At 43.1% G+C, this 288,358-nt stretch overlaps 3 protein-coding genes across 24 annotated transcripts in view; 1 reads left to right on the top strand and 2 right to left on the bottom strand.

Moving 5' to 3' along the window:
- The window catches only part of KDM6A (lysine demethylase 6A), a 153,391-nt gene extending 148,811 nt beyond the window's left edge, over positions 1–4,580 (top strand). For 4 of the 10 annotated variants that reach the window (XM_071430276.1, XM_071430271.1, XM_071430272.1 and 1 more), the window contains 2 exons: positions 1–91; positions 2,330–4,580. The exon at positions 1–91 is cut by the window's left edge and continues 80 nt beyond it. In XM_071430276.1, the coding sequence (XP_071286377.1) occupies positions 1–91; positions 2,330–2,359 (121 nt within the window). In that variant the 3' untranslated portion in view covers positions 2,360–4,580. The other 6 variants (XM_071430275.1, XM_071430269.1, XM_071430270.1 and 3 more) reach the window with 3 other exon arrangements.
- A 16,946-nt stretch (positions 4,581–21,526) lies between these two features.
- DIPK2B (divergent protein kinase domain 2B) lies at positions 21,527–42,831 on the bottom strand. Its single transcript, XM_071430248.1, has 5 exons — positions 39,747–42,831; positions 34,304–34,568; positions 25,674–25,847; positions 23,309–23,597; positions 21,527–22,158 (listed from the first exon to the last, which is right to left on the bottom strand). Exons 1-5 carry the CDS (start codon positions 39,974–39,976, stop codon positions 21,818–21,820), a joined length of 1,299 nt encoding a protein of 432 aa, XP_071286349.1. The 5' UTR covers positions 39,977–42,831; the 3' UTR covers positions 21,527–21,817.
- A 13,188-nt stretch (positions 42,832–56,019) lies between these two features.
- LOC139591560 (pulmonary surfactant-associated protein D-like) lies at positions 56,020–270,091 on the bottom strand. 13 transcript variants are annotated; one of them, XR_011679676.1, is made up of 5 exons: positions 269,072–269,514; positions 267,545–267,650; positions 231,720–231,780; positions 164,276–165,658; positions 145,043–149,773 (listed from the first exon to the last, which is right to left on the bottom strand). XR_011679676.1 is itself a non-coding variant. In XM_071430250.1 (3 exons), exons 1-2 carry the CDS (start codon positions 269,446–269,448, stop codon positions 267,569–267,571), a joined length of 459 nt encoding a protein of 152 aa, XP_071286351.1. In that variant the 5' UTR covers positions 269,449–269,514; the 3' UTR covers positions 56,020–59,244; positions 267,545–267,568. The 13 variants fall into 13 exon arrangements, 5 of the variants coding, with proteins under 5 accessions (XP_071286351.1, XP_071286352.1, XP_071286354.1 ...); XR_011679673.1 differs by lacking the exon at positions 145,043–149,773 and adding an exon at positions 150,373–158,322; XR_011679674.1 differs by lacking the exon at positions 145,043–149,773 and adding an exon at positions 269,712–270,077 and having other exon boundaries at positions 164,448–165,658; positions 269,072–269,219.
- Between the last annotated feature and the right edge of the window lie 18,267 nt (positions 270,092–288,358).

Raw genomic sequence — 288,358 nt, 5'->3', positions numbered from 1 at the left:
ACGAAAGATAAGCACGAACCTGGAAAACTTTGTGGTGCTAGAACAGTACAAAATGGAGGACTTGATGCAAGTCTATGATCAATTTACATTAGTAAGTCAAATTAATAAGTGGGTGCATAAATACATTATTTGTAAAGCAGTTGTAGACTGTCTTGGTGCTCCCTTGTACGAGTACCACGGACTTTCTGATTCAAATGGAGGTTTGGGTTGTGTGTGATATTTGCAGAACAAAACCTGAAGAGTCAGAATTGTGTCAAATACTACAGTAACTTACTGCAGAACATAACCACTGAGTTTTCAGGAAAAGTATGATGTTACAATTCATAAAGTTGTGGCTTTAAAAATCCAATAGAGATCACCTGAAGACCATAACTGGATCAGATGGAGATGGGAAGAATCAGGACAGTGAAGCTTGGAGAAACTAGCACCAGGTTCAAGAGCATCTCTAATACATTGGTTGTGGTATGAAGTCAGTATAGCAGCAGAGCATCCTATGCACTCAGACCCTTCCTTCCCCTTCCCCACCCATCCCCTCCCAAATCAGCACTGTCCTTCTGCTTAGCAAGTGGATGCTCTCAAACAGTTCTGTCTCTTGGCTTGGGGCCTCCTTTGCATTTCAATTTAAAGCAAAAAGCCTCTTTGCCATTGTAGCTCTGTGCTATATATGGCAGCCTCCTGCTTTGAACTGCGTCAGCACAACTGTCCTAACATTTCACCCAGGTTTCATTGTTCCAGGCAAAGATGGCTTTTTTTGTAACCACAATGAAAGTGATGCTGGATGTATTGATAAGGCTTGGCTTTCTGTCAAAGGAGACAAACATTGGACTAAGTGTTATGGGAATTTCATGTTGGGTTTAATATGACAGCCCAGTAAGGGCTGTGCCTTTCGATTTATTTCCAGGTGCTGCAGAAAATGTGTGTTTAGTTTTTTCATGTGTTGGTAGCATGCCAAGTTGTGACCTTCTGAATTAAGGCCTCAAGGTTCAGCAGAGGCTGGCCAGAGTGTGGGACCATGTCCTCTGAATTTAATTCTCTTCATTAGTCCCACAGAGCCTGGATTGGTTAAACTTCAGTTCATGCTTCTAGAAGGTCCACTGTCATTATAGTCTGTGAAATGCTGCAATTTCAAAGTGATGATCTGTTATAGAAAAACATATAAATAAACACCTGTTCTCAGATACTTCATCCAGTTGAGTGGAAATGGGGAAGAATGTTTCTGTATGGAGATGAGAGGGAGGGAGGGGTATTTTGTTGTCTGTGCTTATACATTATATAGGTAACAGTGATGATACTGTCCCTAGAACAAGGGTTCTCAACCTGTGAGTAGCTCCTTCCCCCACCAAAACTTAAGGCTAAGGACACTGATAATTGTTCTCGTATGAAGTTGCTGTGCCATTCATTTCTTTCAAAGGGGATACACACTCAATTGGGAAGAGTCATAGCCCAGAAGTGACATCTGTCTGATGTAGGAGGAGAGTTAAGGTTTGTTGTAAGTCACAGGATGAAGATAATCTCAACTGGCAAAGGTGAATTATGCCAAAGAGAGACTGGGGTAAAGCACCAGGAGCAAACAGGGGGATGAGCCAGTGTTACAGTTCCATGGCTAGGTTCTCTGGTATGATCTAAAGTGTCTTTAACAACTGTGAGGAGCTTTTTGAAGGGGTTCCACAGATGAGCAGGAAAAGAGGAGGAAATGCCATCAGAGACTCAGTACTTTGATGGAATGCCACAAAGTGCAATACTGGGAAGCATTTAGGTGATTTTCTGGACCTCCTGGCAGCTGGCAGGAACAAGACACCTCACTTCATTCTTGAGGCACTTGGTCCCCATGTCAGAGAATCTGAGACCCCTTCCACAGATACCTTGACCTCAGGGGGGTATGTTACTGCTCAGGTAGAGGGGAGGAGGGAAAATGAAGCCCACAAAGACTTTGGAGAGCCACAAATGGACCATCTCCCCATTGGTAAACAGGTTGAGAATCCCTGTTTTAGATTGTGTAAAGATATATCTATACTGAGGCACATGGAGCCCTTTGCTGCCACAGTGGGACTTGGGGCTGCTCACATCATATTAACACAGACGTCCCCACAGAATACTCCAGTCTGCAGTACAGGCAAAATCCTAATGCAGAGTGTTCATAAAATACATGTTGTATTTGAGTAAGGTGGAAAAAAAAATGCCACTGTTCTCTCTAAAGTGTCCTGAAGTGTAAAAAGAATAGCGTGTGTGTGTGACTTTTAAACTCTCATGGTTACGTTTGTGCAGGTCTTAGTTAAACACAGAGTTTTGCACCCTTGTAGAAAAGGTAATTTAATGTTTTCTCTTTCAGGCTCCTCCATTGCCATCCTCCTCATCTTGACATTTTTTCATGGACATTAAATGAAAACTTTTCTGATATTCAGGAAGTGACCCAGTTCTGCACCACTGATTTTTGTAGCTATCCCGTAAGGCTGCTGGCTGAAAGCTGTGTCTATGCAACCTTCCAAGTGCGGAGTGTCAACCAACTGGACAGGAGAGAGCACTGCCTCCTACTCCAGAACTCAAAACAAATAAAGCTCATCCAGCTGTACTTCAAAAAAATAATTCCATGTTTTGTATATATCTGACAAAACTGGCAACATTATACAGACTACTGACTTGAAGACCACCTCTTTTGTATTTCTCTGTTTCTGGGCTGATGAGTTGGTTTCATCCATTTTTCCCCCTTCAGAATTTCCCTTGGAAAAAGTACTAGCTTAGCTGGTCATTTCTTTGTAAGGTAGTTAGAAATTTTAAGTCTTTCTTTGGGCAACTTTTTTTTTTTCTTTTTTTTTTTTTTTAATGTGAAGAGTTAGGTGATATAAATTTTTTACTGCTTTTATGTTTTTCTGTCTTGTTTTGAAACCATGACGGTTACACTTTTGGTTCCTAAATAAAATTTAAAACAATTAACAGCCAAGTCACAAAGATAAATGGGTTGCACATAGACTAAGGAATAAACTTCAGATTTGTGATTTTTGTTTCTAATCTTGATGTAAATTTACACTATTTATAAATACATATTTATTGCTTGAAAATATTTGTGAATGGAATGCTGTTATTTTTTCCAGATTACCTGCCATTGAAATTTTAAGGAGTTCTGTAATTTCAAACACTACTCCTATTACATTTTCTATATGTAAATAAAACTGCTTAGCATTGTACAGAAACTTTTATTAAAATTGTTTAATGTTTAAAGTTTTTCTATTGTTTGAGTTTTAAAAAGATTTTATGTACAGTGCCCAGTTTTTGTTCTCTTTGAATCTGATTATATATATTTTATATATACTCTTGTGCTTGTGTATATATATAATATATATAGAAACGCGAATATAAATATGTGTATAAAGATTTAGAGACTAAATTTTTCTCGTTTTAAGTTTTACATCTATGGTAGATTTGAGGTGTCTACTGTAAAGTATTGCTTACAAAAGTATGATTATTTTTAAAGAAATATATGGTATGTATCCTCAAGACATAGAATGACCTTCAGACTGGTTTATTGTTAAATTGCACTTTTTGCAATAACAGACCAATAAATAGTTGCTGCCAAAATGTAGTAGTAGAAAATAAGTAACGGCTAAATTTTAAAGCTCTTCAAGAAAATACCAACTTTGACAGGAAGTTTGGCACTAGTTTTAGAGGAGGAATGAAGAAGATTGAGTTTTGGTGGGGATGTTCTCTAGATTTCAACCAAATTGCAACTTATATATTACAATATGTTCTATTAACAATTTTAAAAGTTAAGACTGAATCATCTTGGCGTCATTGTTGACCCCAAAAAAAGGACGTTGTTTTGTGGTATTCTATTGTATTTTCACATATTTTGTAATACAAATTCACTGGTAAATTTTCGAAGCACTAGGTTTATTTAGGACAAGTTTATAATATATCATTGTAACAGTTTGCAGTTTTAATGATGGTATTTATTTTAAGTTGCTCCTTTCTCATTAGCTTCTTGAAAATGCATTAAATCTAAATTTCAAAATTGATAGCTTCCTTATCGATCAGAGTTGACTGATGCAGAAGGTTCTGCATCGAACACTTTCTCATAATTTCTCATTAGTGGGGTATGTTAGTGGTTGCATTGTTAAATTTTTTGTAATCAATGTGAAGTGTTCCAGGCACAGAGCATGCAGATAGTTCCTTTTGAACAAAAAGAATCGCCTCTTATGTTGTAGCTTCAAACTGAAGGGTGTTTTAATGAAGAATCAGCACAGTTTATCTAATGCTGTTACAACAGTTTAACCACAGGTAGAGCTGACTTTCTTGCTAGTTCTCACTAGTTGGACAAAAGCGTGTAGAGATTAAAGAAAAGCATAATGAAATGTTCTTGCCAGCAAAATTATCAACTAGCAGTTAGGAAGCCAGTATTTGCAGTGCTGTAAAGGTGTAAGTCTCAGCTCTTGATAACAAACTCTACAAATCATAATTATTTTTTTTTACTTATGTATTTTACGCAGTCATAAATATTGTAATCTTGACAAACCATGCTGCAACTGAAAAGCTACTCCTTTAAAGTAGTCTTAAACCCAAATAAAAGCAAGATACACTTACCTCAACTAATGGTAAACAGAAGGTCCTCATTTCTCAGTGCTGTAAAAGAACATTGCTAATTAGGGAAAGAAAAAAATCGTGTGCTAATCAGAAGGGCTTTGTACCTTTCCTTCCCTTTGGAAAAGAGGATATGGCATTACCAAGGAAGAATATTCATATTTTGCCAATGAGCAAGTAGACCAAATGAGTAGAGCATCAGGCAGCATTCCTCGTGCTGTGGGAAGGGTTGTCATGAATTGGAATTGCTGCAGGGCTTTAATATTTTGCAGTTTCCACACTTCTTAATCCCACTCTGCTCCCAAGCAATGGACAGTTTGGATCTATAAGCTGCTATGATTTAGAATGCTTTTGTTTCACCTTATTAAAGAAGCACAAGTTAATATTTCGTCAGTTGTACTTCTTAAGAAGCACCTTCTGCTTCTTCAGTCATGAAGCACACGATGCCAAGTGAGGCATTTGTAATCTCTGGGTGTTTCCAAGCATCAGGAGTTGGGCAGGGTGGGGGGAGGCTGGAGTCTGGAGCTGAACTTTCCAAGGAATCTTGGGGCCCTTAAGCTCCACAGCTGAGCCCTACTGCAAGTGATTTTGATCTGCTTGTAGCTACTTATTGTAGTAGCAGGCAGATTTAAGATGAAAATGGCCAAAGACGTGGCGTTTGTTGCAAGAATTTTCATTAAGTTACAGGCTGAGAGAAAAGTGATTCTATTAGGAGATGGATAAAACCAGAGATAAAAATAGGTGTTTAAAAAAATAGTATAAAGTTGAATTACAGATTAGAAGGAATTCGAAAGTAAGAGCAACATTTGCTACTGAGCTGTGGATCTGAGAACTGTCCTTGAGGAGCTTGACAAATAGGGATCCTTAAATGAGGAAATAAATGGTTGTGTGTTTCTGAGCTTAATTAAGTCCTTCCATAAATATATTCAACAGCATTTGATTTTAAAGCTTTCCTCTGGATACATAATTTGGGAGCAGTTCATCTTTGCTTTTTTGGAGAAGTCCTACCAGTGGTTACAGTTTAGTAGTAGTGATGTTGATATCTATATACGAAGTATTTAGATAAAAATCACTGGAAAGTGAGAAGTATCTACTGACAGGAAATCCCAAAGCTTCCTGAATTTGTGTGGCAGAGGACTTGTTGATCCTAAAGACAAAGTACCCTGAATCTGTGCTTGCCATGTGGAAGAAGGACTTTCCAAGTAGCATTAAAGTGATGATGCTTTGCTTAAATGAGCACAGCTTGGCTAAGCTGAGCTGATTCTTGGGTCAAAGGTGGGCAAGGCTTGGGGATTTCACAGCTAGGAATTTCCTGGCCACAAATACATTTGTTGGTTAATAAAGAGAAGGAAGATGCAGGGGTTCAGCCAAGACCACAGGGAAGAGGGTACTCATCCTTGGTTACTGCCCTGATCCTGAGAAGGGTTTCAAACATGGTACTTAGTGCTGGGGTTAGGAGGGAGGAGGGTGTTTAAACCTGAGCTTAGTTAGGTCAGAACCATTTTGTGTGGAACCAGAGCAGAGCCATGATGGGAGCAGCAGATGAGTGTGGGAGGAAAGCTTCATGTAAGGTGGACTTGTCCATGGGAAAGCCGTGGAACTGTTGGAGCAGGTTCAGAGAAGGGCCATGAAGTTGACAAGGACTGGAGCCCACCCCCTATGGAGACAGGCTGGGGAATTGGGGCTGTTCATCCTGGAGAAGAGAAGGTTGTGTGGGGAGCTCAGAGCACCTTCCAGAGTCTGAAGGAGTTACAGAGAAGCTGGAAAGGAACTTTTCTGCTAGAAACTGTAGTGACAGAAAATGGGGGATTGGTTACAAATTGAAAAAGAGGAAATTTAACTCAGATATTAGGGAGAAATTCTTCTGTGTGAGGGTGGTGAGGCCCTGGCACAGGTTGCCCAGAGAAGCTCTGAATGCTCCACCCCTGGCAGTGTTCAAGGCCAGGTTGGATAAAAACCTTGAGGAACCTGGTCTGGTGGGAGGTGTCCCTGCCTATGGCTGAGTGTTGGGACTAGATGAGCTCTAAAGTCTATGGTTGAGTCTAAATATGATTCTGTGATCTTCCATGGCTGCTTTAGCCATTGTGGGAACAGGCAGAGGAATCCCTGCAGCTGCGAGCGCACGGAGACAAGGCTGGTGAGTGTGAGGGTTTACTCAGGGACAGGTCAAAGCCAACCAGTGCTGCCTGTTCCCATTGCACCGGTGCTGAGAGGAGGGAGGAGGGGTGCAGGTGGTGCCCACACAAGTTCAAGCACAGAATGGAGCTGAAGCTCAGCGCCAGGTGAGCTCAGTGCAGGGCTGCTGCCCGAGGGCCCTGTGGAGGAGAGCACAGGGTGCCAGGGATGAGGCTGCCAGCAAGGCAGCAATGCAGGGGAGGGCACAGGGCAGCCTCATTGCAGGAAAACAAATTTATTCCTCCAAAGAGGGGAGAGCAAGACATTTGGGGGAGGTGGAAGGTGACATTTCCTTGTTGGTGCTGGAAACTCGATGCAAAGCTGAAAGCGGAGGAGAGGGAGAGCAGTGCCGGGCAGGGCCCCTGTGGTGACAGGGACATGGGGAGGGGGTGCAGCACAGCTGTGTGTCCGGACAGGAGCACAGGGACCATCCTGAGCCCCGCAGGAGCTGGCCCCTGTCACCGCAGCAGGGAGGAGCTGTCCTGTCAGCTGCTGTGCCCAGGAAGAGCAGTGCTGGCCTCTCCCATTGCAGTGGGATAAAGGGAGCAAGGATGGGTTGTAGAGGTGAGGGGTGAGGTGCCCTTATCCGTATTTATTTTGGGATGTCATAAAAACACTGAAGGGTTGGAAGATGAGAAGAGGCACCTCACTGTGGCAGCAGCAGGGAGGGCTCAGCTCCCAGCCTCCCTAGGGCAGCAGTGTCAGTGTTTTACTGCAGTTCCTGCTGCCAGGACCTTGTTAAAGGGTTAAAATGCAATTACTGCTGCCCCTCCCTGGGGAACAATGGGGCTGTGGGCATGCACAGCAATTAGGGGACATGAAAATGGATTTATCATCCATTATAAATGGATTTATCATGGATTTATCATTTATCAATTGGTGCCCATTGGGTTGGGCACCAGGAGGAAGGAGGAGCAGGGAGAAGCTGGCTCAGCTGGCATAAGAGAGGAAATTATTCCAGCCCTGCCACAGGGCTGCCTCCCTCCTGTCCTGCCCCCAAGCTCCTGACAGGCAGTGGTTCCTCTCTCACAGTCTCACAGAAGAGCACACTCTGCTTTTTATTAGGATGGAGCACTGCTCTCAAATGACATCCTACCTTTTATTTTTTTCCTCATAGAAGATATTTTCAAGCTTAGGACAGAGCAATTTAAAAGTAGCAAAATCCCAGGCAAGGGTTAATGGATGGGCTAATGGTTAAACAACTAGGCTAAAAGCACTGACTCCTTTAATGCACTGAGCTGGAAGATTCTTGAAGGAGTCACACCCAAACAACTCAGCCATTGCCAGAGTCCATGGGAGCACTGAAACGTGGCAGGAGAGAGTTGGCTCCAAGTACATGTTAAAATCATTGGAAGAGTCAGGAAGGGACACCACAAGAGAAGATTGACAGAAGAAGTAGCCTAAGATGTGTGCTGGGCTATCATTTAGTTCAGCCTTGTGGGCACAGAGAAAATGAACAGGCATCAAGGATGTTTTCACCCCTTTCCTCCTCTGTTCTTTTCATCACCAAATCAGTGGGAAACTGAGCAGTCCTTTGAGGAAATTGGCCTTTTTCTTGTGGCAGTGGTCAGTCAGCTGCAGCTGTCAATGCCATATGCTGAGTGCAGCATGCAGCTCATGTCCTGGATGCTGCTGGAGCTTTAATCTGTTCAATTTTAACACATATAAAATTTAGGGGTTTGGGGTTGTTTTGTTCCCCCAGAACATCACTGCCAGTGGGCTGTCCCACAGGCTGGCCTCCCAGCAGCAACTTGAAGGATTTTTGTGGCATCTGGAGAAGGCTGAGAGGTGGGCAGTGGGTGCAAACAGGGTTTGGTCACCTGCCTGCAAGCAAGGTGCAAAAATGTCCTATTTAGGAACCAAAGTGGTTCCTAAGGTACTCATTGGAACCTATTTAGGTTCCAAAGTGGTCCTCAGGTAGGAGTGAACATTGGCTACTGGAGGATAAGTGATCCTCCAGGAACAGCCTCATTTGGGCTGTGATGAAATCCAAGGACAACCACTGGGAGCCAGTCACAGTTGCCACATGTTTGGGGTTTTCTGGGGGGTGCAGGGGGGAGTGTGAAGGGCTTTTTAAGAGTGGTAGCACTAGGCAGGGTATCCAACGCAATGTGATAAGAGCATCTCCTGTGGTTCCAGTTGTTGAAGACCTCCTTAAAGGTCAAATGCCTTCTTAGTGAACATCTGCAAAGCTATTCCAGGGGCTCAGGAACTGCTGGCAGGCTCGGGACAGACTTACAGCTCAGTATTTATGTGCAGAACTTTGTCTTGAGATGCCAGTGTTATCTCTGCTGTCCCAGATTAAACGGTGACTTAGGGATGTATCCATTGCATACAGAGCAGCTCTCCCAGCTCCTGGGCTGGGCACCAGGAGGAAGGAGAAGCAGGGAGGAGCTGGCACAGGAGTGTAAATTGTTCCAGCCCTGCCACAGCACAGTGGCTGCTCGAGTCCCCTGGGCTGTGTGAGCCTTCCAGGAGCACAGCAGCTCCAATAGGATTCCTCCAGAGTCCTTTTGGAGAGTCCAGGGCAGGGCTGGGTGCTCACCCACACCCCTTGGGAGGGGCAGACAGCAGGAGCTGGGAATGTCTTGGAGAGGGTTTGCGGCTGCTGCTTTTTAATACTCTGCCCATCTTGTTACCTCCTGATGCTTCCCAGGCTGGTGAAACCCTGGAAACCTCAGGAGAGCATCCAGAAAGGTTTGGTTTTAGGTGGCAAAGAGGCTGTAATTATGCTTGAGGAGGCAGAAGTGCCCGGGCAGCCCTGGGATGCTGATATGCAGCCATCAGATAAGGGTGAGGATACTGGATGCCTGGCTGGGAGATTTAAAAATAAAAAATTGGTTTCAGTGACAGGTTGATGGGGTAAAATGTTGCTGAGAAACAGCAGTGTGGGCTCAGCCCAGGGGTGCCTCATGGCACACGTTTTGCATCAAAATACTGAGCTTTGGCTGAGAACCAGCCCAAAACAGGCCCTGGGCAAATGGGCATTTTAGGAGAAAAATAGCTCAGCTCCACATGTGTCTTGGTTTGGAAAGACAGGTATCTGCCAAGGAAGGCAGGAGCCTCCCCTGAAATGGAAAACTGTAAACCCCCTCCCTCAGAATTGTTATAAATTTGAAATTAAGGGGCTCTCAGGCAAAAATATCGGACCAGGAATAACAGTTCTTTAATAAGGAAGAAAAGAAAAATAAAATAATCAATGCAGTACACTAGAACAACACTGACAGAGTCAGAACACAGCCTGACACCCTGTGGGTCAGGGTGTTGGCAGCAGTCCCATTGGAAATATGGCTGCAGCCCTCCTGGAGTGTCAGGGGTGGTTCTGCTGCAGCAGGGATCCTGGAGAGAAGGATGTGTTCTTCCTCTGAAGATCCAGGGGAAGAGGCAGCTGCTGTTCCTCTGGGAAATCCAGTGCAGAAGCCGTGCTGGTGTTCCAGAATCTCCAGATTATATCCAGGCAGGAATGCTTGGCTCCTCCCTCTGGGCTCACATCTCCCAATGGGATGCTGTAGTTCTTATCAGCCATGCAGGGACATTCAATAGCTGTTATCAGCAGATGTCCCCTCCTGAGGGAGGAGTGATTGTGGAAGAGATAAGAAAACTGCCCACTGAACAGCAGACAGGTGCCATACAGATGGCAATAGAATACAATTTGCTTGGCAATCCAGGACAACATGGATTAGGTTTCCTTCACCATCATCCATTCCTGCACTCAAATGCAATGAGATTTTGATATTCCTAAACATGGATGAGGGAAATTGCTGTGTCTGTGTGTTGTAACCATGTGATTCCAAGTCAAGTTGCAGCCTCACAGCTGAATCTTGTTTCAACACCTTCATTCTCAGGAGGAATTTCTTCACTGAAAGGGTTGTCAGGCAGTGGAAGGGGCTTCCCAGGATGGTGGTGGTGTCACCCTGAAGTGCTCAAGAAACAGCTGGATGTGGCATTTAGTGCTGTGGTTTGATTGGTGTGGTGGTATTTAGTCAAAGGTTGGACTTGATGATCTTGAAGGGCTTTTCCAACATTAATGATTCTGTGATTTTTTTAATCTTTCAGCTTTTACCCATGTTTTCCAATCAGATCTTCTGCAGGGTTGTCTCTAAGACAGATACAGACATTTCCCCTGTAAAAGAAAAAAAAAAGATCAGGGGAAAAAATACCAGTTTTTGTGAGAAGTGTTTTAGTGATACAAGAATACCATTTTTTAAAGGTAGCAAATGAAGCAGAGAAGCAAATTCTGGCAGGGCAAAAGTCTGGGGAGGCAAAAAATTGTTTGACTGAGTGCTTTGTAAACCCCCCTGAGTTCTGTTAACAGAGAAATAATGTGTGTGTCAGTAAGTGATGATACCTTTGAAAAGCTGCTTCAGCAGCTCCAAAGTGAAAGCAAAGGTGGAATGAGTTTTCCAGCACTGAGCAAAACGAGTTGGCAATTATCATAAGTGCAACTTCAGTTCCTAATTTTCAAAATCAGTGCAAAATGCTGTTTACAGAGCTCGATGGAGCCTCCAGCAATTAGGGCTGTGTTATGAAGAATGCCATGGCTAATGCTCTCTATGGCTTATTTACACAACCACGAGATGGGAGAACATAAGAACAGCATATGAATGAAGTGCTGCTGTGTTTGAATAGGTATTTGATTGCCCTGTGTGTGCCAGGAGCTGCCTTTTCCAGCTCTCCCTGGTGTTCCTCCACCTCCCATCCTGCCGGCGCCTGCAGGGCAGGAGCCCCAGGCCCTGCCAGCACAACCCATGGCTCCCTTCCCTGGGGCTGTGGCCACGAGATGTGTTGGGTGTGATGCTGGACTCTGCTGAGCTGTGCATTAATGTGGAAACTGCGCCACAAAAATCAATTTGGCCTCCAGCACGGAAACATCCCCAGCCCCTGTGTGCTGTGGGAACGCAGATGCCCTGCCCTCAAAGCACCTCCTGTGCCCCAGCAGAACCTCCCAGGGGGGCTGGGGGTCACAGGGGTGGCCCTGCAGGGGTGCTGGCTCCTGGAGCAGGGTGCTGGGCCAGCTCAGCCCCTTCTTCCCTCGCTGCTCATCCCCAGCCAGGCTGAGCGCGGTGCTTTCCCACACGCGTCTCTGAGCTCTGCTGAGGAAGGGTCTTGGAAGGAATGAGGAGCTCTGTGCTGCTGGATTTTGGTACCTGGAGAGAGGATAGAGGGGTGGAGCACCTCGCTTCAGCGTTTCCTTTCCTGCCTGCCAGGGATCCCCCACCTTTGGCCGCAGGGCAGCAGTGGAGGATGTGAGTTTAAAAAGTGGTGTTTTCTCTGTCTGAGGAGAAGGGACGTGCATTTCTTCTCATCTTCCAGAAGCTGGGTGGTGTGACTGCTTTTGAAAAACTTGAATACACAGAAAAAAAAAAAAAATCTCACACAGAGAGGAAGTGCTGCTCATTGCTCTGTGTCTTTTTTTTTTTGCACCTCCTTCCTCTTCCAGTTTGTTTGGCAAGCTATCTTGCTTGAGATCTGCCAGAGAAGAAGCCCTCTTTCTCTCTATTCTGGCAAATCTCTTCACTTCTTGAATGTCTCCTGTGCCTTATTTGTGTGCTCATTTTGGTGCCTTTCAGTGGCTGTGCTCATGTCTCCTTCTCAAAATATCTCCCTTTCTCTTCACATTTATCTCCATGCTGTCACTGGCAAACATCCCTAGTGCAGCCTTTCTGTTCATTGACACCCTCTTTGTGTCTCAGCCACGCTCTTCACCTTCTCTTGGTGGATTTAATGCTCAAAGGGGAGGAAAAATTTGGGTTTGAAGAATAGGTTGGCATTAGGAGAAACTTCCAGACCAAAGGATATCATAAAGCAGTTAGCTCAATACTGTAGGTAGGTCTGTGCCTGTCACTGATAATGGCAAATCCACTGGGATACATGAAAAATAGTTCTTTGTAAAACAGGCTTTTATTTGTCTCATTGCAAAGTGATTCATTTGTTTGGGCTGTCTGAGAAAGCATTAAATGTCTTTAAAGTTTTAAAAACTGAAGGCATAATGTCCCTCCAATGCTCCTCCACCTTAGTCCCCATTACCAAAATGCTGTTTTCAATGTTGGTTTGACTTGAATTACTTTGTGGTTCTCTATTTGTTGGGTTTTTTTCACATTTTCCTCTTGCCATGCTAAAATGCTCCGGGTCATCACTTCCCTCCCACACAGGGAAGTGTGGAAGTCTTTCCCTCCTCTGCCTCCCTCCTTTATCCCCCAAGGTTATTGACCAGTGGTTATTGGGTCAGCAGAGGAAAAAAACTGAGAAAAAAAAATAGAAAATGAACTAGAAAGAGTTACATTTACTTTTTTTTTTTTTTTTTTTTTTTGCAGTGAAACCTCATTCACAATTTCTGCTTTCTTTAATGTGTTTGTTACACCTGTTTGGATGGCAGGTTCCCCTGAGCACAGTTCATCTCCTCTGATGTGCAGAAGCACAGGACACCTCCTGCCTTGGGGTTCTCTGCCCTGCCATGCTCCCTTAATGAAGCTGGAATTGGAGGACCCAGTGCTGGTTTGGGTGATAACAACATTCCCCTGTTCCTTCTCTTTGGGGTTTCTTTCATCTTCTCTGGGACCACCACAGGGAAGTTTTTCCTCTGGCACCTCTCCAGCTGCAGTGGCTTCCAGGAAAGAGTTCCTCTTCCCTGTCCCTCATTTCAGGTCAGAAAACACTTCTGTCTCCTTTTCTGGAGCGAGGAATTGTCCCTTGGGAAGGAGTCTGGGATCTCTCTGGTCCTCTGAGAGAAATGACTCAACTTCAGTGAACATAAGGGACTGAGGATGGTTAGGAGGAAAAACAGAGAGAGCTGTTTTGGGTAAGACATGAAGACAACTTGGTCATGGTGGTTAATTTCTCCAAAAAGCCAAGAAGGACATGAGAAGACAGGAGAAGGGACAGCTTCCTGAGCCTTTTGAGCAAATTCTCTGAGCCCAAGGTTTCCAAACCCTGAAAAGCAAACAAAGAGCAGAACAACTCTCTTGGACCATTCTGACTTTGTGAGAGCAGAGAGAAACCTGTATCAATCCATGTACAGCCACTGAAAGCTGTTTCAGATGTTGAAACAAAAAGTCTCTCGAGGATACCAGCCCTTGAAAATCAAACCAGATGCATTTTTGCCTGATAACTTGCTTTTGATTATTATGAAAGTTTGTTCTGAATGAACATTTCCAGGCATGCAAAGTGGCTAATCTGGCAAACCAGCACTTTAATAGATCTGGGATCTCAAAGCTCCCATGTGCCATTACACAGTGTTCCCTCCCTCCTACTCACAACTCTGATGTTAAGACAGTTTCTTTGGATCAGGATAAGGTTATTTCCTTCAAGTTGGGTTTGGTTTGGGGTTTTTTTTATTCCCCAGAAGGAGATATCAGTGAAAAATTAGGGTGTTTCCTTGAGAAGACAGTGAGTCATTAGTAGCTGTGTTGCAATAGCTTTATTCATAAATACTGTTAAATTATTCACATCTTTAATTTTACAGACACTGCAAAACTTAAGATGAGAAAGATGTTTTCTTGGTCAACTGGACACCTGACCACAACCTGAGACATCACCCCAGGAACCCCAATCCTTGTTCCTGCCATTCCTGTGACATTTGGAGTTCCCTTGGGCTGGACCAAATCGCACTGGGCCAAATCTCTGGTGTTGTGTTTGGGGAGGAGTGTAAGAAACAAGACAAAGAAGGATCCTTGTCCTGCTGTGTCCCTGCACTCCCTGCAATCCCTGACGTGGGGGATTCCTCTCCTCAGGCCCATGGCATCCTGCAAGGCTGATCTCTCCAGGGAAAACCCTCCCACGCCTGTGCCCCTCCAGTTATCCTGTTCTCCTCTGCACTGTGCTGAAACCCCAGCTCTTCCCAGGCTCCCTTGGCTGCCTGAGCTCCCTGGAGCCTCTGCTCTGCTCCTGGTTTCCTCCCCATGAGGAGCATCTGCCCTGGATGGAATCACACACACCCTGAGCAGGGCTCTTCACTTGCACCCACTGGCTGCTATTCCCACCCATTTTTCACCATCTCTACTGCAAAACAGCATCAAAGTCTTAGTGCACCCTCCCTCATGTGCTCCTTGCTCTCTCAGAGGGGAGGTTGGGCTGGGGTTTACCTGATTTTAGTTTTAACAGAGTCACTTAAGCTTTTACTCCTATTTCTTCTTTGAAACACCGCCCGTGACTGTCATTGCAAAATCCTGATTTCTTCATTCCTTGGGCTGCCTTGCACTGAGATTTCCTGCTGGCCTCAGCAGCTCTCCTGGCAGACTCTGTGCCTCTGATGTGTTTGAGAAAGGGTTCATTGTCAGCCTCCACGCTGTTAGCAAGTCACTCCTTGGATTTCTCTTCTGGGGCTGCCTTACTGTAGCCTTGCATCTAATTTGCCTAATTTCTGCATCTGATTCCTCCCTTTTGAAGGGTGTCTGTTTGGTTAGAATTGCTCCCTTGTGCTGCTGTTTAGCCACCTGGGGGGTGTGTGTGTGTATTTTTTATTTATTGTCAGCACACATTTACTGTGAACTTCTAATGTGGTGTCTTTAAAGGGATCCCACTCTTGCAGGGCTCTTCAAGAAAAACTTGGGCAGAGATCACAGCAGATCCCACTTTCCCATTGGGCTCCATATATGGCTTAAAAAAAGATATGAAGCAGCTCACAGCTGTTCCTGCAACCTGCAAATCCAGCCTCCAGAATTTTCCCTCTGAGTGAGTTCACCCCTCTGCCAGGGAGCCATCCCTCCATCCTTGTCCAGCAGCAGGAGGGGGTTTGGGGGATTGCACCTGAGGGCCTTTGCTCCCACCTGCCCCAGGAGAAGCTGCCCAGTGCCTCAGAGTGTGCTCATGGATCTGGGTCTGCAGCAGGGAAAAGAGGGAACCTGTGGTCACAGCTTTTCCAATAATTCCTTATTTTTGCCTCTGTAGTACTGAGACCCCTGTCCTTTAGCTCAGTCTGTGTTTCTATCAAATTTATGAACAATTCCTCTCATGAAATCCCATGAACATGGACACCTCTGGGAATGACAGTCTTTTGAAGGCTCTGACCCAGTTAGAAAAGTCCTGTTTTCTCCATGCCTTTTGACCTTTTACACTTCCTCTTTGATCTGCCAGCGCTCAGGAGTTTGACTTTTTTTTTTGATAAATATACACATTTTTTTGGTGGCACCTCAAGGTCATATTTGTACTCCTGTCCTCCATTCAGAAGCTCCTTTTTCCTGCCCTCCTTCCCCAGTAATTTTATCTTGCTGCACATGCCATGCTGCAGTCATGCAAAAGTTGTATTTTTAGACAGCTCTGCTTGGCTCCAGCCTGAAGACGTGCAACCATAAAGTTCAGTCAGCCCTTCCCTGGGGTTGGTAACCCCAGAGCTCCTGTTGGAACAAAAGTTGGAATAAAAGTCAAACTCCTTGACTTTGGGGAGCCTTTCCCTAAGCACTTTGACAGAACAAGTCAGCAGCTGGGGTTTTTTTAGGTTTTTCTGGTCATTTTACTCACAGAATGCAACAAGAGCATTTCCTGCAGGTTTGGATTTTTTGTTCACACCTTGTAGACACAAACTCCTGCCAATATTTGTCCCCAGTCAATGCAGCCATTTGATGGAAAGCCTCCATCACCTCTGGCCCTGTTCCTCTGATCAAACCTGGGAGGTTTGATCCTGTGCATCAACAAAGGCAGCCCATGGGAGCCTCTAAAACCCACTATTTCCAGGCATCACTAGAGGAATGAATCTGCCTGGTGGAAAAGGACAGGCAGAACAAGCAGTGCTGTGAGTGGAAACAGGAAGGGATAACAAATTGATTTCCTGAAATCTGGACAATTGTTCCCATCCCTTCTCCACCTGCTGAAGGGATTTCCATTTTGAAACACCAGCACTGATGCAGGGGCTCCTTTCAGGAGTGTCTGAAATGGTGCCAATGCCCTGAATGGGTGCAGAGGTGTTTAACCCCAGCACTTACCCCAGCAGCATCATTGTGCCAGCACCCTCCTCCTCTTGGCCTTAGCAGTGCCTGAACTGTGCACAAATCCCTGCTTTTTTCTGCTCTGTAGAAACAGTGCAAACACAGAAAGGCACTTTTATTTTCTCCATCTTCATCTTCAGGTGCTGAGGAAAAAAAATGAGTAAATGTTTACAACTGTTCCAGCCAGAGCAGAGTGAACACCCAGAGGTGATTTTCTCTCTTACTTTTTCTGCACCAAGAATGTGAACAGAGGGAGGTCTCAGTGCCTGAATTATTCCAAGTGTCTTCATAATTTTTTTTCAAAGCAAGAAAACCCACTATTTTCAGGCATCACTAGAGGAATGAATCTGACAAGCCCTTATCCAAATGTTTAAATTTTGAAAGGGGAAAAAAACCCCCACCCACGTGACTGACAAGGTCCTTTTCAAACACATAATATGCTGAACCTTGCATGACATTTCTGTGGGTGTTAAGTCTAAAGAGCTATCTTTGCATGCAATGTAGCAAATGAACTGTGTAAGGCGAGGGCTGGAGCTCTGTGCATCCTTGCTGAGTTGTACTAGAGCACTGGAAAGCCTGACAAGCTGCTTCTTTCCAACCTGCATTTCCCCAGGGAACAGGCTGGTGTATTCTTGCTCTTCAAACACCTGAAAAGTTTGTTCTAGACTAACTATTGTCATTTATGCTGCATGTTGCAAGGAATAGATATTGTGGGGCTTTGTGGAAGAGCAGAAAGGTAGAATGATGCAAAGTAAAGCTATGACTGTAACAAAACGGTTTGAAGATCTTTGTCAGGTGTCCCTCCCTAGTTTTCCACCTGTCTTTTCTTTCCTCTTCATTTTTTTTCTGGACTTTTGGGTTATCCTCACCCTTCCCTGGGGTCTCTTATCAGTTGTTCAGGTCACCCTAAAACCCCACTGTCCCCACTGTGGCTGAGACCATCCCTCTGTGGAGGAGAGCAGATGAGTCTGCCCATATTCTGTAATCCAGAAGGTGAGAACAGTGCATGCCCCTCCCAGCCCCCCAGCCTGGAGCAGCTGTTTCATTTCATTTTCCTTCCCCTGAAATTCCTGTTTGTGTTTTTGTAGCTTCAGGATGGCTACCAAGCTCCTTTCAGCACTGAATTAGGGGAACAGAGGGTACAGTAGCAGGCAGACTCACCTATTAATCAAATTCATGTGTCTTGGTGAGCCAATTCAGAGCAGCACAGAGCTGGTTCTTGTGATTTCATAACATCTCATGACACTCCATATTTTTGTTAGAGCTCTGCCTTTCAGATTCATGGGATGATGGGAGAAGCTGAGGAAGAATTAGCAATAAAGCATCTAGAGCACCTGGCTGTAGAGAGTAATTGGCAAATGGGACCCAAGTGCATCCTAAAGTCTCAGCAAACCAGAAAGCAAATAAAAAGCACCTGCAAACAACTGATGTTGGCCGAGCTTGCTGGAAAGATGCATGAAATGTGCTTGACTGGCTGCTCCTGTGGAGTGGCGCTGCTGAGTGGTGGTTCCAGGTTCTCCAAAATGCCAAAAGAGAAGCTGGGAGCTGGCAGGGAAGGGGATGTGTGTTTGTGTGTGTGTGTGTTTGTGTGTGTGTGTGTTTGTGTGTGTGTGCAAAATGTGGCAAGAAGTTATCACCCACGAAAGCAATGGAGTGGGAAATCTGAATCTCCAACCCCAGGATGTGCAGCAGCCTCAACCCCCTGAAAAAACAACAGTGTCAAAATACACTGCATGTCAAAATAAGGCCAAAACCACAGTTTTACAAACCTCTTGACATGAAAACTCTAAAAATATGTGGGACTAAGAGAGACACCTGATAAGCAGCTGGGCATAAAGGCAGCTGCAAACTACCCAGAGAAAAAGGAGGTGCTGAGGCTGCCTGGGAGATTGGTGGAAGATCTGCCACCATCAGATTCTTGTTCTGCTGTGGAAACAGCTGAAGTTGTTACCAGGAACAGTTTGCAAAGGCTCAAACAAAGCCGCTGACAGAAATAACTCGAACACAGTGAGGAAAAAATTGCTTGAGAGTTCTTTTGGGAAGGATTAGGTTTTAAATAATTGCCATTTATAAGTTAATTTCACATCCTTTTGGAGTTTGGCCTACTAGGATTTGAAGGCTTGACTGAAGCTGGCAGACAGGGTGGGCACTGATTCCAGAGTTTGACTGCCAAGAAAAAGGAAAATATTAAGAGTAAAAATTGGCAATTCTGAAAAAAAAAAAAAAAGAAGGCCAGAGAAATACAGGGAAATGAGATTTAGTTTAGGAAAATTATTGTTCTCTGAGCCATGGACTGATTTTATGGCTGGTTTATTAGTCACAGTTTTACATGAGCCTGGCCTTTGTAATCAATGTCTGCAAAGAAACTGGTGGAGAACACAGCTCCCAGTGCTTTAATAATTTGTAAATCCACAATTTCGTTATTTTTAATCATGAGTGGTTTTTTTTCATTTAAATTCGTATCAAAGTCTATTAAAAGCAGTGGGGAGACTCCTCTCAGCTTTAGCAACTTTGAATCAAGCCCTGTAAAAATAGATGCTACGTGTCTCAAGGCTTCTGCTGCAGCCTTGCAAAATGAGTCCAAGCAGCAAAGTAAAACTCTTGTGTTTCTGACCCCCATCTCCTTAGGGCTGTGGGCTGCCAGGGCCTGTGGGACTCTTCTCTGTCCTTTTGCCCAATGCTGGGCTATTCCTGAGGGATCTGGGCTTGCTCCTGGCATTCCCTGCTGAGCACACACATCCCCTCTGTGTTTCCAGCAGTGTGGGATAATCTCTGCAGGAAAAGGGGCCCAGAGCTAACACCCAGCTCTCAGGTAAGCCCATTCCCCAAGAGACTGGAGATGCAGACAGATTGAAGAAGAAGTGATGGAAGCAGGTTGTTAGACAGCCTTGTGCATCTCAGTGAAGGACATGTTTCTCTTTCTGGAAGAGAGCCATGATGTAGAAATAGACTGAAAGCAGGAAAGAGGGCTGCAGTGGCTGAGGCTGTATATTTAAACCTCTTTGCTGTCTGACCATCTGGGCCTGCAGCTAAACTTACCTACAAATTATTTCCAATGTTTCTACATCTTGAGAGGTAAAAGGTGAACTTGGATACTTCATGCCAGGAAGGAAGGCAAAATAATTGTCCTGAGTCAGATTTCCCCTGTGTCAGACTCTTGTGTGGAGTTTTGGATGCCCAACCTGTTCCATCATCCTTCACCCACCCCTGCCTGGAACCCCAGGCTGGATGCTCTGTGTGCACAGAGCCCCTCACAGCCAACACAAAATCTGGATTTTCATTCCTTCTCTGTGCAACACAAGCCAGAACAACCACTGGCAATGCAAACGCACTCACATCTTTTTCTGCCTTTACATTTTTAACAATTTTTTTTTAAACCATAGCTAGAAGAAGACTCTTTCCATGATGAAAATTCTTGTGGATGATCCAGAAAGCCTCATTTCTCACTTAGCTCAGTCAAATTTTCTCAGTGATTCCTGCATGCCTGGATCCCAGGAGAAAGCCCCAAGCCCAGGTGAGGTCTGTCTGATCTCTACACATCAGGAAAGGTTTGGTGTGGGCTTCTGACACCTCACAGGGAGCTCACATGAGGGGGACTGACAGATTCTGGGTGAGAAAAGTTGTGTTTTGCCACTTTTGCAACCATCTTGTGCAAAATGAGGCACCTGGATCTAGCCCTGGTTTGACAATTGCTGTGAAATGTTTCCAGAACAACCCCAAATTTTAAGTGCCTGACTCACTCCTCTGGGGACTGGCTTACCAATTCCTCCTCTGGAAGGCAAATGGATGAGGATTGCTGTAGCTCTTGCTGGTCAGAACTTGGATCTCCCCAGCTCTTGGGGGGTGCCCCAGCACCTACACTGGAGTATTGAGTGTTTGGCAAGTCTTGTCAGGCTCAGTGTAAATTAATGTCTCATCCTCTGCCTGTGCTCCTTCTCCTCTTAAGGTAATTTTTCCATTTGAATGGTTTTGTGCAAATGGTTCCTCCATTTTAGAGAGAATAATGTGAAAATATCTGCTGAACAATCCCATCCCAGAGCTGGAGTTTTTTCCTCACCTTAAAGCCAAGTCCTGTATTAGTCTCTGATTACTGTCCATTGACTTGGGAAAGACTAGAAGCAATTATATTTGGGGATTAGAGAAATTAAGTCTCAAGAGACATGGAACCTTTCAGCTTTTTAATGCTTTTGATTGTGTCTTTCTGTTCTTTGTGCCACCAAAGTAATAAAATTAAAATATTTTATAAAAGTGAGCTGTGATTGGTGATGGAACAGAACTGACCTGATTGTTCCATTTACCTATGGTTCTTAACCACAGGGAAAGTCTTAAATGAATGCATGCATGCATCCATCCACCATCCATCCATCATCCATCCATCCACCATCCATCCATCATCCATCCATACATCCACCATCCATCCATCCATCCATCCATCCATCCATCCATCCATCTATCCATCCATCCATCCATCCATCCATCCGTCATCCATCCATCCACCATCCATCCATCCATCCATCCATCCATCCATCCACCATCCATCCATCCATCCATCCATCCATCCATCCACCATCCATCTATCCATCCATCCATCTACCATCCATCCACCATCCATCCACCATCCATCCATCTATCCATCCATCTATCCATCCATCCACCATCCATCCATCCATCCATCCATCCATCCACCATCCATCTATCCATCCATCCATCCATCCATCCATCCATCCATCCATCCATCCATCCCTCCTATATTTTTATATATCATCTCCATCAGAAAGAGTTTCATGGCAATAAAGATCCTCTGTCTAGCTGCTTGTGTGCATCCTGCCTTGCTTTTCAACAAATGGCATGGGAAACTCTTGCAAGGCCAAAACACGTGAATGAGATTTATTAATCCTGTGGCTCCTTGTCAGTCATGACAACGTTAATAATCCATAAACCATGTCTAAACCATACACCACATCTATATCCCATGTAACAAATGCATCTCTGGCAGATGAATAACAAATCCCATGTGCACTCTGCTCCCTCTAACACCGAGAACACCCTGGATTTGGGGCAGCTCTTTCCAGCCGCCCTGGTTCCTTCTCTCTTCCCGCTCTGGGAGGAGGCTGACGCTGCCCCAGTCCCTGCCAGGCCCAGCCCCAGTGTCAATATTTGTCACTGTATCTGCAGTCGGGGTAGCGGTAGGCGAAGCGGGAGTCGCAGGAGCGCAGAGGTTTCAGGATCCCTGCCAGCTCCGCCATGGCCTCGCTGGCACCGCCGCCGTCGCCGAGGCCGCGGGCGCAGCGCCGCAGGAAGGCGTCGATGCTCTCCTGCACGGGGGGCAGGAACTTCCCCGACAGCAGCTTGGGAAGAAGGTCTTGGCACACCATGACGAGGCTGTGCTGGTCCCTGATGGAGTCACAGGACACAAACGCAGACTGGCAGTCCACGGTCAGGCAGCTGAAGATGTCTTTGTACTCCTGTTGGCCATCGATCAGCTGGCTCCCTGTTGGGGACAATTAAACCGCTTGTTAGAAGCATAACAGTGAGCTGCTGGGCAGTCAGAGATAGCTGTGCCTCTGTGTTAACATGGGGTTTGTTACTGTCTAAAGGATGTGGCTACCTTTCACTGCAAATTACTCGGTGCTGAAGCTGTGTGTGTGCCAATTTTCTTGCTTTTGAAATATGTATATTTTTCTGAATGACAGAGCTGTTCAGAACTGCCTGTCAGAGGAACTGGAGATGAGTCTGTCGAGTCAAGCTGATGCAGAAAAAAATGAGAATTGGAGTACAAATCTAAAATGTGGAGCTCCTACAAAAAACTACCACAAATAGCCAGACCTGTAATTTTTTCCATGTTAACCAAAATCATTACATTGAAACAACAGCTCATCTAGCTGAAGTCAAGTTAACAGTCTGCTGGGATAAGAAAAGGAAATCCAGTGGAAAATTTTCTAACAGCTGCTTCTGAATATTCTGAATACTCAGCTGAATGTGTGAGCTGAGGAAAAAGCTTTTGAAAATCTGAATATTCAAAATGAAACTGTTAAATTATTGGATGAATAGTCTTTGACTAGCTCTACTTGCAGGAGTAGACCAATGTAACCTGTGAAAACTGAATACTAACCCTTGATTTTATGTAAAAGTGACAAAAAGGGAGATTCTGTTATTATTGTTATAAATAATAATAACCATTACTAGTCAATTTGATAAATGCATGTAAAAAGAGTCTAATTTGACCCAGTACTTGGAACAAAGGAAATTACAAAATTTCTGCTGGCAAATATTGACATTTGCGTGGCAAAAGTTTGAAAAGGAAGGCTTCAAATGGGAGCATTGGGCACACCATGCACACTGAAAGCTGCTGCCAGCTACAGAGTGGCCACCAAATCACCGACTGCCCAAACACAACACCCGTCGCCTTCCCGACTCAGAGCCAGGATGGCAGGAGCTGCTGATGGTGAGCGTCTCCGTGAACTTCTCATAATTTAATTTAGCAAGGGGTGTTTGGGTAATTAAATAAAAACCAAACAAAACCAACCCAAAATAAATCAAAAAGGCAGCAGTAGAGCCAAGGGCAGAAGGGGAAAGATTTGTCTGCCCTGCCTCCCGAGCCCTCCCGTGACAGATGCGTGGCTGTGGACCCCGCTGAGTACCTTCCTCCTTGTCGATGACGCCCAGCGTGCTGGCATCGCGGATGAACAGATGCCCGTTGCTGAACACGCCGAAGGTGCCAGCGTCCACGTGGGTGAAGTAGAAGAAGTAGTTGAGGTCGTTGGTGGCCATGGAGCGCAGCACGGCCAGGAGCTGCAGCGCCAGGTCCGCGGCCACCTCGGGCGCCGCGCCGAAGAAGTCGCGCAGGGGCCGGGTGCTGGCGCTGACCAGCAGGCGCCCGCAGGAGCCCAGGTACCGCGGGAAGGGCCAGCCCTCCACGTCAGGGAAGATCTGTGGGAAGAACAGCAATGGGGGCATCACCCCTGCCCTCTGTTCATGGAGCCACCGCCCTCTCAGAGTGCCCCTTTCTGGCTCCAAGCAGCGGGGTTGCTGTCGGAACCCAGGAAATTCCTCTGGCTGCCCTGGAGGGCTCGTGCCCCAAGACACCTGTGCCTTTGATTGAGCCCTTGGAAAAAACAATTACCAACCTTTATATGAAGAATTACAAGTCAAGAAAGTTTAAGTAGAATGGTAGTGAATTTATCACAGGGTGAATAATAGATTTTTGACATTTTTAGAATGGGGGCTCGGGGTCCCAAGATGGAGGAATTTGGGCATGCCTTGTCCTTTTTCCTTCTTCTTCCTAGCTTCCATCTTCTGGGTGATGTTGGCACTTTTAGATTGGTTTAGAGTAGAAGGTCACTGTCTAACATAGATGATAGGTATTGGGAAGTTATGGTAAATAATGTACACGTAGTTTTCAGTATAAAAAAATAACTGAGGCAGTTAGTGTGCCTCAACCCGACCTGCCAGACAGACCTCAGCAGGTTGGAGAAAGAATGTTATAGATAAAAAATAATAAACAACCTCGAGAATGAGAACAGAAAAGTCCTGACTCCTTCTTCAACTGCCGGGCTGGGAAAAAGAAGCTTGTATGTATCTCAGAGTCACTCTGACAAGAGATTCTGAGAGGTTGTGGTTTGGTTCTTAAATCACCCTGCAATCCTTCCTTGCCCATCCAGCTGGGAAAGGTACTTACTACCCCATCCTGGAGGAGTTAGGATGCTTTTTTCTTTTTCTTATGGTTCTTTTTTGTAACAGAGGAAGAATCTGGTATTTCAAGACTTATTCTGTAAGAGAGACTAAGTGGAAAGTCCAAGATAATAATAGTTTTCAGATTCATGAAAATTTTAGCCACAGAACAGCTAAATTTAGGTGTCTTTGATAGGTCCCTCATGAGCACTGAACAGATGAAGTCACAGCTTGGAGTTGAGGTAAGGCTAAAGCAGTTTCTGCTAATTGGTGAGAACTGCCAGGCTCATTTGTAAGAGACTTTGCAGTCTCAGGGGCAGAAGTGGTGGGTGTTTGCTCCAGTGGAGACACCTGGGCTGGGCTCCCTGCATCCCTGCAGCTCGTGCCAAACTGTGTGACTGCTGAGCTATGCCAGCACAAAGCTTTCTGTCATTTGCATTAAAGCTCATCTGTGTCCCCAGCACCTCAGACCCTGCCAAGCCATTATGAACTCATCCAGTTTCATGTTTAAGGTTACTTCTCCCTTCTGCTGTGAAGACACTCTGGGCAACTGTGTAAAAATCTAGCTTTTTCTCTTTGGCATATTTTTCTCCTCTCCTCAAGTTGTGTTCCTGTGTCTTCAGGCTGCTAAGGGCCACAGCTTCATGTCCCAGGGACCCATAACTGGGGTGGCTGAGTGACCCCAGGAGCCTCCCAGCACCATTTCCCCTCCCTGGGACCACACAGAGCCCTGCGAGCTGCTGAGTGCAGAGCGGCCTTGGGCCAGAGATGGATGATGCTGCCACTGCCATCTTTTCTTCATGGAATCACGAAGGGTTGCAAGAACCAGCAGTGAGGCCTAAAGGTGGGATGGGGAAAGGTGAGGATTCTCCCTTGGACGCATAAGGAAAGAGAGGAGCTGCATGCCAGGCAGGTCAGAAGGGGTCCAGGGGAAGAGTGTGTGGAAAACACAGCACTGGCACGTGGAGCATGGGGAATCATGCTCTTTCTCTTCCTGAAACAGGCTGTGATTTTATGTAATGCATTAGCAATGCAAACCTAACACTTTGAAGTGTTGGGGATGTGTAAAACCCTGGATTTCACAGCGCTCCAGTGCAATAACACCTGGGGTTCCCTCTCTCCAGCCTCACAGAATGATACAGGGAGCACCTCATGAGCCTGCCTGGCTTCAGCCCCCCAACCTCATGAAAGAAAAACACTTTTTGAAGGCCAGGGAGCTGACAAGAGCCAGGGCTGGGACTCCTCTGCTGCTGAGCCTGGCACACATCTCACGCAGGGGCTTGCTTGTGAGGGGCTGTGGGGTGGTGTTTCAGGCTGGGGCAGGCTGGCACGTACCTGTAAGAGGATGGGGTGTGAGTTCACTGCCAGGGTGTAGAGCAGGCGCAGCTTGTCCCTGTCTGTGAGGTGATCCATGTAGATGCTGCCGGCATCCGGCACCTCGGCGTAGCGCCGCACGATCCTGTCCAGGAGCCGCTGGGATGGGCAGCGCAGCAAGGGGCTGGGCAGGCCCTGGGAGAGGGGAAAACACAGCAGGGATGTCTGATTCCAGCCCGAGACATTGCCCTGGGAGAGGGGAAAACACAGCAGGGATGTCTGATTCCAGCCCGAGACATTGCCATGTGTCAGAGCCCAGGAAATTCCTCTGGCTGCCCTGGAGGGCTCGAGACACTGACAGGGGGCTCAGAGACCTTGGCACGGAGTCAAAAACAGCTGTGCCTTTGATTTTAACCAATGGAAAAAAACAATTACCTTTGTGTAAAAAACAAAACTTTGTGGGAGGAGTTACAAGCCAATGTTAGTGAATTTATCACAGGGTGAAAATGTAGAATTTTGGCAGTTTTAGAATGGGGGTTCAGAGGCCGAGATGGAGGAATTTGGGCATGCCTTGTCCTTCTTTCTCCTTCTTCCTAGCCTCCATCTTCTGGGTGATGGTGGCAATTTTGGATTGGTTTAGGGTAGAGACAGACTGTCTAACATAGGTGATAGGTATTGGGAAGTTATTGTAAATAAAGTACACGTAGATTTTAGTATAAAAAGACAACACCGCCCTGAAGGTGGGCAGTGTGCCACAGACTGACCTGCTGAACAGACCTCAGCAGGTCAGGAAAAGAATGTTATAAATAACAGAACATAAACAACCTTGAAAACCAGAACAGAAGAATCCTGACCCCTTCTTCCATTGCCAGGCTGGAAAAAGAGACTCTCTAACAGACCTTGGGGCATCCTGACCACAGAGACCCCCGAGAGCAATGTGCTTGGGTCATGCTGGGGTGTACACACACCTCTGTGCTCTGCCCACTGTGCCCCTGCTTGCTTTGGCACAGTTCCAAAGGATGTGGGCACACAGGGCATCTCACCCTTCCTAGGAGAGGACCTTTGCCATCCAAAAATGCCATTTGCCAACTCATGTTTCAAGAATGGTCCCCATTCCTGGGCACTGTAACCTCATATTCCTCCAGCTGCACAGCACCACATCACTCCACACCATGGGACTCTTCCCTCTGCCTGGGTTTCCAGCCCTGGCATTCCTGGTGGAGGCCCTCCAGTTGTTACAACAGTGAGTCACTTCCCTTGTTAAATAATCTTCAGATCACTTTGTTATTTGCTTAACCTGAGAGCAGCTTTCTTGGAAATACTATTTGCTAAGGTCAGTAAACATGCTTTAAAAATGTAAATAAACATTATGTGTGAGTATAAGCACAGGATATGTTCTCTCTCTGATAAACTCATGCATTAACTATCAAAACCAAATAGCCTGTGTTTATTTTTTGTAAATACTAGCAACAAATAGAGAACCGTTGGGCTAATGGAATCAATTAGCACTGTATTTCACCCTTCAGATTTGGAGGTTTGGCTTGTAAAATTGCATGAGCAATCTATGGCTGGGATAAACAGCATAGAAAATTATACCTTCAGAGTCAAAAATGGCCTTTTTTTATTTTTCAGTTAGTCTTCCTTAATAGCCAAGAAGAGTTTATATGTGGAGGGTTGCCCACAATGGCACAGAAGCACTGCCCTGACATGCCTCTGCTGGGGAAGGGAATCAGGTGTTTTAAGCCTCTTTATTAAAAATGATCCCAGTAGCCAAATTTGCTCTTTTGAGTTTTGTTTATAATCTGATGGCTGGGAGATGTGCTTCAGAGGACAGGGAGGTGTAGCTCAGGCTGCTCCCTGCCATCCTCCATGCTGGCAGCAAAGATGTGACGCAGCATCTCCCCAGCTCACGTGGCAGCCCTGGGGTAGGTCCTTCCCAGCCCCTCCTGTGCGAGCTGTTCGTTTGGCACAAAACCCTGAACCACCCAGCCGGGACAAAGAAATAAAGGAACATGGGAAGGATGAGCAGGACACTTTCCCAGCTGGAGGAGGAAAGGGGAGAATTAGATGTCCCATGTCTCTTCCTCTGCATCCCTGTTGGCCTCGGTGAGATTCCAGCCACTCCTTCCTTGGCCATCAGTTGCATAAACAAGTCCAAAATGCCAATAGCTGGTCAAAACCACCTGAGAAACTCAACCACAGCTGAAGCATTGTTTCATGAAAACCAAAAAACCTTTCTTCCCAAAAAGAAAAAAACATTTGCCAAAAATAATCCTACTCAGTTCCTGTTGCAAGTCTTCATACACTTCTCTGGTGTAGCTTTATGAGGAAAATTTTTTCTCAATTAATTGTGTAAAACCATAGAAGAGGTGCAGGGGGAGGGATGGGTATGGATTTCTGTCCTGCAGCACTTGCAGGAACACTGTGGCTGACTCTGTCACTTTCCCTTTGGAGGAGATGTGATAAAAAATGAGCAGAACAGAGACATGTAAAGTAAGAGATAAATGGTGGAGAAAGTCTCTTGCAGCTCTGTGTGTATGCAAATATTTGCAGCCGAAGTTAGAAAGCCTTGCTGCTTCCAGGAGTCTGCAATGCAAAAGCTGAGGCCCTGAAGAGAACACAGTGGGAACATAAATCACAGCAGCAGAGAAGGCATGGATGGTGTAATTAGGGTTTTTCTGAGGTCAGAGCTCATCCTCTTAACATGAATGTGGGCACGTGCTGCCTGTGGGGCTCATGGTTTCCTGAGGAACTGTTCCAGGCACATCCAGGGAGGAGTGGAAGCAGAGGAGCAGGGCTGGGTGATGACACCTTCCTACAGTTTAATGAAGCTCTGACCCACAAAAACTGGGCTATGAGGCCTTTTGGTTTCAGCAGAGACAGTCAACAGCATAAAGCTCAGCACCTGCTTGATTGTTTCAGTGGAGAGGGGTCCCACCTTCCTGCCGGCTGATGGAAACATCTCTACAGCAGAGAAGGAGCTGGAGTTGTAAAACTGTCAGACAAAACTGTCAACGGAAGAAAAATGTGAGGAACACACACTTGAAACACTGGAGATACAGATTTATCTGAGAATATCTTAAGTCCTTTGCAGTGACTTATCACCCCAGAGAATAAGACCTGACAGACAGCCTGATGTATTGTTTGTGATTGATGTGGAAAGCTTCTTATTTACTTTGATTAAGTACCCACATTTCTGTATGTGATAGTGAGTAGCTCCTGCAAAGCCTAGCTCCACTCAGCTGTGAGTTCTTAAACACTATTACACAGTACAGGATGCATTTTAAACTCCATGAGTTTATGCATATGTAGCACAGACACGCCCAGAATTCACTTGAATGTAAAGACAACTTGAGGAAGATTTCTTGCTCTGTTTTCTTTTCAGACAGCCCAAGGAGGGATGGCCCAGACCAGAATCACAGCTGTCTCCCGCCCATGAGCCACTACCTAGGTCCAGCTTCACCAAACTACCAGGTTTAGGATGGGTTCCAGGAGGAAACACTTGGATGTAGGTGTTAAAGCACCTACAGCTCCTGGCGATGTGAATCCAAGGGTTTCTTAAACTCCCAAAAGAAAGAAGGTAGGAATGCCCTGAGAAACTCATCCCCACTGCCAGCAGGTTTATGGAAGTCCCTGATGATGAGGTACTGGGTCAAAGAGGGGGCAGGTCTAGGAGGTGGCTCTGGGAGCCCCAGAGTGCCCATCCTTCCCTAGAATGGGCAACTGGACATGTGAGTGAGCTGCTGGCCCTGTGCAGCAAGAAGAGGCGTGGACTGGACTCATAACCAGGGTGCTGGTGCACCTGCTGTGGGCAGGAGGAGGTGCTGGTCAGCAGCTGCTGGTCAATAGTTGCTGGTCAATAGCTGTTAGTCAGTAGTTTTTGGTCAGTAGTTGCTGGTCAGTAGTTTTTGGTCAGCAGTTTTTGGTCAGTAGTTTTTGGTCAGCAGTTGCTGGTCAGCAGTTGTTGGTCAGCAGTTGTTGGTCAGTAGGTTTTGGTCAGTAGTTGCTGGTCAGCAGTTGCTGGTCAGTAATTGTTGGTCAGCAGTTGTTGGTCAGTAGTTGTTGGTCAGTAGTTTTTGGTCAGCAGTTGTTGGTCAGCAGTTTTTGGTCAGCAGTTGTTGGTCAGTAGGTTTTGGTCAGTAGTTGTTGGTCAGTAGTTTTTGGTCAGTAGTTGCTGGTCAGCAGTTGCTGGTCAGTAATTGTTGGTCAGCAGTTGTTGGTCAGTAGTTTTTGGTCAGTAGTTGTTGGTCAGTAGTTTTTGGTCAGCAGTTGTTGGTCAGTAGTTTTTGGTCAGTAGTTGTTGGTCAGTAGTTTTTGGTCAGCAGTTGTTGGTCAGTAGTTTTTGGTCAGTAGTTGTTGGTCAGTAGTTGTTGGTCAGCAGTTTTTGGTCAGTAATTGTTGGTCAGCAGTTTTTGGTCAGAAGTCTCAAGCAGTCCATCCTAGAGAATCCATCTGCAAATGCTGGATTTTCACCTTGGTACTGCTTTCCTCTACCTGCCTTCAGCATTTTCCAGGCTGTGCTTTGCAAGCAGGGCTGCAAATTTTCCCTGTGGGTGACCTGTGCTGAAACCAAACTGCTTTGTAGCCCCTCCAGCAGGAAAGCACCCAGAGTGGTTTGAGGTGATGAGCTCCTGGTGAAACCCCTGGTGTCTGGGGCTGCTGAGCAGGCTGAGCCCCAGCCAAATCCTGCTCATCTCTGAGGCAGCCTGGATTTTAAGACTGAAGACTTTGCTGCATCCAGTAAAGATTTTCCTTGTGGCTGGTGCAATAATCGCTGTGGCAGGCAGCTCAGCTGCTGGCTGGGTCAGGCAGGGCAGGCAGTGTAAAGTGGAAAAACATCACTTCATGGTCTGTCATTCTGATTCGAGCACGTTGTGGTTTGTCATGGTGCTCTGTCTATCAGACAGAATTACCTGGGCCCATGAGCTTCCCCCAGTGCTGCTGCACAGGATAAACTGCAGGGGAGGGAGAACAGGCACTGCTGTGTGACTGCAGCTCTGTGAAACAGGCTGGGCACCCTGTCAGGCCTTGGGAGAGCTGCTCTGTTAACACCTCTGAAAAGAGGGAGAGTGGGAGAACAGAGCCAGAAGAGCAGTTCTTTAGGTATGGGAGCCCCAAAAACCCCTCTCCAGTGGCTCCTGCTGGGTTACCAACAACCTCCCTGGCCATCCCAGGGCATCCCCATCCCTGTGGGGCTGAGTGGGCTGGGGAGGTCAGACTGGAACCTGTGGTGCCCCACACAGCAGGGCTGGGATGGGGTCTCACACACAGACTCACACACCCAGTATGACTGAAATGTTGTTGCCACTGGCTGATGACTGAAATGTTGTTGCCACTGGCTGATTTTTAATTAAGATCAGTGTGAGACCAGAAACCATTTTGCAGAGCACATGCCTGATCTTAAAAAGTGATTGCTGCAGAAATTTGGTGATGAGGAAGTCCCAGGGTCTCTGGATCACTATGTTTCTCTTTGTATTCAAATCTATATGCTGTTAGAAGGGATTTAAATTCCAATTTGTGTTCCTCTGATTGATTTACAGAACCAAAGGACTGTGAAAACACGACCAGAGCAATCCTGGGGCTGATGTGCAAAGGTCTGGGCCTCCCTGCAGCCTCCCATGCCCTTTCCAACTACAAAGCTGTAGGGCTGATGAATGTCCCAGGGAGTTTGTCACTGGGCACGTCCCCCCAGGCTGGCCCTGAGCTCCCTGCAGAGGTGCCCTGGAGCTGGCATCAGCTCAGCTCCCCACTGCTGCTGAGAATTCCCCTGCACAGGGAAATTCCTGGGAGAAACTGGATAGGTGCAAGGGCAGGGTGCCCCAGCAGGGTCTCTGGTGGTGCTGTGTGTGCACATGTGCATCCATATTTGTGTGTGTGCCCCTGTGTGCAGCCCTGCCAGCTCAGCTGGCATTTCTGACTCTGGGAGGACAGGCTAGGCAGAACTGTACCACATGAAGAGCCTTTTAAGGAGAGGGATTTGGGCTCAGCTGATGATTTAGCTTTGCAGCAGGTCTGAGATACCACAGAGCCACATTTCTCCAGTTACTTTTTCACCCAGCTCAGCAAATTGAAGTTTTAAGCTCTCAATTCCTTCCCTTTCCCTCAGCACTGCTGGGGAGTGGGGGGACAGCACAGTTTGGCACAAACACCTGGGACACTCCAGCGAGGCTGGAGGACCTGGCAGCCCAAGCTGCCCTCCTGCAGCCCCTGCAGTGCTGCCTGGGGCAACAGGGGTGGCCAGCAGGTGCCTGGACTGCCTGCCAGCCTGAGGAGGTGTCCCTGCCCACAAGCTCAGGTGAGGGATGCTCTGAGTGGAGGTGATACCCATCCCCTCTCTCTAGTGCCTCTCCCGAGGTTACTGAGCAAAATACAGTGTAGCTTTGCTCCAAAAATCCTCTCCCTGTCAAGCATGGAGGGTACTGACTTCAGGGTGACCTGCTGAGCTGGGCTGTCAGTGGTTTGGGTGAGTCCTTTTTGGGGCAGTCCAGGCATAAGCCCAGTGCATCCTTCCCTCCCTCTCTCCTAAGGTGTGCTGCTCCACAGGGAAGAGGAGAAAGAGTTAGTTTAGTTCTTCCTTCCAATGGAGGAAGAACTAAAGCAGCATAGCTTTAGCACTCACCAAAGCTGAGTGGATGCAGAAGCAGCTGCCTGTATACAAATATAAATGAAGTCAGTTTTTCACAGTCACTTCTCTCTTGGAATGGGAAGAAGTACTGGAATAATCCTTTGTCTCTCAGGGTCTTGCTCAGTGTATATCCAACCCCCACACTGGCCCCTGCCCTTTCCAGGGGTTGTTGTGTTGTTTTGCTGTTGTTTGGGTGGGGTGAGGGGGATGCCCTGTGCTGTAGCTGCCCATTTACCTGGTGGTGTGACCCACACTCACTGTGCTCCTGTCCTGGCTTCACCTGTGACACCCCAGGACTGTGGGAGAAAGGGCAGTGTGCTTCCTTGTGCCTGAGGTCATTTGCTATGGATGGCAGGAGGAGGAGTAATTGAGGCTTTGGCTCTGACTGCCCATGCCCCTCGTCCTGCCAGCCACAAGCAAGAGAGACCCACACTGGCTTGGCCCCTGGCCCAAAGCAAAATCGCTTTCAAGGCACTGGCTGCCCTTGTGGGTACAACTTTATGATGAAAAAAACCTCAAAACCCCACAATGCTGAGACATGATGGAAAACTAGAGAAAAAAAAGGCAGCAATCTCCCCATGGGAGCTGTTGCCACATTTGTGTGCACAGCCTGCTGTTACCCCCGTGCCTGAAGCCACCTGGTGTTGGGAAGGATGAAAGTTTGACAAAAAAGTCTCACAGATATGTGTGCTTGGCAGAAAGATTTTTGAATGTAGAATCTGAAGAAGAATAGAAATGGAAGCAGGTTTTGATATAGAGGAAAAGAATTGCTGGGCCAGTCTGACTGGATAACCAAGGAGGCAAAGGGTGTGTTGGTTAGAAGGGGTTTTATGGCTTAGAGCAAAGGATAAACCCACCCCAAAGAAGATGTTTTTACCAAGCAGAAAGACAGCACAGGCAAACAAGTCAGCCAATGTTGCAAGTAGAAAAAACGACTTAGAATTTTCCACTGCAAGAAAACTGAAAAAGAACTTCTAGGTTAAACTGCAATGTACTAACTTTTAGTGACTGGAGAACAGTAACATGAATATGGTAATTATAGTAGTTATGATAGGCTATAGATAAAAGTTCAGGTATAGATTGGTTGTACTGCATGAAGATGCTCAGCAAAGAACAGTCTATAATGCATTGTAACCTAAACCAAAGGGTCTCCAGGCCTGCCTGCAGCTGGAGCTGACAGCTGTGGGCACAGGCTCTGTCACCCACCACCCTGGGCTGCTGCAACCTCTTGGATGGAATAAACTGCATTTTGGAGAGTGCCTGGAGTCCTGCATCCCTCATTTCAGCTCTTACAACCTGGTAAGAGCCAAAGCTATGGCTTTGCACAGGACTTCAGCTTCAACCTGCACAAGGAGCCAGGAGCTGGTGCTGGGGCCAGGCCCATCCCAGCCCTGTACAGGCTGTGCCACAGCATTACCTACGGCTGGCAGGGCTTGGCCTTCAACTGTGGCGCTCTTCCTGCCCTCAAGGCACCATTTTGCCTCTCCCCTTTGTCACATGGACTTGGCTGGGGACACACAAGGCTGCCCCATTGCCACTGACCGGGCTGAGCACCCACCACCACCCAATCTCACCCTCCAACCAGGGAGTTACAACCACATCCCACAAGACCCTAAACCCCACAGGATCTGCACTCCCTGTGCTCCCCCAGCTGTGATGGGGCACCAGAACCCTCAAACAGACCTGCACCAGGTCGGGCGTGAGGCGCTTGGCCCGCAGCCACTTCTGGAAGCGCTGTGTGCGGCGCAGGGCGTGCTCCAGGCTGCAGCTCCTGGTCCTGAGCAGGGAGGTGCAGATGTGCTTCATTTTGCCTCTCCCCTTTGTCACATGGACTTGGCTGGGGGCACACAAGGCTGCCCCATTGCCACCGACCAGGCTGAGCGCCCACCACCACCCAATCTCACCCTCCAACCAGGCAGTTACAACCACATCCCCACAAGACCATTTTCACACCCCTAAACCACACGGGACCTGCTCTCCCTGTGCTCCCCCAGCTGTGTTGGGGCACCAGAACCCCCAGACAGACCTGCACCAGGTCGGGCGTGAGGCGCTTGGCCCGCAGCCATTTCTGGAAGCGCTGTGTGCGGCGCAGGGCGCGCTCCAGGCTGCAGCTCCTGGTCCTGAGCAGGGAGGTGCAGATGCGCTTGTCCGCCCGGTCGTGCTGGTACTTGGAGGTCAGGCGGGTGATGTCCACCAGCCGCCAGCTCTTGGCATCGTCCGTGTAGTTGCCCGAGTAGCTGAGCAGGGAGCTGGGGGGCAGCTTTAAATGAGAAGAAAGCCAGGTGTCAAACCTGCCAAACCAAAGGGAGAGCCCCACGGAGAGTGGGTTAAAAACCGCACGGACACAGCGCCCGCCCCGCTGAGCTGCTCCTCCAGGCCGGCCCCTGGGGATTCCTGCCGTGCCTGGCAAAGGCTGAGTCACCCCAACTGGGTGGCCCCAGGGGCAGCAGGTTGAAACCATCAGCTAAGGAAATGTGCTTTGGTAAAAAAGTCCTTCTTTGCTTCCCACTAATACCATCCCTTGGCAGGAATGCTGCCATGGAGTGAAGGGTAAAACATCCAAATGGGATCTTTTGGGTAGAGGGTGGGAGGAGAGGGAGAGGGCTGCAGGGTTTTGGTTCATGAAGAATTCCTGGTGTTTTTCAATTTTCCTATTTCTAGAGGAAGGATCCCAAAACAGGACTACTTGACACTTTAAAGGTCTGTCCTGATATTAAAACCTAACAACAAATGTACTTGGGAATATCAAAATTACCTCTTGTTTTGAGGTGGTGGCTTTTGTCAGTGCAGGGGTCTACCTGTCTCCCCCAACATCCCTGACTGTATTTTCTCCCCCAACATCCCTGACTATTTTTCAGCCAGGATGAGTGACCTCCTTGATATCAGCAGAGTTTGGGGTGTGATGGGGATACAGGGTGTGATGGGGGGACAGGGTGTGCGTGTCCTGGGTGTGCAGCACCTCTGTAGCCATGGAGATCTTGCACTAATTTGCTCCCCCTCCACAGGCACAGGAGGGGAGCATATGGGCTGGGTAATTGGGTAATTTTTTTTTGTTTCAGCAGCCCCCTCAGCCCTGCCCACACGCGCGTCACACATGCCGGAGCCGAGGAGCGCGGTGCCTGCTCTGGGAGGGTGTCTGTAACCTGCTCTTGGAAAATGGCCCAACGACCTTTGGTTTGGCCAGCATCCTGCCCTTGCTGCTTCTGAACCCTCCTGCCCTGAGCTCCTTGTCCAAGTGCGTAGGAAAGCACGTCCTAATTTAATCTCACCCTAAGTTAAAGCCAGTAGCTCAGAAGTGAAACAGGAGAGGCAAGAGGTTCCCTGCAGGATTAGCCTAGCTGGAGTTTCAGACAGCTTACAAGACATGAACAAATCTGAAAGCTGAAGCTGGTCGCTCCTTTCAAGTTCCATTTGGGAAATTGGCACAGAGGATTAATTTTCTATGATTTCAGGCAAATAACTGACTCAGTGACATGAGCCACCATCTGCAATCAGAAACTGATCAGATGATCCCTCCTGAAGGCAGCACCCCACTCCCTTTCCCCACCACAGACCCTGTGCAGCTGAGCTCTGGGGCAGGCACAGGTGCCCAGGATGGGTGAAACCCTGGTGCTTCCCCTGCTTTGGCTTTCAACTCCTGCCATGTGCCTCCTTCCAAAAATTTGCCATGGAGGATGACTAGAAGTGGGGGAACCTTGTGTGAACAGCTTGGCAGATTCCTGCATTTCAGTTTTTGGGCATTTTGCCTGATATGAAACTAAAGATTCCCTACAATTAGAGCACCTGACATGATAATAAACACTTAGTTTGGGTTTGGGGTTTCTTTTTGGTGGGTTTGTTAGTGTTTTGGTTAGGTTTTTTGGTTTTGGTCTAGGATTTTGAGCTAGGATTAAAGAAAAGAGAATAATTGCTGTGCCTCACTGTGATTGTTGTGCATCAGGACCCCTCCCAGTGCCTAATCTGCAAAGTGGGCACAGTGTGCCAGGCACGTACTGGGAAGAGATGGCTCTGGGCTGGCTTTTTCTCTTTCTTTCTTTCTTTCTTTCTTTCTTTCTTTCTTTCTTTCTTTCTTTCTTTCTTTCTTTCTTTCTTTCTTTCTTTCTTTCTTTCTTTCTTTCTTTCTTTCTTTCTTTCCTTTCTTTCTTTCCTTTCTTTCTTTCTTTCTTTCTTTCTTTCTTTCTTTCTTTCTTTCTTTCTTTCTTTCTTTCTTTCTTTCTTTCTTTCTTTCTTTCTTTCTTTCTTTCTTTCTTTCTTTCTTTCTTTCTTTCTTTCTTTCTTTCTTTCTTTCTTTCTTTCTTTCTTTCTTTCTTTCTTTCTTTCTTTCTTTCTTTCTTTCTTTCTTTCCTTTCTTTCTTTCCTTTCTTTCTTTCTTTCTTTCTTTCCTTTCTTTCTTTCTTTCTTTCTTTCTTTCTTTCTTTCTTTCTTTCTTTCTTTCTTTCTTTCTTTCTTTCTTTCTTTCTTTCTTTCTTTCACAAATATGCCTTGTGACTTGACTCAAGCTTGTGTGTTCAGGGGAAATCATATCAGGCAGATAGCAGGAAAGTGCCACCTCCAGTGTGCAAGCAGCACATGGATGTGTGAAATCCAAGGCTGAGCATTAATTTGAGGGTGGATGGAGTGATTCCCTCTGCAGATCTCTGGGGGGAGAACCACCCTGGCCTGGGAACCCGCCATGGGCTGCAGCAAGTCTGTATTTGGCATCATTTCTGGGCAGCACAGCACTGGCCTGGCACATTTGCTGGATACTTTCAAGATTCATCATCAAGTTGTGCTGTAACCACTCCCTCTTGTACAGAGCTTTTTAGCTAAGGGCCAGCAAATCCTCTAAGACCTTCAGTAAAATCTATGCAAATAAGTGAGTCATAGATTACAGATTTTAGATGAACCCAGAACTAAATGCTGAAGAAATCCAAACTAGTTTTCCTTTGTTTTTTTTTCTGAATGAAATGAAGTATTTTGTTTCAGCCAAAATAATTTTGCTTGCATTTGGAATTTCTGATTTTATTTAAAAAAGAAGTAAGCTAAGCCTTAAAACAAAAAAAAAATAAAGAAGTAACCTATAAACCCCCTTCTAATTGAAGCATTTCAGCTTCTTCAGTCTTCTTTCCCATTATTCTTGGACAAAGCTCAGGACCAGCATTGGCACAAGTCTTTGAATAGTTTTGGTCGGCTCAGTTCTGCGGTATTTTGAAAATCTAATATTTTACAAAAACTTCCACTGCACTCTGCTCTCAGTACAGTTGGTAGACAGGCTTGGTGTCCTCATTTACAGATGGATAAAGTTGGGCAAAGATAAGGGAAGTATAGAACATTAGAGCACGAGATGAGTCACCAGCCGTTCTGGGAACAAAACTCACATCTTCTCACTGTGAACGCATGTCAGAGCTCCCAGAAATGATGGAGAATTAATGAAGCATGTTCCAATGTGAATTAGCACAGAGAAGCCCAAGCGCCATCCACCTTTGCGAACACGTGAAAAGGTACGAGGGTGGATCAAAGAGTCTAAGCACCACTGAAATTCCCCTAGTTTCAGCTCCCACTTGCAAAAAAATAATCCCAGTTTTTCAAGAAATCAAGTGGGAGAAAAAGTTTTACCCATGCAAAGGAAAGCCTGAAGCTGAGTGAGTGCTCAGGAGAACATTTTTAAGCTCCCCTTCCCGAAGCGCTCACAGCAGAACTTCACGTTATCACTTACGTGTGGGAAGCCAGCTGCAGGCTGGTGGGAGAGAAAAAGAAGTGTCTGGCTTAGGGAGCCCCTCTGTGTCCCCTGAGGCAGAAGAATTGTGCTCCCACATGTTTGTGGCTCTGCACTCCTGGAGCCCAGTGGGACCCTGTGCTCCCCGTTCCCGCTGTCCCCAGGAGGAAAGCCAGCACGGGGCCCTCCTGCCGTGGCTCACGTAGCCCCTCTCTGCCACAGCCCACTGTGCAGCTGGAACCCCACAGCCAGAGGCACTTCTGCTATTTTTGGCAGGGCTGAGGGAACCTGCATGGCCCCAGCCTCCCCAGTGGCCAAGTGGGAGTAACCAAAAGGGAGCTGCTTTGTACCTGGCAGCAATTCCCTAAAAACCCTGCACAGGTGAGTGGGGATGCAGCAGGCTGGGGCAGGAGGCAGCTGTGATGCCATCCTGCTGCAGAGAATTAAAATGCAGAGCAGACCCTGCCCTGGATGCACCCCTGGCCCCTGCAGACCCACACCAGCCTGTCAGCCAGCTGAGCTTGCTGGGCTGATTGTAAATCCACGCTGCATTTTGGGACAGGAATCCAGGCTGGGCTGGGAGAAACCCAGCACTCAGCCCTGTGCACCTCACTCACTGCTCACTCTGGCACTGTGGATGTGGAAAGCAAAAGGGCAAAGTGACAAGGACTGGGACCCCCAATGTGCAGCAGCAAGGAGTGCTCTGGCTCAGCAAAGCCACAAGCTGCCTTTTTCCAGCAGCAGTGCAAGGATGGATGTCTGGTATTACAAGTCCATCCCAGACAAACCATTATGGTTTTACTATGCTGCATTTTATAGGATAGTTTAAGATAAAAATGGTGATTTGTCTAATACTATACTACTTACATTATAGCATTAAAAATACAATTTTACTATAATAATTTCTTCTCCCCCAGGCTTTTATATCTATAAAAGAAAGTGCATATGGCTCTATAAATCATATCAGACCCAATAAACCCTTCCTCTGCCAAGCACTGCCTTTGACTTTTTCCTCAAATTCAAGTGGCAACATTTTCCCTGCTGTCATCAGATATGCTCTGCTTTTGAGCCTAAAAATGATTGGATTGGTCCAATGACCACTTGGACAGTGTGTGTCTCATCAACAGCGAGGCAGATGCAATTTCTGCCTTCAAGTTCTCACACAAATCTCCCCAAAATGTACCAGTAATTTAGCTGTGTGCTATTTTCAAGCATGTGGGTAACCTCATGTGCAGAAGTCCTCATGCCTCAGGCAGGTTTAGATCCCTTTTGATCTTAGTTAAAACGTGAAATTCTGCACATTCACGTTGTTGCACCTGGTACAGAACTATACAGCATGTTTGTATGTTTGTAGTTAACATACTCTGTTGGGAGCATACAAAGCTAAACCCCCTTTTTGCCTTTAGTCAGTTTGCTCATAATAAAATTCTTCCAGTAAATCTAAACGGGCTGATTTCTTCCTTCCCTCTTCCCTCCCCCCATCACTGCCTTGAGTTTTTTTCAGAGCCCCTCTCTAGACAGAAATTTGTGCCTTTTACTCCTGCTTTCAAGTTATAGTTTAGGGCTGAAGTCTGATCATGTTTGCATTGCTCTAAGAGAAAAGAGACAAAGCATGAGCTTACAGGCATTAATTAAAACACTAAGTGCTGAAATGGCAACTGGGTGCTAAGTTGCTCTTTGCATTGTTGCTCATGAAAATACTTGGAAATTCTAACAGGCAACTTTGAAATTACTATACAGAACGCTTTAAAAATTACTCTGCTGAGTTTCTGACCTTATCTCCTCTTTAAAGAACTTCTTGCATATGGATGTCCCAATGCAGGCGTTGCATTTATCAAGTCCCAGGAAAGTCCGGCCAAAACTGTAGCTGGGTTTGACGTGGGGCACAGACGGAGAAGCTGCTGCTGCTGCTGCTGTGGAAGGGTTACAGCCCAGAGCCAAAACCAGGAGCAGCATCAATGGATCTGCAACTCTGGAGCAAAGGCAGCATATCCAGCGCCCCATCTACAGTAGTGGAGAGCTCTCTGCTTTTTGCAAGTTGTCCCTCTCTAGGATTTCAGTCTCTTTTTGGTGACTTCAGCCTGCAGTGGTGAGCCCCGAAACACAGCCAGACACTCTGGGTGCAGGAGACACTGCTGCAGCCCCCATCCTGCCAGCTGGTCACTGGCTCTATTGGCTTGAGGTTTGGGTGGGAAAGATATGCTGTAGGGTGGGGAGAAGGAAATACATGGAGGATGCAGATAACTTGGGTTGCCATGGTTGTCTTTCCTCTCCTTGTTGCAGCTGCTTTGGCCCCTGCTGACCCTCCCATCAGCAGACTTGGGAAACAACACCAAGGAGTGCTCATCTGCTCTTGGTGCAGACAAATGAAGGATATCCTGTCGCTGGAGAAAAGGGCACATGTGGGACACTTAGTAAAAAAACTGGTTTGGGAGGAGTAGTAGCGTGGCAGAAATGCACATTTTACCAGAAGCCAGACCTTTGGTGTTGCTTTATTCCAGGAGATTTGTGGTGGTGCATGACATGACTTCTTGGATGCTTCCTTGGCCCTTCTCTTGAAAGGCTGTCAGGTGGAATCATCATTGTTCTGTTTCTTGAGAACAACATTGTTCAGCAGTGGTTGCTAAAAAAAAAGAAAGCAGGATAGCCTGCAGCTTTCCCAAAACTCCCAGCTGATAGAGCAGCCTGACCTCTATGCCCCTCTTGGAAAATGAGGTTTTCGGCAAGACACGTGTGCTTTGGAATGTCTTTTCTTGATGGTCCTGGCACTGGAAAGAAGCTAGAGAAAGGGATGGGGGTGAACTCAGGAGAATGTCAGAAGTTTCAAATAGACTTAGAGATTACTGTGATCACACCAAAAGGTGTTCTTGTTAGGACAAAGACTTGGAAGTTATGGAAACTGGTGGCTACCCATCCTGGCCTGGGTGCTGGGGACTATGCCAGGAGATCTGGCAGGATGCTCAGGGCCAGGGAAGCCCACCTTGAAGGGGCAAGTGGCACTCTGGCTGCAGGCAGCACATGTTGCTGTGGTGGCACTGGGCCTGGGTCCTCTCCATCCCCAGCTGTTGTGTTTTCAGTGACACAGGAGACTCTCCTGGGCCATATCTCACCATGGGAGCAGGGAGGAGCAGACTGAGGCTTTGGAGACTGCTCATCCCCCCAGCTGGGCTACTCACACCGAGTGGCCAAGCCATTTCCCAGCACATTTTTAATGGAAGAAGAGGTGCACCGTAGCCATCCTTTATTATCTCCTCTGGCATTTAACCTGATGGTACTAAGGGATGTGAGAGCCACAGGGAGGTGCTTTGGGCTTTGTGATTACCCCTCACTCTCTGAAGGGGCTGCTGGGTGATCCCAGCAGTGCAAGGCAGCTATTGAAAGCACAGAAACTCTTTATTTGTGGCATTTGGGAGATCCAGGGTCTCTCCTTGGCTCCATGCCCTCATGGGGGGTTGCTTCACCTCCTGGTGCACAAAATAGAGATGGTGAGGTTTGGGGTTATTCTCAAGGGTACAGCACTGACAGAGGAGGATGAGGAGCCCTGCTGAGAATAAAGGAGGACATCATGAACCCTGCAGAAGCTGCAAAGCCAGAGGGGCTGGGCAGTGCTAATACACCAGCAAGTGCACTCAGCACAACTGCATTGAGCCATCACTGCTTTTGGCCTAACACTCCAATGTAAAGCTCTTTGAAATGTGTTGGTGGAAAGAGACAGAAACAGAGCTAAACAAATATTAGCTGTGTCCCACTTCCAGAAGTTTATCCCTGGTCTTTTCTATTGCTGGTACATTGTTCCTCTCCCCTCTGCAGGAACCAGCCCTGCCCACAGTTTCCTGCCAGTAGCTCTGCAAATTTGGCCATGCCCACATTGCTCCCTGCCCAGCTCTTCCCTGGATGGTACCAAAATTACACACCAGCAATCTGTCTTTATCTTCATTATGTAATGCATAAACCACGTATCCTTCAGTTTCTTTACTAATTCAGTTGCCTTCCTTCTGTCTTCTACCCTCCTCTGTGATTTTAAGAGCAGGCACACCTAGGCTTCCATCTCCTGGTGCCCCAGCCTCTGCTGCCCCAGGGAAAGGGGAAGGCTTCAGCCTCTGGGGGTGGTAATTGAGCCTTTCTCAATGCAAACCCCAGGGTCTGGCACAAAACCCAGTGCATGGGCAGTGGGCTTTCTGTGCTATTAATGATGCCTCAGTGTCCGTGTTGTTCTTGCACTTTTATGTAGTTTAGGCACATGTAAAGCAATGTTTATGCCTCCCTAGGAACAGCATGTGTAAGTGTGCTTTTGTACAGTGTATCACACCTGCATTACCTTGAAGTGTTATAAAAGCAACTTTTTATTTGAAGAATGGGAGCAGGTCCATCATGACCATCTCAAGCTTGCTGCTGGCATTTGCATTTACCCCCGGGATCTGAGCTCCCTCCTTCCCTCAAACATTTCTGCTCAGGCTGGGCAGTCCCTGAGCATAGATGATGTGTGTAGGAAACACTCATTCATGCTCACAGCACTGAAAAAACCAAAGCTTAAAAATGAATAGATGTATATCTGAACTAGCCAGAGAGGCAGGTGAGAAACCACAGCTGGGTGAGTGTTGTGAGAGGGGCTGCACTCCTGAAAGTGCCCTCTCTTTTACTGAGGTCATTCAGCAGGTAATGTCAAACCTGTATTTGCTTTCCTTTGTATTTGTTTTCCTTTCCCTCTGGTGACACAGTACAGAGCTGTTGTGGTCAGGTGGAGAGCAGCCAGGTCTGCAGGAGCCTTGTAGATCTTCTCCTTGTGCCAGGATGTGGGATTTTCAGGGCATGGATCACCATGGTGTATGCTGGAACCAAGGACTGGCCCTAACAACCCCATGGGACCTTCACAAAACTTGTGCAAGAGAGACTCCTATGCAACACCATTAACCATGTGAGAACATGGCCCTGACAGAAAAGCCTCGTTAGTGTTCTAAAAGTTGTAATTTCTAACAATTTCTAAAAAGGATCAGTATGAATGTACTGCCCTATCGAGGTCAGAACAGTTGCAGAAAAGCTTTTGGAGTGGCTTCTACCAACAGAGGTAAGAGTTTTTTATCTAGCCTCTGATCCCTCCTTTCTCCACATGCCATGAGGGATGTGGGAACACACCTGGAAGTGCAGCCCCACTTCTGATCACAGCCATGTGGGCACTGGAGCTCCTGGGTCCCAAAAGCACCCAGTCCCTGCAGGTTTGGGTGGGTATGGCTGTGATCTCCAGCTGCCCATCGAGGTGGGAGAGGGCCTGCCCTCCCTTGCTGCTGGTTCTGGAGGAGATCAGAAGAACACAAGCTGATTCTTCCCAAGTATTCATGGGGTGAAATATACCTTAACCCACCTCCTGGTTTCCATCCAGTCCATTAATGCAATCCAGCTGTTCCTCACTGCATCTTTCCACCCCAGTCTATTGCCCACATTCCCTGGTCAATGCCAGCTGCCCCCAGGGGTGGGTTTCATGTCAGCAGAGCCTTGCAGCCTCCCTCTCCCCATCTCATGGGTGCACTGTTAATTTCAGTGGGACACTGGAAATGACTTTGCAGAGCAGGAGACCTTTTAAATTAGTTAAAATTAATTAAATAGTTTGGGATAATCACCAATAAGTGTTTCAAAACAAGAGGAGAAGAAGGTGCAGTGCTGCTGCTCCTCAGCTGACATTGCCACCAGGGTCTTTGCTGTTATTGACCTGCACCTGCCATGGGGATTTTGCTGCTCGGCCAACCTAAACCAGCAGATTTTGGGTGTCACATCATCTCATCTTCCTCTTCAGCCCAGGTTTTTTTTCAAAAGAGCCTGCTCAGCAAGGATGGATTGCTGCGTGGGTTGAAGGAGGGCTGCATCACACAGAAAGGAAACAACAGACAGGAAAAATCAAAGTTCTGCTGGAAGAGGAGAGGCTCCTGCTCTTCCTGAGGCCCTCAGTAATCCCTGCCTGGGTCATGCTGCCTGCAGGGCCCGGATAAGACCTTGGCTGTCACACAGAGCGGCTTTGCAGGACAGGGTGGAAAGCAGCTCAGAGGGGTGTGGTGCAACCATGATTATTATTAATAACATTTTTCAATAATCATAGCCAAGATAATCATTAAACTACTGCCAAATAATCAGTACAGACTGGGTATCAAACTGCTTATCACTTCAATCCCAGTTCAGGCTGGATGTGTGGATTAATAGCTAGAGCATCTTGACACATTTTCAATTCTTTCAAAACGAAAAATGTGATTCTGAATGCTACAAAACTCCCAGCACTTGGGAGGATGTGATCACTTCCTTCTTCTCTGTTTTCCTCCCAATTGCATGATTATGAAAGAAACATCTGTTTTGAAGCGATCTGCAACAGAAAATTTTTGTTCCAGTTGGATTTTTAATGGACAGCTTCTGTTACAGAGTCTTGTTCTCCTCAACCCTGTTTCTTTCCCTTTTTCTTTTGCTGAAAGATGAAAGAGAAAGGAAGAGGAGGAGGAAAAACTCAAGCAAACAAACACCACTGCCCAGACTACAAATACAGACTGAAAAAGGGGCCACTGATGGTGGATGGTGTGAAACTCCACAGCTGAGCTGGCAGAGAATGTTTGCACTTCAGTTCTCTTTGAGAACATTTGATGTTGTGTGTGTATGGATTTTTCTACATTTTGAATGTATGAATGAATGTATTTTTCTACATTTTGAATACTAAAAGAGTGATGCAAATTTGACCTTTTTTTTAAAATTTCCTCACCAGGGAATAATTCCTATTGTGTGATAATCTTGGATGCAATTAATCTGAAGCAACAATAATATATATATATATATATATATATATATATATATATATATATATATATATAAAAAAAATTAATTATATTAAATAATACAATTAATTATATATTAATTAAATATATAATTATTTAATTATAGATTAAATAATATATAATTTATTTTATATATATATATATTTTTTTAATATATATATATTATACCTGCAGTATTTTTGGATTCTCCTTCGCTCAGTTCTTCTACTGCAGAAGGGGAAACCTGTTGTTCTTTGGGAAGTCTTTACATTCTGGTAGGCTGGAAGAAAAAGCCAGTGAGAAGAAAAGCCTCAGGCACTGCAGCACTCCAGCACATAAGACCAGTTCTAGTTTGTGAGAGGCTGAAATGTCAGTACAGAAGGCCACTGGATGCTATCAGCTGCTCTGGTGTTTGCAGCATTTATGGGAGACCATGCCAAGCAGCAAAAACTGTGGAAGAGAATCCTGGATTTTGGTGCATCACTATCCACAGACTGAAAATGAGATGCAGGAATCTCGAGCCTAGGGGAAAATGACAGTGAAAAGAAAATTGGCTGCACAGCAGGATGGGGTGTGCTGGTCACTCCCTGCACAAAGCAGGAGGAAAAGAGGCCAGGATGAGCTGCTTGGGAAGGGAGCAAATCTCCTCCTCAAGGAGCAGCTGGCCTTGGTGGTGACTTGCATGGGCTCCTTGACCACTGGTACCACCAAGCAGCTCCTTAGGTCCAGTCCAGTCCACGTGGCTGCAGCTGCAACACCAGCACCTGCCTCCTGATTGTTTTTGGTGATGCTGCAACAAAGAAAGAAAGCATCACTTTGAGAGGAATGGCAGATTTGTCTTTACAAACAAGCTGTGGGTCTGCTGGTAGATAAAACCAGCACTGGGAGATAAAAGAAACAATGGGAAGGATTCCACTGATTGATGAATGGAAAAGGTATTTGCCTTTACAAATAAACTTTAGCTTTGCTGATAAATGAAATTAGACATTAAGAGATGAAAGAAACAATGGGGAAGAAAAACCCCTAAACTCCATAAGAATTAAAAATTAAAAGGGAGGGTTATACATTAGAGGGAAATCTCTGGTATCAGGCATTCTGGGCAGTCTGTACCTCTCAAGTACCTCAGCCAATGGGGAAAGAGAGAAGGGAAATGCAGCCAGGAAACTGGGATAAAAAGGAGGCTGCATCCTCCAAAAATTTGAGAGACCCCAGGGGAATGCGCCATGGCCCCTCCCTTTATTCCAATAAAGTAAAAGGACTCCTCTGTCTCCTTTTTGGACATAACCCTCTGGTATTTGTGGATTAATTTTCCTAACAACTTCCTAGACTAAATAAATAAATAAATTTTAAAAAATCTCTTCCTATAGAAAACCAGGAATATTTTCACATCATACACTTTTTCAGAAGGGAAGGACCTACCCACAATATTTTTCTTGGATATGTGCTATTTGTTCAGCATCCAAGCAGTTAAAAGGGTTAAAAATAATTCAGACTTTCTGGTGTCATTCAGATTTTTGGTCATCTTCCTCTGTGAGGCAGAAGCAGGACGACACATGATCTTCCAAAATAAAAATGGCAAGGCCATCTTGGAAATGGTTGGCCAATGAACCAGAGCCGTTAAAAAACCCAGCCATCTTTCCAAGACCAAAGTGAAACACTTTTAAAATATGGGTATGAAAAGATTCCTTCTGAATTAGTTACTTGGTACATGAAAAAAATCTTCAAAAAAATATGCCCTGAAGGAATAAAACATGACAGATATTTGCCACAGATCTAATGGCAGACTGCTAAGCCATAAATTTATAAAACCACAACTTTCTTTCTAGATACCCATTGTTTATTTGGCCCAATTTGTTTTCTGTCCATCAGACTGGAATCTCTCTTTTAATCAGCTGTATCATTCCAGCTGTCTGGGTGGAAGAAGAAGTATTTTGGGGGAAGTGGAGCATGCTTTGAGTAACCTTGGGAGTGGTTTTGACCAAACCCAGTGCTAGGACTGGGGAATTTCAGTATGAATTTTAAGAGTACAAGTGCGCTTTAGGCAGTGACCTTTGTTTTTCCCACATACCAAAGGGAATATGTGCCCTACAGTCTTGAATGTTCTTGTAAGAATGCAGCTGACATTTGCAGGTGACAATTTTCCATATTCATAAACAATTTTTGATATCCAGGCATTGATTCCTGTTCAGGGATCAGAGCTGGTACAGACCAGGTTCTGCTGTGTCCAGTGCAAATATGAAGAGGTTCTTTAAAACTGGCAAGTGCATTAATTGGAAGAAAAAATGAATCAAGACATGAAAAGTATTGATTTTCTTCGTATTTTTTTTTTCATCTCTCTTAAAACCTTGGCTTCTGTTCTCTTTTGTCTATAACTACGGTGTTTTAATATTTTGGTAACTAGATGTGTGACCTAGGCCACCTCCATTCTCTTTAGCCATTTTCTCCCACCAGCCTCCTCCTTGCATTTTAGAAGAAATAACAATAACAAGTGCAGGAGGCTCCTCAAAAGCCCCCCAGGTCTAAGCAGATTCACTATCTGTAAAAGTTTTTCTACATGCAAGCATTGGTCCAGCAGTGTGAAACAGCAGAGCATGGCCATAAATTATATTTTTTTTGGCTTTTGGAGGATTCAGGTAGATGATTCAATGCTTTATTACATTGGGCTTTGCATGTGTGGATCCAGATTTTTTAGGATAGGCACCAAAATCCCTGCAAACGAAGCAGGGTAAGTAAATCAATCCCTTAAACATGAGTTATCTCAGATGAGGTTCAGCCATGAACTCAAAGAAAACCTGCATATCTCATGCTCCATGGTCAACCCCAGCCTGCCCAAACTCTGTAACACAGCCTGAAATGCTCTGGCTCCACATTAAATTTCATGTGTTACCCAGCACCTCTGAAGGCTTGTGGCATGTGCTCTAGGTGCTCTAGCACACTGCCAGATCAGGAGGGGGAAAAGAATAAAGAAAAAAGAAAAAGGAATGCCCAAATCTGAGCTCCAATGGGTTTTCAGCCATAAAAAAGACCATACATGTCTTCAGAGGAGAAATAGTCTGGAAAACTCTAGGAAATGTAGAAAGCTGTAGGCAAGAAGTGCCTTTTCCTTTCATCAAACTGCTTCCCTCCATTGCCACTTTATTTCTTCTGCCTTTAACCTCCCTGGGGGACAATCATTCACGTCACCCTCCCTCACATCACACACTTCTTTTTCTTTAGCATCCTCAAAGCAAATTGGAGTTTACTTTGAAGATTCGAGTCAGGAAATGAAGTGCACACACATGCTACCATGCAAACACCTGCACAGGCTCCTGAAGGCATCTGTGCTGCTCCTCCTTGCGTTTCCACTGACTTTGTGTCTGCATTTCTGGCAACAAATTAATCTAGGAGTGGAAAATCAAGAAAGGGTTAATTAAAAAAAAAGCAAACTTTGCCTTGTTTGCAGTGATTTTGCATCAGTTTCCATGGAAATGGAAGTAGAACAAGCCAAGAGCAGTGGTGTAGCCAACTTCAGCTGCTGGCTTCTAGTTCTTGCTCTTGTTTCCATGGAAATAGATGCCAAATCAGCAAAAAATAAGGTAACTTGTTTTAAGATAGTAGAGTTTTAAAGGCTTGTCCTTATTTAACCCCAGTCAGGAAGATAGCTGGTGAGGGGAGGCAGCCAGCAGCTCAATGAAAACTTTCAGAGGCTCTTTCAGCAGCTGACTGCTTGTTGAACTCTGCAGAGAGTGAATTCATGGGGTGGCCACCAATTTTCAGAAACATTCTGCAACTTTCCTGCACTTTGTAAATAGAATGCATTTTCCTCTTGGCACGGAGAGTCACAGCAGCCTGTGGGAGCCCAGGCTAACACCTCTTTGCAAGGCACCCTGCAAGTGCCTCCCTGGGCTGCCTCTGCCTCCCAGAGCTCAGAAACTGATGTGCTTTTCCCAGCTGCAATATGCAAACGATTCCCATTCCAAAAGCAGAACGTTCTGTTTCTGCCTATGGAGAGAGAAGCAAAGGATCATTAGCTGGGGGAATTCCTGGCAGTGTTTTACAACAAACACCCCACTTTCTTTTTTTTTCCTGATCCATGAGGGCAAAATTTCACTGAGATAAAAAAAGTTGGCCATAACCTTGCTTATAGCAAAATGTGGATGGGAAAGCAGAACTGAATCCAACTGAATCCAACCTCATTTCATTAAAACAAACTTTAATAGAAAGCTACTTCAAGGTTGGCTTTTGATCCTTAGCTCTTGCTGTGATGGAGCTGTCTGTGGGGAAGAGAATTTCTTCGTGGGAAGTTGTGTGAAGACAGAGGTGAGAATCCCATCCTAGTCCCCATTGTTCTTTGCATTGCTCTTGAATTGTGATTGTTGCCAGCCATCCTCCACCTCTCTTTCCCCGCAACCCCTTTCCTTATGTGCTCCTTAGGCATCTCTTTATGAGCTGCAAAGACACCCTAAGACAAGGGATCACATCACAGGCCACTTGTGGCGCCTTTTTTGGTAGCAGAATATATCTGGAAGCCATAAGTGTGGGTATATGTTTAAAAAAAAATTCTTGGCTGGCATTTGTGGTGAAGTAAATGCAATTCTAATGAGGCATTCCTTCATTTGCAGCATTACATTTTTGCTTTTAGGGGCATAAAATCTGCTCTTGCAAGGGCACGTGCTTTGCTTCACACACGAAGAATATTCCCTTGGGCTGCTGGGTGAGTAAATAAATGAAAAGTGCAGGCCAAACTAATTTTAAAGAAGTGAATCAGGTCTAGACTGGGGCCTTGCTGTTGTTAATTTTAGGTATTACAAGGAATGTGCTCATTTTCTGACTGGTTTCTGTGGATCTTCTTTGAAGAAAACCCAAGAAACATCCAGCCCTTCAAGAAATTGCCAAAAAAGATAGACTTTATTTTTTGCATAACGAACACTTAAACACATGGGAGGTTTTTTTCTTTTCCTTTTTGACAGCACACATTGTCTTAAAAGTCATGGAACTTTCTCCAATTGCTCTATCAGACATTCATTGCTGCTGTTGCTGCTATGATGTGATTTCTTTGTAGCTATTTTTGTTGAGATCCTGTTTGAGGAGGGCAACCCAGGGCTGTGTTACTTATGATCCTCTGGGACACTTCACTAACGTTTACCCTGGAAAAGCTTTGGCTTTTTCTGTAATGGCAAAAAAAAAATATCAGGGGAGCAATGGAAAGTAAACTCACACATTTCAAGGGTGGATGTGGGAGGTGGAGCTGAGAGCACCACTGCTCCCCAGGTGTTTGTAATTCAGCTTTCAGTGTACTTTTTGGACTCTCCATTACACAACAGCTCATCATGCTCTTCCAGGAGGCTTCCAGGCCTCCAGGTCAGTAACCTGCACAAACGTCATCCCCTCCAGCTCTCCGTGGTTAAATCATCACTCCAAGAGGAAAAACAGGAGATATCTGCCAACTCTTCTGCAAGCAGCTCAAAGCACCATGGCACAGCTCAAAGGATCATGAGAACAAACTAGAGAACAGCAGGCTGTGGAGCCAAAGTGAGATCAAGCAAAAAAAAAAAAAAAGAGAGAGCAAGGTCTGACATGAGGTGTGTGCAGCAAAAAAATTACACACATGCACTTTTCTGTGAGTTTCATAATGCTGGCAGATCTCTGGAGTGTGCTGACAGCTCTGTCCTGGAAATCCAGCTCTTCCAGCCCTCCCAGCCCTGCCCTGGTGTCCCCAGGAGGCTGTGGCAGGTGGGCACAGAACAAGGTGTGGCAGGAGGGGTGGAGGGTTCCAAGCAAGCACAGGCTGTCCTCTGCTCTTTCTGTGAAGTGACTGCTCCCAGAGCACAGGCTGCTCCCAGCAGGAGGGAAAATCTCATGGGGGAGTGGACCAGCAGCCACCAGGGGCAGGGAGATGTCACCCTGGGGAAGTCCCTTCCCTGGGCTCTGGTCAAAAGTCACTGTACATGGTGCCTTGGTTTGGAAGGACAGGAGTCTGCTAAGGAAGGCAGGAGCCTCCTTTGAAATGGAGAATGTAAACCCTCCCCACCCCTCAGAATTGCTATAAATTTTAAATTAAGGGGCTCTCGGGCAAAAAATATGGGAGCAGGAAATAACAGTTCTTTAATAGGGAAGGAAATAAAATGATAAAATAAACAATGCAGTGCACTAGAACCACACTGACAGAATCAGAACACAGCCTGACACCCTGTGGGGTGTTGGCAGCAGTCCCATTGGAATTGTGGCTCAGCCCTCCTGCAGTGTCAGGGGTGGCTCTGCTGCAGCAGGGATCCTGTAGAGAAGGATGTGTTCTTCCTCTGAAGATCCAGGGGAAGAAGAGGCAGCTGCTGTTCCTCTGGGAATCCAGTGCAGAAGCTGTGCTGGTGTTCCAGAATCTCCAGATTATATCCAGGCAGGAATGCTTGGCTCCTCCCTCTGGGCTCACATCTCCCAATGGGATGTTATAGTTCTTATCAGCCATGCAGGGACATTCAATAGCTGTTATCAGCAGATGTCCCCTCTGAGGGAGGAGTGGGTGTGGTTACTCAGAGAGAGAGATAAGGAAAGCTGCCCACTTGGCAAAAGACACCTGCCATACAGATGGTAACAGAAAACATCTTGCCTGGAAATCTGGAACACGTGGAAGCCTCCTCCCAGAGACACCTGGCAAAGCGGGGGATTGAATAACTTGTAAAGCCACAATCACTCCATCCCTGCTGGTTCCTTGTGCTGGGCAGGGGGAGATGGACAGACAGATTGCTGCTACCTCCTGGGGCTGACACCCCAGGGCGCTCCTGTCCTGATCCCTGAGCTTGGCAAGACTTCCTTTCTTCCTGGCTCTGGTCTCAGGCTACCATCCATCTCAATTCCAGCTCCATCTCCAGGATCCTCCTTGCTCACCCAGCTTTTTGGGGAGGCCAGGGTGGACAGGCATGACACCTTGACCTGTGAGAGGCCCTTCTGCAGCTGAGATATGGGGTCAGCAAAGAGCAAATGTGAGCAGTGAAGCAGCACAACTGCTCTGCTCCAGAGCTCAGTGTTGGCTGGGATGTGACCTTTGCCCAGCCATCTCAGAGACTCTTAATGCTTGGGAGTTTTATCAGTGTCTGCAAAATTTCTTAGGTTAGTTTAAAGTCTAATTTGTCCTTCAATCACAGAGTCATGTCTTTTTTTTTTTTTCCTCCTCCTTCATCCACAACTAGATAAGGCTGCCTAGTGTATGGCTTGCATTATGTACCTGTACAGATTTCTTTATTTTATTTTATTGTTTGTACTAATGATTTTAATCATGGAGGTTTTTGCTTTGGAAATGGAAGGCCTGTAGCTTTCACAGCACAGATGGGAGATAAAAGCACTATAATCACAGAGTGCGATCAATGAGACTTTTTCCAGGAAGATGCTAAAGGCATTATTTGGCATTAACAAAGAAAGGGATAATTAGAAAATAGGCAGAGAAGCCTTTATTCCTGTAATTAATTTCAAAGTTGGAAGTTCCCTTGTGCTTTTCTGTTCAAAAGTGACAGCATATGAGCCATTGCAAAGGAGATGTGTATTAATCATAAATCAGAAACAGGGAGGAAATTGAAACCTGTGTTTCCACTGACTTTAAAAAGAAAAAGCTTCTGCCTGGAGTTAATGTGTATTCTGACTGTATGTGAAGGAAAAAACAATTATAAATAGTTATTGACACATTACATGAAAGGCAAGAGGAGGATGTAGCCAAACTTGGTTTCCTGGGAGACTGGGCAGTCCTCTCCAGAGTAAAAATAATGCTCAGGAGTCACTTTGATAGCTTCAGGCTGTGCCTATGTTTGCAGCTGCTTTTTTTTCTGCACTAATTTTCTACAATTGCTATCAGCTCCACTGAGGGCCACAGTGATGGAAGAAGTGTTCAGCAAACTTCCTCTGCCTCCCTTCGTTTTGCCACTGTCAAAACTGTTTCTGACTGAGAAATAAGAAATAAGTGGCTCTGCTTTAGGAATGCCAGCAGTCACAGCCGTCTTGCTTACAGCCTTCTCCCATCTGGATCTTCAGATTTAACAGGCAAACTGAACATCTTCCCCCGGGGTAAGATCAAAAATTAGCAAAGGAAAAAGGCATGCACAGCTTTCTGTGTGGTTTTTTTCCCCTTCTGTCCCCTAGTCCATGGCTGTTGTCCCCATCATCACATCCACAGGCGTGACATGAATTGGTGTGAAGTGTCCAGCTGGTGAAGGCACCACCCTTGCTACAAGGGGCGAGGCTGGAGACCTCTAGCACTGGTGGTTTTTACTCAGAAACACTGGATTCCCTCAAGACAGCTGATTTTGCAAACAGAGCCACATATTTGTTTTTATTTTATTTTTTTTTAATATGGACAGCTTTGCAATTAGTTTTTTTTATTTCAGTCTGAATTGAACTGATATTATTGGCTTTTTATCATGGCTGGCTTGGCAATGACTGGTGTAGGTGAGCATAACCCTCCTGGTGCCTCCTCACACCACAAGGAATTCACAGCCTACACACACTTGCAAGTTCCTATTTGTGTAATTTTGGAGTTGACTGCAGAACAATTGTTCAGTCAGCTGTAATGTAGCATATATGTATTTATATATAACTTCATCCACATGGTAAAATTTTTCATGTGCACACACACACACACACACACAGACAGACACACACACTGTGTCTTTAATGATTTTCTCACTTATTTGCTCATAAGGTTGGTTAGATCTCTTCACTTATATTCCTCTCCAGCTTTCTCTAGCTCTAGACCTGCAGGCAGGTGAACTTGGCATTTTACTTTACAACAAACTGGATCAAAAAAAATGCATAAAGGTAAGAGGATTACGTACAGGTTCTGTATGGTTTTATTTTTTCAGAGTTCATTCAAGGACAATCCTTCTTTTAGGTCCCATTCCTAAAGTTTCTTTGCTTAAAGGAGAGAAATATGTACATAAGCTTATCACAGAGCTGTACCCAGCATTTCACAATGTGCTGTTGGCATTTGCTGGTGGCAGCACTGGTGGAGCTCTCTGTGTTTCCCAATGCATGGAGAGAGTGTTTGGAACAACAGTTTTCTTTTCTATTACTTGTTAATTTCCATTTTCTCTTCTCATTGCATGAGCTCCAAGCTCTCAAGCAAGTGATGCTATTTAAGTTCTCCTGGAAATACTTCTTACACATGCAGGAATAGAAAAAAATGATCTGCATGTCCCTGGCAGAAATATCTTCTGAAACCGCTAATGGTTTTCTTACCTCACGGCTATATCCAGGGAATGTTCCTGCATTTACCACTCCAAATCACTGCAGAGATGGCTTAACTCAAGGCAGACAAGATGTTCTTCTCCTTCCAATGAAATGATTTTCTCCTGATATGTGTCCTTCAGTCTCATTTTTGAACATAACCTGGGAAAATCACCCCAATCACTGTCAATAGTTAGTCTTTGGCCAGTGGCTGTAAAGCAAATCTTCTTTTTCTTTTATCCATTTATCTCTTCAGAGAAATAAGTTTATTAACTTTGATAGGAAAAACTTTTAAGTTTTAATTGTATGAATAATTTTAGAAGGTAGTGCAAATTACTTTCAATTTATAATTAAAAATCAAGTTTGTAGAAAGGCATACATATGAAAGTCAAATATCTAAAATATCTTAAGAAGGTATGGAGTAAGACAAAGGAAAAAGGCTCCTAAATTAAAATTTTCCAGAACACTTAGATTTCATACAAACACAGGCAAAATACTTGCTTAGAATTTAACTTAAAGATGTGACAGGACACCATGTCATCCTTTTACAGCCCATGTAAGATATGTTATGATGCACTGCAATGACTGCAAAACAAAAAAAACTTTGAAGACAACTTAGTAATACCTTGATTAATGCAAATTTTATGAAACATTCAAAAGGATATTAACATGTACTCAAATTTCATCCCTCATTGGCAAATGTAAATGTAACATTTGGCTAAATAATTGTCAAAATTTCCACATTCAAAACCTTTCAGTAGCTGATTAGACTGCGGAATTAACTTTTGTGTAAATCTTCCTGAGCCTTTTGATTAGCTTCCCAATTGTCACTGGGAATTTATAATAAAAATTACAGCAGCAGGCTTAAAATTGTTTGAACATGCCTAGAGCTAAGAGCCAACTAAATTGAAATCTTTTTAGTTATTGGAGTATTCCTGCTCTTCGCTCCTCTAGAAGACAGAGCAACATTTTAGCTTGTCCTAGAAAGGAGTCCAGCTTGACTGCAGGCAATTCCAGCCTGTGAAGAGACCCAAAATAGACACCTGGCTCATTCCCAAGCCATAGTTTCCAAGTGAACCAGCTCCCAGCTCAGTCTTTCAGAGATCTCTCACTCGCACAGAGATAGACTCTGCCACACCATTCATGCTCAGCAGTGTGTTAGTCCTCAATTAATAACTCAGGCTACACCCAGAATCAGGCATTTATTCTCTGTGAATATGTTTAACACAACCTAGATCTCCAAAATGGCCTCTCTTTGTGGAGACAGACCTCATTTGCTCTAACCCCTTGACTGTGGCTCTCCTATTTAGGCTCTGTTGGACTACTAAAAAATCCTCTCTTTCAGCCTAAGTCACCCCAGCTCTGCCCTGGCCAGCAGCCCAAGGAGATCTGTGTGGGATTCACAGCCCATGGGCTGTCCCCAGGTGCTCCCACCCCATCCAGAACATCTGACACATCTTCACCGACTATTGGCAAGGTGTTTTGGACTTCCGAGCAAGAAAAAAAATAATTTAAATTCGTGGTTTTCTTTGCTGTGAAAGGGAAATTAGTTCCTTACCCACTCCTCCTTCCAGACCGGGATATGACTCAGATCCTGATAGTTTAAGGATGATCAGAGCCGATGCTGGATTTCTTTTGTGAGATGTGTCGTAGTTGTACTAAATGCTGAGGATAAAATTACCTTCTGCTGCAGTCTGCTGCTGCTGCTGCTGGAAAACAAGCAGGACTTCTTCCTGTAGCTGGAGGTAGATTGCTTTTCATCTGGACTTCAGTCAAATTCACAGTTTTATGACTTCCCATCGAATGAAATCTAAAATTCATGTAAAAATACCAAAAGGAGCACACTTGTGCAACTTTGACAGCGCTGACAACTGGGGGATTGCCACCATGATATTTTATGAAAAACCTTTTCACCAGGATTTTTCTCCTGAGAAGCTGAGAAGCCTCAGAAAAGAAATGTAAACAATAATTATCTGATGGCTTGGAGTGTGGTTTGGAGGTTGCTTACCCACAGGTGCATCTTTGATTGGTTCCCTATGAATTGTTTTTAATTAATGACCAATCTCAGTCCAGGTGTGTTGGGACTCTGGTCAGTCACGAGTTTTTATTATTCATTCTTGTCTAGCTTTGTGATGTCTCCTTTCTCTTTCTTTAGTATAGTTTTAGTATATCATTATAATATAATATAATAGAGTAGAATATAACATAACATAACATAACATAACATAACATAACATAACATAACATAACATAACATAACATAACATAACATACATAACATAACATAATCAGCCTTCTGAGAACTTGGAGTCAATTCTCATCTCTCACCTCGTCCTGGGGACCCTCAAAACCACAACAATTGGTGACCACAGGGGATATACATCATGGGCAATCCTTTCAGAAAGATTTACATTTCTGCTCGGCTTCCAAATGAAAAATATCACAAGGAAACACAGGGTTATTTATGGTGCTAACAATGCATATTTTTGAGGGTCTCTGGTTTCCTGTGGTGCCTCATCCTTAGGGCACTTCATTGTGAACGTGCTGGCACACATCCTTTTCCCAAGCCCAAAGCCACCTGGCAGCTACAGCAGGAAGAATGAAAAGCAACATCCCACTTTCAGTGGTAAATTCTCAACCTGTGCACGATTTGTTGTAGCAATCTACCCATTTGCTCTCCTGCAGGGATAAATTACTGATGTCTGGACTATGCTGTGGAAGGAGAAAGATTTTATAATAACCCCATAGCTTATACTCCAAAGCATGAAGGTTTCTGCTTTATTTTAAAGCATGGGAATATCTAAAGCAATATTCTCCCCATGTAGACTTAAAATAGTTTTGAAAGCCATTATTTTCCCTCCGAATTTGCCTTTAACTCAAATTAAACATACAAACATGCATCTTATAGGAAAAAAAAAATTATAAATATTCCTTTTCAGTACCTGGCTTAAAATACTTTGCAAGTTCATTGATTTTTCAGAAGGCTGGAACTGAGCAAGTCTGAACAACAGGTATCTCCTGAGGCATTTCAAATAGAATATCCCAAAGCAGAGCGCTCACTAGGGTTGTTTGCTTTTGAAAATCTTGACTGTGGGTGACATTTCTGTTGGCTGGATCCCTTAACTCCAGGTAATACACAGCAGAAATTAACTGCCCCTCTGTACACATGCTCATGCCTTTTTTAAATGATATTTTAAATGTAAATAACTCCCTGAATACCCGAGGTTCATTCAGCACAAAGTCCTTATACGTAGGAAGCCTCAAGATGGCACTCTTGAACTGCAGAGTTTTTCAGGGAGGCTGATTATGAGTTTCTTGCAAGGGGAAAAAAAAAAAAAAAAGAGAAAGAAATGCAATGGTGAATGCAACCTGTGCAGGAATAACCGGAGGAAATATCAAGTAGAACAGCAATATCAGACTAAGACATGAAAACCTATAAGAGTTCACATGGCAAAATATATACTTGAAAGCACGGCTTATTATACAAATTAGGGTTGATAAACCCTCCAAATTTTGTGAATAAATCCACAGTTTTTTGAAGCTTCATCCAGTTTTTTATCTTGCTCACCCTCCCCTATTCACTACTTCCTTTTCTCTCCCTGAAGGTGTTTTGGTGTTACCTCATGCGTGTCCTGGGGCTGGCTGAGGCGATGCTCAGTGTTTGGTAGATGTCAGAGCACACTTGTGCAGGATATTTATGCCAGAGGCATGTGAATAAGGGATGGTGAGCAGGAAAAAAAAACTGGTGAAGCTTTGGTTTGCAGACCACAGGCAGAATTCCATGGTCTGTAGAGCTTGTGCCTCTCAGTTCCTCCTTCCATCACCTCCCTCCATGGAGCAGAGGCTGTGCTCGGTTCCAGCCGTCTGAAAAATCAACGAACTTGCAAAGTATTTTAAGCCTCCCCTGATGGCTCCTTCCTGGATGTTCCTGCTTCCTCCTGCAGCACAGGCACAGAAGGAGGAGGCCCTGATGTCCCCAGCTTTGGAGGGGAGGGAAGGACACCTACCTTCCCTTCGTTTGGAACTCTCAGACCTCACCTGCTCCTGTGTCATAGCATCATTCCCTGCAGGTGGGTTCCTGGGTGGGATTCCTCCATGGGCTGTGTCAGCACTGCCTGGGGGATGGACAGGGCTGCTGTGCCATGGTTCCCAGGCAGTTCTGGAGCAGCTGGCTCCAGCCAGGCACTGTGGTGGGTGGGAAAGTGCTGGCACCAGCAGGTCATCAGCCCTGTCCCCTTGGGGAAGGGGGACCCAGACACGTGAAAGAGGAGCTGGGAAGGAGAGCATCAGCTCCCAGGCCTCCTGGAGCCTTTCTCTCCCTCTTCCTCTTCATCCTCCTCTTCCTCCATGAGCGGAATTTTTGTGGGAATCAGGGCAGTGCAATAGGGAGCAGCCATAGGAGGGAGGATGAAGACCATGGTGGACCTACCCTGGTTTAGAAAGACTTTTTGGTGGCTTTCTCCCATGGCATTTGCCTTCCCTGCCCCAGCAGTTTTCCTCAGGTGTTGCTTTTCTCCCTGTTGGCCTTGGTGACTGTCCTGGCAGGTCAGGGTCACAGCTGGCACCATCCCAGCCCAGCAGCCAGCCTGCCTTGCTGGAGCCACCACGCTGGAGCCAGCTGTGGATCTCTCTTACAAAATCCTCTGCTGACTCACCCTTCCCTTGCTTGCCTAAGTGAAATCATGCCTGCCTTTAAACATCTCATTGCAGCATTACATGACACATTTATCCACCTCTTTCACTGTCATGAACTGCTTCAGATAAGCAGCTATGAGGTTTTTGGAAAGATAATGTGGGGTTTTTTCTTTGCTCCAGGGCCTCTGAAGTAGGCATTACTTCTTCTCTGCTTGCTGATATAAATACAAATCTGTTGAATCACTGAGGTTGTTCCTGGAGGTGCTGGGAACTTGCTTTCTCCATCACAACGTGGACTCAGACATATCTCTCTGGGCCAGGTTTGGTTTAGGGAGCAGCACTGTGAGGATTTTCAGTTGCTGTGTCAAGATTGGAGGCATTTTTTACATGCACCCTATTTTGCAGAGCCAGTCATGCACTGAATCTGTGTCCATGTCCATTAGCTACCCAAGGCAAGAGCCTGATGAGTGATGCATTTTAGAGATGGACAGACAGGTAAAAAATGAGTGGAATTTTGCTTAGGTTGAGCCAAAACACAAAATTTTTTCTTGGTTTTTTTGTGGGGTTTCTTCCCCTCTTTTTACTACGTTTTGATCCATATGAGTTTTGGGTTTGCTTCTGATTTCCTTACCTTTTCAGTCAATGTTGGTTTCGATTCTGATTCACCTGGCATTTAAAAAAAAATTCTGCTTTATAAAATAGTGCACTCATTTTTAACTGAGAAAAACCTGTTGAAGTTTTTTATGGCCATACCAGCCATATCTGTTGAAAATAAGTTGAAGGTCCTGATGTTCCCCAAATTTAACAAAGAGAAAGTTGCTTTTTCTGAAGTAAAATATTTCAATCCATCTTTAAGGAAAATACTACCTATTTTTTTCTTTAGGAAGACCTCCTTGCCAATCATGATAAATCTTCTTTATTTCATCTTGTGATGATTATTAAAACAGTATTGAAACCATGCTTTGGTAAGTGATAAACTGCTGTACCTTGGTTTTTCAAACACAGCCATGCCATGGCTGTGCAAGAAGACAGTTTAGGACTTGGTGTTGTATTTCCTTGTGAGGTGCTGCATCTCTCATTTCCTATTGCTTTCTTCTGTCATTTGAATTGCTTGGTCCTGTGACATTTCTATAATGTTTTCTACAGCTTAACAGATCCTCAAAAGCACTAAAAGCTGTGCAGAGCTCATACAAATGCGCAATTCATCAGTTCAGAAAGGTACAAATAAAGACATTTTACAGGCTAGCATGTGAAAAGCATCATTTTTCTATCAGTCCTGTAACACTGGTCACTTTCAGACCTCAAGTATTCAAATACCTCCCATTTCTTTCCGATGCAAATAAATTCAGAATTTTTTTTTTCACATATAACACCCCCCAAAAATGAAAACGATCTTTGAGCTTTGTACTAGAATTTTTTACTTTCTTATCTGCATGATGAAAACTAATGCTCCCCTCTGTCTTAGGCTGGAATACTGATTTGCAGAACTTCTCACTGGAGGACAGGGTAGATATTTTAAAATCATACTTGCTCTTTAATGTGGAGAGCCATCTCTGGGAAAAGTTTGCAAGATCAGGCCCACGGTCATCATTTAGTCAAAGTGCATAATTCTTAGGTCTTTTAATCTTTTCTCATAAATCAATCCTCCAATCCCCTTAGTCGTATTTGTTGCTCGTCTCTGAATTCCTTCCAATTTTGCAATTTACATTATAATTAGAGCTTAGTGAAACTGATGAGAAAGTGATTTTTGGGGCCAATTTTTATGCTGCTTGTAAATATTCAAAATCTGGCTTTCCACAGGCTCGTGAGAGCCCCCCAAACTGTGTGACAATGGCAGGGACCTGAGGAACTCCCACTCCTGGGGCAAGGACAGATGTTTTGCCAGATTCTCCTACTCTGGCTTGCCACTAATTAGTATCCATTATCCCATTGATTCCTGTGTGTCTGTAAATGCCTACAGCACAGCTGACAGTGAATAAGGACGGGAGGATCTGCCCCAGCCTGAGCCAGGATCACCAAACCTCTCCCTGGTTTGATTCAAGGTGAGCCCTGGGCACAAGCAGGGCAGGGGTTGGGTCTGGCTCTTTGGGGACAGAGATGTTTCCTGAAGGAATTCCTGTGCTGGTGGGGGACAGTGCTGGGCAAAGCACATCCCTGGGTGGTTTTGGCTGCCATGCCACGCTCTGCAGGCAGCTGGGACAAATGGGGAAGTTAGAGCTTGCACCCTGTGGCTGCTGTCCCTCCTGGCCCTTGGATCTGCCATGGCTCTGCTCACCTCTGCCCCATGCAGCCACACTCTGGAAGAGTGCATGGGCAAATCCAGAGGCACTGAAGGTGGTTTGCAGATCAGAGACCTGAAGAAGCTCTACAGCTGGCAGGGGAGCAGCCACTGCCACCACAGCCACCTTCCCTGCTGTGCTGCCTGGCTGAGGGACATCTGCCCACAGCCAGAGCTTGCCCCAGAACTGAGCAGATCCTTCCTGCTGGGGACAGAACGTGGTCACCACAAAGACCTGATGGATTTAACCTTTCTCATGCAGTGCAGCCCACTGGGGTGTGTGCTTGTCCATGGCTGGAGGGGTGGCTCAGGGTAGGACCATCTGTGAGCCTTTGTAGAAGGAGCCTGTGCTGAGAGTCCTTGCTGTCCCTCTCTGATCAGCTGCCATTTATGCCTCTCAAGGGCACAGAATTGCTTTCTCATACTCTTTTTCAAACTCTATAGTTCTTGGGTTTTTTTATGTGACAGCTACAGTGGATTGGAAATCTGCTGCACTGGCAACAGGATGAAGACTCCTGTGAGTCTTAGCTCAAATGAAAGCTAGAGAAAAAACATTAGAAAATGAATAGCTGAACCCCTGCCTGCCTGTTTTCTGCCCTTGGCCATGCCATCCATGCTGTCCTCTTGGTTCTACCTCCTCTGAGTGCACAAATGGGAAGCCACCAGTGCATATTTTGAGTCTCAGTCACAGAGGTCAACCAGAACCTTTAAATGGAGGATATTCACACCAGACCAGAACAAATTTCTCCTGTATGCACCTTTGTAACCTCTTCCACCAAAATAATTTCTTATTCTCAACACAAGGTGCAGAAGCTTCCAGAGATCCTCCCTCAACAGGGTAGGCATATGGAAAACAGCAGCCAAAATAATGACTGTAAAGTCAAAATTTCAGGGTTTTAAGTCCTTTAGCAATTTTGTTTGACTTTCAGTAGAAAGGCTTAAATTCACAAAGCTGCTTGGTGGTGCTCTGATGAATTTAAACAGGTGGTTTAGGATGAAGAAAGCATGAGATGGCAAATCACTCACCTCTTTTGTAATTTTTTCCCAAGGACTAGAATTAGTACTGGTGCTTTCTGGACTGAACCAAGGTGCCATGTAAACAGCTGCAAAATTACTGGAAGCAACTTTAGAAACAGCCCATATGTGCCAATTTGCTGTAGCTGTGCCTTTCTCCTGAGGAACTATCTTAATCTCTGGAAACTGTGTACTTTCATACAACAACACAGACAGGGTTGCAGGTGATGTGATGGGGAAGGAGACTCTCAAAAATAAGGAATTAAAGTAATTAAGGCAGATATGAGTCTGCAGAAAACCTAGGGCCATAGCTCCATGACACGTGAAGTGTTCCTGAGGCTGATACTGAAAACTCAGTGTAAATCATTGGGGTGGTCCTGTGTCCTGTTACAGAGGAAGAGGATGTGCTAGATATCCCCATTTCAATACCAGGCACTTAATTCTTGGTGCCATGAATTAGTAACATTTAGAAAGAGCCATGATTTTTTATTCTGTCACTTTCAGGGTCAGGGAGAAACTGAGATTTATCTTGACATTCAAGAGGAGCAGGTCTGTTGGTCAGAGCTGGATCTTTCACAGGATATTATGGCTGAATTTATCTGAGTCTCATAACCCCTCTGGTTCCACCTCTCCAGGCAGAGCTGTCTCACTCAAATCAGCCAATCCAAAGATCACCTTAACTAGAATATCAAACCCACACTGGGAGATCGGAGCAGCTCAAACCATGACTGGACAATTTTCTATCAGATGAACAGTCTACTGCAAATGAAGTGCCACATCAGCACCCCCAGCTGGAAGCCATGTTGGTGATGTGCAATATCTGAACACACCAAACACTGAAGCCTTTGGAATTATGAAATGCTCTTGAGAAGCTCCTGGCCAGCAGCTCAAACCACAGAATCACAGAATGGTTGAGGTTGGAGGGCACATGGATGTCATTTGGTCCAAGCCCTCTGCTCAAGCAGGATCACTTAGAGCCAGGTGTTCAGGACCATGTCCAGGCAACTCCTGAATATCTCCAGGGATGGAGACTCCACAACATCCCTGGGCAAGCTGTGCCAGTGCTCTGTCACCCCCACAGTGAAAAAGCATTTCCTGCTACTGAGGCAGAACCTCCTGTGTTTGTTTGTGCCACTGCCTCTGGTCCTGTCACTGGACATCACTGAGAGGAGCCTGGCCCTGTCCTCTTTTCACCCTCCCTTTGGGTATTTATATACATTGATGAGATCCCCTCTGAGCCTTCTTATCTCCAGGCTGAACAGTCCCATCTCTCTCAGTCTTTCCCCACAGAAGAAATGCTCCAGTTCCTTAAACATCCTTGCCATGGCCTTTTGCTGAAGTCTCTCCAGCTTGCCTGGTTCTGAGGAGAGTGGAAGGAAGGATCACCTCCCTCCACCTGCTGGCAATGCTTTTTCCAGCCCAGGGTACCTTTAGCTGCTTCTGCTGAAGGGCATGTTGCTGCCTTATCTTCAACTCAGCACCCACTGAGACCCCTGGGCCTTCTCTGGCCACCCTCACTTCATGTCACTGACAACCATCCTTCAGGCCAGACTGTTCAGCAGGATTTTGGTGCACCCCACTGCTCATCCAATCCACACTTTACCAACTTGATGATAAGGAGAGTGTCAAAAGCCTTACTTTAGTCCAGGCAATGTCCACTGCTCTCCCCTCACCTACCAGGCCAGTCATTTCATCACAGAAGTTCAACCATGCCTTCCCCTTGGTGAAGCCACTCCCAGTGACTTTCTTGTCCTTCTTATGCCTGGAGATGGTGAATGGTATTATCTGCCTTAGCAAGGCTGGAGGTGAGGTTGACTGACTGGAGTTCCCTGGCTCCTCCTTCTTGTACAGAAAAATAGTTGCTCAGATTTGTAAATGATCACCTTTTCTAGGCCTAAAAGTACCAGTGTTTCTAAGTGTGTTCACTTAGAAACAGGAATTAGACTAAGCTGTGTCAACCAAATTAGTCCTGTGGGGTGTTTCTAGAATCTCCCCAGAATATAAGGCTCCTAAACAGGCAAATTCAACATCTACCTGGTGTAGCTTGCAGTCCAGACACAGAGCTTGGGGAGTGGGGTGAAGGCAGAGAGCAGTGAATTGAAGGGGAAATGTTAGAGGGGTGGTGAAAAAATTGCAGTAGAAACTAAGAGCTGAAAATGTTGAAAACAACAGCATTGGCACTGAGCAAAGATGATCACTGTATCAAAGACAATCTCTGTTATTTTTTTCTCCCTGTGTGGTACGAAGACACCAATGCTGAAAGAATTGTCTCAAAACCAGCTTTTCAAATGACTCCCAGCTTGACTGGAGAGGTGGTCCCAAGAGATTAAAAACTGCTTGCAAACTTCTGCATTCAAGTATAAAAATCCAGAACTACCCTTGCTCTCTCAACCCTCTTACACTAAACTGAATTATTCCCAGGTATTTCACCACTTCTCACTTTTTTTTTCTTTCTCATGGCAGATTGGTCTCTTCTGCCCTTCAGGCAGCATTTATCACAGATGTGCTTACCATGTCTTATGGAGTCTTTCCACTGAGATGTGCTTGTCACAAACATCATCACAAGTTAGGAAAAAAATAATCTGGAAGGAATTTTTAAAAGCTTTTGTACACCACTCTTCAGAGGTAGGTTCTTTTCTCCACATGCTGCTTAACTCTTTCAAGGTCAGATCACCCATGTGTCCAGATGTGCTGGTTCTGGTACTGACCAGTCCCTTCCCTGTCAGAGGATGGTGGGAGCTGCTTCCCCCTGCCCCAGGTCATAGTGAACTTGGTTAATTGTGGAGTTCAGAGCAGGTCAGGGGATCAGCATCTACTGCTGCTGTTGGAGAAGCCAGTGTTGTTGAAATAGAGATGAAAAACAAGGTGGACTTTTTCTGTCTCTCACATTGTCTTGTGTTCTTTGAGTAGAAGTTCTGCTATGTGGCTAATCAAGGGAGGGAGTAGCAGAGAGATCATCTGAACAACCAGAACCCAATAGTTGATTTGGATGGTGACAGTGAAAACACCTTATCTTGCTGTGGTGGCTGAGTGACCAACCCCTGCTGCCCAGCCTTCTGTGCACCACAGACGAGCCCCCACCGCGCGCTGCTGCGCTCAAAGCCATGGCACAGGTCTCAGCCTCACAGCTGCCTCTAGGAGAGCTCCAGTGGGGAGAGGATGAGCGTCTGTGTGTGTGTTTGCCTGCAGGCAACGGGGGAATGAGCCTGGAAGGAGCTCCTGCAGTGAACGGGGGAGTTTCTCTTTCTGGCAAAAAGTTTGGATTCTTTGCCAAAGCTTGTCACCACCTCCCAAAGCACCGGCCTGCTCTCTCTCCCATGCTGGTATTTGGCTCCTGCCTTCTTTCCTCAGCTGCTGAGAAGTTCTCCCTGGTTTTGGCAAAGGGGAGGAAGCCCTGGCCTGGGGCTTGGCACCCTCCTCAGCTGGAAGGGAAGTGTCTCAGGTGTCCAGGGTGCTTTGGATCTCCCAGCCCTGCTGTCACACACTGTGGCACACAGCTCCTCGGTTCCCATGGGAATGTGGACACCTCCTTGGTGTTTAAATCCATTTCCTTCTGGCCAGGGCTGGTGTCTGCTCAGCTGCTCTCAGCAGCCCTTGGCCAAGAGGTGCAGGAGTGTAGCCACATTTCTCTTCACAGAGAAAAGCAAGGCACATCCTCCCAAGAATATTTCTGGGATTCACATTCTCTGAACATCAGAGAAAGGAAAAAAAAATTCTTATAATTTGCTGTGCCTATGTTTGTGCAAAAGCAGAATGCAATATGGAGATTGTTTACCTGGAGTGATGGTGTTTTGTTCCCTTGGCCTATCAGGACCAAGTGTGTGTGTGAAAGTTGGGACTGTCAGGTGACAGCCATGAGATTCTGGGCAGTGGAGTGCTTGGCAGATTGAGTTTAGATGTAATGTAATATAATGTAATATAGTATAGGATAATATAGTATATTAAAGTAATTAATTAGCCTTCTGATAAGATGGAGTCCTCCTCATCATTTCTCCCTGCCATGGGGGCTGTCCTGTTTTGATACAGGAGCTGCTCAGGTGCAGAATGAGGGCGATGGATGAGCTCAGTGCAGGCTGGAAGTGCTGCCTGAAGGGATGAGGGAGCCAGTCTGAGCTCTGCAAACAGGAGGGAACATCTTTCAATGTTTAAAATATACTTAACCTTAGAAGTGTGTATTCTGAATTGTCCTGAGAATTGGGTGGAGTGCTGGGTGAGGTTTTATATTCTTTAAAGCAGGAGCTACCATGAGGTAGGGTAAGTTGTAAGTGTGTACACTCTCTTTCCTTAGAAAGGACCATACATGGCCTCAGAGAATGAATAGAATTTTATTAGTAAATTAAGTATTCTTCCCTTTGAAATATGTTTTTCCTAACCTCTCTCCCCCTGTCACATTAAGGCATTGATTTTAGCTATTTCAAAACTTATGTATGCATAGATATGGACATTTTCTCTCTCCTTTTCTCCTTTTGTCATTTGGTAATACTGGAGTTACTCTGAGTGAAGCTCCTCTGGGAGATATTCCAGGAGAAATGAAAGCATTTCAATCAAACCAAAAAGTGAATGCAAATCACATTTTGAACAGAGTACAGCTGTCCAGTAGAAACAATGATTTCCCTCCCTGCGTGTATCTTGGAAAAACTGATCTGTGCTCTTCACACAGGGATGTGATATCAGAAATTTGGAGTTACATATTGTTAGGTTGGGGTTTTTTCCCCTTTGTTTTGTGGAGAAGAGATATTCCTCATGGCAAATTTTCAGAGGTGCGATCAATACCCAGAATGAATTGTCTGTGATAGTTCTAAACTGCAAACCTGGAGACAGTCCATTTCTGTACTCCAGGGTGCTCTAACAAGCATCGTGGCTGAATCATAATAAACATTTGATTTTCCTATCAAAAACACATTTTTTGTGTTGTGTGGGTACCCACACAAACAAACATATTTCACTTCACCTCCAGTGTCTTCTATGGCATAAAATTTAAATACCTGGGGCAATTTATAAAGCAGATATAATGCAAAATCCATAGCCAGATCACTAGAATTCAAATATCTAAGCCTTTAAGAAACAGAAAAAAAAGCCAAGCAACATGCAGTTGCATAAATGCTCCATTCCCTGCTTTCCTTATATTCAGAAAGAACTCATAAAAAATCCTCTGCCATCTGCTATATCCCCACCTATAAGGCATGCTTGCAAATTCTTTTGATGTGCAGATCATTACTCGGGATTAAATTTTCATATATGCACGCCAATCTCCTCTTCCCATTCTGCTTCCATGCCCCTGCCTAGGTACCAGGTGTGCCCAGTTGGTGGAGGCTGCTTTTGTGATGCTCAGTCTTGTGGGGACAGCTGTGGAAGGGCTGGAAGAGCACTGTGCCCATTCACAGTGCTCAAGGCTGGTGGAGATTATCACTTCCCCCAAAAAGCTTGGCTGCAGCTGATCTGCCTGCCCAGAGCGAGAGGGAGGTGGGGAACCCTGGAAGGTTCCTGCTGCTCCCTTAGAAAAGGCTGGTTTAGCTTGCTGTCCTATCCCCTTTCACTGTAAGAAATAGACATATATAAAAAAATGTAATAACTAGCTGTTGGTTGGTGTTGAATTATGCTGAATCATTTACCCAAGAAGTACAAGAAAAATTACTTCTATTATGATGAAAACCTCCATTATTTAGACCAGCCTCAATTAAACCATCCTGCTGTCCAGGACTGTGTATTTCTCTGCTGTAAACACCACTCATATTTGCAGTTTTGCTTTGGGAAACTCTCAATTTTGATCTTGTTACAAAAGTTTTTGCTCCCCAGATTGCAGGTACAGAAATGGGAGGACTGCAATCCAAAAGGGTAGAAACACTTGCTGCTTGTTTCTAAATCTTACCTAGGAGGAAGCTTTTTGCTTAAATGCGTCTGAAATCTGACATTTCGAAGCAGAGTCTTTTGTAAACTGGAGGGAACTGAAGCTGTTAGACTGGCAATCTGGGAGCTGCTAAATCTACACTGGATGTACTTCTCTGGTTTGCATTTCCAGATTTACAGCCAGTCCTCAGAAAGAGAACTGGATTGAACCACTGAGGGTGATGGTAGCAGCACCCAGAGATCCTCAGTACCAGCACAAGGTAATTGAAAGTCCTTAGAGTTGCAGTTTAAGCTGATGAAGAGAGGAGAAAGGCTGACATAGAAAAATGAAGTTTTTTTTCCTCAAGATGACACCAAACCTTAGTGGCAGAGCCAGGTTTTAATCCCAGGTTTTATGATTTCTAGCCCATATCCAGTGATGTGTCCTGCTGCCCCCCAACACTTGTGGAATACATTTCTTTCTATATTTGCATCTCTTGCTCTGCCTATATAGACATATCTATATTGAACATACAGACTTCTCTGTATAGATGGATAATTCTCTATTCATTTACTAATTTATCATACATACCATATTCCAAACAATGTAAATATTTAAAATACTTCATTTGAAATGCTATCTGTTTATTTTGCTCTTTTAGAAATATCCAGAATGTCACACACTTTCCCTTTCTGTTTTGGAAAGGAATCCTTTCTTGCCTGCAGAGAAAGAGGCAGCGATATTGAAATTTCCACAAAGAGAGTTTGTCCCCTGAGTGTTCTTGCAGGCATTTGTGCTGAAGAGTTGTTAACATAAGCAGCATTTTACATGAAATATATTCCCATTGCTGCTTGATGCTGCAGCTCCCCATGTTTGCCAGCCCTCCAAGGAACCCAACAGCACAAATAAGAAAGGCAGGACTTAATATTTAGATTTTTTACTTTTCCAAGCAAAAGAAATAAGACTTCAAGCTTTTTCTTTTATGTGCACAAAGATTTTCTTTGGGATCACTTTAAACAAGTTTTTTTGTCCTGTGTGGCCAGAGCAGTTTTTGTTTGTGATGAGGAACCAGGCAGGTGGATGCTGATCCCCACCCCTGTGCTATCCCAAGTACAAACCCACTCAAATACCTCACTGTGGGGTGAGCCATCATCCCAAAAGGAACAGGAGGCTTTTGCATTGTGCCTGGCACTCAGAAGTTCCCCTTGCAGGGACAGGGGCATCTGAGGCTGGGACATAATCCTTCACTGACTGCAGAGTGCTTCCCAGGTGACCCCAGGTGTTATGCAAATGCTGATTTTTATTGCTGTGGGCACGCGAAGAGATTAACCACACCAGCTGGCAAGGGATTCGAAGTGAAGCCTCCTTCTCCCCCTCTGATCTGAGATCAAAAGCTCCAGCCCTGCCTGCCACACCCTGCTCCTGCAGGAGGGTGATGCCAGGGGCACCCAGATGGCAGGGCCAGCACAGGGGCATGGCTGGCACTGCCAGCTCCTGCTGCCACCTGCTGTGGTCCAGGAGGAGGAGGGAGGAAGAATAAGAGAAGGAGGAGGAGTAGGAGGAGATGGGAAAGGCAGGGAGGAAGGACAGAAAACACCATACCAGGACATGCTTTGCACAGATGTTAAAACCCAGGAGCATCTTTACTAATTGCGGCAAACTTGGCAGAAATTAAGGCTAATAGGCCTCCTTCGTGTGATTGTGTGACTAAACACCAGATGCCCTAAAGGCACAAACTGACAAAGCTGTGGAAATCTTCAATAAAGTGTCTCTGATCCTTCAGAGAGGGAAAGGATGTCACAGGGCAGCCTCCCCAGAAGACATCCCCCTGGGGATCAGAAGGATGGGCTGGGGATGGAAGTGTTGGGGCTGTGCGCTATAAAACCCAGCACCAAAATCAAATTTTATGACAAAGATGCTCTTGAGAGTGCATTTTCACAAAGTCATAATTTTTCTGGAAAAGTGGCAAAGCTCCAAATCCTTCCTTCCTATTTTGCTCTCCCAGCACAGCACTTCTGCCCGCTGTCATGAGAAGAACCGGATACTTTGCTAACGGCCTTGGTGCGTCATGGGATTTATCCAAGAGTGTTGTAAACCACATGGCCCTTCTCTCTCCAGCCTTATCTTTGAAATGTCTCAAGAGACATCTTATTTTTATGACTGCTCAAGGACTGTAAGCCTGAGGAGCTGCTTTTGGGAGTGCATATGATCCCTGTCACATCAAATGACTGCATCGTAATGTCAGCGCTGTCTGTGCAACATAAAGGAGCTGCTGAGTCCCAGCTTTCCATCTGCAGCTCCCCAAAATCCAGGATTTTAGGTCTGAAATTCCTATTCCAGTATTTTCAATAATTTGAGACTGTTTATTAAAAGGTCTAATGTGTGATATTTTACTTCCATGTGTTCTGTGGTCAGGAAAACATGGAAGAGGTTGCTCTTGAGAAATTTTTATCTGCATTTGTGGTTAATGTGCATGATTGCCTGAGGGAACAGCGTGGTACTGTGCCAATGATTCTTCTTGTTCCAAAGCACAGTAAAACTTTACAATTTTAAATCATTGGCACAATACCTTTTTAGGTTATTTCAGAAATACCAGCTATCAGTTTCAATAAAGTTGCAGCGTTTTGTTTTGATCTTTAAATTTATTGCTAGCATGAGAATAGTAATCTGCAATATACCTGCAGGTCAAAATGATGAAACTAACCTTGTTGGAATGAAACTTTAAAGGTTTTATGCTCTGTTTTAACATGCTACAAAATAGGGATTTGAGGTTTTTTTAAGGTGCCATTTTCTGATGGACAAATTCCATGGGAAGGCGTGTGACTAACATTAATCATCAGGACAAATCTGGGAATTTGAGGATGTTCATAATAAGAAAATAAGGAAAAGTTGCTGCACATATGAGTGTAAGTTTGAGTGCTTGTGACAGCAGTTCTGTGTTTCAGAAGATAAAATCAGAGGGTGTTTCTCCAGGCTGGTTTTGTGAAGCTGACATCTGATTCAGCCTCCTTGACCCCTCAATGGACTTGGATCTGGTGGAGGACATCACTAAGCATCAGAGGAGGAAATAAATACTATTAGTAAAGACATATTCCTCTTTGGTGATGTTCACTGTCAGGCTTTTGAATTTGTCCTGGCTCACCTTGACAAAGAATTAGCTGACAAAATGATACTGCAGTGTCAAGAGATAACTGGTTGATCTCATCCTCCAAACTGCCTCACCTATTTCTCACTGTGAGCTTGGTTACTCATTTCAGACATCCATTTATTTCTGTTTCACAGACCTATATTTTGCTGCCATATGTCCCTGGAAACCTTGACGTCAGAGATGACTACTCTTGTACCTGAGTCCAAATGTTAGAGGTTCATCAAATGTGTCTTTAATGGTTGCTTTTTTTCATGCTGCTACCCAGGGTTTTGGTCCCAAGCTGAAAGAAATATAATCTAGGAAAAGAGAGCAGCCTGGGAGGATGACTGGGTGACTTCACAGGAATACTTATTTTCTGGAATATGAAAACACATTGGTGGTGTAGGAGAAGCAGTAGGCTGGATGACTGGGGTTTTTAATATTAATGACTAAGTGTGTGTCACACCAAAGGTCATTTATTTCATGCACCCCACAACTATGCAAGCCTGGTGGTGACTAGTGGTGACACTTCTTGTTTGCCTCCATCATCTGAGCTTGTGACTGTGGTGGGAAGGCCTGGGCTCCATGGTTTTATTGCTGCTGATGTAATTATTGCACAGCTAATAGTCATGGCTCCCCAGGGCCTGAGGAAATTGCAGGAGGTGGGAGAAGTGGCTTCTAGAACAGTCAGCTCTGTGACCTCTGCAGCAGGCAGCAGGGTTTGGGTGAGCACATTCCTGGTGAAGGAGCAGGAGAATGTTGTGTCTGGGTTCATAAAGAGCCTCATAGATTTAAGGTAAGACAGCAAAAGGTGAGTTCATTTGTCACCTAAAAAAAAATAAAAAAAGGTCCAAACTCTTGCAACGGTGTTAAAATAGTAAAATAAAAAGCAGGGCTTTATTGGAAGCTTCCAGATACCCCCATGGTCATCAAACCTGACATCAGGTTTCTCTAATTTTTTATAAGTTCAACAAATGAGGATATCTAACAAATATTGTTCAATTAGAAGAGCAGTTGGTTAGGTAATTTTCCCCCAGGTTCTGCCCTACTGGAGTTGGTCCAGGGGCTTCTTTGCCCCATTTCTCATTGTGTCCTCTCAGATTCTGGTTGGAAAACAAAATGTCCTTTGGGAGGTTGTCCTCTTGGCAATAAGACCAAACAGTATTTCAGGAATATGTTAGAAGGTTAGCTTATAATTCCAAAATCTAAGAGAAAGTGTAGGAAAGATACCAAGAGCTACATAACAATGTATTAACAGTCTACAAAGCTACAAATGCATGAAAGATGTATAAAAAGCTAAAATCTTACGTATCACACTCACTTTCAAAAAGGAATCCCACAGACACTGAGTCCAGACAGAGAAACCATGGCCAGGCAAAGATTTACAAAACCCCAATGTCTATATCTAAGAAATCTGAGTGGAGAACTTATAAACAAGCAAGTTTATCAACAAGTTGGGTTTCCTTCTGTCTGCCAAACCAGCCTGTTTGAATCTATCTGCAGTGTAAAGAAATAACAGCATAAAAGTGACTATTTCCTCTTGTCATGAAGAGCCCTCTGGCAGGAGGTCCCCATCCACCCAGAGACGATGTGAGAGCAGCTCCTCAAGCCCTGGGGGATTGCAGAGAAGGCAGCGGGGTCACTGCCTTGGGTCACCTGCAGGCAGGGCCACAGCAGGCTCAGAGCTGCAGGTCCCTGTGCCACCCCACACCCTGTCAGGTCACAACCCAGCCTCTGAGGCTGCAATGGAACCAGCCATGACTGAAGGAGCTTGGGTGGGAGAGTCCTGTTACAGAATTGTGCCTGCCACGGTCAGAAGGAAGGAAGGCTTATATCACCCAAACCTAAAGAGTCCTCTCCTTCCTGCCTTGGAAGCAGTTTCTTTGCTGTGAATGCTGACTCAGCTGAGCACCAAATAGCTGTGCTTTGCTTTCCAGTGAAAGAGACTCTGAACAGCACAAACTTCCCCAGAAAATGTAATGTCTTCCCAAGAAAATCTGGTTTTTTCTTAACTAAAGTGTCACCTTCTTACACTGGTATTTCAGAACTTTTCTGACACATAAGAAATTAAATTTCTTACAGTCATAGATGAGTTAGGCTGAGCATGGCCTGAGTTAGACTCTGAGCACCTTCTCTGAGCAGTTATTTCCATATTTTATTGTGGAGATATCACCATACAAGCTTAAAGATGCACCTTATTTCCTTAAGCCTGGGAACAGGAGTTATCCTGGAGTTAGGCACTTCCACTGAAATAACTGTATGGACAAATGGGACCTGAGTGAGCAATCCAGGATTTAAAAACAAATAATATACCATACTAAAATACACATATTGCATCAATAGTTGAATTAAAACAGACTGTAAGAAAAGTGTAAATTCTTTTCCTCACTTGTTAAGAAAATGTTTGCTTTCCATTTGACTCCTATGCTGTGATATATTTCATTGCTTTTTTTATTAAAAATGCATTTATTGAAAGGATTTCTATAAGTCTCAGGAGACTTGGCAATCATTTTTATTGGATTGATCAGTTCCACTTGCATACAAATTGCTCTCTTTGAATTGACTGTTGCAATGCATCTTTTTTATAGAAACTGTTTTATTGATTCCGACATAAATAATGGACAGAGTACTTTAAATCATAAAAAACATCAGTTTGGGGGATTCTTACCAGAATCTACTACATAACAGACAACAGGAAACACAAACCCACAGTGCAACAGAAAGGATCTGTGAAACCTTTAGCTTTTAGAAACTTTTCCCTCCTGGTTTTGGCAGCTGCCATTTGTCTGTCAATTATATCCTTAATTTGCACATGTTGCACATGTTTTTGCATTCATGAAACATGAATAGGAAAAAAAATTCCCTTCAGCAGATCTAATGTGTCTAATGAGAGAAAAAGAAAGAGGAAAATGGAGGGGAAATTACATTCAGCTATTCTATTTTTGTTTTGAACTATTATATTAGGAGGGAGTTTTCTTACCTTATAGGTGTGGCTGCCTTTCTGCTCAAGTTAAGGCACAGCTTCATGTTCCCAAGAAACATCTTTTCTACCACAAACACACCTGCTGCTCTTGGGATAGTTTGGCCAAACTGCAGCTTATTTGGAAATCGTGTCTCTCAGTTGTGGGGTGGTTTGCTTCTCAGTCTCCACTTCCTGCCTCTTCATTTCTGAGTCATCACCAGCAATGGATTTCAGGTTGGTCTCTATTTCTCTTTCCACTTCCATGTATGACCAGCCTCCTCACTTTTCCATTCTAATTACTGTCTGGGGTTTAGGGTTACTTTTGGTTCTCCAAACCCCCACAGTTACAAACACACTCCTGTTTCCTTAGCTGCCAGTCAGGGCTCACTAACAGGAGCTCAGGAGCAAGGCTGAGCTGGGATTTGAAGGAACAAGAGAGAATTGATGCAATGGGATCCCGTTTCTAACAGAGATTATTGAAATGGAGGTGTCAGGATGAAAGTGTTTTCCAAGAAAGGATGCATCTATGCTGTAGGAGATACAGCTGCCATGTGTCTGGGTTTTCTTGATCTTGTCTCATTTTCTGACTGGAAATATCACTCCTTCTGGACTGCTGAACATGGGGAAATTCAGGCCAAATGGGCATGCATTTTTCAGATTTTGTCCAGGCAGAGCTTCTGGGCAGAGAAAGAAGGCACAGCTGGTAAATCTGAATCCTAGGCAGATGTTCTGCCCAAGAGCAGTGAATCCAAGACACTGAAGATGGATAAAGGCCCATGAACATGCAGTATCCTGCATGGACACACTCATTTCTGCTCAGGACATCTCTGGCAGACATGTGGAAATCCTAGGAAGAGATGTTGAGACTGTGGGCACTTAAAAATGGTGAAATAAAGATTGGAGAGCATTCACTGTGCCGCTCTCCAGCTAAATTACGTCTTTAGTCATGTGTTGGCCTTGATTTCCTGCCTTGATTTTACACTGAAACCTGGGGCACACTGCTCAGGTGTCCTCATCCTGCCACAGTGGTGGCCTCCTGTTTGCTGTTGATCAGCAGCAGCTGTGGAGCACAACTTGGATGTGTCAGCAGCTGCTACATGAGTGCATTTCCTGCACAAAATGGAAGAAAGTATAATGGCCCAGGACATGGTAAGGTCCTGATTTCATTTAAAAAAAAAAAGTTATATAAATCAACAGGGGGTGCCCATATTTCCTTAAGACTGCAGAGGAATGGCTGGCTTTTTTTTTTTTTTTCCAAGGCACTGTTGTTTTTTTTTTGAGAAATTAAGAAAAAAGGAAATAAAAAATAAAACAAATGTTCTCACCCATCTGTCAGCAGTCCATTAGCACACAACTCCTTGGCAGTAGGGAGAAGAGGAGCTTTTACCAGGCTCTGAGGTGGATGGTGGGGCAGAAGCAATGCTGGCTTGAGGCAGTGGCAGTATGTCATGTCATGCTGGAACTACTCTTTCAGCAGCAGCCACTTTGATGCCTCTTGTTCCTCCCTGCCTTCTACTGACTGAAATTTCTCTTTGCATACAATGCAGCGCTGTGGAGCAGGTGAGGTTCCACATTTCCTGACAATATCCTTTGGTTATTTCTCAAAGAGAAAGCTGCTTTCCAAGAAAACCTCGCCATGTGATCTTGAAATGCTTTTGCAGAACTTGCCTCACTGATACTTTGCTTGTCTCACCAGAAATCTGTGATTATATCCTTGTTTCCTCTCACTTTGAGCAGACTCAGGAGCAGCCAGAAAGCAGAGAGGAGCTGCCCTCTCCAAGCAGCCCTGGCCAGCTTGCCTCCCCAACATGTTTTAATAACACTTTAGATGCCCCTGTCCACACTGTGGAAAAATTCTGTGAAAAATGGAAAAGTATGATCAGCTTAAATTATGGTCTGCAGTGACAGGATGGGGAAAGTGAAGCTGGTTTGTTTTTTTTTTTTTTTTTTTTCTATTTACATTGTGCTCCGTGGAGACAGCAAAGCTTTACCCGGGCTTGCTTGAATAATGAGCCACTAAGCAGAGAGCTGCATATCACTTAACAAACAGCTCCTCACAGAATTCCTGTTAATTATGCCATTCCTTCTGATTAGATTCAGCTCATTTCTCACTCACAGGGCTCGGTGCAAGGCTCTGTGGTGCCTGGTGGGAACAGCAATGACACATCCATGTGGAGCAGTCATTAGATAGCCTGAGAACTCTGCCTGCCCAGCATGGTCATTTGCCTGCAAACTGACACCCCTGCCATTCAGGGAAGGGCTCTGGGTGCTCCTGGAAAAGCTGAGACCCATCTGCAGGGATGGGCAGATTGTCACATGGAATGGGCAGAGGGGAGATCTGCTTCCCAAAGATGTGCACAACCCCCCAGAGCTGGGGTATGGTGGTGAAACTTTATTCTCATTACAGATTTGGTGATGTGAACATTGGCAATTAGAGCTTTCTTGGCTTTTTATTTTTCATTTTTTGGCTGCAGCTGGGCAGGTGGCAGATTCCATGAGGCTGAATGGCCGTGATCCTGCAGGAGGAAGTAGGGAGGGAAGGGGAACACATTGTCCTGGGAACTCAGCATGGTGACAAGGGAGCCCGTGCTGAGTCAGGCAACAGAATATAAAGAGAGTTTTAATCACAAGAAAATGAAATTAAATGTTCAAATGCAGAGCATTGGATTGGTACCTCCTTCATCTTATTGCCCAGTAGTTCTGTATTTTGTGTGGCTTATGTTCATTATTGCCCCCTTAAGTGGGGAAGGGAAGGGAAGGGAAGGGAAGGGAAGGGAAGGGAAGGGAAGGGAAGGGAAGGGAAGGGAAGGGAAGGGAAGGGAAGGATACCCCCTGCTTGGAGCTCCCTTTGGAGGTGCTGGCAGTCCTGCTGACTCGGACTGGGAAGCAGCACAGCTCATCATTGCTGTCCTGTTGGTGAAAATCTGATAGCTGGAGTGTGGTGGCTTGCCCAGGTGGGTTAAGCTGTCAAAGCTGCTTGACTTGCACCACTGTGAGCTCAGGGCCCTCTGAATCACACTGAGTAGCAAAGTAAAGACAATTCCATGGCTTTTGTTTCCTCTAACAATGAAGGTTTCATTGGTTATCACTTCTGGGCCTTTCCTGGTGGGCTCCCACCTTGCTGCAGAGGAGCAGGAGAGCAGAGCTCAGCTGTGAGCTCAGGAGGAGGACTCTGTTCTGCCAGAGTTCTTAAACTCCCCTGCTCTCCCAGGGAGTGCTGGTGTTTCTTTCAGAGATCTTCTAGCCCTGTGGCTGGGCACCATGCTGTATTTTCTGTATTTCTGCTTTCAAATAACTTAGTTTGACATAGCTGAGAAAAGAAAATAGTGGTAGCATTTCACTTTGGTAGCTTTTAATAGCAGTTCTTTTATGCAGGTGAGAAAATTCTGATTTCATCCTCTGCCTGTGTACCAACATTTGTCTCTGAAACACTTCAGCTGCAGCACCAGAAATGGTGTTTCTGCATTAACCAAGGCCCACAAGTGCAGTTGTGAGACTCTGCTTCACAACACTGCTAAAAATACAAACGTTTGTGGCGCACACATACTTTGTTTATAATCTCATCACTTCGTATATGGCTTCCATTGCAAGCTGTGGGATATATCATTCTGTCCCTTACAGTGTAGAAGTAGTGTATAAAAATCAGATTGAGCCCTTTATTTATAGTTGTCAAGAACCAGATGACAGAAAACATCTTCTGCCTGGAGAATGATTGCTGCTGGTGTTTCCTGGGTACCCTCTTCATCAAACAGTGGGAATGTTTCTTGTCTTCAGCATCACATCTGCAATGCTAGAGCCAGGAAAATGTCAATAACTCTGTTATTATGAATCCCTGCTTTCAAGGATTAATAATTTCACACTTACTCACGCACAGGCAAAAGCATCGGAAACTGAAATTTGGCACAAACATTTGTAATCCAAGAGCAAAGCTTAATTCTGCAAAATGATCTCTGCAGTTTTGAGTCTGAGAGAATTCTCAAGGTGCCTGCATTTTATTTTTTTTCTTTGAGTCAGTTGTTTGGAAATGATACAATCTCACTTGCTATCTGGCAAGAACTCTTTTGTATGCCTGAAGCTCTCAGTAGGGAAAAAATTGTGGTTTACTTTGTCATGCTTTCTTGCTTTCCTAATGGAGTTTTCTCTAGATGCCAAGGAAGGAGAGATGGTGAAGTCCAGTTGGTACAATGGAATGCCTCCCTCCCTTCTAAATTTGTCCATTAAATATTCCAGCCTCCCTTCATTGTTTAAAACACCTTTATATGTAGCTGAGTAATGTGTGTAAAGAATATTGTGCAGGAAAATATAATTGCATAAAGAAACCAAAGCTCCAAGTATCTCCCCAAGCATTGGAATAAAGGAAGTGGGTTTTGTTTGAGTTTGATCAGCTTCAGTTTTGCTAGGATATGAACTGTAACTCAAGTTTTCCCTTACAGATAGCCATTTATAGGCTCTCCATTTATAGTCTCTCTTACTCTTTCTCTCCTTCTTGACCTTTCCTTTCTCCCATGTAGACTTTAATTAGCTTTTTCTCTCTCTGTTTCAATGAATTTGGCTGAAATTTGTATCCCTGTCAACTTTTCCCCTCTTCCTGTTAGATTTTTTCCCTTTAAAATCAATGAACAGGTTCAAAAAGTATTGCCAGGTCTCATAGTTGCGCGTAATTAAAATACACGTACACTGGAAACAGACAAACCTCATTAGCTTAGAAAAGCAGGTTTAAAAAAACCCTCTGGCTCTCTCAGCTTTTGTGTGACATTATCTCAGTTGTCCAAGAATGACTAATAATCTAAGAACCTGCAGTAATAGTCTGAATTTCTCATCAGTCATTGCCCAATGATCTTTGGGCACCTTTGCAAAATGTAAATAAACTGAAGTGCCAAATATAAGGCAACATGCCCAGTTTGATTTTATTATGCAACTGGCAAGTTGCTAAATTACAAAAGTGTTGGTGAAGAAAATTTGAACAGATGTTTTTTTCTGGTGATGCACAATTTCATGTCAAACCCCAGAAGTTGGTAGCATTCAGAACACCCACACTGCTGTTGTTGATGACAAGGGAATACAGTCCAGTTCAGCTGCTTCCAGAGACCTGACATCCCTCCTCTGCATTTCTGGACTGCTGGCTTAAATAATTCACTCATTCTGAAACCATGCACTTGCTTCCTCCCTCAGTCACCGATCCAAAGCATGAACAAACTTCCTGAAGTTATCACTTCATATTTCAGCTTGTAAAACATGGCATTTCAGGCCTTTTGCACAAGCTGCCTTGGCTGCTGCTCCTGCTGTGGGGCCAGGGCATGAGTGGTGTCCAGAATGCAAAATTCAAGTGGAGGAAGTGTCAGGCATTTGATCCTCCTGTCCTTGCACGTAGAGCTGCGATCATCGTCAGCACAGCGGAATATTAAACATTGCAGGCGAGACAGCTTGAGTGGGAAGCCTGTGGTTTCATCAGGAGTGCTCTTGATTCCCTTGTTAAAGTGATGCAACTGGGTCAGAAACAACCCAAGTCAATTCGTGATCAATGTGTTAAAGGCTGCCCACTCTAACTCTGACAGAGAAGTTACCTTTCTCCACTTGAGGGAAAGGGCTGATTAGGCCCTTGAGTAATGTGTGCATGGAACCTCCTCTTCTCTTTTCTCTCTTCTCTTCTCTTCTCTTCTCTTCTCTTCTCTTCTCTTCTCTTCTCTTCTCTTCTCTTCTCTTCTCTTCTCTTCTCTTCTCTTCTCTTCTCTTCTCTTTTCTCATCTCTTCCCTCCCCTCCCCTCCCCTCTCCCCTCCAATGTTTCTGGGGCCATCAATTGGATTTGGGTTGACCTTTGGTCTTCACCACCTGCTGCAAGAGCACCTCACACAAGAAATCTGGGCCAGCCAAGCCCAAAGATCCCCCTTGTCCCACACCACACAACGAATCCATAAGCCTGCAATGAGAAGCTGAATATATGGAGAAGAAAATCAGCCTCCATAGTACTTGCCTGGTGCCATACCAGGTGGGTTCTGTAACAATACAGAGAAACCAGAATGTCACATCAAATGTGATCCTCAGATAACCTCTGGGGAAAAGCCTGAAACAAAAAACACTGATTGACCAAAGTTCCTGATCACTTTGGCTTCAGTCAGAGCATCCACATACTTAAACAAGTTGGAGTCTCCTGCCAAGTGGTGACCTTAAAAAGGAAAGACAAAATATGACATTTGAGTGTTGGGTAGGGCTCAAAAACTACAGTAGATGCCCTATAGGGCCTTTTACCTTCCCAGAGAGTGCTTGAAGTGCTATTCTGGTGTTAACTGAAACCCCTCATATGCCTCATGCTTTTATTCTGTTGTTAACAGGAACTCCCCAGATGCCTAATATTTTGGGTAATGACAAATCCCCCATTATTATCAGGTCAAGGGAATTTGCCCTGTAAAAATAGCTTTTGCTGCAAGGCTGACAAGACATCTTCAGTGTAATCAAGACAGGTAACTCTAGGTCTGGACAAGTAGAAAGAGAAAGCGTAAAAAGAAAATGTAAAAAGTCAAGGCAGTTTAATGGCTGATAAGTAATTTCTGTGTACATCAAAGACAGATAACAGTGCTCATTTTCTCCAGGACTTTTGCAGCACACTGCATCCTCTGTTCTTTCTGCAGAAATCACCCCAAAACCTGTGTGAGACATTCTGCTTATACATTTTCTCCCTGCATGAATTATAATGGTATAAAACTAATGGAATAGAGAGGGGCATTGGGATGTCTGTCATCAATGTCCACACCAATATGACAAGGACTAAAAAGCTCCAGTTCCTCAGTAGTGCAGAGAATGAGGGCTGGGTGGATTGTATTTCTGGAACTATTATTACAGAGAGCCTTGTAAGAAGGATACACGCTGTGAATGAAATGGGCTTGGAATCACAGAGGCTAATGATAGAAAAAGGCCATTTATGTCAACTGCTGTATTTCCCTGCTGCTGTTCCCAATGAGATATGGTGTATTTTTAGTGCTTTGTCCAGTCTGGTTTCATATGTAAATATAAAGATTGTCATCCATAAAAGATCCTGAAATAGTTTTGTTCTAGTTCTGTCTTTCCTCTTCCTTCCTTTTTCCCCTCCTTAATTTCTTATTCAGGTTAAATGAGAACAAGAAAGACAGCTGTAGATTTTTTCCCCTTTTCTGTTCTCTCTTCTTTCTACTGTTTGACCCTCTTCATAGGATTTATCTGACCTGATTTTTAAAAAATTGAATTTGGACATTTGAGTTTTATATGCTCTTCTATCACAGGGCTCAGCTTGACAGGAAAAAACCTACTTGCAAAAACCCCTGGAAAACAAATATTAAACAAGCAGTGATTTCTGCTCAGATAGGAACTGATCTGAAGCTTTTGCATTTGCCTTCTTGTGTTCTGTGTCTCACATCATCTTATGAGTTCTCAAGGGTTTACTCATTGCCCACCTGTCCATTATGCACAGCATTCCAGCACAGTGAGCCAGGGTGTGGTTTAGACTGAAATCAAGTACAGACCATGCCACAAAAAGAACAAGTAATGTGACCATGAAATAAAATAATCTTTTTGGTATAGAAAGACATCTACCCTTTCATATTTGGGGGTACTATTTCCCTTCTTTGACTTTGCAGCCTTAGACAGTTCAAGTAGACACAAATAGAATTTGCAGGCTGCCCCCTACGAGGGGAGAGAATGATGAGGAGGACTGCATCTTATCAGAAGACTAATTAATTATTTTATTATTATACTATATTATTCTATACTATATTACACTATATTACATTACATCTAGACTGAATCTGCCAAGCACTCAACACCTCACACTGCACAGAATCTCGTGACTGTCACCCGACAGTCCCGACTCACACAGACACACCTGGCCAACACCATCACTCTGGGTAAACAATCTCCATATTACATTCTATTTTTGCACAAACACAGGCACAGCAAATTATAAGAATTGTGTTTTCTTTCTCTGAGGTTCAGAGAATGTGAAACCCAGAAATATTCTTGGGAAGAATTGTGCCTTGCTTTTCTCTGTGAAGAGAAATGTGGCGACAGACATAAACTGGTATGGCAGAGCTTTCAGCAAATGAAGTTTTTGGCTGCAAATGATCTGTGTCAGGAGAGAAACTTGTCCTCAGTGGTTTGTCACTGCACGTGCCAGCAAGTCAAGTGGAGAGGCTGAGGGAGCTACAGCTGAGGTGCTGCTGTCTTGAGTGGATGGCCCTCAGCAAATCTTGTCTTTGATCCATATGCAGTCACATCTCTGCTCTGAATCTGGTGAGCATTAATACCTCTGAATCAGTGAAACAGTGGAGAAATTAATGGCCTCTTTGTTCCTCATGGGAGAAACCCATCTAAATGGTAGCCTGAATGGGAACACAGAGAACAAAAAGACGTAAGGACTGAATTAATACCAGCTGAGTGTGCATGCCCTGTCTGCAGGAAAAGAAATAGAGAGAGATGGAAAATGAGGACACACCAGAAAATTACTTGTCATCTGCTGTTCAGATAAAGCTGTGGAGAGAGAGAGAGACCAGGGGAAAAAAGAAGTTCTGTTATGGATTGTGTTGGCTGAAAAGAGTCTTGAAATAGAAACTGCGTCCTATTGTCCGTCCATGCTGAGTTCAGGGAAATAGGGCTCCTGACATCCTTTTTCAATAATAAGCCTTGCACAAAGCACCCAGCTCCAGCACTGGCTTCTTTTCCCAATAGAAACAACCCTCGAGGTATTCAATATTGGCTAACTGCTGTGGTTGCTTTGAGGGAAAGAAAAAACAGAAAGGTGCTTTTTCTCAGAAGAAAAAGAGAGGTGAAGGTAAATGTACTTACCTAATCCATGTTATCCCTCAGTGCTCAGTGACAGGCTGCCAGTCCCATGACTTTGGGAAGTCCTGCCAGAAGCTGCTGAGGGCTAAAGAAACCTTAGCCCTTACTTACTCCAACTTATTCCTGATTTACTCCAGGGAGAGAAGAAACAATATCCAAGAGGTTCTGAATTTACAGCTGTCCCACTTTGTATGTAGTTCCTCATGTTTGAGACATTTATTTTTGTATCCACAGTCACTTTACACATTTATTTCTAATAGAAAACTCACTGGTAGTCATGTTCAGGCAATCTGAAAAATCACATCTGTGTCTTAGCAACAGTAGCATTGCTAAATTGAAAAATGGCCAGCAACAACCTCACACTGCTGTCCTTCCACTGTCACAAGAGAAGTGAATAATAAAATCAGTTCAGATTTGGGAAATGGCATGCATTTTTTCATGTCATACTTACTGGCCCAACTTTTAGGATAGCTTGATTTTTATTTTTCATCATCTTGTACCTTGCCTTACAACTTTCCCCCTCAACTCGCTGTTGCATGTTGGGCTTTCTGAGCATGGTTTTTGGGTTTTACCAGTGCCCTTCCCAAGAAATGTGGTTTTTGCTGCTTTCCTCCCATTGCAATTACAGGATGCATCTTAGAGACTGAGTCCTTCAGTCTTTAAAAAAGTTCTGTCTGTAACAAGTTGCTTTGCTTTTTCTTTTAAAATTAATTTTTAACAATTCACTTCACAGCCCTTGTGTCCCATTTTGTCTTCTATCACACGACAACCAACATTGTGATTTCTTCAGTGTACTTGTGTTTCCATGGTGAATGGAATATGATCATCCTTTCTTGTGACTTTACAGATTTGAATGGCATAAACTATGGATAGGCTTTTTAATCTTCTAAAATGTTTTGGGTTTTTTGCCTTGAATCCTTTGAGTTCAAGTTATATACCATTTATAATCAGGTGATTATTAGATATCAGCACTTCAAGGCCGAGAAAGCAAGTGGTATGACTTCCAGAAAATTTCACTCAAGTACCTTTACCTGGGCTCAACATCTTGTATTTGCCTAAAGCATCTCCTCCAGAAAGGCACCTGGGCTTGAGATAAAGGATTCACCTCTTCATGTGGTAGTTTGGAAAAATAATTAATCATTATCTTAGAACACTCTGCCTTATTTCTCATTTGAATTTTCCCAGATTTAACCCCCAGATATTGATTCATGTTTGGCTTCTGCTTGATTAAAGTACATAAGGTGCTTATAATAAAGGAGTATTTGATCTTTCCTTTGACAGGCTAAACATATGGAGCTCTTCAAGTCTCCTGCTTGGTGCTCTTGCTGAACCAAATCAGGGGAATGAATTATGCTGCACTCAGTGTCCTACAGGGGAAACAATGGGAGCGTGTTTGGCACAGAAACATTGTGCTTCACTGGGGCTGGGAGGAGGAGGAAAAAGAGGAGGGAGAGGAGGTTAGGCAGGGTGGGAGACAGACATTCCCAGCAAAGCTGCACAGAAACCATCAGGGGATGGCCCCAGGTGCCTGAGGGTGCCACAGCTCTGCAGAATCTCACCTGCTGTTCTGGAAAAGTGGTGAGGAGCAGTGCCTGGCCTTTAGCTGTCTGCATCTGCCTGGCTTGGACCCTTACAAACCCTGAAACTCACCTGGCAGGGACAGGATCCAGACTTCTCTGCAACATGAGCAAGTGATCAGACAAAAGCATTTAGTCTTCATCATAATCTGCTTTAGATAGAATAAAGAGACCATGCTAGGGAGAAAAATGAAATAGTTTCTATTTCATTCTTTTGAAAGGGATATTTTGGGATATCTGTTTCACAGAAGGGTTGGGATTGGAGACCATAAAAATCACCCAGTTCTAACCCCCTGCCACGGGCAGGGGCACCTTTCACTAGACCAGGTTGCTCAAAGCCCTGTCCAGCCTGGCCTGGAAAGCTCCAAGGACAGGGCACCCACTACTCCTCTGGGATACAACCTGTAACATAAAACATATTTGGAAGAGTATCAAACCTCTATCTGTGTCCTCATACCGAAACAGCTTCGTTAAAAAAATATTAAGTTGAAAACACTGTATCATTTCTACATTTTCTATATCTGCTTGGGTACTTTAAAGTAGGTGCATTTTTTAATACATATTTGAGTTTTACATGCTTAAACAGGTAAAATTAATATTTATTTTTAACTTTTAAAAATTGTACAGAAAACACAAAATTAAGGACAAGAGTCATGCACAGCACATGTAGAGTTCTCAAAGTTCATAATAAAAAGCTGCTCCAAGGAAAGTATATTAGGGTGATTTGGCCCAAGTTACAGGTTTAAGATTACAATATTAACTTTTAAATACCACACTGCCAGGTCTGAAATAGCTGGTGTGGGGTTAATCCTGCGTCCTTGTAGAATTTTAATGCAAAACAAAAAATGAGCTTGGTGAGCCTAGGCAAATACCTTGAAGCATATGAGATTTTTCCAGGCTGGGCCAACTTGATTTTTCTGGGTTGTATTTTACGTCAGCTGCACCGCATGAAATGTATAAATGCATGGAAAACTATAAAAATTGCCAAGACTGATGTGATAATCTATTCTTCTTAACTGTTGTGAACTCTTCCTATGCCTTGCATTTTGTTAAAGTGGATATATTTATTGTGAGCCCAGTGATTTGGCACTTCAGAGGTAAAAAAGCTCTTTACTCCCATCCATAGGTAAAAAAGGAAAGGACAAGCACAGCACTGCTTTTTAACTAACTGTCAGCACAAAAATACTTCAGACAGGAGAGGTCTCCTGCTATCAAGGAGTGGTAACCAGGGTGGGACATGCAGCTCCCATTTCCATAGAGCTGCTCTCCAGGGCTTCTTTCTCCTGCTGCACAGCACAGAGGTGATCAATTTGTGCTCACCCACAGCAGGTGGACCATTATTATGGTTTTGCACGTCCAAGAACACCATCTTGCACCTTTCCTCCTCCTCTTCCCATGCCATACCCTGCCCCATTCCTGCCTGCATGGTCCTGACCTTTCGTTTCTTCTCTTCATTTAACTCAGCTCCTTTGGTCAGGAAACAGCTACACTTTTCTTTCTTTTTAACAATTGATTTTTCTGCCTGGCCAGGGAACTGCACAAGGAGTCCAACAAGCCCTGGAGCTGATGCATTGATGCCTTTTTGTGAGTCTGGGCTCCTGGCTCCCCTTTCCTAGGGAGCAGCCATCTCTCACTGCCCCTCAACACTGCAAAAATCCAAAAATCCACAGAGTAACAGGGCAATGCCTGCTGAGCCTGCAGCCTGATGTGGGGTGTGGCAACAGTTGCCTGAGGAATTTAGAAAAGCACTGGAAGTTTCTCCTGAGGATGCTACCCCACCAAAGTCTCTCCAAACTGGGTATCAGGAAATGCATCTCAGCAGGCTTGGCCTTGGGGGCTCCTATGACAGCACAGTACCTGAGGTGCCAAAGGACCTGGCTGCCAAATGAGGAGAAAATCCCAGACAGATCCCAGACTGTAAATCTTGCAGCCAGGAGCTCCAAGGAGAACAGTGTCCTTTGCTCCCCTTGCTGGTGAATGAAGGAAAAGCCCAAATGCAGAGACCTCACACAGGCAAAATGTGGCAGGCTGGGAGCACTGGGGAAACATCAGAGCTCCTAAAGGATGGCAGTGGGGTACAGAAACCTCCTGGGATGGAAAAGCTCCTTCCCAAGCAGTGGTAAGCCCATGCAAGCTTCCTGCACACACTGAACACTGGAAGAGCAGGCCTCTGGGAATGGGGACGTGAGTGGCAAAGGATCTGCTGTGCTTTGGTGTGTGGGAGATGGGGACATGCACATGGGTGAGGTGTAGAAGTTGCATTCACCTGCTGGGCATCCACACATGGGAAGAGTGAAAATAAGTTAACTCAGACTCTTGCTAAAGGTGTTCTTTGGGAACCCAGGACATCCCTCTGGCTGTCCAGGACAGCAGGACCCCTGCCAGGGGGCTCAGAAGCCCTGGCACAGAGTCCAAAACACCTGTGGTTTTGATTATGACCCATGGAGCAAATTAACAACCTTATATGAAGATCAGCAAGCCACAACAGTTTAGGTAGAATAATAGTGAATTTATAACGGGGTGAAAAAGTAGATTTTGGGGTTTTTAGAATGGGCATTCAGGGGCGCAAGATGGAGGGATCTGGGCATGTCCAGCCTTTCTCCTTCTTCTTCTTCTTGGCCTCCATCTCCTGCTGTGATGTTGGCACTTTTGGATTGGTTTAGAGTAGAAGCTCACTGTCTAACATAGGTGATAGGCATTGGGAAGTAATTGTAAACATTGTACACGTAGTTTTTAGTATAAAGACATAACACCTCCCTGGGGGCAGGCAGAGTGCCTGGACAGCCTTGCTGAGCTGATCTCAGCAGGACAGGAGAAAGAATTTTATAGATAAGAAACAATAAACAACCTTGAGACCGAGAAATTAAGAGCTCTGACTCCTTCTTCAAGTGCCAGGCTGGGAAAAGAGACTTTCCAACTTTTCTCGGGGTCACTCTGATAAGCTGGAGGTCCCAACAGTGTTCCTGGTTTTCATTGGGACAGAGTGGCTGTGCTTTCCCAAGCTGATGCTTCTTCCCCTTTTCTCCCTTCTTAAAAGCTGTTTTCCTTGCTTGTGAGAGGGAAAGAGCTGCTCATTCAGGACACAGTCGAAGGAGCAGCTGCCTGCAAGGCTCAGCTTGTGGAGATTGGATGGATTCTTCTCAGAAGAACCCTCATGTTTGACATGGGCAGGTGCTGCCTCCCACAATTTGCTGCACAATTGTGTCCTCCTATGCATGAAGTTGCTCTTCACCTTTATGAATTTAGTTTGAAATACCATGTGCCAAGTTCAACAAGAGCTTAATAGATTCTTTATTGCTGGGGATTTTTGATACCAGATCAGTCAGATGTCTCTTGGGTGTGGAGAGTCAAGCCCTCGGGAAAATAAGAGACCAATGATTCCTGAGGAATAATCCAGCTTTCGTTTCTGCTTTTCTTTGTTGACTTCTGAAGAGAGTAAAATCTGGAGGATAATTATGGTAATATAGAAACTCTGCCCAATAAATGTTTGATATGGTGTTTGGCAAATCCTGCACAGCTTTTCAAGACTGCTAGATACTCTACTACTGCTATCTGAGAAAATATAGGTTTTCTTCATGATTTCAGTATTACCTCATTACTTCATTATTACTTCATATTACTTCATGTATTACATTGGAATAAACCTGAATGCATGTACACCAAAGATCAGAAATCAGACTGTTGGCACTGACTCAGACAGTTTTCAGTACCAATTTACTCTTAGAATGAAAGTTTATGGTTTCATGCTTTGGTCTTTTCATTGCCCCAGATGGAATTGTGATCAATCACCCTCCTAGTTCATTAAGAAACACACAAAATCCATTCGACTGAATATTCTTTTTTTTTTTCCCTCTTACTAATGTGACCCTTTAAAATCTAGACCTGCTGCAATCTAGAAAGCAGAAAAACCATAATTTTAAGCCATTCATACCAACCCTGTTAGAAATGTTTTGTGTATCCAAAGGCATGTAGAAGTTGCAGTCTTTGGACTGGTGTTCATTAGTGGTTTCAAAGGCCCCACTTTCTTTGGCCTGGACTTTAAAAGATACAATCTGGACTCAATAATCACATTGTTGAGACTAAACAGGGCACCTTGAGTCTCTTGTGACTCTTCCTGTTGAAGTCAGTGGATGGCACAGGGGCTTTGCTCCCCTTTGCAAGCAGGATGAAAGATGAATATCTTCCACATGAAGCAACCCAAGAAGCCCTCCTCAAAACACCCATTATTGGGCATGAAAAGACCAGGTGTTAAATTCATCCCCACCAACATGACTCTTGAAGGGAAATGTGCAATGCTGCTTTGGATGAGACATCCATGAATTCACTAAATTCAAGAGCTCAAACACCTTCTCCCAGTGCTCGCTTCCAGTTGGCTCCTCCAGCACGGCTTTGCAGCAAGCCAGATATTTCATTTACAACACAGAGGTGTATGCCTGAACATATTTGCAGGCCAGGAGGGGATTTTGACTGGAGAGATTTTTTTTTTTTTTTGGAACAAGGAGTTAGAAAATTCCTGCCTGCAGTTGGCAGGGGTGGCTTGGTATGGGTTAAGGTGCCAATTCAGCCGTGCTCAGCCTCTGACGGGTGCAGGCAAGTGCTTTGCTGAGAGGGTTTCTGGGTCACCTCTGAGGTGTGCCCTGCTTGCACAGAGACTGTGTATCTCCCAGGAAGGAGTGGGGATGCATACAAGCTGCTAAATGTATGAAACAAAGCATCTGATTGAAGTGGAAGTGCCAGAATGAGAAAGGACTGTGTTTTTCAGAAATAATTTTTTTATCTGTCCTGGATATTTCTGGGTTGGCTTTTGTTTTCTTTCTTTTTTCTTTTTTTTTTTTTCTCTTTTTCTTTTTTTCTTTTTTTTTTCTTTTTCTCTTTTTCTCTTTTCCTTAGCAGTATAGGAAATGAGAGAAGAGTGTGATGTGTTTTTTACTGATGTTAAGTTCGGCTTGTGGATGAAAAGCTGGCCCAGGTTCCAGCTTTCACAGCAGGTTTGAGAAGTCTGTATCTCATGCTATTAAAAGTGACTGAATCTTGGAGGTTTATCTCAATTTCACATAAATTTGAATAATCCAGAAATTTAAATCAAGTTGCAATAAAAATTTAAAGCAGTTTTTGATTCATGGGAAGTTCTGTTTATAGAGTCACTTCCAAGCAGATTCAAGCTCAAGTTGTTCAACTCTCATTTTGCAAGTATTTTTTAAGAGATTCTCCCAGCTTGTTTCCAGGTAAATAATTGCCTTTCCAGTGGACAGAAGACCTGGCTCAGGATACTGTGGACACACTAGTAGAGCCATAGTATTTGAGGGCATTCAGATCTAGAGTTCTGTCCTGGTTCATATGCAGAACAGAGATCTGGACTCAAATTTCAAGAAATCCAGAAGTCCTGAGGTGCCCATATTTATGGTTTGGATTTATGCTGAAGTTCAGTTTTACAGGAACAATAAATGAACTAAAGCATGGAAGGGAAGTGTTACCAAAATCAACTTTCAGGAAGCCAGTATTAGCTTCTTCTGTGAACAGAGCCAAAAAAAAGAGATGTATTTTAAACTACCATCACTTTACCCCTCCTCTTATCCATCACATGCCTATATTATTTTCTTATAATCTCTTTAAACTTATATATGACTCAAAAATAATATTTGGTAAGCACAGTCATATTCTTTTCATCAATATTTTATTTTGAAACATGTTAAAGAGTTGTGTTGCACAATAAAAAATGTCTCTCTCTAAACATCATTTTCTAATGGGCTTTTTTATGTCCCATAAAATCTGCTAATTTTTACTTGTCCTCTCTTGTCAATGAAACAAACTATTATTTCTTTCTGCAGAACCAAACTGCAAACAAGAATGTCTGGAATATCAAGAGTAATGATGTACAAAGTCCCTTCTGGCCCCAGCTTCTATTGAGAAATAATTGGATGAATTGGTGATGCTTACATTTCATCTGGCCTGCCACTGTGAGTAATTCCATGGTGCCTTCTTGGCCAAAGTTCAGCCATTTAAGCACTTGGTGAAAATCTGTTTGGATGGGCTGGGGGTAGGAACGTGACAGATAACAGCAGAGGAAGAGTGAAAGCTCTTTGGAATTGTGCTGCATATGTTGTCACAGCATCTAACCCCGTGCAAGAGGCATCCTGGTTGTGACTTCAAGTTTCTGCCACAGTGTGAATAACAAACGATGGGGATGCTAACCATAAAAGTCAAGCTGGCCTGGATACAAGCAGCAATGTGATGGGCAAGGGAATTCACATGGTGGAATAGGCCCTTGTGGGGTATAAATTATTGTGGTACCATGGGATGCCAGTGGAGTTATGATTTACCCAAAGAACTGCCTCTTTGCCTTGCCAAGAAATCATTATATGGGCTGTCACCTCTCAGAATGGATTAATGAACCAGAATTAAATAGATGCCAGCTTGCCAATGCTCTTATTGGGGTCATAATTTGCTACAAAATTTTAATAGGAAACAATTCATAGAAAAATGATTTTGTTTTCTTCCAAATCTCTCAGACAGCAATTCTAAAACATGTGTGTGTTTCCTTTTGTCTTTAGTTCATTTGTTTTCAGTGACTTTCTTCTGTTCTTTTTGATGCCTTAAGTTTTAACTTTCATATTTTTCAGAATCTGTACTTCATTAGTATAGAACTCTGAACTTCATATAAAGTGTCAGCAGGTTCTCCTCACAGTTTAATTAGATAAAACAATCCCTTTCCTTCCCCAGAACCAAGGACACCGTTGCAGCTTCAGGCCCAAAAAGTGCAAACAACAGGGAATTGAGGAGACCAACCAGGGAGGATGGGACTGCATAACCTGGAGCTGTAATTGGACAATTAACCCCAACATGGAAATGGACCAAAACTTATAGAAGTGTGAAAGGTGTGACCCATTGTCCATCTTGGGTGTAGCCTTGGCCAGGCTCTTGCACTGCCCAAGGAGTATCCTAGGAGGCCTTTTTAATAAATCCCTGCTTTATTCCTTTAACACTGTCCAGCCTCTGTTCCAGGCAGCCTCTCAAGGCATCACTTCCTGCCTTATTGTTGATGGGTTTTGCAAGGTTTTGTCAGATTTTCCCAGATTTGTAGATCATCAGAGAGGAAAGAGATTTGGGAGAGGACAGATGCTCCACAGAGGTGGTCACAGGGAGGTGAGAGCAGGGTTGGTTGGTGCTGTGAGGTGGTGACTGCTGGGATCCCTGGTGGGGTCATTATTCCAAACCCCTCTGCACAGCCAGCTCTTGGGCTGATTTCTCCTGGCTCTGGGCAGTCCAGCCTGGGAGGGAGAGAGGGAGTCACAAACAGCAGAGTTCTCCAGGCCTCCCCACTCCAGGATGAAGTGAGAGGGTGAACTTTAGAAGGAGGAGGTGACTTCTTCCTCCTGCTCTTATAGAAGAAGATAAAGGTGAAGAACCATGTGTGAGGTGGAACCAGATCCTCGTTTGTCTTGAGCAGGCACTTATTTCCATGTGAATAGTTGCATTTGAACAATAGTTTTGGGGTTTTTTTTTTTGGTATCTCAGAGTTTGTTTGTTTTTTAACAAACCCTCCCATAATGAACTCTCCCATGGTGACAGCACATCAGGCAGCAAGTGCACCCCTCAGGGGGTGAGAGGCACCAAGCTTTGCCTGTTCATGCCTAAGGTGTGCATGCAAGGCTGACAGACACAGCCTGGTATGTGCTTTCTCAGGGCAGGCTGAAAAGGTGGGGGCTTGACTTCACCCTGGCAGTGTGGCAGCTACAAAAAGGGAAGTGGGAGGGCTGGAAAGGATAAGTCTTGTTTGGAGTGGAGTCTTCTCAGACAGCCCCATGACTTCATGTGAAGCTGTCACACGCCGAGTCATTATTTTGGACAGAAACACAGCCCAGGCAAAGCTGTGGTCTGAGCTCTAGACACTACAGCAACACACACAAATGGGTTTTCTCTCTACCCAAATAAATGAATACATAAACCCAACACACACACACAAACTGTTAGCCCCAATGATTCAGACTGGGTAATTCAAGGATTAACTAGAAGGATCTCTGGTCATTTTATGGTGCTCCTCATCATGCACAAAAGTTCAAATTATTTTCCTGTTCTGGTAACTTCTAACACAGAACCCACACTCCATGTGACTTCAAATGCAATTAGAATCATAAAAGAGCAGGTTGGAAAGGACCTCAAGGACCTCTGGTCTAACCTCTCTGGGTAAAAGCACAGTCTAGACAAGATAGCCCAGCAGCCTCCCCAGCTGCTTCTTGAAAGTGTCCAATTCACCACTTCCCTGGGCAGATCATTCCAATGTCTGATTGCTCACATTGTAAAAATTTTTCTCTTGTTTGTAATCAAAATGTCTCCAGGAGTAACTTGTACCCATTACCCCTTGTCTCTTCCACGTAGAAAATGGATTTCTCATCCTCTTTGTAATCTCCCTTTAAATACTGGAACAAAATACTCAATGGCTGCTGCCTTTCAGTAATGTGCTGCATTCTGACTAATTGAGATTCTTCTGTCCTTTCTTCATAAGGCATCTCTTGTTTCCTTCACTTAGTTGCAAAAATGTTTCCTGTTAAAGGCTCTTTCCCTGCAAGTCCTCTATGGACACTTTCCAGATAATAATCTGTGAAGCATCTTGGGATTTCCTCACATCTCACTATTAGATGGATTTCTGCAATGGTCTGGGGGATTAGGGATGATCTTTTCCTCAGGAAGAGACAAAACTTTTATCAAAACAGGGTAACAGCAGGGTAACTGACCAATTTGGTGCTGAGGAGCTCCCAGAGGAGAGAGTCCCACTGTCAGAGGACAGGGTGCAGAAGGATGTGTAAAGGTAGCAGCCAGGTGGTTTATGTTCTTGTTTATTCTATATGGGAGCTGTAAAGAAATGGGATAGTGTGTCTTGGCATGGAATGAATAAGGAAGCTGAAAATGTGATTTTGGGGTGGGGAAAGAGCTCGCAACAATGAGGTTGTAAAAACAACTCCCATAAAAATATATCTTGGTCAAGTTCAGTTCTGCTTTTTGTGAAATTAGAGAGAGCTGATCTTACAAAAACAAGTGCTGGTTGAGGTTGCTGTTGTATGGAATTGGCGTGTGCTGTTTTTCTAGCAGACTCTCTTCACTGTCATCAGAGTGCAATTTCTCTAGAGTCGCTGTGGGATGCAACAGATTTCTTGGAAAAGAAGGTTGTGTTGACACCCACAGGCTAGTAATGTTTTCACAAGAAAGAACATGACTTTACATTCGACTCTCTTGAAAAGAGATTAGCAACACTGTGATTTATAAGAATTGCCAGGATTTGAGGTTGCTTTTTCTCCCCTCTCTCTGAATCTAAGCTCCAGCAGGTAGGTGTTAAGTGAGTGAAGCATTTCTGGCAAGATTTATGTGCCCATACAGTAGAATGGGAGTGAAATCTGACAGTCGAAAGGAGGGGGAGCAACTGACAAATAGAGGGGGTGGAAAAGGCAGATTGGCTTGGATTTTTTCTTTCCTTTTCCTTTGCAGTCAAAACCCTTTGAGACTCTTCACTCTTAGGTTGAAAATTTCCTTTGCACAGACATTTCCCTCCCTTGTCCTTTTGTTCTAGCAGTAAATATGGGTCCACAGCATGTACATGGAAAGCAGGCACAGCCAAGGCTAAGGCTCCCTGAAATAATGTCTTTCCTAGAAACAGATGACAAACATTTTCCCCAGAAATGAGATATCTCCAGTGATGAAGTTCTCTTAGCAGAAAGAAGCCCTTTCTCACCATGGAGCCTTGCAGTTAAGTAAACAGTACTAAAAGACAGTGTGTCCTCATACAGGAGGGTGTTCCAGCCTAAATAGCAACAAAAGCCTTTGCTTTTCAGAAAGATCTACCACCACCCTGTTTGGTTGTGTGGATCAAATGGGTGCTGAACAGCCCATGATTGCTTTGGCAGGACCATGGTGGTCAGCAGCTCCAGGACTTCTTGGCTGTTAGATGGGGAGCAATCTAGAGGTGTAAGATAGTTGATAGAGGTTGTGAAATCCCCAGAAGCTCAACACTTGATGAATAACAGATTACAAAAACCAAAATGAGCGGGAATGGTTCCATTAGCCCCACAATTCCTACTGAGCAGTACTATAGGAATACCAAGCAGGGAAATAGCTCAGATGATAATGGCATCCTTCTGGCTGCAAAAATGAGCAATTTCAAAGACTAAAGTACTGAATATATATTTAAATATCAGAACTTATTCTTAAGTTTATTTCTGAAACTACATCTGAAAGACATATCCTGAGCCATGGGTGAAAATAGAGGAAGAAAAAAGCCACACTTGCTAATTGAGTCTTGCTTTTACAGCCCATGGAAAAATATAGACACATGGATAATGGACAATCTACTATCTGAACAAAATCCAAATGTGCAGTTATGCCTAGGTTCCAACAAATTTGGAGTGTCCATTGGCCACAGAAACCCATCACCTCACTCTACAGAATAATATAAAGGATTTCAGAGGAAACCCTTTGACTCATGGGGTGTCTTTAATGTCTTTTGTGATGGTTCATCACAAAAAAAATTTGCCACCAGTCCTAAAAAAACCCACTGCTACAGCCTGTGTGTTTGTGAGGTGATTGGAGTGACCTCCTGCTTGGGACTACTTCTGAGAAAAACAGTGAGTACAATTCATCTGGAATCTTCTCTATTTCTCCTCTTCTGTGACAGCCTTTAAGGATCTGAAAACATCCTCGGTGAGAACAACTTGAGATTTTTTGAAGTTTCACTGGAAAATGAGAAAGACTGAAAAAATATTGTGGCTTTCCTGAACTGCCAGTCACCTAAGGATTAAGCACTGATATAAAATGGAGAAGATATCAGGACCAAGTTCTGATAACACTGACTGGTGACTCAATAAAACATCATCAGTGGGACACCATGAACTTGCTCCATCCTAAGAGATGATTGCTGTTATGGCACTGTGGAGGATAGTGTGGCCAGGTTCAGATCCCTGTGTAGCCAAAAAGCTCAGTTTTGCCATGTCAGTGACCTAACCACTGGTGTCTTGGCCAAGCTGAGCTGTTCTCCTTCTTTGGATGCAAACACTTTTTCTGATGAAAGCCTAAGCAAAACTGGTTTGTTTCTAAAAAAGATTTATGTTCTGACAAATCAACATCTTCCAATTAAAAAAAAATATGTGTATCACTGGAAAATTCCCATTTAGCACCACTGATGAGTAAAAAGTTTTGCTTTACAGATGGAGTTAATAATAGTTTATAAGCTAAAGTGAAAAGGATTTTGGGTGAGCTTCCTAGAGAGGAAGTGAGTCACTGTCTCGGCAGGAAAAGTGTTCCAGATAGGCAGGGCTGGACAAGCTACAAAACACCCCCCAACTGTGTGGAGTCACAGGGAGTGGACGAGGGATTATTGCATCCCAGATTGCAGAAAACCAGGAATTAGTGGGGGGCCTTGAGTTCCCACCAGCCCATGTGTCTCTAGGTACGGTCTTCTCCCATCTCCCAGGCTCAGAGCAGCTCAGTTGAGTCATGCCAGGGAAGGCGTGATGATGGCTGAGGAAGAAGCAGGTGTTGCACATGGGTGGGTGATTCAGTGGATGGTGTTATTCCCACTGAGTCAATGCTGAAGCAGTTTGTAAGCAGGAAGTTGGGGACACTGTGTGGCTACAGGATCTGCTTTCTAAATCCAGTGACATTCAAGGAGAATGCGGTTCCCTCGGTATGCTTTCCACAGGGTGAGTTGCTTTTAGTTGTTCTTGGGCACAGCATTTTCAAAAAGGAAAAACTAGAGAGGCATTTTTAAGGTGTCTGTCAGTGGAATTTACAATCTTGATAGTCCAGGTCAGTTTTCATGATGGTATTTCTACTTTAGGAAGGCATTTTTGGAAAACAGAGACCTATATTCTTGTGACTGACTTTGCAACCCTCCCACTGGTTCCTGGAGTGTCTGGGTTGAACCTTTACATGGAATTCATTTTAATAAGAAAGCAAGTTCTTCTTGCTTTCATGGAAAGCAAGTTCTCCATGGCCACCATGTCCTTTCAAGTGCCAATATTGTCTTGCAGAAGAAAGGTGGAGCTGCTGCATCTCCTCTGACTTACTTAACTCATGGAAAATGTTAGAGAACAGGTCCTGTAATGCTCTAAATTTCTCGAGTAATTTAACTTTTCAGAGAAGAGATGATATTTCACTTTCTCCATGTGTGTACACAAGTCAAAACTGCACACTTTGTACAGCACAGAGGAGAAGATTTAGATCTTCAAAGTCCCTGCTGTTTCCTCTGTCCTTTTTGCATTTGTGTGTCTCTCTTCTCTTGCTGGGAGCATTACAGGTTTGGAAGGTGGGTTATTTTTCCTTCCATTCTTCAATCATTCAGCACTTAGTCCTTCCATTTTCTTTTATTCCATGGAATTTCCACTTGTTTTTTTTTTTTAATTTGATAGCATGTTTCCCTTCAGTAAAGAGGGAAAATGAAAATATAATTACTGACTCTCATAAGAACATCCCCAGGCTCTGGTCCCTATGGAGCCTGTGAGGATGGCAGATACTTCTGTGCATCTCTGCAATGGGATTAAATGGTCCAAAGGTCTGGGTTGGCAGAGGTGGCCTTCCAACTTCTTGTGCAGAGAGCAACTTCTGGGGAAACCACACTTTCTGGGGACACAAACTCACTTAGCCAACCATTCCCTCTGAGGCTGAGGAAAACGAAATGGGCAGCTTTTCTTAACTCATGTTTGACATTTGTACTTACTGTTTTCCACCTATTTTATCCAGCACTTCTCTTATGTTTTATTGGCTGAACTTTTCATCCATTTCTCCTCTGCCATCTCTTCTTCCTTCACAGAGGTCTGGGTGCCCACAGGAGCTCAGTGGAGTAAGATTTAGAGAGCAGATTTCAGATGGGCTTCATTTCTGGAGTGCAGTAATGACATACACTTATTGTTGCTTGCTTATTATTGTTTTTTCTAAATAGCTATTTTTGCTCTTAAAGGATTTAATTCTGTTTTTACTAAGAACGAAATCATCCAAATTGTTATGTAGGGAAAACTCACTTCACAAGATAACAGGGTAAATCTTGATGTTATGTTTCTTTAAAAATTATATAGTTTTTAAAAACCATACTGTTTCTGAAGCTGAAATGCTATAAACTCCAGTGTTTAAGCATTGGCTGAATGTATTTGCCTCACTACCTTTATGCTTTTTCTTTGCATAGGTAATTTGCTCAACATTATGGAGAAAGTCTGTGTCAAAGCCTGAAAAAAAATCAGTTCCTCCAGAATGCTTCAGCATCATCCATCTGCTGCACAAACAGCAGCCACATCCCAGTCCAGCCCAGTGCCCATAACAATGACAGTGATGAGAGCAGCTAAAGCAGAGGGACTGCCAGGATCCAGAACCTTCCCTCTACCTTTTGCTTCATCATTTTCATCACAGCCTTTCTTTCCTAAATAAAGATATACTACATTTTTATTTCTAGAGAAGAATTTAGGCAAAATCCGCAACGTTAAATAGGAATTAAGTTCAGTTACATCTTCCCCATCTCTTTATGAGATGCAAGTCAAACCTTAGATGGGATGCAATCTCCTGTACTTCTTGCCCTCTTCCTAAACAAATCTAGAGTTGAATGACTTGGCTTGAATTTATATCAGTTATTACTCAGAGAACAAAATGAAGAGTAACAGCATGTATCAATTAAATTTTCCTCATCCAATCCCAGTACTGTTTTCCAAGTGAAAGGAATGAATACAATCTCTGTTTTCATAAAGCTTCTCTCTGGTAAAAGTGTTCCACAATTGCTTCCTATTAAGTTTAGCCCCAGTTGCTTTACTGAACAGGTTTACTAGCCAGGTACAAGAAGCAGAACTATGACTGAAAATTAGACAGTAAAGTAAATTCTAATGAAGTGAAAATCATTATTTTTAATGCCTGTAGAAATCTCATGATCCTCTCTGTTTCCCTTAAAATGTCAATAATTTTATAAAATTTTTTCTTACAGGTCAGGAATTAAAAGATTTAAAAAAGAAAAAAGACTACTACTATTTTTGTACTACATATTATTCTGCTGGACTTGACAATGTGTTTTCTGATGTCCTGGCTTTCAAGCCCTTTGAACCACTGCAAACACTGCTGGAGAGTTGGAAGAATGAAAATAAGGCACTGATTGAAAAAATACAGAAGAACCAGGCTGATCATTACTACATTTTTACTTTAAAATATAGTGAGACAAACAGGAAACAAAAGCCCTGTGAGCACTCTGAGTCTGCAGAGAAAAAAAAAAAAAGAAAAAAAGGAAAAAATATAGATATTGTTGTTCCCAGAGAAAGGAGCAGCTTTAGGTCTCGGATCAGAAATGTCCAGCACAATGGGGCTCTGACCCTGACTCTGCATCTGTTTAATGTTGTGACAATGTTGATATAAAAACCTGTCTCCTAAACAGGTAACTGCATCAGGGCTGGTGAGAAATAAATGTCCTCAAAAGCAGGCTCTCTCCCTTGTTCCCATCCCCAGAGAGAATCAGTGACCCACAACTTTTACCTGGATTCCTCTTGGAGGTGCAAAGAAATTTTCCCATTTCCCGGGCCCTAGAAAGCGGCTCCTTGTGGGCAGCAGAGGGAAGTTGTGCTACTGATTTCCAGAGAAGAGGTGTGGCCCATGGGAGAGCCTCAGGAGCAGACTCCCCTATTTTGGATATCTGGACTGAGCCAGACTCCAAGGCCTCTTCTGCAGTGCTGTGTCTGCTTTGGCATCCTCTTCACAACGAATGTGACCAAGCAGAGGGAGTTCAAAAAGCCTTGGATATGTGGAAAAATTTGCTTCACAGAGGCAGAGTTGAAGCTCTGTGTGTTTAGCTTACTGATGAAGTCAGCAGATGGCTTGCTCATAGTTTATTAGCTCTTATGTTAAGAGAAGGTATTTGATAGTGAAAGGTGATGTAAGCAAGGCTGGAGTTTTTTATTCTTTTTTCTTGAGGAACAGATTTTACTTTAAACAGAAGTTACTTGGCTCAGGAGAGTTCATTCACTTAAGAGGGAACAGCAATTCCCTTAGGGGTATTAAGGGATTGAGCGGGTGAAAAACTGCAGATGATGGTGATGGGAACTCCTGGCCTTGAAGCTTGACTGTTCCATAAAACTTCTGGGTGGAGGGATCATAACAGCAATGCACCATGGGCTTTCAGACATGTGCATAAAATCCTACCTCAGCATTCTCTCTGTGTGCCTGGAACAAGCACTGTGCTGTCCCACGCATTCAGATCTGGCTCAAGAACGTTAAACTGGTCATAAAGCTAAATGACAAAGTAACAGAGCACAGGAGGGGTGGCTGGTGATGTGTAAAGGGTACTTGAGATCCTTACAAGTGATTGTGAGCAGGAGATAAGCAACTCACTTCTTAATCACAGTGTGTCACGCTCAGAGGAAAGGCAAATGTCACTGCAGAATAACAAGTCCTCTGAAGGCACAAAATAACCTGCTTGTAGGGCTTTCAAAGGTTACTTCAAAGCTTGCAGTCAGAATGTTATCAGGATCTCACGTTTCAATATTTGTGTTAAGCCATGATGTTAAAAAAACCCTCAAAACATTTTTAAGGTGGAGCTGGAGCAGGTTTCTGAAGATAATTCTGGATGTAGTCACATGTGGAGTCACCTGAGGAGGGGGAATGGTGGTTCAAGAGGCCTTTTCCCATTCCATACATCTAAAATGTAATAATTAAATAAAGACGATTGTTATGCAAGGGGGCAGCAAGCTGATGGAAAGACATGCCAAAACCCAAGCTTTTACAAGAATTGGAGCTAATCTGTGTTACTATGTCTTCTCCATGTCTGTGCAAACTGGAATTACAACTTGTACACTGAGCAGCATTGATTTCACAGTGCTCCCCAGCTGGAAGGAGCTCAGAATGTTGGACCCACAGATCGGACAGTGTCACCACCCTGTTGTGCCTGCTGGCTGCCCCAAAGCACTGAGGACCTCGAGTCCTGTGTCCAGCTCTGGATTCCCCACCTCAAGAAGGACATTTTGGTGCTGGAACAAGTCCAGAAAGGGGCAGTGAAGCTGGAAAGGGTCTGGAGGACCAGTCCTGGAAGAGCTGGGGGTGTTTGGCCTGGAGAAAAGGAGGCTCAGGAGAGACCTTGTCACTCTCCACAGCTCCCTGAAAGGAGCCAGGTGGGAGTTTGTCTCTTATCCCAAGTAACAAGTGTCAGGACAAGAGGACATGGTCTTAAGCTGTGACCGGGGAAGTTTAGGTCAAACATTACAAGGAATTTTTTCACAGGAAGGGTGACTTAGACATTGTAATGGGCTGCCCAGGGAGGTGGTGGAGTCACTGTCACTGGAGGTGTTTAAGGAAAACTGGATGTGGCACTCAGGGCCATGGGCTGGGTGACATGGTGGTGTTTGGTCACAGGTTGGACTCAATGATCTCAGAGGTCTTTTCCAACCTAATTGATTCTGTGATCACTTTGATCCTTATCACTGCCCAGAGATCATTGTCACCTGCTGCCACTGAAATTTCACAGAACAGTTTGGGCTGTAAGGGACAGATTCCAAAGAATTGTTGGTGGCCCATGGTCATGCCTAGTACTCCTGCTGCCAGGCCTTTGACCAATCCACAGATGAAACCCCATGCATTAAGATATAACATCTTAAGTGAAGTCTCAGAATACTGCACTAAGTATTTTCCACAGCTGCCAGATTATTATTAAATTTCTGCCTTGTAGGAATTCTGAAAGTCTTTTTGGTTTAAATGTGAACAGTTTCAAGTGGCAAAATTCCCTTTGGTTTTCAGCCAGTTCAATAAGGCAACAGCACTGGCTCATGGAAAGGGGAAGACAGGTCATCTTGAGAAATGAGACTGACTTTATGCTATATCTCTCACTTACTGGTACTTTCTTCCTCAGACCTGAGGATTTTTACAGATGGAGGGGAGAGAAGTCTTCCCTGCAATGTCCTAGTTCCACAGTTCTGTATCCATAAGTCCATGAGTCCCCAGCAGCTTTTCCCTCATCCCAGTAAAAGAGACAACATGTAGGATCATGCCAGTTTGTTTCCAGGAGGATGCTGTTTTGACACTGATACTTAGAGACAAATATTTATTTGGAGCAACCCTGTTTATTTATCCTGCTTTGTTTTTCTTCCTGGACCAGTGGGAACAATCAACAAGTCCATTTCCTTGTTGGGAAATCATGGCTGGATTTGTCAGTAAGCTCTCTAACCAAAAGAAGTTTTGGGTTCTGGTTTCTACCCAGGGCCACACTTTTTTCTTTTCTTTTTTGGTGTATGATTGCTTTCTCCTTATTTTCACTCTCTGGCTGGTTTTTTAATAGACCTGCAGTCAAGCAGCACTCCAATGTCTTAATCTGCAACTTATTTCCGAGGAAATCCTCCCACAAGGATGGGAAACATCTCATGACATGTGGTCAATGGCTTGGGGATGGTCACCCATCATCAAAGAAAGAAAATTGTTTCATTATTGAATGCAGGATACTTCATCCAGCATCAGTCTTTACAAAGTCTGTGAATTATAGCAGTTGGTACAGTGTAACAGCCTTTCTTGGCAGGTAATGTTTACATATTGCCCAACCTTGCCTAATTTCTATGTACATTTCAAAGATTATTGGTTAAAATGGTCAAAGGTACCATTACCATAAAACATCACATGCTTTATGCTAGAAAGTTGTGATTTTTTTTCAGTTTAGACAGAGATTCACATGTCTGCACAGGCAAAGGAAAGGGATAACTTTTATTTTAATGGAAAGCCTGTGTAATTCAAGAACTGAAGAGAAAGAAGTCCAGCAAAATAAAGGTTATTGTCTAAATAGAGCTGAGAGAGGAAAAAAACACGTTGAAAGAAATGTGATGTTTACATGACACATTTAGGAAAAGTTCTTTCTCATTTCCAGGTCATTTTAATTGTAAGAGGGCACCTGTGTGTTAAACTGTATGGCTTGAAGATTCCTGGGAAGTATAAAGATCACAGATTATGGCTTTGGCTACTGTTCACCATATGAAATCAAGGAGAGGAGGAATTTAACAAGTGTGAGTGTTGTAAAAGCTGTCACCAAGCAGTGGCTGTGCTGGGAGAAGCAGTAGGCCCTGGTGCAGCTTTGGCACTGGGTTTGCTGGTGTGCGGTCCCTGCAGTGCCCCTTGGTACAATCAGAGGTGACAATGCTTGGTGTCCTCGAGCCCATCAGCACAGAGACAGTGGGAACAGCACCTGGAACAAGTGATGTGAGTGCCTGTGGGTGAGCAGGGTGTTCAAAACACCCAAAGGGTCTTTGGTTTAAGGGCTGCAGTGCCTCCGTCCTTTAGGGAGTGGATCTGGCTGTAGACAGAGAGGAAAAGTAGCAAAAGAAGAGACGAGAAAGTGCAAACCAGGATTTTTTGGAAAACACTTATTTTACCCCGCCTTTGTTAAAAATTAAAACAAATAACCCACCAGCTGAAAAATTATATTGAATAATTGCACTTCAGATACTATGCCAACAAAACACACATGGGCCGTGGTGATAAAACATTTTCTCCCAGTGGAACAAATCACTTATCAGGCTATGATACAAAGTAAGGAAACATTTCAGTACAAGTGAACTTTAGCTTCACAATAGCTGCAATAAGGGAATGCTGACTTTCAGCCTCCTTATTTGGAGGAGAATTATCCAGACCTACCCACAGCCTTTACTTATCTGCTATTGTGTAATTTTTAATGTCATATTTGCTTATACGTGCCCCATAATTATTTTCCACTAGAGACATGTACAGCTACTATTTTGCTGCCTCACATGTTTCCTTTACATTTTCATCTCCCTCTTTTCTCAGCCACTTTGTCTCTCACTTTCTTTCCATACTATGACCATTTCCTTTCTTTCATTCATTTTTGTATTATTTCTTCCTTTTCTTTTGTCTGTCTTCCCTTTCCCATCTTTCATATTCTGTGTGACACAGAGACCACAGACTGTCATTTTTGCTTTTCCCTATTTCATCCTCCATGATGTTTTCATAAAACTTGAGAAGAGAGAGAAAAATTTTGAGAAGCTTTTTCATTTATCCTGATCTCTCTAGTCTTCTCTATGCCCTTTCTCCATGTGAGGAAACTAGCAGCTCATCCAGGAGAGGTTATTAGAGCCATGTCTGTACTGTGCTTTGGGGTGCCAGGAACTGGAACAAAACACTGGGTTGTGATGTGGAGGAGTGGTCAGAAACAGCACCTAAATTTTTCATTACCCTGATACAAAGAGGAAGCTGAGATTCCCCTAAGAATCACAATTAGGCTGATGTGAAAAGCCCTGTGAAAAAGGAGATTGCAAAGGTGGTGTGACAGAAAGGTTTCTCTGTGAGGTTGAGGCATTTGTTTGCAGTGCGTTACTCCAAGGGCTGCTTCTGCCTATTGCTGATGAGACTTCATTTTTTTCTTCATCACAGCCTGAAAATATGGGTATTTAAGTCTCATGAAAGTGAAAAAAAAGAAAGAAAATGAAAGCAAAACAGCCCTCCAATCTCAGCAGGTGATACCACACTGGTATTATTTGGAGTTTTTCCTTACTTTTAATCTGTGAGTTTTTGTGTGTTTGTTTTTATAAATACCAGAGAAATGAAGGGAACATGCAAATTTCACCTGAGGACAGATACTTTTTCTGTTCAATACATAATTTCCATATTAATCTTCATATTTGGAAGACACCCATGACTTCACAGGAGGTAAAGCAATTCCAAAAGCACCACTCTGCATTTGTATTAAGGAGACTGAGGGACAGTATATGTATTTTAGCAGCTGGATGTGTACAAAACAACTAATTTTGCAGGCAAAGGGTGTATCAGCTCTGCTTAAAAATACTGCCTATTTTCTTTGAGCATTTCATGACTAGAGAGAACTTGTAGATGCAGAAAGTCTGTTGACACTACTTAGCCTAAGCCAAGACTGTTGCATTTTTCTTCTTTTCTCTCCTCAGCAAAGCAAAGGGGTTGTAATGTACCAGGCTGCTCCTCATTGGAAGCAGCAAGTAGCGCCACGTATGACCTTTTGTTGCTTTGACATGCTACCTTATAAGCTGGTAGCTTTAAGAAATGCAAGGCAGAAAAAATTTAATCTCCTGGAACATGACGTAAAGCCATTTAATTATTTTCAAGACATTCTTTGGGAATGACTGGGTTTGCTGCTCGAGGTGGGGTGTGTGCGTGTGACTGAAGGTTTGCACTTCACCAAAAAAGGCCTCCCGGGTGTCCCAGGGTTGTTCAGTCAGGCTGTTTCCTGGGCTGGCCTGGGCACTTGGAGATCATGGATGTTTTCCAACCAGGCTGCCAACTCTCTGGCCAGCCTGGGGAATTCTCAGGCTCACCCACTCCTGCCCACGAGCTGCAGTTTCAATGCCTCTGACAGCAAAGTGCTTTTCTTTGGCTGTGCTCCCACCAAGCACCCACAGCATGACTCCAGCCCTGCCGTTGCAAAAGATGCAGACTCCTGAGTATTAAGGATGGGTGAGAGATGGATTTTTTTTTTTTTGGTCCACAGGGAATGCATTCTTCTTTCTCAGAATGGGAAAAAAGCACTGATTTTTTTTTTTTCTCAAATTTCCTATAAGGCCAAACCAAATCCCTCCCCCAAACACCCTTAAAACCCCCTTTTTGAACTGCTCTCTAAGTTTCATTTTGATAAAAAACTCATCTCATTCTTACTCCACCTTGAAAAATATTTTTTTTCATGTACTATAAAGTGAAAGTCAAACCCTGGTAACCCATCTTTTTAAGCTGAAAATCTAAAACATTTGCTTTTAAGAAGTTCAGGCTAGACCTTTGAAGATTTTCTTTATGATATTTTGTTTTCCACATAAAGGTTTTGTTTTTTCATTTTTCTTTTAATTTTAGAGAAAACCCTTTATTTTAAACAAATTAGCACTGTTAGCTTTTTGCTTGTTGGTTGGTTTGGTGTTGGTCTTTGGTTTTTTTCTGGTGGGAAAGGTGTTGCCATGGAAGATTTCCATGCAGCTCTGTAGTGAGCTGGCCCGTGGAGATACTGGGAATGATTTTACCAATCAGTGCTAGAGAAGAGAAACATTTGGAACAAAACTTGACCCAGGGTCTCCTCAATTTCTCCTCTCCAGTGATGTACCTGCTTCTCTTCCCTGTATTCTTGTACAAACCAACCACTTCCCTAACCTACAACCTAGGCACAACTGAAGATTAGAGAAAAAGGGCTTCAGACACTTAAAGAAGCTGGAAAGATACTCTAATCAAGTATATAGAGCTTCACAGAAATGTGGAAAGATCTAATTCTGCTCTACAGTGGCTGAGATCCAGTGCTCTTCTCCTTTGATATTCCATTTTTTTCTGAGGAATGTTGTCTCCAAAGACTGCATCCAAAGATCGTTGAAGACAGCTGAGAAAATCCCTTATAATGAATTTTCCACAATTTTGAAAATCTTGACATTTATGTTTTCTTTTTTTTTTTTTGTTAATTTTGAAGGTGGAAGACCTGCTAGCGTATTTATGCTCTCTTCTTTGCCAGCTGTGGTAGTATTAGGTCTTGAACTGAGCCCTAAACCTTAATTACTGTAGCAGCACTGCAAAAAAGCCATTCTAATTCTGGGAATACAAACATTCCGTTGCCTCTCAAAAGTCTCAGCTAGAATAAAATGTCTTCTTTTAAAAGGTACTTATCTTTTAAAGCCAACTGCTCTGCTCTCATCACCACCTTCAGCCTCTGGGTCTAGAGGTAAGCTTCATCACTTTCCTTACACAAAACCTGACCTAAAAGAAGCAAAGCAGGGTTGTGGGTACAGAGATGATTCTCCTCCCGAGGCGGGTGGAAGAATACATAGCACTACTTTGTTAGAGAAAGGTTTTCCATCCATTCTCAGCCAAGGGAGACACATTTCAAGTTCACATTTCAGCTGACCAGACAGGGCTATATGGCTCTCAAGGAGTTTCTGTGGCAATGGATGAAAATATTTGTATCTGGATTTGTCTTCTGCTGTTTTTGTCAATACCAGAAAAGGTCAATGTTTTTCCTTGGTCAGGGAAAGATGATGTCTAGATTTACAGCAGCATGAAAGCTAAAAGAAGAAAAGCAAGAAGTAGTTTTGGCAAGTGGTGGATCCTTCAGTATCCAGGAACCATTAACCTATTTAAATGAAACTGTTTCTTTTTCTGTCCCCAGGACACTTCAGTCATTCCCATAAGCTCAGATCCTTCCAAGCAACTCAGAGGAAGCAAAGCTCCCCAGAAGGTCCCTGCTCATCTCTTCAAGCAGACACTGCAGAGAGAAAGCAACAGCTCATCAAGTCATAATGTCAAGAAAAGAAATGAACTAAACTAATTCTCTTTTCCTCTTGCTAGCCCCAGCATTTAATTTTTGACTTTTAGAGTCTAAACATAGCAACATGGCACTGAACAGAAGGCTTCCTAAATCTTAGGGAATCTCTATCCTTGTATTTAAAGCCTAAAGGAAATGTAATGCCTATTCTGACTATCTTCAAAGTAAATCAAGAACTAAGCACGATTCCTATCCCAGTGTTGTTGGAATGAGAAGCTGGATTCACAAAATGTTACACTATGGAAATCTAGAGTAAGAGTGCATTAAATCTGAGTCTTGCCCAGCACACCATCACTTTTCTGTCAGATTCCCATCCCAATCTCTTTTTAATGCTGTTTATTTCAAATGTAGCTTCCCTACATCTTTTGGCTAGGAAATGAATACATGCAAGACCCCAGACCTCATGATTCCAGCAGCATGAGGGAGCAGACATTTAAAAGCACTTTTATCATTTCAAGGAAGCCATTCCAGGCTGCTTTTTCTGAGTGATTGAAAGCAGTTTAGGAAATGCAGGACACTAAAATAAGAGGAAGATGGAGACACAACTACTGGTATGCTCTCAAATTTGTTCAAGGAGATCACGATACTTGAGTATATAAGAGTAATTTCCACAAACTCTAGTTTCAAATCAAAATTCTTGGTTTTCCTCAACTAATGGAGCAAAAAGTTGTCAAGTGGCACATTTTGGGGTTAACACAGCACTGGCTGTTGCTCATGCCCACTGTTGGATATAAGTGAATACAAAAATAACTCATCAATGGTTTGAATTGGCATTGGATTTTTAAATCTGGTGGTTCTGATTTTAATTTAACATATCCTGTGGTGCAGTGTGTGAAATATGTACTTAACCCAGATTGTTGTGAGATGAAAGCACACTCGTGTTTATTTTACATTATTTGCTGTAGTTTGTTGAAAGCCAACATTCCTGGGCAGTGAATGCAGCAGGGATGAATCATTTGAACTAGGTGAGGGGTTAGCAGCTGGAAGAAAATGAAAGTTAAATAACTACATTAAATTTCAGCAAAATGGGTTAAAAAATGTAACACTAGAGAAACTTGTATCTCCATTCTGAGACAAGGAATTATGGTACTTATTTCAATGGGCTTTCTACCAGAACTTCTAATGTCAGCTGTGATTAGAGGTAATTAATATCACACATTTCCTACCTTCAGAACTGAGGTGCTGAAGGAAAGTTAAGTACAAATTGCTACCAAGAGCTGTAGCAAATGCACCAAATGACAGTATAGCATCAGGGAATCAATCCTAATGATTCATATCACCATAGGAATCTTAATCAAGGACCAGGACATCACCAGATTGAGTATTGAATGGTTAAGGAAAAAAGATGGGCCCTGTGCTGGAGAGCTTAGCACTGAAGCAGAGGCCAAGGGGAATGACAAAGGAGGCAAAGAGAAGGGAAAGCAGAACAAAATGATGGAGCAGCAGCACCAGAAATGAGCCCAGCACAGGGGCAGTCCACAGTAAAGATTTTCTGAGAGCTTGTAACAGTGGTTTTGACAGAAGACAAGAGAGTGGCTGCGTGGGTGTTGGTGGTGGGCCCGTCTCACACCTGAGTGCTGGGAGTGATGGGCAAAGGTGCCTGCCTGAAAATCTATCAAGTGGGCAAAAAAAGCTTATATTAAGGGCCAGATGAGAGCAGAAATTTTATCTGGTTGGTGAATGATGCACTTGAGCCTTGAAAGCAGAAGGAAGGGGCTTCTCCTGAGCACAGCAGGGCAGAGGAAGGGGGCCAGAGGCAGCAGCAGCAGAGCAAAAGCCACCCCTGAGGAAAGGATGCTCACAGCAGTGTTTGAGCTGGGTACAAGTTGGATCAGACAGTGCTTTTCAAGGCCAGAAAGAAAAAGAGGTGGGAGTAGCTGAGATTCAAAATGCCAGAAGCCTGCACAGGAATTTTAGCTCAAAGGAGACGAAAGGCCACAGAATAAAGATGGTATTGAGGAAAAAAAAATTAAAAATCACTGAGGATGTGAGAAGTCTGAGCCAAAGATATCTCCTAGGATGGCTGTGGGACAGGCAGCATGCTCCTGAGGCTATGGGTACCTCCCAGAGCTGTCAGCTGAGCAGCTCTGCTCCCACCACTGGGCTGCAGCTGGGGGGGAGTTGTCTTTTGGATGGTGTTAGAGGGAGAGGCCTCAGCTGGGAGACATGGAGCAGGGGAGCAGGTCTGTAAATCACAAGGGACTGGGAAAGGGAATTCGAGTTTGGGGCTGTAGGTGAGGTTGCACAGAGACAACATGGACACACAGAGAGGAGCAGAAGAGAGAAGCAGATGCAGAAGTCCCTGGAGAGTGGGGCAGTGAAGAGAAGCATCTGCAGAAGGAGACTTGAGCAAGGAAGAGAAACCAGTGGGTCACCAAGAGAGGATGGTGGCTCCATGGGTGCCTGACTCAGGTGGTGTCCTCAGGGCTGTGCACTGCTCCTTGTGGCTTCACAGGCTGCTCTGCAGAGGTCTCTTGCTGGTCTCTGACTTTCTTCCTCTGCCTTCAGCTGTTCTGCCCTCCTTTCTCAGGTGTGAACAAACACCAAGGAGACAGAGGACAGGCTGGGACATCCTGCATTCTCTTGCAGCACTTGAAAGATCAGCATTACTGAAACCCAGAAGAAGAAGAGGTGTTGAAGGCTGTCAGAGTCAGGCAATCAGTCAGGCAGGTGCACTGAGGAGTACAGAGAGCTGGGAAAGAAGGGGCAGAACAGCAAGAGGCTTTCCTTGGGCTAGCAAACACTTGGGTTGCACAGCTACAGGCTTCATCATCACCCTACTCCCCCGATTTCAGTTTTCAGAGACAGCATGGTTTTAGTCCTTCATCATCCTGTCAGTCTGGTCCAGATGGCAGAGACTCAGAGCAAAGCAGTTATTCACCAAGAGAGGGATTGGAAAAGGACAGGCTCTCTCTCTAAAAGCAGTAAAGTTGCATTCAGTGAAGACTGCACTATGTCTAAGAGCAGTAAGGGCTGGACTGATGTAAAATGGAGGTGGTCCTATCACTTTGGTCATTCTTATGTCTACATTTTATGTATAGCTTCTATAATTCTGAATAACACAAATTTTTGTTTATCATAGGCTCTTATCCTTCAAAAAATGTGGGAATACTTTGTCTGGCCAAATAAGTGTTTCCTGGTTGCTCTTTCCATTAATCCTCTCAGTCTTTACGGAGGGGCAGAAAGATAGGGATGCTTAAATTTCTAGATCATTAAGATTGGAAAAGACCAAATCCAAAATCTGCTTTTTTCCCAATCACTAAGATTGGAAAAGACCTGTAAGCTCATTGAGTCCAACCCAGCACCTCCATGTCCAACACTAAACCTGCCATATCTTGACGACTTCTGAACGTTTGCAGGCATGGTGATTCCACCACTTCCCTGGGCAGCCTGCTCCAGTGCCTGATCACCCTTTCAGTGAAGAATTGTTCTTTGATATCCATCTAATCTAACCATCCCCTGGTGCAATTCCTAAGACTTCCATTGGAGATGCTCGCTGAAATTCAGCGCACAGGCACCTGCTGGAGTTTTGGGCTGATCGCTTTGAGGTGCAGAGGTTGTCAGTGCAGGTGCTGCTGCTGCCGCAAGCCCTTGCTGCCTCACTTCTTTGCCAGAATTCCGCAGCTCCTGCCCTGAACCGCTCCAGGGTGTGCTGGCGGATGGATGCGGCTGAGGCAGGCAGCCCCGCTCCCGGCGGGCGGGCCGGGGGCTCATCCCGGAGGGCGGGGAGGCATCGCAGAGTTCCCACTGCTCGCTGCCGGCTCCGGGGAGCGCTCCGGGAGGGGATGCGGCGGCTGCAGCGCGGGGCCGCGGCCGCCCGGGGGAGCGCAGGCACCGCCGCCCGCGCCGCGCTCCGCCCGCGGGGCTCCGCGGGCCGCACCGAGCGGAGCGGCCCCATCCGGGATAAAACACTGCCCCCCTTCCGTGCCTTACATAAATTTAAACTTTTCCCCCTTATATTTTTTTTTTCTCTCTCTCTCTGTTTTTTTTTTTTTTTTCCCATTATCGAAGATCTCAAATATTCCGAGAGAGGTTACAAAATGTGTTTACTTACAAATTTGGAAGTAGCGACAAGACGCAATGCAGTGAATTTGTCATCTGCTCATGACTAGCAGATGGTCCTCCTTCTTTTGCAAGCAAACTGCGTGAGTCACATCTTGCCTGGTTTGTAGGATCGAGCCGAGGCGCTCCCTGGCACCGGGGTGGACAGAGTGGCCCATCCTGCTCCTGCCGCCTGCCCACACAGCCAGTGGGCTCCCTGGCACTGCCTGGATCCCACCGTGCCCTTTGGAAGGGTTCCTCATCCCTCCTGCTCCCACGGCAGATTGATCCGGGTGCTCTCCTGTCGATGGAGGCTGCTTCACGTGGCTCTCGCAGTGCAAAGGGATCTTTAAATGGGAGCACATTGCTTTAACATTTTACAGAGGAGCTGATAGAGATAACTCTGAGTTATGCTTAAACAGACTCATTTTTTAGCTGTGGATGAAGCTGAAGTGGGAAATGCAAAAAAGCCTGGTGAGACCCTTTTGGCTGGAATCAGTGCTGCTGCAGGCCAGTGTTCCTGTGAAAACCCTGCATCAAGGCATGACATGTTGAAGGTGGTTCTGAGCTGTGCTCTTAGTCAGTAATAAAACAAAACAAAATTAAATTAAAATAGTGCAACTCTACATAGGTTTAGAGGTCTGTGCAGACCTTACAGAATTGGAGTTGGTAGTCCCGTTAAACAGATAAGGCTCGATTTTATTACAGGTATGTTAGAAGACTGTTTTACAAGATCTAACATTCTTTCCTGCCTTCCCTCTCTGGTTTGAGTTGATTTCTCTTGATAGCTTTTCCTCAGTTATGACACATTCTTGGTTTTGTCTTATCGTGTAAATCTGCATGATTGGTTTTCCTCAAGATTTGTGTCTGTGTGTGTGTATTCTTCACAGCAGAGCAAGTTTAAATGATACAGAAATGACATACCAAGAGTGATGGGGAAAATTCAGGGAAGCTATCAACCTGAAAATGTTTTGAAATGGTTTTTTTGCAAAGTGGACAGGTTTCAGGTTGACAGTTTCTTTTAAAATGAATTCATTTCCAAAGCTGTCACTTATTTATATGACATAATACCTGTGGCTCTTTGCTGAATGCAAGAGTTCCACTCTCTCACACCAGCCATGGGTATGCTGTGCACTCCTGCCAGATGCTCACGTTTGGACAACGTGAGACACACAAATTGTGCTTGACATTCTGTAGGTAGCAGAGTCCATGTGAATAATATAAAGAAAGTGTTGGGTTTCCTTGCTTTTCAGTTTCTTCTGGAATGTTTTTTGCCTGGTTTTCATAGAAGAGCACTCTGGATTAAGGCACTCTTCATAGGTAAGAACAGAGAGACAGTCACCTTGTTTCTGAAAGAAATGCTAAAATCTATGGAGGACAGTGAGGAAACTCATGTTAACCTGGTAATAAATCCAAACCTGGCACCAGGAGCTCTGATTTGGAGGTCCTGGAGCTGTAACCAACCTGTGAGCACCATGGCACAGCCACAGTCCATCACTGACATTTCCTCCAAAGTCCTCTGTTTCAGAGGTCAGATGCTGCCCTGGGAATTGCCTCCCTGCAAGGAGACAGAGCTTGAGCTGTCTCCTCTGTCTGAGCTCCTCATCAGTAGCTGCGAAGGTGCTGGTGCTGAATTGTCATCCAGAATGTGGGTATGAGAGAGGAAGGGGAATTGAGGGCTGGTTGTAAAGGAAACATGAGGGGGTTGCTTGCAGAGGTGGATCGTCTTCAGGTTTGGGAAGGGTGACACTCATGAGGGCCCCTGGGGACTCCAGTGCATCTAACAAACATCAGGAAAGCCCTCCAAGGTGCCAAGAATAGGTTTGTCCTCTTGGTCCCTGAAATGAGCCTCCTCTCTCCTCTCATTGCTGCCAATAAATCCAGGATTAGGAAGCTGACAGCCGCCTACATGCTCTGGAAGAACACAGTGACCACATACAAAATTTATAGCCTACAATATTGCTGTAGGTGGGGATAGAAAATACTTTTGTGGGGTTTTTAGGCTTGGGATTCCCCGTGGGTGCTGGCAGTGACATATCCTGATACATTATCCCCCTCCCTGCAGTGAGGCATGCAGGAGGAGAGGGATGGTGTGCTCCACGTCAGTGCAGAGTTCCAGGGATTGATGCTGTCCCAGGTGCTCTGGCAAGGTGCAGGTTACTGTGTTTGATGCACCTTGAGCTTGGCTGCTGCTCCACAGTCCAGTGCATGTGCTTCAGGTTCTCTTTTTACTGTCAAAACCCTACAGCCCTGGTTGGGTGCCCTCTTGGGCAGCCTCTTTCACCACCTAAAACCCTCCCTTGGGGCCTCAGCAGATAACTACATAGATGGGGAGCAGGCCATGGCCCTTCTAAAACATTGGCACCACAGCTGGTCAGCATTAGCCTGGTGGCTTTTCCTTGCTAGCAACATGCACTGCTCACCCCTGATTACTGTTGCTTCACCAGTCTTGGTGACCCCCATGCTCACAGAGGGGAAGGAGACAAAAAGGAATGCTTGAAAAGGTCCATGGGAGGCCCAAGTGTGAAGTCTGCAGGAGGAAAATTAATTCAACAGAAGTTGTGAATAGAAAAGAGTGGCATAGTGAGCTCACACAGGCCTGACATTGCTTGGTTTCTACAGTGTCTGGGATCTGGACCTGAAAATCCTGGGTAAAACCATAACTAAGGAAGATGAAGTGGTAAAAGCTCTCACCTCTGTCTTCTTTGTTGCTGTTGGAAATGGAGAATCACAGCTGTGAAATTTAGATCCTAGCCAGACAGCTTCTGTGAGATTTCACCTCTGAGCTGAAGCTGGCTTGTTGTGGGCAAGTTTCTCATTACTTTTGGGTAATTCACTGGGATGAATACAAAATATAATTCATTCCAGCAAAAGAAGAGCTGCATCTCCATTGGAGGTGCTTTGGATAAATGGGAAGCTCTGAGATATGTGTTTTGCAACTCACAGTGAAACTTTAAATAAGATACCTGGGAAACTGAAAAATTAGTTGCCACTGGAAAACCCATCATCTCAATGTTGGATTTTCATAAGGCAGGGGGCTTGGAAGTAGATGATATTTAAGGTCCCTTCCAACCCAGGCCATTCTGTGATTTTGTGATATTTGGGAAAGGGCAGAAACCCAGATGCAAACCCAACAGAGCTCTCTTGCTTCTAAGTTATTTAGTTTAAAGCTAACTCAAGGAAAGCCATGGAAACTCCTCATGGAAACCAGATAAGCCTATGGATAAAATTCTAAAGAATAACTTCAAAACTTGCTGCTAAATAACTATAATGAAACAGACAGATGTCCTGATTGTACTAATATGTGACAATATCCAGTGCCTACACCTTATCCATGCCCCAGATTCCAGCATAAAATCATGAGTGTATTCAGCTATTTCAAACAGACCTTGCCAAGACCAACTGCTTCATGTTTAATGCATTCTTTGTGTATCTTGGGTAAAGAAAACATAATAGAATGGCAAATCTTACCCAGAAACAGCATTGCATTTCTGGATTTCCAGACCTGTCTTAGCCTCAAGCAAGGGAGAAGTTTGTACAGCAGTTAACATGATTAAGCATGACTGACGCCACATGTGTCCTAGGCTGGAAGAACTGCTAAATCTCTACATTTTGCCCAGTCATGTCACTGAAAGGGATTCCATACACCTGAAGAAGATTGCTACACCCAAATGTTTATTTTTCTGGTGATACTGGTTGACCTACTTTTGCCTACCAGGGGTAGTACAAGGTGTTCCTACCCAAATGTCCTGAGACCATCCTAGATGAGCTTTCAGACCTGTTTGAAGTTATATTCTGGGTCCAGCCTGACAGAGAACTGAGCTCAACACCTTGCACTCCCTTTTCCAGCTGGAAATAAAACTTTGCATGCCTGGCTGCGGCTCTGAATTAAAACCAAATCTCCCAAAAAGTAACCCAAGGATTTGACTTTGTCGGGAAAGAAGATGAGATAAGAATGTGGTTGTCTTTGAGGGCAGATAAGGAAGAGCTTCTGGTCCTGCTGCATGGCAGATCTCCTGCTGGGAAGTTCTGTGGGAGGAAGGGGTGTAATTCTGTGGGACCAGCATTATGGATGAACTCAGCATCCTCTACTGGATGTGAAATAGCCCCTTGAAACTGAAACCAGCTCTTCTCAATCTCCAAAAGAGAGAACTGCAGTTTTGCTAAGGAAAACTAAGCCTGTGGTCTCAAGGGATACAAGATACATTTTATTGTTAATTTGTATATTTGCCTTGTTGCATATGTCATCTAAAGCTGTGTAGGAAGAATGTATCTGGAGGTTTTTTTTTCCAAATTTGTTTTATTTGGTGTAGACACACTCTGAAATAAGACTGAAGCCTGGGAGGGGTAGGAGGGGAGGAGGCTGGGCTTGAACCTTAACCCCACGAGTGTTCTCAGCCCCGTGGGCTCTGGCTGCACAGTCCACACAGGGCTCCTCCAATTATCTCAAAAGACAAAGTGATGGGGATCAATGTGGCTTGTAACTTCTTCCTTAACTCCCTTACTATTGATGTTTTCTAACAAGAGATCCAAACTGTGACAAGGGAAATGAGTGAAGAAAGACCTTTCGAAAGAGGAGCAAAATGGGAGCTGATCCAAGCGTCTGTAATTAGCTAATGGCTGTGAATATTTATGAAATCTCCCAGCAGTGGCAGTGAAGTGCTGATCCCAGAGAAGTGGACGCCCTCTTCCTTGATGTCTTTAATCCTTGCAGTCCCAGCTGCCATGGCTCAAGTTTTGGAAAACCCCACCCTCTTTCTGGCCTCTGATCAAAATCAATATTTCAGAGGGAAATGCAGAAGAGCAAAGGAGTTAAACAAAAGTTCAGATAAGCATAACAAATACTGGAAAGATGAGATCCTCCAAGCAGAGTGCTCTAGAAAGCACTCCTGTTAATCTGGGCAAGGCTCTCATCAATTGCTCTGTGCAGGAAGAGCTATTATTGGACTCATAAGGAGGTAAGAGATTTATTTCCTCAGCTGCATGGAGTCATGCTATGAGATATCATTAAGTAAGAATAATTAGGATTTGAACTTTTAACATACAAGATTTGTAGGTTCTCCTGTGTTTCCAGTCCTTTCCAGATATACCTTTCCTAAGTGGTAGTCAGGATTTCTGTACCATTGAACTATATAATCCTTACAAGTAATTTTTTTATGTCTAAGTGGCTTTGTTGATCTCCATTTGAGCATCTGTAGAAGAACTTGGTAATCAATACTTGGGTGTGATAACAAAATAAAATATTGAAGTGTACTTTAATTCGAGCAGTTCAGTGGCAATCCAGCAACACGGATTTCATTTTCCTGACAATACCTTGATGCAGTTAAGACATATCCCAGAAAAAAAAGATGGTAAAATCCAGAATGGTCACATCAGGTTAATTGGTTTCACAGTTGCAATGGCAATATGAGGAGCTTGCACTAACACACAGAGCTGCATTTTCAGGGTGTGGGAAGCAATTGTGCAAAGGGTCTGATGATTAACTTGCTGGCACCAGTTGCTTTTCTGTCACACTGCAATCATTACTCCAGGCAAAAACAAATCATTCTGTTGCTTCATCGGCAGAAAAAAGCCCAGTCCAGCTCCATCTTCTGCCAAGCCTGAGCCTTCTCTTTCTTTCTGGGCGCATGGAGGTTCTGTGGCAGCCCTGTGGAAGAGACCAGAATGAAGGTGCCAGGAGAGCAGAGGTCCCAGTGCCCAGTGAGGTTTTTGTGATGGGGTGGAGCCCAGGGACAGTCCCTTCCACTGTGACATTTGAGATCTACTGATCTCAAGTGTTTCATTTTGCAGAGCAACAAATAGATTTTTTCCATTTTCGGAGCCCCAGTCTTGATTTCTTGTAAAGCTTGAGTGTTATTCATGTCTGTACCACAGCTGATCATTGCTAATTTTGATGCAGAGTTTGACTTTCCCTCCAGAGCAAAGGGTTTGATGCTTTTCTTCAAAGGCAGTGCAGATGGTTTATTGAGTGTCAGAGATCCAAGGAAGCTTAAATGGATAATTTTTTAATGCAGTCCAGGACTTAAAGAGATTGGCTGATTTTTAGTAGGTAAAGCCAATTTAGAACATGGCCACTGCCACAGTGACCGTGGGATCAAACTGGATTGGGATCCTACAATCCTTCTGCCTTTTCCCACCCACCTTCTTACTGGATAGTGGCTGGGCTGACACTTATTTAGGCTTCCACTGATGCTGCCATACAACAGAAAAATAGTCATATACTTAATTTTAAGGTTCCTGAATCAGGAAGATAATCATTAATGGGAATGATTTATACAAAGCTGTTAATTGATGAGCCAGGAGAGAACAGAATTTCTTTCCTGAAGAGCAACATTGAACAGGTCATGTCAGAAAGGAGATACAAAGTCACTGCTGTGAGATAAGTCCTTTTAAATGTGGTTGGTTTACCAATAATAGAGTCATGGGAAGGTTTGGGTTGGAAGGGACCCTAAAGATCGCCCTGTTCCAACTCCCTGAAGGCATGGACACCTTCCACTAGAGCAGGTAAAAGAGGGGGTAGAGAAAAGGACCCCTGTGGGAAGGCAGGTGTGGTACAGTGTGAGAGGCAAGGCGGTGCTGAGCAACCCTGGAAGCACAGGAAGTCTCAGAAATGGGAAGATCCAAGGGTAAAAGGGTGGCACAAGTACTCACTTTAAGCAGATGAAGGTGTTGCAGCAGATTTCCCTTCACCTGAGTAATTCCATGCCAAGGTACCTCCCCAGCTGTGCATCCTTGAGTGTGCTACATAAATATAACTACACATTCTTCCCAAAAATGTTCCCAATAATTGCAATGGTCCAGAATAATAAATTGCAGCTATTGTAAAACTAATATTAATCTGTATCACATCTGCATCTCTTAAACACATACCATTTCAAATTCTTGCTGGTTTTGTCAGTCACGTGCCCAGAAACACTTTCAATGCACTAAGAAGAATCATAAAAACTCCAAATCAGGTGTTTAGATCTCCACAACCACTCTAGCTTGAAAGAAATTCAACCTCCCAGGCAGAGAGCCAGGCTCTGCTATTGCGAAAAATGGTTCTCCTGCATGTGCTAAGGGATTAAATGTTCCTGATGTTCTAGGCAAGGGCACTGTAGGTTTTCCAGTGGTGATAAAATGCAAATTTCACCCATAAGTCTTTCTGTTGACAGGGAGGATAACAATCTACCTCTATGTGTGTGTGTATGTGTGCGTGTGTATGTACATGCTTAAAAATTTTAAAAATTAAAATCTACTGGAAAAGGGAGTGTAAAAGGGTATGATTTCTCCAGATAGTTTTTTTTTTTGAGACAAATATATTAATATATTGAATTGCAATAAAAATGTACCTAACCTTTAAGTCACTTAAACTGTAGTGTTTAGTATGAATATGGATATAGAGCTTGTGGCTCATCAAAGTATAGGGGCTGTATTGACACATGAAGTATTGGATCAAGAAGTAAATTTTGCAGGATCAGAGACAGAGTCACAACACAAACAAAATAAAGAAAGTCCAATAACAGGAAAGGCAGAGTATCTCTATTAGCTATGACTGATTTTCCATTGCTCTACATCCTTGGTAGCAATTAGGTGTGGCTATAAATGCTGTTAAAAGACTAAATGCAATAGCTGGTCTGCATTGACTTGGCTGAACATTTTAGCTGCTCAGGGTGGATTAAACTCTGCAGTCACAGAGGGATAAATTTGCAATTTGCAGCTGAGAGCATTCAGATTTAGTGAATCAACACAAGCAAATTGACTTTTATTACCAATATTCCAAATGTATCCTAGCCCCAGGACACATGATGTCCAGAAGTGCCCTTACTCACAGTCTGCACCTGAGTGTCTTTCACAGGACAAGAGGCTGGCTTGGCAGCAGGGCTTTCACCACTGCTGACAAGTGCTTTTTGAAAAGCTGGGCACAATTGTCTGAAAGGTGATGCACAAACCAAATTAATCCCCTTCAGCAGAATTGGTTCTCTGCCCTCACCTGTGGTTTTATCAAAAACTAACCAGGGGGTTCAAAATGTATTTTGAACTTGTGTCAGAGAAATTAGATGAGTTCAAGAGCTCTTGGAGCACTCTGCCCATCTGCTTGCAATGGGAGTGAAGTCCCACATGGCCAACCCCACCTGCACATGGATGTTGAGCCTCTATTTCCCTTTGTAGGGTGGTGTCCACTTGCTTCAGATGGAGATGTAGACAACTTTCAGCGAGAGGGACCCTGCCATGGTGCTGGCTGCAGGGAAATCCAAAGCAGAAGTGTTTCTCATGGATTGATTCTGCACTTTACACAAAATGTGTTGTGACACATTATCTCCTCACCATGTAGCAAAGTGTACTTTGCAGCAATTGAGGAGATTCAGTTAAAGCCAGCCTGTACTTGTGTTCGGGCTCGTTATTTATAGCAAGTGTGGGAGTGTGTTGGCCCCTTCTGACAGCATATCATGGCCATCTTAAATCCTGAAAGCACTTTTTTGTTGTTGTTGTTGCCACAGTAAATGTTTAAGAAGTTTAATCTTGAATTTGTGAGTGATTCGGAGACCAGTCTGTTCATGACACATTAACAAAATTAGAGCAGGGAATGTTTTGCTGAAGGAGCTCTCGTGCTTTTATAAGGAGTGAGGTTGTTGGGAGTGTGCTCCCTGCTGTGTGTGCTGCCAAGGCATGGCCTCCGTGGCCCACAGTGATGCCTGTGGATGTGTTTGCCCATGGTATTTAAAAAAAAATATTTACTGAGCCAGCCTAAGAGATTTAGAAAATCAAATCTCAAGGTGTTAGAGAGGGCACTTAGCATGGTGTGTGAATTGGAGTTTCAACAGTGAGCATAGCCAGAAGAAAAAGGGTTAATTTTGCTTCAAGAAAACATGGAAATAATTTTTTTTCTTGCTAATTAAATATGAAACTGACTAACTGTATGCAAGTGTAATTTTCTTATCTTATTAGCCATGTTCATTTCTGAAGTGAATAACTACCAGCACTGGTACAGTATATGGGCAGAATAATAGTCAAACTGATTTTTACTTTAATCTCTGAATACAATTAGCATAATTTAAACTGTTATAAGCTACAGCAGATAGAAATCACATTATAGAGACTGTAGGTGGAGAGGTGGGTGGTCACATGCAGAGAGAAAACTGGAAGAGCACTTAAAATACAGCCAAATAATAAGCATTCAGGAGAATGTAAAGCTACATTGAGTTGAAAGGCACATTATTTCAAGAGATGGGGGAAGAAAAGTGGATAATCATGAGCAAGGTTCAAGGACTTCTACTACTGTAGGGCCTGATCCCAAGCAATGCTGTAAGAGATGTAGTTTATACAACTGTTTTATGGGGCATGAATCCCAAATTCCATTTTCTGTCAGAGGAGAGAACAGCCCAGTGGAGACGGACAGATCACATCTTGCCTGACCAGATGAAAAGAGAAGAAATCAGGATATGATGGGGGAAGGAATGAGGCAGGTGAGATGGGGAGCCAGAGAGATGGACCATGGGTGTAAAGTGTGTGTCTGAGTGAATTGTGCATGAGAGCAGGGATAGAAGAAGGAAAAAGAAGAGAGAAAGGATGGGCTGAATGAGGAGACCGGGTCTGGAAATCCTGAATTGTAGGCTAGGACTGACTGAACAGTCAGCACCAATGAGTGTGGGAGGAGAGTGACATGAGCAAGGAGAGGAGACAGGGACAAGTTGGTGAAGATAAACCCAGGCTTGAGGAGAGTGGAAAGAAGGTGCTGCCTGACAGAGCCGGGGATGCTCGCATCATCCTACTCCTCTGCTGTCAGCAAACATCCATACAGCCTCTGAGAAGCCATTCTGGATCACCTGCCACTGCAGCTATGGAAAAGAAAGGATTGCAGCTGAAAACTCAGGAAACATTCTGAACTCTTTTTCCTTTCAAATGCCTCCTAGCCCTCTCCATTTACATCCTGTACTAGTTTCTGCAGTGTTTTTTGAGCAAGCAACAAAATTAAGTCCAGGAATCTAGCCTGTTTAACCAGTAATAATCTGATGTTGGCCATAATTAAATTTCTGTGGCCCCTTTTTAATTGTTGCAAGGAAATCTAAAGGACTTGTTATTTAGTACAGAGTGCTCTGAAATGTTGCCAGGCTGTACAGCATGTATTAATCTTTGGGTAAATTTTATCTATATCCTGACAATTTACCCAAATCATGTTGTTTGAAAAGATCTAGAAATGTTCCTCATCATAGCATGACTGAGGGTATTCTGCAGCCAGGCCTTACTGCTGGAGTACAGAACATGGCTTTGATGTATTTTTCACATCAAATTGATAGATTTCCTATCATAAAGAGATTTCTGAAGTATAGAACATGGACCTCACTCCTGAGTGGCTGTTCCTTTGTTGCAGTGCTCTCTCTGCTCTTTGAAACTTCTTCCTACCAAAGGAAAAAAAAAAAAAGCAAAAAAAAGCAATTTCCAGACTTTATTCACTGCTACATAATAGAAAGTGTTGTCAGCAAATGGCACTTACAAAAGCAACCTTCCAGATGGGGAAATGTCAAACTGGAAGTCCAGTGACTTGGATGATGAACTCTGGTTGCCCAGAGACCTTTCAGATAGAGGTGAAAATATTCTGCTTTTTTGAATCAGCCCTACTTGCATTTTTACAATGAATTGGGCAAAGCTACACTGAGGTATGGACTGTACTCTGTGTGTGTGTGTGTGTGGATAGAGATTGGCCAGAAAATCTTAGACCCATTAATTAAATCAATGTATATCACCTCCAGAAATATGTGCACTGGGCAGTGTTTGTAGATGAACAGTACATGTAAAGTAAAGATCCATACATGCTGTGCAGCTGTACTTTTGGCAAAGATGACAGATACTTCCTGAGAAGACTTTCAAGGTCTGATTTTTGTTTACTCAGTTAATATTTGCTGAATTTAATGCACCAAGAAAAAGCATTGCAATTGCTCTGAAGCACTCTGATGCAGAAAAATCAGCAAAGCCAGTTCAGTAATTAAGTGGTGGGATTTTTTTCCCAGTTTTTCTTGTAATTTTTGTGTTTCATAGACTTCTAAATGAGATGAACCTTTAATGGACATGCTTAGAACACAGCGAGTGACATCTGTCTGAGAAAGATTTACAAATACACAAGTGTTTGTATTTCTAAATATGACAATGAAGGCAGCAAGTAAATGATGTTAGTGTATATTTAACACTCTCTAGTTCAGCCATTTGATTTAGAAAACAAAAAGTTATGAAAGACTACGAAGTGCTAACGAGGACAGCCCTCACCAAGCCCAAACTCTTAAGAAATAGCAGCAGTCCTGCAGCATTGCATTTGTCTCTCAGTGCCAGGGCTCTATATTTAACAAGCTTTCCCCAGCTCCCACACCCAGATGAATTCATTGGAATGCAGTAGGAAAGCAAAAGCTCATCTGACTCATTAGGAGGCGCATATGCAATTACCATCAATTAAAAATTCCTTCTAGAGCCACTGTGTGAATTTGGGTGTGCTGAAAGCAATGAAATCATCTCAGGATCTCTGTAAGCAGGACTTACCTTTGCATGGAGCTCAGGACAAAGTGAGATTTGATTAATCTGCAAAAACAATTAGCTGATGTGCTGAGAACGTGTGGGATCCCCAGAAAACTGTGTCTGGTGGAGTTTTACATCTTCCAGTTCACCTTCTGTGTCTTGCAATCACAGAGCCAAAGAAAAGCTTCTCTATATTGGGAATGTATTGAAAAAACCTGAAACTGTTGTAACAACATGTTTTGTTGATATGAAATTATTTTCTCTTTCTTTTCAGCAGCCGCTACTGAGGGAAAAAAAGTTTAGAGGTGGAAGTGTAATGACAAATGATTTACAGATGGATTCCTTTTTCACTGTATTCCCATTAAGATGGGTTGTAAACACTTCACTTTCTTAGCCCAAGATCTTTCTCAGAATCTGTTCTGTTTAGGTTTAACTTGTTGGATTTGGAATAAGCTCTTCAAAAGACTGAGCAGCTCTTGAGCCAACCCAACAGAATTGAGGTGCCTCTGTCAAATTTTCATTGAAAAATTTTACCTTAACATGAACTTTACCTTGCAACTGATATTTTAACACTATTGAATGTTTATGTCCTGTTGATTAAGCCTTTTATTAAAACTTTAGAAAAAATACAACAGAGCAATTAGAAGTATGTGTATATATAATTTCACAAGCATTTTAGTAGTCTATACAATAAAACAAGCATGTGCTTATGCTATCCTTATTTGTATTCACTATTCATAAGAAAAAGTAAATTCCACTTTTATCTGTAAAACAGGGTAATGCCTAGATATACAAGATTGTTGTATTGTTTCTTTTTGAAAAATAAAAATGGTAAAAACACCCAAGCTTTAACTGTGAGTACTTTAGAGCAGGAGCTGCCATTTCTGTCACTATTTATGTTCTGGTGGTGCCAAGAGGATTCTTATGTTTAGGTCTTTAAAAGCCTATAATGAGACAGAATTTCCACATGTGGAAAGCACCCAGACCTCCACCAAAACCTATAGGAGCTGCACAACTAATAAATAGCCCTGAAATGCAGACACTGATCTCAGAATAAAAGTTGATAGATCCTTTTACTTCCTGCACATTGTGTCTTAGGATAAATAAGAGAGCCCAAACAAATCCTTTTGGTTTTGTGTGTTTTGGTTTTTTTAATAAATGCAAGGTCGTTCAAAACCTTTGGTCTGAGTTTGAATGTTGGGTCTACTTCTTCTTGGAACATTGTGTAGAAATTTTGATGGAGAGAAAAAATAATCCAAATCTCCATGCATTTTTACAAAGATCATACTGTAATTTATTTCATGCCTGCAGTAGTAGTTATTCTGTGGGGACAAGCAGGACTGGGATTCTCAAAATTTCCTAAAGCTGATATTTAGACATACCTATGTACTGAGACCTAACAATTAACTAAACATGGTCTCAAGGAAAATATTTTAATCTAGCATAATATAGAAACATGTATATTCTTATACAAGGGAAGAGCAAGGAAGAGGAACTTTCAGGTGGAGAACAAATCTGGTCTCATATAACTCAATTTTACCTGTACATTTTAACATTTTTCAATGTATAGGTTTTTGTCCGATGAGTTATCTACAAACAAACATATTCTGATTTTGCTTTTACATTAAAATCCCTCCAGGTAAGAGGAGCAATCCAACTGAAAACCAGAAGTCAAGAATCTTGTTTCACTTACATAAACTAAACATAGACTGATATTTTTCTTACAATTTCCATTTTTTATTGTTTCTCAATAAAAAGGGTGCCAAGCTCGGAAATGTGTCAGCAAAGCAGAGAGGTGGTTTTATCAACGGTATACATGCTGCTTTTTTGGAAACATATTTAGAAGACTTACTTCCTGGTAAATCTTCTGCTCTGAACTTGTGTGATTTGCAGAAGAAAGTGGAGCTGAGGGGTGGGAGAGAATTTATTTATCAGGAACATTTAGGAATGGTTACCACAGTGAAAGAAACAGAAGACAAAAGATCCATTAATTTAATAATCTTTGATCATTTGCAGGCTTTGTTTGCATGTGTTTGTATCTTGGAAAAATTAAGAATGTGCAGATGATGCCAATCAGAAAGGCACTCTCCTCCAAGATCAATTTGATTGAATTCACATGAGGGGAAAAATAAATGTTTGAAGCCAAAATCAGTGTTACACCACTGATGTTCCAGGGGGAGCTGAAGTCTCCTCTATATCCATACACTGAACATGTCTTGGGTCACAAGGCCAACAAATCAGGTATTTGCAGCCAGTTTAGAAAAGACCTTTGGAGCACTTTAAGAAAGGGTGATTTCCACCAAGGCATCCAGTACCATATGGAAGAACCAAAGAGGGAAAAATATCATCACAACAGGGGGTTTCAGAAAGGAGAAATATCTAGAAACCTGGTTATTTCCTAGCAAGTTCTGCAGGCTTCTGACTGGCTTTTGGACAAAGCTCTTGGTTTAAATTATGTTAATCTTCTTCACAGGGCAGGGATAAGCAACTTTCTGATTACAAGAACAAAATAAGAAAATAGTGGGACAAAGTCTCTGTGGACATAAATCATAGTGATACCCTTGAAAGCCAACACACAACAGACAATTTCATCTGCTATCCAGCTTGTTCTAAAACAGGCAAAGAATGTTAAAATTCTTCTTTTTGTGTTGAGATTAAATCCTGCAAATTTGCCATGGAAACCATTTTTTTTTTCCCTTCCCCTCCTTTTCACAGTTCAGTAATAGCAATTCTTCCAGAGAAGGGAGGTTTGAGCATTGTGGTTTGCGGTGGGGGTTTTTTGGGAGGTGGGCTGAAGGAAAAAATGGGGAGGGGAAGAGGCCAGAATATGTTAACTCTCAGAAATGAGTTCACATCCCCAAGGTCTGGGTGTTGAGTGCCAGCAAAGGACAGATGCTCCTAACAGTTGGAGCACTGCAGCACGGAGGAGGGAGCCATCCTCCAGAAGCCAAGAAGCCACCCTGGGAAGCAGGCAGGCCTGGGATGACCCACTTCAGGCAGTGCCCACGTGGGGCTGGCAGGAGATGGAGCTCCCCTGGCTCTCAGGGCTGACTCACTGGCCCTGTTTGATCCCACAGCAGCAGGAAGGGAGCACCAGGACAGCAGCCCTGAGTGGGGATAAGGCCAGGGCAGTGTGGCAGGGAGGGAGGGCTGCAGCCAGGGTCACCCCAGATCTGCCACCAGCCAGGGGGCTCTGAGCTCCTCACAGGGTCTGCCTAGGCTTTTTTCTTTTTTTTTTTGGAGGAAAAACCCAATTTTCACAGCATGCCTACACTGCTGTTTCCAAAGCATGGGTTGCTTTTAACCCCACGTTCAAATTCACCTGTTACACAGTATCTCAATGAGTAATCCAAAGGTTTTAATGCAAAAAGGCGAAGAGAAGGACATGGGGAGGAGGTAAAAGAAAAGGCAGCCAGGGTGGACTTGGTGCCCCATTTTCATTGTCCTATATGCAATTCTGCTTATAGAATCATCAAGAATCTTGGAGATCATCAAGTCCAACCATTAGCCCAGCACTGCCAAGTTCACCACCAAACTGGGACCCCAAGCACCACATCTGCACATCTTATAAATGCCTTCAGGGATGGCAATTTCCCCACTTCCCTGGGCAGACTGTTCTGATGCTTGACAAACCTTCCAGTGACTAATTTTTTCCTAATATCCAATCTAAACACCCCTGGTACAACTTGAGACAGTTTCCTCTTGTATTATCACTTGTTAGTCAGGAGAAGAGGCTCATACCCACTTCTCTATAAGCTCTTTTCAGAAGCAAATTGGAGATCCATTTTTTATGGGATACAAAACTGGAATCAATTCTATCCAGTTTTAATTCAGTGAGGACTTAATCTGGGTGACAGAACTGCCAGAGTAAATTGCCAGAGTCAGGCTGCCCTTACCAGCCCTCTAACAGAACATTCAGGTCCATCTGCCTCTGCTCCCCCATTTCTTGGTGCTTCCATTTCTTTCATTTGTTTCTTTCAGGTGGACTTTCTGTGTCCTTTTCTCCTGATGGAGCATTTCCTTATCCTTCTGTTGGCATAATGTCATGTCTGTTTGTTTATCCCAAACATGAGGGGTTTTTATGGTGCCTCATCAGCCACATTGAGTTTTCAGAATGATGTGTTCTTTCCTTCTTTTACTCGCTCATACAGTAGACTTGTTCCTGATAGAAATGAGACATTTCAAGGATGATTACATGCTGTAGCAGCCTAGCACAAAATTACATCTTTCTGACCTGCTGTGTCTTAATGTGGTACCTTACTGACCTCCACAGTTCTCAGCTGTTCACCCTTTTCCCCTGAGGATGTTCACAAAATAGAAAGAGTGAATTCATTCCCAGAAAACCTCAGCAAAACTTCAGAGACAGGATGTTCTAATCAAGGTCTACAAGGTTTATAAAATTTAGGTTTTGAATGTTATTAGGTCTGCATTTACTTTTCACCTTATTGGTTTGTAAACCCTTGGTGTCCTGGAGCTCAAATCTCAGGTCTGGATCTCACTGACAGCAGCTTCTATACACAGCCTCATTTATACTCAGAGACCATCTCATTTCAAGCATCCAATTTCTGTGTGGGAATGGGCTTCTCCCATCAATGAGGAATATAAGTCTTTCTAGAACACAAGCTGGGCACTGCACAGTGCTTTGGCTCAAAATATGAGATGTTTAGAGTTTGCCAGTTTTCTTCCCATATTTATTGTCTCAAGGCACTTAGACTCAAAGCACTTGCACTCTTATGGGGAGCTGCATTTACTGTTTTTTGTTTACTGCTTTATATTCCTTATTCTTGCACAAGTCAATCTAAAATACATAAACCAACATGATATTTTTCTGCAGCAAAGTCCAAAACAAACAAAAGCCTCCACACAAACCCCCTCCAAAAAAATCTCTGAAGTTTCAAGCAGTTTTCTCACTTTCAAATGGACTATAAGTATTCTTCCAAATAAACGTTCAGGTTCATCAAACTGTTTGTTCCAGCCCTCCATTGCACTGATTGCTCCTCGTTTGCTTTGCACTGGTGTTAAATTTTGTATGTCCACTTCTGTGAGTTCTGCACAGCATTGCAATGTCTGCTGATTCAGAAGGTAACAGGGATTTTTTTTTTCCAGGTCAGTAAGTTTAAGCTTAGGATTCAGTGTACAGGCTGGTGATGTTGAAAGACCAGCTTTACAGTTTCTGACCTAAACAGGAAAGTCAGTCTATTATCTGAAAGGGATAGAAAACACAGGATTGGGAGGTAAAGCAGTGGTCAGGCATTCCTTCAGTAAACTTTTGGAAGACTCACTTGCATTTGGAGTTTGGGAGACACAAGGTTTCAGCTTTGCCAAGCTTTTTGCTATGTTGAATCAAAATTATATTTATTTCCCATAAGCAGAGATGTGTTTGAATTGTTTTCTCCTTCTGAAGCTTTAAAAAAAATGTTCTTGCACCCAGGCAGCTGCTGACTGTCAAGTCTTATAGGATGATGATTTAAATATATTTTCATAACTCAGACCATAAAGGTGTAGGCATATATATAGGAACATATATAGGTATATTTGTATAAATGTAAATATGTATGACAGGAATGCAGCTTTTCAATTCATGTCTACCAATGATTTGGACTCTGGCTTTGTGGCCACAGAAGGGGAGTTTGGAATATTTATTATATTCATGCAGTCTTTGAGTTGGAGACCGAGGATTGTGGGATCCCTGCTGTCCTCCACAGGAAAGGAATAGTTTGGGGATGTAAAGCATGGTACCCACACTACAGAACTATTCAAAGGGCACATTTTTCTCCAAAATCTGTTTTCCAGGTCATTTAAAGCTCATCCAGCCATAATGCTCATGTACAACACTAGGAAACCACTGTTAGCCGAACCCAGCAAGAAATTGGGAAGTTTCCCAGGAATCCCTGTCACAAGCTGGCAGTTCTGTCTCTGCACAGCACTCAGGGTGACAGCAGAGCATCTCCCAGGTATTTCATACACCCAGAACCAGGGTGAAGTATGAAAATGCTCTGTACATGCAGGGATAGGGCAGGGTGATACCACAATCCCCCAGCCACATGAGGAGCCCAGAGCACAACTCTGAAAGCCTGGACTGCAGCCCTAACTGCAGGAGCATCCTTCTTCTGCATAAATAAGGGATCTTGTTGGAATAAAGCTTCATGAGAAATGTAAATTTGGGAGAAACTGCCTGATTTCTATGCTGCTGAGACTTTCTGTGCAGTAGCACCATATGCCAAAAAAAAAAAAACAAAGCAAGAGGAAAGTGCAAACCCAAACCTGCTTCTCAACAGCAAGGAAACAGAACATTCCTGTCACCAGTCTCATGCTCAGGGGCAGTTTTGATCCCAGGGACAGTAGCAAAGGAAAGGCAGCACCACTGTGTGTGAGACACACATATCTTATGCCACCCACTAAATCTTCACAGAAACTGAGAGACACCACCCAAAATTAATTTAAAAAAGCCCCAAACCAACCAACCAACCAACCAACCTCAACAACAACAACGACAACAAGCAAACAAAAATCCTCACAAAAACAAAAGAAACCCCCACAAACAAACAAAGGGTCCCTAAGAACTTTGGTTAATCTGGAAAGTAAAAGTGGCTATGACTCCTTCCTCACTTCCCCTTTTGCGACAAAGAATGTCAGGAAAAAGGCAAACTGAAGTCAGGAAGCTGGAGATCTCCAGGCTGATATATTTTTTAGGCAGCTCTTGCTATGCTGCTCTTGTGAGTGGCCATTTCTGAGCATTCAGCCCCCTAATCTGGCCCTTCTTCTTGGTGGCAGTCTGTCTGCCAGCACAGCATGGTGTAATCCATAAGGAGAAATACCTGGAGGCAGAAATATGTGGATGGATGGGACCCAGCAGAGTCTGAAGAGAGGAAGCCACATGAACAGCCCTGCCCCAGGTGAAGAGCACCCTTCAGAAACAGCTGAAGGTTTCACAGGCTTTGGCAGCCTTGCCTTCCCAGCTTGCAAGGATCAGCAGAGGGGATTGCACAAGTGCTGGGATCAGGCTCAGGAGTGGAGGGGAGGGAGGAAGTGACCCTCTCTGGGTAACACAGCCAGAGCTGGGCAGCAAGGCCTTGCTGAAGGAATTGGAGGAAGCTGGATGTGGAGGGAGAAGGGGAGCCAAGAGCATGGAGAGGTGAAGGGAATCAATATCATTATCTCACCAGCTACCCTCTGAACCAGAGGAAGCGTGGCTTGCAAGCACTGATGCTGGAGAGGAGTAGTGCAGATCTGAGGGGACCAGAAAAATCTATAATATTCTGGGCAGTGCTAATGGAGAATGGCATTTGCTTCTTGGAAATTTTTCTATAGCAAAAAAAAAAAAAATTTGATTTCTTTATAGAGACGAAAGGACATTTTTTTACCTTTCTCCATCCTTATTTTGGTTGATAATTGGCTGAAACTTAAAATTAAGAAGACAGAAATGCTTATGTTAAAATAATTTGCTTAAAATCTTTTAAGAGCATGTGGAACTTGGGGAGCTTCCTTTTCTGTATTTTAAGTGGACATTCTAACAGAGTCTATGTGATAAGTGTGGGTCCATTATATACTATTTCCCAAGTAGGATTGATGGGATTTTAAGCCAATACCTTCAGGGCTAAGGGATGAATACCTTTCACTTGAAATAAAGGAATAGCTGCTGGTATTATCTGTTGTAGTAAATTGTTCATGTTGGCCACTTCCTTGAGCTTGATGAAGATTGATACACTGACAAGTAGGCAACACTAGGGGAAGCAGATATTTCCCACTGCCTGGCACAAGGCTGTCATCCATGCAAAATAAAACACTTAATATAATCATTAATGAATGATTAGTCATTTTTTATTATAGTCATTCCATAATAATCATTAGTATGAATTAATACTGCCTCAGGGAGCACATGAGCTATGAGGAGCTTCTCAGCTCTCCTCAGCTGATAGGAACAGACTTTCCTGCAACACATGGAGGTGTTTGGTTACCTGAGCTGCAGCATTTGCCCTTTGCTATGGCACAGACGTGGCACCCAAAATTAATGTGAGGACTGATACGAAGATATGGAACCGGTTAATTCCCTATGCCCTGTGTAATTTTTCTTTAATTCTACTCCAAAATCAGATTACCTGCTGAATACTTTTTTTTTCTTTTTTGTGCCTGATATGTGCATAGGAAATCCTTCCCATTAATCTCTCCTTCCTGTGTGTGAGCACAAAGCCAACAGAGCACCCTGTCCCCAGCTCTCACACCCCAGCACCGTGCACGTAGGCAGGTGAGGCTTTGCTCAGCCTGGGGTACTGCTAGAGTGTGATTTCCTGTAGTCTCTAAAACACCCCTAAGTCCCCATCAAGCTGTACCTCATGCAATATTTGTTTAGCTCAGGGAATGCAGAATTGCCCTGACTTGCATGAGAGGCTGGGAGCTGCTCCCACATAGCTGAGGCGGGGGGAGGACCTTGTCAAGGTGCAAGCAGCTTTGCACAGGTGACCTGTTTGGATTCCAACCAATTTCAGATCTCATCTGGACTTTTTTTTTTTACTATATAAAGTACAAAGGAAGGAGCAGATCAAAGAACGTGAGGCACAGGTCTGAAAATGGACATCCATTCACTCCAGGGAAAAAAAGCTTTACATTTCCCTTACATCCCTTTACAGCCTACATGGAACACTTCCCAAATCAATCATTTATGGGTTTTAAGAGTGTTCACAATTCAGGATTTTTAACAGTGAAAACCACCTAAGATTGTTGGCAATGTGTCTGTGTTTATGTTAGTGTTTTTTCACCTGATGATCTGTGATTCTATGAATTAAAAAGGGGATGTTATTGAGCATGGAGAGAAGGAACAAAAAAACCCCAAAAAACCTAACAACAACAAGAACAACCAAAACAAAAAACCAACCAACCAACCAAAAACCCAAAAACCAATCAAACAAACAAAAACGCAAAAAAACCAACCAAACACAAAAACCAAACCACCAAACAGATATGGTATTAATTTTGAAAGGAAAAAGTATGAAAAAAATTCCACATTTATTGTTACAGAATTTGGTTTTTTTCCCCCATTTATTGTTACAGAATTTGGTTGGGTTTTTTCCCTCCAAAACCAGAATCTTAAATTTCACTTTGTTCAGTTGTTTTCAATTTGAATATAAAATATCTTTTGAGAAAATTATGATGAAATGTTTCCATGATGAAATGTTATGCTGTATAATGTATATGATGAAGTCCATTATTATAAATTAAAAAGCATTTACTGAGCATCTGACATTTTACTTCTTTTTGAAATGATTATGTTTATACTTTCTCAGTTGTGCAAGATTAAGACATACTGATTAAACACTTATTTTTCAAAGAATGATACAAATGTTTTTTACGTCTCACACTCAATGGTCTCCATGATAGAACTGCAGTGATTTATATCTAAAGGAAAACTGACCATTAATGATATCTTGGCATCTCATATAATCTGTTATCAAAAATTGTTTAGACTGAAATAAAACCTCTTAAAATACCACATATATCTTGGAAGAGATAATTATTTAACTAAATCATAGAACTACATAAATTATCTTTCCATCTTATCACGTTTTTATGTTAAGAGCAAAGTTTTCCAATGTAGGAAACACTTTTTTCATCCTATCAGTCTCTACTGCCCTGATGGCGATAGAAATAAAGCTGTAATTCTGAAAAGTTATTAATCCATTTGCAGTGCTTTAAAAATGGAAAAATAATTATAGATTTTTATTGGGAGGTTAAAGAGTATTTTATGTTTTGCAGTTTTCTCAGTCACTTTTTCAGTTTGCATGGGTTCAATTTGAGTTTTACAAGCTAGTAATGAATCAAGGAATATAGCTGATGTTATAACTTCTTGAAGTTTCATTCTAAAATATTTAAAATCATGAAATTCTCTTTTATCAAGGTCCTGACAAAATATCAAAGTGTCAGGGTTTTGAGGTAAAATTCTAAAAAATACTTTCAAGCTTTCTGGATTTTCTCTTGTTGGCCAGAAGAAAGTGTAACACGCTTGAAAATTATTCTACAATTGTAGTTCAAACAACTTTTCCTAACAGATTAACAATTAATCCTTTTCCAGAAGTATATTATGATCCATTTCTGCAAGCACTTAAACCAATACCACAAAACCTGGGGCTTGAAATACTTCTGGAAAAGATTTAATGGTTGTGTCTGACCTGCAAGCATAAATTGAAGTTGCCTAATCCAGGATCAAATATTTCTGTGATTGCAAATTGAATTCAGGTTCCATAGAGTTCATTAAAAGTATGTGTTGCTTGTTTATAAAGCAGTGTTATTTGGTTCAGTTAGTGTTATTTAAAAAAATAATAAAAAAAGCGGTTTTAGGAAAAAGGTGGAGGGTTTGTCAGTTCCATATTTTCATTTTTTAGAAGCCTATACATAAGAAAAAATACTGCAAAGTAGTAAAATCACTTCTTACAAAACAATCTTATAGAAATTCCTCCTGAAATTCTATTTAGGCATCTGTTCTTCACAGGGTTTGTTGCATGGTCTTTCTCTGTGGTTTTGATATTTTAAATACGATTTGTTATGCCTCTTTTGAGCAAGGATATTCTTTTATTTTGCAGAACTCCTTCAGATGTTTGGGTTGGGAACTTTGGGACGCAATTGTTGATTTTTTTACCAAAAAAATCCTACCAGTTCTGAGGCTTTGAGTCTTGTGAACATTTTTCACAGACAGAGAAGGCGTAGGAGCAGATCTGGAGCATCTCCCAACTTGTTCTTGAGCCCTCAGCAGAGCTCTACTGCTTTCAACAGCAGCACCACCAAAATCCCCCTGCTCTTTCAGTGCTTCCAGCCCAGGTCCCAGCCTGGGCTCAGGGCTGGGGATGGGAGCAGTGGGAGCCAGCCAGGGTGTCCCTGCTCTCTGCAGGTTTGCTCCTCAGGACGTTTGGATTCACTGCCTGCAAGTTCACTCTAAGTCTGACTTCTGCTTCACCTCAGAATATGTCTAGAGTGATTTTCCTTTCTTTTACTTTTTTTTTTTTCCTTTTTAATTGGAAAATGGCTAAAAGTTCTCCCTGACCTTTTTATCCTGCTGGCAGTGCCCCTGCCTTTCTATTAATAACAGGCTTTGGGGAGTGTTTCGTCTGCCCTGGCAGCAGAACTGCTATTTCTTACTCAGTTTGGTATCTGCAATTACAGTACTTTTCTGAAGTGCAAAAGACATCTATAAAAATCAAACCCATCTCCCTGCTTAGCATCAGGCACAGTGCAGCAGCTCACTGCTGCTTCCAGTAGGTTTTCCATCTTTTCTTCAGAATCCTGCAGTGATCATCAGCAAAGGCTATGCTGTCAGGTGAAGGACCCTCAGTGAAGTGGCAGGAATAAAGCACATCACCAGAGAGAGCACTGAGCTTGGCTTGGATGTTTGCTGGTGTCTTGGTTAAGTGGCCTGCATTTCCAAGACACCTTTAATAGAGAGACATCATCCTTGAAGACAGTGCTAGTGGGAAGCTGGAGAAGGAATTCTCCTCTTTTCCTAGGCCCTGATTTCTTCCTTTTGGATGGACAGTACTGGTGAGGCTGATTTCCTGTACCTGCTCTCCATGGGGTCTGCAAGGCTTTCAAGAGGTCACTTGATAACCTGGAGTGTCCCAAAGACAAATAAGTGTTAATGGGAGGGTTTAAATGCAAGAAGCTGTTGTTGGTGCATCAGGGAGCATCTGCAGTTTCAGGGTACTCCCTGAGAGGTCAGTGATATTCTCTCTGTGCTCTCTTGTCTCAGGTTTAGAAATTCTGCTGCTGGTCACAACTGGCTGCGTGTGTTGCCAGGCCCAGCAGTGAGTGACCTTGCATGCAATGAATTTATTGCTGTCAATAAATTAAAAGCCCATTTCACTCTTTCCTCCAGTCTCTCTCTCTTCCCAGAGGGTCTTTCTTTCCAATCCACCCATGGGGGAACCTATCCATTCATTCATGAGCAAAACTTACACCATGTCATGCCATTACAGGGTTATTTTCATCATGCAAGTCCACAGTGTTTTTTATGGGAACAGAGAGTTTCTGAACAGCTTTCTTGGGGGGAGCCCAATGTGCTTTGTTCTCATCCCACACCCAGGCAGTCCCCTGGGGGGGAAGCAAAGGTGCATTAGCACCTTCCAAGCCTTTTATTCCAGGGGTTCTGTCCATCCTTGGGTTGCCCACCAGCCTCAGAGCAACCCTTCCCCAAACCATGCAGCCAATGGACCTCTACTCCCACCCCAGAGCTGGTCCCATCTCCAGCAGCACTGCACCATCCCTATCCTTTAATCCCAGGTGGCAGAGGCTGGTGCCCACTGCCTTCCCACCTGCCTGCTGCTGGCAAACAAAGCTAATCCCAGGAGAGCAGAGTTATGGATGCAGTGGCTGCAATGAGCAGTGAATTGACTGCAAACCTGCTCTGACTGAGCCTCTGCCTGCTGATAATCTGCACAGAGAATTTGTTTTCTTTGGGTTTGTGTTTTCCACCAGCCTCTTGTTTTCTTCCATGAATTCCACATTGCCTCTTGTGTTTTACCTTTCCTGGCAAAACTGTTTCTCCTCATGACACACAGCTCTCCCCTAGGGCTGGTTATGTAAGGTATTGCTGCTTGGTGTTTGTACAACCCTACATCTTGATCCCCTGTAGAGAGCACATTGTGTATCCTACTGGCAGCAAACAAAAGCAGTTTCCTATATAAAATACACAAGTCTTGCCTCTGTGCTTGCATGTTTAGGTAAACACCCTCCTCCTTTTCGGGACACAAAGGAAGAACACGATCAGTACCTGCCATCCTGGTGATGTGTGGATCCAAATGGCAAAAAAAAAAAAAAAAAAAAAAAAAAAAAAAAAAAGGAAAAATATTCTCCTTATAAGGAGGAAAGGCTGCTCTTCTCTAGTCTGTGTTGTATATATAACTTTCACACTTCACACTCTCATACCGTTTTAAATGCAAACAGCTCTTCCAGCCAGCAGCGTCACAGTTGTTTCAAGGACAAACACATTTGTTTTGTCTTTAAATGAATGTATTCATCCTGAGTGGCAGTGCAGGGGCTACCTCTTTCTCAGGAGGCTCCTTGAGGTTCAGCTAGTGAGATGGAGTAACACTTCTGTTAAAAAGGAAAGAGACAGGCAAAAATTCCACCTCCCAACCCCCCAGCTCCAACTGATCTGAGTGTTTGACACACTCCCATTGTGGGTAAGGTGTAGGTGTCCTTGCAGGGAAAAAAAAAATTATAAATACCTGCTTTCCTCATTATCTCTTCCTCTCTGTGCCTGGGTGATTTGTGCCTTCCCCTCTCCTGCCTCCAGCCTTTCCCTAGACACAAGCTTTATTTTATGTAGTTGCATTGCACTTTGGTCATGCAGGTAATGGACTGAACCACATCAACAAAGCCAGAACTGCAGCTGTTCAAACTCTACCTGTTGGGGTGGGCTGGGTTGGGTTTTTGGGGGCAAGGGGGTATTCATCCTGCAATATGCAGTGTGGTCCATGCTGGTGAATACATGCATGACAGCCAGGGTGGCCACAGTGCCTTGGAGCAGCTTGGTTGCATCCCCTTGGGATGAACATCCCTGTGAGCCCTTGGGATGCCCAAGCACAGAGTGCATCAGCTTCTGCCTAGACCAGAGTGATTTGATAAAGGCCACTTGTAGGATTTCCTGCTGCTTTCTTCACTTTTTAAAGTCCAGAACAAGAATAAAGGGGTTTCTGAGCCCCTTTATGGAACAGATGGCAGGGATGAGAGGCTGTCTGGGTGATGCTCAGTATCAAAGTCAAGGGAAGGCCTGGCTTTGAGGCTGGAGTCATGGTTTGCCCTGGGGGAGGAAAAGAAGGAATGGTCCAGGCCAGCTGCATAGATTTGTTGTCTCTCAAAGAGGGGATTTCTAAGTGAACAGAAGCTGGGTGGTGCAGAGGTGAAGGAGCTTGGTAAAGCTCTGAACATGTGGGGAAGGCCAAGACTGGCAAGGATGAGTGCAAAGGAAATAATTAATCCTTAATGAACATGTGAGTGGGAGGCTTAAGGGGATGGCTGAGGAGGGATGGAGCAATACCAGAGAGGGAGAGGTTGGGAATTCAATGAAATAGCAAAAGAGTTACACAGAGTAAAACACAAAACAAACAAAACAAAACTTTGCCTTGCCATTACTGCAGATTGCTCCATTATTTTCCTACCCTATCAAACACTCCCTGCAACAGCCTCCAGCTCCTGGCCTACCTTCCAGTTTCTATCCTACAGCAATGTTTCCCAAATTGCAAGGTGCAGCCCCTCCAGGGGAGGAAGGGGGACCAGAGCCCAGAGGGAGAATGAGAGATGCAAGAAGCCTGTGAATTCTTCACTCATTCACTTTGCAACCTCATTCAGGCTCCCTGCCTCTGAAATCAAGGCCTACACAGGAAAAATTCCAAACCATTCATTTTCATCCTCTATCTAAAACCAAACACATAGCAACAACAATAACAATATTTATATATATATATATAAATATTTATTTTGATACAGGCAGTGAGAGGCCCTTCTGACCAGCCCAGTTCCTACACCTGCTGAAAGGTGTCACAGCACCTGTGCTGTGCTGGGGATCACCTGAGTGTCTAAGCCACACAGCCATGCTGGTGGTGTGGCTCCTTGAGCAGACACCTGGCAGCAAAGCACTGTCCTCTCCCATCTGCACTTCCTCTCCTGAAGGTGATTGTGGCTCTCCTGCCATCCCTAAAGTTGGCATTTTTTCCTCATTTTTAAATCACAATCCCCTCTCCATCCCATGTGACAAGATTAATCATTAGATCAGTGACTTTTACTCTTTCATTTTTCTACCTTCATGCTATAAATCTGTTAGAAATGTCTTACATGTTTCATTGTGTTGGGAGGATGGGATTGTTAAATTTCTACTGTCCTGCTCTGCTTGAGAAGCTGGAAGCTTGAATACATCAAAGGTATCAGACCCAGTTAGTGTCAGGAGCAAGATCTGCGTCCTTTTTCACCAGCACTCATTGCTTACAGACATGGAGTGAAGTGTGGCTTACATTTCTCCCACTTGTCTCCCAGATTTTTGGAGTGTCAGATCTGATAGACCCTTCAGGCATTCTGCTTTTCCACTTATTTTCCTCTCCTTTAAATTCAGTGCAATCCTGGCATTGAGACATTCAGTGGGTTTGGTGGGAACACATCAGAAACGTTCTCTCCGTTCAGTGCCCGCTTCCATCTGCCTCTGCTCGAAAGCAAATGTTCCTCCACATGTTCTCCACCTCCAGCACCACGAGAAGGGGTGGAACATCTCACTCTGAGTGCTGCTCACTCCTGCCCTGGCTGTGGCAATGCTCAGGGGCAGCAGCACCTGCAGAGGAGCAGCTCCTGGCAGGCGGCTGCTGCTGCTCTGCAGCGCACTCCAGGGTGAGCTGTGCTGCTTCACACAACCAAAATCTGCCTGAAGGAGGAAAAAACCCACAACTTTGCATGAGTGCTACTGGGAACAAACACAGAATGGGAAACCAACCAGCTCTGTTCTGTTGCCATTGTATTGCAAAGGTTTCATACCTTCTCGGTGAGTTCTCATGGGCAGCTCCTTGTAGCACTGACTCCTCTTTCTCCACAGCCAACAAACTCCAACTCTCCTCTGGACCCACTAACCCATTCCTTTATAGCACTCTTCCTTGCTAGTCACAGCTCTGGCCTATCAAGGGCAGGCCTGTTCCTAATTTTTGGTCATTAGTACAGCTGCCACTCCTCAGGGGCAAGATTACCTTCTGCACCCTCTTTATTTTCTTACATTCTGTCCCCCTACACTGTTCCATCACTGATATTTTTTTTTTAATACATAAATTTTCTGCAGAACTGTGTGTGATCTCCCACCTGCTAATCACAGATTTCTTACATGGGTGGAAGGCAGATTTCAGTTCTATCAGCATTAATCTGGAGCAACAGTATTGATGATCTTACAGGGAAGATTGATTTCGGTTTGTTTTCTTTCTTGCTGTGAATCTCAAATGTCATCTTAAATGGAAATTTCTTTCTATATTTAGGATATTTTTTTCAATACTTCCAAGAGAATTCTGGGTTTTTTTTAATCTCCTATTCCACTCAGATTCTATTGGCTTTACTATTAATCATCTGTCTGTAAATTAATTCTCTAAAAGGTGATCTTGTCTTTTCTTCTTCTTTTTTTTTTCCAAGATGTGAGATAAAGTTTTGGTCTAGAACAGCACTTGTATCTGATCCAGTGGCAACCCACATTCAAACACAAGGATTGAATGGGAGATGAGACTCCTCCATGGTCAAGGAAAGCTTGGATATGGATCAGGCTTCTAGATCCACCTATAATGAGCTTTTTTTTTTGTTACATTGGCCCAAAATACTGCCCCTGACAAGTGACACTGAAGTAGAACTTCACAGCACAGGCTCCCTCACCTGCTGCTAGCACCAGGCACTGCCAGCTGGGCACCTCCCAGCTACACTCAGGTGTCTGAGACATCCTCCTCCCACCCACCCTGCTTTTGTCCCGCTTCTCTGTGTCTCTGAGGATGGGCAAAAGCAGCTCCAGAGTGACCATGGGGATTTTGTGGAAGTTGGATGTCAGTTTTCCTTTCCCAGCCACTGGCAACTTGGCCAGAGATCACAGTGGATTAAAAGCACAGAACTTTTTTCTCCTGTCCCCATCCTTAACAGGCAGCAAGGGACACACATGCTGCTTTCTCACCTCTGGTATTGCACAGTTCCTTAGAGTTTCCAGTAATTACTGATTTTCTCTGCCAGCAGTGGCAGATGGGAGGCTGCAGACCCAGTGATGGACTGTGGGAGTGTTTCATTGATATCGTGGGAGAATAATTGCTTTCCCTAAGTTATGGAGTTATGGTTGTTTTTGTACATTTTTTTTCTATTTTTTCTTTCAGATATGCACCAAAGAACAACCAATGGGAGGAAAAGACAGAACTGAAGGCATATGGTATTTTCCTGCTGTTTGAAGTGTATCTTAGACAATCTATGTGGCTGTAGGAAGCCCCATGGGCCACAGGTTGCCTGCTTTTAAAATGGGCATCACAATACTTAACAAGGCCAAAACACCCTGAGCAGCTTGGGTGGAAAGCACTTTAGGGCTGTGCAATGGGCAGCTGCAACATTTGCCTCAGAAAGAGGCCATATGCTGTCCTCTCTGCTCTGCACTCTGCAGCTCTGGCCATGGAAAACAATTACAAGTGAAGATCTTTTTTTTTTTTTTTTTGCCTGATTTTGATTGCCTCAGGATCAGTCCTTGTGTCTTGAATGGCCTCATGAGGAGTCCCAGCCTGTGTGACTCTACGAGCAAGGGATGCTCTGAAGGACCAGCATCAGCAACACAACAATAAAGCAAAAATAAATGTAGGATAAAATGCCAGGGGAAATCCTCTCCTCTCACCTGCCTGCAGAGGTGTTGCTGTTGCTGCCACTGGAGCAGAAGGGAGGGCTGAGGACTCAGCACTGAGCTCTGGTGTGGCTGGGATGCAAGAGCAGAAGTGCTGGGGCTGCCTGGGCAAGGGCAGTGAGCAGACACTGCTCTGGGGAACTTGTGCAGCCAGAAAGGCTGAACTCCCACCCCCAAACATGGATATTTGTGCTGGCTAAACAATATGGCTCCCTCATGGCCACCCCAGTAAAACATACAAAAATCCATTTCACTTATTAGCAGCATAAATACAGATTCAAATTTCTAAATTGGGGCAGCACTGCTGACCTCAGGCATTCCACTATTCAGAGTAAACTTAAAATCACAAACCCCCCTAAATCAATCCTCTTGATTTTCAATTTTTAAAGTATAACTAGGCATATTTTCTTGGTTTTCTTTGTGTGAAAGCTAAATACTCCAAAGTTCCAGAAGGGAGGTCTGCAGGAAAGTATTCTTCAGTGTCTGGGGCTGGGGCTGTGAGATCTCCCCAGAAGTCGTAAGGCTTGTGTTAAACCTGAGAGGTGACAGGATCTCTCTGATGTGACATCCACATGGAGGGGAGAGTGGTTGCCAGGGTGACACTGAAAATAGAGCTGGGCCTGATCCCTTCCCTCTGCAGGAGCAGCTCCCTGGGATGGGTTCAGTGGGAGAGGAACTGAGCATGAGTGGGGGGATTCATGCACTGCTGGGCGCTCTTGTGCACTGGAGGCATCATCTGGGAGAGCCCAAACATGCAGGAGAATGGCTTTTGGGGTTTCAATCCTAAATGCAGAAGCCTGAGTTTTGGATTTGGAGAGTAAATAAAAGGAAAGCATTTCTCCTTCCCTCATCCAGCACCTACTTGGATCTCATGCACCTACATGGTCTCTGAGCAATTGAAATATTTGGGTTCAAATGTAGAAATGTGTTTCAGACTCCAGATCTCAGAAATATTTGATTAATCATGTGCAATCATATGAAATTTATTTACCTTAAAAAAAAATCCCATAAAGGTTTTCTTTGGAATCATTCTCTTGGGCAACCATATTACCATTATTATTAATATTTGGAATTCATTTTAAATGAAAGCTTTTGTCTTGGGTTGTTTGTGGTTTGTTTGTTTGTTTGGGTTTTTTAGTGAAAAATCTTGAGTTATATTTTCCTTTTTAAAGTTATTTCTCTGCTCCTTGGCTAGTAACTCAGCATTTGCTGAAATTCCTTAGGAAAGGGGCTGCCCTGCCTCCGAGGTGATTTACACTGACAAGAATGTTAAAAGATTACAGATGACTGTAACATACCTGCCTAACATTAAAATCAGGTTAATTGCTTACATTTCACTGGAAGTTATGGATGGCTGCAGATCTGGGTGCTTCAGCAGATACTGGGACAGCAGGGGGTGGTTATTGATAGTTAAATTGCAGTAGAAGTTGTCTGTGTTCAGATGGGACCTCTTTGAGGGAGGACAGAACATTTCTCAAAGCTTCATATTTTCCCAGAGGGACTTTTCTAGCAGAACATGCCTGCTGTTCAAAGGAAATATTCCCCGTACGAGCAAATGAATGAAGAAGTTAGCTTTACAATAGACACCCTATTAGGGGGGCTGAAGTGAAGGACCCCAGCTACATGTGTTTTTGGAAAGCTAATAAAGGCCAGAAAATTATCTGTGGTGTTCTGTAAGGCTGCCTGTGCACAGGAGGCTGCTGCAAATCCTGCAGAAGGCAAGAGGACAGAGGCATTGAAAAAGCATAACTGGGGAGTGATGCAGCAAAAATCGAAGGTAGTGAATCTTTGCAGATTGAATTGACAAATTTAAATGCCAGCTTATTTTACTGCGTGTGTCTCTCTCTCCCACTCATCCCTTCAAGTTTCAAGTGAGATTTCAAGTGGCAAGTGGGGATTCTGCCCCCTCCCATGAGCAAAGCAGGGGATGTGAGTGAAATGGAAGGGACATTGCTGCCATGGACAGCTCTTTGTGCCAGCACTGCAGCACAGGGAGAGCTCGGTCACCCCCTGCCCTGTTCAGTCTCTGTCCTGGGGGAGGCAGGCGGAGGGTTGAGAAGATAATTTGGTTTTTTTGGGCCCCCTTTCAATTTGTCCCACAAAATCAGCCATCTCCAGGCTCGTGGTAGGCGCTGAGTGAAGAAAAGCAGCATGATTTCAGGAGGTGCTCATGTGGAGCATCCTCCCGGCCTTCCTGTCTGCCCATGTGTGCATGGAGAAGGGTGGTTTTCCTGGCCTGATCTGTCAGCACGGGTGATATTCCCATAATAAACACTCATGCTAGTTACACAAGACATGTTGACTGGTTTATTGTACAGTAATTGCTGCTCTTGCAGGACATCCACCCACTCGGACTGTGAGCAGAGGCTCCAGGCTTTTCTCAAAAACATCTGATTTTATAGAAAGTTCTAGAATCTGATTTTTACAGTATTTTCTTATGCAGTCTAAAAGAGAGCAATGCAGATTATCCTTTCCTGCCCCACATTCAGACAGACTTTTTAGGAAATGCAGAAAATGGTAAAGGAACCCATGAATACAAAATTGAACGTTGCAATCAGAGGAGCCAGCTCTCCTAATGAGGGATTATTTAACCAATGACAATGTGCTGAGAAAACCAGAGGAAATGGGTCAGCTAAAAAATCTGGTACTACAAATGCCTGGTGTAATTTCCCCTCACTAAAATGGATGTCCTTCTGAAGGGGTTGGATAAGGCATCATCTCCTGAAGTCCTGCAGCTAATTTGCAAGGCATGGATGAAAAGACTGGAGGATGGGACTGGAAGCTGGTAATGTGACACATCCAGAGTAAGATGGAATCACACAACAGAGCTTAATGAGGAAACACTTGGCCTGGCTCAGCAATTAGTGGGGTCGTTTCAGCACTTAAAAACTAGTTAACCCATCCTTAATGGCACAATTTCACAATTCCCTTAAACCAGGAATTAGCCAGGGCTCTTGTCAGGAGAAATGATGCTCTCCAGTCCCAGCTGTGAGTTTTTGCCTAATGCCATCTCCTTTCCCAAGCACATGTTGTACCCTGAACTGGAGCAGGGCACTGGACCGGTTTAAAAGGAAGCATCCGTATGAGTTAGTTTTGACTTTTTCCACTTCTCCAAACCACTTTGGTGCAAAGGTTTGTGCCAGCTCAAGTAGAAGGAGGGTGTGGGTGAAGGAAGAGGTGCTGAGGGCTGATGGTACTGCTTCATTAGTGGTGGTACTTGTCTGTGTAGTCTGAAAGGATCTGTGAATTTGTGACCTCTTGGTTGGATGGGGCTCTGAGAAACCTGATCTTGTTGAAGCTGTCCCTGCTCATTGCAGGTGCTTGGTCTAGATGACCTTTAAATGTCCTTTCCAATCCAAACCATTCTATGATTCTGTCATTAAGGACTGTGATGTTCAGACACTGCTGTTCACCTTCCAAGACCTGATCCTGGCATCTTCATGCAGAGGTGTACTAAATCTCCCTCAGAGAAAAACCTGTGAACAAGGTTACTTCAAGCCTATTAATGCCTCAAGATTCTTAGTGGCTCTTACCTGGTCCCAGGCACAGCTGAGTTAAAAGCTTACACCCCTGATTCTCTTGCTCCCAATGCATAAAATCGTGTTGCCAATGCACAAGTTCTTATACAACGTGAGGATTGCATTAGGGGAAGATTTTGCTCTGAGTTCAGATGCTGCCTTCCAAGTATGGGGAGCATCTGCATCATCAAAAAGTAAAGCCAAGGATGAGATAGCACAGGAATTATTTAATATTTGAGCCAATAAAAACTGCATCAGACCATCCCAAAGAAATATTTGTGCTGTTAAAAGGGAGAGAACAACCAATGGTCTGGTAATAGGAAGATGTAAACCTCCCTGATTAAAGATAAAGGAAATCTCCTGGAGAAAAGAAAAAGCTGAGTAAATCTTCAAAGAGGGATCCTGCCAAAGAAGGATCTCAACTGCACAGGGAAAGCCAAATTCCCAAGACTTAACGCTTCCTGTAGTGCAGAGAGGATGGAAGCCTGACAATCCCATAAGAGATCTTCAGCTAGAAAGACCAGGGAAGAAAACCTCTAAAAGTGATCCAAGACACAAAATTCTGACAACAAATACTGTGTCCAGTTTTGGACCCCTCAAGACAAGAAGGATGTTGGGGTGCTGGAGCATGTTCAGAGAAGACAGCAGAGCTGGGGAAGGGTCTGGAGCACAGATCTGATGAGGAGCAGCTGAGGGAGCTGGGGGTGTTTAGCCTGGAGGAAAGGAGGCTCAGGGGTGACCTTTTGAATCTCTACAGCTCCTTGACAGGAGGCTGTAGCAAGGTGGGGTTGGTCTCTTCTCCCAGGTAACAAGAAATAAGACAAGAGGAAATCCCATCAAGTTACACGGGGGAGGTGTAGATTGGATATTGGGAAAAATTCCTTCACTGAAAGGTTTGTCAAGCACTAGAAGAGACTGCCCAGGTTAGTGGTAGTTACCATTCCTGGGGGTATCTAAAAGACCTGGAGACATGGCTCTCTTAGGGACATGGATTAGTGGTGGACTTGGCAGTGCTGGGTTAGTGGCTGGACTGGATGACTCTAAAGGCATTTCCCAACCTCACTGATAGATTTGGTTTTATGATTTCAAGAGGGAAGGATCTTTGGATCCACAGGTCCTAAAGAAGGCAGTGAGACTGCAGAGAGGAGCCTGACTTGGTGCAGAGCTGAGGACCTGGGTGGCCCTGTCCTGACCAGCTGTGTCCTGGGGCTGTGGGAGAGGCTCCAGCTGAGACACTGAGACCTTTCCTGTAAGGTGCTACCAGCACAAGGAGCTGAGCAACTGGAGAGCTGTGAAAAGACAGATTAACAAACAACTGTGGCATTCACATTCTCTGAAAAAATCCCTTCACCCAGGATTTTTCTCCTGGGAAGCTGAGAAGCCTCAGAGAAAAGGAAAACAATTCTTATGTCATTTGCTTCTCCTGTGTTGTGCTCACATGTGGAATGTGTTTGGGGATTGTTTACCCACAGGTGATTGTTTCATTGGATTCTGGTGTGAGTTGTTTTCACTCTCTGGCCAATCAGGGCCAAGCTGTGTCGAGGCTCTGGACAGAGTCACGAGTTTTCATTATTAGCTTTTTAGCATTCTGTAAGTATCCTGTCTGTAGTCTTTAGTATAGTATAGTATTCTTTAATATAATAAGGTATCATAAAGTAATAAATTAGCCTTCTGAGAACATGGAGTCAGATGCATCATTCCTGCCTTTGTCAAGGCATTTCCCAGCAAATACAATGAACAACTTGTTTTACAGGTGAGCCTGGCCCAAGTCACTCCACACTTTGGGTGTCCAGGCTCAAGGACCTTCTCTTCATTTATTTAATTTCATTCTCTCAGTGTTCCATGGATTCAAGCATGCAGCAGCAGCAACAGATGCTTAGAGACAGTGGTGATGGGTGCTGTACAAAACCTTGCATAGCTATGGAAACCACAGTTGCATTTATCCATCAGAAATGAGTATCTGGCAGCCCATGTCTATCCTTCATGTTCTGGAAGATCATGAAAAAAATACTTGTACATGGCATTATATTTCACAGCTTTCTTTTCTACTTGGCAACGCACACTTATCTCTATTTGATAATAATAATGGTGCATGTATTTTTAGACTAACATTATGTGATATTAATTCCAAACGTTATCCAATGTAATGCAAACTGAGAAGAAAAGCCTTTAGAGAGAAGAATTGGGGAAATGAAATAAGATTTAACCTGGTAACAAATAGACAATTTATTTCAAAGTTTAAATAAACACTTTTTAAATTCAAAAATAAAGAAAACAGCAGAGAGTACATTTCTGGATAATTCAGTCTTCAGTTTTCATGTTCAAGGAGTCTTCCTAATTGTCTGATTTTGCTAAGCAGAGTGTAAGAACAGAACATGTACTGTATCTGTCACATCTTTATAACCCAGAGGAATGAGAACAAGACTAGGAGGAGGCATTTCAGAGCCTCCCTCATGGGTCTGACAATGCCTGTATCATCAGGGACAAGTGTCATTCCTTCTCTCTTCTCCTTTCTCATTTCCAAAATTAAGGCAATAATACAAAGCTGTAGATATCTGCATTAGAAGGAAGAAAAAATTCAAATGGAGGTGATAGAGCTGCTTTTCTCCAGCAGTAATTGGCTGCATTCAAAGCCATGGGTAAAAGTGAAATAACTGTGACAGCACCGTGGTACCTTGTGCTTTTACCTGCCCTATTTTTCCCCAGCAGGGAGCTCATCCTGCATTCCCAGGCAGCCACCATGGCTGAGCTGGCAGCTGCATGTTGCTGACTTGGTCATTCATGCTCAGTAAATGTGCTCCAAAAACACTCAAATCCACAGGACAGGCAAGAGCTTGGCAGACCCTGAGTAAAATCCTGGCCCTGAGTGAAATCTGTGGCAGACTTTCTGTAGGTGAAGGAATGTTCCTTACTGCCCTGGTTAGCATAGAAACACCTCCTCTCCTCTCCTCTCCTCCCTGCACTATCAGCTCTCAAGCTGTCCTGGGAAGCAAAGCCATGGAAAATGGAAACCTTGGACACTGCAGAGAGGTGTTGGCTCTTTGTATGGGTGCTCCAGACACACAGGGAGAAGGAATTCTGTGTGTAATACCTTAGTTAGCTAATTATCTGGAAATGATCTGGAAATGAACTGTGATTCTAAGTTCATTAAAATACTTATCTGGGAAAAAAAAAATCTGGAACAGATAACAGGAATTTCAGAGGTTCATAAAGACATGAGTGATAAAGAAATTAAAGTAAATTACACTCCATTGTCTTCCAAGGAGCTCAAAGTCACAGGGCCTTCTTGCTAAATCATGCTAACCTGCATTTACACCATGTTCCTTTGGTGCCTCCTACAGCTGTTTTTTCAAATCCAAATCTTCTCACCCCCTCCCCAAAGGTTGCTGATCTCTAACTTTATTTAAGAGGCAGTTTCAACACTCCTGCCCACAAATTATTGACAGCCCTCTTCTCCCCTCATATGGCAATGCCTCTTCAGTTAACCAGGTACCCCCTGATGGACTGGGCTGGGCAATTAAAAAACCACTGATGTGGCAAGGAATAAAACTTCTCTTTTCCTCACCTCACCTACTTCCGATGAATCAGTGAATATCAGCATGAAGCTGTTCAGTATTTAAACTTCATCCCCTATCAGTGTGAAAATGGACAGCAGCTCCTGCTACAGGCATACAAGAGAGATTTATAGATACAGCTTGTTACTGGCCCCTGACTGAGACCAAATACAGCAATAAGGGTCTGAGGCCACTGGATCTCAACCCCTGGTTTCATGGGGTGCTGTGAACAATGTGAATGGCAGAAAAGGTGAAAAAATTTGAATTAATTGTATTTTCTCATAGGGCAGATCAGTTCCTGAGGGTAAGGAGTCATATATTCCTTTTGATAAACCCCGTCTGAGGTTACTGTTTCCAAATGCAGGCCCTAACAATGATTTAACTCAGATGTAGGAAAAAAAAAAAGATAAAAATTGTACAGCTACCTATCCATCTCTGTTGGGGAAAATCCTCAGTTAAAGTCTCAAGCAGTGGAGATCATGTGTCTTTCACAGCTTGAAATCCTGGCAAAAAGGAACTTGAGGAATTTCAGTTATTCCACATGACACTGGGCTTGCCTTGCTACTTCCTTCAGAGCAATCTGCCCCTCCAAAGGAAAATCTGAAGCAGTGTAGCAATGGTGATTTTGGTGGTGCAGAGGTGAATTTGCACCAAAGAGCTGCTCCTTATTTAGGGAGCAATGCCAGCTGTCCTGGCCATTGTTCCCATGGAGCAGGACAATGTGCAGCCTGCAGCTGGCAGAGTGTTGCCTCACATTATTGTTTTTCCTGAGAGAACACCACGACCAGGATATGTGCTACTCTTTCCTGCTCTCCACAGATATATCTGCCTCCAAAAAAAAAATTAAAAAGTGGCCATTCTGGTTCAAATCCAAGAGGTTTGGCCTGCAACATAAACAGAAAATGTCTCACAGCTTGAAGCACTTCACTTGGCTGCTCCCCCCAACCCCCTCCCACCCTCACCAGAGACCTGACAGGCTCTGAGTGCAGCCAGAGGTGAGGGAGGTCCCTGGTACAGTGCCAGTGGCCATTTTCTGAAAAATTCAGAAATTCACCTGCCTTGATTTGCTGCTACAGAGTAGCAGGAGAGGAAGGAATTGGCAGGGGGAGGGAAGGAAAAGCAAACCCGACCTGGGACTGATGACCAGGTGACAGGGCAGGGAGGAGCCAGGGCAGGGAGGGAGGGAAGCATCTGCCCAAAACTATGGAGGAACCATACACAGCATGATCCTCTGCCTAAGTGACAGGCACCTCCCCCAACAGGGCTGCAGACAACCCTCACTGGAGTTATTTTCCCCAGGAAATATTCCTTTAAGCCATTTAAACCAGAGCTGTTTCCATCCACATTCCCCTTATGCCAAAAACATCCCTTCAGGAAGATGCCCACTGCCTGGACCCTCTGCCTGGGAGAGCTCAGAACTTGCTGTGGGCCAAGCCAACTTTTTGTGAAGGCTGGTGTCAGTGTGGGCATGTGCTGCCAGGTGCTGTCTCAAAGCCTGTGAACCCAGACAAATCTGCACAATCACTCCTTGACATTTCCTCTGCAGGGCTGGTGGAGCAGCGGCCAAAGGGATCGGCTGTGGCAGCCCCGTGTGGAGCCTGTTCCAGGGCTGGGTCACCCAACCACTGCTGCTCCTCTTGCTCCTGCCACTGGCAAACTGCTCCCAGAGACAAAGAAATAGCCCAGGTGTTTGGCAAACTTGGGCTGAATCAAAAAAAAAAAAAAAAAGATAAACAAAAACCAAACATTTCTAGACACATGCGGGTAATGTGCGGACCTCAGGTGTAGCTGACCCCTCAGAGCTGTCCTCTTTGGAGGCCAGCTTTTCTTGTTTGGAGGCCAGCTTTTCTTGTTTGGAGGCCAGCTTTTCCTTTTTTGGTGGCTCTCTGAGGGAAAATAGCTTGGGAAATCCTGCACCTGCTGGCTGGCACCTGGCAAACAGGGCCATTTCTGCTGCCATGGGACGAGTTGAGCTCTGAAGAGCCTCACCTTTCCCATCAGTCGCTGAGCGCCCATGCTGTCCATCCTTTTATCAGTTTACAAAATTGAGAAGTGGAATACTTTAGTTGAAAAACAGCTTTTCCCCCTTTTCCTGAAGGCTTTCTTCCTCTTTATGGAAAGATTTTTCTATTGTCAGTCCCACTTTCAGGGTAAATCGATATGTATATTTTGCCAAGGTGCAAACTAGAGCACCCAGAGCTGTTGGGGTTTTGTGGAGTTCTTTACCCAGTACTGAACAATTTGTCTTACATGTGCCTGTTGCCAAGCCTGAGCAGCTCCCTGTGTGTAGGAAGGGGCCTGGGTAAATATAAAGCAACATAAAAATGAGGTCTTGAGAAAGAATGAGACACTTGACCCTGCTGGAGAACTGCTTCAAGGATCCTGATGCTGGAAAAGCTGCATCCTCTGTCCCTTCCCTCCCCTTCTCCCCTCCCAAGACTCAGATACATTTTTCAGCCTTCTGTTTTTCAATGGAAGACAGATGTCCAAAAACATGTGTTCAGGTGTAACGTGACTGAAGCTTCACATGGAGAAGCTTTCACTGGACATTTAAGGACTTTTGGTGTCCCCCTGCAGCCAGAGGAGGCTCCTCTGGAAGATGAAGGAAACATGACCCATCCTGGGTGCTCTGGGGCTCAGAGCTCACCCAGCATTAAGGATGCTTTTCCCAGATCACTGAGGCCATGATGTGGAGCTATTCAGTGATTCCCATCAGCACAGGGCAGAAAGAGGATTTTATGCCCTTTTCCCCACTAGTTTCTCTGTTACAGCTAAGCCAAATGAATTCCTGTGTCATCCAATATTCTCAATTGATTTTGAAACCACCATTCTTGCTGCTTTTAATGATGCTCCTTCAGTCACAGGAGTTCTTTGTGTTTCAAGAAATGTCATCTGCCTTTATCCTGCTACATTCACCTGTTGTTAAGTAGAATACTGAATTAAGGAATTTACTTCCTTTTATTCAGTAATAGGAACAAAGAGCTCCTAATTAGGACTAGATTTGAGCAGTAACTAGGCCTGACTTTGCTCTGGGTTCCAGAGCCTCTGTGTTGCCCTTTTCCAAGAATGGTATCAACCTGTAGGAGCAATCTCAAGGAAAATTGCTTAATTCATCAAGACACGTGGTTACATACTGATCTCTTCTGCAGATTCAGCTCAAGTTGAGCTATTTCTTTGTCTCTGGGACCAGTTTGCCAGTGATAGGATCAAGAGGTGCATGCAGTCCTGCTGAGGTCAGCAGTGTTCCTCACATCCATGAAATGAAGAGCTGACTTCAGTCCTTCACCACCACCAGGGCAGAGCTGCCATGACTGTCCTATCCATCAGAGGGAACATTCCCTGATCCTCTCAAGCAATGATCATCCAAAACAGGCTTTCAGGCTGCTGCAAGAAAGAGGAAAATTTAGCAGCAAAAATATTCCCTCTTTTAGAAAGGTCAAACGCACAAAAAAGACATTTTTGAAGGAATGTCGGATGACCCCCAGAGCCTCTGACAGGCAATTTTCCTGTCCCTGCACTGCTTGGAGTTTTAATTGCCTCTTTGGGGAGGTGCTAGAAGCCGCCTGAGATTGCAGTTACAATCCAGCAATTTGGCACACGTGACTTCTTCAAATATGGGAGCAATTAGCAAAAAGTGATATGGTGAATGGTAGCGTAAGCACTGGATTCTGGACAGCATTCAGACAAGAAATCTAAACCAGAGCAGACTGGGGCAGACAGAAATCCAAACAAGCTTTCACAGAAATAAAAAGCGTCGGCTACACTTAGATAATGAGAGCCCAACATCAGGAGATTGAATTCAAAGTCACCATTGCACTCCTAAAATTCACTGACTGAACGGGTTGCAGCAGAAAGTGCAAGTTCACTAAAGCAGTTTGTGAGAAAAAAAAAAAAATCCAAAATGTTTAGTAGAAATAGCTTTAAAAACTTCTGGGAGAATTAAGTGAACCCAGATTGGACAATGAGCACACCAATTCATAGAGGAGAGGAGAAACAAATCTGTATTCTAGGCATCAGCTAAGATTTGTGTGTTCCCACAGGAGCTAATTTCCTAGATAATTTTTTCTTATATTGTTCATACAGCATTCTTTTTAGCAACCTGCAGGATGCCATGAAGCATTAACAGTAGGTTTAAGGCATGAGCTAGCGAGCAGTTCCTGTCTTAGGAACAGAAAATCCCCAAGTCACCAAACCCTTCCCATTTCAAACAAATGCAAGCAGCATTTGTCCTAAATAATGCCTCCCCAGTCCAGCTAGGTCTGCTTTAACAACTGGAAATGAACCATTTGCAGCCAGGATGATGCTGTGTCATGGGATCATCACACTTCAAACAGGTTTTGCTCTGTCAGTGAAGTTCCCACCCTGTCCAACACCTGAATGTGGTGCCCAGCTGGGTCCCCTCTGTCTGGGGGCAGTGGCTGTGCCCCAGTGGGGACTGGGCTGCTCCACTGCTGAGACAGAAGAGTGAGCAACAGCTGAGAAAGGACAGAAAGAGGAATGGAAATTGGGCAGGAACAAAAAAAGGGAGGAGGACTGATATAATAAAGAAGGAAAACATGGTAGCTGGAAAAGCAAGAAATGTACAAGCAGCCGATCGATGAAATAGCAAGAAATAATTAATTAGTGAGCAAAACCAGAGGGCAATGAAATTAAATGGTTAATTATGTAATGGAGCAAACAGCAAATTAATTAAACGTGTGTGGATCTACCAGGTGCTCTGATTATTTAAGGCAAAACATGGTTAGTGAAACTGTTCATTCTCTGGTATTTCAGTTATTCATGGTATCTCTGGCCATGGGGATTAGAGGCTGTTTAAATGCAAGGTCCAGCCATGTATATCTAACAATCATTTATCTTGATAGTGCAAGTGAGATGAACAGGACAGTGATGGAAAGTAGTAGGGACACAGCTGTTCTGAATAAAATGCCTTTAAAGAAGATACTATAACAAGAAAATATATAATGTGTTGCTTTATTTTTATTTTCTTTTGATTTTTTTTTTTGACTAATCAGTTTAAATTGTTACAGCTGAGAATAGAAGCTGGAAATGTTTGGCTCTTGCTGCTCTGACAATGGAAACTCTACTATGTCTGAAGCAAGGTAATTCAAATAGATACAATTGCTTATTCTTTGGTTAACTTTAAACTGCTGGAGGAAGCCAGGATTTTTGAAAATGAATGATTAACAAACTATTACAATAATGTCTAATGATTGAAAAAAAAATCATCTCCTGCTTACCTGTTGATTAAAGTCTTGATAAACCCACTGTAGTGTCTAAAATAATTCTGGGTTACTTTGTAACTCCACTTAGGTATGGCAATGTTCTCCTACAGTCTGATCTGCTAATATTGCCTGGTATTTTTTTTTTAAATTTTTTCCCCCAGTGGGAGTTTCCTATTTATTTTTGGAATTTTTGTTCTGTAAATATTTTCTAATTTCCTCTCTGTTAAGTAGATTTTGATCTCAGGTGTGATTGCATTAAATTGAAGTCATTCCTTTTCTCTTATTAAGTGTTCCTGATGAACACAATCGGCCCATGTGATCGTTCTTGGGAATATTTATAAGTGGTATGAAAAAATTTCTTGCATGAATAGCCAGAACACACACTGAATACTTTGAGGACTCCACCAAGAGCTCCTCGCAGCATTTAAAAGTGGTTTTCTGACCTAGGAGGTCATGGGTAGCAGTTGTGTGTATTTGGAAAGTAATAGAAAATGTAGCATTGCCTGTATCATTCATTTATCCCCATCACCTGCACATAAATGTTTCCCTCACCTAATACTTCACAGCTCTACAGGATGCATTTATTGTCTCAAATGTGTAGAGCTACAGCAGAATAAGGACTTAAATAAACCACAGGTGTGAAAAATTCCAACTGGCAACTTCAAACTAAACACCACGAAGCACAAAAAGGCACTTGTCAGAGGTGGAAGGAGCAGTTTGATTAAATCATTGCTTCAGCCCAGACATGTTGGGCCTAATTCTCCCCTCCCACAGCTGACTCACATGGAGCGTGGGCAGTGGCACTGCTGTAAGACTGGAGTGGTGGCACTTGGACTCTGGAGCTCTCATTATGCCTGTCTGACACCACGGAGCTGAAATGTGCAGCTGAACAGATTTATGCTGCTGCTCTCATCAGAGGTGAAGGACTGCTCCTACTCATGGTATGGGATCACTAAACTGAGGTGGGGAGAATTTTAATAGCCAACCTTGCCCCAGTGTTGAAAGCAACAGAACCTGGCTGAGCTGCTGGTGAGGCAGGCAAGAGATGGATCTTCCTTTTACTGTGTTTTTCTTGCTGCCAGTTGCCAGGGAGGAGCCAGCATGGCATCATTTTGAAGTACTGCAATTGAAAGCTCCACTGCCATCAAATTTTATGGCCCCATCCTCTGCTCCCTGTCACTTTGGCCTGTGTCCTCACCTGGAATCCCCTCCTGGCAAGAGCCTCTGATCGTTTGGAGCAGGGCAGGACCAGGCAATTGCAGAGCAAGCACCTCCCGCCTGCATCTCCCTCTCCTGATTTGACTTCTAGGGAAGAGAAGGCATGGCAGCTGCATTAGGCATGCCAAGCACAGTGTCTCCAGTGAGTAGGCTGGAGAGCTGAATCCTCCTTAGAAGTGCTTTTAAAGATCATGGCAAATGGGGCTGACCAGAGCCCTTTCCAGCCTCAGCACAGCAGTGGCCAGCTGGAGAATACGGGCGCTGCATTGCTGCCCATGTGAGCAGGGAAAAGAGGGATTTGTTTCTTAAAGTGTGAAATGCACCAGTGCATGAGTGTTAGCTTATTTGAAAACCATCAGCATGAATAGTTAGGATTACATTGCTTTGAGTACTAATGAGGAAAGTGTTTGCCATTTTTCTGTTAGTGAAAGCCACACGATCCACTTTATTCTTATGTTCGTATTATTGCAGTTACAAGAGACAATTTGCAAATGCCTGGCTGCTTCATAAAAGCTAAAGTACTTGGATTCACAGCAGGTACTAATTTTGTGTGCATCTGCTGAGCTGTGCATGGCATCAACCTGTTTTTAATTACACCTGCATGTCAGGCTCAAAATGCATCTGTGAACAGGAAAGATGAAAGGTAGACAGAACAGGATGTCATGTATTTCCCATCACCTTTCACTGGCTGGCTGCCCACAGAAGTAAGAGGAAATTCCCTTCTTTCAGAGTGAAAATGTAAAGATTTACTAAGCTTTGCACTGCCAACAGCAAGGTGTAATCACTCCTTTAAGGAAGCATGCATGTGTTAACAGGGGTGAGCAGGGGGAGCTCCAAATAGCTTTCCACACCTTCCCTACCACTGATCTGTAAAGGGCAACAAGTAGCTCTTGCTTTGTTATATTTTATTTGCATTGAAATGTGTAAGTTGGTTGACTTAACATCCCAACTTCATTGTGAAATAAAATATGTGAAAGCAGGAGTGAGCAGGGCTTTTCAATGGCTTGAGTAACAAAGACAAAAGTTAAACAACACTTTTCTGTTACTTCACCCAAGTATAGGAAAAATTGTTTTTATGCATTTTTTACAAATAAAATAATTCAGACTACAGTTAGGAATGCCATGACTCTTGAAACACTGGACAAGGTGATTCAAAAACTGCTAGACAGTCAGAAGAAATGTTTTTCATGAAGAAATTCCCTCTGAATAAAAAGTACTAAGCCATTTGTGATTGCACCTTCAAGCCATTCCTTTAATTTATTCCTGTCATTTGGAATTGTTTCTTTTTCTAATTGCATTAAAAATTGTGCACTTTAAAGGCTGTGGTGTGTGCCAAGAATGTGTATTTGTAGCCAGTGCATAAAATGGGGGAACAGGGAAAGAACAATTGCATTTTTTATTCTGGAATCCAGTCAGACTTTCAAAGCTACCGCAACTACTTTGCTTCAAAAAACAGCAATGAAAATCAATAACGGTAACACAAGTTTAAAAGATAAAGAAGTTATTCACAGTCCCCTTCTATTTTAACATAAGTGCAAGTTGTTGAAACTTTTTGATCCTGTTGCTTATTCCTACAGTATTTCTTGGCAATTTGGGGTGTCTCAGTAGCACCTACATGTATTTACCAGTGATAAAAAGCATCCATCTGGCAGGCTGAGGCTTGGTTTTGTGTGCAGGTAGCCTCGAGCCCCTGGCTTTGGTAACCAGGTGTGGGCTCTGCAAAGCCCAGGTTGATGCAGGAGGGCATCCCTGCCTCGTGCCCAGGGTGGTCACCCCTCTGACAGCCCCAGGGGCAGGGGCTGGGGGGAACTCCCTGGTGTCTGCCAGAGTTAGGGGAGGAGAAGGGAACAGGGCCAATGCATCTCACTGCTTAATTTTTGTGTCCAAGTTTTAATGAGTTTAGTCAGAGGCCTTGGAGACTGTAGACCTGAATTCCTGCTTTCCTCAGTCAGGCACTGATCCAGTAGAAGCTGTGGTTGTAACTGCCCTGGCACCATCTTTGCTCTCCTGGAGTGTGATATGAAAAACAAAACAAAACAACTCTTTTTCAGTAGAGGGAAGGGCCTTTCAGTATATTTCAAACTTGAGGTGAGAGAAAGCAAAATAAACCAGAAATGAGGTTGACATCCAAAGACTCTGGAAGGTCTCTGCCCCCAAGGTTTCCCTCCTTTGTAGCCCCATGATCCAAATATTCCCTGGATTTTTTGCATGCCTTTTCCATTTATGCCACCAGCTGTAATTCCAGTTTCATGGTAACCTGGAAAAATCTCACCATTTTCAGCAGAGCCCTGCCAGGTTCTACTCTTTATGAGCCCTAAAGTTCACAGAGGTGGTGCCTTTACCTCCTTCCATTGCTACTGAGCAGATGCATTTGTTTCTGAAGGGTAAAAGCTCACTGCTGGTTTTAAAGTTGTATCCCATTAACTTATTTCATCTGTCAGGGGCTGTAAGTCTTACATAACACAACACCTTTTTTCTTCCTTTAGTGAAACCACAGTTTTAATACAACACTTTCTTTGTTACCTGAATACACTTTTCTTTTTGTGCACTTTTGTGCAGGCTGCAGGAATCCAGACAAACAAGTGTTAATTCCCCATGATGTTTTCCAGCTGACAGGCCTAATTGATTTGATTTCCACTGTTTTCACAAGTGACCCCCCTCAACCCGTCATCACCACTTCTTTTGATACCTGAGCTTTACTTTCTACTCTCACATTCCACTTCAACAACTAATAAAGAGCTCATTAGGAAGGAAGAAACTCATTACTTGTTTTCCAAACTCTGCTCCATGCAGCACATTCAGTGGGTTATAGCCCTGTATTATTAATCAATACAGAACATTTGCTTCCATTAGGTTACCAGCATCTTTTATCATCAGGCTGAGGGTAGGAACCTGTTTCTTTGTATTCTGCTAACCCACGCTCCAGCTAGACTAGACAGAGATAAAAGACAGCTGAGTAATATTTTCCTGAGATCCCTGATGATGCACACAGATGGCCTGTAACAAATTAAATATGCAAGGTGACGGCTGGAGTTCTCCTCACTCCAAGTTCAACTTTTACGGCTTAGAGAGTATTTCACTCCTTACAACACAGCTTCATGGTAGAGAGAGATTTATTTTCCTATCTGTAACAGGGTTTGTGAGTCTTTGCCTACCATGGCCATTAATGGTTGCAGTAGGAAGTAGCCAAGTGCTCTTACTGTACTTCTTGCCTTATTAAAAAACAGCTGGGGAAAAAATGTATTGAAAAAAGCAGTGCAGCCATGTGGAGCTTGAGAAATCTAAAGGGAAACATTGGAGATCTTTGTTATCTACATGGAATGAAATACAAGGCTGAAGAATCCCATTAAGGGATGTAGCATATGTAAAAGCAAGCAAACAAACAATATCAAACACATATTAAGTCAAATGAAAGATTACATGTTGGTAGCACAGGAAAAAAAAAGCCCTTTGCAATAAAGTAAACACAGATCTGTTTACAGTGCCTGAAAGAAACAATTTTTTTTTCTGGCCTGTTACTGTGTCTTCTCTGTGACTGCCTTATCAGATCACAGTCCAGCTGGTGGCTGTGTCCATCAAATTCACTTTTGCTAATGTATTAAATAATCTGACCATAATGCCTGACTGTGGATCATAGTCTGGTGAGCAGGAATTCATCCAATTTGAACTGAACACAGTTTTAAACACGTAGCTCCTAACCTTCCTGACTCCTGGAGTCTCAGGTTAGTGGAAGATCATCTTAAAACAATCCAAATACCTTCTGCAAGATTTTAGAGTCAAAAAATGACTTAGCTCTGTTGAACTGCAGAGCAGCATTGATAAAGCAGGGATTCCTTGACTTAAGCAGCCTGGACTCCAGAAACCTGGGAGTCATCACCTTCCCAATGTTCATGTCCTCAGGGACAGAAGCACAAAGATGTGGAAAGAAACCCCAAAGATGTGGAAAGAAACCCCAAACTCCAAACTGAGCAGGAAAAGTTTTCTTGTGCGCTGTTCCCTTGGGGAAGGGGTGGCTACAGACAATACGTGTCTGTGCAGAAAAGTGCTCTGCCATGGACACACCCTGCTCCTGGGGAATGTAGAGCACCTTCTTCCAATCCAGAGACAGAAGAGGACAGTGGACAGCTCCAGCCAGAAGAGGTGGCAGGCAGCCAGGGAATATGGGACTGGAGAACTCCGCAGCCCTGAGGCAGAATGGGAGCCAGCCCCACTGGTTGTGGTGCCTGTAAGAACAAAAACTGCTGCCCCACTGGGAGATGGGGAATGAAAGGGTGGTGAGAAGATACAACTGTGAGAAGATATTGTAACAATGTAAAATAGGACTGTACCTTGGGATACACAGATGCTGAACAGAGCAGATTTGGTGGCTCTGAGCGACTGCTGAACGGCACATGACCCTCACAGCATGTGTGTCATGCCCTCAGAGTCTGATGGCAAGGAATCCCACTTAAAGTTTCCAGATTTGTCTTTTCTGGGCTGCACTGAAGTATTTACATAGGTGTTTATCCATTTTGCAGCTTCAACCAATTACAGTGACAGTTTTTAAATAAATCAATACATTATGTATGCATATAAAATAGACTGTATTTCTATATATAAACCATTTCCTGTCTATATGGAAAGTATGGGTATTGTCTGCTGTGTGAAAAAAGAAAAAAAAAAAAGGATATTCTCCACTTTTTCCATTTATCGTCCAGAACATACCCTCATATCAAATGGTTTCTGATTGAAAACAGCCTCTTAATGCATTACAAGTAAAAATAACCCATTATTGTGTAATATATGATATACCCTTTCCTCTTTTAGGCAAAGCAGTCCCTGCAAATATGTCTAGACAGAGTGATGGAAAAGCACAAATTGGCCTCTAACTGTTGCCCACCCACTTATCAGACAAACCTGCAAAAAAAAAAAAAAAAGATATTACAGTCTCACTCGTTGCACGACACCCATAAGGCAGAAAGTCTCTCTGAGGCTTCATGGCTTACTGGAAAGTAGAAGTGTCAGAAACTTTGTGAACAGGAGCATGACTAACTTGCCTTCATGGCCTGATGAGAATTGCCAAGTGACTGAAGTAGGCCAGGGTGTCCTGTGAGGAGTGGAATATCCCTTGTCTGGACAGTGTTAAAAGTCTTCTTCCCATGCTGCAGATGAATCAGTCACCTGCTGACACTGCAGACACGATCAGAATTCAGAATCTATTTGCCACATTTTGGAAGAAAGCTTTTAAGTCCTGACCTAATCCTTCTACCCTGCACCTGATCATTTTTAAAAAGCAGCTTTTTAACTCTCTTGAGTTCATGCCTGGTAATAAAGTTGTCTTGGACAAGGTTCTCTTTGTAAAAAGATCATTTTCCTCCTCTGGCACACCGCCCTGCTACCTTGTTGTGGCAGGAAATCAACATCGTTTATACTTGTGGTGAGGACTCTCAGGATGCAGTGTGCATCGTGGATAACTGCCTTTGGGTTTAGCTGCTCTTCTGTTCTCCTCCTCACCTTTAAAAGGAATGGCAGGGTAACAATGTTAATGGAAAGAAAGAATTGCAGAAGGACAAGAGAAATCAATTGTTCAAGAGTTTTCATCCAATGCCACTTGTTTCCCACTTGCAAAATGCTTTGTGTCTTGTTATTCAGAAAGTGTTAGTCTTCCCTGTGGTGAAAAGAGAAATGGTGAATCAACAAAGTAGGTGATTTTTGTATAAAGGGTGTGCTGGATGGTGTTTATACTGTTTGCAAGCACCTGCATGTTTTCATCTGTGTATGTATAAAGTGTTGGTGTGTAGGAAAATGATTGACTCTAGTCCCAGAGAAGTTACAGAAGCCTTGTCACATTTTCATGTTTGAAAACACCATGATGGCGAAAGCCAGGCATGGGTTGGGCTGTACAAGCCCTGTGTAGGAGTGGGGCACTGGAATAACACACTGCCACCTGCTTTAGGCCCTTTTCTTTAGTGGTTTGGTTTCTTTATCTCCACAGCTGTGGAATTCCAGAAGGTAAGGGGCTCATGTGGATGTCTCAAACACCAAGGGAGAATCCAAGCTTGGGAGGTGGTTTTTCTGGGGTGGACAAAACACCAAATAACTTTGCAGTCACCTGTAATCTCTGGATCACCTCTGAAGGAAAGATGTACCATATACATTGTAGACATATACTCAGCTGAAATGTAGCCTAAACAGCACCTTTTTTCCCTTTTATTTTGGAAAGCCAATATAAGGTTTCTCCTAATGGCATAAACAAGGAAAACAGCACGCACAGAACTACCCAGACAAGCAAAATGCTGATGGACTTTGCAAACATCACAACAGTTTTGACACAGATGCCCCCATAAATTGAGCCAAGCTGTTCACTGTGCACCAGAAATGGTCTTGTGTTTGAGGTTCAAATTCACCTCTTTGTGTAAGTGAGGTTACAGCTGCAGAGACAGGCAGAAACTCAACCCAGGCAGTAATCTGCAAGACAAACATCAGGAGGAAGCACTTTCCAGTTGAGCTTTGAAGTTACAGTCTTTCTACCAATGTGCTTTGGATTTGCTCTGCTATTTTAAAAGCAGAAGAGATGTCCAAGCTTCTGGCCAGCCCTTCCCTTATGTTTGGTGCACTTATCGAGGTTGGCATCCTGTCTGAGGCAGCAGATCAGTCAGGAAGTTAACCAGGAGTCCAGATGCTGGTCTTGGAAAGGCTCCTGCCAGAGCCAGGCTTCCACGGGTTTCAGCTGCCAAATTCCCTCCACACAAATGTCCACAGTTCCTGGCTCTCACACTGGGGTAGTTAGAGGAAAAGCCTGAAGAAGAATGTTTTCTACTCTACAATTAATGGGGAGGAGCAGTGCCAGGGGAGCAATACTGCTGACATAGGTTGGCATGCCTTGCATCGCAAGTTACTGTGTTCCAGGCAGAGAAAGTTCTTGTTTGTCCATGAAGATTTGCACACGTGATGGGACAGGCAGCACACTCCAGGCTCTGCCCTGAGGAAGGGAATTAGGCTGGGCTGCTTTCCCTTACAGGTTGCACTGAGATATAAATGCCTACATGCATTTATATATTAGATAAATATTGCAGTCCCTGTTTCTCCACACCATCCTAGGAAGGCCACCAAATTTTCAACAGCTGCTTACACTGTAGACCATGGCTTCTACAAAGGCTCCTGAAATCCCAATCCCATGGAAAGCTAGGACTATACCTCAGTCTCTGTATAATAGAAAACTTCACATGCTAGTAATGCTTTTTTTTTCCTAAATGGGGCTTTGGTTAAGCAGATCTGTCTGTGATGCTCTCACTGACATCTCTGTGGTGGGGAGCACACCTGCCTTTGCTGAAGGTTTGGCTCTGCAGGTACTGAAAGGATTTTTCTTCAGGCACCCTGCTTGAAGGCTGGGGCTGCTTTTGGTGAGCACACAGTCCACTGCCTGCTCATAAAAAACAACAGTGGAAAGCCAAACTTGCAAACAGGTGTACATGGTGATTTCAAGTCATGATTAATCATCATGCTTCAACTAATTTGTCCTCTAATTTTATACCACTGACATGAGGGTTTCTGAGGCTGCAGGATCTATGAGCACCATCAGAATGGGGCATCATTTCCTTGGATCAAACCTAAGGGTCAGTAGAGAGCACACACATATGTGTCCCTCCTGGGACAAGAGAATGTGAGATTTCAAATCTACAGTCACATTAGCACTCTCCAGGATGTTAATGCTTTTAACATGCTGAACCTGGGAGTTTTTTCCTTCCAGTTTTAGATTAATCATTGAATTCTCTATTGCAACTGTGGACCATGAGTCCATAAAAGGTGATGTGGATAGTGAACCCTTATAGATTCAGTTGAGGCCTGAGGCATGATTTTGTTTCACAGGTCTCTCTCACATACCTCTGGGGTGTGTAGTTTGTTAGTTTTGAGCTAGGTTAGGGCTGAGTTTCAAATTACAGCTTAGGGATATCCAAACAAGTAGGAAAAACAAAAAAACAGATTATTCAATCTAACATGGATTCTTTTACCAGGAAGTGATAAAAGCAAATGTGACAATTGTAATCACAAAAGGAATTGCTTCCAAAAGTTTTGAGCAGCTAAAAATATAGCAGAGAGGAGAAGGAGGAAGGATTTAGGACAAAAGCTGGAATTCAACCTTAAGTATAGCAATGAGTATCTACATTTATTGTCATAAAGATCTCAACAAAAGCATGTGCTGAAAGTCCCTGTGCACACGGCAAACTGCACTATTTTAACTGGTCTATTTTGGGCCCACTTCATAAGGACCCATTGGTCACAGTGGCAGGACTCACTTTTTGCTCATATCTCTATATGAAGGGACAGCACTTCTCACAAATGACAGTAAAGGCCAGGGTATTTCATCCAAGATTTTATCCTTTGTTTAGTAGCATTTTGGCTTCAGTTTCACTATGCTGTTGACAGAGACATTTGAACATTTTTATTGATTCAAAAATCTGGGCATTATAGTCATCTTTATAGTTCACTTAAAAGTAAATGTTTCAAAATGTAAAACTCCTCATGCAGCTTTTAAACTTTATTGGCTGAAGACTGAGTGCTGTAAAATGATTTTTTCTTCAGTAATGGAAGTTCTATTTTACAGAAACCAGTAACCATTAACTCTGCTTGCTGAGAGCAAATGAACAAAATCAGACCTGCTCTATGAAAAAGGAGGATCTGGTCACCATAATAAAAGTATAAATTTTTCATATCCTCTGTTTTTTCATGACCTGCTCATTCCCAACTCATGGGGTTTTACTACACAGTCATTTGTTAACAGAGGAATCATTTTGCTCATTTTAAATGCAGCTGGAATGAAAAGTGGTACAGGCGGAAACAGGAATGAATGAAGGACAACTTGGAAAATAGTTCCTTCCTCTTCTTCAGCTTGTGTACTACATGGAAGGAACTCAGGAGGTTATCCATGGTAGCATCAGCCACATCCTTGCTCTTCCTGGCTGATGTTTTTCTACTCTTAAAAGCATCCAGTCTGGAGACCCAGAATTTCTCCAGTCAATCCATTACAGGGCTTCATAATCTTACTATCACAAAGATTGGGGTTTTTTCTCTTGGTGTCTAACAAGAATCTTCCCTATTCCAGCTTAAGCCTCTCCTTACCTCTCTATCTCACCACAGGATCTGTGTTCTGCTATTTGTAGTAACTCTTCAGATATTTAAAAACATTCTCAGCATTCACTCCTATATCTTTTTTTTTTTTTTTACAGTAAGCAGATGCATTTTGTCCAGTCCTTCCCCCACAGGTAATTTTTGTTGTATCTGTGGGGATTGCAACAATGCTCTGGATCCTCAACAGATTATCAGCATCTTTCTTATGTGCTGTGACCAAACTGAACTAAATGGGGCTGGATTCATAGATGAACAAAATACCTACAGCTCCTGTGGCTCCTGAGTGTCTTTTGTAGCACTGGTACTGGGCACACCACAGTGCCCAGACTCTCTGACCTGCATATGGCACCTGCATGATCCCAGACATGCTCCAACAGCTCCTAGCACATACCTGGCATCCCTTCAAAGAGAACTAAAGGTCTCTTGCCTCCACTTTTTATAATGATGGTGTTTTCAGTGAGAAGCAGGCCCTGAATTAATCTTTGTTCCCCTTTTCAGTCCCAGACCTCACAGGGATGCACCTTGTCACTTCTTGATCTCTCCGTGTCTGCAGAACACAAAATTCTTCACACAAGGGAACAGTATGTGGGAAGGTTTGAGAATTCAGCAAGCTCTCCTCACATAAATCATCTAATATCTCTCATAGTGTCCTTCAGCTGCTCAAGAAGTTATTATCCCCATTCTGCTTTACATCATGCTATTCCTGCAGCTTTCTTGAGAAATTTCCTATACTGAACACCTATGAAATTGTTATTTGGTCATCTGTGGCATCTTCACCTCTGTCTCTAGACTTGATGGAATTGTTGAGAAAATGGTTTTTGGCAGTGGCTTTTTTTAACAGACTTGAGCCTCATCACAAAAGAGAACAGCATGGGCACTATCAGACACGTGCAACCACTGGAAGAAGGGAAAATAGTTGTGCACTGTCCCCCTATGACTGCTTTTCACATGTGTCTGTTCTTTCTCCCTGGTGGAAAGTTTGGCTGCAGGAATTGTTTGAAGGGCTGGGAGAGAGCTGGTTGTGGCTGATGGAAGCCTTTGTGGGGATAACAAAGTTGTGCTGTTCTGGGTGGATGCAGCTATAAAAGCTCAGGGTTCAGCACTTCAGGTTAGGGTGAGCTAGACACAACTTCTCAGAGGGCAAGGTATAGGAAAAGGTAAATAAATGCCTTTGGACTATTTAGTAATAGTTGAACTTGTGTGAACATGGAACAAAGGCAGGGCAGACAGGGTCTGAATCTGCTCAGACATGGGATGCTCCAGAATGCCTCTAAATCCACACGGGGTTGGCATTTTTGTGGCTGTTCCAGCACTGACTGTCAAATGGCCTGAACTCAGCCCCTCTCTGACATTCAGGCTGTTCCTCAGCATGGACATGGCCTAAAAGCATCTCTCATTGCTTCAGACTTCCCTTAATTTTGTTCAGTCCTGGAAGTTAAATAACCAGGATGGTCAGAGCTCAGCTCATGGTGTGCTGAACACACAAGCAGATGTGTGCAAGTAGACCAGAGAGGTACAAGAGCACAGAGCTGGGACAGGATGGGTTGTCAAAATACTTATCCAACAAGCTGACAAGAGTTTTCAGCTGTCACTGGCATCCACACAGATGAATTTAATGCTAGCTTAGAAATTCCTTCCAGAGCAGTACTCACACCCATGAAGTAGAGACGTATTTTGGGAGGGAATAAGACACTGGAGTGGTACCTCCCTCTTTTTCCTCTGGGATATGCTGCTTCCAGCTCACCCTGGCCCTCCCTCAGATGGCAGTCCTTGTTCCTGCTGTGCAGTCCTACCCAGCATGTCCCTTCAAAGCCCCAACACTGCCACAGGAAGAGATGTCAAAGACAATATTCTCCTCCCAGGATAATAGGAAAAAGAACAGCCCTTCACCTTGCATTTAAACTCCCTTAAATAAGTGCTAAATAAGCTTGAAGCTGCCTGGTGCAGCATGGAGCCCATCTGGGAGCAGGGAGCTGTCGAGGGAGGCCTGGCTGACACAGGGGAGCACCTCCCTTCCTGGGCTGACCTGGCCAGTCCTCCCAGGGATGTCCCAGCACCCCCTCCCTGGTGGGATGGCATTCCCTCATGAAGGAGTGATCACATTACCCAGGCCCCTTGTGTAATTCTGGTTCCCAGCAATTGTTTTCTGGTGACCTTTTATTGTTAACAATTAGCGCTGGAGCTGGAGCACAACTGGTGTAAGCATATTTTACATCCTCCTCAAGCAAACAAAAAAGCTGGGTGGGCACGGTCTTGTTTCCTGGTTCACACCCATGACTCCTTTGTGTCTCAGATCTCCTCCCACCATGTGTCATAGTCAGCAAACCCACTCCCTTACCTTTTGGCTCCCAGATAGAGTGACGTCTTCCAGGGATGCGTAGGCATGCTCAGTGTATCCCATTATTTCCTTTCACATCCTATAAGAACACTGCCTCTCCCTAATACTCAGTCTTTCCTTATCCATGAGGCCAGAAATGTAAATCCCTATGCAACAGAGTGCAAAGAGTGAGTTGAAGGATGGTTTCTATTTATTTAAATGTACAGGCTATAAACACCGCCCTCCTACACTGTGTTTTGGGTTCTTGCATGTATTTCCATACAGTAAATATCTTGACAGTTCCCTCTGCTCGACCTCAGTGATATACACACATCCCTGGAGGCACAAGCACGTCAACAGTCTGCTAATCTTCACAAGTAATAACATAGATTTTTCTTCTCTCCCTTCACTTTATTAAACTACATTTGGGGAGAAAAGGCGTAGTTGGCCACCTGCTCCAAACCAGTCGTGGTAGCCCAGGAATATGCCCAGTTCCTGAGCTGAGGACCCTTCCCAGATGAGTACTTTGCCAGTAAGTCTTTGGGGAAAAAGGGAAGATGGGGAGGCAGAAGATCAGGGAAAGACACTCCAAACTAATCTTGTTTCCTGCATTACGGTGTGTGTGTGTGGAGGGGTGTGCGGTGGGCGGAGGGGGGGACACTACATTAATCAAATCATGATTCTTTTAGGGTACAATAGGCAATTAAAAACAACAACTAGAATTTCTCCTGCAGCCTGCTGGCAGCTAACACGCGACTCATTCTTTCTGCGGATAGCTTCACTTAGCAGGTCTGTGCCATGACTAATGAAGCCATCTCTCTGCTAGCGCGCTAATTCCAGACCTTTTGGGAAGGAGCCCGGCTGCAGCTCCCTGCATGGCCCTCCCCTCCTCTCAGACTCCTTATGGCCACCCTGCAGGTCCCTCCCACTGCCTGTGCTGTGCTCGGGAAAAGTGTGAGAAAATATTTCTCCCTCAAATCTGCTTTCAGGAGAGCGCTGCCTCGCGATGACATTTAAGGACAGATTTTTCTGGGGCGCTTCTCGTTTTATCATTTGAAAGCTGCTTCCTTGGCAATCTTCTTGCCTGCTCCTCGGTGGCATGTTATCTGATCTCTCCTTACCCACTGGCTGTGGGGAGAGGCACGCGTTTCACCGGTAAAGTCATGGTTAAACTAAACATTAAACTGTCCAAGAACTGACTTCCTCGACAGCTCTGATTCAGGCTCCCAAAAATGCTCTGCACAGTGAATCATGCTTCCTTCTGGAAATGACAGAACTTCCTCATCATGGTGTTCTAACTTGCCCTCTCCTTGTCTCCGGTGCTATCAGGAAAGGATTGAATTGCATGCCACATTTTTTCCGTGGTCGGCAGGGAGATGCATCCTTTTTGAAGAGGAAGAATTCCTATGAGTCAAAGGATGACAAACTGAAAATTAGTACCAGCCGCAGAAATAAATGACAAACAACAACAAAAAGCCCCGTAGAGGTGGCCAGTGGGTGTTTATTGGCTATTTGCCTTTCTAGCAACTTGAGTAGCCTAACTGTTGAGAGGCAAACTTGCTTTTCACCACTGAAAGTAGGAGCAAAGTTGAAACCACCAGGATTAGCTCTCTGATTGTCTTTCCTGTGCTTGGTTTGACAGGTCTTGTGTGCTCCAAAGTCAGGTAAGGTGGAGCAGTGCATGAAAGGTCCCAGAGTCCATCCCAGCTCTGAAGGACACACAGCAAGAGTGTGGGGAGGATAAAGGACAGTGTTTCTGGGGGCTTGTTCCAGTCAGACTCACACAGCAGACTGGTTCACAGGCATCGTGGTGACAGCAATTTAGAGACAGTTTGATGCACAGGACTTTGAAATCAAAACAACAACCCCCTGCTTCAGCCCCACCCCACGCAAACCTCTATGATTGCTGAGCAACAGAGTTGGGGTAAATACCTGACCATATGGTAAATGATGACTTGCACTGGAAATCAAAATTTTAACAGCTCTTTTTGCTTTGTATACAAAATTTTAACTCCCCCAGAACCAGTGCAGGTGAAAGCCCAAGATGCACAGTCATTATTAGTTGCCAGGCTCTGGGCATTCCTGGGATGAAATCCTGTTCCAAACCAAATCACTAGCAAATTCCCAAAGGAGTAGATTTTCAGCCTCATTTAGACATAATATAATAGGACAGCCTGGACACTAAAAACTGGAGAGTGGTTGAATGGAAATATAGGGGCAATTAATGTGCTTCCCTTAGAACAAACTTATTTTCATTCCCTAGACATATTCCATAATCAGAAAAGCACTACATACTTAATAGGGAAGAAGAGTAAATAATACCAAAATATGTAAATTTTCATGCATTTTAGGCAGATGAAATGCATTTTTTCAAGACTAATTTAGGAGCATTTATTGCCTTTGAGACTTAAGTTTATATTCCTGCCCTTTACATTGTCCCTGAGAAATGGTATTGTTTGTGTATTGACATTTCATTATTTCAATGTGATTCACACTTGCTGTTTATAGCAGATGAAATACATCAAAAAGAGGCATGAAAAAAAGAAACAAAATTAATGCTTAATGCATCTGAGCCTGTTTGGGGCTCCCTGTTGCACCAAGTAAGCTTAAAGCACACCTAAGGTGGATGTCAGGGAATATAGAAGTGGAAGAAAGCTTCTGAACCTCCATATTCACTCACAGGCAGGACAGACATAGAGTACTTTTCATAAATGGGTCAAGTTCTACCCTGAAAAGAAGACAAATTGTTGCTTCTAGAAAGGCTACCCCACGTCCTACTCCTCCAAGTTATCTTTTTCTAATTTCCTCCACATGCTTCTTTGTGGCCAGAACAATCTTGGTGGCATCTGTTTAAACTCATAACCCACTAGTAACAACAATCCATTACTTAAATATAATGCTTCCAGGCAGCAGCTGATTCAATCACAGGAGTAAAATACATTCTTAATAACAACTAACAGTCAGGTCCTTCAAATGCATGTATTAGAGACTAGGATAGAACACAGAATAAAGTACCCACTCATTCTTGACCCTGAAACCATGATCCCTTAGCAGACTGATCTGGAGCTGCAAGGCAGGGGATAGGTATTGAATCCCAAGGACTGATCATGCTCAGCAGTTTTGCAATCAGAAAGGCCCTTGCCAATTTGCTGACTCATTTCCTTTGGTCCCTTGGATGTAAAAATGAGAGGTCTCATCCCACTGCCACTGTATGCCTCATTGATGGAGTCCAAACCAAAGTAATCTGAATCTAATGGGAAAATTCACACATCAAAAGTATGTAGACTCATGGAAATGTAATTGAAACAACACTCAGAAAGAACATTTCAGGGGTTTTAAAATTTCGTTAGTTTAAAAACTGTAGTCTTAATGCAGAAAGGCTTATTTTAAACCACAAAGAGAGCTGTGGGAATTAGAAATTATCTATTTTCAGCAGCAATGTCTGTTGCATTTTTTATTCATCTGTCTTTCAGATGAGAGTTTGAGCCTAATTTTTGTACAGCTGTTGGCAAACCTCCCCTTGACTGCCGTGGAAGAGGCCAATTGTTCATGTTTGGAAGATGCTTCAGATGTCTTCTGTCACACAACAAACACATGCAAGAAGAACTTGTTCAAGTTGGATGGGCTGCAACACGAGACCAAGTCCCCAGGAAAAGGGAAGACTTGGTTTACAGGAGAGTGCAAGGTCTCCATGGACAGGAGAAGAACACCAGAGTTAAAGGGACATTTTGAACAGGGGAAAAAGCAACATATCAGTACCAGGTCTTGTCTCTATGGCTGCAAACCAGACAACCTGAAGGCAATAGTGGTGGCCAGAAGTTTTGGAGTTGGAGAAGTCAGGCTGGAGTGGAGTGGAGGACATACTCCTGGCATCAAAATGTCCCCTTATAGCTTTGATGGGTCATATGAAAATGCTCTGTGTTTGGGTAACACTTGTTGGTTGTACAGCACACTGTACTTATCAATGGTGACATTCATTAATGCAATTGCTCAGAGTGATTATGGATTTAGGGGCCTGTTCGCTCTGCTCCCACCTCCTTTCATATCTGTGAATACCACAGTGAGTAGAAAAATGCCATAAAAATTACAGAAAGGCTTTTCTCAAAGCACTAGCCTGGAAAAGGAAAATGCAGCTCCTCTGTGAATGGCAGAAGAAGCCATGAGCTATCTTCAGAGAAACCGTCAAAATCAAAACTGCAAAACTTTCCCATCACTTCCAGTCCACAAGCTGGTCTGTTTTTTCTCCCCATGTGTACAAACACATAACCATGGTTATGAGCTCTCTTTACAAACAACTCCTCCCCCTACTCACCCCCTTTTCTTCTGCCCTGTCCACATGCACACATTCTGGCTTTTTGCTCTTCTGCTCACAGACAGACTGATGGCCCTTGCACACTCACAGGTAGAAAGCTAATTGAAAACCCAGGGCCAGCAGGGCTTCTCCACGCCCAGCTTGCTGCTGCCACCCAAGGAGACTCAGGGAAGAGGCTCCTGCCAACCCACAGCTCCTCCTGGCTATCAGGGTGCTGCTACTCATTCACTGCAGTCCTGTCATCCCCCACCAGCTCTGCAGGGCTGGAGCAGGTCACCACGTGCCTTCAGAGGGCTGTGGCTGTGACTGTGTGCTCCTGGTGACTCACTAGGAGGTCACCATATGAACCAGATCATGAGCACTGAGAAACTTTGCCAGCCCTGTGTGAATGGGAGAAAAAGGAGGAAGGAAGTTCTGTTGTTGCATTTTTTCGTGGTGATCAGTGCTGAGTCAAAAAAAGGGCTCCAGGAGAGCCCTTTAGAGGAGGGGGGGAAGTTAAAATTAGAGGGAGGAAATTAGAGGGGGGGAAAAGCTAAAATCATTAGAGAAATAGAATTTAAAAAATATAAGCCAGCTGGAGAGGAGTGGGAGCCCAAAAGACACCATATTCTTCTCACTGTAGATGATGGTTGTGAGAAAAATCAGAGAAGGGAGTGACAAGTGGGTGGTGATAGTCTTCACTGCTAGAGTATGACCTGCTTTTTTCTCATCCTGGCCTCTCTCTAATCCAACCAGTTATTCCCTGTGGGAAGACAGAGGGAGAAAGCAATATTGGGCAGGCCCAGTTGAGTCTGCTCTCCCTAAGGATGCCTCTGGAGCAATGAGGCTGATTTCTACTCAGCCTTCCACGAGCTGTTCTCAGTCACATGTGCTGACATGGAGCTGGTGGGCACCACAAAGGCCCAAGGTGCTGACCAGGGTGTTCCCCACATTAAGCAGAGCTAAAGCTCAGACAGACTGCAAGCTTGGGTGAACTCTTAGTCCTTTGCCAAGGTAAAGTTGCCAGGTTTTACACATTAAAACTAAGGAAAAATAACTCTAGTACAGCATGATTGCCCTTCTAATAGTGTGGGCTAACTGCTTTGCTGGAGAAGTGAGCAGCTGTTCCAAAAGTACCAGAAAATTACTGCTTACATGGTTTTTCATATAGGATGCAGGACATGCTCATATTATATAGGATGTTCACCAATTCCAGTAATACACCAAATATATGCCCAGAAGTTTCTGACATATTTACATTTTAGGCAAGAATCCTTTCAAAATATTTCCTCAGGCAACCAGTACTGTAGGGCTGAAGAGTTTATCTTGGTTAATTCTAAATGATTTAAAAAGAAAAAGACTGTGGGGATCAGCTCATTAGCAGCTGTAAACCGGCACTGGTCCAGCAACCTAAGTAAACTTCTGAGTTCATAAACTGGCTGGAGAGAGTCTGGCCCTATTCTGGAACTATTTAATCCCTTAGTATGGCAAGGCTTTTACCCCACTGTACTGGCAAGAACCAGCTTGGTTTGAATGAAGAAATACTTCTCTCTTATTGTCAAGCTGTTGAAGTCCAAACACTGCTTGTGATCCCTGTACAGTCAGAGCTTGACATCTACTAGAATGGATTTCTCAAGCTGATAGATGAGACTGATGTAGAAATGTTAATTTTTGTGTCTACACCTATTAAATAAATGTCCTGCTTCTGGGCAACAGCTTGGCCCTATGTACATTTTCTATGGATATTATTTTCTGCACATTTTCCAAATCTATTAATATGGTGAAAATTATGTAAGATCTTTAATGCCACATGTTTTGCTTAGGCTGTGTTTCCTCCAGTTGACCAGGAAAGAAAAAGTGGGATAAACAGCTGCTAGTAAAACAATTTCCAGGATTGCCTGTTTTCCTTGCTTGTAAAAAGGTTCACTTCAATTTAATGTTAGTTACTAATGAATGCTCAGCATAGAAGACTAGTGCCTTGATTTATACTCCCTTGAGATATACTTTTGGCAATTGTCCAAAATGCTTTTTTTCCTTAGGGTTTCATTGATTAGCAAGGAAGCAAATTGGTAAAATAAGTAAATTGATATTGAGAAGTCAGAAATGCTGCATTTGGCGTCTTCGGTTTGTACATGCAAATTTGTATTCCTGAAATGCATCATCCTTTTGAAAGCCAGCCTTGCTAAGTCTGTATTTATTAATGTTAATTATAGAGGCAAAGCTCATGACTTCAAAGCCTGATGTGATTTTGGTGCTTTAAAAAGGAATTAAAACATTTAATTATTTTTGAAGAATGTAAAACAACCCTCCATAATCTGCAGCACTTGTTATATACAAAATAAATCTTCTGAAAATTGGTACAGCAAAGTTTGAATTAGTGTGATTAAAATAAAATTAATAAAGACACACTTTAAGAACTTTTTTCCATCTCTATCAACCTGTGAGAACCCTACTCATATAATTCACTCAGAACTACCATATGGCTGTAACTCTTTCAAAAGTCATTCCTTCTTCTATTGGAAGGTGTCTCCTCCAAAAGAGTTGAATAATACTCTATGCCAGAGATTGCCACAAATATCCTTCCTCTTTGCAAATAGCTGTTGCTACTCTTATTGCCAATGCCAGCACAGCAGAGGAAAATACCCTCTGTCACAATGATCCCTATTCAGAGTCCAGTGGAAACCTAAACTGCCCCAGGAGGATTCTGCCATTAGGGACCACATTCTCAAGAAGACAAAAATGGTGTGTTCTTTGGGAGCTATGCAAAATGAAAAAGTTGTGGATATTTTATATACAGCCCCATATGTGCAGTGGAGGGGCTGGCTGGCTGGGAAGCTGCCTGAGTAGATTGGAAAGGAATTCTGAAATTAACATTAAAAGAAAAGACAGCACAACCTGGACAATATGAAAGTTACAGGGCACTACTGCATGATGAGGCAACGAGGATGGCCACAGAGGAGTCTGTGTTTGTGGATGCAGAAGGAGGGTATGGACTCCTAAAAGCCTGGACTCTCCATGGCTTTGTTTTTATTTTCAGTTTTCATGCTAACTGTGGCACATATAGAATTATTTTAACATACAACATAAGAATTTTTATTTGTCTGAATTATAAAGCACCATATGTGAATGCATCTGTTCTTCACTGTGTTACATTTATTATTTGTACTATGGTGGGGCCTCAAGTTTCCACCTCAGATCAGAGTTCCAACTTGCTAGGCAATGCACAAACACATAATGGGAAACACTCCCTGCCTTGAGAAAAACATATTCTAAATTGACAAAAACAGCTCAGGGTGGGAAAGGAAAACAGCCAGAGCACCGTTCCAATGGCAGCTTAACCTCATCTAAACCGAAGCTGCCACACTCCTGCACCTCCAACCCAGAATTCTAATTGCCCATTCAGTGGCTTAAACTGGCTCACAATTTGAGTAACTCCACTCCAGTAAGGAGAAGAGCAACACTGATCTGAAACTAGTCCCCTGTTTGCTTTGGTGAGGTTGGTGTAGCAGAGTTACCTCCCTGAAGATTTTCCCAGTGCTGGCACGAGGGAAGGGCCATGGCAGGACAGTGGAAAAGCAAAAGCTGTGCCCTAGGCTGGCATAAGCTGCTGTGGAAGCTCACAAAAAGAAGTGGGACGCCCAGGATTGGAGAGGTCAGGCACAGAGTAAAAGCTCTGGCACTTGCTAGCAAGTGGAGTTGGCTCAACTTTTCCCACTTTGTCCAATTTTTCCCACTTTTTCTCTCCTATGTGGGCATTTTTGCACACACACACACACACAGGCCCACACAATGGTCCAGAGGGTGAGGAGCAGCACAGCATGGTCAGCACTTCTGGATCTTCAGAGCAGAAGGCTCCTGGGTTCTGCTGAGTTCACCAGGCCATGGTCAGGAGATCCCATGTATGAACCCTTTGATGTCAAGTGATATGTCACTAACAAGGGGGTGTGCATTACATATGCTCATGTCACAAAAAACTAATAGGAATGGTTTTCATCCTCAGATCCGTGCGTGCTTTCTGCTCCTTTCATTTTCAATTTGCACTCTTGTTTTTAAAAGTCCACTGGGGCTTGCTCCATCTCAGCATTTGGTTTCTTTCTTTGTCCTCCTACTGCAATCTGTTACCTCTTGTTATCTACCATTATGCCTTTCTTTACTCCTTTATGTGGTTTTGCATGGTTGCTGCTGCCTCTAGGAACAAGCTGCCTGTCTCTGAGGGCAAATCTTATTTATTTTTTTTTTAATCCTCATTTGAAAACACATGTTTTTCCTGTATTTATGATGCAAAATTGTTCTGTCCTTCTCTGCTATGGGCCATGAAGAATGCCTGCTTTAATTTACCCTACATGCTGTGCTGTTCATTCTTCTTGTCTGTAATTTATGCCACATACTGTGCACTCCCTTGTATTATACAACATAAAGTTGCCAGATGGGTGAGTGCAACGCATGCTTTACAATGAAGGCTTTTAGGCAACTGCTTAATCCAAAGCTGCAGAAGAAGCCAACTTGAAAAAAGAAAGAGCATTTGAAAATATACCCAAACAGGTCAGTAGTTATTATGTGGGGCTAACACTCCGAGAACACTTGCTAATTAGCATATCATGTTTTTAACTTCTCCTTGACATTTATATTTTCCTGCTTGGTTTTCATGGTGTGTGATGGCAGAAGATGGAGCCAACAGCAGAGCATTAATGGGAAAGAAGGATATTTGGTCCTAAAACAGGAGCAGGCACTTTTCAGAATGAATTGGTGCCCAGCACCTGGAGACTTGTCTGGCTGTGGCCAGTGGGTCAGTGTGGCAGCACACTTTGCCAGGCTATAGAGGATTCTGTAGAAGATGCTCAGCATATGGAGGGGTTGTTGCTCTTCTTGGAAAAGGCCATGTTATATCTCCTTAGGGTTTATTTTATGCACTGTGGGCTGAATAAAAGGGGCTCCAGCTGCCAGGCACCACTGCTGTACACCCTGCAAGGTTCCTGGGGCATGGGCTGCTATGGCCACTGCTTAGCCCTCATCTTCCTTCCTCCTGTCCCATCACCTGGAGGGCTACATCCAGCTGCTGATCTGCAAAATTTGCTCTGCTGTTGCTGCCCTGGACCACTGTACTGAGTTTGTGTGGCCAGGTTTTGGTAGTGGACGGGGGCTACAGGGGTGATTTCTGTGAGAAGATGCTGAAAACTTCTCCCAAGCCCAGCAGAGCCAATCCCTGGCAGCTCCAGGATGGACCCACTGCTGGCCAGGGCTGGGCCAGTTAGAAAAGGTGGCAACACCTCTGGGATAACAAATTTAGGAAGCAAAAAAAGTTATAGTGCAGATGTGATTGCAGCCAGAGAAGAGCAGGGTGAGGATGTGTGAGAGGAAGAGCCCTGCAGACACCAAGGTCAGGACACAGGGAGGGGCAGGAGCTGCTCCAGGGGCTGGAGCTGGGATTCCCTGCAGCCCTGGTGAGACCCTGGTGGGGCAGCTGTGCCCCTGCAGCCCAGGAGGGCACAGGGATGCAGAGATCACCTCAGCCCAGGAGGGCACAGGGATGCAGAGATCACCTCAGCCCAGGGAGGAGACCCAAAATGGGGCACAGGGATGCAGAGAGGAGGCTGTGAACCCATGGGAGGCCCATGAAGAGAGGAGCCCACCCTGGAGCAGATTTCCTGGCAGGACTGGTGACCCTGTGGGGGACTCACATTGGAGCAGGCTGTGCCTGAGGGACTGATCCTGTGGAAGAGTGACCAACATTGCAGCAATTTGTGGAGAACTGTTTCCCATGGGATCAACACTCCTTGGAGAAGTTCATGGAGAACAGCCTCCCCTGGGAAGGATCCCATGCCGGAGCAGTGGCAGAAAAAATGTGTGATAAACTGACTGTAAACCCCCTTCCACATGTCCCTGTCCTACTGGAGGGGAGAAGGTAGAGTTGGGAAGGAGGGAGGGGTGGGGCCAGGCATTTTCCAAGTCTTATTTTACTTCTCATTATCCTGCTCTGATTTTGTCAGTAATAAATTCAACTGATTTCTCTAATTTGAGTCTGTTTTGCCCACGATGGTATTTGGTGAGTGATCTCTCCCTGTCCTTATCTCAACGTATCAACCTTCATTATATTTTCTCTCCCCTGTCCAGCTGCAGAGGGGGGTGACAGAGTGGCTTTGGTGGGTGTCTGGTATCCAGCCAGGGTCAACTTTCCACAGCCAGGCTTGGGTGCATCCCTGCAGTGCTTGAGGACTGGTTTGTGCCTGGAGAAAGCTGGTGTGGCCGTGGAGGGCCAGTCCTACCACCCACCAAGGGATTACATGAGCACTTATGCAACCCTTGGTGGGGGAAGCAGGGATATCCTGGGTGACGTCTGGGCTCTGTGGCAGCTGACAGAAACTCTGCAAGTGCTGGCTGTGAAACAAGGCTTTCTCCCCACACCCTGATGTGCTCAGAGAGGCTGTGGTTGCTGACACCAGCAAGAAGCAAGGTGGCTTGCTCAGCCAGCACTCCAGCAAAAGGAAAGGTTGGAAGTAACCATGCATTTCAGGTGGGCTATTGGAAACCAGGCTGGGATTGCTAAACAGATGGTGTAACACTGAGCTTCTGCACCACCACTCCCTGCAATGAGTGTTTCCAAAGAAAAACGTGAGGATGGGGAGAAAAATATGTTAGGGTGTGACAGAATCCTACTGTGTTATGGAAGGGCCAGTGGGAGGAAGGGAGATGTGGAATGAATCTATCTACATTTAAAGTGAAGGCACAGCATGTCTGTGCCAGCCAGCACTGAAGGCAGCAATGAAGATGTACCAGCATGGGCTTTTAACACACTGTTCACCATCAGAATGCAAGTTCTCATCATTCTGCTCTGGTGGCAGCTTGTGCTGTAGCCTGTGTGCCTCATCCTGGTGTCCTTGCAGCTCTGGGTAGGGAGCTTGAGCTACGTGGCCAAGCTAATGCACACCCCAGTATCACCTCAGCAGGAAAGGTGCTGCATGGAGCAAGGGCAAAAAGCTGCCAAGAGGAGCTGGGCTCTCCAAGTCTAGGGTAAAAATTGTTCTGTGACCTCACAGCTAAGAAGTGAAAGTGCCAAGACCTTCAGGATTTGGCTTCTGCTTTATTTGTCCACTTACCAAGGCTGAAGCTGATAAATGCACCTATTGCATACCCAGAGCTAGACTTTATTTTTCAAATGGTTCCTCTAGTGCAGCCTTAATTGCTTTAACTATGAAATTGGCACCAGAAAGATGTGGGATGGAACAAAAAAATCATATTGTTCACGCTAAGAGAGCAAATGTAGCATTACAGGGCAAGGTCGGTGCTGTGAACAGCTTCTATGCTCTCCTACACAGAGTGACACATCATCAGGCACACATCTCCTAAGGACACATATCTCCTGGGGACAAGACTTGCTTAGAGGTATTCCAAGGCCATTTCATTAGCATTTGCATTCAAATGTTTTAATTGTAAGTCACAGAGCAAGGCTCACTAACATAGGTATTTGGCATTTCAAGTATTCTTCTCAATTTTTAAAAAAATTCTTCACCTCTCTGGAAGATGATGGATCATGGTTTTACTCCAGATTACTAAAAAAACCAAAAACATGAAGAGTTTGTCTCTGATACAATGAATTTCCTATTGACACTAAACTGGCAGTGCAATGTAACTGATAAATGCATTTCACACTTAGTTTAACATGCCTTAAAACAATCAGGTTAAAGGACCGAAAGTAAGCACGGATGTCTAAAATAGCTGCTGATATTTCCCTTTACTTTCTGTAAGGCTTGACTTTCTAATAATCAACCCATTTCTCCCATGCATTTTCATGTGCTTCAGTGAGTTGGACACACTCCAGGCATTGACTGACTGCTTTGCAGCACTTGCTAAGTTTCTATTTCTTCTAGAGGAAAAAGAAACTCAAGAAAGAGAAACTTTGTGCGATAGTGCCTGAAAAAGGTATTACATCACGGGGCCTGAAAATAACCAATATCAGCCTGTTTGTCATGGGTTTGAAAATAACCAATATCAGCCTGTTTGTCATGGGTTTGTTTCCCCTTTCTGTTTGACTGTCATTAATGGGCCATGTCAGTACATCCAGAACAGGAGCTTCCTCTCTGAGGTTATGTATCCATGTGTCTGCACATACATTTAGCTTCTATTTAGGGCTTAGTCTCTATCTGTCCATAACTTTCTGTTGCAACTCAGTTGTGTTATTTGGGAATTGGATGCCACTGGACTGATTTGTTGTTATTGAACCTCTGATTCTCATCTCACAGCACAAGGCTTCAAGAGCAAGAAATCAGATCAGTGTTTGCCAAGTCCCCAAATCATTTTCTGGGCTTCTCTAAACACTTTACTGCCTCTCACAGTCAAAAATTCTGCGCTGTGTCAGATGCTCCTGAATTGGCATTTCCCAGGGTGAAGCATGCTGAAAGACCTCAGACACTCCAAAGCAAAGAGAACAAAACCTTCTCTTTGGAGCTCCTGACTCCCTTCACCAGACCTGCTCTGAGATCTAATGCAGTGTTTTGCTTCTCTGTTGTAGTGGTCTGAGGACAGTGTGTGTTTCCTCCAAACTTTTCATTCTTTTGGTTTGGGTGTTTGCACTGTCATCAAGAAGGATTGAGGTTGATGTGTTCATTTTCATATCACTAGGACATATCAAGAGACAGATCTGTCATATGGTGGGAGAGGGAAGGACATACACTGCCTTATTCAAGATGAAAAACTTGTGTGAATGTGACTAAGAATTAGTCACATACCTGGGACAGGGTTCTGTATTAGACTTAAAATTCATGTGAATGGAACATCCATAGTTTTGGCAGGGGTGGATATTCAGTGCATTTTTCAGGGATGAAACTCAGAAGAACAAAGAAGGTCAGTTTAACCTTGTGGTTGTGGTTATGAATGAGCAAGGAAGTTTAAATTACACTGAAGGACAGCTCCTTTAGTCACAGGAGCCCATAGTGCACTCTAGATCCTTCACAAGTAAATATGAGCACTTTGTGTTTTTACAGCAATAAGCAAAATGCTAAGACACAATGATTAGATTGTTCTTATTTAGCTTTGCTGACAGTGAAGTTCCTTATTGGCTGCTGAAGATTACAACTATGGAGCAGGCTATAAACAGAACAGCCAGGCATTTTTCACAAGTGTAACACAGTGGGCTTTTAGCAGAGCTCTCTCCTGCTTCCTCATCATTTTAAATGACAAGCTTCAAGCACAAGAGAAAAAGCTAATTACATTTGTGTTTAATCCATCCAACCGCTCATTTGAAATAGGATGGATTGTTTCACATGTCTGGCTGAATTCAGCAAAAGAAGTGGGTTCCTTCATAAGTCCCTGATACATCATGCACAGGATTGCTTGGACATTGATCTCTGCAATTTTTCCTGTGAACTTTTCTATTTCAGACGTGTGAACACTGATGGCTGAGATTCCTTGCTGCACTGCTCCTGGTTCACCTTGGGATCAGCAACACTTCTGATGATTCCTGCTGCTTCCAAAGCCCATCTCTTGCCCCACAGCTGACACTGCAGCTCTGTCTCATGAAATGTCTGTTCAGAGAAATCCCCAGATGTGGTTTAGAGATGCTCCTGCCCCTCATGTGCCCTGGTGCTTTGCTGGCTGATGCTGGTTGACTGTACGTGCTTGCTCAGCCAGAGTGGGACCATCCAAACCTCCTGGGGTTCCTCCGTCAACTTTTTCTAAATTGTTCCAGGAGCCTTTGACTGACTCACTGAAGGCCTGTTTAGTGAATAATAGGACATTTCCCACTGCTTTACCTGGCATCTGCTTTCATTAAGTAATATTAAATTTTTCCTTAGTAATTGAATCAGAATTTTAAAAAGTCAGTAATGCTCCTACTAATTTATGCCACCAGTTGTAACAAAGATCTGAATCAGACCTTTAATCTTTATTAGCCAGGTGATTAAATACAAAATTACCTTCTGGGACTAAGAGCAGATGTCCAAGACACATTTACCAAAACTTAGGAAGAAAGCACACTTGTGTTTCAAATGGCACCTCCTATTATAGGTAGAAATTTACCAACTGTAAATTGTACAACATTGAAATGATGAGGCCACCCTTTAATAAATAATGTGCAAAAAAAAAGGCCTTTTGTGAAGAGAAACTGCACTTTGGGCATATTCTTATTATTACTTAAGCCTAAAGTCAACCAAAAGAGAAAACTCTTGCTGCCAACTGTGACAGACTGCAGCACTGCACTAACAGGAAGGCTATTTTAGGTCTGAATTGGGAACTGGATTACTTATTCAAACAGTAGTTTTCAAAACTGCAAGACTGTGTTCTTGTTCCCTTTGCAGCACATTTCCAACTGTATCCTATTCACTTCACAGTTTCAAAGGGCTGTACCTTTGCTATATATATATATATATATATATATATATATATATATATATATGTATGTATGTATATACACACACAGCACCTTGGCTTCTGAAGTTGGTTTCCCCCAGTTTCTGGCTGGTTTGAATAACCATGACTTGTTTCCCATGCATCTATTTCAATAACATCCCAGCAGATGACAGCAGGCAGCTTGGACCAGGCTTCAGATCAGCCTTTGGAACAGCTGCCAGGAAAAGGACAATATTTCTGAGTTACAGATGGATGCACTTAGAGTGTATGTCACAGTTAGGTTCATGCTACAGCACCACAGATACCATTGGAGACTTCCATGAGCTTTGAGTTTCCTTCCTGGGTTTGCTGAAGTCACTGGGAGTTGTGCTACAAACTTCCTAAGGATTGGTGTATCTTGGATTACCAGTATAGACATTCCTTCTTTTGTGGAGAAAGAAAATATTCTGCTGTTGAAGAAAATCTTTCACTAAAGGGTCTTTGTTTATTAATTAAAAAAAAATTGCAATAGGGCATAAGATTATCAATAGAGAGGTAATTTAGATGCTGGTTTACAAGGCAAATATTAAAGGTTCTTTTGCCATCTGAGCTGCAGTTGGGAGCAGGATGAGGTGTGAGGGTAGTGAGACAGAGTCTTCTTTGAACCTCCTGGATGGCAAGGACAGCCAGCCAGTTCCTCCCAGCTGCTGGAGAGGTATAGGTGGTTCCTCTCCTTAGGGAGGATGTATTCTCCCACATCAGGAGAAATATGGTCTGTTCTTGAAGAGCAACAGAAAAAATTCCACTCACATAACTACACATACAGTTGTGTTACACATACAGTTGTATTACACAACATACAGTGAAGGCTGCTGCCATTTGTATCTCAGTGTCTCTAGAACAGTGGGCACTGAAGCTGGGCAGCCTTGGCATGAAGGAAATTGTCTGTTTGAGAGGCTGTCTGTCTGTTCATGGCTGTCTGTCCATGGCTGCAGATCCAAAGCCCTCCTCAGTCTTCCACTGCCCTGCCTTGTGAGGATAATCCTCAGGGGAAAGTTCTGCTGCACTTAAATGAAACTTGACTTGCACATTACTTGTTCAGACAAACTACAAGTACAAATGACTCATCATTTCCCTACTTTGTTTTGCCTGTTAGGCAGCCATCAGCATTTACATCACAATTGATCATAAAAGAGTAGAAGCGAAGTAGCAGTTCCAACTTCGCCCCTTGTGAGTTACTACAGGAAATTTGCAGTCCTCCCCCAAATTCTCCACCTTAATGTCCTCACTTTGAATATTCAAGGAGAAAATATTTTGAGAGTTCTACATTTTGAGGCACTTCTTGCCTATGACTTTTTCTCTGTTCAGTGGTATTCTTTTGCTTACCAGTCCTTATTCTCACAGATTTGGGAGAATAACAAACATGATGATGTGCTGTGATGGGCAGACTAGCACCAAAAAAAAGTTTATAAAACTTAAACCAATGTAGACAGAAACCTCAATGCACAGACACAAATATTCTTTCATGCTGCTTCAACCTGACCCAAGAGCTCCAAGTACAGCGTCATTCTGCAGCCAAGTGGCACCATGATACAAAGATGGCACAGAGGAGTGAGACAACAAATTAGCTTTAATTGCAGCAGTTCACCAGGGTCAGCTGTGCAACCCTGGCAGCATTTCACCTTGTTTTTGTCCTGTCTGTTAGAACCATCCTGTTCAGTGAACTGCAGCCAAAGCACAGCCACAGTAAGGCTGAGACATGAGAGCCCATTCTGGGTTTGGCAGTGCCAGAGCTGGCACTGCAGAATGCTCTGAGCACAGACTGCTGTAGCTCTCCCGCTTCTTTTGGGAGAAGAAAATTCACTGGTGAACACAACCTAAACAATTTGGATGCTAGCTCAGATTGGAGTGGCAGGAGGCAGGGGATGAGGGACTGATTTGCAACCTGCAGACACAACGAGCCCTGTATGCATTTATGCATTTCACACTGTGCAGTATAAATGGTCTGACTGCAGCCCTCTTTGTAGAAATCTTGCCTCATTTCTTTGCCTCCCTATGTTTCTCAACACGTTAAGATAAATTGTTATAGTTTGAAGGGGTTTTTTTGTTTCATGTCTCAGAAGGACAAAAAAAAAAAAAAAGGCTTGCTCCTGCTTTACAATCCCAAAGGCTCAAAGCATGATTTTCTTCAAAAGTTTCACTTGAGAGATTTTGCATTAAGAGGGCTACAGGTGCCAGGATTTTTAATGCACGTACTGTACAGCAATTAAGTGCTGGTTATCCTGTGCAGATGCTCCTCAGCTTCCCCCTGTCACACAGCACATGTGCACTACTGGTACCTGGATGGATAAATATGTGCACACCCACACGACTGGAGCACTGCACTTGATTAGCACCCAATTTGTCAAGAAACCCAGAAAAAGCTGACAGAAAGTGCCAGCATCTTTCCACAAACAGCAGCTGAGGAGGGAAAGAGAAGCTCTGGTCACAAATGAGAAATCCCAGCAGTGGCTTTCTGTTGACAATGAGTTGTGCCTTAAGAATATCCCTGTGCAGGGGAGGCACAGGAGAGAGATTAAAAGGGACAGAAAGCATCGGACCTGAAAGCAGAAAAGCAGATGTCACAGAAACTGGAGATGTCTGGAAATCATATGATTTATTAATGTTAAATAAAGCCAGGTCTGGAGCAGGGCTGAGTGGACTGTGAGTCCCTGCTATGGACTGTGTCATAGTCCATGGCTTTGTTAAATTGTGGCTTAGGACACCTTGCTTGGAGGCCGCTGTCTCAGCAGGCTCCTGCAGCCTCAGGAGTGTCCATCCCCAGCTGCCTCCTCCTTCCATCTCACCTCAAGGCAGCATCCCTCTCTCCCAGGGGCAGGTTGGGAGGGCATCCCCTGGCTGACTCACTGCCATCTCTCTGCATGGCTCCAGCAAAATGTTTGGGAGCTACTGAACAAAACAGAGGTGCAAGTGAAACACCAGGAGCATGTTCTTGACTTTAGTGACTGTGAGCAGTAAAATATGATAATGCTATCAGTGACAATGCATTTCTGTGCATTTGCTACTGTAATTTTTCCTAATTAAACAAAACAAGTTAATTAAATGTGTGAAAAAAAGGCATTTTATTCATTTTCCATCACAAATGATCATTGCCTGTACTGAATGGCCTTGGATAAAAGCCATTAAAGAAAAGAAAAAAATTGTGTGTGGGCAATGCTGTAATATTCCATCCCTTGGTTTGCTTCCTCTTCTTTTTTGATTTTTTTTTTCTCTGAACAGCAAAAATTTAGCATTTTCTTTTCTTTAAATAATCCTTCTTGCTGTTGGGACAACTCCCTTTTAAGGCCAGCTTTTTGCTCAGAGGGAATGTTGACTGCACTTATAAACACCCACTTCCTAGGGTTTAGAATAGTAACAGCAACATAACCTGAACTATAGTTTCAGCAGCGTGCAGCAAACACATTCAGGCTAAGGCTGGCCTAGCAGCTTTTCCAGAAATGCTTCAGAAGTGTTGGCAATGCCACTGGGTTTTTATTTGCTATCCTTACAAATTCACATCTTGGAAAACCTCCTATCTTTCTCCTTTCTTCTTTGAAAGTGTAACCTTGTGGTTCTTCCAGCTCCTAAATACACAGTGAGAGTTTTTTGGATGGGGCAGTAAACACTGAGGCAGGAAAATGCTGTCCTCTTTATAACTCAGGAATTTTAGGTGGGTGCAAACTGTGATCATGAGGAAGATTTCCAAGAACTACATTGAGGACCAGATTTCACCATATGTGTATTCCTCCCAAAATAACCACTTTATCTCCAGGGAAGGTTGCAAAAAAGCCTAATGACTTTTCAGCTGCTAGACTGTCATCCCCAGTGTAACTCACTGAAACCTGGTTAATTAGCCTTGTACTTTGGAAAAAGATCTGGTGCGACATCATAAAAATAATTTCCACTTCAACACTGTGCACTGCAGTTAAAAAAAAAAAAAAAAAAGTCCAAGAAGATCAGACACCAGAAGTAAAACCTCCAGAAGTACCAGGGACTTCCAAATATACCCTGGGCTTATATGGCATTAACACTGAGCCAGGGAACAAAATTGGTGTCTGATCTTTACTGGCCCCACAGGTTACTGCAGATACCTCAGCCTTTCCAGTCATGCAGGTTGGGAATTGCTACCTGGTATTTAAGCTATTGCCTGTGGATTTGTGCCACCTCTCAGTATTTCACACCATGATTCCCCTTTGCCTGGAGCAGGATGTGTAATTCCAGGGCTGCACCAGCTGAGCAGATCCCAAGGGACTGATGCTGAACTTGTTCACGTGGTGATAAATTAGGAGCAACTCCACTGCTGGTGGTGACACTGAAACACACAAGCCTGGACTCGGGTTCTTCATACCTATTGCAGGGTTTGGTTTCTCACTGGATGGCTGGAAGGCTAAATGTAAAATGATCCACCCCCACCCTCCTGAAAAAAAAAAAAAAAGAACCCACAAAAAATATTTTAAAAACCAAAACAAAACCCCAACACATGGAAACACATCAAAAATGTGTAGGGATAGGGGGGAGGGGGAATCCTTGCTGAACACAAAACAATCTTGTGCCAAATGAGTTGTCATGGCTTTACTATAACATTCCCACAAAGAGGAACAGAATTTTCTTTATTGTGAAATCTTCACTGTGAGTCTTGCTGCTCCTGGGAAAAGTCATATGTCAGAATAGAACAGTGTTTCCAAATATGACTAGTCTGAACAGATAAACAATGAGTGTCAACACAGCACTCAAGGAAGTATCTAACTGTGGTTAAATCCCTTTCTGAGAGCTTATATTCCTGTTCTGAGAGTGTTACACATGATGAACACTCATAGAGGTGCTTGTCTTTGTACACCAGACCCTAATAAACTCCAATTAGAGTTCCTGGAGTCCCAGTTAAGGACAGCCAAAGCACCAGTTGTGTCTGAGAGCACCCTGCAGCATTATCTGCTGAGGTCTGAACTTTATATTCCATTTCTTGAGACTGTGTGGTGTGTAAGTGTCAGACAAAATTAAAACTGGTGTTCACTTAGGTTTTTTAACTGACTAAAAATCTGATGAATTTTCAGGTTTAGTCTCTTGTACCTCCCACATTTGGAGGGGGGGAACAGTCCTACTCCCACTTTGGTTGTTCTGGGGCAGGGAGTAAGTAGCAAAGTTCAGAGAACCACGAGAAAGCAGAAGGAAAGATTCCAGTCCTGTGCCCTCTCTCATTACAAACACTGGGACCAAGTTCATCTGGTCCTGTAACAGTGGTGAAAACAAAATGCACTGTTAGGAGGAGGTCCTTGAGAAGCAAAATACCACTGTAACAGTCCTGCTCCTCGGGCTGCTGCAGTCAGGAGCTCTTTAATCAACATTTAAGGAGCAGGTTTCCTACCTCAAGCCACCCTTTATTTCAGTCCTGTCTGCTTTGACCACTAAATCACAACTGTGTTTCTACTCTTTGGGTGTATGGACTTCCACTTCTTTGAAGCAATGTTACTTTATTAGGGGAATGCACCCCCCTGCTGCCCATCAGTCTGAAACTTAGGGGGCAGGACAATGCACAGGTAATAAATTTGGGTCTCCCACTTCCTTGGGTTATATTCATATTGGCTGTGTCAGTAAAGACAAGAAGTCTCTCTTCTGATCAGCATTCAAAGCCTTCCAAAACTCAGATCCTCTCCTCTGCCTTCCAACTTCTCTTAAATAAAGACAGCAATGACTTTCAGTTCTCTGCAGGTTTTTCCCTCAGGGCTGAGAAGCTACTCAGGAGTTACAGTATTTCAGGTTTTCACTCAAATCTGATTTTTACATGGAGAAGTAAAAAGACTGGCTTTTAATTTCACTGTGCCCAAACTCTGCATCTGAGAAACAGGGATGTTACAGGGCAGATGAAGATCTGACACACTTAAAACATGCATTCTTGGACAGCAACTTTCTTTTGTGGTCCCACAACACAGCAGAAGTTTGAATCCAAGAGAATACATTAAATCACACTGTCCTTGTTGTTAGGGGAGAACTGAAGGGAGTTTGGCCACTGGAATGGTTTTGTTTTTCGTAACACTGCTAAACACAAAGAAACCCAGGATCTTGGCAGCCCATTCCACCATGTAAATCCATGTCTTTCTAAATTACCAGAAAGTTCACTTGAGGTCAAAATCCTCCATGAATATTTGGCTTCTGAAATGCCTCCTAACCAGTCCCTCAAATCCTTCTTTTAGCATTATTCACCCCAGGTGAAGGAAAAAATGGAGTGCACCAGACTTTGAGAAGGGCATAAAAGTTTCATGGGACTGATAATGAGGCCAATGTAGCAATAACTGAGAGCTGTTAAAACATCCATCAGCAGCAATCACACCCGGGGTGGCTGCCACAGCCAGGAGGAATTGGGTGGCAGAGAGGACCAAGAACCTTCTGCAGAGCATTGCAGATTTTGGCCATTCAGCAACAGGTAGGGCTCACTCTCACATCTTTAGCCAGCTAATCTGTCTGTAAGTAAACAGAGGGAGACATTAGGAAAGGTTTTTTCAATTCCTAATCCTACACCTCCTGAGTCAGTTCTGTAGTAACCATGACAAAGGCTGCCACGGTGCTTTGCAGCAGTTGCCTGGGCTCACAGAGGTTACAAAACACAGTGGCAGGTTTGTTTATTTTCACATTCATTCATTTTTGGCTTATTTGTTGCTGCAGCTATAAAGTTCTGGTAGTTTTGGCTGTGCTGCTGTGATTATAATGTCTTTTATGTGGATGTTTTGCATGTAATTGCAGTTATCCAGAGTTCTTCATGGAAGGGTACAAGACACACTGCTGTGTGAAGTCCATGAAACAGAGAAGGCGTGCTCAAGGAAAGAACAGCAGCTCCTGGTCTCAGCATACACAGTGCACTGTTCAGGTATTGATATTCTTCTCACAACAGGCTCAGCCCAAATTATACAAGCAACCAGGGAACACTCACAGGCAAACAGGAAGAAAAATACTTGAAGTGTCTGGTATAGCACATATGTCCAGTGGAACAGTATCCTGAATTTCTAGAGGTGGGGAAAGAGAAACTGCAGAGCCAATCCTTCCTTCTACAAGATAAAACAGGTTAAAAGAAAGGGAAAGTTTCCTACACTCTTCATCAACCCTTCCCTCACATCTTCATGATGCCTGCCCCCTCTAAGTCCTCAGCTCCTGCCCAGTCAATGGTAAGCCAGCCTTGGAGCACAGGAAATTACCTACCTAATGCTTCAGTCCAGGTCCCTTCTGAACTCCACACTCTAAAAAAACCCCTAAGCTTTAAATGATATGTTACCACCATAATGAACAAATTGATATTATAAGTGGGCCCCCTGCAATTCACTTCTCTTTCTGGAATTAGTGTGCAAGTATTTCAGAAGATACTGTTTTCCTGTAGCTAAAAGGAACTGGAGATTCACCATATTAGTGATTCTGCAAGTGCCTTTAGATGGGAGAATTAACACCTACAGCAGGCAACATGATTGACTTGCATCACAGCACCACTACCTTTCAGGAGCTTGACAGACACTAATTTTGGAAAGGTGTTTTGCATGGAAGACTGGCATTCAGAGCACATGGAAAATTAAATACGTGCGGGTGTTACTTAGCAACCCACAGAACAAGACTTTCAGAGTGGATAGAAAAATTACCAACTTGAAAGGATAAAGTTTGTTAATGTGTAGGAGCAGCAACTGCTCTTCAAAGCCTTTGAACTAAAACTTGCTGCTGTACACAGGGACAGCCAGTCAGAGCCACCCCATTGCCTTGGAGCAGCATCCTAAAACAATTCAGCATTTTCTGTGGGTTACAACTAGGAACTGTAAAGCCACACAGTAGGAGAAAAATGACAGCATAAACTGGATTCTCAAGGCTTTCCAGAGTTTTGGTTAGCTGCTTTTATGAGGAGCTGGCTAGCCAGGGACAGGAGAGATTCAGAAATTGCAGGGCTCTCCAATGCCAAGGACCACTTGAGCTAAACACCTCTTCAGCAGAGGTTTGTTTTGCAAACACCCACAACCAAGGTCTCGTTTTTCAGTTTATTGTACAAAGCAACACATCACAGCACAAACAGCCCCACAGGCAGACAGGCTCTGCAGCATGAACACGAGCAGCTCTGTGCCACAGGATTTGTGCTACAACCCTCCACGAGAGGCCCAGAGACATCTGATAGAGGAGCCAGGGTTGTTCATCTTGCCTGAAACATCACTTCAGGAGAGTACTGGGAGATTTACAGAGTAAAAATGCATGAGCACACCAACATCATTCAAGTCAGACACCAAAGCACATTGTGAAGAGGGCACTTCTGGTGAGCAGTCCCAGGTGTGTTTATGCCTTTGGAAAATGCTAACTCACACTGAGGGAAAGAAAATGCACCCGCTGGAAGGTCTCCAAAAGACTGCTCTAAAACCCTCAACACCTTCCTTCTGCCCTGACCTTCCATAGGTAAGGCCTCAGGGAATTCCTTCATGCTGAGTGGAGCTGGGGAAACAGCCACAGCCACACAGTCCCCAAAAGCAGCTGTGCACAAGGCACAAAATCTGCTCAATTACCCAGGACAGCAGCAGAAGTCCAAATTACAGGTTTCCATAGTTTAATTACAAGCCACATATCCAATGGATGGAGCTCTCCCATTAGGAATGGCCGTTCACACTTTTGGGCAATTAAAGCAACCCATTCATTATTCTGTTCTACAAAAATCATAGTTTTGAGTTTTGGTGTCCCTGTCTCAGGTTTTATGCTGGCTCTTGCCATTTCAGAAACTTAATGACTGCAGGGTTGTTTGGATTCTTTCTTTTTTAAGAAACTTGCAGAATGTATTTTTTGCTACCATGTACTGATATGGAAGGATATGCTGCAAGTATAGCAAGGTTGGGCTAAATGTACCCTCTTGATTTGCATAGAAAGAATAAACACAGCCAAGAAAACAAAGCTTAGAGTTCTGTATTTGTCACAGAATAGAGAAATAGTAGGCAGCGAGGCTTTCCTAGCAGTTATCTGGAGCCAGAAAGTAAAAATATTGTTCTTCCTGCTATTAAGATTTAAATAGATATTCAACTCAATTCTAAAAGCAAGTCAGAGGATGAGAAAAAATATCAGTGTGGGAAGATATTACATAAACTGAGATGCAACTGAAAATAGAAAATTAGGAAAGTACTGTGATCCTCTTCAATCTACAGGTCAAACAGACCCAACTGCCACTATTCTCTTAGTTCCCATTATTTGCTTGGGCAGGGAAGAGGGGGCATTTGGGGGAAATCAAGTCTGAATCCAAACTCCAAGCTCTGCATCTTGAAGGGATAAAACCAAGATTTTTAGCAGTTATGTTCTCACCATTTACTGCCTTAAATATCATTCTATTCCCCCCCCTGCCATGGGCAGGGACATCTTTCACTATCCCAGGTTGCTCAGAGCTTCTTCCAACCTGGATTTGAACACTTCTAGGGATAGGGCACCCCAAATTTGTCTCACCCACCTGTGCCAGGGCCTCACCCCCTTCAGAGGGACAGCTCTGGCCAGGCAAGAGCCTTGGTCTCACTTTCCTGTCAGAGGAACAACCTTCACCTTATGTCTCACACTGGTGAGCATCACAGCAGACAAACATCATGAAAATATAGCCATGGGTGCTGTTGGGAACAAAAGCACAAAGAAAATGCAAACTCTCAAAGCCTCCCTGAGGTTGAACAGGTGGAAATTGTTATGTCACAGGATCCAGTTTCTTTTATTGAAGCTGAAGGACTTGTGGCTGCAGTTAGCAGCAGTTTAACCAGGAGTAGTAAAGGCACCCTCAGCAGGAGAGAGGAAGGAAGAGTCATGCACTTACACCAGTTTCACTGAAATCCATACAGAAGGAACAAAAAACTAAAAAAAGAAAAAAAATAAATATCACAGTAGGAAGAGCACCCACTTTTCCTTCCATTAGCTATGCTCGACACTGAAAACAAAGTAAAATAAACTCAGAGTAAGGTAACAGAGTAAAGTGCATGGGGTTTTTTCCTCTTTATTTTTTTTTTATTTTAAAGGTGTCCATATACAAAACCAAGTAGCATGACAGAAAAATAAGAGGAACCAGAAGTACCTGCCCACAAAGGGGATTTCAACATGGTAAAGTTTAACTGAAACACAGTGGGGAAGTGAAACTGAATAGGAGAGGGGCTTGATGCTAAACATTAGGTTGATTTGCTCTTTAATTCTTTATGGTGTTTGCCATACACACAGTTGGGGCAGTCATACCTTATTCTGACATGAGTCCTTAAGGGTCGAGGTGAACAACCACAAACAGAGGAACAGAGCAATGCTATAAAAGCTGCTGATATCTTAATGCTGCTGAAGCTAAATGAGCCACAAAACCACTGCAGAGAGTAACTTAGTACCACTTTTAGGAATGTTGTGCACATGGTGGTCAGGAGTTGGGTGGTTCTATGGAATGAAACATCACTAACACCTCTGAGAATGTGCCAGTTAATTTAACAAAAAGACTCAACCCACCAATTCTGCAATATCAGAGATGCAGATGCCAAAAGGCTGGCACTGAGGAAAACAACATAAAGCAAAGGATAAATAGTTGCTCAGCCATAACTAGCAGTTTTCAAAACTATCTAGACAATCCACAGTTATTTCAATAGGGAGTGATTAGTTGTGCCAAGTACTGGCTGCTGGTAATTGTCTGTACATTTTTACTTAAGGTACAAATGCATAAGTGAATGTGTATTTTATGAGAACAGTCAGGCTGACAAGTATTGAGGGGCTGTCTACATTAGACACTGTAATGAACAGCTTTATAGTCCCTTTATAGGTCCTAACAACCCGGTGAAAACCTAAGTTTGATATAAAAACCAAGAAAAGACACACAGTTCTTTGCATGAGAAGTTTTATTCATTTTAACAAAATACAGTTTTTAACAGGAACACTCACTCAGATGCCCTTCAGCCTCCTGAGTATTGCCCTGGCAGAGGAAGGTTTTGGATGCCTGCTGATCCAAAACCACATTTTGTAAAGTCCAGACAAGCTTAGCCAAACCATCCATTCCTTCAGCCATCACAAGTGTCCTGATTTCCTTGGGGGAATGGCCCAGAGCTGCCCAGTGAAGGGTTAACAGCACAGACACGTGATGCACAAGCTTCCCCATTTACTGCTGTAGCTGCAGACCAGATCTGGAAGGACAACAGTCCCCTGCTATTCCAGGCCTAATGTTCTCAAATTGAAACTGCCCTTTTCTCACTGCATGGTGGATATGGTGCACAAGTAAAGCAAATTAGGTTTGGTTCCACTAAATGACAAGAGATCCAGCTGGAATCAGCACTCAAGACATGATCTTATTCCTCCCCAATTATTTCTAGGCACTTTCTGTATGTAAGTCACACTATACACAGCATACTTTCAAAAAAAAAAAAAACAAAAAAGAGGCCTATAAATAGCTCCCCACTACTCCCTTCTCCAAAAAGAATTCCATAACTGCACAGCACACACATATATAGCTTTCCATCTGAAGATTTTTGAAAGAAATAAAAGCGAAGCACCATTACCAAGGGAAACTAATGGTTACTCAGAAAGCAGGCATTATCTTCTGCCTGACATCTACTCATGCTCAACCGTCTCCACACTTCAATTCCTTGAGGTTTTATCCTCTTAACTAATTTCAGATCTACCCTCTCTCCAAGCTCTTGTTGGCACCAGCTGGATCCCTTGTGTGAGAAGAGAGGGGGAGGCAGCAACTGGACATGAATTGCACTGTCTTCCTCTGAGACATAGGGGAGGTACCTTGATCAAAAAAAGAAAAAAAATTGTAGACAACCCTCCACTTTGTATTTCCAGGCAGCTGGAAACCCAGCAGACAATGTAGCTGTTGCTTAACAAACACAGAAATCTACATTGTATGCCAGGTTCATGCCCCAAACCTGGAGAGTCTTCACACAGAACTGATAAAAACCAGCTGTGCACACCCAGTTCACAGTACAATTTCCTCCCCTAACACACTGGAGGTTGCAATCAGCAAAGGTGTTTCAATACCTTCCCTTTGCAGGAGAGGTTAAAGATCCTTCACTGAAAAAAGTGAAGTCCATCTATCTTCTTAGCTCAAATTTGCAAATATTCTCATGGGTTTTTGACAACTGTAACCCCCAGGACTAGGTTACAGAAAAAGCTGTTGCTTTCCAAGCCACAACATCCAGGTATTTAATCTGATTCCCACTGTGAAGCAGATCCAACAGATATCCAATCCTTTATTTGGGGCCACACCTCAGGCGTTAACTCATTTGCACTGTGAACTTGTTCTGCACGCAGGAGAGAAGACACAAATCCAACAAAAAGTCTAGACAGGAGGTAGGAGATGTCATCAGAGACCCAGTAGCCAGATGTAGCTGCTGATAGTAAAGACAGAATCTACACTGACTACTGAGCGACTGATGGGCAACTACAAGGTCTGGGTTGATTGATCCACAGCATTAATCCAAAACGACCTGCAGAAACAACCAGGAAAAAAAATTAAAATCAGTATGTGAAAGAGTTCTGTAGATTAGCCTTCATAAATAAAGAGTTTTCCACCATTGGTATCACACAGACTCCTTGTGGACAGCAAACAGAAAACGTGTTGTCAGAACAGTCACCTCAGGTATGCAGTCATTGGCTTTTAGAGTTAAACAGTGCTCACAGTGTTGCTACATCTTTATTCTGAAATAAACTGTTTCATCCTCATGTATTACTAAAGACCTGCCCCCAAAAAAGCAAATAATAAGAACTGCTCACAAACGTGAAGTAGAATAATAGCAGAGCCAAAGTCACATTAAGTTTCTTCTTAATCCTCCAACAATATTGTACAAAATGACAAGAAAAAAACCCCATGAGTTATGCAAAACCAGGCTGTTCTTAGTGTGTCAGAAAGAGCATTCAGTAAATAAAAGTAAATTTATAGGCATAGAGGCAATCCTGGAATGGGAAAACATATCCCACATTGCAGTGGGGAAGCAAGTACAACTCCAGTGTCATTTAGCAGAGCTAAGGAAAGACTCTTAGAGTCAGTTTCTATTAGAATCCAGTCCAGCACATCAAGACTTTGCTTAAAAATCTCCCATTCATGGTGGTTGGAAATTCTTCTATCTCTGTTGTTAAATGAAGAAATCCTGGCTCCTCTCTGCCAGCTCAGGAACTGCCCCAGCACTGAGCAGCACATCTGAGAAAAATCCCAGTGGATTCATGCCCAGCTTGGCCTTTCAGTGGTGGCTGAAATGTACCCCAGGTAACTCCTTGAAGTCTTGTATGTGTTAAGATTTTCATTGCAAGAAATGTCATTGTTGGTAAAAACAAACAAAAAATGCCCATCATATTAGAACTGCTCATTAAATATTTCAAGTATTTGTTTAAATAAAACATGTATCTGGGAACTGGGAAGACTTTCAGCTTCAATGACAGAGTATTTTAATAGCCATCAGCCTGCCAAGTGTTTTTTTTCTTCCTTTTAAACACGAAACCAAAACTGACTGTAAGAATTAAGTATATTTAATAATTTTTTGAGCACTTTTATCACTAATGTTTGATTAGATTATAGCAGTATCAGCAGTGATTCAAGACTGGTCCATTGCAAAGGAAATAAGAGAACTGCTTGCTGTCAGATACTTCTGGAAAAAAGTGGTAGTCACTATGCCCCTGTTGCAATATAACCATGCAGGCACTGCTGAACTTTTTTCCACAACAGAGTTTCACAAATAACATTTATTAATGATGAACAAACATTATTTAGCCATAGGTACCTATGCCAGCCTCTGGAGCTTGCAGAACAGGGAGGTTTCCCAGGAAAAGGCACCAGAGGCATGAGAGCAGTGGCACTGAAGCTGGGAATTGAACACTTCTCTGCTAGAGCAGAGATTTGCACAACTCATTCACTGCAACCTGTCCACTTCTCCCTCCTTCTGCAGGCAATAATCCCACCCTTCCCTGCCTTCAATCCTCCTCAAGAGGAGCCAACATAACCCACTGCAGTGTTGCCACCATGCTGCAGCTTAGAGCTGAAGCCATTTCCAACCTCAGAGCACAGCACCCCCAGCTTCCCTCCCAGCCAGGGCCCAGCAGCACTCAGGAGGCAAAGGATCCTCCCTCCTGAAACAAGGAGACAGAACTTTTCCACCACAGGCACTTTGGGCTTGGGGCCACTCAGAGGAAACACCTTCCCTCCCATCCTCAGTCAAGCAGGTTCTGGAACAAGGCAGAACAGCACAGTCACTGTGTCTTCAGGGAGAGGCCAAGAGGCTCAGACAGCAGCTTTGCAAGACTTTTGGTGGTTCAAGTGTTATTTTTAAATTAGAAATTTTTATTCTAATGAAAACATGTATGATTTTTTACGTTCTCAACTATTCTGGCATTTGAGTGTTTCAGCCAAAGCCCCTGCAACTGTAAGAGGAAAAGTGGGGTGAGGGGATGGGCAGAGCCTTGAAGCCAGGTATCACCCTCTGTTCTAGGGCAGGTGACGCTGGGGGGCAGCTGCTGAGTAGTTTTGTAAGGACCCCCAGACTTCTGAAGTTCCCCCAGACCTCTAAGGTGTGCATTGCACTCAACTTTACCCCAGAACTACTCAGGCCAGCAGGAAAAGGGTGACAAAGGGTTGGACCACTGCAAATTCAGAGCTCCTGCAGGAAGGGAAAGGGAGGTTTGTGAACACCTCAGAGATGCAGGAGCTCTCTGCACATATGTAACCTGAAGCCTCGAGCTGTACCATAATCCTGAGCAGTGCCTGGTTTGGAATTTGTGCAGACAGGAGTCTCACTGCTTCATTAAAGCAAAAAATACCAAGTTACTGAAAAAAGCCCACCATCTGTCATCATCTAAATCCAACAGGCAAAGCTTTTGACACTGGTGAACTGCTCTAATATAAAAGTTTATTGCCAAAAAAAGCAAGATACAACTGAGCCCATCACCATATCATGCTAAAATTAGAAAAAAACCTGGATGTGTGTTGTGCATTAAATACAAAGACAGGTGATCAGAAAACTTGTGAATCACCTCCTAACAGACTCACACCTTTACTTGCTGAATCCAGGTATGTTTAATATGATTGAATGATCTTCAAGTGCATTAATCAGGGCTGGAAAGGATGCTTAGGCCACCATTGTTTTTCTGGTTTGGATTAAACATGTAACTTTTAAAATCCAAGGTCTAGATATGGAATTGATAGGAAAGGGAACAATCAGGGTCTCATCAAACAGCTCTGCTGTGAGAGTCACATCATGGGCCAATACATCCTAAGCACAGGGATGGCACTGACAAGCATTAAAATCTGTAGTGAAGCAGGGGAAAGCTATTCAGTACAAATATTTTGGTGGGTGGGGAAAGGAAGAAGGGAAATACCAATTACTTGTGTTTGGACAATAGCTCTTCCCATGAAGCTACTGAATCTGGTAAAATGTTTTTGTCCTGGACAGCACAGCCTCTGGTGTCAAGTGAACTGAACTCAAAGAAATAGATGCCATTTTACTGGTTTGTTTAGAATCCATACTGTGATATTTACAAGTAGGGAAGCTGGATACTTTTAATAAAAATAATTAAAAAAAAAATTTACCTGGATGCCAGTTTCAGTAACTTCCCAAAGAAAAGCAAGGCAGCACCCCTGCAAGTCCAGAGCTGACAGTTTCACTGAGATTTAATAAAGCAATCACCAAGGACAGCCAAAACACATAATTTAGTGCACTGGCACTGCAGTTGAAGAAATATTTCCCCATGCCTAATGCACAACACAATGGAATTTCAGCATTTACCAAGCATGCCAAGAACTTCTAATTACCTAATATGAACTTAGGCAAAGAGCCATTCTGTCTTAAGTTCTGAATTCAGTGAAACAGATCAGTGCATTGTTTCAAGAGAGTAGGCACAGAGTTTATAAAGGAAATGCATAATCGTGGAGCTCAGCTCTGCACTGCAATACACACCACTTAACAAAATGGAAAAGTTCATCAAGGCACCAACTTTTCTTTCTTAAAAGCCCACGGTAATGACACAGAAGGTGAAACATTAAATACAGGTGTCCAATTAAAACTCATTCTCACACACATGAATTCCTCTGCAGTTACATAATTACTCCAGAGCCAGGATATCTCTGCAGCAAAGCATGTTTTCAGTGATCCCAGCTCCTGCATACCTCAGACCCTGTGACTGTAGTGGTCAAACCCATTCAGACCAGCTGATGGTCACTTGACTCTCTGCACTATTTATACATTGCTCTATTAAGTGAAGCTTCTGATTGGGCTGAATAGATTTATGAAAATCCTGCCCAAGACATTTCTTAAATTGCTTTGCCAGAGAGCACTAGTATGAGCAAGCCTAGGGAGGTACAGGGTTGGCACAGCCTTCTGAAACAACTTCCTAAAGGCAAAACCACTCATTCTCAAAGGCCAACTAACTAACTTGGTTTTAAATTTTGATTGCTGATAAATGCAAACACAGTTACCTTTAACCAGGACCTATTTTTGCATTGACTTCACAGACATGGTCTTTGAATATGATACAGAAAAGAAACTGACTTAGCTGCAAAAATCTATAAAGGATGCTGTAAATAATTACTTATTTAAGCATGCAAAAAATGACCAAGGCAAGCCGTAATTCAACATACATTAATTCAACATACATTTTACAGCCATAATAAAATAGGTCTCATAAGGAGTTAAGCAAACTGTTCACAAAATTGATGGAATAATGAAGCCTGCAGCTTTGAAGAGTGGCACAAAACTTCCATGGAAGGGTATAAGCACGAGTTAAGGTCCCTCAGCTAGGGGCTTCTGTATGCTAGGAAGTAATGAGCTAAATTTCTGTAATGCCTGCATTAGGACCACACTGTTCTGCAAGTGAGTACCATTCAGTTGTCAGCTATTGTTAGTGCATGCTCATACCCCAGTGTATTGTAACTGTCCTCTGGATGGTAATAGAATGTGAGAAACTGAATTAACTTATTCATCAAACCACGATTTTATGAGCAGTAAGGTAGAATTTTATATAAAGGCAGCAAACAGTGCCAGTGAAGTTTCTGTTTAGGCACACAGTGTTAAACAAACACCTTGCCAGAGGATTCCAGCTCCTTTTTTTACAAGACATATGGAAGGTAGCACTGTGCACACGAAAGGTATTAGAGAAACACCCACAGCCAGACCTGCTTGCATGGACACAAACCAAACATTTCTAAGCATGAGGCAGGGTTACAGTGCAGGAGGCTGCCAAAGCACAGAAAGGTGAAAAAGAGACTGATAAAACCTGTGTGTCCTCTCAGCAGCCACAGCCCCTGTGCCACTAGGGTTTGCCAGGCTCACTGTCCAGGAGCATTTTGGGCACACATCAGGGTGTAGAACATGTGCAGAACAGACCCACCCAGCCATTCAAGAAGCAAACAGCTGGTGCTCACAGCACATCAATATTGCTGTAGTAGAGATGCTAAGGATTCAACAGCCACCAAAGAATTATTTTATCAGTTTCTTAGCTAGCTTAATTCTCTTTTTCTAAACAGCATGCATGCTCCTTGCAACAGCACACCCCCAGCATGCCAAATATCAACAATTTGACTAGCTGAAACATGAGCAGAAACTAAATGGGTAATCACAAAAGATTGTATTTTAGTGCAGATATAATTCAGCTGAAGTTAAGACTAAATACTAATAAATTCTGATGCTGGGTGAAATGACTCAGGCAAGCCTCTCTCAATACCCCTACAGCACATAATCTTTGATGGCTGGGCTCTGAAAGCCCTGCTAGGTCCCTGCCATGCAATTCAATCCAAGCTATCACACAGTTCCACCCTCTACAGTACCCAGTCTGTGTGGAAAACAGGGGCCCTCATCTTTAGTAACACTGTTATTTATTCATACTGGATACTTAACGTGCAGAAAATATCAGGGAAAGAAAATACCAGCATGAAATGGCAAGCACCTAGTAAACAAGTGAAAGCATACCAGGGATGAGACCAGTCTGATCCAGAAGTTGGGTAACAAGCCAAGTGCCAACAATTTCCAAGACTGACTCTCAGCACTGACAGTGTAATCCTCCTGTATCCTTCTCAAGGACCTACTTAGAAGATAATTACTCTTCTAAGTGCAGTTAGTACTCATTTCAGAGGAGAACAGCATTTGTGTTACTTGAACTTCACAAAATAAGGTACTTAATTAGTTCTGGAGGTGATGTTCCAAAGCCACCTGGCCCTGTATCATACCCTAAATATGCAACAGGAGGGTGGTGAATAAAAATTCATTCACTGTCCTGTTGCCCACCATCTCCTACTTGCCTTCCTGTGAATTCAGCTGGGGGAGGCAAACACACACTCCCCTCCTCCCTTTCAGCCAAGTGCAATATGAAACTTAAAACATAAAACTTAAAATCTATGCTGAGAACTTAAAATGTTTCTGATCCTAAAATCCTTAAAATGTTCCCTGTGCTACAGGGAAAGTAACTCTGGCCCCCAAGCAGACCTGGGCAAGTGAGGAAAGAAAATAAAGTAACTCCTAGATAGGTGTTTTAAACTAATTAATCCTGTGGGATTATGAGTCTGGATTATAAACATGGTTTGGGCATTGTTGTGCCTTATGAATCAGAGATAACTCAATTTATCCCTCCAAGCCATGCAATTTAGATGACAGCCACCTTTCTCCCTGGGTAGGTGCTAGAACTATCCCAAAAAACAGAGCAAGTTCACACAAGGTATCACAGTTTATCTTACACAGCAGCAATCTTTACCCTGGAAACACAAGGGGGCAAGTTACAAGTGTGTCAAAGAAAATGCAGAGTCTACAACTTCAACAAAAACACACATATAGTCTTAAGGTGGATGCCAGAAAAGTCACCAGGGGACATCAAAGCCATCAGAAGTCTGGAAATCTGAACATAATACCCAGACTACAGTGCAGATGCAGTTAAAGTCTCCAAAAAAATTGAAATTAAACCAGAAATTATGTTTTAGATAAGTGTTCTGCAAATTACTTAAAAGATGAAGCACCTTTCAACAACCAAAAATTAAGTTTGCAATTCCTCAAGTGTTAAGAAAGCTTTGCAAGAGACATCTGAAAGCCAAGGGCACATTTTATCTTGCCTGAAGATTATCACATGACAACAGCAAGCTACTGTGCCACAGATACCAAAATGTGTGTGTTTATCCCACAGCTAACATGACTTTGCTTCCTTCAGACCATAAAAGGTGAAGAGAAATATGTTCAGCAGAAAAGCAACAGGTACATGTACTAAGAAGTTTCCTAAAATACGCATCTATTCTGCAGAACCCAGGGTGATATTTACTGGTATTAAATTTGCATAAAGTAATAGTCACCAGCAAGTCACACACAGGTTACAAACACCAATTCATGCAGCTCTAGACAGGTAATATTCTATATTTAACTGAGGAGAAAGCAGGAATGGGGATGTGTAAAGGACAGTGGCATCAATGCTGCTGAAGTTATTAAGATTCTTATTCCAAATTGGTACTCCCAGCAACACTGGAAGAAGTCACACAGTTCTAGCTTTACAAGTTGACCAGCAGAGGAGTTTTAAAGTATGCAGAGAATTAAGGATCCCTAGGGAAAAAAAGGATGATTGTGTTTTACTGAAACAACCATTTAAATGAAGATCCCCTGCTCCTTCCACACAAATACACTTCACTGGAGTGATCAGGTAGAGAAGGACACAGCCTTTGCAGGGGAGATGGATGGCTGTCAGTGCTGCTTTACCTTCTTTAAGCATTCCAGCAGAAAGGCCTGTTTGGGTCTGGGGCTGTGTGACATGGGCCACCAGCTGAGCTGTGTCACAAGGCCACTCACTGAGTGACACATGTAAGTCAAAGCCAGGCTGCCCTCTCATGCCTGACATCATACAGATAATTAAGAGGGAGCAAAACACAGGGCTGCATCCATCAGTGCAAAGGCAGTTTGTACACAGTGAGTGCTAATCACTAAACTTCTAGAAAATGTCACAGCAACCATGCTAAAAAAGCACAAAAGTCTGGGGAAGTCTTAAATGGGATCCTGAAAAAAACCCACAAACCCACGACCTTAGTAGGTCAAAAAATTCATGTGAACACATTATGACATTAAAATTTAACTTTGATTTTATCTCTTTTTTCAAAAGGGGAAATACAGAACTTGGAAGAAAAGCCTGAACTTCTAGAAATATTTTGTGCAAGTGATATAACTCCCACAAAACAGATTAGAGGAGGCACCAGCTGGAGAAGCATCTTCTCTCATGGTAGATACAATCTCTAGGCTGTTTTACCCACTCAGAGTCTTGCTAAGATTATATTTTAGTTTTTCCATAACATGGACTGTTTTTAGACCATCTCCAAGAAAACGGCAAAAATTAGCCCAGGACTGTTGTGTAAGATGTGACTGGAAAGAACAGAAAAGTAACTCACTCAAGTATCCAATTAATTGGGATACCTCAAGAATCTCAGGAATACTCAAAAATTCAAAAATATATTCAGGACAAACAGGAGGAAATACTGTCCTTCACCAAGGTGACCTTAAAATGAAGAAGGCAAATTTTTTCAGGGCAGGCAGTGACTATGGTGACAGGAGTTCACAATGCTGAGAAAAGGAATAAGGACAAGAATACCAGTGGGTTTGAACAAGGCCTCTTGAAGGGAAATCCTGGCTAATATGGAATATCAGTAATATCTAATCTTGTGTGGATTGCTAATAGGTTCAGGCTATGACAAAACAGCAGATGACAGCAATCGTAAGGTGGTCTCACTTTTGAGCTGTGCATTAAACAGTATTTGCTACCAAAGCTTTGAGATTAACACCCCACTACAACAGTGTGTAGCAGTGGACAGTGATTAAACTCATTCTGCAATTTGAGAAGGTCTCTTGGAGAGTTATGATCACTGTGTTACAACAGCAGATTTAACTGGAGCTTCTCATGACATTCCTGATGTGGCCTGAACAAGCACTGCTTCAGGAGTGTGTGGCTGCAGGTCCAAGTGGAGAGCTCCACTGAAAAGCCATTATTCCTGGTTCCCAACATGCTCAAAACACCATCTCAAAGCAGAATGAATTTCAGAAACCCAGGCTATACCTGCTCTATTTCACCCAGTCTGACTTACTGCAATGCTTGCTCATTAGTCACTGTTAAATTCAGCTACTTAATAGGACATCTGTTCTAAATGCAAGAATTACCTAGTCTTACTCCTAGAAACAGGAGCAAGTCCTGGTTATTTCTCTGAGAAGTTTTAAGGGTTCTGTGGGATTGTTTGCTTTTTTTATTCCAAGTAATTTTAAGGTATTCAAGTACTGAATTAGCCACAGTACACTAGAATAAACAAGAGAGCATTTTTGAATCAGATCTACTCCAACTCAACAACTTTCTGCCCAAAAGGGTTTTTTCATAATCAGAGATGCAGCATGAACAGATGACAGCAGAATATTCTCTTAAAGGTAGGGTTTTAAAGACCAGGACAGCAAGGATGATCAAACAACCCAAAGATTTAGGGTACATCAGAACACTACAAGCATTTAAAAAGGGCAAAACTCAAAACCAACTTAAGTATGAATCAGCAAGCAGAGGATGCAGACCAACCATTTCAGGTGTGTTTGCATCAGTATTGTAAATGAAGACTGCACTGCAGAAAGGAGATTTGTTTCACAAGTGAAGTGGTCTCCATCTCTCTACAGCTGCAAGACACACTGACATAGGTCTGTCACTGCATGTTTTGTTGGTCTAAAAAGAGAAATATCAGTAGCAATCTCTGCAATAAACACAGAAGATAAGTGTCAGAGAGTTCTATATTCATGCACAGTAGTTTATCTAAATGCAAGGTAACCTGGACAAGGAAAGTAACATTCACTGCAAAATATTGTACAACAGTCAGGAATGTGTCAGATGCATTGCTGCAATTAAGTTTAATCTTTGAGGCAAAGCCTTTAGCACTAGACTCCTATTACAGGTCAAGATGACACTGAGAAAACTTAAATCTAACAGAACTGAAATGTGACCATATCAAATTCAGATCACACACTGGATACTTTTATTCTTAATATCAGATGAAGGAAATATTGCCTTTGTGGCATAACAGCTGTTAAAAATTCTGGATATTATTAAAGCATATTTTAAAAACACCAGGTAAATTTATACTGATAAATCATTAGGTAAAGTCTAGTTAAGCCTGATAGCTTGTAATGCCTAGCAGTAACACAAGAACAACTATCAAAAAGCCAGTCTCACTCCTTTCTAAAGATGAGTGGGGAAACCCAAACAAAAACACATGCATGAATATTTCTGATAGGCAGCAAGGATGACAGGCACTCTTGACTGTCCATTCTGTCTGCTAATGGCACAATCAGCTTCAAAGTTTTTTTATCTCTCTGCCCATAAGAGAGTCACAACTCCTGATATGAACACAAAGTAATGCAACAAAATTCCTTTTTCCTGTCAAATGTAAGGAAGGCTCAATGCTTTACTAATAAAGCAGAGTCACTCACAAGCTTTAGAGTTATGGATAGCACAGCTTCTCCACTCTAATTGTTTTGTACCAGTACAGCACAGTCAGCACTGTAAATAATGCACAGATTTCCAGAGGAGAGACCTGAGAATTCTACACTCCAACACAGGTTCAAAGCATTTTCCCATCATCTGGTAGCAGCATTTTCCTCTAAATGAAGAGTAAGTTCCCATTTGGAGACTTGCTTTGCCATCCCACTGTAGCAGCCTTTCAAAGGCTCCCAGGGGAAGCATCTCCCTACTCTTGGCAGAATGCCTCACACAGCATCACTGGATAGCTGGGAAATCCAGTGCACTGCAAGAACACAAACATCAGCACAAGATGACAATTAGATGGCAGAGCTGCACTTATCAGTAAAGGAAGTACATTAAAACAGTAATTTTGGAGATAATGCCATTCAGACCCTTGATCCTGGTGCACACAAACACAAACATAATATGTAAAAAACAAAACAACAACAATAACAAAAACACAAACAAGCCAAAACCACAAGAAAAAACCAAGAAATCCATGGTATAAGGCAGAAAGACTCTTGTAAAGTTGTTTAAAAATAAGTCATTCTAAATAGACAGAGATTCACAGTACAAGGCAGACATTTTCAGTGAAAGTAATCCCTCTGACATTTCAAAAAAGAGACTCTTAATAATTGATGCCTTCAAGAGAACTTACTTAGCTGAAGCTATATATTAAACCCCAGGAGATGCAGTACAAGTGTTTTTCACCACATTCTGTCTTAAGAACTAAGAAATAACACTACAGGTTCTAATGGCTTTAACTGCTTTCAATGCTAAAATGTGGTGAAGAACTAAATATGACCCAAAGTTTGTCAGAAGCTGTTTCTAACCACGTGTGTAGTGCCACCAGTGATCAGGCAGACATGCTAAAGGAAATCCTCCTGAAGAATAACCAGGCACTTAATCTGAATGGCAAGAAGTGCAAATTGTGAGGGAAGATGTAGATGGAAGCAAACCAGCCTTCCCATCCAGCACTGCCTGAGCTCTGACAGTGGCAGGACAGAGGAGTTAAAAGGTCACTTTCACAGTTGATGTGGGTTTCCTTTAAGATGCCTGGAAAATGACTGTGTTGACCACATCCACATTCTGAAATACTTTTTTGAGAACTCCTAACGAAGCTCCAGCCAAAGGAACAGGAACTGACTCATTTGTACAGTACCCATGCACTGCACAGTCACACTCAGATCTGTGTGCCCGAGGTGCACGTGGGCAGGGATGAAGCAGGCAAAGTTCACATGGAATTTGAGAGACTCCAGTCTGGGATCCTGCCTTGACACACCAGTGCTCAGCATGAAGGTGTGCTCACACACATCTTCATCACTGCAGCCTGCCACTCACTGTCAGCCTCAGCTCTGCTGTTCCTGCTTCTGAACACAAATTTATGCACAGAGCTGAAGGACTGCAAGCTGAGCTCCAGACTGTGAGCTGTCCGCAGTATTTCACTATTTGCAACTCAAACTAGCCATGAACAGGGAGATAAAGATAAATAAGCTGTTATGCTATTACAGCCTGTGTGTAGAGCAGAGGAAAAAAAACCTAAACCAAGTGTACCTTTTAAAATGGACTTGGCTGTGTATACTGTGTGTGAATCAACTCAGCCCCAGCTATGTTTTACTGCAAGATAAAACAGTTCTGAAAGCGAAACTTGAAGGATCCAACAAATCATTTCAATATTTCCAATTCACTTGGCAGTTTTCAGTGCATGGGAAAATAGAATGCAGCGAGGGGAGCTCTGTACAGGACATATATACTACTGAGTATCACCTTGCAGCTGTTAGCTATGTATAGACTTGCAGAAAATAGGCATCCCATTTAAAACTCTGCTTTCTACAAAATAGGTGTGCCACTAGGCCATTGTTTAAACCCACTGAAACTGCACTGAATCATTTCCCTGAATAGCATCACAATGAAGTGGGTGTGTTGTTTTTAAATCAAGGTGTCTGCTAAGCAAGTTCTTTTAACAATTTTTGATTATCAGCACATCCCAGAAGCATAAGACCCATCTCTGAAGTTCCATAGAAATTACACTTACAAGCATAAGATGCCAAAGAAGCAGCTCTGCACCAAATAGATCAGGGAAAGTAAAGGGGGGATTCCAGGAAGAAAACACCTTTGGTCTAACTACAGAACTAGTTAGACCAACTAGAACTGTCCTAACTGCTCAGCATATCCATCAGAACCTTCACTGCTCCCATCTCACTGAGCCACTGAATGCAACCCTTTAAAAGCAGATTTACCTGACATCCCAGGAATAGTTTTCCACATGGGTTTGGCTCTCCAGGCTATCACAAACAAGCAATTTTATCTGCAACATACAAACTTTCTGTTTGGGGTTTTCCCCCCCTCCCCTAAATGAATATTTGACTAAGAGTCCTTGCCCATATCTAGGCACCTTTTAATTGAAGTGTATTTCTGTGGTATTGAATTGCACACTGCTCCCCCACCACAGCATTTCTTTTAATCTCAGCCATGGACTAACAAAGTTACAGTAAGCAAGTTTATCAGGCAGCAAAAGCATGTTGGAAGTGTTCAAAGCAAACAAGTCAATCCCTGAAGTTACAAATTATTGAGGGGCATTCTGGCTATAACATGCAGAAAATCCTGGGGAAAATACAGCACTCATCTTGCTAATACAGCTTTTTTCCTCCCTCTCCCTACCAGATGAGGTAACCAAGAAGATAAATCCTGACAGAAGAGCAAGACATGCCACTTCATACTTAAAAGGCAATTAGAGGCTTCTAATTCAAATAAATTTCCACCTTCTGTACTCATTTTCTAGAGTATGATCCACATATGTTTTCAGGGGAATTTTGGTTATATAATAATGATACTAAAACACATCATTGACAAGAAAGAGACACCTAGATAGGATAACAGTCATAAGAGCTTTCTTTTGTGGTGTAAGAATCGAGTGGTACATTTCAGTTTCTTCTTACATAAAGGTTTCTCCTACCTTGCTGCTATTACTGACACATCTAGTGGAAGACATCACCTTCCACAACCAGGAAAGAGCCATCCCTCCCCATCATTCAGCCTACTGAAAACAGCTGAACAAAACCAACGAGGCAGCTGCAACCTGGAGTATCACCCTGACACCAGCACACCTTCAGTAAGCTTGTATATGGATTTCAGAGCCTCAGAGCTTCATTCTTCCTACAGCCATAAGCCAGTTGGGAAGAAGGCACTTTGATTTTCTGAATGTGACAGAAGAGTTTTGCTTTCTCCAGCTGCTGTACTAAAGAAGGCTTTAGTGAGACCTGCTTGATATTGCTCAGCAATTTCTGAGCAGCTCCAGCCAGGCAGGTGATCTCCCAGGTAAAGTGGTGTCACTAGTGAGAGACAAGCTCACCCTACACCTGCCTGACAAAGGGCAGCATTTTTATGTTCTGTGTGTGAAGATTGGGTATCATCAGTCATTTCAGCTTCTCAGCCATCTGAGCACCACAGAGCAGAGCCACACTCCTGCAGCTGACAACAGTGGAAGAGACTGGACCACTAGAGCACTCAAGTGAGCAACTCCTTTACAAGACACATAAATCACAGACAGCTTCCACCAAAAGATTGCCTGGGCTAAGCAGCAGAGTAGAAACAAAGCAGTCACTCATTTCCAGTTCCTCTTCCCAGCCACAAGGCACATCCTCCTGTCTGCTTGCACCAACAGATGCTCCCAAGACACTGCACTGCAGCTCAGTTCAGCTGGCACCTACTAAAGGAAGGCCAAAAATCTTCTAAGGATGCTCAGAATATCTTAAGCAAGGATCAATTCCCTGATAAAGCAGCTTAATACCTTCACAGTCCACACTGTGGTTGTTCCTGAGAGCAGTGAGTTTCTAATACCTCGCTCTCCTCGTGCCCTGCTCAGGCTTTCCCTATCACAACTGCAAACACTGTTATGCAATGTACGTGAGTGCTACATTTCCTATAGTTTCCGGGAGAAAGAATAAACATTGGATTTCATCCTCATTCCACAGCTGCTTGTGGGGAGGGAGGCCTCCCGTCCACTCCTTCCTCCCCTGAGGAATTTCGGAGGAGGCGCGGAGCTCTCTCGGCCAGGGCTCCAGCTCAGGCCCTGCTTCAGCTGCTGCCCACCAAACCCTGGCACTGCATCCCTGCAAAATCCCTGCCTGCTTAGGGAGCTGGCACCCTGGAGGCTGCTTTTGCTGGTAGAGGTAAACTGGAAGCAGTAATTGTTGATGGTAATCTAATTTTTTTCACTCACTAGGGACTATGTCAAGAGCAGGCTCCCAGAAAGAAGTCTAATTTCCACAGATTCCTCCTGAAACAATCAGAATGGTCAATATTCCCAAAATTTTCACCCTTTTTTTCCTAACTTGATAGCACACATACTTCCCCTTCGTATCTGCAGGTAGATACTGGCAAATACCTCCAGTTTGTACCAAAACCAAGAATGACATCACATGATCACATTCATGTGACCATCTCCCATTCAAAGCATTCAAATCCCATTCAGTAAAGCACACCTCCAAATGCTGAGCCTTCCTTATCACAACATCATAATTCTTAACTAAGCCTGAAATTTAAAGTACTATTGGATATAAGCACTATAAAAGTCTGATCTTTTAAATGCTTTAGTCAGGGTTTTAAAATCTGTTCCCTCCCCCCCAAATATAGATTAAAAGGACAAAGCAAGATGGGCCTCTCAAATTAACAACTACTCCAAGTATTTGCAATGAAGGTAGAGAATAGAAATCATAGCCAATAGAAATAATTTCAGGTGTATTGCCCAATCCCACACTTGTTAGACAAGGGCACAAAAAGATTAGTAAAATACAAATATTTAATTATTCACAAGCCATCTAGACCTGTGATGATTTCCTTAAGGTGTGAACAGCTGGCTACAAAATTTAGACCAGATGTTGCTCTTAAACTGAGCACTGATTTATAAACACAGAGTTTCACCATGACCAAGACAAAACTGTACTACAGCACTATGCAGCTATTTATAGGAGATATTTCTGATGGTGAAGAAAAGTGAAACATCTGGTTCAAGATGATTATGAAACAGACAAATCTCATCACATAATAACTACAGAGCATAACTTTTCAAGAGCACAAACTGGTGTGCAAAAAGGAACCCAAAATTCTGCAGGAAGGTACTTGCACATGCAGTAGGTAGAATTATTGTAAAGATGGAGTGTAGAGTGACCATTAGAAGGCCAACATAATTTTTTTCAGGATGTTGACTTTGATATTTCATTATGCAGGGAATAACTCCAGTCTGCAAATTCACTAGGAGGGTTGCATCACCGCCTAGTCCTGAAAGCAAGCATGTACTGCTGTAACACAAGTAAGAGCTCACATATTCAAAATGAAAGGAGTTTTGTTCTCCCTCATTTACAAAAATCTTTGGGGACAGCCAGACACTTTCAACATAGACACAGCCACAAGTAAGAGCTTGGCCTAGAAAACTTCTTGATGGTTGAGATGTTCTAGCGCTCACTTGTGCTCTCATAGAGAAATAAAGAACATTTTAGAAGTAGGGAAGAATCTGAACAGGGCTATACAAAATGTTGGTGAGTATTTCCATTTGAGAAACATGCTGCTTGCGCAGTGTTTCTAGGCAATAATTCTGTCCGATCATTAGTTTCCCTGGCTCAATACCTCATCTCATAATACATAGGATGAGCTGTGCCAATATAGTATATTTTTTTAAAAGAACAGCTACAGCTTCTTCCCTGAACTTGGATGCTTACAACAGCATATCTGACTATTGTGTATTATAGTCAAAGACAGAAGTTTTCACCTTTATAAAGAAATCGGGCTCAAAAAAAGAGAATAATTTCTAGGAGATTACAGAGTGTGTTCCCCTGTGCACCACACCCAGTCCCACCTTTTCAAATCTCTGTTCAGGCAATCACACGATGTGACTTTTGAGATACTGTGGGGATATAATAGTACACAAACTTGAAAAGGAGGTTTAAACTGTTCTTCTTGGACAAATAGTTTCAGTTCAAATTTATCACCAGGAATAGTCAGATTCAGCAGCATCTGTATTGTTAGGCAAGCCTAGACAAGGCAAGCTTTTCTGCTGGGAGTTGCACAACAGGGCTGTGTCAGTTATCTCTGAGAACAAGGCAGAAACACAGCCATCAGGATCTGCTTGAAAACTGTCAGCCTAGCCATTTGGGCAGGATGCTGGTCCAGAGAATCTCCTATGTGCCAGACAGAAGGTGTGAAAGTGAAAGAACAATTTGTGGGTCATCACTCCATCATCAACTTCAAAGTCATCCAGCAACTCTGTAAGATTACTTGAGTCAATTCATTCATGAACTTTACATCATCCAGCTGAACCATAAAAGCAGATTTTCTGTCCTGAGACTGTTGAACTTTTAAAATACTGATATTTGTACCAGTAAATCACTTATTTCAATCTCTATTGCTCATCAGCCTTTATGAGCAATACTAGATCTTCACAGAAATGAGCTGATGATGATGTCCTGGCATTATGAACTGAAACCAATGATAAATCATATTTATCATATGTAGGAGACAGGAGAATTTAGATATGCACTCCACCTCTGTCTGTCCATGCAGCAGCTTAGGTTTAAGTTATTTTTATTGGTGTTGAGGATTTTCAACAAGACATTTAAAGAAATATTAACAGCCTATCACAAGCCTATAAAATTGCTACATCTCTTATACGTGTCTTTTTAAAGATGTCTCATCTTTCTCACAAATCCCAAGCAAATAAGTAATACCAGCTCAACTTTTCAGCTGTGTCAAGTAATTTGTAAGAACAAATCAAACATGATAATCCCCAAAGAAAACTACTTCAATCACATTACACTGCATTTCTAACAAGTATAGGGGCAGAAGAACTATCTGCAGTACTAATATTACAGATGGATGAACAAAATGTTTCTGCATTTGTAGAGAACAGATCCCACATAAAGAAAGCAGTTTTCAAACCTCAATACAACTAGAATATAGAAGGGAAAAACTTGCTCAAAGAACTACAGTGAAGAAAAGTAATCTAAAGGGCAACTCCTTCTTTTGCCATGTAATAAATGTAATGTATCTTCAGGGACTGGAAACAAGCATCCTTGCCTTTTAAATCTTTCCCTAAGTTAAGGCTAACTAGAAGTGCAGCAGCTAACCCAGCCCTCCATTCCTAGGCAGGGGAAAAAGTAACATCTAAGACACAGGGAACCATGGTACTGCCAAAAGCAATCCCCAGTGCCCCACTTGGGAGTGTGCATGTGCCCTATTCAGACACTGAAATGTCCCATGGAACCCAACCTGCTCAAGATGCTACGGGGTGAGGGTGGCACACACCACACATTTGAAGTTTCCATGGCTCACTGTAGCTATTATAACAATTTCTGATCTCTCACTCAAAAAACCCGTTCAGTCGCAAAAAGTTCTCGATATCCAGGAGGTCAGTGTGTGTTATGTGTGAGAGAGGAGAGGAATGGGGCATGCACCAGCACAGGGTCTAAGAACATCCAAATTAAAGAGGCTGGAAGTTGTGCTAGCTGACAGTTCTGGGTGTCACCATGCAGTGCTGCTCCATCACACATGTGGAGGTATCCCCACACTGTCTTGCTGTCTACATAATCAAAATATTTTACAGAATCCACACATTGCTGAAGTGCTACCAAACAACTGAATAAATCAGGGACAGAGGTGAACCAGCCACGTAACTCTTTCAGCATCTAAGCTGACACAGAACTACAACAATCCCTCCCCCTCCCCAGAAAAGCTAATTTTATGCATTCCTCATGTTTCCCGTTCTCTACATCAGTCAGGCAACACCACTAGCAATAATCAGTAAGAACTGTTATTATGACACATAAAATTTCAGATTCCCCCAAAGCATTTTGTAATTCCAGGCATTTTCTTTTTTAAAACAAATATTTTCATTACATATGCTGACAGAAATCAGACAGCAAAAACTTACTAACAGAATGAGAGTAAAATGTGGTTTTGCATGAGATCATATACTACAAAATGTAAGGGTTTTTTTTAATGAATAAACTGGAACAGTCAACAGTATGACACAAACCAAAGTACAAGTAACAGACATGATCTAAACAGAATTTGACTGGAACATGTTTATTTAATTCTCAAAATTTCAACTTAAGCTTAAATCAGTCAGCTCTCACCTCATACAAGTATTTCAAAATAGGTGAGTGAAACCCAGTGGGAGGGGACTGATCATTTTAATAATAGACAACAAATCGATTGCAGTTAAATTTTTTTCGAGCACTGACTACTTAAACAGAGTAGTATGTGCTTTTTATTTTTGGGAGAGTGGGGGGAAGGGAGCAGGGGGACCTCTGGGAAGAATGCTAACCTTATGAATTCTTCCTCTGGAATTTTAATTGGTAAATCTATAAGTAAAAACGTACCCAGCTGCAGGGAGCTGCTCCCCAGCCCCAGCACAATCACAGAAGCTCAGAGCCGTGTGCTCAAGCCTAGGAACAGAACATTTCCCTCGGATGGTGCCCAGCCACACCTGAGCTAAGGAGGAGATTCCGACAGCACAACTTGGATTACGCTCTTCCCGAATGGCGAAGCCAGAGTGCCTCTGGAAGACACGCTTATCTCACCATCTATTCTTTTTATTGCTGCTCTTATTAGACATTTCCTACTCGTTTTTGCAATAATTTTAGCTACACAACAACCTTGAGCTCTATTTTTATACGCAGCATTGTTCAAAGAGCTTCCGAAAATTGTATTAGGAAAGAGAGAAAGGCCTTTGAACAACCAAGACAAGCTTCATAACAGAAATATAATCTCAACACGAGCTAGTTTCTTTTTTCGCTTTTTGGAAAAATCTTCACATAGGGATCTCAGACAGACGAAAGCAAGAGATATAAAATAAGAAGCAGCGTTTTATGCATCAGAACCAACAGGGAAGACCACACTCTGCAGGACACCTTTTAACCTGTAACCAAAGATCTTACCAAGTGCATGTTTAATAAGTTACAGCTCAAAAAGAAAGTAAAAATAAAGCTTACAAAGTTTTCACAGCAAATTTGAAACACAGGTTACAACTTCCACATAACATATCCATTCCTTACTTCTTGACCATACGCAAGGTCTACAACGTATTACAGGCACTACTGCTTCCCATCTGACTTGCAGGCAGTTTTCGATGTAGCAATTAGTGTACAGCATTAAAAAAAAAAATTGAAAGAAAAAGGTTTCTATACGCACTCACACAGTAACATGGTTTCTAGGATCACACTATATTCGGAAGTCTTGTAAAAACCAACATTCTGAATATCTACATGCATTTATATATCACTATATTTCTGCTTGTGTCTCCGAAGTACATTCCATTTTTTCCCTAAACACTGAGAGGATATTAAGTAACAAGCACGTGGGAAGTTATATCTAGTTTTAACACGCAGAACGCAAAGCGATCACGCTCAGCTCGTGATTTAAAGTCACTTCAGCTTCCACACACGAAAAAACAGTGGAAAAGCAAACTCACAGCTCCCGCAGCCCCGGCCTCCCCCCGCGCCCACCACCACCACCACCACCCGCACCTGAACCCCCGGGCAAGGAGAAAGGACTTTCCCCGCCACAAGGAAGTCGCAGGCACACGTGCTAAGGGGTACTTTTATCCAGACGGGGTTCCGAGAAACCTCCGAGCAACTTCCCCCTCAGCCACAGGAGGAGGAGGAGGAGGAGGAGGAGGGGGCAGCCGGCAGCACCCGCGGCGCTCCCCCCACCACAGGTGCGCCCCTTCCTTCCCCAGCGGGCCGGGCGCTCCCGCTCCGCACTCACCGAGCCCAGCGGCGCTCCCCGCTGACAGGCGGCTCCCGGCAGCCCCGGGCCGGGCCGGGGGGCGGTGAGGGAAGGCAGGCGGGCGGGCGGCCCCGGCGCGGGGCCCGGCGAGGCCACGGGAGCGGCGCGGAGCAGCGGCCGGCGCGGCCGCGCCGCGCTCTTATAGCGACCCGCCAATTAAGGGCGGCCAATCGGCGTGCGGCGGCCACGTGACGGGGCAGTTCCAATTACGGCGGAGAATTTTCTGAATTAGCGGGGTTACACAAAGGACACTCATTGAGGGGGGAAGGAAAAAAGGGCAGCGAGCGGGAGCGGGAACGCCCAGCCGGAGCCTGCTCGGTGATTTAAAGCAGGAAACTCCCTCGCCTCACACAGACACGGCCGCATTCAGCACCGGCCAGCATCTCCGCGGGAGGAATGTCTGGCGCACATTACGCTAATCCTCGCCCCCGAGCTGGGGTTTTTACACAGCCACCGCGGCCATCGCCTCGCCCGCTTCCCCCTCCTCGCCCAGGGCAAAGCGGCACCTCCCGCCTCTCCGCCAAAAAAGCGCTGTCTGTTACCTATATACACACACACGCATGTACAGATATATTTTCGAGTATAAGCTGGAAGCGGCTCGCAAAGCAAAAGCTGATGGTGAGCGATGTGTGCCGGCGCTGCCCTGAAAAACTTCTGAGCGCGGCGAATGAGACGAGTCAATAAAAAACCGGAATTATTGAAAGGCATTACTGACCGATTAGTAATTAACAGGCCCCCGTGCCAGAAGAGGCTCCCGCAAGAGAAACGCGCCGGTGCTAATGAATGCTTTACGTTTTAATTGTGAGGAATTGCTGCGAGAAGAGACGGACAGTGTATGAAATCAGGCTGGCTCAAAAGCAATGCTGAAACCCTCACCTGCCCACAAACCCGTACGGAGCACAGGCCAGCACCTCCCAGCGCCTGCCTGAGATGTCACCGATGCCAGCGAGCCACGCTGCATCCTGGTTTTCCTGGCCTGCAGAAACACGTGTGGCCGTGAGCATCACACGGGTGCACAGCCGGAACAAGGGCCAGGCTGCCTGCCACTGACAAACCCTGCCAATCCCAATTTATGGGCAGGAAACGTATGCCAGGACTAACCAGCCGAGATGACTCAAGTCGCCTCTCCCCCACCCTCCTGTTCCACAGAACAACAGCCCTCTTTAGCAGCGGGGAGTAGGATCTCTTAGAGGAATGACTCAAAGTTGCTCTCAGGGGTAGGGGAAAAACCCCCACAGAACAGAAAACACCCAATTCCTTCCCCACCCCCTCCTCTTTTTTCACATTGTATTAATTAAACTCACAACAACTGTCCTGAGGTAACAAATACACTAAAGGGAAATCTAGTTGGACCACAAGATAAGTTTACTGAGGTCAAACCCAAGGGAAAACTAATCTAACCACATTTTCAAATTTTTTGGACTATTCCATAGACCAATAAAACCATAAAATGACAAAAACATCCTATCCTAGAATAGCATGAGGATAGCAAAAAATGTTATGTTTAATTAAAGTCAGATGACTTAATAAAAATTTCACACTGTGTACATACAAAACTCAGTATCACTTTTTTATCTGCTGTAATTTTTTTAAAGAAAATGATCACACGTTTTAAGCTTTTGGGGGTACTTTCTATCTTGGATTTAAAGTTATTTGATTAGAATAAAGAGATCAGAATACTTTATAAATCATGCCTATGAACATTACGCCAGTAAGTGATTTTTAAATAACGGATAGATTAGTTTAGGGAGAATAACATGTTCCATCTTCTTAGCAGACAGTGAATAAATCTCTCTTAAAATAGCCACGGGTTTTTTATTAACATAAAAAATGGGAGAGGCACTGTCCACCTCCATTGGAACTTTGGTGATAGATAGCAGCATTGAATATGAGACCTAAGATAACAGGTGGAGCTGCAGAAATCAGCAACTGGAAAGCAAACCAGCCAACACCTCCCTAAGGACTCTATAAATGTGACTGTATCCCCATCTTGAAAAAAGTTCCAGCTTCCTCACAGCTCCTGCAATTGAAAGATTGTTCCAGAAGTCGCTTCTGATGGTTTGGACCTTCACTTCTTTTTTCAAAATTTCCATCTTAAACTTATTCAGGGCCAGCTGCTGGCACAACATGAAGTGATCTGCATTGTCCTCTCTTTGCAAGAACAGTGCTTTTCCTTTTCCTGTGCTGTACCACAAATGCCCCCATTCTTCCATTCTGCAGCTCGCTGGTAGGCAGCAGTCATATCTGCCTTCGACTCTGATGAGATATTTTATGCTAACAATTTTATCATGCTCCATCTCTGAGTTCTCCCCAAAGCATTTATTATGAGGTTCTTCATGAAAATAATTTAGATTGAAACAATCAGTTCTTTTTGAATGGAAACCGTGACTCAGATGAGCCAAACACAGAATATTCCACCAAAGTATTCTATGTATAGCATTTGTGTGAATTCGTGTGGCTGAAGCCAGCCAAATAACATAAGTACTCCATAATGGAAAAGCTGATTAACCATTATAAATACTTCAGAAGTACATTTTAAGGTAAATCCTCATAATATCCCCGTGAAATGGTACTCTTTAGTCTCCTTTAGAAAATGAGAGGCCAGGAATACTTAAAACGTCTTGACCAACATCACAGAAGTTTCCATCAGGAAGTGAGCTGCACCTAAGGAGCTCTTGGCTGCCTGTGCCATGCCACATCTCCTGTAAGAGCACACTGTGCATCTCATTCCAACCTAGTGCTGAGCTGGATCACCTACAGTCACCTTCCATGTGGCAAAAGCAGAACATTGAATAGTTATAGCAGCTGGTCTCTAATGGGGTAAGAAGTGCTTTCATCGTTGTCCTCATTGTTGAGAAATACTCTTTTTGGTAAAGTCAGTATAGTTGGTGGTGGTGTCATTTTTGGGTGGTTTTTTTGAGGGTCAGAGGCTGAGACTTTTGTCCTACTGCAGAATGAGAATGCAGAAAGGTGCATCACTGAATTGCTGGCAGTGATGGTCTGATTTCAGCAACTTGGCCATTCAGACATGACTGAACTTCATGTGGATTCCCTCTGTCGTGTTCTCTGGGTGCTTTAACACAGAAACCCAACAAGAGCAGGGAGGCAGAGAAAAGGGAACGTGAGAGGGAAGGCACTGTGTTCTTCACCCTGCTCTGTGCCCCCTCACAGACAAAATCTCCCACCTATTCTCCCTCTTCTGACCATTTCCTCAGGAGACCTGTTTCTCTTTTGTCTGAGCAGTGACTGTTTCCTACTGTAGTTAGCAGTGACTGTTTCCTACTGTAGTTAGCAATTGTCCTCTCCCAAATATTTTTCTCTTCTGACTTTCTCACCTTTGTGTCTTGGTCCAAACATGACAGATAAAATGCCTGATTGCTTTTGAGATGCTTGCCATTGGTGTTGGACACGGGCAGGGCAGCGCTGGTACTGGATGTTGGTCATTGGTGTTGGACACAGAGGACATCCAGATGACAACATGGGCAAGAGGAACTGATCCTATCAAGATTTCAGCACTCCACAGTGCTGCCAAAGGCCACCATCACCACACCTCAGGGACTCCTGCTCGCCAGGGGAGTCAGACAGCCCAGGCTAGACAGTTCCCATCTCATAAAGCCATGAGGCAGGAGAGGAGAGGAAAAGGCAGCACAGAGAAGCACAGAGACCACACGTGCAAGACCACTTGGCACTCTAGGTCACGTTTATTTATAGCAGTACTTTGTGACCAGGAGTGAAGATGAGGAAGATCTGAAGATCTCAGGACTGGGGAAAAAAGCAGACTCTGGTGTTTCCCTGAGGAAGGGAGGGAGCTCCCCAGTAAAGTGACACCACCCTCAATGCTAATTGCACTGAAGGCCCTCCTCTGCCCGAGGGGAAGAGCCCAGCCCACGGGGAAGCTCCCAGCACCACTGGGACGTGTGAACCAGGAAAAGTCACAGACCATGGATGCATGTGAATGTATGGAGCATTTCCTTATAGCACCATGCAGAAGCAGAGGATGTTAGGAAGAGGAGAAAAAAATGAATTTTCTCTTTTTTCCCCTACAGATCCCCTTCCCTGTCGATATTTTGAAAAAGTAAAGCTTGTAAGCACAGACACAAAGAAACATGCATCATTTAACTAGAAAGTGAGCAAGCCCATGTTTGTTTATTTTTCCTTTGGGTAAACAAGTGATGTAGGTTCTTAGAACCTTTGCATTTAAAAAGCCAAACAAAACACACAAACAAAGAAACAAACAAACAAAAAACCCCTAAAACTGAATCCTCTTTGATATTTACCCTTAAGGTATGCCTTATTTGTCTGTTTCAGTGAAAGTGGAAGGGCTGTACTAGCACGCTTGGCTGAAAATGCACGTTTTCCCACCAGCTTATGCAAGTTATGGTACCTGCAGTGACTGATTCACAGCATCAGTGTGCAGGAAGTCCCTCCGTGCTCAGTGTTATACACATAACACACGTCAGCTTTCAGAGGCACTGAGCTGCTCCTAATTTCCACCGGGATTGTTGGACTGCATCACCTCTACATTCCAGCTCTGTGTAAACATCTCTTTTTCATGTATAAAACATCTCCTTTGAATGCTGGCAGTGTCTGATCACAGGAGCTGAGCTGTGCTCAGCATTCAGCTCTTAGGGAACACGGCTTGTCAGATACAATGATGGGCAGAACTGTAACATTTGTGTTTCCAGCGGTGGGTGAAGACAGGAGCTTTCCACCACCCATCCACAGAGGAATCTGGCACAAGCCTGTAGGAAACACGGCACGCTGCTACACATTTGTGTAATGAAAGAACTGCAGCTTTTATCTCTTCTTGGGGAAAAGCTTGTTAAGGATACAAAATTAAGATTAATTAAGGAACAAATAATATTAAAGTAAGGTCTTCTGGTGTTCCACTTCAACAAACAATCCCTATATATGGTTTTCTCAAATAATTATTTTTTTTTTTCATAGACTCACAATTACAAGAACCTGGCCAGTTTTAGCATTGCTTGCTGCAGCTCTGCTGGACTGCTGAAAGCAAACAGGACTCAAGACCAATGCGGTGCTGCTGTCTGCTAAAGCAACAAGAAAACCAGAGTACTGCTGCTCCTCTATGGCACTTGTGAAAAGGAAGTCTTGTTAGACTCTTATCAACAGAAGTAAAACAGCAGCTTGAAGAAGGATTTCATTTGCTCCATTTCTAAATCAACTTTTTCAGACTACGGTGACACAAATATACAGTGGGTGAGGGTGGGGGAGGTTTGGGTGGGAGAAGGGGAGGATGGAGGAGGACAGGGTTTTATGCCAAGAGCTGAATCATAACCATGTGAGTAATTTTGTTGGGTTTTTTTTTTTCGTAAGGGTATGAATCAAATTAAATTTGTTTTGCTGTGGGTGAAGGAAGAGAGAATATAATAGCATGAATCAGAGCTATCATCAAATATGTGGCACAGACTAAAAATTAATTACAATTACTGCGTTCTTGTAAAAAGTTTCTGCTGGAAGATGCAGCAATTTTGTTAATCGATATAATCCATTTAAAATTCACAGGAATTAAAACCTTTCAATTACTTTCCTCTTCCTTTTAATTTTTTCTCCTATTATAACAAGGGAAAGATGAGCATCTCTGAACAAAATCTTTCTTCATCTGTTAGAAGCCTTTTTGCTCCAGTGGTAAAAAGACTGCTGCTAATAATGAAAATTAGATATTAGACCACATGTAGTCACTTCAGTCAGGACTAGCTCAAGAATGCAAGTCCAGGAGATACATGATTTACCTTAGCACAGATGCTTTATTAGGCATTCTAATAAAGACAACTTATTTAGTGAACAAGCCAAACAGAAAAACACTCAATATCTCTTTGTCTTTTCCTGTGAGAGTGAAACAAGGTAATGGAAAAATGAGTGGTTTTTACACTTTGGAATAACTACTTAACTATGAGATACTGGGTAAAGAATAAAGGGCTTATACCATAAAACATCTATTAAAGAGGCCAACACAAATACTTGGGAACAAACCCATGCATTATTAGTTACTAGTTAGATAGATAACTAAGGATATATATGTATTTTTGTACTAGTGAGGGACCACTGATTTTGATAACTTAAAAACTTTGCCTCCGAGCTTCTAGTACGGAGAAAATGTTATTTAATTCCCTGTCTGAAAAACACAATAAAGCCTCAGCAAGGCATCATTTGGAATCAATTCCTCCCCCTAAACAACTCCAGATCTTTCCCATAGTAATTCTCTTGCACGTGCCCAGTAAAACTCTCTGCAGAAAGGACGGGTGTACAGCATGTTCAGGAATTCAGCTGAACCACCAGCCTTAAGGACGCGACTCCCAGACAGACAGAAAACTTCTGTCGAGCCCACTGCAGCTGCTGGGACTCTCCAGGGCTGTGTGTGGGGGAAGGAAGAAAATGGAAGACAATCCCCTCAGCCATTCTGGAAAACCCCCTCTGACCATCTCAAACACGAAACTGCTGGCCCAACAAGCTCCTTGCTGCCTCGTGGAAGCTGTTCCTCCTTTTTTGTCAGCATCACTCAGCACCCAGGTTCACCCAAACCTCTGCCAAGTAGGACAAAAGCCCAGACAACTTTGCAGTGCTTGGTGAGAGGCAGATTCAAAACATCCCATGTGGATCATCCCACAGCATCTTCGATTATCCAGCTTATATTTATATTAATATATATATATATAAATTATATTATATCCAGATTATATTATATTATATTAAGGATAATACAGATTATCCTTACAGCATCTCACAGTCTCACCTCACAAGCAGGACATGTGAAGGGAGGACAAAATCACTCAGAAGATGTCTTTGACACAACCACCCAGGACTGCAGGATTACCAGACAGCAGCACAGGCTGGAATGACTCTCTAGAACACAGCAACTGAAACTCTCCAACACTCCTTTAAAATCCCTCAAAATAGGAATTCACCTGCAAAGAGATCAGTGTCACTGTGACAACCAGTATTTTGAGATGGTCTGGTGGTATAATAAGAATATACAAATTTTTTTCTTTGTATTCACAACCTCAAAGAAGACCAATTCCCCCTCACTTGCCTCAAGACAAAAATCACTGATGTTCCCTAATTTTACTTGCAATGAAGAATAAGCTCCAAGCAGAAATAGCAGAAATAAGCAGAAATAAAATGCAAGTTGCCAGAAGTTAACCAAAGAAGATGCTTAATATCTCTTCCTGAAGGATAAATCAGCATTTTTACCATAGCTGTGGTCATCTTTATTTATTACACAATAGCTTACCACAGGCTGTGGGTTGTTGGGCTTTTTTACATTTCTGGTTAAATTATTTCTCAACTACTGTGTAGAAACCAAACTTCTCAAATGTCCATCCTCCTTATTTTGGCATACAATGGCAAAGCTTAGTAGGGACTTTTATAGGACTGTCCTATCCACACCACTTGGTAAATTCCCAGCTTTCCGTGGCAAAAAGCTGCCATTTCTTGTAGTTGTTAGAAAGGTACAGAAAGGAAAAGAACATTTTTCTTTGGCAAAAAATTACTGTACACCAATATTGATCAGAGCAGTAACATTCTCAGCCACTAAACAGAAAAGCTCTTACACCTCAGTCCCAGATATTAATCATGTTTTAAATATTATTATTATTATATGCAATATAATTTTGTGTATGTTAGCTATGAGGTTTTTACATAGCTGCTAGAACATATCTTTTCTACCAGCTCTTCTCAACCATCTCAGTGACAAATTTCAAAGAGAGCCTTCTATCTAGGCACTTGGCTACAAAACCATATTAAGGCTAGAGAATAATTTTTATCCAAGTACAGAAAATAATATACTTATGCACTTAGCAAAATCATTAGGGATTTATCTAAACACTACAGATTTTTGTAGAAAACCTCCTGTAAATGCAATGGCTTTAAATTAGAACATATATTACTACTATTTGTTTACTTTAATGGCTTAAGAAATATTTCTGAAAGTAGCCTTTGAAAACTGAAATTCTGTTTTGGTTTCAAAAAAATCCACACATCCTTCACATTTTCAGAATTGCTGGAACAGTTCAAGAAAAGACGATGGGAAATTCCATTTGAAAATGCCAATACTTGCAAATAAAATTTGAAGCATGGGATGGGAACATCCTCAAGAACAAAGAACAAATACTTCTTCACAATTACACATTTTGTTTCTCCAATCCTATGAAGAAAAGCTATAGGAAGGGGGAGTGTGTGGGGATGTGAGGAAATGGCAATTGTAGTCAGGAACACAACACACCACTCATAATAAAATATAGAACTTCTTTCTTTCAAACCTCATAGGCACAGTGCAACCCTGGGTACAAACTATTGCTTGCCTTCCAGTGCATTTTTTATTCCTGCCCTGTTAAATTTAAAAGGCAGTCCAGGATTATGAGTTTTGGTGACTTCATAACGGATGCACATGTGAGTTTTTAAATTAGCCGGCGATGCCTGAAACGCATTATTTGAAATTTGTTTCAAGGCATGCTTCAGGAGAGAGAGGTCTTAGCACAGACAATCCTGATCTGGCACCTCTTCCAGAGCTAACAGGAGGCATTCGATTTGCATGGATTAGTGAAGCCAGTGCAGGCTGATTCATGTGCCTACAACAGCTCCTGCGCCCCAGAACTGCATCCAGAGGAGGGTCACAATACTAATAAACGCAAAATTAATTTCACACCTCCTAAATTACAAGGCAACTCTTATCAGTGCTAGACTGTGAGCTTCTAGGGGCAGAGACAGCCTTGTCTGTCTCTCTTGCAGAGCATTAATCATGCTGTGGGTGCTCAGGGCTAATAAGACACACATAAATCTATTCTGATGTGGTTTTTTGCCACTTCAGACTTGAGGAGAGTCACACACACGCACAGACATAATCTTACCTCTCTACCTAACACCACACTAATGCACCTAATTGAAAAAACAAGTCTTGATAGGAACAGAAAGGCTTTGTTTTTGTTTATGCCACCCAGACAGAGTCTGTGGCTATACAATGCAAATAGTTGGCAAAACCTAAACCGCAAGTATGCAGCAGCACTGTGAGTAATAAAGATAATGTTTGTATTTTGTTTATGAAGAGCCCTAACCAAACACTAAAGCAACCGTACCGAAACCAAACAACACTCAGATCTTTAGAAAGACTTCAGAGGATCCAAATAATATAATTTAATCACTTTGTTCTTTAACAATCTAAACATCACTTAAAATTTACAAGCAGTAATTCTGTAAGTAAGTTCTCTGAGCTGAAAAATGGGATGTAGCCAGTTGCCTTTTTCTACCCCAACTATTACAGTTCAAACAAACGAAGCTCTATTACTGAGGGAAAAAGAAAAAAACACCTTACAAAATTCCCTTGCCCCTAAGGTTGAGAAATGCTGTATTGCTCAGCCAGCATGGAATTCCTCCCTCTCTGGAATCATGTGAAAGTATGCTGCAGTTACTTCACCAGGCTGAATAATCTGCATACAACTTTGACAACACACCTGCACTTCTGTGTGGAGTGCACACAAGAAATGTATAAGAATGGATAAGAAATGTACTCTATACTTAAAAAAAAAGAAAAAGAAAAAGAAAAAAAGAGATGCTGAGGTAAGACTTCTTGCTAGGAAAAGCTAGGATCCATCTGGTTCCTCCCCACAGGGTGCACCACAGGCAGCCTGGACAGCTGTGCATGACTGTCCCTGAAAGATGCTGAGCAAAACTGCCAACATGTACCTTAAAAAGCAGAGCCTGGTCTGTAATTCCACTCTTTCCAACCCCTGTGTGTGTGACATAATTGATCAAAAGAGCCAGCACAATCGACCCTGCAAGGAGCTGCCCAACAAAACATGGGGACTTCTCTGGCTTGGAGAAGTCCCAGTAAGACTTCAGCAAGAATTGAAGTGTAGAACAAAGCAGCAGTCAGCTCCTCCTGCACAGAGCTGAGACACTTCATTTCCTAACCCGTGGTTCTGAGCTTCCACAGGCAGCCCAGAGCCCTCTGCTGATGCTGCCAGGCAAGATTCAAAACCAGGGTTGCAGCTGACCCAGACCTGCTCAGCAGTCAGGTGCTTAAGCAGGGCCAATGCTGACCTCCTGTTACCTGCCCGAATGGCCAGGTCTGGGTACATCACCCCATTTTATAGGAAATGCTTTTTGCATTTACCTTGGCTGCTGTGACATGACTGAGGCCAAGTCTGCTTGGGCAGAACCTTTTCTCTAGCAAAAAATGACCACAAATGACATCTTGAAGAACTACTCTGCACACATGTGGAGAAGATCAACAGAAACATTCTCTTCCAAACAACAAACACTCCAGCAATACTAAATCTTCTACTCTTAAATCTTCTTCTCTAAGCTGGCTATCTTGTCCTAAGGAAAATCCTCTGGTGATCTGGCTAGGCAGGACATGGAGAAAGAGCAGAGATTGTCTTCTCCTCATGTTATCCACCCTGAAATCACCACTGTGTGAGAGGCTGTGTAGGGTGAGTCTTTGCTTACAGGGTTTCTCAGGGAGAGCCTTGGCAAATATGGCACTGGGAGATAATATCCCTTGTCTGATTATCACCCCCACATGCTTAGGGACAATTGTGAAACACTCCTGTGGAAATCCTATAAACCTGTAGCTGGAGAGGAAAGACCAGCATGGGATGTGTGTGTGTGTATGTGTGTGTGTGTGTGTAGGAGGGATCATCAACAGCAGAGCAGCAGGTAAAGGGAAAAAAAAAAAAACCAAACCAAAAAAACCTTAAACCAAAACAAAAACAAACCCACCCAAAAAAAGAAAGCACCAGGAGTAGTTGACATGTTCACAAGGATGGTTTCCCTCCTTCTATGCCCCTAACATTTCCTTTCTCTTCTGCACTCACCTGCTTTGTAAAGGGAGCCACATCACAGCCATTACTACAATTAAATGGGCAGACTGGGAGCTCTGCACAATCTTTTCAGTGTTTGTCTGGCCAATACTCCCAAAAGTGGCACCTTGGTAACTCCTCATCAAAGCTCTTTAAGCCCCCTGTTTGCTCAATAGCCTGAAGATCCCATTCATAGATCTCTGCTGGTAAAACACCTGTGAATAGCCACTAAAATCCTCAAGAGCAGACAAAAAGTGATCAGCTCATGTTCCTTCATGTCACAGACATCATCAGCTCTGTTATTGAATGTTCCTTGCCTCCAACACCCAAACTACTCCATTTCACAAGGAGAATCCTTTGGTTAAACCCTTCCCACAGCCAAAGTGTGCCTGCACATGGAGTTTCAGCACTCCCAGGGCACTCTGGCAGAATCTACACATAATGGAAGGTGGCATACTTAGGTATTCCTGGAGCTCTGTTTGCACCTTCCTGCCCCACTGCAGTCCTCCTGTGACACAGATGCAGCAAAGTTTGGCAGGATTATTATACCCCATGCCCAGGAATCTTTTGATTTCCTGCAGGCTCTGAGTGTCCTGCACTTAAGTCCAGGACAGCTAACCACTCAGACGCCTCCACAATTAAATGTTCTGGGAAGCAGGTTAGATTAAAAATACACTGTAACAAACATCTTAAAATATGTCTGCTCAGTCAAGTCTGAAAGGCAAGTGGTGCTGGTACATTAAAGTATTCCTGTTCACAGGGTAGCTTAAAAATACCTGATTTATTGCTCTTTGGCAACATTGTGTCTAGAGATAATCAACCAGTCTGACCTCTCCTACACTGAATAGACTGCACAATATCATTCTCAGGGAAATACTGCTTCACTTTTAGATATCTTGTTCAAAGCATGAATGGTTAGGTTATTTTCTCATCTTAATAAATGATGTAAAACCTCCGGACATATGGTAGCATTTGTAAGCTTTTAAGCAAGCAGTGATAACTTTCAAATGTTACTTCCCCTCCTCCTCCTCCACTACATGAAACAAATATACTGGAACCCATTTAAATCTTAGTGACAAACACATTTAAGAGAGACTAATTCCAGTTAAAGTTTCCAAATGTCAGATGAACACGTTAAATAATTACACCAAAAAAATGAAGAGCAGATGAATTCTCATTCTCATCATTGGTTGAAAAAGTGCCTGTATATTTCCAATAAGGATTGCACAACTTTATGAGACAATGCTTGTGCCCAAATTAGCAAGGAACAAACAAGTGTCAGCTCATACTTACAGGGACATCTGACAAGTATCATTCATGCTAACTCAACACTACCAGATTAGAGGATTGCTGCTGTCTCATTCAGTTTTTGAGTATCAATCCATAACTGCTTGATTTTTTTCTAGTTTAAGATCCCTAGCAGAGCTCATTTCTGAATAATGGTTACAAACTGTCTGTGGACTAAGGCTTTGGTTTCTCAGAAGCAGAAAGCCACAAAATTCATAAATGGAGGTATGGCATCACACATGTCAAGGTACTTAAATCAGGAGAAGTCATCTCCAGGAAGAACATGGACCTGTTGCAGCAAGTCCAGAGGAGGCCATGAGGATGATTATGAGGGTGGAGCACCTCTCCTATGAGGAAAAGTGGAGGGAATTGGGATTGTTCAGCCTGGAAAAGAGAAGACTTTGAGGTGACCCAGCTGTGGCATTCCAGTACCTGAGGGGAGCTGCAAGAAAGATGAAGAGGGACTATTCACAAGGACCTGGAGTGACAGGAGGAGGTGGAATGGATTCAGACTGAAAGAGAGGAGGATTAGATCCAATATTAGGAAGAAATTATTGACTGTGAGGGTGGTGAGGCCCTTGCACAGGTTGCCCAGAGAAGTTGTGGATGCCCTGGAGGTGTTCAAAGCCAGGCTGGACAGGGCTCTGAGCAACCTGGTCTAAGTGGAAGGTGTCCCTGTTGGGGATGTTGGAACTAGATGATCTTTCAGGTCCCTTCCAATCAAACCCTTTCTGTCATTCTGTGACTCTAAGCCTTTGCCTGCTGTGTTCTTTGGAAAAGCAAAGGTGCATTTTCCCCAGGAGCTTTTTACATTTACCAGATTTTCTCCTATTATCAAGAAAAACAGATGCCCTCCCCAGAGCACGTAGCAGAGTCACACTGGAGTGGTTCAGACATCCTCTCTGATTGAATGCTGTACTGTCATCCATTATTACTCAAGGCCACTCATAGCATGCATTAACATTTATAAAGTTGGAATCTATTCAGCCTGTCCACCCAATCGCTGACTAACTGGGTGTTATTACTTGAAAAATAAATCTCACAAAAAGGGAAAACAAAATAACCTGGGTACACAGAATAACACAGTCTATGTTCTCTAACACAAGCATTACTAATACTGAATAAATGGGCAAGTATTTAATCTGTAACAGCCTCTAAGCTTCTCACAGAACAAGAAGAGTGAAGACTGCACACTTAATATTATTTTGCACTTTCATAACTGAGAGGAAAACTAAATAGGCAAATAATTTCTACTAGTTAGGGGTTAACTAGTTAACTAGTTAACTTATTGCTATTCCTTTAAATTAAAAAAGGTGCTGTGTGCTTCAGGGGGAAACAGGCACCAGTAGCAACAAGCTGTTCAGCACTTTGTGCCAAGTGCTCACAAGAACACTGAGCACAGAACACATCCAGAGCTGCAGCAAGCCAGGCTCAGGAAACCTCAAGGTGGAAGAAACACATCTTGCACCACCTTGATCAAAATTAAAGAGATCAAACCTTAGCCCAAAATGTTGCTCACAAGGGCTTTGCTTGCAGCAAATACAATGCAAATTTGCTTGAATTGGAAACCAATAAAGGCTGCACTCCTGGAGCTGGGCAGTATCGGGTTAATGCACAGAACCTTCAGGTGCTGCCCAGAATTATTCCTGCTCCTGGAGCTCAGCGGGCTCCGCACGCCATGTCCAGGCTGTGGCTTTAAAAGGTGCTGGAAGAAGCGGGGCCAGGATCCCTCAATCCCCACCTGCCCTGGGAGCCACCCCCACCCCATCCCATCCCATCCCATCCCAACCCATCCCATCCCATCCCATCCCATCCATTTCATCCATCCCAACCCATCCCATCCCATCCCATCCCATCCCATCCATCTCATCCATCCCATCCCAACCCATCCCGTCCCATCCCATCCCAACCCATCCCAACCCATCTCATCCTGCCCCATCCCGTCCATCCCATCCCATCCCATCCCATCCCGCCCCATCCCATCCCATCCCATCCCAACCCATCCCATCCCAACCCATCCCGCCCCATCCCGTCCCATTCCAGGGCTCCCCTGCCGCCGCCTCTGCTCCCTCCCAGCATGACCCCGCTCGGTACTCGAGGTCCTTCCTTTCCTTCCTTCCTTCTTTTCCTTCCTTCCTTCCCATGGGTTTGGTGCACAGGCAGGGCTGGTGTTAAAACCTCTTCCAGTTAAAGACCCGAACCAAATATTCCCCAAAAGCACAGAGCAGGCACGGCCACCCCCAGGCAGTAAATCCCCATCCCGACTCGCTGGGCTGAGCTCTCCCTCCAGACAGAGAGGTTTTTCTGGGGGGGATTCCCCCCTGCTCTCAGGAAACATTTACATCAGGGTCTACAAAGCATTCTTCAGAGACTGATGAGAAGTTCTAAAAAGAGCTTTGTCTTCCATTACGAAGAATACTCAGCTTTGGCACGTAATGTATGTCCCATATCAGCCAACACTTCGCACAAGTGACCACAGAACAAAATGTTCAGTGAAAAAGCTTCAACTCTATGGCTTGTTTTTCTTCAGAGGAATTTGGTGTGATGATGAACAGGTTGGGCTATAGGAAAGGCTCATTACATCTTCAGAATTCTCACAACAGCGAGACTTTAATTTCAGTGAACCCCAGCAATTATTTTCTTCAATATTCTTTGGGAAAATACACTCTCCTATACAGTTTTCAGATGGAGTGGTCAATAAGAGATCTCACATAGCCATTGCTCAGAACCACTGGAACAATCTGAGCATGCACAGATTAAAATACAATTAAAACCATAGTTGCCTGTTTGCAAGATTTATTGCAGCACTTCAGATCTTGCCACTCCTCAGGAGCAAACTTCCTGAGAATGTTATACCCTGCTCCAAAAAGCAGCAATTCCCACCCAGTAGGAAGCAGTGGGCAGTCTTGGAAAAAAAGCAGTGAATTTGTATCACAGATTAAATGTAGAGATTAGAGGATTAAAATTTTCTATCATGTAGTGCACACTTGGGTATTTAATAATTACATAAACGAGGAGAAAACAGTTGGAAAAGCAGGTCTTGAACTTCTATTGTTATGACAGACAAGATGTGCCATCAAAATAGGTCTCTATTTTTAAGGGAAAAAAAACAAAACCTCTAATGAAAACAACACCTTGAGCAGTGGCACTGTGCAGTAGAAACTACATTAACTTGTCATAATATGCTGCTTCTGTTGGTATGACTTTCCATTGAATAACAAAATAAATATGAGCTTCAGAATACACAGTATTACTGAAGTGCTTGGAATGCAACACATGGGGAAGCACCCCTAACATGGATTTTCTGATTCCTCTCCAGATGTCAATGATTGCCAGCCTCAACTGCAGGTCATTATTTTGGGGTTTACCCATATTCTTGTCTTACAAATGACAAATCATGACACTATTTTTTAAAATGCACACACACAAATAAATTCCTCAGAAAAGGTGATTCAACATAAAGCCAGCTATGATCTGAATGAGTGGGGAAAAAAAACCCTAAAACCCCCAAAGCTTATTAAGATGACGTTTGCTTCATTTAAATTGCAACCTTTTTTTTTCTTGTTCATTTCAGTCATATTCTGCTTTCTGTGAGCAGATACTGAGTCCTGAATTTGCTGAAGAATTTTGGACAACATTGGTGTCACTGACTAACTCTTTTCATATTTTCTTTTGCCATTTTTATGGTATGGGACACTTATGATGCTTGCTATGGGACCTTCTGTGTTCAGGCTCCCAAAAATCCTTCTCATCACCTTCCACAGAGTGCAATCTGCTGTTGCTGGCCTAAGTGGTGCCTGTGGTGCCAGGGAAGAGAAAAGATGGCAAAAAAAAAGCTGCCAGGGGCAAATCCCATGCAAGCAGCTCCACGTGCCTGGTCCTCCCATCTCTCTGAGCATCCCCTTTATTCCTAAGATGCTCCAAAAGTTCAGATAATTTTCAGATCAAGGACAGTTCCTTGCCTGTGCCTTTTCCTCAGTGAACTGAGTTTGTGGAACTGAGGTTTGGAGTACATGGTGCAGTGACAGCTCTCAAATGAAATGTGTGTTGTGGCAGGACTTTTGCTTCTGAATAATCATTCATCACAAATAGTGATTTAGTATCAGAGCTCATGACTCTTTTAGAAGCTTATTACTACCATCAGTGCATAGAGCAGTGAGGGAATGTTTTGTTTATTCTTTTTTTCTTCTCAACTCCTAAGACTTGGAGTTGAGAAGAAATTGATTTGGGAAGTAGCTCATGTATATTGATATTAAATATTAACATGAAACACTTGATTTAGAAAGCTTTGGGTATTTCCAACATTTTGTTCCAGTCCAAAAGATTATGCAAAGTTCACAAAGAGCCTTTCCAATTGATCCAGACATGTAAAAATATCATTCTGCTTTTGCAGCAAGGATAAATCCGCTTTGCTAACTTTAATGTCACATTTCAGTAAACAGAGACTTCTGAAGATTTTTTTTTATTGTTTCAGCATATTATCAATTTTCATCGAGGTGTTTTTAGTATATCTCTCCAGAGTATTAATCACCATTTACAATGTATTATATCACACAACCTGCACCAATACAAAAAAAAAAAAAAAAAAAAAAAAAAAAAACCCAAACCATAGAATTTTAGGTTATGATTCTATGGCATAAAACCATAGAATCATAGAACAGCCTGGGCTGGAAGGGGCCTTAAAGACCATATAATTCCAACACCCTGCCATGAGCAGGGACACCTTCCTCTAGCCCAGGTTGCTCAGAGCCTCACCCAACCATGCCTTGAACACCTCTGGGGATGGGGCAGCCACAGCTTCCCTGGGCAGCCTGTGCCAGTGCCTCACCACCCTCACAGGGAAGAATTTCTTCCTAACACCCAATCCAAACTCTCAGTTGGAATCCATTCCCCCTTGTCCTGTCTCTACACGCCCTTGCAAAAAGTCCCTCTCCATCACATCAGGGAAAAGCGAGGAACGCTGAACTTGCTGGAGCTGCCTCTACCAGTCTCTTTTTTTCATTTTCTGCGGGTGAATAAATGAAAAAGGCAGGGAAGCGATGGAGTCCATCCTTTGCTTTTCCAGCCGCGATTCCCCCGAGCCGGCGGAGCGGCGCGGTGGGTGCAGTACCGCGTCCTGCCGCGGGAGGGCGACAGCGGCGCTGCCCCGCCCGCTCCCAGGCTGCGAGCGCGACCCCGCGGCGCCAAAACAGCCCCAAAATAGCCCCAAAAACCACCCAAAAACCCCTCTGGGAGCACCCCAAAGGCGCCAGGAGGATCCCACCAGGCCACAGCGAAACCTGGCGGGGCTGTCCGAGCGTTAGTATGCAAGTGGAGCCTTGAGAGATTCGTGTGAATAATACCAAAAAGGTCTAAGCCTCTTAGTGCTGCAGGAGTGGAAAATCCCATTTCAGGCGTTTGTGCTCATAACTAGGAAAGAGGGGAATGAAGGGGTTTGGTTTTAAGCGGCTAAAGCGCTGTCCAACTGCAAGACAAGTGGGATGCAGCACTTAAGTAATGACTGTTTTGGTGTCAAGTTAAGCCCTAAAATGTAGAGATCTTACTAAATGAATAACATCGGGGTTTGCCCTCTATCTAGCAAAAAAAAAAAAAGGCAAAACAAAACAAAAAATCATTTTCCAATGATTTTTTTCCAATCTATGATAAAATGTATAGTAAAACAGTTCATCATAATAAACAATGCATTGAAATATTGTGATTCAACTTTCTAAAGGTTTTTTTGGAGATTCTTAGACCAGTTTTATTTATGAAAGTAAGCATCTCTGTATTTAAAGGTGTTAAGAGCTCATGTTCTTGCAAGTTTACTCAGTACAGCTGTTGAACTCTTAATTCTTCTTCCACTGCTCTAAGGAAAATTAAATGCTGCAGATGTTATCCTTTATAATGCCATACACACAGAATCAGTTCCTCATTTGCAGGGCAAGTTATTTATTTTTTCCTACTGATCTTCAAGGCAATCATGATCATTAGGCATTGCCAGGGTTAACTAAACATGACCCACAGTGATCACAAGTCAGAAGTTATGTGAAAGAGATATTCTCATGTCAATAAGTGGAAATCTAGGAACTGCACTTGAAATATTTCAAACAAATCCGTCTCTTCAGACTAAAACATATTAAGAACACAAGCTAAAAGGCAGAAATAGACCTGAAACTAAAACATTTCCTGTCTCTGAGATATATTTGAACTAGACAGTCTACATTATTAAAGATGTTAGTGGTCACAGATAATCAATAGGTTAAACTTCATAAAGTAAAGGAAACAAAACCCAAAAACCAAAATGGCAACAACAAGACAAAAAAAACCCAAAACCCAAAAAAACCCAAGCAAGCAAGCAAGCAAAAAAAATTAAAAAAAGAAAGCCAAAAATGGAGAAAAGAAATGAATACTCTTATACTCTGAAAGTTTTTACCCATTCCAGTTCCACATGTCTGACCCCCTTCACTCCCAGCAGCAGCCCTGGGTGAGGACATGAACCCCTGGTGTGCCCTGGCAGCATTTTTGCAGCTGCAGCCCGGACAAGCCCACCTGCCAGGAATTCCCCTAAGGACAACTGCAAGGAGCTTAAGAAGATTTGCATCCATTCATAAAGGATCCCTTTGCTTAAGATGAAGCCAATGTGGAACAGCTTGCAGGAACCTGGGGTACTTTTGGGGCGATTGCCCAATTTTTCAGACCCCCAAGCCCATGCAATTCCCAGTTTTTAGGGGAAGGGGGGCATTGAGCACCAAGTGCCTCCTGGCTGGCCCTCATGGCCAGCAGAGGAGCCCCTTCAGAGCAGTCCCTGCTATCCAGAACCTTTATTGCCTGACATTGTTTCGCTCCACCAAGCTTTCCTCCCCTCCTGAAACCTCTCCTCCTCCCATCCCACAGAAAGGGGAAAGCAGGTCTGGAAAACCTTCAGTGGAGAACTATTGCCAAGGATCATTTGAAACTGCAGAGCTCTCTGTGCCATGATCAGTGCAAAACCCAACTTCACCCAGCTCTCATCCCATGCTGTAAATCCACTGGTACCCTCTGATGCTTCCCGTGCTTTTGCAATTAGCCTCCCAGATTTTCACTCAAACCTGGGTTTTTCCTCAGGCTTGCATATGATAAAGATCCACTGAGGCCAATAGAAATGCTCCTCCACCCATCCCACAACCCCATTCCAGGGTCTCCTCCAGATCAAACTTCAGGACATCTGAGCCCCTAAGAACCAGTTGTTGTTACAAGACAATAACAACATCCCACAGCCAGATTGTCAAAGACTTTTAACAATGAGAAAAAGAGAAGCATCATAGAATTAAACAAAAAATTGGAAAGCCACGCATCTTTATTATCCTTGTGTATAGCACCAGCCTCTTAGAAAAAGGTACAGCTCAAATAGTTTTACTTTAAATACTGCAAATTAATGAGCAGGAGCAATGCTACCAGTAAAACATGGGAATTTTTATGACAGGTTTTTAAAATAAAGTTTTCAACCCTAGACCACGAGGGGTTTTTCAGAGCTGCAGGTGGGAGGTGGGAACACTTGCCTGCCTTTTGCATCTTAAAAAACTCTGAACACATCTTTAAACAGGAGTCATTGAGAACTTCAGAGAGTATCTGAGCTCTTCTAGTAAGGAAAAACAACACTAAGGAAGAAAATTTTGCATGGTTATGTTTAAAGAGAAGAGAGTGTGGCACAGTAGCCACACATAAAACCAGTTAAACCCCATTTTATCTGTTACACGCACCAGGAATTTTTATTCTCTACTCTTTCATTTATAGCAGGTACACTTATTACTGGTTTTGAGTCTGTTTTCTTACTAAGACATTCTATAACAGGAATTAAGAAGCCAGAAGCATCTCTTTGAAGCGTCCTCAGCACATGAGAAGACTCATTCACCAGGTTGTTAGACACAATGAGAGAAGAGATGCATGAAACCAAGAGCACTTGCACAATCCTCCTCCCCAGTCATCTGTTTCCTCTCTGCCACCTATCTTCTAGGTTATGGTCAGCAGAGTTTCAAGAGCTTCAGCATTGTGGAGCTTTGGGGGTTTTTTTAAGACATATTTTACTACCAATGTGTACAAAAGCAGCCACCCAAGGCAGAACGGAGTTTTTATCCTGAGCTGTTGTACTGGTCCTTTAACTTTTTATGACTCATGGTTCAAGTATTTAGGAATTCCCCTCTAAATATGAGTTTGACATACTTGCATTATGGAAAGTTATTTTATTCAAAAAGTAACAAAATGCAATATTCATGCAATACCCAGGTCTATATTTAACACCACACAATTGGGTTTTTCTTTTTTTTCTTTTTTTTTTTTTTTGCAATAAAGCTTCTAATTAAAGACAGATTCCAAAAAAAATCAAGAACAAGACTGAATAGCAGAAGTAGCAGCATTGAAGGAGACAATCACAGTGTTACACATCCAAGCAAATCAGGATTTTTTTTAACTATTCAAACAATGTCAGAGCTGTTTACCTCCTCCCCCAGACCCCCCAGCTGCATGTGAGAGTGCTCAGCTTCTCTCTTACCTGTGTGCTCAAGTCCCTTCCTGGTGGGCTGGCTACTCATCAGGGATCACCTGACTAAAGCCTGGAAAGAAATTAAAATATAATCAGCTGACCACCCTCGCTCCCTGGCTTCCAGCTGAAATCCTCCTCTCCACAGCACTTTGTCATGCGAGGCAGGACAGAACCAGCTGTCATTGCTTCAGAAAAAAAGGGAAATGGGCCCCTCTGTTTCCACCTCCTTCCTTCCTCCTCGCTCACTCTTTCCTATCTGTCCCTGCCTCCCGACCTCCTCCCTTTTCTCATTCTTCCACTTTGCTCATTCACTGCCCGCCTGGCTGGGGTCTCCCAGGGGAAGCCGCATTCCACAACGCTCAAGCATTTCCCCTGCATCCCGAGCTTTCTCAACAAGCTGCCTACACATTTGTACTGGAGGGAAAAAAAAAAAAAAAAGAAATTAAAAAAAAAAAAGGAGGGAAGAGAAAAGAGAAAAAAAAAAAAAAGGAAGAAAAAAAATAAATCAGAGGAAAAAAAAAAAGAGAGAAAAGGCACCACATTCCACAACCCTCAGTCAGCCCTGGCAGACTGCGAGACATTTTCAGTCACACAGCACAAAATGCATTAGTCAGAGCTGAAAGACCACACACTTTGTACCACTACCATGCTAACAGAGAATGGTCTGAGCAGAGCTACAGGAAAAAGGAAAGGAGGGGTTCCTATTGGTGCTTCCATTTTACATGGGGTGGTCACCTAAACATATGAAAAAACCCGCAGGAAAAGGCCCGAAGCTGACATTCCCAGCAGAAACAATGTGGACGTGGGCAGCGGGGAAAGCTCTCCCGACCTTTGCCAGAGGACTCCCCCTCCAGCAGGATGTGCTATCCCAAAGACTGCAAGCCATTATCTAAATCAGAACCTCTATCTCCCCGCTGGTTTGTTCATAGGAAACACAAGCCTAGAAAAAGGGAAAGTAACACTGCATGATTCAGATTCCCCGAAACCACATTTACTTTCAGTTCAGACTTCTCTCTTCTTCGCTGCTCCTTAACAGCTCTGCAGCTTTATCCATCTATGGAGTTTTGTTTCCTCTACTTACGCAGTTTCAGCCCTCCGTGCTCGCAGGGAATCTGATCAGCAAGAAACCAGAAGGGAGCTCGGAGTAAAAAAAATAAAAACCCCTCGGTCCTCATCCCAATGACCTAATCACTCATCTATCTGCTCCTGCTTCCGTCCCCCACACGCACTTATCTCTGCCCTGGAGGCATTTTGGGAGTGAGGACACGGCTCGGGAGGAAGCAGCGCCGCTAAAATCACATCAGAGAGAGGGACAGCGCTGCGAGGAGCACGCGGTGGTGTCCGCAGGGAACAGCACCACGGAGACCCCAGCCCCAAATTCCTGCTCCCAGCCCCAAATTCCTGCTCCCAGCCCCAAATTCCCTGCTCCCATCTCCAAATCCCCTGCTCCCAGCCCCAAATTCCCTGCTCCTATCCCCAAATTGCCAGCTCCTATCCCCAAATTCCCGCTCCGAGCTCCAGATTTCCTACTCCCAGCTCCATATTGCGGCTCCCAGCCTCAAATTCCCTGCTCACAGCTCCAAATTCCCTACTGCCAACCTCAAATTCCCAGCTTCTAGCCACAAATTCCCTGCTCACAGCCCTAAGTTCCCTGCTCCTAGCCCCAAAATCCCTGCTCCCAGCCCCAAAATCCCTGCTCCAAATTCCCTGCTTCCAGCCCCAGATTCCTGCTTCCAGCTCCAAATCCCCTGCTCCCCTCCACAAATTCCCGGCTCCTATCCCCAAATTCCCTCTCCCAGCTCCAAATTCCCTGCACTCAGCTCCAAATTCCCAGCTCCAAATGCACTGTTCCTAGCCCCAAATTCCCTGCTCCCAGCCCCAAATTCCCTGCTCCCCACTCCAAATTCCTGGCTCCCCTCCCCAAATTCCGTGCTCCCAGCTCCAAACTCATTGCTCCCCTCCCCAAATTCCCTCCTCCCAGCCCCAAATTCCCTACTGCCAGCTCCAAATTCCCTGCTCCCCTCCCCAAATTCCCTGCTCCCAATGTCCCAAATTTCCTACTGCCAGCTCCAAATTCCCTTCTCCCAATGCCCCAAATTCCCTACTGCCAGCTCCAAATTCCTGTTCCCAGCCCCAAATTCCCTGCTCCTCATGGGACTGTCCCTAACACAGCCTGCCAAGATCCAGGGGCTTATCCCAGAGTGAGGGAAGTGCAGGGAGGCGGGGGGAAGATGGGGAGAGCCCTCAAGCGCCTGCACTGGAATTTCTCTTCAGGAAAGTCCATGCTTTAATGAAAGACTGATACTAGATACCACAAAGAAACTTTTATTTCTCTAGGCACATGACTCAGATGCATTTTCTATGTGGGTTATGCGGTTGTGTTATGTTTCATCTTAAAAAACTGTTTCAAAGAGACCTTTAAACATTAGTTTTAAGAAAAACTCGATGTGTTTATGCACAGTGTTTTTAAACTGCCTTTTATTGCACAATGCTGTATAAAGCAGAGACACTAATGTCTGTTTCCATTATAGACATAATTTGAATCTAATACTAAACACAATAATCTGTAAAAATATTTAAGTTGCATCCCTAAATAGTTCGCAGAAAAGTAAACAAACTCAACCCTTCAGCAAAACAGATCCCTTCAGTTACAATATTGTTATCTGTCTGCTTTTCTTGTGTTCTTGATTTTGAAGATACATTTACTAACTGTGTTATTGACTTAGATGTTTATAAAATAAATGGTAGCTGCTGCTGTGCAGTATTTCAGCAGAGGAAGGCTGTCCAGAACTGCCTCAGAGACCGAACACTGTCGCCATTATAACAAAAGCATTAAAATGAATAATTCATGAGCAAAGGAAGTACCCTACCATTAAAAGGCACCGAGTATTTAATGAATTGTCCAAAAGCTACCCCTTTTACTGCCCAGTTCCTCTTACTACTTAATTATGCTACATTTTTCTAAAATGGCATCAAGTAGTAATCAGCAGAAACACACGGATCACTTGTAGGAGACTTTGTGAGGAGTAAGAAATAAAAACTAAAAAATGAGCGAGAGAGAAGGAGGGGAAAAAATTGTTTCTGTCTGATGATGGATATATTAAGGAAATGAGACTTCAGGCTTGAAGGCTTTTCCAAATTGTGCTTTTGAATCTTGAAAAGGAAGAGCATCAACAAATATTCTTTGCAAAAATAGAGGCAATCAGTTCTTTGCCTTTATCTGGTACCTTCTTTTTCAGGATCCCAAGGCATCATGGAAATGCTCAGGAATTAAAAAGCCCCATTGCTGAGGACTTTCAGAACTTTCCTCCTGTTTATAAGGTCTCAAGAAGACTAAATTATTTTCTCCAGGTCACACAGGAAGGCTTGGAGACTGAGGCAAGGATAGAGCTTCATCTCCTGGTTACCAGTCCTGTGCCCAACAAAAAGAGAAACTTCCTTGCTTTATGCTAACAAGCATCAAAAAGTTCAACAGTCCTGCAGGTATTAACCTAATAAATTGAATAGTGGTGGACAGGCATTTTCTGCAGGTATAGTAGAAAATTCCAAACCATTAAACCCATATTACACCAGAATTATGTGCAAACTTAAATTTTGAATAACATATTTAAAGGAATTTGGCCTAAAGTAGCATCTGCTCATGTTTCTTTTATCTGCTGCAGGAAACACACATGCAGTGCCTGGAAAGAGATTTATTTATGATTTATTTCTAACCTACACTTCCAAACTTTTCAAGACATTCAAAATTGGTACACTAACATTAATAAACTTCTCAGATTTAATTAGAACCAACATCCAGTTCTTAAAGTTGAAGAAATTGCATCTCTAAGACATTTTGCTCATGGGACAGCATTCCATAATGTCGAGCAAAAGCCATCCTGAATATCTTTACTTACATGGATCACTTTTTAGCTGTCCTACTCTCCCCTACACTATTGGGAAGAACTCAAAACACAATTCTCATTCCAAGGCTCCCATTGCAACAAGTTCACCAATTATGTGGCAGCAAGCCCATTAATACTGAGATACAAAACCACGTCCCCAAGGCATCATGGATGGAATGAAAACATGAGGTGTAACACTGCAAAATCAGACACTGTCACTGGTCAACACTGATGCTCCTGGGCTTTTTATTTTTAAACCTGTTGGCTTCTTTGCAGAGCATTGGTAAGCACTTTTTGGATTGTGACTTGCCAATTTCTAGGTTTTTTTCACTTTTAAAAAAATTTCAATAGCATCTATTTGAGAGGGATGCTCTTTTGATCTGGTATTAAATGGATGAATCTCATTCTGCCAAAAAAATTTGCCCTTCAGTCAACTCAGAGCTGCTCCCACAGCAAGTCCTTACAGGAATAAGGAAATGCTCTTTAACAGCTAGAACAATCTGTACAGTTAAAAATATTTTTAGTCTTCAATCCCCAAGGAACTGTGAGCAGAACTGAACTGCAAAACAAATATTAAAAAAAACCCATAATTTGTTGTTAGATATAATTAATATATCCCAGCTCACAGCAAGAAGGTTTATTGTAACTGATAGACATTTCAGCACAAATGACCATTAATGGTTTAATAACTTGTGGCAGGAAGAAAGAGGAGGAAAACCCACAAAACATTTATGATAACTCTTCCAAAGATGGAAGAAGTTCTCTTTTTTTAAAATTGCACCAAAAAAAAAAAACCCCAAGAAACCAATTAAAGAAAGAAATGCTATGAACACTTCAAGTTTATCTCCTTCAAAATATTTATCTTGAGTCTACATTACAGGAGAAATTCTGTGTTGACATAAACCAGTATGAGTGTGTCCACCAAACCAGCAACCTCCACCAGGGCATCCAGACTACTGAGTCACTACCTAAACACAAGTGTTCCAGAGAACAAATAGCATCAAATAAATTACTTCAGAGAAAATAATGAGAAAGATCACCACTGCTTCTACTTGGAGGTAGGTGGAAAAAAAAAAAAAGGAGGAAAAGGAAACAAAAAGTCTCTAATCAGAGCAAAATTGCCAAGTGAAAGGAACTTAATCAGCATTTTGCTACTTGGACAAGAGGGAGAGGGGATGGGAAGAGGCAGGAGAGACTTGTAGAGTAGTAACAATCAGGTTGGTACATTGTTCAGTATGCACAGCTGTCTCCAAACTACATTATGGCTGCAAGCAAGAATGAATGGAATTATATGTATCAGTTTAATGATAAGGTGAAAATCAAGTGCAGAAGAAAAAATAATAAGAATTCAAAGGTGACGGAAGTGTTCAGCTATCCAAGAATAACCCACCTGATCTCGGTATGCCAAAAGTGTGGTCAGATAATGTATACAAATTTATATCTAGGAGCTTAGATATGTTTAGAGTGTTTTGATATTTGTTTTACCTCCAGTGGGTGAATTTATGTTCCACAGAGCAGTGGTGTTTACCACACTGTTGTTTACTTGTATCAGCAGAGTTGTGTAGACTGTGCAGTGAACTACTCACAGACCTTTCAGTGCTACAGAGGAACAGAACTTACTACCTAAGCCTTCTAAAATAAAAACTAGTTTTTAGACATTAATATAAATTAATTTTATAAATCAAAAAACAACTTTTAGAAGACAATTTGAGGGCTAAATAAATAAACAGTTGCAGATGCAAGAGCAGTGAAGGTAATTTCCACCTTCTTTATTGTAAAGAAATACCTCGAGGAGGCATTGTCAGCACATCTACAAGATCACAAAATAGTTTAGGTTGGAAAAAACCCCTGGAGGTCATCTGGTCCAACCCCTGTGCTTAAACAGGAGCACCTGCAGACCATTGCCCCGGGCTTGAACACCTCCAGAGACTACAACCCCTCTGGGCAACCTGTGCCAGTGCTCCCTCACAATGTAAAAGGGATTCCTATCATTCAGATGGAGCCTCCTGTGCCTCAGTTTGGGGCCACTGTCTCTGTTCCTGTCACTGTGCAATGCTGAGAAGAGCCTGGCTCTGTCTGCTTTGCAGCACCCCTTCAGGTATTTGAACACATTTATGCTCCTTCCTCAAAGCCTTCTTTGCTCCAGGCACAACAGTCCCAGCTCTCTCAGCCTTTGCTCCAGACCCTTCATCACTTTTGTGTCCCTTCACTTGAAGGAACACAAAAGCAGCTCCATCTCTCTTTTACTGGGGAATCAAAACAGGAGCCAGCACTGCAGATCATCAGGGCTGAGCAGAGAGGAAGGATCACCTCAGGATCACCTCAGGATCACCCCAGGATCCCCCAGGGATCCCCTTCCTTCACCTGCTGGGCAGCACTCCTCCTCACCAGCCCAGGATGCAATCAGTCCATTTCAGAAGGGTGCACTGCTGGCTTCTGCTCAGCTTGGTGTCCACCAGCCCCCTGGGCCTTTCCTGGAGAGTTCCTTCCCAGCTTTTCATCCCTGGCTGGTCCTGGACTGTTCCTCCCCAGGGCAGGACTTGGTGCTTGCCTCTGAGGCCCTCCAGGTGTGCAGCTCTTTGAGGAAAGGAAAAGTTGCGTACTTGGAGTAAGGTGCACACTGCTGTCATTGACATCATTGCCACAGACACATTTTCTGAACAATCCTTTCCTTAGGATTTTTCCTCCTGAGAAGCTGAGAGGCCTCAGGAACAAAATGTAACCAATGGTTATCTGCTGCTGTGGAATGCAACAGGTGCATCTGGGATTGGGCTCATGTGGTTGTTTCTAATTAATGGCCAATCACAGCTCAGCTGGCTCAGACTCTCTGTCCAAGACACAAGATTTTGTTATCATTCCTTTTCTATTCTTAGCTAGCCTTCTGATGAAATCCTTTCTTCTATTCTTTTAGTATAGTTTTAATATAATATATATCATAAAATAATAAATCAGCCTTCTGAAACATGGAGTCAGATCCTCGTCTCTTCCCTCATCCTAAGACCCCTGTGAACACCATCACAACACCATTATTTCGTACTTTCAGATATGGGCTGGGCTTCCTGAAACAGGTTTTGTTTTCCTTCCCTTCCCTCCCTGACAAGGAATCCCTCAGCCTCACTATTCTCTTCCTCTCTCTCTCAAATACCAGGTATTCTTTGGAGTGAAAAAGGTAAGATTTTAGTGACAGTTCATTTCTGTTACCTTGACATTTTCAGCTTCTTCCACAGTTTTCCAGCATTTTGAGAGAGTGGGCTTAGAACAGAGAATTTAGAAAGGAAATATATGTAAAACACTTCCATAATTAAAAGTAGCAAAGTCACTCAGGTATTTGTTTGTAGGATGCTCTCACAGTGTTTTCCAACAGAACTAAAGCAGCAAAAGCTCTCTGAGTCTGATGAACTGGTAGAGTCCCACTGCAGTCTCTGAAATGTCAAACTGTCATAGGAAGGACAGCAGAAAATGTTCTCTTTTGGGTCTTCTTATCAGACAATCTACTGCCAAAGTGGTAGCTACCAAACAAACAGCTCCTCTGACACAAATACAATAACCACAAATTCTCTTCAGATTTCACAGGTGCAATTCAGCTCTTCCAGTCCAGTTTTCTGGTGCCACCTCTCCCCTGACCTTCTGCAGCCAATTCTCCAAACTCCAGAAGGCTCAGGATCTGCCCCAGGGCTGCACACCCCATCCGAGGGCCTGGGACACAGCAGCACCTCAAAGAGCACAGAACAGTGATGTGCAGGCACCAAAACCCACCCCAAGCACCCCAAATTACAATGTGACTCCTTTTCATGCTCATATTTGAATCCTTTGGGCAAGCTGTGTGTCCAAGACCCTAAATCTCTTTATCACATAAAGGTATACGCTGCCTGTCTCAAAGTAAGAGCAATTATGCTCAACCATAAATCAGAAATTACTTAAATTCAACAAGACAGAGGCAAATCTAGGCCACCTCACCACAGCATAAAAAGGGAAACAAACTGGTTTGTTTCCAAAATAGGGGAGAAAGTGATTTTTCTTACAGCACAAAGTTCACCAAGATTCCCTCAGACACTGGTAGCACCAAAAAAAAATCAGCCAAAACCGAACAGAGCCCTGCACCTGTGCCTCATATTCCCAATGCAACTTCATACACTCTGTCCCACAAAACTAATGACACTGGATTTTCCTCACATCTTTTCCAGCATTTTCCATATTTTCAAATCCAGTTTTATACTCTGAAATATTTACAGACCCATGGTCTTTCTAATTAAGGGAAAAAGAAAAAAATAGGGAAAGGCATCTTCAAATATTTCTTCTTTGCTATTAATACGCTTCTGAAAACATTTAAAAGCTTCTCCAAACCAAGATTTCTAAGAAAAATATGAACTCAATCATTGGCTCAGAAAGGTGCAGGGATGTTGCAGTTCTGGACTGGCTCCTCAGGGACCAGCAGCAGTTTAAGTATATTGATATTTATTCAGCTTCCTCAGAGAGCCCAATAAAGCCAATCAAGGAACACAGCACCAATAATTACTCTCATTTCCACTGCAGTATTTTCAGGTGCTGCAGTTTCAGGCTTTGGTGCTGACACCTTATGTTTGATACACAAAATTAATTTTGGGATTTTGCTGTGAATGGACACCCTTAAAGCCTCATTTTGGGGCTCAGTGGCTACAGTGTGACATGCTGTGAATAATCTCCCAGTGCTGGATGCAGGCACACAAACAGGAGGGCTGCAACAGCTCCCTCCTACCTGGACTGTTCCTGTACAAGTGAATTTTTGTCCCATGTATACAAAACCAGGAAGAATATTTATTCCATGTGTCTATAGAAACATCTGCTCAGTATTTTTCAGCATACTTGTGTCTTGTTACATCATCTCAAGCAATGATTGCACTCAAAATGAAGAGTCCTGCAGTGATTGCCAGCAGAAAGGAAGGAGGAGGATTTCAGGGCCTCCCATTCATTGTTATTTTCCAGTTCTATCTCACTGGGATTATTCAGGACATCAAAAACTTATCAGCATAAACAAGGCTGATGATCAGTGATCAGCACCCTGCTCTCTGTTCTGCTCTACCAAGCTGTTTCATAAACAATCATTGCTATAATTAATAAGCAGTGACATTCATCAACAAGAACTGCACTTGCTTTCACTGATCAAAAAAATTATGTTACATTATATCAAAAAAGATTCATTTTAGGTTTTTTAATAATTTTAAATAGAGAAGAAATGAGAGTTGAAGTTCTCTGGTCTTTGAGAAACTGTCATTATATTATTCTGGATAAAAAAAGTTTCAACAGCTTATTAAAAAAATTTATCCTGTACAAATGTGAGGTATCAATTAAAATTCAAATAGCTTATTCACAGTTTTTATGGCTAGAAGCCTAATTCTTTTCTGTAGCATGTCATTATTTAAATCAAGTCTTATTTAATTTGAGAACCATGGGAAAACAAAAGAAAGGAGAGAACCTTGGCAAACTGAATGAATGTCAGATTTCAAGGAAGAGTGGAGAGCAAGAACAGGACAGAGAGAAAAAAGAGGAGTTTTCAAGTCCTAAGGAATGTTAAATTTGCTTAAGCAAGTCCTTAAATATAATGTCCATTGCACCTAAACAATAGGACTGAAAGCCACGATTTTGAAAGAAATTATCTCAATGATTTTTTCTGAATGTGTCTTTCAGGTTGTGAGCCAGATGGAGGCACATGGGGGCTTGCAAGGGACCAGCTTTTTAGAACTCTTCTTAACTACTTAACTTGGAAAACTTTGTTGCTGAATTAGTATTCCCAGTTCCTTAATGCTTTCACAGAATCATTAAGGAGGTAAAAATGCACAGAGGTCTGTAAAGCATTAGTGCTTCTGAAAATGTATGATGCACAAAAAGGTATCTTAAACCTTTGAGTGAAGTTGAGCACTCACAAAGCAGATGGGGCCAGACTGAAGGACCCTTGAGCACCTGTAAATCCATCTTGCTTTGTGTGTGCACACACCACAATAAAAATCCTCAGCTATCATTCAAATCCTAGATTTCTTTCTTTTTTTTCCTTGAACAGGTCCATCCCAGTCAGAGCACAAGATCATTGGCTGTTTGCTCAACAAGCAAAGGGATATTCCAGTTTACTCTGCCATTCAGCACATGGCCACAGACTTTCCTCCCATCTCCTGTTTAACTCCAGCTTTGAGACTTCAAATTTCTTCCTGGGTTTATCACCACCATATGGATACTGGGAAAACGAGTCCCATAACATTTGTAAGCACCACCCACCTATGAAAAAAGGGGAGAAGAACTATTTTAATTTCACACCTGGGGAACTGAGGTGTAAAGAGAGCAAGGGTTGGATGACTGTGGTCATCCAGCTTAAGTAGTAGCAAAGAAAATGGGAAATGGTGCCAGGTGGCCACAACAGGCTGAGCTGGCTCTGAAATATATAATATATAATATATATAATATATATTTATTTATACTGTGTATAAATAAATACTGAAATGGTTCAGCTGTTTCCAAGCCACCCCAGCCATGCCCACAGAAAGACCCTCCCACAGACCTGGGGACCCTATTTTTTACATATTTATTTATTTATTTATATTATATATTTAAATATTATATATAATATAACAGAATATATATTATATAATATATTATATATTTTATATATTATAATATTTAATATATTTAATATATTATAGTATATATTATATTTTATATATAATATATATTATATTATATATATATATTATATTTTTTATATAATATAAAATATAAATAGATTTATTTATAGTGGGTATAAATAAATACTGAAATGGTTCAGCTGCTTCCAAGCCACCCCAGACATGCCCACAGCAAGACCCTCCCATAAGTCTGGGCTGGGGGCAACCATGTCTGAGTAAGGTGTCTCTAACCAGGAGCCAGAGACCTTCAAAATGCAGCTGTCCTGACCTCTCTGAATACAGGAGGCTGTTCAGCAATGCCAACAATCAAGTTCTGAAAATGGGATAAAGGAGGAGGGAGAACAGCTTTCCAGCAGTGGTGAGGGACTGGACTGTCCCACAGACCTTGGGAGAGTCCCTGGGCAGCCCTCAGCTGTCCTTAAGGGAGTTGTTCTTGCTTTGCAAACTTCTCTCCTTCACAACAAACCTTTCAGAATCCATAGCTGTGAAATTTTGATTTGCAAATTCACCTGAGCTAGTGAGTGCAAGAAGGAAGTCCTGTGGAATAAATATCATGTGAACATGATAACGACTAATTAAGATCCTCTAGCATGGCTAAATAATCAGAACTCCAGTGAGCTAAGGCAGCACAGGAAAAAATTGATTCCAACTTTGGATAATCTTTAGCACCTACCTTATTGTTTTACTATCTTATTATGCAATGTGTTTTTATTCAGTATATTTTTTAAAACCCCAGGGAAAAAATGTAGAACAAATGCTCATAGGGAAATGGCCCAGTGTGGAACAGCTGAATCCACACTACATTTGTCTCTGTCATTTGTACTAATGGAGGGAATAATTACAGCAGTGAGATGCTCTCATCCATGCAAGCCATCATTTTGACAGTGGGTCAGCTACACAAGACATGTAGGAAAAGAAAGGAGGCTCTGCTCAGAAATCTTTGGCTCTTCCTTGCAAGGAGCAGTGCACCTGAGCTGCATACAACTTTTGGCCCATTTCCTCAGCCTTGACATTTCCTGCTTCTGTACTCTTCATTCTTTTTTCCTTCCAGGACTTGTTCTTCATCCACTCTTAATCTTCCAAGCACTGGCCCTCATCATTATCCTGCTTTCCCAGCTCCTCATTTTGTTCCAGCATCTAGTCCAGTTCTCTTTTCTCTCTTAAGACTTCTCTCTTAAATTCCCTGTTTTCCTGACAAAATGGCCATTCCTCATCTCCCCAGCTGACCTCATTTCCCTTGCTTCTACCCCATCTCAGATCTTTGTTCTGGACTTGTCAGGACCCTTGTGTCAGTGTTTTTATACAGAACAAGTCCAGCCCTGGTATAATCAGTCCCCATCAGGACCATTTCTTCCCCACTCTACTCCACAGTCTGTCTTATGTGTCCACTGCAAAAAAAAGCCTGAAATTTGCTGGAAAAGCTACAAAATTAATTTGAGGAGGGTCTTTGATCTCAGTTTCAATATCCAGGGTCTGCACTGCTGTGTACAGCAGGTTATTTCCATGTTTAGTTATCAAGAGCAAAGTAAAAGGATGTTGCCTCACCTCCAAGTCTCAAATCCCTGCCCACAGTACAGGCAAAATGGCACTAAAGCAACAGAAAACAGTCACAAACAGCTGAACATATTTCAGCTGACAATTTAATTCCTCCCCCTCAACTTCAACAAATTGTGCCCAAGGCAGAGATGTGATGAACAATTGATGTGGTGTGGTGGAGCCATGCTCTGAAGGAGAGCAGGCTCTCGAGCACAGAGAAATTGTCCATTCATTCTCTTCCCATCCTTTCCTCCCCAGCACAATGAATTCTCCTCGTGTCCCTGGACAAGGATTAGGCTGACACTTGAGCCATGGTGTGGTGCAGACCTTCAGCACAGTCACCCAGCTCAGGAGCTGCAGCTGGTTCCATCAACCACAGCCCAGTGAAGGGCAGTGGTGGCCTCGAGGAGCAGCTGAACAAGGCAGCATTCCAAGGCATGGATGTCAGAGTGAAGGACAAACACGGCACAGCAGCCACAGGAAACAACGAAAAACCAAAAAACAGGAAGTCCACTTCTCACATTTTCCCTTTTCCTGGTCCTGGAGCACAGATCTGTCCTGTCCCTCCCACAAGATTGTTCATGAAGTCACTGGTGAGTGATCCCTCCCTGTCCTCAACTCATGGACCTTTCTTTATAATTTCTCTCATCCAGCTGAGGAGGGGAGTGAGAGAGTGGCTCTGGTGGCCACCCTGAATCCAGCCCAGCCCCACCTTTCCCAGCAGGGCACTTGTGGGCAGCAGGAGGTGGCCATGGCCCAGGCCATCAGACACAACTCTGAGCTCCACAGAGGTCCTCTGCTTCCTGATTTTCAGGCTCAAACCCACAGAGGTGATTACAATTAAATCCTGCAGGACATCTACAAATGAAACAGGATGCTTCCCAGATGAATTTTTTAGTTCAGATTTACAGCACCACTTAAAGCAGGCTTTTATAACTTATTATAATTTTTATTGTATTTTGTAGTCACTTTATATCACATATATCTTTTGCAACACTGAATTCTTTTGTAGTTTTTAATGTTCTGAAAGCCTGTTTTAAAAGTTTACATGAGCCAAATTATTTGTGTATAATTACACTTTTATTGTTTTTAAAAGAACTCTTAATCTCCTTGACAAAAAAAATAATAATCTTTTTTGTTTTAAAAAACAAAGAGACTGAGCCAAAATATGCAAGGTATTGTGCTGGCATTCCACTTTTAAAAAATAAAAGCTAAGGATACTTTTCTAACAAAGCTTTCACAAATTATTCCTCCTTTAATTAAATCCCTCTTTGCTGGAAACTAACAAAATGCCATTAAGAGCAGAAGACAGTTATTATCTTTCAGTCGTTTTCCTTTTGTACAATACATTATTACCTAAGTTTCAGTGATTCTTGCTGTGTTCTCCACCTCTCCTTTAAAGAAAATACTCTGTAACCATAGCAATACTTTCCCACCCTGGTATTATTTCCCGCTGGTTTGTTCTGGGCTTTTTGCACATAGCAACCACAGCAATCCTTGGTCCAGGCTGTCAACTTCTTCTTGGCAACTCTTAGCAAAATTGGTGGATCTCTAAACTACCAAATATGCAGCTTCACGTTTTCAAAACAAGATCAGCACCTATCTTCTAAATAAAGTGAATCTTTAAAATTGTATCTCTCCTTTGTATGGTATTTCTAGTGCCACAAATGTGAGATTTTGATATTCTAGATGCTGTCTTCTAGTTCTATCACTTTCTGCAGAGCAATGCAGCAATCCCTCCTCAGACAAGGTTGTGACATCTCGCTGTAATTTACCAAACTTGCAACAAAACTTTAGGGTCCTGCTTCAAACCTGCCCCATTTTTCACTGAATTCACACAGGGGAACACCAGGTGTTCCACCAGGTTCCCAAAGGCAGCACCACTTCTGCAAAGCCTGAGACATAAATACTTTGAATCCCACATCTAAACACTCAGAAGTCACAGAACAGAGGGCAGATCTTGGGCTTGTGCATAAATGTTTAACAAATTCCTTACATTATTTCACTGCTCATCATGCAATATCATTAAGATTCTCAAGTCTTAGCAGACTATCAATCTATTTCTTGATCTCCACTTCACTGTGGATTTGAACTAAAGAGGAATTATTTTTTTCCTCTACAGAAGTCAAAGCACATGAGAGAAAAAAGTGCTAAAAAACCCACTTTAAACCAAGCTTGATTTTGTTCAACACCTTTTTAGTAGTATTTTAAGTTGCTGCCTAATAAGGATAACAAAAGCACTAGAAAATGTTGAGATTTGGCTGAATTTTGCTACTAGTTGAGTTAGATTTCACAAGCTGCAGAGTAAGGTAGAGTCAGTGAACTGTGGTGAAGCAGCACAAATTATATTTGGGAACAACAAACAAAGTAATTTAAACCATTGGTGTTCTACTGTGAATCCTCTCATCCCTGGAGTCAACAGGGGTTGACTTTAACTTCTCTGTTTGTCATTAACTTCTCTGTCAAAATCTTACCCCCACTCATCATTTTTTCCTATGAATCACCCAGGGATATTCCCTTCATATGCTCTCTGGAGGGGGAGTTCCAGAAGTGGAACTAGATGTGCAGGACAACTTCATTTGCAAATCACCTACTGAGAGAAGTGATTTTCTTCCTTTGAAGAAAAAAACCCCATTTGTCTCAGTCACAATGACAGAAACAACCAAAGGAAGTTGGATAGGTATTAAATATATTTGTGTGTGTGTGTGTATATATGCACACATCCCCATATATTTTTATTTATATATACGCACAGCCCATATTTTTAATGTATATACAAACCCCTCCCATATTTTTATGTATATATACAAACATAAATCAGATAGAAGGGATATATATCAAACAAAAATTCAAGTGACCTAACATATTTGTGAGAGCTAACAAAAAGTAGAAATAACAAAAGAAACTCACTAAGGCAGTGAGGTAGGTTGGTTTGGGGTTTTTTTAGAGTCTAAAATGCTACAGAGGAAAATGATGGTGAAAAAAAATTTTATAGAACAATTATTCCAGGAGTGAGAGGAAAGACTGCAGATTATCCTACTGTTTTAAATGTGCCTGGGTTAAAGCAGTCTTGTTTATATTCTAATTTATGGATGCATCAGATACCCATACACACAAAATTTCTCTACAACCATGACCCAGCTGGGGCTACACACCAGAGAAATATACACTACCCAGATGGGCCAAACTAGGAATATAGAAACACATTCCTGATGGAAAAAAAAATTAAATCTTTACATCACTGTTGCCTGTGGTTTTATCATTTGGGTGTTTTTGTCTTTTTGTAAACTGCAGTTGGACCTTTATGCATGAAGAAGGAGAACAAGAGCCCAGATGTGGAAATAGAAAGGAAACAAAGGTATGTCATAACTTTCCAATAAAATCTAAAGAGAAGGACAAAAAAGTTATATTTTGCTATTTTGGTATTTTGCCTAGCAGATACACATATTTATGAGTAACTTACATTAAATTTACAAAGGTTTTCTTTTTAAAGAAAAAGGTAGAAATTTGAAATTAAGGGTTCCTATAATTTAGCTGTGTTCACTGAAAAATAAACGTAAAAAACAGAAAATAGGAGTAATTTTGTTACCAGAGCACTTCAAAATTAAGACTAAAAACTAGCAAAGTGCCCTATCACTGTACACTAAAACAGTACTTTGTATTTTATCAGCTGTTATGCTCAATCTGTAGGATAATTTCCAGACAGAATCTTTCAACTGATGATCACAAATAAGAAAAAAAAAAAAAGGCGTTTTCTTTTTCCATAAATGAAGGTGGTAATAGTTGTGTTAAATTCTAATTCAAATTATGTTATTTTAACACGTTGATCAAATGCATCATGAAACCAAACATTATTTGCTTCGTTTGGTTTTATGAGGGTACAATGGGAATGCCATTCTCTCCAATCACAGCTTTTCTGAATGTATCCACTTCACCAGTCTCTCAACAACAGATGCAATTACATTTTACTATAAAATAATCAAATATTCACATCCTTGCACATAACAGCTATTTTGCTTTGGATGTAAACACTTTGGTTAAATTTTCTATTATCTAAAAGATGCTATTTTCTAGAAGGCAGCATCCCCACCTAGAAAACTGTGGCATTTTCTGACTCTTGATTTGACTTAAAGAGAGACCTAAAGAAAAAGGAATCACTGAGAATTATTTTAAATTTGAAATTATAATTCAATCCACAATGCTAAAGAAAATGTACTTTAAAAATTATTATTATTATTAAAATTATTATTTCCTTTAAACTAATGAAGGACTTACAACATTTTAAATAACATTTTGCCAAGGCGTTCCTGCCCAGAGTCACAGGAAATAACTTTGAAGACTTTTTCAGAAATAAATGCAAAATGAAGTCAATATTTTTTCAATGAATTTTCAGGCTAAAACAATGTGTCTTTTAATTTAATTTCTGTTTATAATGGTTCAGGTTGACATGACTTTTAACAAGACTTCAAAAATCTGCTTAATGTTTTAGGTACATCTTGTGCCTCTTACATAGACAGGTCCTTGATTGCACTCCTTATTCCTTGCAAGAAGTTTACTTTTCTTGTTCTTACTTCACGTGTTTTGGAAACTTTTAATATTTATCCCTTCTTTTAAGAGGATACTGTCCAAAGTTCTACCTTCTGGAAGCTGTGAAAGCCTTAGCCTTAATGTTTTTGTGGTTTTGTTTGGTTTTGTGTTTGGTTTTTTACCTAGCAAATAGTGTCTTTTTTTAAATTGTAAAGGTCTCATTACAGTGACCTTCCAGACACAATTTACATATTTCTCCATAAATTAAGAATAAGTATTGTTTTAATGTTGGTCTACTTAAAGAATGTTTGGTTTTTTTCCCTTCCAATTTCCTGAAGCCTCAGAACCATCTTTCAGAAAACTTTCTGCAACTGGATCTCATACAGGAGCATCAAATGGTCCAATATCCACCAGAAAAGTAAAGAAGTGTTAAAGGAATCAAAGCAGGAGTGAGGTCTGTGACAGACAGCGAGTATTTTGGGAAGTTAAAGAATATCCTTTGCTTATAAATCACTTCAAAAGAAAAAAAAATAATTATCCCATTCTTACTGGAAAAATACGAACCAAACCCACAAATAAACCAGCCTTAAATTGCAACCCTGAATCTGAGCAGAAGGAAGAACACAGCCCTGCTTGGGACATACACATTAACCATTGTGGATGCAGGGCTCCTATTAGAATATATTATCACACAGTATCCAAGTTTATCAATGCTGGCCTCAATTCAAATATGCCGTGAGATGCCTTACTAAGTGCTTCACTAAACTCAGCCTTTCATGCTATTTAAAACTAACTTAATATAGAAAAGAGCTATAGATTAACTGACACATCTATTGCCTTTTTTGTTCCAATCACTTCTGTTTAAGTGCACTGCACTCTGGGGAACATAAAGCCTGGTGGGGGGGAGGAGGGGAACCCCAGCAAGTTATGTTTGACCTGGAATTGAAAATTCAACCACCAGACCATTCCAGACCTCAGGCTGTCTGATTCTTCCAGTCTCACGTAATCTATTCAATAGTTAAGCCTCACTCCCTATTACCCCTTAATAGTGGTTGTGCCTTTTATTGAATTCCTCAGAGCAAATCATCTAAAACTGGCTTTGAATGACCACGTGGCTCCTGGAGTTGATTTGGAAATCCAGAAAACAAGACACGTACCAGGATTTGAGCAGCTGGCCACAAAATGACAGCCTCAGGCAGGAGCTCTGTGGTACAGGCAGCAATGCCAGAGCCCAGCTCCCTCTCACACCACCTGATGCCTCAGCCAGGAGACCCTTTTTTGTCCTTGTGCCTGGTCAGCCACACCTTCCCACTCCTGTGACAAGGGGAGATGCAGAGATGAGATGTTCTCTGGGTACAGCACACGCACCATTAGTAGTGGGATGTTGGCTACTACAAAGCTATAAATGAAGGCAGCCTGCAGAGCCCAGCACCTCCTCTGGACAAGGGCTCAAAGCAGGGAACCCCCTCCCTCCAGGGGTTTTCAGCAAGTCCCAGAGGCTGCTGCTGCCATGAGTAAGAGGAGGGCTGCACACAGAGGCAGGAACCCCTGGGAAGAGGAGATTGCCAAGAGCAAATGTCTGTCACAGCTTTGGGCAGAAAAATTCATCCCAGAAATATCTGTGGACATCTCATTAACTGCCTAGCCCTGATTCATCCCATAAACACCATAGTTTTATCAAAGGTGTGTTTCTCCCAGGAAAACAGACAAACAAACAAACAAAAACCAAAAACACACCAATAAAACCTCCAATACTTACCATTTATTTAGATTTTGCTACAGCACACACATCCATGAAAACAGAATTAAAGTAACACATGCAACCTTGATTTCAGCATTTCCCAGTTCTGGTAGCCAGGATTTGTCACCTTAGCAAATTTTTTAAAGTTCATGGTGTGCATGCAAAGCTTCCTCAAACTTAAGGGAGAGAAATAAGTAATCAACCCAGGCAAATTCCTTTTTTTTCTTTTGGGTCAACCTGTTGACAATTGCACACCTGAGAGACAGGGTGAGAGCATTAACACCCAGTGCTGTTGCTTGAAGCCAAAACCAGGGTCTGTCTTACTTTGCAGTGCCCCAGCCCAGGAGAGAAAGCAGAGCCCAGAAATCTTGTGTTTCAGGCAGTGTTCTGGGGAGCAGCAGCAGCATCCATTCTCCCCATGGCTGCCCCTCATCTTCTTCCATCTCGCCCTCTTTACCAGTCTGACTTAATATTTCCCTTTTCTGTGCTCACAGCAAGTCTGGCCCTGTTTCTTGCCTGCTTTGCAGCTTCTATTGCACATGAATCAGAACTGCTTCCCACCTTCCTTCACCATCTTCCTCAGCTCCTTGGAGCTTTGGAGACTTGGTCACCCTTATCCATCTGCCCTATCTTCCAACTGAATCAAATAAATGGGACATGAGGCTGCACTTGAGGTAAGATGTGCTAATACACAGAAATATCCCAAATACATTGGTATACCCAGTCCTTCCTCAGCCTCATATTTTTCTATCTCTAAAGAGGCATAACTGCCTTCTTTTTACCCTATTTTCTGCCCCTCTCTGCCAATCAGAAGACATTTTCACAATCCATATTCCCCAACATAGAGCCTGGGGTTTGTTTTGAGCCAGAACAAAAGAAATAACTTCTTCCAAGTAGTGCACAGTGCAGTTCTGGAGTCAAGGCAATTAGGCCTAAAACTGTCTAAAGAAAATGACTTCACATCCCAACTGAAGAGAGCATATGGAACAAAATGTAATGGAAGAATGACACAGCTGAAAACAAAACAAAGACGTGCCATATTTCATAACAATGCAGATGTTAAGATATTGAAAATATTTTTAGCATGTACCAGAGAACACAAAAAAGAAAAAACCCATTGGGAATAAGAGCTCAGATCTACATTGTTCCCCTGCTTTCATGACGTTTACAACAGTATTATTCCCTCCCACCCGCCACGAATTTAAACAGCTCCAAAACAAGCTCTTCATTTTGCCAAAAACCATCAACATGTTCATTATTTTTAAGTCAATTCTAGTGAATACTACCTGAAACAACTCTCTGCAGCTGGTTTTCTGCCTTCAGAGGCCTTAATTTTATCTACATGGACCTCACCTTAGTCACAACCATGTCGGACCTTTCAAGTCCCACTCCATTTTTAGTTTTGACTTCTAGTATGCTGTACACCTAAGTCCCAGACACTCAAAGTAACTTATTTTAGATATTTTATTTCAAAGTCAATTTAACACTGTGGGAGTTATTCATGTACACTCACTCCACTGTATCTTATCATCCTTTTCCATTGCTCTCTCCTCTAGAAATTCAATTTTTCTTCAGCTGGGTAACCTACACCTCCTTGAGCTGCTGGGAAAGGTCATTTCTCCTTTACTTTTGCCCACGACCTGCCCTTCTGCAGGCACACAGATAAACCCTACAGTAAGAGGAAGACCCAGCACACCACGACAGAGCTGCTGTGGTCCCCAGGGTCACCTTGTGCCCTCCTTGGTGTCACTCTGGGCTGTCTCACCTGAACATCCCTGCTGGCCATTGGTCCTTGTGCCTTCCCAGCTCCCAATGACAACACCAATTCCTCGCTTGGCACTCTGCTGCCTTTCTCCAAAGGGAGAAAACAAAGCACAAATGCAGCCAGCATGGGGGTTCTGAATTCCCCCACCCACCCAAAAAAATGGTTTGCTGGGGTAGGCAACTTGATGTCACAGGGGGACACAGAAGGGAGTCAGAGTTTTGTCACTATAACTCAATTCTCCAGTTTCCAAGAACCAGCACTCATGGTGACCTCACAAACTGGACCAGCTGAGGAGCAAAAACTCCAGCTCCTCAAAGCTCCACACCCAAAAAGACACCAAACACCACGAGGTTATACCTCCCTTCTCAGCCTCATGAATATCTTGTGAGATGTACAACACCCTCCATTTGCACTGAGGGCTCTGCACATCCCAGCAGCACAAATTCCCACAAGAACAACACAGCCAGGGCAAATCCTGGACGCTTTCTCAGACTTTCTGAACTTATGTTACACAATGTCACAGACATCTTTTATGAAAAATCCTTTCCTTTGGATTTTTTCTCCTGAGAAGCTGAGAGGCCTCAGGAACAAAATGCAAACATTGATTATCTGCTGCTGTGGAATGCAACAGGTGGATCTTTGATTGGCCCATGTTGATTGTTTCTAATTAATGGCCAATCACAGTCAGCTGGCTCGGACAGAGAGCCTGAGCCACAAACCTTTGTTATCATTCTTTCTACTCTATTCTTAGCCAGCCTTCTGATGAAATCCTTTCTTCTATTCTTTTAGTACAGTTTTGATATAATATATATAATAATATAATAAATCAGCCTTCTGAAACATGGAGTCAGATCCTCGTCTCTTCCCTCAGTGTTCCCTGTGAACAGTCACAACACAACACAGTCTGAATCCTCACCTGCCCTCTGGGATGGGAAGGCAATGGCCAGGAATGGGAAATTGCTGCCTGGATAATTCACTCCACTCATAAGCAGCCTCACTTATCCCCCAGCAACAACTCGGACAAGGAAGGGACCCACACAAACTGAATTATGCTGGTGGTGACAACCCCTGTGCAGCCACAGTGCTTCCAGAGGAGAAATACAGAGGGTGACAACAGAGGGAAAAACAGCAGCAGTTAACAGGGTGGTACTTCCATGTCCAGGGTCTGCACTGAGGAAGCCTTTGGGTAAGACCACACATGGATTTCAGCAGCCAAGCCTAGTTTATACTGGGCAGGAATAGAGAGTATGTTTTGAAAAAAGTTTTCAGGCTGAAGCTCTACAGTGTTTTTGCTGGTAGCCCACCTTGTTTCAGGGAACCACCACACACCAGGAATTCCTGGTGGCTGGCAAAGCTGACCACTACTGAAACACGTAAATGGACAAAAAAGCTCACGTGAAGGCAGCTGAACAGCTCTGTGATGATCTTCACTTGCCAGCTGCCCAAAACAGATCAATAGCTCCAACTTTATTCATGGAAAAGCCAACATTTCACTTCACTGTCAGGAAAGGAATGCTGCTTGCTTCTCCCCTCCCAAACTTCTCAGGCAGCTCTGCCACCACTTCAAGAACAGTGCACAGTGAGGAGTCCCCAGGACCTGTTTGCCTGCCACTGCCACCATCCACGACACTGAGTCACAGGGTCACACTCGACTGTTTATGCAAGAGGAGCAGCTTTGGAAAGCCTGGTTTAGTCTGCCTGTCTTTAGCTGCAAACTACCAGACACAGGTTTCAGAAAGGTCTGCCAAGAAATGAAAATCTAACTTGTCAGAAAGGCAGAAACAGATTGCAGAAGGGCAAGCTGGAAACAGGGGAGTTCCCAAGAGGTCTTAGAGTTTGTTGAAAAAAAAAAGTAAAATTTTTCTAGTTTTTCCCTGCATAAGAGGAAAGTACAGTTTGACTTAATTGCAAAGCATAATGATAAGCCAGCATATATGTACATGACTCATTTTCAAATAATCACAAAATGCAAGGAGATATAGAAGGCACAATTTAGGACTGTTTTTTTTACTCTTAAGACCCACACAATAGAATCAGGCCTACAGTAGTGTTACAAGACTCAGGCAGCCTATAAAGCAGATTTATCTCCAGTTAGGCCTGGTATTTCCCCAAAATCCCATCTGCAGACACCAATTACACACAATGAAGGCAAACTCTCATGCTAATTCAAGGCCATACTGCTCTGAGAGCACACAAAACTGGTGCATGTCTGAAACCCGGGACCACAGCCTGGACTGATGCAGGATCACTGAACAAATCACCCAACACGTGCCTGGCAGGCAGTGCTGTGGAAAAGAAGGATTAGGGCAGTCCTCAGACACCCAACAGATCCAAGCTCACCAATCTTGCTCTTTCTCTGCATGGCAAGATCAATACTAGAATGCACAGGCAGTGGAACTGTATGCAGAAGGTGCTAAATAAAAGTGGAGAAGAAATAGAAGAAGCCCTGGTGATTTAAGGGATAAAACCAAAGTGTCCTCAAGTGAGACTTGAGGGTTTAAGTCTGTATAAATTATCAGTGAGGATAATTTGCTTGAACAGAGTACCAGGCTAAGTGATGGATTCTCTGTCATCCCCTTCAGTTTTTGCAAGATACTGAGCACAGCAGAATCATTGCAGAATATATTTCTGTGTCCTTTGGCATGCAGGATGTTTTAAAAGACAGCATGAGGACCTTTCTGGCCTTGAAAACAAAATTCTGAGGGCTGTGCTAAAGCTGAAGACTGAAATCTAAAGAAAATATTTAATGCTTTAAACAAATAATGTGTTTCTTATTTAAATAAAACCACTTTCAGACAGTAAGCATTACGAGTGGGGAAAGCACAAGCATTTACAAATGCCAAGTCAGCTTGACAGAATTTTAAAGAAATAATTTAATTTCTATGAAATATTTTCTGCTCATTCTATAAGTGGGGAAAATTCACGCGAATGTCAGTCTCGCCTCCTACCAATTATGACCAAAATATTGCCTTTTACTTCCCATCAGTGACACCCCAAGTACTGGCATTTTTATTTCAAAATTTGTATGTGAGGACAAAGTTAACATATCACTGAAAGGCTGTGGTTAGTTAGGTAAACTCCCCGTGGTAAATTTAGTTATTTCCTGATGTCACAACTTAGTAAGACAGGAAAGTCTTCTGCCAGTCTCCACCTTCTTGACACACAGCAACTCATTTCAAACCAAGAGGAGATACCAAAAGCTCCCCTTCTGCAATAAAGCAATTAATCACTGTCCCCTAACTTTCTTCCCTGCTTTTGTGCCACTTTTTAAAGGAATTCCCCACATTCTTCTTCCAAATGTAGGTTTTAGGTATAGCATTAAGCAAGTTATTAACATCAAATAAACCATTTAATTCTATGTCTCTCAAGGCCATGGTTTTTTGCACATCTTCACATCCTTTTGTCATCCTCAATCCCCTCCCAGTAGGTGTAGAAAATGAAAACATTTAGAAAAAATGAAAATGAAATGCCACATGTAGAAATGTGGCAGCAAAAAATATGTAAAGGGAGTGCAAGGTCAAAAAGAGCAAATATTAAACTCATTCACATTAAAAACTGAGAAATACAATCACAAATTATGCATGTGAGGGAATCTTTCTGAATGAGATTAGACAGTGAATATGATAAGAAAAACAATGAATTAAGAGAGCAAAAGAATTCACAGCAAAGGCTTTGTCTGTTGTCTAGTGTCTTATTCTACAAAAAGCTGCCTGAGACCAGAGAGGCCCTTTGGTTCTAAAGGTCCCAAAATCCATGCATGGTGAAGCATCATGGACATCCTCAGTAGCAAACATTAACTTTTGATTTAATACAGTCAGGACCCACTCAAAGGGATGAGGAGTAAGGCCTCCAAGGTCTCAAAGCCAGCTTTGTCTCCATAGAAGTCTCATTTTTTCCAGAACAAGAACAGAAGTAGGGACATACTACAAGAACTGAAATTCTTGAGTTGTAATTAATTCATTAGTGACAACTTTGTAAAAGCACCACGTAATATTTTAACCATGTATCAGCTTCAAAAAATCTCCTCAATTCAGGCAAGATAAAAAGCACAGTTTTCTACATGGCAGAACAGGACAAGCTCTACAGAACTGTGATGAAAATTAATGACTACATTATGAAGCAAATGATACCAGCCACCAATTCTTTGCAGCTCAACTAAATGAGAGGCACCCTGAGAAAATTCCAGCTAAGCTGTTTGCATTCTGCACTTCCCAACAGCCACGACAAGTGGAAACACAACTCGAGCACTGAAACACTTGTAGGGTACATCTTATATCAGGTGTACACAGTTCAAGCCAACCCAGACCCTGCAACATAACAAAAAGGTGGAATTCCCAATCATTCATCTTATTTTTCCTTTCCAGACGCACTGAGCTACCTTGGGCAGGGAGATCCAGCTCCTCACCAGTGACCATCAAACAGCTCTGCCTTCTCTGGGGGGCAATTCAGAAAAAAACCCAACTTGGAAACTCAGAATTGCCCTGGAAACCCCAATCATTTTCCACAGGCAGGGAGGAAACACAGCCAGTGCTCCCTCTAGACTAAGGACAGACTTTGTGAATGCCCCAAGGTGTCAAAGCTGATGCCCTTCAGCCAACACTCCAGCAGAAAATAATGCTGCCTAAAAGAGGGGCAGAGGGAGGGGAAGCCTTGCCTGACAAAGCAGGAGCATGAAATGGATTTATCAGAGTGGGAGGAAAAGGGTGATAATGAAGAACATTTCAGTGAGACCAGCTTGAGAGAGATTAACATTCAGTGTAAAAAAAAAAAAAAAGGTTTAGAGAGAAAAAATCACAGTAAAGTGACTGCCTTGGGAGAGAAAAATGTGCTAGATCTTCAAGGTGCCATGTGGCCACATGTCTTTACCAGCAGAGCTGGTGGAAAACCCAAGTGACTAAAAGGTAACTACAATCAGCTTGTAAAATAAGAGAAGCTTCTTCATAAGGGTCTCAGACTGAAACAGCGTGGAGATGGCAAAAGTAAAAGAGCATTTGAGACAATTAGAGCAGGCAACAAAACCATCTATGAACTTTAACAAGAAGGCAGAAGTATTTCTTTCCCCATATAACCAAGAAAACACACAGCTGCCACTCAAGGAAAGTCCTGTGCTATTTCAGAAACATTTGGTCTAAAGGATGAAACTTTTTATCTTCAGACACACTTCTGCATAAAATACCAAATGTAAGGGTTGAAGATCTATAACATTTTCATAATAAAACATTCCCCAGTTCAAATGTGGAAAATTAGATGGACATATTTTGAACACATGACCACTGAGGAATAAGAGGAAAATAATCTTCAGCAAGCAGGTAGCAGTCAAAATTCACATATAAAACTGGAATCTTTTAACAAGACATTTGACAAAATGATTTTTAAATGGACTTTTTTAATAATACCTGTTTATTTATTTAGCCATTACATCTTTTGCCTGGCCTTGTTGTTTGGTTCTTTATTCCCTAAACCTTTTGGTTCTTTATTCCCTAAACCTTTTGATAAATTTTTGTTCTAACCTCTGCATTAAATGTAAAGAGCCTGATGGACATGAAATCTGCACATTCCTCTTTTCCACTGAGCAGTTTCAACTCTTGCTGCTAATTACAAAATTCTGGCCTGAGTGCCACTGCTCACTAAGTTACTCAATGTCTGTGCTTTTTAGAACAGCTAAATATTTTTCTAAAACTTCAATTTTTATACCATACTGCTCCCCCAAAACCTCACAGGTAAGTTTGATTGAATTCTAACTACCTAAGAATTCTCCATCTTCCCAGCTTTATATCATCCATAGGTTTGTCACCTCCTCACTATGTTCCAAGATATTAATTAATGAGACATAAAACACAAGGAAATTTCTGTGGGACAAAACTTTCTTCTATCTTGAATCATTAAAGTGAAATAAAACCTGAAGCAATTGTTGAACCAGTCATAAATCAGCAATAATTTAAATAAGTAATCCACCTGGCTTCAGATTCTTAGGAGTTTTCTAGGTTTTGCTGAATCAAAGGAGCTACAGCAGACTTCTTGGAAGGACTGCTACCTTTTAAAGGTTTCAGAAGTCATTAAAAGCACTACTTCCACTCTCCTCCATTCCCCAGCCTCAGGAATACAAAGCAATTCTATTTTAGGCTGGGATTTCTGGGTCTGTTTATAGGGGAGTGGGGTTGGTGGGGGGGAAATGTTTCTTTTCACAGCCTTTGCTAAATAAAAGATTTACAAGCTATTTTTGAGAGAAATTTATAGAGTCATAGAATTGTTTGGGCTGGAAAAACCTTTAAGGCTACCAAATACAACCATTAACCCAGCACTGCCAATCCACCACTCAAATATGTCCCCTGTGTCTTAAATACCTGCAGGGACAGTGACTCCACCACTTCCCTGGGCAGCCTGTTCCAGTGTCTGATCACTCCTTCCATAACATTTTTTTCCTAATAACCAATCTAAACCTCCCCTGGTGCAACTTGAGGCCATTTCTTCTTGTCTTGTCACTGTTAACCTGGGAGAAGAGACCAACCCCACCTGGCTACAACCTCCTTTCAGGGAGTTCTAGAAAGCATTAAGGGTCCCCTCAGCCTTCCTTTTCTTTGGGAGTTAAAATTAAGAAGATCAGGTTGAAGAAGATCAGGGCTGATGAAGAAGGATGAGGAAGCACCTCCCCAGAGCAGCTGCTGTGTCTGGATGCTGCAGCTCTTGAAATTCCACAAACCATCAAACAGCAGAACCCCCCTGCTCAAAAGCACCTTCACCACAGCCAACCAAATCTCACTCCTTTACAAATTGAAAAATTTAACAGGCAAATGCCTGCACAGGAAATCATTTGAGAAAACAGAGCTTAAGAAGTTGTCAGTTCTTGGTCTCTGTAAAGGATACTATGAATGTTTATCTGGTGAGGAAATATATATTAAATTGAGTAACCCTCTCAAGGCTTTTGCCACCAGCAAGCTGACACAGCACACCACCACTTAGGGTAGCTCAGCTTGCTCTGACTGAACAAACAAAAAAACTTCTTCAAGCTTCATAAAATAACCCAATCTGGGTCAATAGAGAGAGCATTGTTATGTCCATGTTTTTGATATGCTGTTAAATAGACATTCCAATTAGAAATTTTTTTTGTGTATGGGGTAAAGCAACCACAGAGATTATGTTTACATGTGTCAAGAAGCACCAAGATGGATCAAAATGTAAAAAAAAAAACCAAAATCTCCACCTATAAATTTGATGATTAAAGGTAAAACTGCTGTGAAGCAAAGAAAAAAAAAACAAACAGAAAAATAAAACGAGAGAAGAAGGCATATCTAAAAGTTGAAAAAGCAAATTGGCAATGGTTTCAGGGTCTGAAATTAGAGGACCTGGAATTTCTGTGCATTCTCAGGAGGCAGCAGGATGCAAGGCTGTAGGAGGTGATGTCAGAAGTGCGTCTGTGCCTCACCACTGGGCTCAGGAGAGACCTGATAAGCAATTTCTGATTTGCTTTGGGCCCTGGCTTCCATTTTATCAAAGGTTTCAGAAGAGTTTACAACTTTCTTTGTGAGCAACACAGACTTCTTACAACCAAAATCTGAATCAAAGGCAGCATGTGACTTTCATTTTGACTTCAGAATTATTATTATTTTCATTATATAGTGCACAACCACCTCAATTATCAGGAACACTAAGAACCATCCAGATAAAAACTAACAAGTACAACCAACTATTTGTAAGGCAACAGAGAATAATTACAGTGCCTGACACCCTCCCCCAAAAAAAAAAGAAAAATACAAGTATAGTTGATGATAAAAAGGAAAATAAAAAAGGGTATGTATGCACAAGCTTTATAATACTGAAATAAACAACCTGTTTTCTCAGAGGATCTTGTATTAGAAAAATATAACTGAAATAGTTTCCAAATAGCTGATTCCACTCAATTAAAATGAAAAACAAAAACATACAGCAGTGTCCACTTTCTAAGATAACGCTGGAATAAATAATTGCCTGGGAAATATGCTTTGGCTGGTGCATCCCCTTAACCACTTGAGACCACACACTACAGTTTAAAGTATGATTTTAAATAGATATGAAAGCCTAACCCTCTGACTATGTTACTAGTGAAGATCAGCTCCACAGTGCCTGGTAACAAATTCTTTTTAGAGAACAATCAAACCTTGCTGTTATCTGTGCTGACCCAAATCTCCTTCAGTGTCTGACTGCCAGTGGTTCAGCTTCATTACCTCACTATATTAATTACTGGATAAAGAGAAAAACCAAGATTTTCCCTATACTTCTTCTTCTCTTTAGTATAACATTCCACTACAGAAAATTAAAATCAAGAAATTACTCTAAGTCTGTTTTGCTGTTGTTGAACAAATGGGAAAACTGAAGACCATTCAAGGGAACCATCAAAATAACTGAGCTAATGACAAGACTGATTCTTCTCCCATCTTTGAGAGATATGAGTGTCTTAGGTGGTAAATAATTAGGTAAATAATTAACCCTTTCTTTCAAACAGACTCTGCTGCCTTAATTTGGTAATTTAAAAAAACTCCATATAATCTTTTTTGCACCATTCTTCATTTTATTTCAGAAAAATCTCTGATTTTACCTTTTTTTTTTCCTTTAAACAGAAGAATATTTTAGTCTCATGTTTTAACATGGCTCTCAGCTCAATAGGTAACTATGGAAAACTTTGTGGGACAATCTGAACTTTAGTAGGAAACAGACACTTCTACATGAAACTCTTAAAAATGGGTTTAGCTGGTATTGTCTTTTCATGTATTTTTATCTTAGTATCATTGGGGGAAAAAAAAGTGACCTACAAAAACCTCTAGAAAAATCAGATCTGACAGTAACATATAGAATGGATATATTCAAAGGGCAGCTTTGACTGAGGGAGGCCAGTCTGCTTTGTTTCCCTTGTCAGTCTGCAGCCAGTGTGGACAGACAAAACCTCCTCCAGCAGGTAATTCAGAGCAGAAACCAGCTTGGGGTGCTCCTCATCACCCACTGGAGAAGCTGAATTATTGTACCAACCCCAGGAACCCAAGGAGACAAATATTCCTGGGTTAGATTAACCCCTGTGTTCCCTGCACCCTCCACTCCTGTGACCCCTTGTAAGGTGCAGCGAGGTGTTTGTGCTGATTCTGCTGTGTTCACACCAAGATCTACCACTGGGAGACTCTTCTTTGATTTCATTTATTACTGGGTTGGAAGGCTACACAAGCCTGGCTTCATAACTTCTAAATACTTTTAAATATTTAAATGCCATTCTCATGCCTAATGGTCAAGTTGTTGTTTATTCTGAACAACCTATTCTCTCCAAGTTCTGGCTCAGTTCAAGGCTAACATAGCTTTAGTCCTTCTACGTTTGGATAAGGAACAAGCCTAGGTGTAACCTCACCATTTTTATAGGAAAAGAGATTTCATCTTCCATGTTCAAAACCTGTATTTTTCATTTTATTGCATCAATAAGCATTTTATCCTGAACCAAAATTCTCCAGTTTATTTTTGCATATAGGTTTTTAATTCAGTCCATCTGAAGATAAACTGCAAGGGAGAACAAGTGTCCAACTTACTTTGAACAAGGACAGAAGTACAGCTGTATACTGATACTCCAGAACTAAGAATTTAACTCTCTTGTTATAGGCATTAAACTCCACATATCATACCACCATAAAGGCTGAAAAAGACCTCCAAGATCAGAGAGTCCAGCCTTTGGCCAATCATCACCATATCAACTAAACCACAGCACTAAAATGTGGTATAGTAAAGACTGCTCCATTGTTCAAAGAAAATTGAAATTTTTTTGCTTTGGGAAGCCATCAGGCCCAAGAAAAAGAAAAAAATCTGTCCTTCTCAAAGTGTTTTCCTCACCAATATTTCTGTTATGCATCTGGAGTGGCGTTTGGTCAGCATTTTCTGTATGGGACTGTGACTTTTCTTTGTTTTACATATTAATAACCACATTCAATCAGGCCAAAGATATTTCTGTCCTCACATTGTGTCTTTAGCAAAGGCTGAGAGCACCAGGACAAGAAAAGCATGCAGGGATGGACTTTGGGATCCCTCTGCAGCCTTCAGGGACTGGGCTCTGTGCTCTTCTAAGCAAGAGTTGGTGCTTTTGCACTGAGTCCACACCCAGATAATCCAGCAGTATGTGCAGTGGCTCACAGCTAAACTATGCACCATGAAAAAATACCACCTCTTACTTGTTCTGAATCTGTCACCTGATAATTTTATTTGATCCCCTCTGGGTCTTGTACTACAAGAGACACTTAATGAACATTCCCTGTTCTTTTTTTTTTTTTCCCCATTACACTCCTATATAGTTTTTTATCATTTTCATCTTTTGCTGTTTCTTCGCCAGGCTGAAGGTTCTCAATCTATTTAATTGCTCTTTATCATCTCTGCCACCCATTTCTAGCTCTGTTCTCTCCCCCTTTTTCCCCCCCTCATTCTTCCTTTAAATCCAGGGCTCAGAACAGCACTCTGAGGTTAAGACAAAAAGCACAGGCAGTTTACAAACTGGCATAGCAGATTCCTGCTCTGTGAGCCATTTTTCCCTAAATTTTTTTTGTTTTTTGTTTTTTTTTGACCAATCCCAAATACTTGATCAATGCTTGGATTTGGCATGATAAACTCTCGACAACATCACTTCCTTCCATGCTAAAAACCTCAACAATGGCAGGATTGTTCTCCTCCACATGCATTAATTCATAACACCAGCAGCAAGCTTCAGCCCCAGTTACCAAGCATGACAAGCTCCCACTTGGGTTCTTCATAATTGGCTTTCATTTATGCTGCTTTCATTAACTTAGAATCATTCTGCACTCTCCCTTCCAGATCACCAGTGCATGCTGGTGTTAAACTTAGCACAGATCCATGAATAACTCTATCCATCCCTTCTGCTAAACAGGACATTTATTCATCTTTTGGCCAGCAGTCCAGGACAAAAAAAAATTCCTCTTATGTCAGAGCAGTTTCATTTTGCTCAGCACCTTTGGTGAGTTGTTCTCACAAGACTCCCTGAAACCCCAGAGTACTGCATCAGCTAAATCACACTTACTCACAACCTCAGCAGTGCCTTCAAAGAACTCCACCAGACCTGAGAGACTGTTCTGACTCTTTCCTGGTACATCAAACTGTCCATGAACGCTTCAGTTTTCTTCTCCATGGTATTTACCAGAAAACTGGCTGCTATGAATGCCAGTCAAACTTGTCCTGTTCTTTCCCAGAGGCTTTCTGGAAGCCTTTTTAATAAGTGGCATCACCTTTGGCACCCTCAGCTTCACTGCTACTGTGAACATTGTTATCTCACATGCCTTTAGCTACAGGGCCAAAATGCTTTGGGCTCTTTTAGAGTTTAGTTATCTACTGGACCACTGGCCATTCCATTTCTGATTGTTTTGAAAGAACTTATGACAAGTTTCCCTGCCTTTTATAAATCACATATCAGGCTTTAACTTCTTTTACTGTAAAATTCATGTTTATTTTGCATGAATTTCACCTTTTTAAAATTTTTGAAGAAGTTTTTGCAAAGTATCTTTCTGTTCCTTACATCTTGCTCAACCATGCTAAATATTCCTCAAAACTTTTTTAAAGAGTCAGAGAAGCAGTTTTTAGGAAATATGCTTTTTTTTTTCTGAGTCTCTCCAGAATGGCTGCAAGCATTTTATTGTCTTGACAGTTCCTCTTGCCAGGCTGTCCACAGGAACCCTAATCAGTGTCCTGCTTGATACCTTCTCTATGGCAGATGTGGACTGTCAATAACTCACTGCAGAACTCAGCCATCAACCCCTCCATTTTACATTCCACTCTTCCAACATTTGCATAGAAACGCTTCCATTTTGGTCTGCCTGCCTCTCCTTCTGTGCTCCTGTCTAAACAGGACCTAATTTTCCAGCAGCCCTTGACTGTTCTCTAGATGACCTTCACCAGCTTCTGCCCCACACACTGCAGCCACAGCCAGTGTCACCTGGCCCTGTGTGCCTTTGCTGCTTTCCCTCATGCAGGACATTGGGATTACACTGCAGACTGATGCTGCACAGCTCTTTATTCTTCATCTTTCATCCAGCAACTCATGTGCTCCTTCCAGCACCCTTCTGGTAGCCTTTATGTCACCAGCACCTCTCCACCACGAGAAGACAGCCTGGAGTGCTTTTGCTGTAAGCCACTTTGGCACGTGGTTGGAAGGTCACCAAATGCTCCCTTCCAGCACTGGTTACACTCCACAGCAGGAGATGTCTCTCCATCACCTGGAACCAGCACCATACAATGGAATTCCTAGAGCAAAAGGATGCTTGGCCATCACCTGACAGCAAGGTCTCATCTACAGGATGAGATTTGTTTTGGAGGTAATTGCAGGGTCATTTCTCCTTTGCAGGATTGATGTCCTGCTGCATTACAGCTCCTCATGGAATCCCAGTGGCAGCCTCCCTGGAAACAGAGGTGGGAATACCTGCCTGGAGGTTTGCTTTACACATTTGTTAATTGAGAATATTTTCCTTACACTTTGCATGTTGTGACTTTCACAAGAGTTCAGTTGCATTAATCTGCAGTGAGCATCTTGCAGTGTCATAACTATCCCTCTGGCTTAACAGCTGCATTAATACTGTTGAGGGCAACTAAATGCTTCTTTTTATGGTTTGTTTTTTTCTAACTGGAGATCTGATATCAACCTCTAGCCTGAGAAGCCAAAAGGTTTAGGCTAAATGCCCTCAGACACACTCCTTGCGTTTTAGGTTTATTCTCATTGTATTCCATTGAAATTTTCACTTTGTGTCTCTCCCTCCAGAGACTTTGATTCAGACTGTCCTCATCCTCCTGGGAGACATTGGTTTTCTAAAAATCTCAAACCATTCTAGTTATTTTCTAAAAAGCCATCTTTAATACTGGACTGGTTGGTGCTTGTGAAAGTTTAAAGTATTTATTTATTTTGTGAAATGTTAATAACTTCTCTGCCTTCCATTCAGCATCTTTAATCCATTCCTCAGGTTCCCACAAACCATTTTCAAGACAATCCCACGAAAGTAAAGAGGAGTAAGAAAGTTTCATTTTTCTTGTGTAACACTCTGGTATCATTAACAGACATTTCCCATAACTGCTGGGCAATCATGCTTTATAATCTAACAGATCACAGCCACTTTATGATGGCATGAAAGGACTGATTGTGCAAGTCCTTAAACACTGCTTCCCTAAGACAACAGAACACAACCAGCCACAACTTTCAGCTCAAAACAGAAGCACAGAACTGGTTTTTAAGCTGCAGCCTCTTCTGCACTGTTGAGGGGAGCTGTACTTACAAACACACCCTTCACCAAATCAAAGAGTATTCTACATAACCAAGACTTGCTGATTCAAAGTGGGACCTCACGTGTTTAGATTCCAAATTTAGATTTCTTACTATGAATTCTACTTTCAATTACACCAAGTCTGCTGCGTTTTGTTGGCTCTGATGTACACAGCTTTCGACACAAAAGAAGTCTTGAGAGCTTCCACACACACGCTGTCACTGCTGTATTTATAGGCAAGATGCTCAAACATTTGCATTTTATTGTAAGGGGTAAATTGTGCCATACAGTACAGAAAAATTCAATACTGATTCACAAAACAGCCCTGATTTTTCAGTTGATAGAAAATGGTTCTAGCTCCCTTTCCACCATCAAATCTAATTTAAAGTAACCCACTGTAGTGCAAATACATCAGATACTTAGTAATCTCCTGTAATGGCAGGGAAATTCATCACAAATTGCTGAATGTTATGAATCATCTTGTGAACACATAACTGCCATACACTGAAAAAGGCGCTTTAACAAGTGATTTCATTCATTTATGTCAATACTTCATAATTAGCACAGAGAAGTGTCTGTAAATTGAACTCTTGAGCATCACACTGCTTAGTTGCCATTTTTTTAAAAATATTTTCAGCACTTGATGTAATGGAAGACCCCATCAAAATTTTGTGCCAATGACAAATGACATTTTTATTTCTCTTCTAAATGTGTTAGCACAAGCTAATGAACTGAACAATGTTCAACAAAGCCATAAGCACATGCTGACCTGTACTACATAAACAGTTCAACTGACTTTATCAGAGATATTAATGTGAGTTTTTGATGGATATTCAAACACTGTTGCTCAATAACATATAATAATGAAAGAACTACTGGTTTATATGGAAGTTAGTGCTGGTGCTCACTCAGAAGTAACAGCTGACAAGACAAACATGACAGCCAGATGCTTAGAAGAGCTCTCTTCTGCACACCAGCCTGAAGACCTAGATTTAGCCACCTTTTCATTTGTAATTGAAAAACTTGGAAAGCTTTGCAGGGTATTCTATACAAGGCACACAGTATTTTGAAAGCATTATAATGTACCCAAAACCAGAGATCAGGGTCTTACTATTCCCCAACAGAGACTCAGCTTTTCTACAGAGACCTTACAATTTTACAATTTCAGGGCTTGAGTGCCCACAAAGCCATGCCTGGACTTTGGTTTCCTGGTCACTTCTTTAAGCACTGGGTGGAAATAATTAATCATTTCTACTTGGATTCCATAATCTCAAGATGCCAAGTCAGTATAATTTAACAGTTTAGTGGTGACAGCTGGTTGGTTGTACCTATGGGGTGCACAGCCTTGGCCCACTTTAACAGCAAAATAAATCATTCTCTCTGCAATTTCCATTGCAACTGGGCACAACTCAAACCATGCCCAAGGCCAGCTCCTGCAGAGGGGCTGACACAAGGTGGCTTGGTCATCCATGGGCATTTGCAGTAGAACCACATTCTCTCAGGAGCAGCTGGAAGGTTTAGGCAAACTGCTCTCCTGGGCCAGAGAAGGAAGTGCAAGACTATAAATACATCCATGATCACAGTGATAATTCCACTTTGACGCTTCTTACCAGGATAACTTCCCACTCATCAGTTCTAAAAAATCTTCAAGCCCCAGCTTTGAGTTTGTCTCATCTTCCATGGCTTCCCAGGAATCCAGACCCATGGACTAATTTCCACAGGCTGTGCACACCAAGGTAAACATGCAAGAAAAGCTTTGCCATACTCTAATGTTGCTAATTAACAACCAAATAATTATTAAAATAATCTAGTATTTCCCTGTGCTTTGAAATAGGAGACCTAATCTTGAGCTCTTATTACACACTGCTTATTTTTACTTTTATTTCTTAATTGAAAACAGTGTTGCCTAGTGTTGCCTTTTTTTTTAATTTTACAAGAATTAACCCTTAACAAGGTATACATATCTCCTCTGGACACTTATTTGAAATTACATGTAAAGCTTAATTACATCTTCTTAATTCTGCAATTTTCCTCACACTTTCAGTTCTTCAATGCTCATTAACAAACTTTACTGGATAATACATCCAAAACACCCAGACATGCAAAGTTGTCTCTTGCATCTAAAGTTTTCAAGGATATCCAGGCCTGTAACTACTGCTAGGTTTATCAATATAAAATGTATTTATTTAAAAGGATAAAAAAACCACAACTTCAGGCTACTTAGTGTTCCAATTCTCAATAGTTACAATAAACCATAAAAAGTAGGAAAATCCCACCTCTCCTTCCATACTGCCTCCAAAGTATTTTTTCTCCTTTTAGTAGTCAAATATAGATTTTTCCATGACATTTTGATTAGGCTCTTACTGTGAACACATTAAGTGATAATTGGTCCAAAAATACTTATAGAGCCAGGAATATCAGAATACAGTAAATACCAGGAGCACCATAAGCAGCTGTATGAATCACTTCACATACCTGTGGTTTTCCAGGTTCCTGTGCTTAGTCATGAGTACACTCTTCATAGTCTCGTACACAGAACACAGTTTCTGCCAATTTTTGTTCTTGGCTTCTACACTGCCACCTGTAGTCATACAAGAGAAATTAGCAATATTTTATGCTGCAAATCCTATTAGCACAATGTTTCAGCTCACTTGTTTTTCTAGACAAACATTCTAAAGTGTCCCCTTTTGTAAAATGTGCATTTCAATATTCAAACCAAGTTATTTACATTTTTCTCTTTAATACATTTGAAGAAAAAAGATAGAATAATTACCACCAAACAATCCCAATTAATTTCAAACCAAGAGGACATTTAAAACTCCGTGACTCTTTGCAGATTTTTATTTTATCCTCATTGCTTGGTGGACACATCATAACCTTGACAGAGCAAAATGACTTCTGAAGTGGCAATGCAAAAAAACCTGCACTTAATTACTTGGTAAATACAAAAAAACCTAATTGGATTTGTTCTTCCATCAGAAAAATGAACATAGTTTTACAGAATCATAATATCCATGCTCAGCTTAGTTACCTTATATAGGTTATGAGGAAATGTATGCAAATAAAAATTGCTAGTATTTGAAAGATTATCTCATAGAAATAACAGTGATCTTGAACTTTTTTATACAATGAAAACCATTCCATTTATTCCAGGCTTACTGCACTTTTGAGCAACATGCCACAGATGCTACTAAATTCACAATTTACAACAAAATAATATCTAAACCCAGTATACCCAGAGACCTCACGTTAATCCTTCCCTGAAAACGTGAAAAAAACACAAAATTCACGCCTTCCTAGAAAAACCAGAGCTTCCTGGTGCTCAGAACACGGGTTTCACCGAATAGCGAAGTTTCGGAGTACAAGCTCTGGGGGGAAACCTGGCTTTTGCACGCACATGCCTTCTCCTTTCCTGCAGCTAAGAGCTGCTCACCATCCCTGGGAGCGGGCGCCCGAAGGCTCCCTGGGAAAACGCTCCGGACTCGGGAGCGGGCAGGAACAAACTCGGGAGGCTCCGGGCACCCGCGCCCTGCGCTGCCCTACGGCGGCGACACCCGCAGCCGCCGCCAGAAACCTCACACTGAATGGAACAGAAACCGAAATCAAACGCGATTTCCAAGAACAAGTTGGTCTTAGAAAAAGAAAGGAAAAAAAAAAAAAAACCAACAACCAAAAACAGAAAAAACCCCTGAAGATGATATAATAAAGAAATAAAATTCCCAAGCGCCGCCGGGGCTGTCCACACGTCCAGGTAACCCCCTCGCGTTCCCAGCAGCGCCGGCCACTCCCGCACGGGAGAGGCTCCCCCGGGACCCGGCCACCATCCCAGCCCGGCTGCGGCCGCTCAGGTGCGCCGGGCACCGCCCCGCTGTCCCCGAGCCATCCCCACGGCACGGAGCCCTGGCGCTCACGGCCCCCGAGCCGCCCCAGCCGCACACGGGCTCCGCCGGCTCCGCCGGGACAAGCGGTGGCCGCGGCGGGGAGCGGGCGCTGCGCACCCACCTGCGCTGGCCGGGCCGGTGCCGCAGGATGAGGCGGCGGCTCCTCCTCGCAGCGCGGCTGCCCCGCTCGCTCCTCTCCGAGCCGCTGCTGCTGCTGTGCAGCCCCGGGGAGCCGCGCGTCCCGGGTGCCGCCGCGCCGCCCGGGATTCCTGCGGGAGGGAGGGCGGGAGCGAGCGAGGGAGGCGGCTCATGGCTGGGCACAGCCTCCCGCTCCCCCGCCGGCTCAGCCTGCCTCCAGCCCCTCCGGGCACGTTCTGCCGCACGGCGCCCGGGCGGACCCGCAGCGCGCACCTCCGGCCCCTTCCCTTCCCTTTTTATCGCGGGGCCGGGGCTCCCGCCGCTCCCGCCGCCGCCGCTGTCGTGCGGGGGGCTCGGCATCCGCGCCGGAGCCGCCTGCGCACGGCCGGTCCGCCCCCGCCGCCGCCGCCGCCGCCTTTGCGCTCGCACCGCCCGCCGCCCACCTGTCCGCGCCCCGGCCCCGCCGGAGCCGCCCCCGCTCCGGCCCCGTTCACCGCAGCGGCCTCCGGCAGCGCGGGGCTCTGCGGCTCCCGCCCGAGCCGCCCGCGGGCTCGGGGCTCTGCGGAGGAAGGGAGGAGGTGGCGGTGACGCTCCCGCGCCGCTACAGCGGGGCCGCGTCCCACCTGTGCCCGCAGCCCCCGGGATGCTGGCCGGGATGCTCGCCGCCCCCGCGGCGGGGAGGCGTTTGCCAGGCGCTGGAGGAGCTCCGGGTGCCTCCCCGCTCTGCCGCCCAAACAAACGAGGAGTCTTGGCCGCTACAAAATAATTGACGTGCTCAGGAACGTGCTGGAAGCCCAGTTGTTGATGGGTCTCTGACAGCTGGCGTTGAGAGATAGCCTAGAGGGAGGTGGTAGGATCTTAAAAATTCGAGTTGCGACGCTTAAAAAATTCGAGAAAAGCAGCAGGTAAATGCAGAAAAGTGTTAGGAAAATGTCTGTGTTGTAACTAAAACTGCAGCTCAACTCGAGGTTGTGCACGTGCCGTCGGAGCTCTCGCACTGGTGGAAGAACAGCTCATCCTTATGAGCACTTCTCTCATTCTCTGTCTTTTGCCTTGAGTATTTGCATCTTGGAAACAATATGATGTATTGAAATTCTTGAGTTTGTATCTTTTTCCTCAAATGGGTGATGTTGGCATTGAAAGTGTGCCCTAGCACGACCCAGTAAAGGAGCCTTGGGAGGAGTTGAGTGCATTGGTGCAGCGTCACACCAACTGATACCATTTTCAATTTTGTGTAATAAAAATATACTGCATTCATTCTTCCCACAGCAATAGATTCCACTTTGTTTAAGACAATCTTTACCTTTCCCAAATGTTTTATTCTAATCCTAATATTTTGGGACCCAACCTTTTCAAGGTATGCCAGAAATCCATACAGTCATGTTACAAATTGTGGTATCACCCTGTAGTCTAGACATATTAAGAAGTAAGCTACAAAAATAAAATCACTTTTCTTCATCTAGTCTTCTGCAGAATTAAGGTTATTTTCAGTTCCTCTTCTTACATCTCATAAGTGAGACGCCAGACTACCTGAATATTTAATGAATAGTAAACCAGAAATCTGTAAAAGTAGCAAATATAACACACATATTTTGATAGCAACATACACAGGTGCTTATCTGAGAAACGTTTGTACAGTTTAATTCCACTAGATTAATAAACAGCAATTATATCTAATCATATCTGCAGCCATTCCTAATGTAAAAATATCAAAACCAAACAAAGCTTACACTAAAAAAGGTATAAATTAACCCAATAAAGTTGAGGATAAGAACTGATACAGGCATGCAGAAATTGTTTTTTAATGTACTTCATCCAAGAAAACATTCTTTGTCTTTCCCTTCAAAACCTAACAACCTTGTGGCACATTGGTGCAATAATTCAGAAAACAATGTGAATATTGAAAATGGCTGTGCCATAGCTCTGCTTAAAAAGGCATTTGTTAAACATACAGAACAAGCTTTTACAGCTGATAAATAATAAAATTTATTTTGTCTCTAGATGGTGTGTTTATCCTCTTTCTTTTGAGCTTATGATACGTGAGACAAAATTAAGTTTTTCCGTTTTATCTCCTCACCTAAATTTCGATTAAATTCAACTATCAATATACCAGGAGTTACCAGATGGTGAATATCATATGAAATTCCACAGTTATCTACAGTGAGGTCTGCCCATGACTTCCAGGACTGTGTCTGTTCAAACAGACCTCAGCAATAGAAACCACATTGACATGCCTCCAGTGCAGAAGAATTCATTTTCCACTAAGCCCTTCATAAACATAATGTTTTGTCAACAGGTGTCTTTCCCATAACTGTTACAAATGTATTAAATGCTAGTAGCAAGTTCTTGTCTTTTCACTGAAGCATGGCCAGTGTACACACTGTTCCCTCTGCAAAAGAAGTCATTGTTCCTTTCAGCTCTTACACAACACTGCTGTTAAATCTAGCCCATCACAGGAGAAATGCTCTCTCAATTCTTATTGTCAAGCCAAGAAAATAAGCATTTGGTCACTTAATAATGACTATTAATCAGACACTATCATACTTGCCTTGAGTGTGTGAGATGAAGAAAATTAGATCAGTCATGCACAGACCCTTTCTTTCACCTCCTCTCCTCTATACCACCCACCTCCCAAACAGCTCTGTCTTTTTCTTCAGCAATTCAGGCTTGGAAGAATAAATTCCATTGTAACAATGATTCAGAGACAAACTGAAAGCCAAGTGAAATATTGTTCTCCCAAATCTGACAGGAAAACTTATAGGATGGAAACACCCAGAAGATAAAACCCAGTTCTCTTATAATATGCTCCAGAAAGCATTACTTATCACTGTCCCCTCATTCCCAAAATATATACATCAACTAATGTGTTGCTGTAGTACTGAAAATTTCCAGTTTTCCAGATGATGAGCTGTGACTCAGTACTCCTACTGATACATCTCAATGCACCATCCATTTATTTTATGTGCTGGTAAATCATCTCTCCCTTTGCTTCCACCAGAACTTGCTAAGAACCCTCCTGTGTCGGCAGGTCTAATCTGCCATGTCCTGCCCTGCCCATCTGAGAGCAGATCAGATGAAATCTCTTCTACTCCAGTATTTTTCTGGTCTAGTTTCTTGCTTTAGTTGCTACCAAGTGTGCTTAGAGCTCTAGGAACATGCAGGTCATAATCTTAAACTTTCCAGGCTGGACTACATCCTTATTTATTGTCTGGGGAAATCTGAACAGTGGGCGCAGAGATTTTTCACTTTCTGTCAAGGCAGTTTATAGAAACTACTTTGGAGAAAATATGTTTTGTTTTCTATACATGCAAAATCCCTTCTAAGAGTCAGTGAGGTGATGAAGCCAATTTTGATCCATTTATCATCAAAAGAATGACTTCAGTCTACTCTAAGGAAACCAGAATTTGGCATAATAAAGCCAACAGCTGGTTGAGGAAGAATAACAGTGTGTGCTCTTTGATGTTCACAGATGAATGCAAACAATCAAAGACAGAGTTAGGATGGCACATGATGTTTCTGAGTAGTAGGAAGGAGTTAAAACCATTTCATAAACCCATTTATCAAGAACCAATTTTCTTATACGAAAACCATCCATTGCCTGTAATAGCAGCAAAAAAATACCCTATAAAACATTTAGTATGCAAGAATAGTGTGCTAATGAGAAATCTGTGTTAAACAGTCCTTAGGAGCTATGCAAAATGTAGTGCAAGCAGCTGGAAAGTTCTCCTAATTTCTTGCCTCAATTTTCTATGTACACTGAACATCAGCACGGAGCAGTGAGGGTATTTTAATATCTTCAACTTCTATCAAACCTCTTCAACATACCCCAATGGGCATCAGAGACAAAAAAAGGAAGAGCTGTAGAGTAAAAAACCAGTTCTAGTTAAAACTATTTATTTAATTTTAGCATCAGCTTAGATAGATTCATTAGTCAGTGAGCACTGAAATTTACACCAGAGAACTTCAGAGTTGGAGAGGAGATTAAATGCCCTGACATGGGACTCAGAAGAGCAAAGGAAATGAGCTGGCAGTGGGAAGGAATTGCTCATGGTGGTAGTGGGAGACGTGTGGCCAGACTTCTGCAAGGCTAAGGAAATGTTATAATCCTGCACACTACATCTAAGCAAACAGAACTACAAAGGCTCTGTCTCCAGCCAAGCCAGAAAAATCCAGGAGGCAGCTGATCAGCTCCCCCAGAACAAGTTCTCCCTTGAAGAATCTGCTTTAGCTGAAATCATTGGGAATGAATAAGAGTTGCCTATAACAACAACCAGTTTCCTCACGTTACATCTTTCCTCCCCAGTAAAATTATCATTCTTCTAATAATAGGATCATCAAGAGCCTTTTCTCCTTCTTTGGAAAAGAATAGCTGAGAGTTATGTTCAGTCATAAGATGTTAACAAAACCTGGACAGCATTTTAAGGCAATAGGCTGTTTCAATTTGATGGTGTTACAATCATTCCAAACTCCTTGTTTTGGAGTTACAAAATCTCCAACCATCAGGACAAGAAAATGAGATTTTCCTTCACATCAATTTATTCGTTACCAGCTATTTCTGGTCTCTACTCAATGAATATGATAATGCCAGCAACCACCTAGCTTGAGCAAAGTAAGGCTTGAGTGTCAATTCTATGGAAACACAATCATTTAATGAAACCCTCCTACTTCATCTACTGAGCTTTCAAGTATTTCCCTTGCCATCTCTGTAGCATGTTCATGATCAGTGCTGCTTGTTAACTAAACACATAGAGTAGAATCAGGCTTATTTCTCAGGATGCTCTTCACAACAGGTCTGCCCAAACCCTTGCCATGTTCTTCTCCAAGTGGATTTTAGTAGATCTCAAGTCACTTTTGTTCCCCCCTAAAGAATGCATTGGTTTGCTCAAACCCTCTTCAAGGAGAAGCCAAAAAAGCAATACAGTTTACATTTAGATTCCAATACAGGTTAAAAAAACCCAGTATTTTTCATCTAAAATACAAGAGCTCTGTTCCAACAGACTGGGAAATAATTACAAATTTTTATCTGCTTTTAAACAGATTGTAGCTAATATGGGCCTACAAATTAGATGTCAATGACCACATAACTCCCTGGGAAATATATTCCTTTTTGTCTACATCAACCATCGAAGCCATTCATTAATCTGTTTTCTAATGCAACCATTTCCCTGGACCAAACCTATTTAGAGACACCACTGGTTATTAAAAGCACTTGCAATAAAACTGACATGCATTTCTAAGAACTGCTGTGTAAATCAATATAATTTCTTAATTGGTTAACCAAATAGCCGCCAAGCTAATGAGTCACACAGAATCACAGAGAATCACACAGAATCACTGGGTTGGAAGAGACCTTCAAGATCATCGAGGCCAATCCAGCCCTAACACCTCAGCTAGCAGAGTAACTGCAATTCTCTGCAAACATCTCTTTCTGCCTGATCACTCTTCTTCAACCACTACACAGGAGGAAAAGTTCCAGTGCCCCTTTTTCTGCTCCCTGCAGTCATTTCAGCTCATAACACTGCAACATGTGGACTGTTCATGTTCCAGTAGTTTGGATCTCTTTAGAATATATTCTTAAAACTTATTTGTAAGGGCTCTGTCTCTAACTACCCATGCAATATATGTATTTCTAAAGTGAGGGGTTTATAACAGCAATAAATAGGATAATCAGATGCCTGACTGCCTAAGGAAGAATTGTAGAACATCTTGGAGAGAAAGCACTGGAGAAATCACAAATTTCATGCATGCAAGTGCCAAACTTAATTATGGGTCAATTTGATGTAAATAAACTCCAAGATCTTTCCATGATAATACTCTGAACTCACAGGCTGTGAAATTGAGTTAACTCCAATGCAGTGTTATCACTTGTGTGAGTACTAAACACTTATTGAAGAGACACCTTCCAAGATATGAGTATCTGATGCTCCTAAGTGATAAGAATAAATATAAAACATTGAGCTAGACAATCTAATAGAACTCTTGCAGCTTGGGCTGCATTTCAAATGATAAAATACAGCCTCCTCACTGGCAATTGTTTCAGGTAGTGGAAACAGTTTTGTCAATTTTTTTTTTTTTTTTTTTACAAAAAGAAAAGGCACTGATGCAGCTTTCTATAGCTTCCTACTGGGTAATTTGCCACTGTTTGAGGCAACACAGTATATATCTGAATTGTCTTTTCCCCTCTGTCAATTCAACCTCATTTACTGGGTTTTAAGTTTTAATGTAGCCCGTTCAAGAAGGAAGAGTCAGCCACAAAGTTCAGATTATGACTTGGGTCACAGTTTCCCCAGAGTCTGCTGAATGAGGTACCTTTGGTTTAGGATCCCCCTTACACTTCTTTTCTGCTATTCACAGCCAGGACAGGGCACACAGGGAGGTGATAACTCCTGCTTTGCTTCTGATCAGGTTGAGCCAGGATTGCATCGCAATTCTCTGCTTACTTTGAGAGCTGCATCTGTGAAGAAACTTGACAGAGCAATGGAAAATTGTATAGCAATGCCACCTAAACACAAGCTGGACTTCAGATTTAAGAGGAGTGGCCCTTTGCCAGTCATGGATTTTTTCTTTATTCTCCATGCTGAAGGGGTGTATCTCAAATCTGTTAATACAGAGGTTATTCTCCATGTGAGTAATTTCATCCCTAGGTCTAATACATGGTTGGAGTTACTTTCCTGCCTACATTTAATCATGGCCTCATATGCCCCAATTACTTCACAGGTGCACAAAAGTATCAGGATGAATAAAATTCCCTCCACGTGGTTCAGCATCTTTTTTCAACACAACACATGCTGAGTTTTCATTTGTTGGTAGCAATGACTGATTTTTAAGCAGGCTACAGTATGAGATGGAACATTTTATTGCCAATTATAAGATGAATTAATGACTCCTGAAAACAGGTTGGTGAAGTTAGGAGGCACTAAACAATAACCTTTTCATCAAATAAGGCATTTAATCCACAAAAAAAAAAAAAAAAAAAAAAAAGCTCAGCAAAAAGAAAAAACCCAAACAAACAAACTCAAAATAGCCCTGACAAAAAAACCCAAACAAAGCACAACCAAAAAACCCTGAAAAGAAAAAAACCCAACCCAACCCAAACCAAAACCAAACAAAACAAAAACAACACAGGAAGAGCAAGAACTTGCAAATGCTCTTGCAAATTGCAAGTTCTTAAAAATAAAATCTTCAGGCTCTGTCCCTCTCCTGAGATTAATTTTCATAAAGGTTAAATCAATACCATCAAGGGAAAAAAAATAAAAGCCAGACAAAGAATGAGACAAAAAATACCATCACAATTTCTGTTCCTCAGAGTTGCTGTGGATCATCCATTTATTGTCCCAAGCAGTGTAGGAGAAGTGAGATTGTGGATGCCATGGGAATGTCTGGGGGTCTGTTCAGTCCCCCAACACAAAAGGAAGCCATTCCCCAAGGCCCCTGTGATATTACTGCAGTGAACTTTATTAATAACAGCTAATAATGCACAAAGATGACCTGGTAAAGGGACATGTACAAAGGAACCTAATGTCATCAGAATAAAGCATCATAACTGCCCTTTTTGGTTTTATACTCCACGAGACAGTTCAGGATCTGATTTCATGAGCTTGCTGCCATGCAGGGCCTTTAGAAAATGTTGGAAATTCAGCATTTACTCATAAGGATTTCCTGAGAGAATCTTTTCTGTGGTCAAAACTCTCTGTTTTCCCAGAGTCACAGAGTGGTTGGGGTTGGAAGGGACATCTGGAGCCACACTGCTGCTGGTAGCTCCATCCTATGGATTATTTTAAAAAACTTCTTGGACATGAAGAAAAATGTTTATATTTACACTTAACAGATAAGAAGATTATGAAAAGCACTAACAACTTCAGCACAGGGAATTTTCAGGGAAATTAATAACTAGCCAAGGTTAATGGTCCTCAGCTTCACATTGGCCCATCAACTCTCCCAGTCAGTCATTAATTCCCAGGAAATGCCTTGTGCCTTGATTGTTATTGCTTCAATACATTAAATTCAACTTAAAGGCTTGACTTAATGTTTAGCCACTATAAAGTAAAATACAAGGAAATATTCCCACTGGATATACTCACTGTCAAATATATTTTTGTTTACCTTTTTCTCTGTAGTCATTTAAAGAAAGGAATTGAATACTCATTGACCAATTTGCTTTGGTTTTACTACTCACAGTACTCCAATTGTCTTTGTCGTTTATTTTATATTTCATTAAAGATAGCTTATCTTTCAAATTTGATTGAATGTGCCAAATATAAATTATTATATTTAATGATAAGATGAGAAAATTAAAATTTGATCAGAAGTAGTTCTGTTGTAGCTGATTAGTGCCATACTAATGAAAAAAAAACTTGCAGAAAAATAAAAGACACTATGGGTATTTACAACCTCCAGCAGAAAGTGAAAAATCAATTACTATTTTGGCCCCAGACCAACTGAAAGGTGGAAATGTGCTGGTGCCAGTTTTCCTTGTGAAATTTCTGCCATCATGACCTCCACCTCAGGGAAAAATGCTGTGGACAGGATGATGCCAGTTGTCCTTGTGAAATTTCTGCCACCATGACCTTCCCCACAGGGAAAAATGCTGTGGACAGGAATTTTTTCTGCCATGTTCTGATAAACCTGAGTTGGATTTAATTTTTTTTAAGAAGTCAAATCAAAAAAGTTCCACCACCCAGATTTAGTGTGAATTCTGGTCTAAAAGCATGGCTCCCAGCAATGCTGGAAATGTTCTGGTTTTTTGTTGGTTTTTTTTTTTTTTTTTGAGACATTTTACTGTTAAAATTTTTAAATTTTTACTGTTTTTTTACTGTTAAAATTTTAAAATTTACATGTTTACTGACATGTTACTCATCACATATGCTTGGCCACATTTTTAAACACAGCCAGTTCATTTTCCTTCAACACATGAAGAAAAAACTGCTTTCCTCAACATCACACTCAGACTGTCAGTGCTTCTATTCCATTCACTGGCTGAATAATGTACTTCTTGCCATTGTGGAAAGCAGTTGCACATGGGCTGAAAAGGCTGTTCCTGGAACTTGCTTTACCATTTCACAGCCAAGCCCAGTTCCTGGTGCTGCTCCATTAGCGCCAACAGAGTTATGATGGGGATAAAGCTGACATTGTAATGTGCCCGTGTGCTAAGGTGAGCTTTGATTTGATGTGCACATAAAAGCACATCAGAATCACCACTGGATTCCTGTATTAAGTTTTCAGGAGTCTGGGAAATGTCATGCAGTCACTGTCATGCATTGCTGAAGACAGTGTTCACTTAAAAGTCCTTGGGATGTGAGATGATGCTAAGTCAGGCCAAAATATGAGACAAAAGCTGCTTATAAAGGGATGCAGGCTACTTAGTCTCTATTTTGACTGATACTTGCTGGATGAGTGACATTGTGTAAGTCACCTTATCTCTGCATCAGTTTTGCCAGACTTAAAAATGAGAAATCTCATAAAGTAAAATAAAAAAAATATTATTGTCACTTTTAATTTGATACTCCACACTAGCAAGCCTGCCAAGGCAATGCTTGTAGTGTAATTCTGGGCTTCAATCAATTCCCCCTTCCCTGGGATCAGGGGCCTGGAGGATGCAGGAATTGGAAGCAGAGGGTGGAGATACCCATGGTCATGTCATGGTTCCACTGCTCATCCATGGTCAGCTTTGAGCTGGAGTGAGGAGACCAGCCAGAACCCCAGGGGTTCATGCTGGGCATCTCTTCACCCCACAATCTGGATTGTTGACCTGGCACAAGAAGGAGCTGGCTGCAATGATAACGTGGTTAAATCTCCCAAAAGGCCCAACCCAGCACTGGTGAAATGCACACAAAATCTGGGCAGTCTGTACTCATCCCACCCCTGCAGAAGGGGAACTACAAAAGAAAAGCTACAGAGAAAGAAGAGTGTCAGGCATCCTGAATGGAGAGGTTTTACAGCATCCTGAGACCTCTGCACAGCTCTGCCTGCAGGTTTGGGGAGATCCATCCATCCATCCATCCATCCATCCATCCATCCATCCTTCCATCCACCATCCATCCATCCATCCATCCACCATCCATCCATCCATCCACCCATCCATCCATCCATCATCCATCCATCCATCCATCCATCCATCCATCCATCCATCCATCCTTCCATCCACCATCCATCCATCCATCCATCCATCCATCATCCATCCATCCACCATCCATCCATCCACCATCCATCCATCCATCCATCCATCCACCATCCATCTATCCATCCATCCACCATCCATCCAACCATCCATCCATCATCCATCCATCCATCCATCCATCCATCCATCCATCCATCCACCATCCATCCATCCATCCTCTGTGAGCATGACACCTTCATAACTGCATTTAGAGCACTTAGCCTGGGTGTGAGTCAGGGAGTAGCTTCAGAGATGATGCACAAATATGAGGTACCCTGCAAAAATCTGTGTTTGAGGTTGAGCTATCTCCTCATGCAGGACAGAGCTGCTCCAAATTTTCCATTCTTGAAACCAGAGTTTCTTGCCTTCTCCTGATGAAACCTTTGAGGTGTATTGGGCAATCTGCCTGGGCATTGGCACTGCTGGTGTCAGCTTTACAAAACTGCCAGCTCTGCTTTGAATGTGCCACCTTCCCTCTCTCAGCTGGCTGCTCTTCCTCCTCCTTCAGTGTCACTCTTGTCACCCGTGCCTTGCTCAACCAGGGGACATGGTTATGGAAATACCAGGATGGAACTGGGCAGGGGCAGTGGCTCAGGGCAAAAAAGAGACAAAAATTCCTGGCTGAGACAAAAATTCCTGTCTGTGTGTCTGTCACACCCTTGCTCCCCTCAGCAGGTCCTGTACCAGAGCCAGCAGCCTCACAGGGCTCTGAAGCAGGACAGGGCTCTGGTGTGGCCCATGTGCAACAAGATGTGGAAGAAAAGGAAGTTTGGGAATAGAGAGTTCAGGAGAGGAAGGGTGAGAAAGCTTCTAGTGAGAAGTTGACAGGGGGACGTGGGTCTCAGCTGAAGAAATGCAGCGAGTGCAAGCAGCCACAGTCACAGCTCTCAGCACATGAAATTGTTGAAATTGGCTTGCAGTGGGAAAAAGCAGGGCTGTCCTGGGAACTAAACCATCATTTCCTGCCTGTTTGGGGATGGAAGAACCTTCCAGACACTGGGTGAACAGGGAGCTATGCCCAGCTCCTCAGGGAGCCTGGGGCCAGGGCACTGTGAGGCTGTAAACTGATTCCATCCCTCTCAGTGGGGTGCTCAGGGCTAATGATGGTAATTGAAATGTCGACCTTAACAGTTTAATTGCACAGCAAACAAGTATCATCCAGCTCTACAGCATTTTTATATTTATAGAAAGAAATTGTTTTAGCTGCTGTAGTAGGTAGATGCAGAGTCAATCGTTAGAACTGCTACAGATTATCACCTCAAAACCATGTCTGAATCAAGGTATTGCTTAGTATGTGTTAAAAAAATCCTCAATTTTCCTATAGATACCACTAATATAAACACTTCATAGCTGCTAATATTGTTTAATCTCCCCTCAGCCAGCTGCAGAAGTATCCACATTTAATATGTTTTCAACAATTGGTCATTACTTATTTAAATATTATATAAGGAATTTTAATAATTTATCCTATAATAATTTACTTTATAATAATTTCTACAATATATTGAAATTTTCCTCAGTACAAATAATGGTGTCAAAACAGAGACTGAAGCACAGAGGGATTCTGAGGTAAGTTGCATTGAATCTAATAAAAGCTAATGACAATAATAAACAAACAGCACAGCTACTCTCTGAAGGCACTGGATTGCGTAAAGAACTATGAAAAAAAGCCATGTATGAGGGCCTTTCTTGTAATTTTTCAGGTTCTCTTAATATCAGCCATGGCCAGTGTGTTGCCAGGTTTTTCAAACAATACTACTATGCCTAATTAAAGCACAGTCCTGGCTGATCCCAAACTATTTCTCAGATGATTTCTGAGAAAACTGCTTCTGAGATTACTTCTCAGGAACCACAGGGCACCATGACCACTCAATCTCTGCCCATGGCAGGGAGGCTGGAACTGGAAGATCTTTAAGGTCCCTTCATCCCACATCATTCTGTGATTATTTTCCTGCTTTGTGTGAGCAAACTCTGTGCCAGAGGTGTGAAACAATTCCAGGGCTTGTGGTGCACCACCAGTTTTGAAGCCAGGCCACTGTGATGCCCCCAAGGGTCTCATCTTCAGCATCTCACCTGGGACTTCCACCCTGTATCCCTCTTATCCCAACAGCTGTGGTGGGAGCTGATGGGCTGCAGGTGGGACTGGCTTCTCTTCTGTCTTCCTTTAGCTCAGGGAGGATGTCACCAGCATGCAAGTCCTTTCTGCAAACATTTTATTAATACAATTTGAAAACAACTACCACAACCCACTCATCCCTCCCCCCTTCTGCAACACACCATCAGACACCTTTCACACACTCCCTCTCTTTTCATCCAGTCTAAGTTTTTCCAAAAGATCAAAAGCTGCTAAGACTGCTGGCCAAGTCATATTTTCCTCTTGTCAGCTAGTACTATTTTCTTAGCAGACACACAGGATTATAGCTGCCCCTTTATTTTTTTGTTCACTTTTGTTTTGGTTTTGTTTTTTGGTTTTTGGGGTTTTTTGTTTGTTTGTTTGTTTGTTTCAAATGAAACTTTGCTAAGCATGGGCTGCAATTGTAAATAACTTGCTGGAAAGCTATAGCAAGCTGTTCAAAAGAGCATTCTGGCAGTAAAATTTTTTCTAGCCAATTGCATTCTCTGCCTCTGTCTCTCTCATCATTGCCACTGCTCTTGAAGCAAGCTGCCTGTTACCATCTGAGAAGGAGCTCACAGAGGCCTTGATGTGGTTTCATGTGCTCCTTGCCTTCTAAGGACTCTACATGCAGGTTTGTCTCATGCATCTCTCCTTAGGCTGGGTCACGCAGCACCAGGGTGCTGCACAGCTCACCCAAAAGCCCAACAAACATTTTTATGTAGTTTTGAATTATGTTTTTTAGCCTGCAGCCCATTGCTGTCTGCCCACCTTTCTTAATATTAGTAATCAAGCAACATCTAGGCAAGGGCTTTCTGAGGATGTCGATACAGCACGGCTGAAATCCACCTTGACAGATCACACTGAACAGACAGTTTGTCTTCTAGGATCCATTAAATGAAGGAAAAAGAATTATAACATGTGCTCTTTCTAGGTGTCCAATACTCTCTTTATTTGGCTGGTTTATTTGCCCTCTAGATCTTCTCCTCTGCCTGCAGCTTCCTCACTCTGTGCTGCACTTTGGCAAAACCCAGGTCTGATAGGGAAGCTCAGCCCACAGAGGTTGTGCACGGGGAGCCCACCTCCCTGGTGAAATTCAGTTCCATCCACAACCTCTTTTCATATGTTCATATTTATACAAAAGCAGCCTTCATGCTCCTGACTCCATTTAATCTTCCACATTTCCCCTCCAAACAGCTCAGCTCCTTTTTATTCAAATCCTCCCCAGATTCACTTCCATTGTGCATTGCAGATGCAGTCCCTTGGCGTAATGAACTCCCTCACAGCTGTAGCAACTATTGTTGAATTGTCAGTTCTATTTAAAATGTCAGGATTAACTGTTACCCAGCTGGTCATCTGAGCAGGAAGAACATGGGTTCATTTGCAGTTGCCTGGTACATGGGAAACGTGAGAGATTTCTGCAGGGCAGCACCACGGCTTGGTGGGTTCAGAGTGAAAAAACTCTGGTCTCATTATTCCCTAATTAAATGCCACCTCTGCCCTACAAATATCTAAAAGAGAAAACACAAAATTGAGTCTAATTATAATTTTCCATTAAGAAGTCATGGCCATGTTTTGTACAGAATAAAAAAGTTCATGCTTCGGTGCTAGAAATAGTTTGTTAATCAAAAAATAAAGTGGCCGAGGCTCTCAAGCCTCAGGATCTGTGTCTTTTCAAAACAAATATTGCAGTTTCACAATACTTGCAACACAGCCTGATCAATGCTAGCACGCAGCTTCATGGATGGATCACTGGTGCTGGAAGTGCTCTCTGTGGAAATTTTGATCCAGTTCTACTCAAAGTCCATAAAATCCATAGGGAATCAGAATTTTGAAAGCAAATATTTCTAAAGCACAGACTTCTGGTTTGGATCCATACTCAGCCTAGAAAGAACATACTTGCTTGAAATGGATTGACTGATTTGACATTAAGATGTTACAGACTCCCTGAGTAAGTAAGTTCTACAAATCCTATCATTTTATCCACTGTCAGTCTTGCTTTAACATTTCCTCTCCTAGACAAGAGATCATGGCTCTGAGACATTTGTCTCAATTAGTTTGCTTGCCAGTTTAAACACTTGTCCCAATTTAAGATAATTACTTATCATTTAAAAATAAATTCACATAAAAAGGTCTCATTAGAATTGTTTGCAATCAATTTAAATAATTAGCCAAAGATATTATAACATTTTAGACTGATGGTACTGCATATGAGATCAATTTATCATTTCTTGATCATGATTCAAAACATAGGTAAAATACTAAGAAATTGCAATCCAGCCTTGGGGAGTGCTGGGATTTGACTGCCTGAATTTGTTTCTGGGAAAAATATCAGCCAGAAACCATAGTTGGGAATTCAGCTGTTGCTTGCTTTCACTTATTTTATGGAACACAAGAACACAGCACAGATATTAGTCTGATATAAATGTGGGAGAGTCTTAAAGTCAAGAAGCCTCCTGTGCTTCCAGTGAAAACATTATTTATGATCCTCTGGGAAAAGCAGCACCAGGTTACATTCAGCAAACTGCCCAGGGAGGAATGTTGGGCTCAGACACCTCTGCAAATTACTAGAGACAATTTTGTATATTGTAGGGCCAGGACAGCTTTTGCTGATACCTTGCTTTGTGAAAGAATATAAATATTAGACTAAAAATAAAACCAAAGATTGAAATTAAAGTTTCATATTCTTATACTTAAATGGAAATATAATTTCTTTGTGCACCCCTAAATGCATTCTGTTCTAATGCATCTGAGAAGTGACATGGAGTAGATTGCTAAAATATCTATTTTCATATATATGCATATAAAATAGAAATTCTATTTAGTCTTCCCTTTCCCCTTTACAGGCTAAATAGGAATTGTAACTTTTAAGTAAGTGCTCTTTTTGTTGTCCTTCCAGTGTCATGTTCTGCTGGCTAGGAAGGAACACCCTTCACGATGATGTTGGGATGCAGCAAATTCCATCATTTTTATGCAAGATTGGAAGGGGACAGAGTGCCCTGCATTTTAGGGTACCAAAGTGTCCTCTAAAAATCTTTTCCAGATGTTTGTTTCACTTAAAACTTTTTGTTTTCAAAATATAGCTTTCCAAGTTTGCTCTTGGATGTCTATTGTTTTGTTTTAAGGAGAGTAAAAGTTGTCACATATTCTCATTATCAGGTGTTGGAAAGTTCAGGAAAATCTTGTCAGCAAGGTACATTTAAATTATAACTGATCCTAATTTCCTACCTCTTTGGAACACCAGGAAAACACTTATTTTTTTTTCTTATTACTGCCTTTCCTGATTCATCCAGTGACCTTCCAGACCAAGAGCAGGTCCCCTGATACCCCAAAGTATAAAATTCCCTCTGTTTTGTACCTGGGTATTAATTTTGATTCACAACTTCTCTCTTCTCTCTTCTTCTGGACAAAGAGGATTAAATTCTCTTTCCATTTCATCCAGTTGCAAAACACCTGCCAAGGTCAGCAGGGCCAGAATTTCACCCAGAAGTTTCATTCCATGCTAGCTGTGAGGTTCCTGGTGCTGATGGCACATCCCCAGCTGGAGCTCTGCTGCACTTCCAGAGCTCTGCAGGATCCCACTGGGATCACATCCAGGGGATGAAGGGCAGGGCATGCCCTCAAGTGATTTCAGTTCTCCAACCAGTAAATGGACATAACTCAGAGGGGTTTCTACAGAAATACCTATTGCAGCTTCTCTCTGCTTTCCTTCTCTTTAGCAAGGCAGACCTAAATACAGATTTTGCTTTTTTAAAAACTATTATTATTATTATTATTATTATTATTATTATTATTATTATTATTATTATTATTATATCTGTTGATGATATAAACATAAACATACCATATATAATATATAATCATATATATATTATATAACATTTTAATACATATATCTATAATTTCACATGTATCTGTTTTTAATATACTTTTCCAAGTATAAAAATAGTGTACAAACATTTGCATATCTGCCATGTCACATGTTTATGTCTTTTACTGCTCTTTAAAAAAAAAAGGGGGATGGACTAGTGTTATTTAGTTTTTTACTGTAGGAAAGTGAAATTAAATATAACTGTGTTGAAGAGTGAAATACTGTTGTTTATATACATATATGTGTATTTCTATATATGCATACATGTATATAAATAAATAAACATTTATATACGTACATATATAAAGACATACACATGTGATTTGAGTTTGCCTGGCCAAACACTAAATTGCAGACTATCTCTCTGGAGATAAAGCTATTTTTTTGACCTTTTCCAGCCTTCCCATGGCTGTTGAACTGAGGAATGTGGCAGCAGTGTCAAGTCTGTGTCATGCCTCCATCATGGGACTTTGAGTGTCGTTCAGCCCACAAGAATAGCTCACTATATGCTCCACACAGAAAAAATAAATTAATATAAATGGGACTGTACTGAATCAGTGGATTTAAAAATCTTTGTGTGTCAAAAATTCACTTTTGATGTCAGTCCAGCCAAGTACGGTCTCATGGTCATATGCCTCTCACAGTCAACTTCCACCTTGAGAGAGTCATGAAACCCTGCTGCAAATGAGACATTCTGTGGTTTAAGAATGCATTCAGAATTTAGGCTGAGCGTTGTCAGAGCCATTATTTAGGATTTTTGAATTCTGAGAAAGCATCAGTTCCCGTGCACCTCCATTCATGCTTTGCCTAGACACAGCAAAGTCCTTTTCAGGAGCATCACTGCAGTCCAGAGAAATCTGGGCACCTGCACGGGGCAGCACTTGAGTGTAGAGATGGACTTGTCATAGCCTGAACTGTGCTCCTCTTTTAGCTCTCCTTTCATCCATCAAGAGAGAGTGAACTGTATTTACAAATACCAGAATTAGCTGCACCATGTGATTAGTTAAGCCCTTTTTTAAAAACATGTGGGCTGGCCCCCTCTCCACCACAAGCCTTATAAATAACTTGCTTCCTGGCTGTTGTGTTGACAAACTGAGCTCCTTCCACCACCCCTGCCACCCCCACCTTCTCCCTTCACCAACACATGCTACTTCTCCCAGGACTTCAAAGTTTATTTATCAAGCATTTTTGAGGGGTGGGAGGTGAGCAGGAGGGAGGGAAGAGGAATCAGATTGTTCCAAAAATCAAAACCATCAATTAAAACCAAATCCTTTCTTATTGCATAGTGGGACACACAGGAACTAAGCCCCAACATATTTTGAAAGTAACTTGAAGGTTAGCATGGAGTTGATCAGGAAATCTTGAACTTCAGGAATCCTGCAGGACTTTTCAGGTGGCACTGAGTGGACTGAAATCCACCCAGGTTCTGCACAGAGCCAGACACTTCCAGCCCTGTCCTGCTTGTCTGGCTCAGTGATGCTCACTCAAATTCCCATTCCCAGGCTTTGCAGTCTTACCTAAAGGCCAGCTAATGACTGGCCTCCTGAAAATCCCTCTCCAGTGCCAGTGATTTGATCTTCAGGATATTCAAAATGAAAATATCCCCCAATTTAAATGCAAAAGCCCTGCTTTATGCATGCATGCACAAACATAAAATACCTTCCAGCAAGTGCTTCACGTCCAGTGCGTTACGCACAGGGCTGAAGTTTTTTGGGGTTTTTTTTTTCTGTCACAGCCATCAGGATCCAGGAATAAGCAGCAAGAAGTTTCAAGTGACCCACCACAAGCGTGTTAAATGCACAAACTTAGAGGCAAGGGGTTATCTCTGTCTCTTGTTTGGGAGTCTCCCAAATGCTGACTTGTTTTTTTACCTATACGAGGCATCTGATGTCACTCCCGTGTGTGGGTGGAAAATGCTGTACAAAGGTTAAACAAGTTCTTTCATCCTTGCTCATGAAAGTAGGCTCATATTGCATTTCCAGTAACTAAGTGCATTACTATAACAGGTTGGGGATTTACTTTCTGCGTGCGTCTGTACCTCTGGTGACTAACTGGCCATGTGCTCTCCCCACTCATGATGATGTTGCTTAAATTATTGCTTAATCTGAATGCTCTGTTGGCCAGAGTTCAGAAAGGTACTGCAGCCAACATTTCCCACTATCAGTGAGCAGCCTTTCAGGCACAGCACCACAGAACCTGCTCTGCAGGCTACAGAAATGAACTTTTTAGAAATAAAGTGTAAAGACTGCATCCCATAACACAGCTTGTTTCTTCAGCCAAGTACTCAAACAGAAAGATGTCACTGAGTTTAACATAGGGGCACAGGAAAAATCCCACTAGTGGTAGCTTACTATTAAGCAAAAGCTTATGAATTTTGCTCAATGGAGGCCTGAAAGAATCTAGAACCACTGGAGTTACCTCTGTGGATATTATGCAAAAAAGCCTCTCATAAAGTGATTTTTTTTTTCCCCAGAAAGGCTGTTTAACACATGGCAGCCCAGGATGCTGGAGGAAGCCTCCCCATGGCTGAAATGAGCAGGCCATGCACAGGTTGCACCCAGAGGTGCAGCTGGAGGCTGAGGAGCTTGACGTGAGTCATTTTTTGCCAGCGTAGCTCCCGTGCTGCAGGAGGGGAGGTGTATCAGCACAGAGGTGTATCAGCACAGAGATCATCTCAGCTACCTCAGGGAGCCTCTCAGCCTCCCACACTCTGCCAGCTCCACCTTGGCCAGCCAGTTCAGAGGAGCTCAGATGTGTCTGCACGAGCCCCATGAGCTGGAGCGCAGCACAGAGGTGTGAGGTGAAGAGTAAGAACAAAAAACCCAGGTGGCCTGGCAGAAACTGAGCAGAAACTGGGGTGTCTCATGTCTTCTTGCAGGGCTGCTGATGGAAATGAACCTGAGAAAGGGATGTGTGATAATGTAGGAGCATCTGCAGAACACACACAGAATCACAGAGTTGTTTGAGTTGGAAAAGGCATCAGTTTCACCTGCACACCTTCCAGATCTACCACCAAACCACGTCCCTCAGTGCCATGCTTGCACTTCCATATAAAAATAATTCATATATTATATAGTAGACCAATTTTTGGTCTTTTAAATACCTTCAGGGTTGGTGACTCCACCACTTC

This window comes from Agelaius tricolor, unplaced genomic scaffold (assembly GCF_023055355.1).
Source record: "Agelaius tricolor isolate 1412-34295 unplaced genomic scaffold, bAgeTri1.0.p SCAF_7, whole genome shotgun sequence".
Taxonomy (NCBI): Eukaryota; Metazoa; Chordata; class Aves; order Passeriformes; family Icteridae; genus Agelaius; species Agelaius tricolor.
The sequence above is the reverse complement of the archived record's forward strand: the minus strand, read 5'-3'. Positions and strand labels throughout refer to the sequence as shown.

What these genes read in the sequence shown, in the direction of transcription:
- DIPK2B (XM_071430248.1), bottom strand. Translation starts at nt 39,976, where the DNA reads ATGGGGCGCTGGATATGCTGCCTTTGCTCCAGAGTTGCAGATCCATTG. An exon ending in TTCTTTAAAGAGGAGATAAG is followed by an intron (nt 34,569 to 39,746) that starts GTCAGAAACTCA and finishes TTGGTTTGGCAG; the next exon opens with GTTTGACACCTGGCTTTCTT. An exon ending in CGTCATCGACAAGGAGGAAG is followed by an intron (nt 22,159 to 23,308) that starts GTACTCAGCGGG and finishes TGTCCCCAACAG; the next exon opens with GGAGCCAGCTGATCGATGGC.
- LOC139591560 (XM_071430250.1), bottom strand. Translation starts at nt 269,448, where the DNA reads ATGCCGAGCCCCCCGCACGACAGCGGCGGCGGCGGGAGCGGCGGGAGC. An exon ending in CACCGGCCCGGCCAGCGCAG is followed by an intron (nt 267,651 to 269,071) that starts GTGGGTGCGCAG and finishes GTATGACTACAG; the next exon opens with GTGGCAGTGTAGAAGCCAAG.